This window comes from Sus scrofa, chromosome 8 (genome assembly GCF_000003025.6).
Source record: "Sus scrofa isolate TJ Tabasco breed Duroc chromosome 8, Sscrofa11.1, whole genome shotgun sequence".
Lineage (NCBI taxonomy): Eukaryota > Metazoa > Chordata > Mammalia > Artiodactyla > Suidae > Sus > Sus scrofa.
The window spans coordinates 86,402,225-86,675,284 of NC_010450.4; the positions used below are offsets into that span (position 1 = coordinate 86,402,225).

The 273,060-nt window shown below is 40.6% G+C and overlaps 5 protein-coding genes and 1 long non-coding RNA gene across 10 annotated transcripts; 4 read left to right on the forward strand and 2 right to left on the reverse strand.

Moving 5' to 3' along the window:
• TBC1D9 (TBC1 domain family member 9) lies at positions 521–115,958 on the forward strand. Its single transcript, XM_021101555.1, has 21 exons — positions 521–1,619; positions 48,681–48,791; positions 62,041–62,159; positions 72,736–72,964; positions 73,651–73,912; positions 75,596–75,803; positions 80,812–81,018; positions 82,482–82,652; positions 83,270–83,420; positions 87,407–87,621; positions 89,781–89,898; positions 91,465–91,750; positions 92,476–92,605; positions 98,383–98,481; positions 98,655–98,723; positions 102,706–102,946; positions 108,178–108,243; positions 109,118–109,204; positions 112,042–112,116; positions 112,211–112,314; positions 113,826–115,958. The coding sequence occupies exons 1-21, from the start codon at positions 1,490–1,492 to the stop codon at positions 114,549–114,551; spliced, it is 3,804 nt and encodes a 1,267-aa protein (XP_020957214.1). The 5' UTR covers positions 521–1,489; the 3' UTR covers positions 114,552–115,958.
• Positions 119,804–123,938, forward strand: UCP1 (uncoupling protein 1). Its single transcript, XM_021100543.1, is given in 5 exon segments — positions 119,804–119,910; positions 119,913–119,942; positions 120,597–120,934; positions 123,453–123,560; positions 123,779–123,938. Coding segments are annotated over 5 exon segments (723 nt in total). The 5' UTR covers positions 119,804–119,823.
• On the reverse strand, positions 125,746–144,428 carry ELMOD2 (ELMO domain containing 2). The gene is made up of 9 exons (XM_021101556.1): positions 144,298–144,428; positions 143,030–143,184; positions 140,870–140,898; positions 140,333–140,430; positions 138,147–138,276; positions 135,599–135,732; positions 132,806–132,874; positions 131,357–131,490; positions 125,746–129,191 (listed from the first exon to the last, which is right to left on the reverse strand). The coding sequence occupies exons 2-9, from the start codon at positions 143,169–143,171 to the stop codon at positions 129,046–129,048; spliced, it is 882 nt and encodes a 293-aa protein (XP_020957215.1). The 5' UTR covers positions 143,172–143,184; positions 144,298–144,428; the 3' UTR covers positions 125,746–129,045.
• On the forward strand, positions 164,330–215,229 carry MGAT4D (MGAT4 family member D). Of its 2 annotated transcripts, XM_013978887.2 has the most exons (12): positions 164,330–166,619; positions 176,894–177,052; positions 179,062–179,199; positions 183,737–183,870; positions 186,962–187,008; positions 192,456–192,569; positions 193,833–193,908; positions 195,696–195,810; positions 197,821–197,951; positions 201,208–201,315; positions 203,196–203,365; positions 210,688–215,229. In XM_013978887.2, the coding sequence occupies exons 1-11, from the start codon at positions 166,526–166,528 to the stop codon at positions 203,208–203,210; spliced, it is 1,131 nt and encodes a 376-aa protein (XP_013834341.2). In that variant the 5' UTR covers positions 164,330–166,525; the 3' UTR covers positions 203,211–203,365; positions 210,688–215,229. The 2 variants fall into 2 exon arrangements, with proteins under 2 accessions (XP_013834341.2, XP_020957216.1); XM_021101557.1 differs by lacking the exons at positions 203,196–203,365; positions 210,688–215,229 and having other exon boundaries at positions 201,208–201,797.
• LOC102162631 lies at positions 215,377–221,611 on the reverse strand. 2 transcript variants are annotated; one of them, XR_002346762.1, is made up of 3 exons: positions 219,338–221,611; positions 217,130–217,211; positions 215,377–216,505 (listed from the first exon to the last, which is right to left on the reverse strand). It is a non-coding gene; the product is annotated as an uncharacterized LOC102162631 (long non-coding RNA). The 2 variants fall into 2 exon arrangements; XR_001298417.2 differs by lacking the exon at positions 219,338–221,611 and adding an exon at positions 218,591–218,825.
• CLGN (calmegin) lies at positions 218,896–272,770 on the forward strand. Of its 3 annotated transcripts, none has more exons than XM_005666858.3 (16): positions 218,896–219,033; positions 221,618–221,723; positions 235,018–235,170; positions 237,900–237,973; positions 238,907–238,965; positions 242,936–243,077; positions 247,636–247,717; positions 249,066–249,258; positions 253,038–253,227; positions 264,289–264,402; positions 264,527–264,677; positions 266,419–266,634; positions 267,759–267,884; positions 268,079–268,238; positions 269,510–269,610; positions 271,593–272,770. In XM_005666858.3, exons 3-16 carry the CDS (start codon positions 235,027–235,029, stop codon positions 271,671–271,673), a joined length of 1,833 nt encoding a protein of 610 aa, XP_005666915.1. In that variant the 5' UTR covers positions 218,896–219,033; positions 221,618–221,723; positions 235,018–235,026; the 3' UTR covers positions 271,674–272,770.

The following is a 273,060-nucleotide window of genomic DNA, read 5'->3' on the forward strand; positions in this document are numbered from 1 at the left end:
CCTATGTCCAAGACAAAGCAGAGTTTAGTAAATTCCCATCATCTGGGAAGAGGAGCCCCTTTTTGCTCAGCTATCAGCAGATCTACTGGGTGTAAAAAAGAAGTGAAAAAAAAGGTCATCGGATATGTAGGTGAATGGTCTGTGATGGCCACAGACTCGAAATACAAGGGAAAGAAAAACTGTCTAGGGATAAAGATGGCCTGGTTTGTGTGTCTCTAATTTCAATGATTCTTTTAAAAAATTTAAATCCATCCATTAAGTGTGAATAAATCCTTGGATTCTGCCATGTCCAGTTCTCGAAGCGCCAAATGCCTCATACAGGGACAGCTGTGGTGTGAATTAGTTACTCTAAGCTTTTGGGCTGCTTCCAACTTCGCTATTGCTTCTGCCCTACAGGTCAAGGAAAGAAGTGATGTAATGCACTTAGCTGGGCCACTTTAATTACAATGGAATGGAGAGGGGGAGGGGTTACAGGCGATGACAAGTTTAGCGCATGACTTGCCCTAGGGATGTAGGAAACAAAAACATCGACAACCATTGGCTGCGCCCACTTCCGACCCGGGTCCAGCTCGCAGCCTGGAACCTTGAAGCACGTTTCTTGGGAAGAGGGGTGGCGCTAACCTACAGAGCGTCAACCATAAACACACATACACACGCAGCGCGCGCGCACCCCTCCACCCCCACGGAGGCTGGCAGCGTCCTCCCTGCTGGGATGGGCGTGGGGCCGAGTGCTTGCCACCCGGTTCCCAGAAGGTTCCCGCAAAGCCAGACGCGGCGGCCGCACTCGGCTCGCAGGGCCGGTGGAGGATTCGCGTCCGCGGAAGCTGGTGTCACTCGGGCTCGCTCGCAGTGAGCCTCGCTGTCGTCATTCATTTGCAGTGTCCGGAGCGTCCTTCCAGCAGGGAGCTGGGCTTCGCCGAGGGTGCGAGCGGCTTCGACGCGGAGTGTTAATGCGCGGGGACCTCGAAGGCTTAGACCGGCTAGAGACGGAGGCGGCCCGGGCAGTGGGTGGGCGCTACGGGAGCAGCCGCGCCCCAGATCAGCTCGGCCCGACCCGCGGGGCCGAATCAGCTCGCGTCGCCCGCAGCCCAGCCCGCCGCCGGGCGGGATCCCGGGACTGAGCCACACCACTTCCTCCTCCTCCCGCTCCTCTTCCTCCTCCTCCTCCCGCTCCTCCCGCCGCCGTGGGCCCCAGGCGGGCTGCGGAGCGAAAGGCCTGGGTGTCTGCGGCCGCGGGCTCACGGGAGGCGGCGGCGCCGCCGCGGAGAGGATGCTGCTCGCGGCGCCCGCGTCCTCGCCGTCCTCCCCGCCACCCGCGGGAGCTTAGCTGTGGCCCGGGCGCCGCGGGCAGCCCCCTGGTGAAGCCGCTCTCTGCCGCGGCACCTTAGCCGGCGGGCGGGCGGGCGCGCGTGTGCCTGGGAGTGCGCGCCTGTGTGCGCCGGACCCGACCCGCCGCCCCATTGTGCGGCCGCCCGCGGCGCCCGGGAACATGTGGGTGAACCCCGAGGAGGTGCTGCTGGCCAACGCGCTGTGGATCACCGAGAGAGCCAACCCCTACTTCATCCTGCAGCGGAGGAAGGGGCACGCGGGCGATGGAGGCGGCGGCGGCGGACTGGCGGGTAAGGACTCGCGGCGTGTCCCCGCGGGAGGGGGGCCGGGAGCGCTGCGGCACCGCCCGCGGCCCCGGGCTGCGGGCACCCGAGACGCCGCCCAGTCCCTCGGGGCCCGGCGACCCGCCCCACTTAGCCGCTTGAAAGCATCAGTAGTCATCATTTTCGGACTGAAAAAAAAAGAGATGCCTCTTTTCTGCCGCTTCCAGGCGATGCGGGCCCTTCGTGGACCGGGAGCCCCATTCAGTGGGTGGTGTTGATGATGAGTGAATCTGGGGAGGGGGGAGCATAAGTCCTTATGATTTGAACGCGGCACTTCTCCCCTCCCACCTTTAAAAAATATTGCTTTATATACCGGCAAGAGAGGTGAAGGATGGCTAATTTTTACTTCATTCTCTTTACTGGTAATGGCAGGTTCAGGTATAAAATGTTCTTTTGTTTCCAGCGAAGCAATCGGAAAGGAGGCTGGTGTGGTCATTTCCTAGATTAGTTATGACCTAAGAGAATAAATAAGGAAAAAGGAATTGTTGTTGTTGCATCTAATTAGACATAAGAAAGCAAGTTATCTGGCTGTAAAAAGAATTAGCAGTATAACTACATTTTAACTCTTACCTCAATCACTTTCCCAAACCCCCGCACAAAGCATTGCTAATATTGTAACTATTACTAAAACCATGTGTTATCATTCAGGATTGTAAAATCAGACCCCTATCCCAAGAAGTGCCACGTTAGAAAGGTATTCCTTTATTAACTAGTTTGCTTGGTGGGCGATTACAGATCATCTCCTACACATACTGTCCTAGAGAAATTGGACCTTCTCCTCTCCCCAGTGGTTAGAATGAACAAAACTGGGATACTTTTTAAAATGAAAAAGTTAGCAAAAGAAACGGGAGAGGTTTAACCCGGAAAGAGATTGCACAAAAAAGATGAACCTTGACCTCTTCAGAGTTCAAAATGTCACCCTCCCCAACCGCGACCCCCGCCCCCACCGCCCCGCCGGCCGCCCCCAGCTTACACGCTGGGTGAATTGTAGCCTTCAAAATGCCCTGCTATGAACTGAAAATTCTTGATGTTGTAAGTATTTGTTGTGATTATAATTTATAAACTAGTTTTCTCAAGATTAAATTTCAAGTGTCATACACTGTATGGCCTCTACTGGTTTGACAGATCTTGCTAATGCATCAGATGGTCTATAGATAATCTAATTTTTCTGCGCTTTTGCTACCATAAAAGAGAAGGGAATCTGCAGAGCTCCAGATCGTGTTCTGGAAATTCTGATTTCTGGCCTAGAATCAGAATTTTCCTCTTCATTTTGTAGAAGTTGTCTAACTATATACATTAACCTGAAACTTGAGTATCTAATATTGGTACCAGTCCAGATTGTCCTTTAAGTCTAGAACAACAAAGTAGATAGTTTATTGTATTAACAGAGAACATTTCCTGCCTGGAGTTAATCCTCCCACACCATGAACTACTAAGTATTTATTTTCTGGAGTCATTTACAATAAGTTATAAAAAATAAGAAGTGCAGAACCTTCTTTTTCCAGTGGACATTTTTATTGTGTTCCTACTGATTCTTAGAGCTGTAATTAACTGCAGTCCACTTAGAATCTCATCATTGATGACATTTCAGATAAAACTTCATCTTCTTAATTAAGAAATCTTAGTTATTGTACTTATTGCAGGAATGATTGAAATCATTGAAAGGAGTAGAAATACTCTTGCCAATGAAGGCTTTTTTCAGCCAACATGGAAAAAAATGTTTGCTCTGCTGGATTGGTACCACATCAGAGGTAGCAGGAGCATTTAGAAATCCTTGTACAGTGTATAAAATATTCTAATCCTAATGTGGATTCATTTGTGCATTCATTAACTCACTCTATAATTTAAAATATTGGTTGGCACCTTCTGAAGTGCCAGTGTCATGAAGTCTAGTGGGAAAAGACAGATACTGGTAAAATTATCTTGTAAATTAATATAAAATGGCCATTCCGCAGGGTCCCAGTGGAAGACGGAATCCAAATGAAGAGAGTTTAGTGAAAACACAACTTAGAAAGATGAAGGCAGAGTTACCAGAACCAGTGAAAGGCACAGCAGGGGGAAGCTGTTTAGGTGGCTGGAATGATGTTGCTGGGTGCCACGTGAGCTTGAGTTAGTAAGGAAGAGTTTGGGCCTCCAGAGAAACAGCCACCCCTAGGAACACAGACCACAGCAAAAAGGGAATCGAGAGGATATGCCTGACTTCTCTCTTCTCCCCACCTCCCAGCAGTTCTGCCATTGCCTCCCATCTGGAACCCAGTAGAAACTGGCTGGGTGGGGTGTCCAGGTGATCTAGACCCTGAGACCCTAGGGATCAGCTTCCCAAGGATGGATCTTGGAGGTGAGGGCAACTTGGAGAATGACCAGAACTAATATCTAAAGGAGAGGAATGATGTTGGTTGCTCCATTCTGGGGTGTGGGTGGGTATCAGTTAATGGAGATTTTTGGAAAGATCCGCAGGACCTTCATATAATGTGCATTATCTGGATCAATGCTCCATTGCCCACTCATCCGGTAGATGACGTAGGAGTGGGAAACCTGCTTAGTATGAACTGGCGGGAGTACTCAATGGTCCAGGGTACTTGGTAACATGTTAGCACACAGGCTATAAAAAATAATGTGCCACAGTGAGGACACTTGCTTTTTTATTTTTATCTTATTTTACCTCTTTTTGAATACAAGCAGTATACATAGGTATTGATGCAATGAAAAATTTTTAAATTGCATTTGATTCTTTATTAACTCCCTTTAACTGAGATTTCATACACGTATAGAAAAATGCACAAAATAGAGATGCAGAGGGCAGTGACTTATAACAAGTAACCCTTTGCAGCCAGTACCAGGATAAAAAATAGGACAGTGCCAGAATAATCCCAGAATCTCTCTTTGTGACCCTATTTCAACCACTGCTCACCCTGGCCCAAAGGTTAAAAACAAACAAACAAACAAACAACTGTCCTGGTGTTTTTTAGTAAACACATCCTGGCTGTTCTCTATAGTTTTTCTGAAAAAGAGCCAATCTCTAAACACAGTATTTTGGTTTTGCCTGTCTTTTTGAGCAATGAATGAAATCATGGTGTATGTATTCACACATGCCTGTTCTCTGCTTTGTTTCTGATATCTGTGAATGTTGCTTGTGGCTGTCGTCCGCTTATTTTCCTCTGCTGTGTGGAAACCTATGATATACCACAATCATTTATTCATACTTACCCACTGAGTTGTCGGAGGACCTTTGGATGATCGATTGGGGGTCATTATGGATTAGGTGGCTGTGATCATTCTCATTGGTGTTTCCAGGTGCCTGTGGAGGTACATTTCTTTTTGGTCTTTACCCAGGAGAGGAATTGCCAGCTCATCGGTTAGGTGTATCGCCAACTTTGGTAGATAACACCACACTGTTTTCCAAAGTAGTTGTACCAACAGACTCCCACCGACAGCATATGGGAAATTTCCCTTGCTCCCCGTCCTTGCCAACATTGTCGGTCTTTGTAATTTTAGACTCTGGTGGTTTTGCAGTAGCGTTGCCTTGTGAAGTTAATTTCCTTTTCCCTGACGGCCGAGATTGAACAACTTTTCATGTTTATTGGCCATCCAAGATATTTTGCAGAATGGTTGGTCGTGTCTCCTGCCTGCTTTTCAATTGGGTCATATACTTTTTTCTTACTGATTTATGGGTATTTTAAAATATATTCTACTTATGAGCTCATTGTTGGTTGTATGTGTGGCACCATCTTCATTCTGTAGCTTGCCTCTTCACTCTCTTAAGGATGAAAAGAGGCTCTTTTTTTCTTTTTCTTTTTGTCTTTTTAGGGCCGCACCCACAGCATATGGAGGTTCCCAGGCTAGGGATCACATCAGAGCTACAGCTGCCAGCTGCTGGCCTACACAGCAGCCACAGAAACACCAGATCTGAGCCGCATCTGTGACCTACACCACAGCTCATGGCAACACCGGATCCTTAACCCACTGAGCGAGGCCAGGGATCAAACCCGCGTCCTCATGGTTCCTAGTCAGATTCGTTTTCATTCCGCTGTGCCACGATGGGAATTTTTTTTTTTTTTTTTGGAAAGAGGTTCTTAATTTTAATATCCAAGTCCTTTATAGATTCCGTTCTCCTTTATGGTTAGTGTTTTATTGTATCCTGTTCAATAAGTCTTTTACTCCACTGAGATTATAAATATATTCTTCTATAATTATCTTCTAGAAACTTTTCCATTTTAACCCCCAAATTTATATTTGCAATTCACGTGGAATAATTTTTTGCATATGGTATGAGATGGGGTTAAAGTTTTAAATTTAAAAAAATGTCAAGGACATTCAGTTGCCCCAGCATGATTTATTGGTAAGTCGATTCTGTTCTCACTGCCCTGCGGGGCTACTTTGTTTATAAATCAAGTGCCACAATATGTGTCAATCTGTTTGGGCTCTCTAGACTGTTCCCTTTGTCTATGAGAATATTCTTGCACCAATACCACATTGTACTTTTATAATAAGAGGTTATATTCCTTAGATCACGTCCTCTTGTTATTTAAGAGTTTCTTGGCTGTTCGTTGTCTTCTACATTTATACATTTTATCTTTTTTTCTTTTTAGGGCCACACTTGTGGCATATGGAAGTTTTCAGGCTAAGGGGCTAAGGGTTGAATTGGAGGGAGCTGTAGCTGCCAGCCTACACCCCAGTTCATGGCAACGCCAGATCCCTGACCCACTGAGAGAGGCCAGGGATCGAACCCCCATCCTAATGGATACTAGTCGGATTTGTTTCCACTGAGCCATGACGGGAACTCCTTATCTATAGATTCTTTTGTATTTTTTTATGTACACAATCATGTTTTCTGAGAAATTTGTTTTTTTCTAGTCTTTATGCTTTAAAATGTTTTTCTTTGCCTTTTTGCACAGGCATTTTGTACAGTGTTGAGTAGATATGCTGATTGTACATACCCTTGTCTCTTTCCAGGTCTGAAAAGACTTTCATTTGTCATTTGTTCATCTACGGTGATTTTTATAGATAATTTTTTTCATTTTAAGAGGGTTCTTGTTCCTAGTTTGCTAAAAGTTTTTAATTATATGGATACTGAATTTTTCAAGTGCTTTTCTGTGTCTATTGAGCTTATTGTGTGATTTTTCTCATTTATCCTGTTAGTGTGGGGACTGCATTAACTGATTTTTGATTGTTTAACCAAACTTGCATATGTAAAATAATCCTACTTGACTGTGACATATTATTGTTTTTGTATGTTTATTTATTTCTGTCTTTTTGTTTTTTTTAGGGCCGCACCTGCGGCATATGGAGGTTCCCAGGCTAGGGATCGAGTTGGAGCTGTAGCTGCCTGCCTACACCACAGCCACAGCAAAGTCAGATCCGAGCCACATCTGCAACCTATGCCACAGCTCACAGCAACTCCAGATCTTTAACCCACTGAGTGAGGCCAGGGATCGAACCTGAAACCTCACGGTTCCTCATCAGATTTGTTTCTGCTGCACCACGACAGGAACTCCTGGTTTTTTTTTTTTTTTTTTTGTATGTTTATTAATAATCACTTTCTAATCTTTTATTTAGAGTTTTTGCAACTTTATAAATTAGTAGGATTTGATTTTTCTTTTTCATAACTTTCTTGTCGAATTTTGGTATCAAGATTATACTGGTCTTGGAGTTCTCTTGTGGCTCAGTGGGTTGGGGAATCCAGTATTGTCACTGCAGAAGTTTGCAGCTGTGGCACAGGTTCTATCCCTGGCCTGGGAACTTCTGCATGCCGGGGCGGGGGGCGGAGGGGCGGGGGCATAGGGGCAGGGGCGAGATTATACTGGTCTTAAAAGGTAAGTTGCAAAGTGCTCACTCTTTGTTTTATTTTTTGGAAGAGTTTATGTCTGACATGTTTGGCAGAATTCACTGGTGAGGCCGTCTGGCTTTGAAGTGTCCTTTGTAGGTTTGTTGAATGGTATGACAGCTATCCAGATATTTAAAATTTTTCTTTTATTGTAAGTTTTATGAGTTGTTTATTTCTAGGATTTATCTTTTCATCCACATTTTCAAATATACTGGCATAAATTTGTTACTGATATTCTCAAATTTTTAATGTCTGTAGGATATACAGTGATACCTCCCTCTTTCATTCCTGACCTTGCTTATTTGTGCCTTCTCTTTCTTAATTGGTTTTTCCAGAAATTTATCAATTTATGTCATTTTAAAAATTAATAGCAGTGCCCCTTGTGGCTTAGCAGTAATGAATCCGACTAGTATGGAGGACTTGGGTTCGATCCCTGGCCTCACTCATTGGGTTAAGGATCTGGCGTTGCCATGAGCCATGGTAGAGGTCGCAGATGAGGCTTGGATCCTTTGTTGCTGTGAGGTTACTGTAGTAGAAAATAAAAATAAATATAATCAAAAATGTCAGTGGGTCCCGAAGTTACTTTTTTTTTTTTTTTTGGTCTTTTTTGGACTGTACATGCAGCATATGGAAGTTCCCAGGCTAGGGGTCAAATCAGAGCTGCAGTTGCCAACCTACAACAGAGCCACAGCAACACCAGATCTGAGTCATGTCTGCGACCTACACCATGGCTCATGGCAAGGCCAGATCCTTAACCCACTCAGTGAGGCCAGGGATCAAACTCATGTCCTCATGGATACCAGTTAGGTTCAGTACCCCTGAGCCACAATGGGAACTCCACTGAATTTTGATAGATAATATTTTGGTGATTATTTTACTCAAAATAGTTTATATATTTTCATTCTTCTGATCTTGAGCTATTTAGATATACTTATTAATTTTTTTTGTCTTTTTTTTTCCTTTTCTAGGTTTGCACTGTGGCATATGGAGGTTCCCAGCCTAGGGGTCCAATCAGAGCTATAGCCGCCAGTCTACACCACAGCCACAGCAACACCAGATCCAAGCCGTGTTTTTGACCTACACCACAGCTCACTGCAATGCCGGATCCTTAACCCACTGAGCCTGCAACCTCATGGTTCCTAGTCAGATTGTTTCCACTGCGCCACAATGGGAACAACCAACAGTTAGTTTTAAAAAGCGTGGTTATGACAGTGGTTCCATTGTCTTCTGATTCTTTTTTTTTTTTGGTCTGGAGAAGTAAACTGTCACTCTGAATTATTGATTTTTTTTTTTTCAGTAATGTCTTTTTTCCAGTTAGTTTGTGTAAAGTACTTTGACCTTGGTTTTCTGAAGCTTTACTGTAATCCACCGACTTGAGGATTTTAAAAAGTTGTGCATGGAGTAGTAAGACTTCTTTATCTTTCATTTACTTTGTAAACTTCATCCACTGTCTCTTTAAATATTGCTTTTCCCCATTCTCTTCATCTTTCTGGAGTTCCAATTACATGTATGTTAGACGTTGTATCTTCTCTATCAGTAACCTTTTGATTTTCACTTGCTTCATTTTGATTATTTTCTTCTGATCTGTATTCCAATTTGCTGTCTATTTAACTGTGTTTAATTGGTTAAGTCTACATGCTTAATTACTTTTCAATTCTAAGATTTCCATTTGGTTCTTTTTTAAAAAAAATCATTTCTACAGTTATCAGAACTCTCCATTTTAAAAACCATTCTTGAGAATGGCAAGCAGAGTTATTTTATTTTTGCCTTTTTTCTGTTTTTTGGGGGTGTTTTTTGTTTGTTTTTTCTCTTTAGAGCCACACCTGCAGCATATGGAAGGTCTCAAGCTAGGGGTCGAATTGGAGCTATAGCTGCTGGCCTACACCACAGCCACAGTAACACAGGATCCAAGTTTTGTCTTCAACCTACACCACAACTCACGGCAACGCTGCATCCTCAGCCCACTGAGCGATGCCAGGGATCGAACCCGCATCCTCATGGATACTAGTTAGGTTTGTTTCCACGGAGCCACAACAGGAACTCCTGAAAACCAGAACCACTTTAACTTTAGGTATTGATGTATTTCAAGACTGAGCTGGATGGTTTTGCCAACTTAAGACTCACTTGTAATTAGGTTGTAGGTCTCTAAGGTCCCAACCGAAAGAGAGAGGAGCATCATTACTTTGCTGTCCCTTTGCTGGCACGGATTCCTGTCCTTGTCCTTCTAGCCTCTCATTCTGTTAAAAGCCCATCCAGAATCTCAGACACTCAGCAGCCCCTTCGGGAAGAAGCAGATGCCTCTTTGAATAATAATTGCCTCCCAATGTAGGACTCTTGTCTCTGAACCACTTTTCCAGGTCAAGTAATTTTTCTCTCTTAGTTCTTTGCTATTTGAAAGTGTATTTTGTCCCATTTGTAGAGTTATCCTCAGTAGTGGATGGCCATACAGATCGTCTTGTCTGCCATTATAAGGTGGTGCTGTTACTATCCCTGTTTTATAGAAAAGTAAGGCATTAAAGAAATTGAGTGTCTTGCCGGGGGTCACACAGCTAATAAGTTGGGGGGGCATATTTGACTTTGTATTGATTTTTCTTGACAAGATGGGTTATAATGACATAATTTTCCTCACTGTCCTCCTTGAGAATCTAATAAAAGCTATTGACTCTAACCTCCAGAAAAATGGACACTGAACAAGTTTATATGCAATTTTGGGAGCTTGGTGGATCCCTGGTGTATTAGAATATAGGTGCCTCTAGTTAGAGCCTGTCACCAAGAGGTTGGGACAGTTCCTCATGACCCAAAACCCAAAGTGTGATATGCTCCGTCAGCTGTTCTGTCAGAAATGCGTTTGAGGACCGCTGGGTTCGAAGTGCTAAACTTCAGAAAGATACAAAAGAAGAAAGAGGCAAGTTTTCTCTTGCTGAGCCATTACTAACCTAGTGGTCAAACCTGGATGAATGCATTTGGGAGAACTAAGAACATAGGCATGGAGATGATACAAGTGCAGACTAAGGCTCAGTGCGAGCGTTTTGAGCTGGGTTCAGCACTGGACTTGTAGGAATGGGATTCTTTGCACCATGGGGAGAACATCACTAGGGAAATGGGCCTTTTGATAAAGGAGGGCAATTAGGAAGCAGTAAACATAGAAAAGAAACCTCTCCCTTTCCTGCCTAAAGGCAGGAAATAAATTCTCCGTTTACAGGAGACACTCTTATCAGCCCAAACCCAGCACCAGAGGGCTGGGCAAAAAAAAAAAAAAACCCTTGTTAAACCAACCCTTATCTTCCTAGCTGGATTATAGCCTTCGCCCAAACCCCTTCCCCTTGCCTCTTCTTCACAGATGTATTGTTTCTTTGTCTAGAAGGTGTAAGGGCTTCCTCTTCTGGCTATCCCTTGGGTCTTCATTCTCTTGCGAAGGCTCCCAGGTACAAGTTCAAATCCAATAACAGGTGTATGCTTTTCTCCTGATAGTCTGTCTTAATTTAATTTTCAGACCCAGCCAGGGACTCAAAGAGGGTGGAGTGAAACTTCCCACCCCAGAAAACTCGCAGTAGTTAGAGAGAGGTAACAAAGGAATGTTCTAGCAGCCCTCACTAGTTAACAGTGCCTGTTTTTCTCGTCTTGCCAACTTTAAGTATTAACAAGGTTGCTCCTGGTGGCACTTGGTGGTTAATGTTTTGCTTTGTAGATTAACTGTATTTAAAAGCCAGTAAAATGTGTTTGTTCCTAATGGAGCCTAATATTATAACTGATGACTTCTGTGTGTTGGGGTGGGGTGGTCTTTAGCTGTGGATGGGGTTGAATCAGATCCTTATGTAATAGGAAGGCACCACTGGTGAGAAGCTTGATTAGACCAAAGCAGATGTTGCTTGCTCGTTCCCTGAATTCCTTCCCCTCTGCTTGTTACCATCTTTAAGAGAATTTTGTTCCCACAGTTTAGCCATCCCTTCCGATTTGTCTTGAGGTCTTACCTTATTCCACATAGAATGAATACGTGTAATTTGGGAGTTCCCGTTGTGGTGCAGCAGAAACGAATCCGACTAGGAACCATGAGGTTGCGGGTTCGATCCCTGGCCTTGCTCAGTGGGTTAAAGATCTGGCGTTGCTGTGAGCTGTGGTGTAGGTCACAGATTTGGTTCACATGTGGCGTGGTTGTGGCTGTGGTGTAGGCCAGCAGCTGCAGCTCCAATTCGACCCCTAACTTGGAAAACTCCAGGTGCCAAGGGTGCAGCCCTAAAAAGCAAAAAAAAAAAAAAAAAAAAAAAGAATACACGTTGTTTTGTGGAGGATTTGAGATGGCTTTTGCTCTCTTGCAGGTTTTTGTAAACTGATCTTCAAAAGTAGGGAAGAGAAAATGTATTCCAAGCTTCTTTTCAGAAGTTTGAGGGGTTGAAGCTGACTTCCTGTTCTGGGGACATTGCGTGTATTTTCCACTCTGCCATCATTGTGCACAGGGGACCTACTTTATGAAGAGATCAGGTTTCAGATTATGGGATGATTTCCAGGACCGCTCACCAAACCCAGTTTCAGAGTTGTGGCCAAATCAGGAATTTATAATTTGAAACTGGGTGGCTAGAGATGCTAATGGCTGAGGTGGGCACCACCTCGCGGTCTGGGTCTGGGGCTCCAGGGTCTGTCACCCTGAGTGCACCAGATGCCACAAGCACATTGGAAAGCCACCAGGCTTGCTCTTCTCACTCGCTGTTCTCAGTCCTTCTCTTGTGTTCTGTATCCCCCTCACAGTGCTCTCAGCTTTTTCAGCCCTTCCCTTAGTAAGCACACAACTGGCTTCAAATCCGGCTTCAAATCCCAGCCCCATTTGCTACCAAGAGATGTGATTTAGGGGGGGCCAGGACCTTTCTGAGCTCGAGTTCCTTATGTAATATGGCTTAATAACCCTTCTGCACTGATGGTGTGGATTCTGTGAGACGAGTCGTGTAAACTACAGGAAACACAGCAGCGCTTTGTAAGAGATGGCCCATCGTCCTTCTCCCCTGGCTGATGGATGATCTCAGGTGTTAGGAGGCAGCTGGCTGTGAGTAATTCACACCACACCGTTATGGGAGTCCTGCAGCTGAGGGAGACATCGCATTTCTAAAAGGTGCTGATAGAGCAAATGGTTATCTGTCTGATATTCCGGGCACTTAAAACGTTAAGTCAATATCCAGGCTTTTTGGTGAAGGTAATTTTTGATCAGCAACTTTTAAGTCATTCTGCCTGATACCTTCCTCCCTCTTTCCTTCCTTCCTTCCTGGGGATGCACATTTTGGAAGCTCTGCCAGTGAACACAGAACTCTCCCCGCCGCTTCTCCTCTCTTTTCTTTTCCTCTCTGTCCTCTCCCTCTCTCCTTGCATCAGTGACTCTGATTGTGGCAAACTGGGACCACCATGGAGAGAACTGGGCTGGAAGGCCAAGGAGGAGCCACTTTCTCTCCCTCTCCCCCTCTCTCTCTCTCTCTCTCTCTCTCTCTCTCTCTCTCTCTATATATATATATATATATATATATATATATATATATATATATATATATATATATGATACATGCTTAGTCAACCAGGAGCTTGTAATTTAGAAATATCGTGTAGGAGTTAAACCAGAGAATTTGAGAAGAAATCATTGATACACTTTCCGTGTTGCTGTGTTTCCCTTTCCTGCCAGGGGGTGTGTCCAGAGAACAGGCCAGTCCTTTTTAAAGTGATTCTGCAAATTGCCTCTGGCTTCTGATTTCCTTCAAATGGCATTTCCCTGGGTGCTCTTAGTTCTTTCTACTTGCTTTCAGGGAGCCAGGGTGCCCTGGCTGTGGGATCCATTCAGGAGATCTGGATTGGCAACTCTCATTTGGAGGGATCAGTTCTTCTGCTCTCTGTTTGGGTCCAAGGAGCACAGGAGCACAGGTCCAAGTGAATAACTCTCCCCGCCCCAGGTGAGGTGAGGTTGGTGAAATGCAGGCTCACCTTTCAGCTCCCTTATTCTAAGGCTTGCTGGGCAAGTATTTGCTAGTGGGAAGGTCAAGTAGAACATTGAGGACTTGATCTCTCTTTATACTCTAAACAGAAAAGGGAAGTCTTTGTTTACCTCATTTAGTTTTTTTCTAGATTACTTGCCTCTCATACTTCTTAGTAAGGAAACTCTGCCTTTCAATTGATCAAATGAATTTTTAAAATCTTTGGATTAACCTAGGAACCAAGGTAATGTCCAACATAAACAGGATTTTATAGATTTGCATTTGGGGATAAATTTAGTTAAAATATTAAAAGGAGCAATCTTTATTTACTCTTTTTATTCCAGTGGCATTTTATAATATTTGCTTATCTATGGCTTTACTGAATAAAGTACCTTATTTCTAAAGCCATCTTTATGTGGTCTAAAAGCTAAATTTCAAAGTTGTTATTGTCATATTATTTACTACTTTATTAAATGTACACATTTCCTAGTAGTTTTACAGTCTGCCTAGGGTATAAAGGCAGAGGAGCTTAGCATTGGCTGAAATTCTTTCTTGGTTCAGGCGTTCTGCTGAGACCTTTTCACACATCACTAATTTGATTTCCATAATGATCCTGTAGATTAGTTATTCGTTCCTCTATCATAGATGAGGAAACTGCCTGCTGGAGAAGTTAAATAAGTATTTACTTGAGGAGACCCTGTGAGTAACAGACAGAGCTTGGATTTGTTCTTAGGTTTGACTGCATTTGGAAAGAAAGAAGGGGAGATAAAGAAAAGGGAGCGAAGAAGATGAAATTAGAATGCAGTCTTTGGAAAGCTAAAGGAAACTGAAGCAAAGTCAGTCCCTGTCTGAGGAAGGGAAGAGGCTGCTCCTTCTCCAGTGTTGTGATGTCACTGGCTCATGGCTGCCTTGGTGACATCTAGATGACTGTACCAGGGAGGGAGTCTGAAAACTATCTCTGGATTTTCCTAAAAAACGTCTTCAGACTTTTCCCATATCCAGCCTTCTCCCATTAAGCCATTTTTGAGACCGGGATCTAGAGCTGTTCCAATTTAAACAATTAAGTAGGCATCAAACCTTTGGGTGGAGGACCAGGAAAAAGCCTGGATGTGTGGATATTTCACAAAGAAAGCCAGTATCCATGTTGATTGTGAGGGAGGTCAATCTCAAAAAGTTTAAGACTACCAAAGGAGGAAAAATGTAAATTTGACATAGAGTATTGATTTTTAGTAATATCATTTGTGTCAAATATCACAAAGATTTTCTTTAGTATCTGCTTCTCTTTGTGGATATAAAAATATTGTTGAGTTTTTAATATTGCAATAGTTTGGCTCCCTAAACTATTTTTTTTTCTTTTAGAGATACTTAACACTGGTGGAGATTTCAAGTCTTTGAACAACCCAAACTTATATACATGATTTATGGAATTCATTAGAAAGGTGTATTTTTGTGGAGCTGAGGCTCTGTCGCTTTCGGTGGCTCTTTAGAGTGGATTATGAATCCCCAAAAATAAAAAGCCGATACTCTCAAAGTCTTTCCTTTCTCAACGATGAATTTTCTACCAAAGTGATTTTCAGGAATTTATTGCTGTGGCTTGCAGCATGATTACTATAATTTGTAAGAGGTCTTACACTATTTCTGGGTAATTTTGTTAGCCTTCTAACTAGTTAAAGATGTTCAGTTTGCCATATATAGTGTTTAAACAATAGAAATATATTACTGCCTGAATACAACAGTAAAAATATTAGTGCTTCTTATATGTGGCTCTTCCACGACGTTCTCAGTCTCTCATTGTGGGGAAGACCCTAGGGGTGTTTGTGAATGTGTGTGTGTGTTTAGTGAGAAATAAAATGTGTGCTTTTAGGAGTTCCCTTGTGGTTCATCAGGTTAAGCATCCAGCATTGTCACTGCTGTGGCTCTGGTTATTGCAGTTCGATCCCTGGCCCAGGAACTTCTGTACGCCATGAGTACAGCAAAAAAAAAAAAAAAAAAAAAAAAAAAAAGTGCTTGTAACAACCACTTGCAGATTTCTATTTGCTGTGCTTTTAGCCCATCTTTTTCAAAGTTTAGATGAACACAAGTATTTTATGAAGTCCTTAGATAAATACTTTTTTTTGCTTTCTCTTACTCATTAACTAGATCTTTGTCTCACAGAATCCATAATCCTACACAGAATGGGCATGAGCATTTTCAAAAAGCTTGGTTAATGGGAGTGATCATCTTTATTTTTTTTTTATTTTTGTTGGTTTTGTTTGTTTGTTTGTTTCTTTTTGGGAGTGATCATCTTTAAAAGGGCCTGAAAAGTGTCCTTCAGACAGAATGTAAGTGTCCAAGAGGGCATCTGTTCCTACGTAAGACCCTTTATGGCAGAGTTTGATAAAAAGGAAATTCTATTATTACTTTTCATTATAAATGATGTTGGGGGTGAAAGAATTTAAACATTCTGGTGGTTGCTCTCTTAAAACTTTCTGGAATGGAAGGAGACCCAGCAGTGCTATGGTTTTGAACTTCTCTGAGGCTGGTTTTCAACTGAAAATGGGCATGGTTCCCCCAACCCCCTTCACATGTTTATCGCAAGGGCCGAATGTGATGCTGGAAGTCCCTTGGAAGCAAAAGGCACCAGGCTTCGTATGGTATTAGGGTTCTGTGTTTCTAAGTGGAGTCCGCTCTTGTCAAGAGTACCCTCCATCTACCCAGCAGAACCAGCAACAACCCGGTGATGGTATTAAAAGCCTACTGGGCAGCCATCAGTTTGGTGGTAGCGCGTACCAAGTAAAAACGGTGTGCAAATAGAATGGCTTTGCCCCCAGGGAGCAGATAGTCACTGAAAGAAGGAAGGAAAGAATGAGAAGAAGAAAAGCAAGGAGCAATGAAGGGAAGGATGGAGCAAGAAAAGGAAAAGGAAGAGAAGAGGAGTTCCCATTATGGCTCAGCGGAAATGAATCTGGCTGGCGTCTGAGGATGCAGGTTCGATCCCTGGCCTTGCTCGATGGGTTAAGGATCCAGCGTTACTGTGAGCTGTGGTGTAGGCTGGCAGCTGCAGCTCTGATTTGACCCCTAGCCTGGGAACTCCACATACCTCTGGTGCAGCCCTAAAAGGAAAAAAAAAAGAAGAGAAAGGAAAAGAAAAACGTTTTGTCCTAGTAACTGTCTAGGATGGGAAATTGTCAAGTCATTCGTTTTTTAAAATCTAGATCAAACTATTTCTTATTTCTTTGGAAGTAGTATAATGCTTTATTTTTACATGTCACAGAGTTAAAAAGAAACGTAAGCGATTCCATTTAACTTGAGATTTCATGTACCTTTATTTTTGTATTTGTATTAAGTTATTTATTATTTTCTGGCTGCGGTGTGCAGCAGTTTGAGATGGGATCTTAGTTTCCAGACCAGGGATGTACCCAGTCCACAGTGGTGAAAGCACCACTAAACCAGCTGGGAAACTCCTTCATGTACCTTTGGATTCCATGCACTTTGTTACAGTTTCACTGCTGGATGGTCCAAGTAGGAAACAGAGAAAGCTTGCTTAAGTATTTTTTTTTTTAGGGCTGTACCTGCAGCATATGGAGGTTCCCAGGCTAGGTTTCAAATTGGAGCTACAGCTGCGAGCCTACACCACAGCCACAGCAACATCAGATCTGAGGTGCGTCTGCGACCTGCTCCACAGCTCACAGCAACGCCAGATCCTTAACCCACTGAGCAAGGCCAGGGATCAAACCCACAACCTCATGGCTCCTAGTCAGATTCGTTTCTGCTGTGCCACAGTGGGAACTCCTGCTTGACTATTCTTGAGGGGCCTTTTACTCAGATATAAACAGACGAATCTGGCTTTGTGGAAATGAGTGCAAATTCAGGTAATAAGAATTTAATATTGCTTAGTTTAAAGTTGTAGGGGTTTTTGCTGAAATTAATAGAGAAAATAGAGATCTAGGCATTAAGAAGTGTCAGATTAACAGTCCCCAAAAACTCCATGAAGGATCTAGAAAACCTCTCTCAGAAATACATTTCTTTGGACATTTTTTCTTATTTTCCTGGGCAAGTCTGGTCCTAACACCAGCTAAATAAAGGAGGAATTAGCACTTGGATTTTTAATAACTCCTGACATTTAAACTCAAATAATTATTTTTGGAGGGAGTGGGTGGAAGGAGGCTATTGTCTGTGTTGTAAAGGTCAATTTTTTTTTTAAAGCATGAAACATTTAGGAATATTCTTTATTGCACAAAGAAATATCTTTTCCGGAGTTCCCGTCGTGGCGCAGTGGTTAACGAATCCGACTAGGAACCATGAGGTTGCGGGTTCGATCCCTGCCCCTGCTCAGTGGGTTAACGATCCGGCGTTGCCGTGAGCTGTGGTGTAGGTTGCAGACGCGGCTCGGATCCCGCGTTGCTGTGGCTCTGGCGTAGGCCAGTGGCTACAGCTCCGATTCAACCCCTAGCCTGGGAACCTCCATATGCCTCGGAGCGGCCCAAGAAATAGCAACAACAACAACAACAACAAAAAAAGACAAAAAAAAAAAAAAAAAAAAAAAAAAAAAAAAAAAAAAAAAATAGAAAAAAAAAAAAAAAAAAAAAAAAAAAAAAAAAAAAAAAAAAAAAAAAAAAAAAAAAAAGAAATATCTTTTCCCAAATATTTTGAAACATGTAGTCCTCTCTGTCTGTTTTTTTTGTTGTTGTTGTTCTGCTTTGATGGAGATATTCATGGTTATAGACATACATTTCATTGCTATGAAAAATCACTGTAGTTTTTTTTTTTTTTGTAAGTACACTGTGATAAATGGAAACTGGCATGCAGCTCCAGTTTCAAGGGGGCAATAGGGAGTGGTGAGAACAAGGGCAAATTGGGCAGTCCATGTCCTGCCAAGATACCTACTAATAGGCTAATATTTACATTGGCAGTTGCATTGTACAGTGTCAATGCATTATGCACATTATTGTAATTGATAAATATATGCTGTCGGTTCAAGTCGATGTCTTTGAAGTTAGCTCCAAAGTGTTATGGATTTAAATAATCACACTTTCCACAGAAAACCTGGTTTCCTAAGAACAGTCGGGGATTCTGGAGCTTGGAGTGTCGTGTCCTGGAAAGACTGGACTTTTGTGTTGAAACCAATTTTAACTGGCAATGGTGTGGCTGATGTTACTTGACCAAGACCAGGTTTCATTTCAGTTAATTAAATAAGCCCTTAAGGAGATGAGAACTGAGCATTATTTTATTTGGGATTTGGGGAACATGAGTGAATAAGCGATAACAGAGTCCTAATTAGGAAAGGCATTCAAATTTCCCCAAAGTCTTGTTGTGTTTGAGACATCTTACATTAGTATCTAGCTATTAAGGCCGAATGTGGTTGCAGATTTGAATATATTTGCAACTGTACAAAAGTCTCTGTTAGTGTTTGTGTTTCTTTCCAAACAAGACCTCTGACAGGTGTCTGACAGGGGTGAGCAGCTGTCCATGGGAACTTGCTGTCCTGAAAGTCACCCAGGGAAGATGAAGGTATAACTTAGCCCATTCCCTCTAATGCCCATTCTTGTTTAAGCCATTGTATATTATATATTATTCATACTTTTATCAATCCTCTTGAGTTTATGTTTTCAACTGGTCCTACCCCTGGGGACAGCAGTGAAGTGTTTCAGTATAAAGTCATGGTTAAGGAGTTCCCGTCGTGGCTCAGTGGAAGCAATCTGACTAGCATCCATGAGAACGCAGGTTCAATCCCTGGGCTTTCTCAGTGGGTTAAGGATCTGGTGTTGACATGAGCTGGGTGTAGGTCGCAGACGGAAGCTACAGCTCCGATTTGCCCCCTAGCCTGGGAACCTCCATATGCAGCAGATGCGGCCTTAAAAAAGACAAACCAAACCAAACCAAACCAAACAAACCTCATGGTTAAGAGCATGACTTTGGAGCCGCTGCCTGAGCAGGTCCTGCACAGGGCACTGCGCCCTTAGGAAAAGGTGTCCCTTCTGAGCTGTGCCACTGGGAAGATGCAGTCCCAGGGCAGAGCTGGGGCTAGATGTCAACCCCACTCATCCATCTTATCTGGGCACCTTTAGCACTGTACCAGCAACTCAGAGAAGTACAATAACCCTGTAGTGAGTTTGAAACCCACTCTTACTCCAGAGCAGGTGTGATTTAGGGTAAGTCACACTTCCCTGCCTCAGTCTCCTCATCTGTAAGGTGAGGGTGAAAATAGTGCCGTATGTTGGAATTGTTCACATTTATAGGTGGAAAGTGTTGAGAACAGCTGTCAGAATCCAGCAGGAGCTCAGGTTCCTGGAGGTTGTTATGAGACGTTTCAGAATGAGGAAAATGTGTGCAGATTGAACCTGTGACATTCGGCTCCATTTGTATTGGGTGGTGGTTTCTACAACCTGGAAGAAATGGAAGCTCACAGTAGCCCTGCTTCTTATTGGTTTCAGCGTTGAGGTCCAGGGCACCAGTTAGGGAACATTTTCACTTCACGCTGTGGTGGAAAGAGAAGAGGATTTGGAATAAATAGGCTTGGCTTTGAATTCCAGCCTTACTAACTTCATTTTTACGTAAAGGTGAGGAAAATAATACCACCTCAGGATTTTCGCTAAGATCAAATGAGTAATGAATCTGAGTGCACTGAAACACTTTGCAAATGTTTCGTTTGGTCTTATTGTGGGCTCAAATAGGGTTTTTTTGGGGGGAGGGGGTTGGCCACGCCTGTAGCATGTGGAAGTTCCTGGACCAGGGATTGAACCCATGCCACAGCAGCGACCTGAGTCTCTTGCTGTGACAATGCCAGATCCTTAACCTGCTGTGCCACGGATCTCCTTGGGAATGCATAGGGTTTTAGACCAGGTGTTCCTGCCACGAGACAGGCACCAGCTTGCAAACCATTTACTCTTGTAAATCAGTCATTTTGGTGATTTCAAAGGCTTTCTAAAAAATGGGTTAGAAGAAAATTTCTAGATTTGGCAATGAGACTATAATATTTAGTGACTCTAGTAATAATAAGACATAACACCAGTTGAGTGCTTACCGAGCGCCTGGCACTCTCATTTGACCATCACAACAACCCCAGTATGTTCCGATAACATTTCCCCCATTTTGCAGAGGAGGGTCTGAGATAGCCCAGTAGTACTTGAGCTGGTGTGTGTGAGCCCAGGACAACCTGCCTTGAGTCCAGTGGCTTCACACTCTGCAGCCAACCTCCCTTTCCCCCTTGCATTTCTGGAGCCTCAAAGGCTAGTTTGAATGGCCCCATGGTCTGAGTAAGGATGTGGCTGACTATCTTTGGGGAAAAGGCAGATATCGGTATCATTTGATTTGAGTTCATTGAGGACAGACAAGTTCTGCTGATTAATTGCTTAGAATAGCAGCTCAGAGTATATTCAGGGTGGACAGTGGTCACTCCAGACATCAAAAGGGCTGGCTGAGGTGTGCTCCGTGTTGGAGTGGGTGCACCCACTATTGCCACAGAATTGTGAAAGATTCCTGTACATCACAAATCTCTGGATAGAAGATGGGCATTGTCTACCAAACTCCTTCTGAGGGGTACTAGGAACTGAGTACTAAGTACATAGAATTACTCTTCCAAGCATCACAGCTGAGAAAGTTGTCCATATGTATATATGATCCCATGTACTTTAATTTAATTTATTTTGGCCACACCCGAGGCATATACAACTTCCTGGGGCTGCGGATTGACCTTGAGCCATAGCAGTGATCCTTAACTTCGAGGCCACCAGGGAACTCCCATCAGATCCATTCTTTGTTAGGGTATCTGACATGTGCTTTCCCTGGTACCAGCAGTTAAAGGGAAAGACTTTTTCCTGACCAGGTGCCCTTGGTCTCAGAGTGGCCACCTTGCATACACCAGGCTGTAGGAGAGGCAGTAATTTGTCAGAGTGGTCTGACGAGCTGTCGTGGTGGAACCTTGCAGGTTTACTGATCATATCTATGCAGAACCAAACTATCAGACACAGCTTTTTAATGCCTGAGTCGGAGTGGACCTTAAGGGTAAAGCTCTTTGACATTATGCAAAGAGCTCTTTGAAGATATTTGCTACCTAAGTAGCCAGGAGTCATTGGGGGAGGGAAGACCTAATCCCTGCCACTTGCTAACTCTGAGATTTTCAGCTCCGTAGAGGCCACACCAGAATGTCTGGGTTGATGTCTCTACCAGACATAGAGGCCACATCAGAATGTCTGGGTTGATGTCTCCACCAGACAGAGTGCTTGTTCAGACCTAAAAGACATAATCGCTCAAAGGGGATTTTTCATTAAGAAACATGGTAAAGGAGAAAAACTCTGTTGCATCATTATTTTCCATTCTGTTTTGAAAGCAAAGAGGAAGGAGGGTACAGCCTGTTCTATGGAACTGAAGTTAGCGTCTCTCTGGTGCCTTCCCTGGGCTCTGGACTGTTGGGACGGACAAGCTGAATTTGGGAATTGCCTTGAACGTGATCTCATTTTCACATCATCGGAATCCTCCAGTACTGATTCTATCTCATTAAGATTCTTAGGGCTTTGTTCTAACCGTGCATGTCTTGAACACCTTAGGAAAAATGCATGAGCTCATGGACATCTCTCTTCTTCCTTTTACGAGAGCTTCACATTCTGAAGGCCAGTGGGATGGTTGTCACATGAAACCTGAAATGTCGGCAGAGAGGGTAACGCATTAGTGGCAATTTCATAACTATGGTGAAGGAGGACCATGTGACATACAGAGCATCCAAAAAGGAAGAAGAAGAAGAATTAAGGGTACAGAGGGGAGCAAAGCAACATCAGGACCCCAGAATAGCACTCAACGGTGCTGTTTATTTGCCTACATTCTCAGCAAAGGAAGCCGATCCTCTCCTTTTCGACAACGGCTGGTTTAAATTCATTGAAAGCTTTGGCAGCACTGTGACTTCTTTACCATTTAAAGTAAAAACAAATACAGAATTCTTCTGTAACTCGGAAACAGCTTGAACTTGAGAGAATTGTTTCCTTTTCCCCTTGTATTGGTCTGTGGCCAGCATTCCTGGCTGACATTGAACATGGTACCGAAAGAATGTGCCTGAGCTATGCAGCCCGTGACCTCTGCAATCACTATACACATTGCGCAGGAAAGGGTTTACCCATTACCGTCTTTATCACTTAAATCCCATAGCATCTACTTGTTTGAGCTTTGGCCCTGGGGACAGGCCAACAATTAGAATGACTCCCCCCACTGCACTTGCAAATGCTTGAAAAATAAATGCCCAAGAGAACACGACTGCATTTTTCTGGTAGACTCTGGCTTTTGAAGAACATCAGATGTGGAGAAAGATTTTAATTAGAAAAGAGTACGCTGTTTCTGTGTAATCAAAGAGGGGCATTCGAGATGTAAGCAAGAGGCCCACTGATGTTTCAGGAGCATCTGGGAATTGGATGAGCTTTTTTTTATGGCCTTTTCCCTATTTTTACTCTCTGGCTGATTCATCAGTCATTTTTATTCATTTATTCATCCATTCACTCCCCACCCCATTCACCCGTTGAACAGATATTAGGCGCTTATCACATGTAGGCCCTGAAGATGCAAAAAGGTATGACATCATCCCTGTGCTTGGCAGACTGGATTCAGCCAGAATCTGCACAGATGTTTAGTCCTGAAATTCCTTTCTTGGGTTTTGCTAAGACCTAACGAGAGAGGCTTTCAAGTGCAGATAGCAATGTATGTGCCTTCCGTGGGGAATTATTATTTGTGCTAAGCAGGGATTTTATCATCACGGATGGTCTACGCTCTCATTCCAGGCTCTAGGCAGTGTGAGGCTCTGCCCCAGGCTGAGGTTTGAGAGCCTGCAAGTGGGCACAGAAATGGGGTTGGGCTGCTCCCCAGCTGGGGATGGTGACGCAAAAAGGGAGTCACTGGTGAGGGTGGACTCGGGGGCTGAAGAGCCTGACCCCTCAGAGGCTTGAACATCAGGTCCAAGGCTCGGAGTCTTTAGTGCGGCTGTGACTAGAGGCACCACCCCTCAAATAGACATTAACTAATTACAGCTGCACTTTGGGCTAATTTGTAGCTAATTTTGCTGCTGGGAATTGCTCGAGACCCCTGTACACTCTCAGCCTACATGCTCTCCATAATTTTATTTGTTTTTCTTTTTTCTTTCTTTCTTCCTTTTTTTTTTTTTTTTTTTTGCTTTTTAAGGCCATACCCGTGACATATGGAGGTTCCCAGGCTAGGGACTGAATAGGAGCTGTAGCTGCCAGCCTACACCACAGCCATAGCAACGCAGGATCCTTAACCCACTGATCTGGGCCAGGGGTCAACCCTGAAATCTCATGGTTCCCAGTCTTATTGTTTCCACTGAGCCACGACGGGAACTCCCATAGTTTTAAATTTTGATATTTTCCTTTTTTATTATGTTAATAATTAATAACAGGTCAATACAGGTTATTCTGGGTTATTAGCGTGACAACCTTGTGACTGACACGCTCAAGTTAGCACTAGAGCGATGGTTATAGTGGCTCCATATCAGTTGTTCTTGAGCCATGAGAAAACAGCCAGCTGGAATAGCACAAGATGCGTTTGGCAGAAGGTCAGATGATTTCACAACACACTACACAGGAGTTTCCTGAATTTGAATAGTAGAAAAAGGCAGTGGAGTCATCGCGTTGCATAAAGAAAGGTAATTCTGGACATGTGCTGACGTCCAGAGAGACTGGACAGTGTCCCTGATTTAGGTGACAAGTTAATTTCAACAAAACGACCTCATCTTTCATAATAAGTTAATGTGGTTATTTCAGACTTCTCTTGGTTTTACGTTTTTGCTGCACTTGGTTTGTAAACGTATTTTGGTTTTATAGTTGTAAATAAGTTTTGAGCACGAGAAGTTTGTGCATGGTTTTCTGTGGATAAGTGCTTAAGTCACACCATTTTAAGGAAAGCAATACGGAGACAGTTTGTGAGAGTATTTCTGCCTTTAAGGTCCTTGAGTCACATTGGGGAAACTTGAGGAGAGACTGCAGTTGATGACCTTAGCAGCTTTCCCTCAAGTGTCCCCTAATTCTTAAGGTTAAGGATTTACTGATTTTTAAATTTTTGGTTTTTTAGTATAGTCGATTTACAGTGTTGTGCCAATTTCTGCTGTACAGCAAAGTGACACAGTCATATATATATATATATATATATGCACACACACACACATTGGAGGCTAAGGATTTATTAATGTGCTAAGCAAAAACCACCTTTGACACAGTCACAAAGATACTCTTTAAAATGTAAATAAATTTTGAGTAATAATGGATTCATATAGTTCAGAAATCCAAAGATATTACTGTCAATCCACTGTGTTTATTTCATTTAATTCATTTTTAAAAATGAAATTTTTAAAATGTATTTTTAAAGTGTATTTAGTGCATTTTAAAAATGTATTTAATGCATTTTTTAAAATGAAACAAAATTTTAAATTCAAGTGTATTAACAGGTGTACAGGAGTTCCTATTGTGGCGCAGCAGAAACGAATCTGACTAGGAACCATGAGGTTGTGGGTTCGATTCCTGGCCTTGCTCAGTGGGTTAAGGATCCAGTGTTGCTGTGACTGTGGCGTAGGCTGGCAGCTACAGCTCCAGTTTGACCTCTAGCCTGGGAACCTCCATATGCCATGGGTTCGGCCCTAAAATAAATAAATAAATAAATAAATAAATAAATAAATAAAAGGTGTACAGTGGAAGATATCCCAGCCCTGTTACTCTCAGTAACCACTGTATTCACTTTTTGTGTGTCTTCACCAGAGATCCTTTTCATACATTCAAGGAAATACCAAATCTAGCTTTTAGCCCATCCTCTCCCTAACCGTTTGGACAAAAAGGTTTCCTGTACTGCCACCCTTTCGGCCAACATGTATCTTTCTATAGCAAGACGTAGAATGTTTTTTCCAGTTGTGTCCAAGAGGCTGTGTTATCAAACTTTGGGTTCTTGCCGTTCTGATAAGTGAAAGTAGTGCCTCAGTGTATTTTTAATTTTCATTTCTTTTATAAGTGATATTGAACACTTGTTCATCCATTTACAGGCTATCTCTCTTTTCTATCAATGGTCCATAACTCTTGTTTGAGTGGCTGTTCTTTTTCTTTTTCTTTTTCTTTTTTGGTCTTTTGTCTTTTTAGGGCCACATCTGGTGCATATGGAAGTTCCTAGGCTAGGGGTTGAATCGGAGCTATAGCTGCTGGCCTACACCACAGCTCACAGCAATGCTGGATCCTCAACCCATTGAACGAGGCCAGGAATCGAACCCGCAATCTCATGGTTCCTAGTTGGGTTCGTTGGATGGGAACTCCTGCTCTTTTTCTTAACAACATTTAGGAATTACATTCAGGGTGACCTTTGTGACCTGAGTTGCATCTTTTTTTTCTCCCTAGTTCGTCTTTTGACTTAACATAGGGTGCTTTTGCTTTATAGAGATTTGGGGATTTGATGTAAAAGAACATCTCTCTTTTTTTTTTTTTTAATAATGATTTCTGGATTGTGAGGCGCAGTTAAAAAGCCTTCTCACTCTCAGATTCAAAGAGGATTTTCAAAAAACCTTTCAAAAACATTTATTCTTCAGTGCTGATTAAGTTGCTGCCCTGGGCTACATCATAGCCCCATGACCTTGGAGCTCACTGTGGCTCATCCTGTGTCATTCTTGTCTGTAGCATTGCTTTGGGGACCTAAAGCTGGACAAGGGTATTTTCAGTTGACCCAGCTCAATACCAGACACATGTTAAGTCATTGTGTAAATGTTTGCTGGATGAATGAATGATTGAATGATAAATTATCTGTTTGGGGTGTATTTAGGTCTCTGACCTCGGTTCAGACTGAATAGAGATATTTCTGGCCTTGGCTGTATGGTGACCATAATTGACCTGGTTGTAGAACCAGGTGGAAGGGTTGGCAGAAAGAATTTCAACAAACCACACTTGGGTGCAATTTGCATTACCCCTGCTCCTTCTGTATTTCTGAGGTTTGGGTTTTTTTGTTTGTTTTCTTTTTCCACTTATGAGAAATGAATGAGTGGAGTTGCAAAATGATCAGTGACATTTGATGTAACATCTCAAATGTCCAAATATGTTTTTTTTTTTTTTGCCCACGCCCACAGCATATGGAAGTTCCTGGGTCAGGGATAGAACCCACGCCATAGTGGCGAGCTGAGCCACTGCAGTGACAATGTCGGCTCCTTAACCTGCTGTGCCACAAGGGAACTCACCAGATCCCTTTTTTAGTCATGACATCTGTTGTTGACAAACAGCAATTCGTTCACACACCCATGTGATATTATATTCCCTTCCTTGATTTTGTGACATTTGGAGCTATTCGGATTATTGAAGCTTGCCCTGAGTAGATATTTCCTCATCTCCCAAAGGTTTTCTGCTTCTAAGAACTGGGTATCAGTTATTACTTCCATTGTTTGGAAAACAGGCCCCAGGTCTTGTGGGAATCCAAGACAGGGCAAGAATAAATCCTGGGTTGGACATGGGACAGGCCAGCCCTGGGAGAATGGCGCTAGGAACATAAGCTCACTGAGAAGGTCTCAGCAGAAAGCAGCTGGTTAGGACCAAGGCAGAGGGGAGCAGGTGTTAACAAGTAGGGAGACTGTGTGCTAAGGGAGCTGGAATGTTGGGCAAGGTACCAAGACAGGCGCTCGGCCACAGGAGAATGAGTCTAGACACCAGGTCAGAGGGATCGTGTTATTAATAGGACCAGCAGGAAGATGGCGGTTCCTCAAATGCTCTTGGTCACAAAATAGAGCCTGTGGCCAAGTGCCGGGTTTTATGTTCCTCCAGTCTGGGGTGTAGGTAGCTGGAGAAAGAGAGGAGATGAAGGAGTTTGTTTGGACCCCTGCAGGCTCACAGGCCTCAGGTGCACGTCAGGGTCAGAAACAGGCTAACCAGCACTCCCGGCTGACTCATAGTTTCCAAGATGATGCTTCTTGCCAGTGTCTGAGCCTCACCGTGAAGCATCTTTATGAAAGTTGCTAACAGTTACACAAGTGGGGGTTAAGGGGAGTACCACAGTTTTTATAGGTTGTCAGTGTAAAAATGTGGAAATTGGAAAGATGCTCTGGGATCTAAAGTACATAAGGACTGAAGTAAGGTTGAATTTTCTGAAAGCTAGAAACTGTCCTTATTATTACTCTTTTTGTTTGTAGTGCATCCCTCTGAGCCTCCTCAATTCTCTTAAAGAAATTATTCTAGAGGCTGATGCAATGAAGCTAACACAGGCTTTAGAGTCCAACTATCCTAGACCCAGAGCCTAGAGCTGCCACCTAAGTGGCTGTGCGCCTGTGTTCTCATCTATCAAATAGGGGAAATAGTTGCTACATACATAGCGTAGGATGCTGTGACAATTAAATTAGAAAATGAATGTAAAGTGATTAGGGTAGCAGCTGACGTATGGTCATTGCTCTTAGCCATTATTGGTGTGGTTTGGTTGTTACTTTAAATGTCAATTGGAGGAGATTTCCCTTCATGACTCAGTGGTTAATGAACCTGACTAGTAATCCTGAGGACGCAGGTTCAATCCCTGGCCTCGATCAGTGGGTTAATGAGCTGTGGCGTAGGTCACAGACATGGCTCAGATCGCATTTTGCTATGGCTCTGGTGTCCGGCAACTGCAGCTCCAATTCGATTCCTAGCCCTGGAACCTCTATATGCCACAGGTGACGCCCAAAAAAAGCAAAAAATAAAATTAAATAAATACATAAATAAGTAAATGTCAATTGGAATAACATATATATGCCTGGCATATTCATTTCATTTCACTTCTCCAACCATGACCCTGACAGGAAGAATACTATTATCTTCATTGTTTGGCCGAAGAAATGGTAACTTTTCCAAATTACAAGGTTCATGACCATTGAATACAGTCAAACTGAGATTCCACCCTGGTTCTGGATGTTGTTATGTGCTCTCTTCTCCCAACCCCAGCTCAGTCTTGCATGAGAGCCCCAGCCCTGGGCGTCTCCCTGGAGCGTCTATCTTATGTACCCTTGAACTAATCAAGCAAATGAGCATTTTAATGGTAGCTGCTTCTGTCCTCCCAGCTGGATCCTAGTCTCCTCAGAGACAACGGGAATAGATTATATTTCCATTGCCCAGCAAAGGATCCTCTCCACGGGTGCTCAGTGTCCATGTCACGATGATAAAAGTGAAAACCGGTGCCTCCAGGAAGGAAACCGTATTTATTCCTTCACCTCTTCTAGACACTAATAACCGTGATGACTACTTTCCAAGGTTCAGAACATAACTTATCTTGGCAAGCACGTGTTCATCCACCACTCAGTCTCCTCCTCTGTAATGTAAGGATGGAAGGGTTATAACCTAAAGCTCTTTCATGCTGTAAAATTAAGCATTATTATTTTTAAAAAAGTCTTGCATACATCACATGGGCAAGATATTCTACAGTTCATGTAGCCCATCCATTAACAGTAGGTCATCTGATTTTCCCAACAGCCTAGGAAACGGGCAGAGGAGATAAATGATTCCTACTTAGGCTCAGAGAGGCCAAGTGAGTTGTCTGGAGTCGCACAGCTCATGGGGGGGGAGTGGGAACTTGAATGCACCACCTCTGATTACTTTGCACAACCAGGGGTGGGCCCGGCCGTGTTAGAAACATCCCCATTGCCATCAAGGACATAGACTAGTGCCATCTGAATATTTCCCTTGGAGTGTTGGCATGCTCCCCAATTTAAAAGAGCTTAGTTTTTCTGGGGGTGTCCCTGATGATCTTTCTGGAAATTATTTCAAATAGGCATGTTGGCAGTTTTGTAATCATTTGGTCTGCTTATTATGAAAGTGTTCAGTCATTATGGTTGTTTATTCATTGGGCCACAGGGTGGGGGAGGGAGGATTACCTGGGAGTCCCGACTGCCTTTTCCTTGGGATCCATTCAAAGGAGCAAGGAATAAGGATCAGAGATGCCAAAGCTTTTACAACAAGGAGGGTCTTTTTCTTTTTCTTTTCTTTTTCTTTTTTTGCCTTTTAGAGCTGCACCCTCAGCATATGGAAGTTCCCAGGCTAGGGGTCAAATAGGAGCTATAGCTGCCAGCCTACACCACAGCTGCAGCAAGGCCAGATCCGAGCTACATCTGCAATCTACACTGCAGCTCATGGCAATGTTGGATCCTTAACCCACTGAGCAAGGCCAGGGATTGAATCCTCATCCTCATGAATACTGGTTGGGTTCTTAATCTGATGAGCCACAACGGGAACTCCCAGGAGGGTATTTTTCTGTCTTAATAAAAATTTTCCAAGAACAAGCACAAAGGGAAGGAAGGTTTAGGCAGATGTCACATGAGACACCTCCTGATGTACATAGCTAGATGTATATTCCTTTCCTGTTAAAAAAAAAGAAACAAAAATATGTATATTACATTTAAATAAAGTAATGCGTATTATAACTTTATAGGCAAAGTCTTGTAAAACTACATACTGTCAACTCAATTGAATGATGACAGTATGTATCAAAATGAAATACATAGAAATTTTATCATGTGCAGTTATCTGAAAGGCGTTGTGTGCTTTGTTTAGTCTCATCCAGAGCTTTCCATCTCTTTTCACATCATAGCACACTTAGGAAATGGTAGCATTTGCAGGACACGTGGGGCAAAGCCCCATCCAGCTGCCCCAAGGGCTGAGGAGTCTGTGCTGCCCCCAAGTCACTGTCTCCCGGCACCACTGGGAAGCCATGGGGTCCCTGGAGCCCAGCTTTGTCTCTCTGTCTCAGTGAATGCACTAGTTACACCCAGTGGAAACCTGCAGTGCTGAAGGACACGCCTCTCTCAGTCATAGAATCTTCACACCTTGGCAGAGCCATGGAAAGAATCTGCTCTCCTGATCTGGGTTCTAGATTTCCGAGGTTCTGGCCCTGGCCCAGCAAAGGAGAAGTTCTGAAGCTGGAAGTGCTGTGCCCGGGCATTCTACTGCCCGGTTCTCAGCAGGGCCTTTGCCTCACTCGCCCCCGTGCCCAGGGTCTTCCTTGCTGTCCCCAGTTCTCACTGTTGTGCTGCTGGGAAATTAGCCTGAGAGCCATAAATGAGGTATTGTCACAACAGGGAAAGAGGGGTGATGTCTCAGAGGATAAGGGCTGGGGATTTATCCATCAGGGAAAGATCTTTGGCTTTCTAGAATCATTGACATAATAGCTGTCCAACAGGAAGCCTGTGCAGTTTGAAGAAGCATCTTATATATTGTTTGTTTACAAGAAGACCAAAAAAAAGGAGTTCCCATGGTGGTGCATCAGGAACAATCCAACTAGGAACCATGAGGTTGAGGTTCAATCTCTGGCCTCTCTCAGTGGGCTAAGGATCCAGCAGGTCTGCAACCTGGATGTGGCTTGGATCTGGTGTTGCTGTGGCTGTTGGTGTAGGCCGGCAGCAACAGCTCCGATTAGACCCATAGCCTGGGAACCTCCACATGCTGCGGATGTGGACAAAAGACTATATATGTATGTATATAGTTCATTTACAACTGAAAATATTTTAAAACTAGCTTTTTCCTCTCTTCATCTATTTCTCCCTCTCTCCTTTTCTTCTCTCTCTCTCTCCCTTTCTCTTTCTTCCCCTCTCTTTCTCCTCCTCTGGACAGATGATGGAAAGAAAAGAGAAGTTAGGGCAAAAATCTCTCATCTTCTGGATTCAGGAACATAGGCTGAATGTTATAGAATCAGGATGTTTTGAATCATATAATCTGAAGGAGAGTGTGGAACTTTATGGAAATCCATAGAGAGTATTGGTTGAGAAACATTGACATAAAAGGAGTTCTTGCCTGTGATTATCTTTTTAAAAAAATTTGAAATATTCCCAATCCATTCCCACTCCCTCAGGTTGATAGATGCAAACTATTGCCTTTGGAATGAATAAGCAATGAGATCCTGCTGTGTAGCACTGAGAACCATATCTAGTCACTTATGATGAAGCATGATAATGTGAGAAAAAGAATGTATATATGGATGTGTAACTGGGTCACCTTGCTGTACAGTAGAAAATTGGCAGAACACTGTAAACCAGCTATAATGAAAAAAATTAAAATCATTATAAATGAAAAAAATTTTTGAAATATTTATTTCGATGTAGGTATTTTCTTTTTGTTGCATATTGTGTTTCATTCAATCCAAAGATAGAAACCAAAATTTGAGGGTTTTTTAATTTTTAATTTTTATTTTTATTTTTACTTTTTTTTGAGGTTTTTTTTTTTAGAGCCTCCCCTACTCTAAACTTTTTTTTTTTTTTTTTTTGGCCATGCCTATCACATGCAGAAGTTCCTGGGCCAGGGATCAAACCCACAGGAGTGACAATATCAAGACATTAACCGCTAGGCTCTCTCTAAACTCATTATGCATATATGTGTACATACTGTCTGTCTGTATATATATGTATGTTTACACATTTTTGTGTGCATGTGTCATTTTTGCTTAGAGATTAAGAAGCTAGGTGTAGCAGGTGTAATTCAGAGTGAAAGAAACAGCAAGCATTCATTATTTTCATTTCCTCCATTCATTAATAAAACAATACCATAAATCAACTATACTTTAATTTTGAAAAGAACAAGAAATAAAAAGTATGTTAAATAAAAAATTTTTTAAGTTAAAAAAAAACCCAGGGGCAGAGCTTCCACGCCTGCCCGCTTGCATCTCTCACAAGCGTCCTATCTTAATACATCTATTTCTTGCCTATCAAAAAAAAAAGTTAAAAAAAAACCCAATAATATAAAAAATAATTCCCTCTACCTTTCATTTTCCTTCATCGGTCTCCTGCTTAAAGGTACATGTCAGTGACATTGCTGGAATTACGTAGTTGGTTGTTATACTGCTCTGTGTCTGTTATATCTGGTTTATGGCATGAGAAAAGAACAATTTCTTCGAAATGACTTTGAAAGCTCTTTGCAAAGTAATGCCTCCCACCCCCACCCCAGTGTACAGCTTTTATTATCGCCAGTGATCCTCTTTTGCCTTCCCATTATTGACATTGTTCAGAGTAGTTTATGAGGACTTTCCAGGCCATCCCTGAACTATGTCTTAAGGAATCTTAATTGGATTTAATGTATTCCATAAGGGACTCCCCTGCATTTGCATGTCATTCATGTATAGTGAAAACCACGTCAGGTCATGACACACAACTTGACAAAATAAGAGCATTAATTACTTGTACACTTAGCTTTGCAACGTCAGACCATCTTTAGCAGGTTTCCTGGTTCAGTTTCTCCTGCTTACAGGTGCCACAATGTTCTCTATTTTCAGGTCCTCCCAGCTCAGCTGTCTCTAACGCTTTATTGGGACCTTGGGTGAAGATTTCTCTCACTTGATCCATCACGAACTGAAATGTCTCTGTGAAATAGCCTTTGGTCTTGTCCAGGTGACTTGGCTGAGCTAGAAGCAGCATTCTTCTGAAGAGGCCCTTCGGGGGAGGGGGGAATTGGATGCCCTCGGTGATAACGTCAAGACAAAATGCCAATGATCAAGCCAGGCTGCTACTGTACCTCTATCCTGTTAAAAGGCTGATTGTTTTAATTGCAGTTCTGGAGCCGCTATTTTTATCTGTTCTGGAATACTGGGATGCAAGGCTGGAAAGGGTATCATTAAACCGCTGTTAATGCTTTTGGCCCTTTGTTATATAACACTCGCCTTGCTGTTGTTCAGAAGAGAACACTTAGCCAGAGTCCCTCTTAGATGGAGCTGGGGTAGTTAGGGCTTTAGTTGGACGCTGTGGGTTGCAAGGACCTCAGGTACCTCAGGTACTGGAATTCTCTTGCCAGGATTCATCAGGCCTGGAGAGCTGACAGGAAGCCTGACACCTGTCGGAAGTGCCCCCCCACCCCCAGCTCCCTGTCACACGAGGCCTGCCCCTCTGCCCTCGACATTTTCTGCTCTCTTCTGCTGACGTATAGCTTCCCCGGCCTCGGCTTTGTGTCTTGTCTTTAGCTCAGTCTTTCTGCCTCTGTGTCACCTGGCTTGTTTGCTGCCTTCCCGTCCCATGGAATCCTTTCGGCTTCTGCTTCTGTAGCTTCTTGGCTTTCCTCTCAGTCTGTCTCAGCTCAGATTCCCTTGAGAGGGTGTGATGGGCCGGCCTCATCTTCCACTTAGGCCACCGTCCAGCCCAGTGTGTTTGCCCTGATCCTAGTTCCTGCTGAAAGGCAGCCTCATTTTGTACAGGGTGACATTATTTCCGTCCTCCCTACACAGACATGCCCAGGGGGACCCATTCTTAGTGGCCGGTGCTTATGATAGAAAGTAGCGGGAGCTGATGGGCTACTAGTCTCATCTTTTATAAAGTCCTATGGCAGGACTTTCATTATGATATTTTGTTATTCCTTTATTAGTATTTGTTTGTTTTTGCTTTTAGGGCCATATCTGCAGTGCATGGAGGTGCCCAAGCTAGGGGTCAAATCAGAGCTGCACCTGCCAGCCTACCCACAGCCACAGCAATGCCAGATCTGAGCCGTGTCTGTGACCTACACGACAGCTTATGGCAACACTGGATTCCTGGCCCACAGAGCAAGGCTAGGGATCAAACCCATGCATGGTCTCATGGTTACTAGTTGGGTTTGTTACCACTGAGCCACAATGGGAACTCCCTTATTAGTTCTTTTATTATTGCTTTATTATAATATATGTGCATTATAAATTAGGAATATAAGGTTTTATATAGTTCCAGTAGTATAACAATTACTTAAAAAAAGTACAGTTCTAATAGTGAAAGTTCCTAATTTCTTCCCTGTAGGGCCTCTCCCCATACCACTGTCATTCTCCAAAGGGAACTATTATTAACAGTTTGATGTACACCCTTCCAGGCATTTCTTGTGTAGGTATAAGCACATACTGCTTCTTTGTTTGCCTTATGAATGTATAACCAAAGCCAACACTATGGGTACTTAAAATATAATGAGCACTGTTTTAAAATACAGTGAATACTTAGCGATGAAAATAGCAAAACTGATTTCATTCATTTAACTTCTGTGAATTTTACTTTGAGACTATAAACTTCCTGACATAAGATAAGCTAGTTATTAAACACCCAGTCACTACAACTGGATGAAGCAGTATGGCCCCGTGTGTATTAATATGTGTACAATATGTTTGTTGTATTAATGTTGTTTATATACTAAGGGGAAAAAAATTAACTTTAAAAAAAAAATTTCCAGAAGACAGAGGCCAGGCCCCTTTTCATTGAAATGTGTTTTGAGGATGCCATTCCTTTAGGTACTGACCCCCAGCTGGCATGTTGCATCCTAGCAACAAGGTTACTAACTTGTGTTTACCTGCAGTGAAGTACCAGCTTTACTGTAAACATAGTAACCATCCATTTACTTAATGGCATGATCTCTCTCTTTGAGCAAAGAATGTCCAAAATAGGGAGTTCCTGTCTTGGCTCATTAACCCAACCAGTATGCGGGTGTGATCCCTGACCTCACTCAGTGGGTTAAGGATCCAGCATTGCTGAGAGCTGTGGTGTAGGTTGCAGACGCGGCTTGGATCCCATGTTGCTGTGGCTGTGGCATAGCCTGGCAGCTAGAGCTCTGATTTAACCCCTAGCCTGGGAACCTCTGCACATATGGCCCTAAAAGGACAAAAAAAAAAAAAAAAAAAAAAAAAGAATGTCCAAAATAGGTTGGAAGTAATTGAAAAAAATAACTTTTTTTAGGGCTACACCCGTGGCATATGGAGGTTCCCAGGCTAGGGGTCCAATGGCAGCTACACCTCAGCCACAGCAACATGGGATCCCAGCCACGTTTGTGACTTACACCACAGCTCACAGCAACGCCGGATTCTTAACCCACTGGGCAAGGCCAGGGATCGAACCTGTGTCTTCATGGATGTTAGTCAGATTCGTTTGCGCTGAGCCATGATGGGAACGCCCAATAAAAAAATTTTTTTAAGTCGTAAAAGTTTATATTATATTTATATATAATATATTTGAGAAACTTTTGAAAACATGGACAAGATGAAAGTAAAATTATTTTATCCATCATGTTCATTTTTGTAATCTTTAAAAATAATACATATGTAGAGTTCCCATTGTAGCTCAGCAAGTTACAAACCCAGCTAGTATCCATAAGGACACAGGTTCAGTCCCTGGCCTCATTGGTGGGCTAAGGATCTGGTATTGGCATGAGCCGCAGTGTAGGTCACAGAGGTAGCTCGGATCTGGTTTGTTGGTGTGGGATGTGGTGTAGGCCGGCAGCTGTAACTCCAGTTTGACTCCTAGCTTGGAAACTTCCATATGCTGCAGGTGCAGCCTTAAAAAGAGAGAGAAAAAAAATACATACGCTATAATTCAATATAGAAAATATTGTACTTGTGACTTGACAGAATGGCGTCGTATTAAACAAAAATTGGAGTTGTGGGGGTTTTTTTCACATAACATACTAGATATGTTTTGCTATGTCATTAGGTAATTATTAGTGGACATGATTTTATTTTATTCTGTTTTTCAATTACTTAATTATTTTTTGTGGCTGCATCCAAGGCATATGGAAGTTCTCAGGCCAAGGATTGAATCCGAGCCGCAGCTAAAACCTATCCTACAGCGGCCCCAGTACCAGATCCTCTAACCCGCTGTGCTGAGCTGGGGATCGAACCCGTGTCTCTCTAGCAACCCAAGCCACTGCAGTCAGATTGTTAACCTACTGCACCATGGCAGGAACTCTCGAGGACATGATTTTAAATGTCTAAGTATCACTGAACAGATGTACTGTAATTTACATAGCCATTCTAGGTCATTGCCTATATGCAGTTTTAAATTCATAGTGTTTTCTATCTCATGATATTTCATTGTGGAGAAGGGGTTAGGTGAACTAGGAGAAGGGCAGGCAGTCATCTTGGGACAGTAAGTGGCTCCTGCAGTTTTGGCCCACCTGACAGAAGGGATCCGAGGAGCCTCATCTCAAGGTTTCCCCAAGGTGGTGGGTGTAGCTTATCTCTTAGAAGTGGTGGGCTTCTCACTGCATCCTCACTCTCAAGGCTGACCTTGGCCGGGCCTTGAGCCATCAGTTTCTGGTGTTCATACCTGCCTCTACAGACACAGTAAGAATCAGTACCTCAAAGAAACTGTGAAGCTTATGAAAATGTATCTACAGTCCTCCTCCTGGGTGGAGGGCTTGTTTGAGGAATTGAATCACACAGGTGCCTGGAGTGCTCTTGAATCAATTCCGTCCATTGTCTTCTTTGGTCTATATCAGAGAAGACTTGAATCCCTGACAAAAGTCAGAACAGCAAGCTTGTCTGTGGAGTGTGGAAACCACCACTGCACTGCTGGGTCAGGGCCGGCTCCAGGGTGTGTGGGCCATGCTGGTGCACAGTGACCTGCACCTAGAAGGGCCCCAGGCTTGGTGTAACATTTTACTCTGGCTGTCTAGAAATTCCTAAGTTGTTTTTTTTTTTTGTTTGTTTGTTTGTTTGTTTGTTTGTTTTTGGTCTTTTTGCCATTTCTCGGGCTGCTCCAGCGGCTTATGGAGGTTCCCAGGCTAGGCGTCGAATCAGAGCTGTAGCCGCCGGCCTACACCAGAGCCACAGCAGCGCAGGATCCGAGCCGCATCTGCGACCCACAGCACAGGTCACGGCAATGCCAGATACTCAACCCACTGAGCAAGACCAGGGATCGAACCTGCAACCTCATGGTTCCTAGTCAGATTTGTTAACCACTGAGCCACGATGGGAACTCCATAGAAATTCCTAAGAATTTTTAAGCAAGGGGGCCTGCCTTTTCATTTTGCACAGGGCCGGGCAAATTGTGTGGCATATTAAGATATTTTAATGGCTGCTTCTCAGATACCACCCCAAAGAGAAGAAAAAATCTATTCCACCTGCCCTCTGTTTTTGCTGGAGGAGGTGCGGGTGACTTTAAGAGACTGGTCTGCAGGGTGAAGTGGAGCAGCTCCTGGAAGACTTGGCCTTCAGGGGTGCTTGGGAGATTTGAGCAGCACAGAACTAATTGGCTGCTTGACAAAGCCTCTGCAGGCCTTCAGATTTCGTTTTCTGCCCAACTTGTTTAGTTATAAACTAGCCTGTGCTTTATCTTTTGTGTTGGAAAATATGAATGTGTGTGTGTGTGTGTATACTTTTTTTTAATCTTTGAGTTTTTTTTTAATTGAAGTATAGCTGATTTACAATGTTAGTTTCAAGTGCACAGCCAAGTGACTGTCATACATGCATATATTACATATATATCTATTCTTTTTCAGATTCTTTTCCATTAAAGCTTATTATAAGATAGTGTGTGTAGTTCTCTACACTGTACAGTAGGTCCTTGTTGTTTACCTGTTTTATATGTAGTAGTGTGTATCTGTTAATCCCAACCTCCTGATTATATTTTGAGCCCTAACTTTCTGGGTACTTATATAAGTATGAATCTGAAAGACCCTGTGATCCAGAATTAGTTTGAAACACTGCAGAGGGGGTGTCCTGCCTCTCTGAGCCTTGTCATCTTACCCCCTTGAGCTGGCTCCCCTCTTGGTGAGAAATGAGTCTGGGGTCTCTTGGGGACCACCTTGTGTGCTAGTTCAGATTCCCCACACTTTACTCATTTTTTTATTATTTTTTAAAAATTGAAATATAGTTGACATACAATTCCATGTTAGTTTCAGGCTGATTCCCCACTTTTAAACCCTTGAGATAAATATACAGTGAAAATCTTCTGTCTTGCCTTATTCATGTATTCTTGCCTTTAATTGAGAAATGATTTTGTTGAATTTTATTTCAGTTCACAGTGGGAGAGCAGTAATGTTTTCCATCTCCCAAATAAACATCATAGAATTGAATGTACTCTTTCACACTCTACATAATTCTAATAAACACAGTCCCAAGAAAACTGCTGCCCTCCAGCCACCCCTTCCCTCATTCAGTGCCATTTAAAGTGCCAGTCTGCAACCTGTTTGTTATGACTGCCTTGGGCCAAAGAGTACAAATTGAGGTTAAGCATGTAGAAACCTGGAGCCATTTGTCTGTTGAATTAAATGATGGAGGCATTTGTTTTCTTTGTCTCTTTTCATATCCTGTAGGTATATTTTAGTATTTCATAGGCACCATATTTTATAGGAGTATCAGTCTGCAGTATACTGGAAACTAAAAACAAACAGATTCTTAACCACAAATGGTTTAAGAATTAGCCTAATTGATGGAATCAGCAGTGTATTTCCTACACTAGCAGAGTTCTTATTAATTCCTCTTTGCATACACAGTAACGTGTGTGTGTGTGTGTGTGTGTGTGTGTGTGAATACGCTCCCTTCCCTCAAGTTAACTTGTCCTATTTCAAGGTAACCATGATATACATCAGGCTGGACTGGGGTCCTGAGAGACAGTGGTTGAAGGGGAGAGGGGGAGAGTTGTGCGTGGCCTATTTCAACCAATAATCATGGTTTGAACGGGATTGAGAAACCATCTTTACTTAAATATGCTAGTGGAGGAATATGCACCACTTGTGAAAACATAGCCCCTCCCAGACTCTTCTCTGCTGATGGTAGAATCCCAGTGTTGGGTTTGGTCTCTCCCTTTTAGCCAGGTGTACCTACGCTTGAGAAAGGCTGTTATACACTCTGAGGTTGTGACCCTGGGAAAACGCATTGCCCCCATCTCGAGCCTCAGCCTCCTTGCCCATCAAATCCCCCATGCCCCTTACCTCCTTAGGTGGAGAGCGGCCATCACCCAGATTTCTCTCTCACACACTGTGGCTGCCCTGCAATAGCCTAGGTGGACCTTCCCATTGGTCATCGTGACACTACAAACACAGTTGTGTGTATAGGTAGGGGGCTGACCCTCACCTGGCATTTCCAGCCTTCCCCTTCTTGGCTGTGCACACCTGATAGTTCTCTAATCTCTCCCCTGGTCCCCTGGCCAGTGTGGTGTGCAGACAGAGTGTTTACCAATCTGTGTGTGGGTGGTGTGTGTGTGTGAAAGAGTTTAAATTGATAAAATCTTTGTCTATCCTTTTTTCTTCTTCTTCTTTTTTTTTTTTTAAGGGCCGCACCTGCAGCATATGGAAGTTCTCAGGCTAGGGGCTTGACTCAGAACTGCAGCTGCCCGCCTGTGCCATAGCCACAGCAATACCAGATCGGAGCCGCATCTGTGACCTACAGCACAGCCAGAGCAACACCAGATCCTTAACCCACTGAGCGAGGCCAGGGATCGAACACACATCCTCATGGGTACTAGTAGGGTTCTTAACCCAGAGAGCCACAGTGGGAATTCCTGGGTCTTGTTTTTTGACAACTGCTAATATCTGGACTAGTTTCCAAAAGTGGGAGAATAGAAAGACTTGTGATTTCCTGAAATATCTCTGTTTTGGATCCAACTTCATTTCAGATCAATTGCAATATTCATTAAAAAGTGACAGATTACTTCCAGAAATTAGAGAAGTTAATTTCCCATGGTAAATTTCAGTTTCAGATAAGCGTTTGATCGGCATTACCACCCACTCTCTCAGATGGGGTTTTTCTAGCCTTTTTCTCCAGTCTTGGTCTCCTGTCACTGTCTGATTCTTAGACAGGTTAAATTATTTATGGCCAGTTTGCTCGAACTTGTTATGTTGGGTCCTGTGGGACAGAAATGAATATGCTCTGAAAAGAATTCTTGCTTTCTCCCACTGTCTGTCCGGTTGAACACTTTGTGGCCCATTTTGTAAATATGCAGCTTGATGTGCTGGACACTATGCCAGGCTTTGGGAATTAATTCCAAGATAAACAAAGCTGTGCCTACCTCAGGTTGCTCACAGCCTGATGGGGGAAAACTATTTTTTTCCCGTAGGAAACAATGTAATAATTGCTTTAGTAAGATGAAGTGCAGGGTGGCGGGCAGACCACAGACAAGAAGAGAACAGTTCATTGCCAGGAGATTTGGGGAGTTGAGCAGATGGGGAGAGTGTTGGGAGAAAGCAGAACAAGTGCCTTAGGTGTTCTGGATATTGAGGGAAATAGACCTTTGCCAGAAAGAGAAAACAAGAAAGGACATTTCAGATCAAGTGTGTGTGTGTGTGTGTGTGTGTGTGTGTGTGTGTGTGTGTGTGTGTGTGTGTGTGTGTTTGTACAAAAACAACTTGTGCAAAGCCTTGAAGGCTTTGCAAATAAACCAGAAAGATTTATTCAGAGAAGTGTGACAATTATGATGTGGCTGGAGTTTGTGTATATATCTGTCAGCAGCTGCTTCTGGATGTTGTTAAGTGCTTTCTGCTTAACATCACACAGCCCAGGTAAGTGCTGAGACTTACAGGCGGTGAGTGCACCAGTGACACCGAGGCAGGAGCAGATAGAAGAACAGTGTTGGGAGCACGTGGGAGGGAGGCAGAGGGGCTGGCAAATATTGATCCAGGGTCTTGCGTTTATATAGGATATAGGGAGAGAAGCGAATCCAAGTGTACACCTCTCTGACTTTAGAAATGTCAGTGTGTCTTTGCTGAAATGAATCGTAATCCTTTGTATGTATTGGTGGAAGCCTCTAAATAGTGAACTCTGAATTTCTGACCTGGATCGCTCAGCAGATGTCCACACAATAGGAAACTGGAATGGCCAATAAACAGACAGAGATACCCAAACTCATTAATAATCAGGAAAATGCAAATTTAAACAACAAAGAGATGCTATTTCTCATCCTTGAGATTGGTGACAGTAAAATCTGGTAAGTGTTGAGGATATTACGGAGAAACAGATATTCTCTCACTTTCCTGGTATGAGTGTCAATTGGCACAATCACTTTGAAGAGCAGTTTTGTAATAACTAATAAGGCTTCAAAACCACTAACCTTATGACCCAACAATTCCATTCTCAGAAAAGTGCTCACATGCTTAAGGATCGTGTACAGAGAGTAATTGCAGAGCCTATTAGAGCAAGACAATGGAAATAAACCCAAATGTCCTTTATTAGGAAAATAGGTATGTTTCAGTATATTTATTTATTTATTTATTTATTTTGCTATTTCTTTGGGCTGCTCCCGCGGCATATGGAGGTTCCCAGGCTAGGGGTCAAATCAGAGCTGTAGCCGCCGGCCTACGCCAGAGCCACAGCAACGCGGGATCCGAGCCGCATCTGCAACCTACACCACAGCTCACGGCAACACCAGATCCTTAACCCACTGAGCAAGGGCAGGGACTGAACCCGCAACCTCATGGTTCCTAGTCGGATTCGTTAACCACTGCGCCACGATGGGAACTCCATGTTTCAGTGTATTTAAACCATGGAATATTACACAGTATTTAAAATGAATGGGAGTTCTTTGGTGGTCTACTGATTAAGGACTCAGCATTGTTACTGCTGCAGCTTAGGTCACTCCTATGGCTGAAGTTCCACCCCTGGCTCAGGAACTTCTGCATGCCATGGGCGTGACCAAAAATAATAATAATAAAAAAATGAAATAATAAAATAAAATGAATGAATCAGATTTACAAGTATAACCTGGGTCAATTTTAACAACTATATTATTGGGTTAAAAAATTGCAGAACACCATCTATTTTTATCATTAATGTAAATTTAAAAATGTCCATCTGTGTTAAACCTATATTCATATACATACATAGGAGTCAATAAAAGTATAAGGACTTGGAAGAATAAAAAACTGAAGGATACTTTCCTTAAAAAAGACACATGCACCCATGTGTTCATTGCAGCTCTATTCACAGTAACCAAGACATGGAAACAACCCAAATGTCCATCAACAGGTGATTGGATTAGGAAGATGTTGTGTGTGTGTGTGTGTATATGTATACACACACACACACACACACACACACACACACACACACACACACACACAATGGAATACTATTCAGCCATAAAAAAGAATGAAATAATGCCATTTGCGGCAATATGGATGGAACTAGAAACTCTCATCCTGAGTGAAGTAAGTCAGAAAGAGAAAGACAAATACCACATGAAAACACTTATATCTGGGATCTAATATATGGCACAAATGAACCTTTCCACAGAAAAAATCCTGGACTTGCAGAATAGACCTGTGGTTGCCAAGGGGGAGCCGGAGGGAGTAGCGTGGTTGGGGAGCTTGGGGTTAAAGGATACACACTATTGCCTTTGGAACGGATTAGCAATGAGATCCTGCTGTGTAACCCTGGGAACTCTGTCTAGTCACTTATGATGGAGCATGATGATGTGCAAAATAGAATGTATACATGTATGTGTAACTGGGTCACCATGCTGTACAGTAGAAAAAAAAATTGTATGGGGGAAATAACTATTAAAAAAATAATAATAACAAAAAAACTGAAGGATGGTGAATAAAAAGGGAAATAGTGTTGTGGGACCACAAGGGGACCTTGAATGTGGTTGTTATGTTGTCTTTCTTTAAAAAAACAAAAACAGATCTGAAGCATATAAGGCCAAGTGTTAAAGTCAGAGTGGTGAGACAAGTATTTTGAAATTTTCAGTACTTTTCTGTGATTTGTTTTATTTCTACTTTTTTTTTGTCTTCCCAAGGCAGTACCCTTGGAACATGGAAGCTCTCAGGCCAAGGGGTCGAATCAGAGCTGTAGCCGCCAGCGTCCACCACAGCTGCAACAATGCCAGATCTGAGCCACGTCTGTGACCTACACCACTGCTTACAGTAACGCTGGACCCTTAACCCACCGAGTGAGGCCAGGGATCGAACCTGCGCCCTCCTGGATTCTAGTCAGATTCATTTCCACTGAGCCATGATGGGAACTCCCACTTTTCTGTGATTTTGAAGTATTTTGTTAAATAGTAATGCTCCCAGAGTTCCCATCATGGCTCAGCAGTAACGAATCCGACTAGTATCCCCGAGGACGCAGGTTCGATCCCTGGCCTCACTCAGTGGGTTAAGGATCCAGCTTTACTATGAGCTGTGGTGTAGGTCGCAGACGTGCTCAGATGTGGTGTTGCTGTGGCTGTGGTGAAGGCTGGTGGCTGTAGCTCCGATTTGACCCCTAGCCTGGGAACTTCCATATGCTAAGGATGCGGCCCTAAAAAGACAAATAAATAAACAAACAAATAAATAGTAATGCTCGTACATACCAGGCCCTCTCTGAGTGGTACCCATATAGCCTCTGTGTCAGGCGTAGCCTGCTCCCCAGGCCGCTCTGGCGTGGTTTCTGAGGGCTCCCCCTTACCTCTGACCGGCTGCCAGGTGGGGGAAAAAGAGGCCAAGGGAACCTCAGCATCTGGTCCACTTTGACATGAAATTATTCCAGGATCATCAGTAGACAGATTGATCATTGCCATGGGCACGTTCCTCAGTGAAGCACACTCTCTGACAAACCCCTGCCCCCTGGGGGGTGAGGGGCAGCCCAGGAATGGAGCGGGGCTCTGTCTGCATCACATGGCCTCTCATGCCCACAGCGGAGGGAGGCCTCCATGTATCAGTTTTGCAGAGTGTTTTCTGAATCTCCTTGAAAATAGCACTTCTATGTTACAAGATGCCCCCGAACTTGTGTAATAGGTAGATGCAGAGAAGAGTTATTTTGAGGGCCATCATTTGATTTAATTATCTCAGGCAATCAAAGATTGTTTAACACCAGAAATAGCTGACGAGAACAGCTGCTAAAACAGTGCTTTGTGTGGGACCTGATGAAAGGTTCAGTATTTTGACAGCCCTTTCAGAGGGCTGAGTAATAAGACTTCTAAGAAAATCCTGATTGCTGCGTTTTGGGGGGATTCTCTAGACTAGATTTCCCATCTTCTAGTATTCTGCGTGGACAGCACATGGGAGGAGGAGTTTCTCTTTTCCAATCTTGACTCCTTGTCTTTTTTTGCATTTTCTTGGGCCGCTCCTGCGGCATATGGAGGTTCCCAGGCTAGGGGTCGAATCGCAGCTATAGCCACTGGCCTATACCAGAGCCACAGCAGCTCAGGATCCGAGCCGCGTCTGCGACCTACACCACAGCTCACGGCAACGCCGGATCGTTAACCCACTGAGCAAGGGCAGGGATCGAACCTGCAACCTCATGGTTCCCAGTCAGATTCGTTAACCACTGCGCCATCACAGGAACTCCCGACTCCTTGTCTTAATAAGAGTTTAGGCAGAATGGGGATAACTTATTATTTAGGTTTTCTTCCTTTTTCTTTCTTTTTTTTTCCTTTTTTTTTTTTGGCCACCCCATAGCAAACGGGGTTCCCAGGCTAGGGATCAGATCTGAGCTGTGATTGCAACCTATGCCATACCTGCAGCAACGCTAGATACTTTAATCCACCGTGCTGGGCCAGGGATCGAACCTCTGTCCTGGCGCAGCAGAGACACCACAGACTCCATTGTGCTACAGCGAGAACGCCAAGGTTTTCCAAAAAATACCTATTTTGTCCTTTCATCAGACATGTCTTCAGGGCTTACTGTGCTCTGAGGGAAGGGCGGAGCCTCAGGGTCTGAAGGAACCATTCAAACCTTGCCATCCTGGAGCGTGAGGTCTGGAAAGAGGAGAAGAAATGGAGCAAGGCAAAATGTACAAGGAATTTTAAATACATGCAGCAGATATTACAGAAACAGAACTTGGAGGGAGATCCGGGTTAGGAAGACGTGGCGTTAGGTCATCGGGATTCTGCTGTGCGAGGTGGTGCGAAGTGAGGGCTGCTGGACAAGCACAATGTTCCAGGCGGTGGATGATCCCAGGCAGTGTTACAAAGGGAATGCAAGAGTGTATGTCCTGATTTGACTGACCAGCTGTGTGTCTCCATTTACACTGTGACTTTTTGTTGGCATATCCAGTGCCTTAAGTTTTCAAAGAACTTGCACAAAGTTTTTCTAATTGTAATTGCACCTAATGTGAGAATCGCAATATTAAACCATCTATCATTTGCTTTCACGTGTTTCAGCCTGAACCCCGTGGCAGATCTGGATGTACCTGTTTGTGTTCGTTTAAATCTCAGTGGAAGTTGGTGGTGCCCGTTGTGAATGCACACTCAGGGTTGATGTGCTGGCATCTCATCAGAAGCCCTTATTCCAGGGGAGTCTCTTAGAAGCCACTTATTCTCTTGATCTCTGTGTGATGCCAGAGATTTTGTTAGTTAGGGTAAGGGATGGTGGAGCTGGGTTGTAGATGGGGACAGTTGTGGTGGTTAAGGCATGCCGATGGGACTGGACCTTTGCTTTGCTTTGCTTTTTGCTTTTTGCTTTTTAGGGCTGCACCCACAGCATATGGAAGTTCCCAGGCTAGGGAGCTGCTGGCCTACAGCACAGCCACAGCAATGCGGGATCCCAGCTGTGTCTGCAGCCTACACCACTGCTCACAGCAACGGTGGACCCTTAACCCACTGAGCAAGACCAGGGATTGAACCCTCATCCTCAGGGATACTAGTTGGATTCGTTCCTGCTGCGCCATAACAGAAATTCCGATTGGGGCTGGACCTTTCAAGAAGCCTCTCCTCCTTGGTATTACGGAAGTCTAGTGAGACATTAAGGACAGGCAAACTGAGGCTCAGAGAGGCTGGGTCTGGGAGGGGGGAAGTGACCAAGCCAGGACTGACGAACTACAGAACCCAGACTGCCTCTGTTGGCTGCTCTGCCCAGTGAGCTGTGCTTGCACCTAGAAAAATCTTTACCTACTGTTACTCTCTCTTAGAGCCTCCTTAAACCACACCGACTAATACTTGTCTTCCGTCCCTAACCCCGGGCTGGCTTTGTGTGCCTTAGAAACAACATATGTGACATCCAGTATTTTGAGTCAAGAAAAGGAAGTATTGCCAGCACTCTGTTATTATGAACGATGCATTTTGTATTTCTGGTTTACATATATTTTTATTTCTAGTTAAGATAGAAAGAAATGCAGTTTAGCTGGCACTCTTCTGCTTTTCCTATTAATAGACTCTTCCATCTGCAGATAATTGAAAAGTAATGAGAGGTCTTTGCAGTCAGTCTGAGTCACAGTAGAGAAAACAGAAATGCACACATGTGTGGCAGTACAGGGAAGGCTCCACCCCTTGGAAAACTCTGCAGTCTCTAAAGATTTGATTTTTGATGCATTTCAAACAGACCAGAGCAAACAGATGAATTCGTTTCCACTTTAGGGAAAGTTTATTTTTCCTAGTGCGTGCAGGTCAGTGGATGGCCGCAGTGGCTCGGGTGAACCTAAATGGATTCCTGGCCTTGGACAAAGACCAGAAGGACAACTGTAGGTCTTCCCCATGTTAACCTCCCTAAGGCTTCTTGATTAATAAACCAGGTTTGAGAGCGTTCCCGTCATGGCACATTGGAAACAATCCGACTAGTATCCATGAGGATGCGGGTTCTATCCCTGGCATCACTCAGTGGGTTGGGAATCTGGTGTTGTCGTGAGCTGTGGTGTGGATCCTGCATTTCTGTGGCCAGCAGTTACAGCTCCGGTTCAAATCCTAGCCTGGGAACCTCCATATGCCTCCAGTGTGGCCCTTTAGAAAGCCAAAAAAAAAAAAAAAAAAAAAAAAAAACCCAAAAAACAAAAACAAAAAAAAACCCCACTGGTTTCTAGAAGGCAAGTGGGATTAGGACCATTTTACAACTGAAGAAGTGAAAGCCGTAAGAACTTCAATGACCTGTGCACATGCCCCAGAGTCATAGCAGAGTCAGAGCCAGAACAGAGCTCCTCTGAACACTAGTTGACTGTCTGCAGCTCTTCATGACCCCAGCTGATGGAGCAGGAGAAAGTGAATTTCATTAGTATTGTGCATATCAGAGTATTATTCAGTCGGGGCAGCATCAAACCCCAGCCATTAAAGGACAACACGTGAAGAGATACTGGCAGTGACAGTTTCAGGAGATTCTGTGGTTCAGGTTCAGCTGAACTTTGTGAGAAGCCTGCTGGGGGCCAGCCACTGGGCCTGGTGCTTTCCAGGATGCTCGTTACCAGGGCAACGGAGGGGGGGCTCACCTCCCCCTCCCAACCTCAGCTACCATCAGTTCATTGCCAAAGCCATACTTGGTAACCAGTTAAAGAAAGGAGTGTCTTGGCAGGTTCTAGACAGGTTGCCTCGAAGCCCCTCCTTCCAAGCAGCCTCTTGCGCCTAAGTCCTATTTTCCTCAGTCTTTAAGAGCAATCTTTAATTGTCACATCGTTTCTACTCTACAATGAGAGCACCAAGACATTGGAAATAAGTGTCCTAAGAGTATTCAACTAGCCACGGTTCCTGATTGGTCCTTCTGAGGTCAAACCCTGCTCTTGGCTGGGTTCCATCTGACTTTAATTATGGGAATTTACAAAATTTATAGGAATCTTTTGGATTCACCCTGCCAAGTAAGGTATCCATTTAATCAACTTTGTGGAGTGTGTGTGTGTGTGTCCATGTTACTTTAGAACAGTGTAGACAATGTTTGGTGTCTAACCCTGGCTCAGTGTGAATAAAGGAGGCACGCCTTCCTGGCATGGGGACATTGATGGAAGGTGCTTATGGGAGGCTTTGCACTCCTGGCAAGAGAAAGCATTGCCTTGTCTTAAGTGAGTGTGCACATACTGAGCGTTTTTTATTTCTCACGAACAAATGGCTAAATTCATTTGTTGAGTGTTCAGGCTTGCCCCCAAAATGAGTGTTCAGACTAACCCACAGGACTCAACTTCATGCCAGCACAGTACGTTCTTGATCCTCAGCCTAATTATTGCATCCATGCCGAGTATAGAGCAAGCTCCCATCCTCTCTGCTCATAATGACTCATGTGACAGGTGTCAAAGGACTCTGCTGCAGAGATGGAAAAACGCTTGTTTCACGACTCTCTTCAGTCCTAAACACATCCCTAAAATACTGCCTGGCTCTCTCCCCTACTGGATTCTAAATGCCTTAGGGACTCTATCTTATTCAGTTTTGTGGCCACAGGGTTTGCCTTGTACATAGTACATAGTAGGTGCTTATTGTTTGCCCAGCTGATCGGTACCTTTTAAATACAAAAGAAAAGTGAGGCACATGCCAAGAATATGGGGACAGCCTGGCACACAGACTTAGATGTACATGACTGGTTCCTAGGGCTTTGTCTAGTTACTCCAAGTATGGATTTGTTTCTAGAATGAAAGGGGGGAGGCAGTAATACCCATTGGGTGTGATGTAGGTAAAGCAGAGACCCCAGCATAGCAGTGTTTTAATACCTTACTTTTTTGTTCAAAACAGGCATTTATAAATACTACTGTGTGCTAGGGACTAAGCTAGAGACGTTGCTGGTTTTGTTTTTGAAGCCAGCGCTTGCTTCAGCTTGTGCAGTGCATCTTGAGGGCTGGTGAAACAGGTAGCATAGAGCCAGCAACATCATGTCTGAGAGGAAAGTGATGTCCAGGTGGGATGTCGTGGGAGAGGGGCTGCTGGGAGGCCCATCAGAAGGGGCATGTCCACCCCGCTGCCTCTGGGGATTTGGAGGAAATCCTTACATCTCTCTCCCCCTTTTCTGCCCTCAGGCCTCCTGGTGGGCACCCTTGATGTCGTGCTGGACTCCAGTGCCCGGGTCGCTCCTTACCGAATCCTGTACCAGACCCCAGACTCCTTGGTCTATTGGACCATTGCCTGTGGTGAGTAGCCAGTATCTGGAAATACGGAAGAAGCGTTATGAGTAACAACTTTCTGTCAGCAGGGAAGGAACATTTATTTGTGAGAAGCAATCACTTGGAATTGTAGGGTAAGTGACCGTAGCCATTTCAGGAGATAAAGCCTAAATCTCAGCAGCTTAGCACAATACAGATTTCTTTCTCACTCTGTCAAAGTTGTGTTCAGATCCTGCAGCTGCCTCCATCTGCAGTAACACCCTGCAGAACACAGAACCTCCAAGGTCAACTTACAAGGAAAACGTAACAGGCACACCTGTGTTTGACTTGCTTGGCTCGGAAGTGCCACCACTTGTACTCAGGTGCCATTGGCTAGAACTAGCCATGTGGCCCCAGATGGGAAGTGAAAGGAAAGCCACAGAATCCTAGGTGCACTAAGTGATACTCATATACCCTAACGCAGTCCTTCTACTGAGGAGGAAGTATGATCATCTGCACTAGTGTGCTGTGCCTAAGATGGTGGTAAACAGTCGTGCTGTTTTTGTTTGTTTGTTTGTTTTTTGTCTTTTTGCCTTTCCTTGGGCCACTTCTACGGCATATGGAGGTTCCTAGGCTAGGGGTCTAATCGGAGCTGTGGCCACCGGCCTACGCCACAGCCACAGCAACATGGGATCCGAGCCGCCTCTGCAACCTACTCCATAGCTCATGGCAATGCCAGATCCTTAACTCACTGAACAAGGCCAGGGATTGAACCCGCAACCTCATGGTTCCTAGTCAGATTCATTAACCACTGAGCCATGAACAGTCGTGCTGTTTTTGGATCTCTCATAAGACCTGCTAGTCCAGAGGGGCTAAGATTGCTCTATTTATTTGTTTGCTGGTGGCTTTTGAAAAAACCATCAGAAAGAGCAAGAAAACATTTTCTTTGTTTCTTTCTTTCTTTATGGTTATACCCATGGCATATAGAAGTTCCTGGGCCAGGGACTGAATCCAAGCCCCAGGTGCAACCTGCAGTGCAGCTACAGCAATGCTGGATCCTTTCAACCCACTGAACCAGGCTGGGGATGGAACCTGTACCGCTGCAGCAACCTGAGCCGCTGTAGCCTGATTTTTAACTCACTGTGCTATGGCGGGAACACTCATTTTCTTTTTTAAATTTTTTTGCCTCCACTTGATTTTTTAATTATGAGATTTTGTTTTTTAAAATAACTTTAGATTTATAGGAAAATTGAACTGATAGTTTGGGGAGCTCCCCTATATCCCCCTGCATACATAGTTTCCAGTATGATAACATCTTAGTATGGAACATTTGTTCCAATTAATGAACCAATATTGTTACATCAATACTAAACAAAGTCCACACTTTATTTATTGCCTTAGGTTTTAACCTGATGTCATTTTCCTGTTCCAGGATCCTGGCCAGGATGCTATTTTATATACTTGATACATCTTTTCAGTCTCTCCTCTTGGCTGTGCACGTTACTCAGGCTTTCCTTGGTTTTGATGACCCTGCCCATTTTGAAAGATAATGCTCAGGACACTCATAGAGTGTCCCGCTACTGGAATTTGTCTGATGTTCTTCTCCCGATTAGGCTGGGGCGATAGATTTTTGTAAGGAAGATCCCTGAGATAAAGTTCTGTTTTCATCACATTATGCCAAGCAAGGACCTCTTCTGTCAAGGCGATTTATGCCCGATGATGTCCGTGATCTCCTGGCTGAAGTAATGTTTTTTAGGTCTCTCTACTGTCAAGTTCTTCTTTCCTTCCCCGCCCCATACTGTCCTCTTTGGAAGGCTGTCGCCATGCCCAGCCCATACGTACAGAGCGGGCGGGCAGTTTTAATCGATTCAAGTATAGACTCATGAACATTTACTCTGTACTTTGGGTTATAATCCAATACAGCTTTATTTGGTTGCTCAGATCATTCCAGCTTTGCCTATTGGGAGCTCTTTCAGTTGACTTTCTTCAGTGTTTAAATTGATCTGTGCTCAGGAGGAAGTGCGGTGCTAGGATCTAAAGGCATAAAGGTAGTTAGATCCAGCCTGTGCTCTTGAGAATGCAAGGAGATACTCAGTTACAGCCCAGTGTGGACAAGTACCATCCAGCACCATTGGATGGTGGGGCTGCCAGCGAAAGACTGGAACCTTGGCCAGCCTTCGTCAAGGGTAGGGGGAGTTATGTGGGTGCGGTTTTAGGCTGCCAAAAGGCTCTAGTGCCCTAGCAATGCATCCGCAAGGATTTAGGAGCACCTGAAATTCTCAGGTTGCAGTTGTGTCCCTTTACAGTTATTCTGGCTAAGATGCAAACAGCTTTGAGAGAAACAATGACATGAATCGGGATGAATGCATTACCGTGAATGAAGGAGTAGCATCCTGAGTCAGGGCAGGAGAAGACCCCCCGGGAGTAAAGGATGGGGGTAAAAGCAAGAGGAGGGGGATAAAGGATAGCGGAAGAAGGGGAGCTGAGACCCTGAGGAGGACAGACCTCTCAGTGTAACCCCGGCTCCTGTGAGATAAGAGTTCCAGCCATTTGTGTGGTTCATTCAACACAAGGGGAAAGGGAAGGGGAGATGCCCTGGGGTATTTGGTTGGGAAAGCATCACCTTTAGTTGGCAAGCCATGTAGCATGGTGTTAAAATAGACATTGTAGCCAGCAAGTGAAGAAATAGAAAGGAAATTGGAAATCAGGCAGAACCACAGAAAGGAAATGAGAAATTGAGCGCAACCCCCAACACCTCTGGACTTGATGGGGTTTGGCTCTCTCACTCACCTTCCAGCACTTTCACCACCTGGGCCCAGAGGCTGTTGAGAACCTGTGGAGCCTGAAGATCCTCAGAGCCCTCAGGTCTCCGGGCCTCGTTAGGTCAGGGCCCATGATGAGCTGGTTTCTCTCTGTGACTCTTCTTTTTCTCCTGCTTCAGCCTATTCATTTTTTTTCTCCCCTGTTGCCTGACACCACTGCCGCTCCCTCTGTTTCTGGGGCTTTACCATTCCTACAAAGCAGAGGCTCCTATGAACGTTCCTGTGGGGAAGAGCCCAGAGCTACAAAGCTGAGTTATTCCTGAGTTATTTGCTGAGCCAAGGCTCAGGAAGGCTGGGCAGTACATGCTGATGCCATAATTTGTACCTCAAAGAGACACACTTTCGTTTTCCCAGTAAGTAATGCCTGTCGCAACTGGATGATCTTATTATAATAAACCTGGAGCAGTTGTAGCTTTTGTATCGATTATCCACAGAGACAGCTCCAGAATTTCCTTGTGGAAGACTTCACAGAAGTGACAGCCATTGTGAAAGTCCCATTCAGCCATTAATTGTTCCTTTTTATTGATCGCCCTTTAAAGCCCAAATGGCTGACTTCCTTTCGTGAGATGATTTTAAGAGCAGAAGCTGCTACCTTAAAAAGATTTCTTCGATAGTCTCACTTTTCAGTGTGTAATTTTTCATGTGTTTTCATAAACTACAAAGTTGGTATTTGGTGGGACAATCTGGCAAGATCCTTTTCATTTGCTCTGATTTCACAAATCGTTGCTGTAAGTGAAGCTTCAACAGAAAATTGGATGTCTAACTCACTGCTGTGTAGAATCCATAGGATTGCAAAACCTTTTTTTTTTTTTCCTTTTTTCTTTTTGGGACCATGCCCGCAGCATATGGAAGTTCCCAGGCTAGGGGCAAATTGGAGCTACAGCTACCGGCTATACCGCAGCCACAGCAACACCAGATCAGAGCCACATCTGCCACCTACACACACTTCACGGCAATGCCAGATCTTTAACCCACTAAGCGGGGCTAGGGATCAAGCCTGCATTCTCATGGATACTAGTTGGGTTCGTTATAGCTGAGCCATGATGAGAACTCCCAAAACCTTTGTGAATCCCTGATTCGTGTAAATTGAACTAAAGGCCCATCTACCATCAGTGTCTTTACTTAGGCCACTTTCTGTACAGAGGAGAGCAGGAGTCTTAGTGGTAGATCCTATTCATATGATTGCCTTAACCTTGAGCCACATGGAGCCAGGCAGGACCTAGTTTTGGATCTAGTTTTACTCCCAAATGTAATAGTCACCAAGCCCTTGGCTATATGAACTATGCAGAAAGAAGGAAAAAGAAAAAAAAAACCCAAGAGTTATTAGTGAAATATTTTCATATGCTTCTTTTGTATTGTCCTCTATCATCTGTATTAAGATTGGTTTTGGATAAATTAATTTTTTTTCTTTCCTTTTTAATGGCTGCACCTGAGACATGTGGAAGTTCCCAGGCCAGGGACCTAATCCAAGCTGCAGCCTTGACCTATGCTGCAGGTGCAGCAAGGCCAGATCCTTTAACCCACTGCACCATGCTGGACCTCAAACCCAAACTGTTGCAGTGACCTGAGCTACTGCAGTCAGATTCTTAACCCACTGTACCACAGCAGAAACTCCGGAAGATGTTTTTATGTTTCTTTGGCACTGGGACCTTTCATGGGAAGGGGAGCCAAAACCCTGCATCAGCAATTAACTCTTTTCACTGCTACCCAAAACGAAGCCACCATTCTCTTTGGTAGCTATGCCATTGCTCCATCAATTCCAGCCTACGGAGTTATATCTCATTCAGTGTTTGTCAGGTATCATTTTTGCCCTTTCTCATGTAAAGGAAGTAGAACCACAGGAATTGGTCCATTGTGCTTCGTTGAGCTGGTTTTACTCTGACAATTCTGCCTCTTCTCCACCAGCCATTGACTCTCTCACACCTGTGCTCTCACTAGGGCACTAAACAGCTGCAGATGTTCCCCCAGCAGCTGGTGTTTTGGACCTGGTGCCCCAGGGGCAGGAGAGAGCCCAGTCCTTTGCCCTCCTTGAACTTCAGGGAAGTAGAAGGCAACCTGTTTGGCTTTCCCCCATTAGAAGAACTTGAAGGTTCGAACAATGAGAAGGGTTACACAGTGTCATGAAAATATGGACACGTAGAAATGCAGGTAGTTCCAAGGATGTTACTTAAAGGGCCCTGGGATAGAAGAATGGCCATTGGAAAGGCCATTGGAGCTGCTGACCGTTCCCTCTGGATACAGTTGACCTTCCAGCAGGACAGATAAAGGAAATGGGGTGGAGGGCATGTGCCTGATGAACACCTCAGCGATAACACAGCCCTGCATGGCGCCTTCATTCTGCCCACTGATGGAGTTTCCCTTCTCTTCACCATCTTAAGAGTCTCGTCTGGGCCGAGAGAGGCGTTCATGTTCAGAACTGAAAGATAAGCGGGCCAGCATCCTGTCCAGCCTTCTGATTTGGAGAGGGTACAGAGGCACCGTGAACTGCCTGAGCTCACATTGCTGTCACAGCTAGTTAGTGTGGAGCTGAGATCAAGTTCTCAGGCCACCCCCACTCCCGCCCAGTCCTTTTTAAGCGGCACCATGCTGGCTTTTAGGATTAAACATTCTTTCAGTCAGCAGCTGGTAAGACCCAGCGTTTAATTAAAGATGGTTAATTGGTTCTTCTGCTATTTCTCTGTACTGGACAGTGAGATAGTGAAATGGTGGGTGATTTAGTTGTGTCTTCCACATGAGATGCACGAGATATGGAAGTTGGTCGATAATTTTTCATCCTTTCTTGGTCTGAGTACCTCAAGAACTATTCCTATATCCTCAGCAGCTTCAAAAAAAGAACTTGCTTTTTTTTTTTTCCTTCTTTTTAGGGCCGCACCCGAGGCATATGCAAGTTCCCAGGCCAAGGGTTGAATTGGAGCTACAGCTGCTGACCTACACCATAGCACAGACATGCGGGATCCAAGCCACATCTGCAATCCACACCATAGCTCATGGCAATGCCAGATCCTTAACTCACTGAGCAAGCCTGGGGATCAAACCTGAGTTCTCATGGTTATTAGGCAGGTTCATTACTGCTGAGTCACAACAGGAACTCCAGAACTTGCTTTTTTTCCTTAAGCAAATACATGTTCATTGCAGATCTTCAAGTCAGAAAATCTAGATAAGCAAAGAAAATAAAATATTAAAAAGCAGTAATACTGTATTGTAAATCTTTACCTTCCAGACTGTGTGTACAGAGATATGTGTGTACACAGACACATTCACATACATATAGATTTTCTGTGTCAATAAAATACATGTCTGCGGTGTCAATTTTAATAGGTAGATAATACTTTATTGTGCACTTAATGTAATTTATCTAACTGATGTGCTATCTTTTGGAAGTCTAGAGGCTTTTTTCCCCCTAATGTTTGCTGCGTTTTGAAAAACCTTAGCGAATATCCTCTGAACGAAATATTTTCATATTCCTTTAATTATCACCTTAGGATAAATTTATAGAAGTAGATATGCCACATTAAAGAATATACGCGTATGTAAGGCTTTCAGTGTCATTGCCCTTCAGAAAGAGCCATTTACATTCTGTCCATCAGGGTAGGAGAGGACCTTGGCATTTTAAGGAAAATAAAGAAAATAATGACATCAAACACCAATTCTTTCTGCCAAGGTTGGGTGAATTACCTGGGCCTCTTTTTTCTCAACGTGATTAGGAAGCTCTGAGCATACCGTTATGACCTGTAGGAGATGATAAGCATCATTATGTAAGAAGTTTATAATAGTTACAATAGGATTGTTCTAGGCCTGCTTTATCTCAATCAGATGTACACTTTGCATTCCAAACGTTATGGTGTCAGGGCCAGAGAGATTTGTGCTGAGTGTATGGTAGCCAGGCAGCAGTTAAGCAGCTGGTTTCTTAGTGCTCTGACATCCAAAGTTAAAAATATCTTCTGCATCATTTTTTAAGATGATGAGATCTTTGTATTCCGTTGCTTACGATGGCAATAGCAAAAGTAACTCCTTCTTTAGTGCTTTGTGTATTCTATACCTGTGTTAAGGACTTTACATCTTTTACCTTCCTTAATCTTCAGCACAAACCCCCATGATAGATGTTGTAACCTGCATATTACAGGTGAGGCAACCTGAGACACAGAGAGGTTAAGTACCTCTTCCGTGGTCACAGAGCTAGTACGTGGAGTGGTAGAGATTTGAAACCAGGTGTGCTTTTTTTGACATTTAAGTGGACTGAGTTGTTAGGTGATATTGTCTCGCCAATAATCAGACCCCTCATTATTCCAGACAGTCTAACCTCTAGGCATACTTAACCACACTTCTAAAATATGTCAGGAGGTGGAAGTATAGCAATTAAGAGTGTGCTTTTGGGGGCCCTTTTTGTTTCTAAAACTGTTTGAATCACCACATTATTTTGGGGTTGTATCCCTTGCCCTCTTCAAATACAAATTTGTCATTTTTCTGGGTGTAGAGAAGACAATGGACGCAGAAAAATCTTAATTTCATTTCATAGAAATGTGAAAATCTCAGTTTCCTCATCTATGAAAGGATGGTAATTGGACCTACTTGTGGGATTGCTGGGAGGTTAAGGTCTATAAGGTGGTAGCATGGCTCTGGCCTCGGGAAGCACAAATAAGTAATAAAAAACACTATCACTGTCACTGTTTAACTCGTTTATAATGATGGTTGTAATTGCATGTGGATTTTCGAAATGTAAATCTCCTTTTTGTTTCTAAAACTGTTTGAATCACCACATTATTTTGAGGGTGTGTGTCTTGCCCTCTTCAAATACACATTTGTCATTTTTCTGGGTGTAGAGAGGACGATGGCGGCTTTGGAAAAACTCCAGGGACAGCAAATGTCACTCCAGTATATTGGGTATTACTCTTGCCTTTACTTGGTATTTAAATTTCAAAATCATCGTCTTTCTGTCTAAGGTTATGTTTGGATAAGGCTATAAAGTAGTTGGTTCCCTTTATTTAAGTAGCTTCAAGTACTAGTCATTTGGGGACTGGATCAGCTTTGGGATCCAAGCAGCCTGCTCTGATATCTGAAAATACTAGGTTGGTTGCTTTTAATCCCTGGGAGGTTTCGTGGGTTTGTTTTTTGTTGTTTTGTTTTCTGCTGTGTCATGAGGGGTTATTATTTTTGCACGTAGACACAAATATGTACCTACCTGTGTGCACACACACACTCTTGATCAGTGGGAATTTATCATCTTAGATATTCTGGAATTCAGGTTTTTAAGTCAGTGCTGCAGTCCCAGAACTAAATTGTATTATTGTTAATCATGCATCACAAAGAAATACCCACTGAACATCTGTCAGTGGGGCCTAAAGCCTCTGTTCTTAATCCTCAGAGGCCAGATACGATAGAATCAATTTGTGGGTCCGTCTTCATGCGTCTTCCTTTTTATTTTAAGTGGACTTCATGGACGTTAAGGTACACCTCAAACTAGATGAGCAATTAGACTAGTCTGGTTTCATATTTTCCATCGTCATAATTGGTACTTAAATTTAGCCCAGATATATGCACAGGGCCTGTGGCTGGTATTCTAAGACCAAACCAAAGGACAGCACTGCAAATGTTAAAGATTCTCATTTTTCCAAAATTAATTTTTAAATACCCTTAAGCCCATCAACTGTTGGTCTAGTTTTCCCACGGCAGAAAGCTTTACTTGGGATTTCCTGAAGGATTTTTTTTTTTCTTTTCTTTTCTTTTTTTTTTTTTTGGTCTTTTTAGGCCCGCACCTGCAGCACATGAAAGTTCCCAGGCTAGGGGTCAAATCAGAGCTGTAGCTGCCGGCCTACACCACAGCCACAGCAATGCAGGATCCGAGCCAAGTCTACGACTACACCACAGCTCACAGTAACGCCACATCCTTAACCCACTGAATGAGGCCAGGGATTGAACCCACATCCTCATGGATACTAGTCGGGTTTGTAACCTGCTGAGCCACCATGGGAATTCTGAAGGATTCTTATACTCCGACACAGCCTAATTTGTTGTTCTAGTCGATTGCGCAGTCGAGTCAGCTTGTTTTTCCTGCTGTATCCCTAGAAATGCAGCCTTTTCAGAAAGCCGACTGTCAAGCCCTTCCTTCCTCTTCTGAGCACCAAACACATTTTGCTCAAACTCTTGGTTAAAGAGACCAGCCCCTTTCCAGAGTTGTAGCCAAAGAGCTTCCTGTTATCTTACACGGTAGCAAAAGAAAAGTTCCGGACTCTTAAATCTGGCAGCACCTGTACTTATTTTCCTGTGAAATGAAAGAGCCATTTATAAAGAACATTTAGGATGCCAGCGTGTTTCTTTTGGAGTCTCGCTGGGTCCTGAAAAGTGATCTGGCAAAAGTGTCCTTGCTCTTAAACAGTTAACAGGGTATTTGCTCTGTGATCTCTGAGCGGTACCATGGACCCTTTGTTTGTTCTGGGATGAGAAGTGGACACCTGCTTTCAGGGAGAGTTTTTACTAGATTAGCATCTTCAGACTATGTCTCATCTGCCTTATAGGTGTCCTCATACTTCCCATCTCCAGAGTCTGGAGCCTTGAACACCTGTCCTCATTGACTTTTTGCGCATTGAAGAAAGTGTTCAGAGAATAGGATGCCTGTGCACAGTAACTACAAGTGTAAAAAGGCACACTTAGGAGTTCCCGTCTTGGCTCAGCGGAAACAAATCCAACTAATATCCATGAGGATATGGATTCAATCCCTGGCCTTGCTCAGTGGGTTAAGGATCCAGTGTTGCCATGAGCTGTGGTGTAGATCACAGGTGCAGCTTGGATCCCATGTTGCTGTGGCTGTGGTGTAGGCCAGCAGCTGTAGCTCCAATTCAACTCCTAGCCTGGAAATATCCATATGCCGCAGGTTCAGCCCTAAAAAGACAAAAGACCAAAAAAAAAAAAAAAAAAAAGGGTACATTTACGTCTTTCTCCCTGGCAAGTACCTGTGGGGTAGAGATCAGAATCCATAGTTAATTCCTGAAACTGACATTGGCTGGTGGCACTTGTGTCTTTTTCTTTCCTCGGTTATGGTGATAATGGTTTCTTATCATGGTACACCAAGTTCTTCCTTATCTACTACCCAGTCTTCTGGAACTTTGGAATCTCAGTTCTGGGTATAACCAGAAGAAACCTCTAAAACCTCTTTGGTAGTACAGAGGCAGCCCCATGCATCGAGCAGTCTGAAAGGACTGAAGACCTAAATACTGGGATTTGCCATTCCAGCATCTTTCCTATGCATGGGAGCTGAGTGGCTGGTGATGACTCCAAAAGGCTGGCCTTTGTATGTGACAGTGATAAGTGTGGAAGAAGCACCAGGAGTCGGAGGGTAGCAGAGAAGCAGCGCAAGCAGCAGCTGTGAGGGGAGCAGGCTGTGGTGGTATTGGAGACAGAAATGGGGAGATTTATACAAGACAAGTGGAGAAAAGAGCCAGTGGGGAGAGTGGTTTTAGGTGGAGATTGTAGAAATGATGGACAGTGGGGCAAAGTAAAGAGCAGGAGGTCTTGGGCGGCAGAGAAACAAGAGGTGGGAAAACAATGGAGAACTACATGGGGCCTTCAATACAAGAGTGCTCAGATGGCTACTTGCAGATGGGGATCAGCTCTGTAGACCTTCACGTAATGCCCATGAAAATCGGAGGTATGGGTGAGTGTTTGTTGAATGAGTGCATGACTGCATATACCATTCCACCGTGGGCGTGTGTGTGTTGGACCCTTATGAATATGCGCATAGAGGAAACTGAAGGCAGCCTGTGCAAAGGTGAAGGCACACCTGGTCTGCCCTGAGTCTTGTTCATGGTGGGCTCTTCTGTCCAGGATAACTGAGGAGCAGGGAGGTTGAATTGTGCTTGGATTCCACCACCAGCGTAACTGGGACTCTAAGGTCAAGTACCTGGTGGGACCACCTGGTAAAGAGCAGTGCAGGGTAGGGTACCAGTCAACAGCCAGACTGCCCTGGCTAAGCCAAGGGAACATGTGCAGACCAGTCTCTGGAAGGCACATCTGCGATCAGTGTAGGCAGAGGCGGAGGAGAGGCAAAATCGAAGCTGAAAGTTGTGCCTGGAGTTTCTGCAGAGGCTCTGTAGCCCCGTCGGTCCCCAGAAGTGCCTCTGTCCTGAAGTGTGAGCATCAGATGGTGCCAGCAGGCACAGATGGGACAGCGGGGTGGAGGGCACACAGCTGGCATTCTCTCTGGACTGGGCTCTGTCAGTATCACCCAGCCAGTCACAGCTGGTGATGGGAGTGACCTGGTTACGACAAGGAAGGGCGCAGTATGTTTTGGAAATTTTTCTAATGCCTATTTAAAGCCTAAAATGTTTAAAAGCTCTCTGGCACACTCCAAAATGACTCATTCCCTAAATATTCCAAGTGGGCATTGTACTGTGCAACTGAAAAGTGTTTTCTTCTTTCCAGCGTGTATATAGACATTATTCCTTGTGATTTTTAACGACATGGCTCTGAGATGAATAAAGGTTGTGCTTGGGTTTTTGTCTCTGTTTTACATCTAAAGAGTTTGAGACAGAGAGAGATGGAAAAGCTGTCTAAAGGCACCTACCTGGCTGGTGGCAGAGAGGGATGGAGACCCAGACTCCTGAGTTCTAGCTCTTGTCATGGCAACATAGTACAGAGTCATCGATTGCTTTTCCACATGGTTGACAGTGTCCCCGAGTAAGTGAACCGTGGGGAGTATCCATGCAGGGCTGCAAGCAGTCTCTTCTTTCACGTTTCCATAAAGCTGCTTCTCCACTCAGGGATTTGCTCTCCTTCTCTGCATAAGTGTTTCCTGTAGGCAGCTTGGCATTTAGGCTTAAAAGTAAAAGAAAATGAACGCGGGCTTGGTTTGGTTTTGCCTTTCCTCAGTCCGTGGATGTCAAGCCCCTCAAGCCGTTCTCTTCTCTTCTGACAGTACATTTTAGTTCGGCTCCTTACAATTCTGAGTGTCACTGTAGACACTTTTCTGCCTCTTACCTTTCCCAGTCAGGAATCAGAGTGAGGTTGTGAGGTATATTGAATTACCGGTGACAAAGAACAGAGAGAAGCTGTATTTTAAGAAATCAATTAAAAGATAACTTGGAAATCTAAAGAGGAGCGTGAAGGGGTGAATCAGTAGAATCACAAAATCGATCAGGCTTCTTCTTTTTTTAAATGGATGCACCCTTGGCATATAGAAGTTCCCAGGCCAGGGATCTGAGCTGCAACTGCGACCTTCGCCACAGCTGTGGCAATGCTGGATCCTTTAACCCACTAGGCCAGATTGGGGGTCGGATCTATAGATCCATAGCGACCTGAGCTGCTGCAGTCAAATTCCTTCTTTTTTTTTTTTTTGTCTTTTTGGGGCTGCACCCAAGGCATATGGAGGTTCCCAGACTAGGGATGGAATTGGAGCTGTAGCCACTGGCCTACGCCACAGCCACAATAACACCAGATCAAAGCCATGTCTGTGACCTGCACCACAACTCATGGCAATACCAGATTCTTAACCCACTGAGTGATGCCAGGGATACAACCTGTGTCCTCATGGATGCAAGTCAGAGTCATTTCCACTGGGCCATGACGGGAACTCCTGCAGTCAGATTTTTAACCCACTGCCCCATAGCAGGAACTCCAAAGTTAATCATTCTTTAGTTTTGGAATGCGTAGTACGTACAGTTTTTATATATAGATAGAATATATGATGGCTTCTAACAAACCATTCAGCAAGATCTTTAACAATCCCAGAGCAATAAAAAAAAGAATTTATTCCAGAGTCTTGACAACCTAGTTGTGATGGCATCCGTGTTCTGCCCCTGCAGTTGTGAACAGAGAGCAGGGTACTAGGTTATCTATGCTCCAAAGCTAAGGTGCTTTAAATTTGGAGGTTGCCAGGCGAGGTGTCTTCTGCTTCTTAGTTCTGACTTGGATGGAGGCTGTGAGGATGAGCTCATCCCATTACATTTCAGGGCCTCTGTGCCAGTGAGCGCCGGCTGTTATTCCCTAGCGGTTGTCCATTTTCACATCTCATTCATAATTGAAGGGAGTGAGGATAGTTGTTTTGCCCATTATAGGAGGTGGTTACATCAAATCTCCAGTGGCATCCCAAAGCTGTCCTATTGTTGCAACTTAACAACTGTAACCTAGGATCCTAACATGTTCCTCTGAAAAGTGCAGGTTCTTGGAGGGGGGAAAAAAAGGGCAGGGCTAATTTAACACCCAATCCAGAAAAGGGAATGGGGGAAGGTTGCTGCCTTCTACTCTGACTGCTCAGAAAGTTTCTGGATTTATGTGATCAGATGTGACTACAACACAATATTTACTGTTGGGCTTCTCCATTCTGAAGTGTCTTCTGTGTGTCTCCTCCAGAGGAGAGAAAGCATTCGAAGGCAGAGCTGGTGGGAACAGTAGTTCCTTTTCATAGCATATGGATGAAATGAGCCTGATTTTCAAACTATCTTTTAAATTCTGACGTTTAATGTCATCACTTTACATTCATACAGGTGGTTCTAGAAAAGAAATCACCGAACACTGGGAATGGCTTGAGCAGAATCTGCTGCAGACACTCTCCATCTTTGAAAATGAGAATGATATCACCACATTTGTGAGAGGCAAAATACAGGTACTGGTTTATTTTATTTCATTTTATTTTTATTGACCTGTCATTGACCTACAGTGCTGTATTAGTTCCAGGGACACAGTATAGACATTTCTAAGGTAGTGGAATTTTTTCTTTTGTAAAACAAAAACAAAAACAAAAACAAACCGTTTTCACTGGAAAGGATTTGAAACTTACAGAAAAGTTGCCAAAGTTCCTGTCTTTGGCTTAGCGGGTTAAGAACCTGACAGTGTCCATGAGGATGCAGATTTGATCCCTGGCCTCGCTCAGTGGGGTAAGGATCTGACAGTGGTCACGGATTCGGCTCGCATCTGGTGTTGCTGTGGGCTAGCCTGGGAACTTCCTTCTGCTGCGGGTGCGGCCATAAAAAGAAAAAAAAAAAAGTTGCAAAGATAAGAATTGTATAAAACACAGTGTAGACCCTTTATCTGTGCTCGGCTGTTGTTAACCGTTTACCCCACTTACTTTATCATTGGTGTATTCAGTTACTCTGTTTTAGAGGAATTTCTCCCTAAATACTTCAGTGTATCTCTCTAAGATTAGGGTTATTCTATTAAATAACCACCCTGTAGTTATCACCTGCAGGAAATTTAACATCGATCCTATAATAGTGGACACATATTCCAATTTTGTTAAATGGCCCAATAATATTAGAATTTTTTTTCCTCACTCCAGTATAGCATCTAGGCTAAGAAAACCATTGGATTAGTTTTCATCTCTTGTCTCCTTCAATCTGCATCATTTCGATAGCATCTCTTTGTCTTTTATGACATTAAGGTTTCTAAGTGTATGGTTCTGTTTTTTCAATAGGACACTTTTCATTTGGGATTTATCAGATGGTGCTCAGATTTTATCAGATGCTGAGCACTATCTGATAAAACCCAGGAGTGCATTATGCACTCCTGGATGGGACACTTCATACTCCATCTTGTGTCCTTTTCAGAGACACATTTCTGGAGGGACATGACACTCATCCACCACCCATTAGTCATAAAAACCCAGAAAGTGCTAGCCAATTTCTCCACTGTAGAGTTACTCATTTTACTTTTGTGATTTTCTGTAGGAATACACTTTAGGGATACACACATATCCTGCTCTTTGTCCAGATTTCTTCCTTGACCTAGCATTCATCAGAGGTATTTTTTGTAGAACCAGTCTTTGCTGTGGTGGTTTACAAAATGACCATTTTCCAGCTCCTCTCTTCTCTACCGTTTACCAGTTGGCACTCCTATAAGCAAAAGCCCTCCTTCTAGCTTTTTATCTATTTATTATTGATATGGACTCAGGGCTTCTGATGTTTTTCAGTAGTTTCTGTTTCATTACTAGGCTTCTTTGGTTCCCGCCCTCTCCCAGATTTGGCCAGACCGAGTCCCTGCACAATGTCTCCTTAGCCCTTGAGACTTGCTCCCCTTACTCTTTTGAGTGCTTCCTTACTTCTGGTCCAACACGGTGCTCCAGACTCATTTTGAACCTTTCCCTTTCTGGGCCTGGAATCAGCCTTTTGTTTCAGTTTGCCTTCCGTTTTAGGCTCTTTCTTCTTTCTAACATTGTTAGTTTACTTGTATTTGTTGGAAACAGAAAATATTAACCTACTTCTTTTTTTTTTTTTTTTTTTTTGTCTTTTTGCAATTTCTTGGGCCGCTCCCGTAGCATATGGAGGTTCCCAGGCTACAGGTCGAATCAGAGCTGTAGCCACTGGCCTACACCAGAGCACAGCAATGCGGGATCCGAGCCACATCTGCGACCTACACCACAGCTCACGACAATGCCAGATCCTTAACCCACTGAGCAAGGCCAGGGATGGAACCTGCAACCTCATGGTTCCTAGTCGGATTCGTTAACCACTGAGCCATGACAGGAACTCCCAAATATTAACCTACTTCTAAAAATCAAAGTTCCTTAAAAAGTGTTCCTTCCTCCTGCATACTTGCTACACTGCTCCCTCCAACCCCTTGTGGTTAACCAATCTCATTCTTATCTGGCTTATCCTTCTTGCCAAAATAGGTATTTTTCCTTTTTACAAGGTTGTGATCATTTCTTCTGTACAACAGAGTGATTCAGTTTTACATGTAGAGACATCCATTCTCTTGCAGATTCTTTTCCCACATAGATCATCACAGTATACTAGGGAGAGTTCTCTGTGCTCGACAGCAGGTCCTTGTTGGCAATCATGCCACATACTTCACTGTGCCTATGCCAGTCCCAAACCCCCAGTCCATCCTGCTCCTGCCCTCTCCCCTCAGTCCCCATTGGTAACCATAAGTTTGTCAAAGTCCATGAGTCTGTTTCTATTCTGCAAATAAGTTCATTTGTACTTTTAGATTTCGCATATAAGTAGTATCATAAGATGTGTGTCTTTCACTAATTTCTGGGCCATCCACGTTGCTACGAATGGCATTATTTCATTATTTTTTATGGCTGAGTAATAGTCCATTGGGTATATGTAACACATCTTATTTATCCATTCCTCTATCAATGGACAGTTAGGTCGCTTCCACATCTTGGCTATTGTAAACAGTGTGCAATGAACACTAGGGTTCATGTATCTTTTTGAAATACGGTTTTCTCCAGATAGATGCCCAGGAATGGGATTGCAGGATCATATTTTGCAGGTAGTTCTATTTTTAGAGTTTCGAGGAACCTCCATATTGTTTTCATTTTTGTCTTTTTAGGGCCAAACCCTTGACATATGGAGGTTCTCAGGCTAGGGGTTGAATCATAGCTATAGCTAACCAGCCTACACCATAGCTCACGTCAATGCTGGATCCTTAACCTACTGAGTGAGGCCAGCATTGAACCAGCATCCTAATGGATACTAATTGGGTTTGTTAACCACTGAGCCACAAGGGGAACTCTGAGGAACCTCCATACTGTTTTCCATAGTGGTTGCACCAATTTACAGTCCCATCAGCAGTGTAGAAGTGTTCCCTTTTCTCTGCACCCTCTCCAGCATGTATTGTTTGAAAACTTTTTGATGATGGCCATTCTGGCTGGAGTAAGGTGGTACCTCAGTGTAGTTTTGATTTTCATTTCTCTAGTAATTAGCAATGTTGAACATCTTTTCATGTGTTTTTTGACCATCTGTATGTCTTCTTTGGAGAAATGTCTATTTAGATCTTCTGTCTATTTTTCGATCCGGTTGTTCGTTTTTTTTTTTTTTTTTTTTAATATCTTGGAGATTAATGCTTTGTCAGTCACTTCATTTGCAAAGATTCTCTCTCATTCTGTGGGCTGTCTTTTCATTTTGTTGTTGTTGTTGTTGTTGTTGTTGTTGTTTGTCTTTTTGCTATTTCTTGGGCCGCTCCCGTGGCATATGGAGGTTCCCAGGCTAGGGGTCCAATCAGAGCTGTAGCCACCGGCCTATGCCAGAGCACAGCAACGCTGGATCCGAGCCGCGTCTGCAACCTACACACCACAGCTCACGGCAACGCCGGATCGTCAACCCACTGAGCAAGGGCAGGGATCGAACCCGCAACCTCATGGTTCCTAGTCGGATTCGTTAACCACTGCACCACGACGTGAACTCCCCTGTCTTTTCGTTTTGTTTATGGTTTCCTTTGCTGTGCAAAAACTTTCAAGTTTCATTAGGTCCCATTTGTTTATCTTCATTTTTATTTTTATTACTCTAGGAGGTGGATCTGAGAAGAAACACCTGCAGTTTATGTCAGAGAGTGTTCAGCCTATGTTTTTCTCTAAGAGTTTTATGGTATCCAGTCTTACATTTAGGTCTTTAATCCATCTTGAGTTTATTCTTGTGTGTGGTATTGGAGAGTGTTCTAATTTCATTCTTTTGCGTGTAGCTGTCCAGTTCTTCCAGCACCACCTACTGAAGGAACTGTCCTCTCTCCATTGTGTATTCTTGCCTCCTTTGTTGTAGATTAGTTGGCCATAGGTGCATGGGAGTGTTTTTCTTATTACTCTTTAATTATTATACATAAGGCTTCATGTATATATGCTCCTGTGCACTTGCTTTTTGCTTTTAATAACTCCTGGGTGGCTCTTCATATCAGATCATAAAGATTGTCCACGTTTTTTAATTTAATAGTTCTGCTTTTTAGTTCAAAATAATTGTTATGACTACAAAGATTAGGCAGAGTGTTCCCATATGCTCAGCACTCAGCTTTCCTGAATGTTAACATCATATATAAACATGGTACATTTGTCAAAACTGAGAGATTATTGTTGACACAATATTATTAACTAAACTACAGACTTTATTTGGATTTTACCAGTTTTTTCTACTTCATGTCCTTTTATGCCGTGACCCAACCTAGGATCCCATGTTGCATTTAGTTCTTTATTCTTTTTTAAGCTGCTTATTATGCATGAATAAACCATAGATAATCCAGCCACTCTTTGATGCTTCAACATTTAAGTCATTTCCAATACTTTGCAGTTATAAAAATGTTCTATTTTTTATGCATGTTCATTTTTATATAGCTGGGGATGTTTCTTTAAGATTCACTGGTGGAAGTGGGGTTGTTACATCAAGGGTAAATGCATGTGTGCTTTTGCTGAGTACTGTCAGTGTCCCCTCCCTGTTATACGTTCCCACTGGCATGAGTGGGAATGCCTATTTCCCCACAGCCTTACCAACAATGTGGATTATCAAGTTTTTTAGTTTTTTGCCCATGTGAAAGGGAGGAATATTTCAGTATGGTTTTACTTTGTATTTATCTCATTTATGAGTGAAATTGAACATCTTTTTCTGTGTTTAAGGGCTGTTTTTATAACCTGGTTTGTAGGCTGTTCATGTCTCGTGCCTGTTGTGTGATATTTTTGGTCTTATTTTCTTTAACTTTAAAAAGTTCTTTTTTTCTGGGAGTTCCCATCGTGGCGCAGTCGTTAACGAATCCAACTAGAAACCATGAGGTTGTAGGTTCCATCCCTGGCCTCGCTCAGTGGGTTAAGGATCCGGCGTTGCCGTGAGCTGTGGTGTGGGTTGCAGACGCAGCTCGCATCCCGTGTTGCTGTGGCTGTGGTGTAGGCCATTGGCTATAGCTCCAATTCTCCCCCTAGCCTGGGAAACTCCATATGCTGTGGGAGTGAGTGGCCCTAGAAAAGGCAAAAAAAAAAAAGTTCTTTTTTTTTCTGTAAAGACCAGTAGCCTTTTATCAGTGATGTATGTTTATCATTTGTTCTTTGTCTTTGCTCATGATAGTTTTTGCCAGGCAAGCAAGGTTTAAATTTTTTATTTAGTCAAAATCAATAATTCTTTCTATTATAGCATCTGGATTTTCAGTAAAGTTTAGAAGCCTTTTTTTTTTTTCAAGCCATACCCACAACAAGTGGAAGTTCTCAGGGCCGGGATCGAACCTGCCCCACAGCAGCAACCCAAGCCACTGCAGTGACAATGCCAGATCCTTAATCTTCTGCGCCACAAAGTAACTCCTCAAAGCCTTTCTTCACACCCAGGTTAAGGATGAATTCTAGGAAGTGATCTGATGGTGTGTCTGGTTAAATTTCCATAGAATGGTCAATTTTTTAAAAAATGTGGTGGTGGGAGGTGGGCTTCAGGTCCTCCTACCCCACCCTCCCCATTGCCCCCCATATGTAAAAATTTTATAATCAGAAAAAGAAGTGAGAAAAACAAGAATGGATTCTTATTGCTCTTTAGGATCTGATGTTTTTGAAGAAGTGTTTTAAGTGGACCACATAAAAGTAGTGAGGAATGAGGGCTGCAAATGCACATGCAAGAGTATCAACCTCTTCCTTTGCTCTCACTCCTTACCCCTCAAAGTGAATAGTTTATCACTGCTTTAGATTGCGATTTTAGTGAAATATGGCACAAATGAACCTGTCTACAAAAACGGAAACAGACTCACAGATATAGAGAACAGACTTGGGTTGCCAAGGGGGAGGGGCTTGGGGGGAAGGATTGGGAGTTTGGGGTTAGCAGATGCAAACTATTACATATAGAATGGATAGACAAGGTCCTACCGTATGTCACGGGCAACTGAATTTAGTATCATGTGATAAACCATAATGGAAAAGAATATGAAAAAGAATGTATATACATGTGATTGAATCATTTTGCTGTACAGCAGAAATTTAACATTGTAAATCAACTGTACTTCAATAAAATAAAATTTTTAAAAAAAGATTTGTGATTTAGGTTTCTGCTCCATCCTTATTAAAGGAATTAGCCTAGGAGTGGAGATGATAAATGGGAGATGGGGAATTATTGAGAAGAATTGGTGAAGCTAGGAAAAGATGGCAGCTTCCAAATAAAAAAAATTATTCTTGAATAATGGAGATGGTTTTATGGAGGAAACCCATCAGATCAGATGACATCTTCCTTTGGTTTCTTTCTTTTTTCTTTTCTTTTTTTTTTTTTTTTAACTGCTGCACCTGAAGCATATGGAAGTTCCCAGGCTAGGGGTCAAATTGGAGCTACAGCTGCTGGCTTATGGCACAGCCACAGCAACACCGGATCTTTAACCCACTGAGCGAGGCCAGGAATTGAACCCACGTCCTCATGGATACTAGTTGGCTTCGTTACCATTGAGCCACGACGCCCTTCCTTTGGTTTCTAAGTTATCTGAATTTCTGGGAAGTAATGCAAATGGGGAGAGTCTGAGGATTCCTAATTTGATCCTGTAGGAGGCCCTGGGCTTTTGAAGGGGGCAGTGACTGGTGGGGAAACAGACAGGAAGCATCTCTATCCAGGAGCCACTACTGAGGTTCTCAGTTACCTTTTAATTGTTCTTCCCCAAATGTTCTCTTCTTTGGGAAGTAGGTGCAAATAAAGTGCTGTAGGGGGAAACTAAAACTTCAAAGTGACAGTAGTTAGGAGAAATAAATAAATAAAGCAACCACAAGTTGTGTCAAGTAGCCATTCTTCTCACCGTTTTCATTACACCAAAAATGTCAGATGTAATTCCCCTGAAACCAATTATGAGGAAGGAGTTGCTACTAGTGCAGTTCTGTGTGAAAGAACATCATTCATGTGCAAATGAATGGTTTAAGCATTCACAGATTGTCCCGAAATGAAGGGAACCAACAAATTTATTTGTTTTGAAATCTAATTAACTTTTATAAATTGTGAATGTAATCATTAACTACAGCGACAGCCGTAATCCAAACACCATAGATAACACTTTGTTTGTTTCTTTCTGGATTTCTAATATGCATATTTATCATAAAGGCTGTCTCACTGTATCGTGTCTTTTTTCTCTAGCATCTACTATATTTTTATATAACTTTTAGTTGTTACTTTTTAATAGCTGAATATTATCCCATAATTGACCTTACCATTCCTCTCTTTCAGGAAGTCTCCCTAGCTTTTAGACTAGTGAGAATCAGGCACAAACAATAAAACAGTGAACCCTTTTGTTCATAAAATTTTTCCTATAGTTTTTTTTTTCCATCATTTGGATTAGCTTATAAAACGTTGGTTAATGGGTTAAGTATATTTAGCTACTTTTAATGGACCTTAGCTGATATTGTTAGAGTATTAGAATCACTGAGTGATTATACCATTGTTTGCTTTCAGCATTATAGTTACGTGAGTTTTCAGATTTAATACGTAAAAGTGGGTGTCTTATTGTTTTAATTTTCTATCTTTGATTACGAGGTTGAGTTTTTTTCATGTTTAAGTTGATTTTCCTCTTTTCGTGACTTCTCTCTCAATGTCCCTGCCTTATTTAAATTTTTGTTAGCATCCTGAATATTGTATAGTACTTTTCCAGGGTTATGTAGAGCAGTGGTTGCCTAGAACCAGGGTGACCTATTTCATATTATGTACAACCTGTGGAACATCTAGGAAGGAGATAATGCCATCCCTTTGTTCTGTCATCTGGTCTACCTAGCTAAATAAACTGAGAAGAGGTTCTGCATTCTGGATCCTCCCTTTTCTTAAAGGGGGAGCATTAGCAGTAGAACCTTAGGGACCAGCATCCTTACTGTTGAAACTAGTCAGCAAATGCCTGGTCTGTTGATATTAATGTCTTAGAGTTTTTAGCGATATCTCTCAGTTCTGTGTCCTCATGAATCCTTTCATATTTAAAAACACTTTCTTTTTAAAATTTCAATGACACTCTAGAAATGTGGTGTCTTATAGAACTTTGGATGGCATTGGAGTTCTCGTCGTGGCTCAGTGGTTAACGGATCCAACTAGGAACCATGAGGTTGCGGGTTCGATCCCTGGCCTTGCTCAGTGGGTTAAGGATCTGGTATTGCCGTGAGCTGTGGTGTATGTTGCTGATGCGGCTTGGATCCCCCATTGCTGTGGCTCTGGTGTAGGCCAGCGGCTACAGCTCCAATTAGACCCCTCGCCTGGGAACCTTCATATGCCCTGGGTGCGGCCCTAAAAAGCAAAAAAAGAGAGAGAGAGAGAGAATTATGGCTGCACCCATGGCATGTGGAGGTTCCCAGGCCAGGGATTGAATCTGCACAATTCAGTTGTGCCACAGCTACAACCGGAGCTGCTTCAGTGACCATGCCAGATCTTAACCCACTGCACCACAAGGGAACTTCCTACATGTTTGGAGTTGATGGAAGACTAAAGGTCTCCTTTCCCTCCCTCCCTCCCAACTGTTGGCAACTTGGGTGGAAAGTCTGGCAGTGAAAATAAAATTGAGGGCATAATTTCAATATATCAGGCAGAAAGAATCAATAGTACTTCCTATGAGGATGGAGAATCGTAGTTGGGAGAAGGTTTGTAAGGAAGCGGGAACTGGACCAGAATTTGGGATTAGGTAGGATTAGTGAAACAGACTACAGTGTGATTCTAGATTTCAGGCACTCAGAATGTCAGGACCACAGGCAAGAAGGTGGCACACACATGACTCATGGCTCTGAGTGTTCCTCTGACTAGGGCAGAATAACCTAATGAGGAATCTTGTCAGATGTAGTAGAATGAGAGAAAATAGGGTGATCGTATGGACACTCAGAATTTTTTTTTTTTTCTTTTTAAGGCCACACCCACAGCATATGGAAGTTCCAGGCTAGGGGTCAAGTCAAAGCTATAGCTGCCAGCCTACACCACAGCATATGGTGATGCCAGATCTCCAACCCACTGAGCGAGTCCAGGGATCAAGCCTGCATCCTCATGGATACTAGTCGGGTTTGTTTCCACTGCACCACAACGGGAACTCCCGGACACTCAGAATTTTGTTTGTTTTTTTGGTCACGCTCACAGCACACAAAAGTTCCTGAGCCAGAGATCAAACCCAAACCACAGAAGTGGCTCAAGCCAGAGCAGTAACAACACTGGATCCTTAACTGCTAGACCACCAGGGAATACCTCAGAATTTTAATAATAAGAATTTTGTAGTCAAAATATGTTTTGGGAAGATAAAATTTGCAGGGAACATCCAGAATATACTGGAAGCCTAAGATCCCAAAAAGCAGGAGTCCTAAGTATGAGGCAGTTGCAATTTTCTGTCGTTGGATAGCAAAGGGCTCAGTCATGTCAAGGAGAACCTCAGGAGTTGCCCAAATTCACACAGATACACAGTGATACTGTTGGGATCCAAATCCAAGACTTCTATGCTTGAAAGCCCACACTTTTTTAGTGCTTCTTTGAGGGCAGAGAAAGTGAAGATGAGGTGATCAGGATTTGGTGTCTACAAAGTCTGAGGTGGAATTCCAAGGAGCATTTCTTGTCAAGAGACATATGTAGAAGCGAGTTTTCAAGGAATTATGGAGGAACTAGATAACAGTGAAACAGCCTCTAAAACTGTTAGAATGATTAAACAGTAAGTGGAGCTAGTCACTTGCTGTGCAAATATTTATTTCCATGCAACCAACCAAAAATTGTGTCTAATATCATTTTTGCTCAGATGGTTGCTTTTTCCTATTTTCTAGGTTCCCTAATGTTATTCATGCCCTGAGACCAAGGGTCTGTGGCCAGCATCACTTAGTGACCTGTGTTTTGGTCTCTCTTTCCTCACTTTCCATTCGTAAGGAAATTGGATTGTTTGAGAAAGGCCAAAAATGACTTTTGGGATGACTCTGTCATAATAAGCTAGGAAAAGAGTAGAACTAGCAAAATCTTTACATCTCCTTATTTGTAAAAGAAAACTATGGGCCTCATTTTAAGTGAGCTTAAAATGACGAATACCAAAAGCAGATAGCAACATCTGTATATGGCTCTTGGGAAATCTTTCAGGACACAACTGCTCCTTGTTAAGGGGCTTCAAATTTGGGGATTGGCTTTGAAAATAATTCAGTCTTTAAAAACCCCAGACTTGGAGTTCCCGTCGTGGGTCAATGGTTAACAATCCGACTAGGAACCATGAGGTTGCGGATTCGATCCCTGGCCTTGCTCAGTGGGTTAACGATCCGGCGTTGCTGTGAGCTGTGGTGTAGTCGCAGATTCGGCTCAGATACTTCGTTGCTGTGGCTCTGGCCTAGGCCAGCGGCACCAGCTCCGATTCACCCGTAGCCTGGGAACCTCTATATGCTGCAGAAGTGGCCCAAGAAATGGCAAAAAGATCAAAAAAAAAAAAAAACAAAAAACAAAAAACCCAGCCTTGGAAATTCTTTTTTCCCTTCGAAGATGTACAATGTACGGAGAAAAAGTGCTCGGTCGTAGTAATACCAGTTGTGTGTTTTGTGCTTTCCCCCTGCCTAGGGCATCATTGCAGAGTATAACAAAATCAATGATGTGAAGGAGGACGATGACACGGAGAAGTTCAAGGAAGCCATCGTGAAATTCCATAGGCTGTTTGGAATGCCCGAGGAAGAGAAACTCGTCAACTACTATTCCTGCAGCTACTGGAAGGGGAAGGTCCCCCGTCAGGGCTGGATGTACCTCAGCATTAATCACCTCTGCTTTTATTCTTTTCTAATGGGAAGGGAAGGTAAGTTCTCTAGAATTTCAGAGGGACGCTTTAGAATGTCTGCTGAGCTTTGCCCTGAACTCATAAACCACATCCAAACATCAGCAGCAAATCTGGGAGTTCCCATTGTGGCACAGAGGAAATGAATCCGACTAGGGTTCAATGCCAGACCTTGCTCAATGGGTTAAGGGTCCGGTGTTGCCATGAGCTGTGGTGTGGGTCGCAGATGCGGCTTGGATCCCACGTGGCTGTGGCTGTGGTGTAGGCTGGCAACTGTAGTTCCGATTTGATGCCATATACTGCGGGAACCCCCATCCATATGCTGTGGGTGTGGCCCTCAAAAGCAAAAAGCAAAAATAAATAAATAAATAAGTCTGTAGTTGCAATTGAGCCAGCACTATTCTTGATGATTTAACAACTTAATCCAGTTTTGCCTCAATAGTTGTAAAGAAACTGCTCATGAAACAAGAAAGATTCACTAAAGGTATAATTTGTTTAGTAGACATGGACTTGAATCCATAACAATCCTAACAGAATTGTTCTGGTCCAGATTTGTCTCTTAAAACAAAAAGGCAAAGGAATGATAAATACAGGCGCACAAACGCAAAGGAGTTGAGTGAGATGAGGGGGTGGGCTGGTGAGATTACAATATCTTGAAAGGATTTTAAGGAGCCAGGTGTTGACCCAGCCCTGTTTCCTGTGCTCAGCCAAGCTGGTGATCCGGTGGGTGGACATCACGCAGCTGGAGAAGAATGCCACGCTGCTCCTGCCTGATGTGATCCAAGTGAGCACGAGGTCCAGTGAACATTTCTTCTCCGTGTTTCTCAACATCAATGAGACCTTCAAGTTAATGGAGCAGCTCGCCAACATTGCCATGAGGCAGCTCTTAGACAATGAGGGGTTTGAGCAAGACCGATCCCTGCCCAAACTGAAAAGGAAATCTCCTAAAAAGGTGTCCGCTCTAAAACGGTAGGTGACAGAGACGTTGAGGCCTGCAGACTTTAGAAGCAAGAAACCCATCTGTTCGCTTATGAAATGAATGTTTTCTGAACAACTTCAGGGGTTTAGAGCACTGTTCTCGGTATAGATACAAAAATGAAAAAGACGGCCTGAGGCACTCATCGTTACCAGTAAGTGAGGCAGACACAACCAGGACCTCTTCTGGTTCTATGAACCTGTAGGGAGACAAGCAGGGTGGGTAGGAAGGACCTCTCAGCTGAGGCTTCTTAGAGCTGGGCTCTCAAGGCATAGACGGAATTACTTCTTTAGCGTCAGTGGGATGGATATTTCAGACAGAGGGAGTAACAAGTGATGGGAGAAGCACAGAGGAAAAGCAGAATGGGAAGTTAGTCCATCACACACGAGGAAGGTGGCTGGGTGCAGGATCAGGAGGGACTGCAGAGAAGTGTGAAGGTGTGCATGGAGCCACCCCTAACTGAGATGGGGATGAGGGAACAAAGAGCGTGCCCAAGGGATGGGAGGACTCAGTTTTGATCATATCAAGTTGCCTGCAGGACATCTAACTGGACAGCTGTCCAGTAGGATACATGAAACTGGCAATCATTGCTGACATTACATTGTCAGCTGGTAATCGGAGCTTGACAAGCAGTCACAGCAATTCAAATGTCTTTGGTGATTTGAGACATATTTGGATAGAATAATAAGATGGGTTATTGCAGTGGGTTGGATAGCACATGAAAGGCAAGGTGAGGGAATTAGGCCATAGAGACTGCTTTCTCAAGAAAATCAATGATAAAGGATGAGGGCTTGGTCTTCTTAGGATGAAGAAGATTTGAACAGGAGATATAGTATGAAGTAGGCAGATGGGAAGAGTTTGTTGGTGAGGGTAACACAGGGCCAGAAGGGAGCATGGAGAGAAAGCTATAAGAAAATGAGTAATTTAACAAGTGGCATCTCATTGCATGTGGGAAAGGAAGTCACTCTCCCTTTGAAACGGGGAAAGGAGGTAAAAGTAGGAAGTAATTTTGGAAGTGTAAGGGAGGAAATTGGAGGGTCTGTTTTTGCCCTTGAAGCCAGAAACTGGGCCATCAAGGGGCTGAAGTGGCATAAGCTTGAGGGGAGAGGTTTAAATAACCACCACGATGAACAGGAAAAAGGAACTCATTAGTGAAAAGGTTGAAGTCACAGGAGGACCCAGCTGAGGCTAGAGGCCCTCGCTGTCCAGGAGGTGGGTCATTCCTGGGTTTTAGGCAATTTTGTTGTCCATTCAAGGCGGACAGTGATGGCCAGCAGATTCCCCTTGTGTGGCTTTTGTGTGTTCTCATTAGATCATTCTTAAAAGATAAGGCGCTGAGAGTGACTCTGGATAAGTATAAATGTAATCATCTCTTTGGAAATGACTGTATTCTTTTAGAAATAGAATTAAGTTCCTGTCTAGGCTTTGGTTGCCTAAGATCCTTTATCATTTACAGCTATTGATTGTGAAGTGACTACACAAGGGACCTAAATATATTAAAATAATTTTGTTATGCTCTGGGGTCATAGTTTGATGTTAACTCCAGCAGCAAGCCAAGAAGGTAGGAATAAGTCTGACAAACTGGAGGAGGGAAGGATGGGCTGGGGAGCCTCCGCTGCCGCATCCAAGTATTGAAACTTTTCTCTTGCCTGAGTTGAGTTATTGTTGCTTTCCAGCGACCTTGATGCCAGGGCAAAGAGTGAGAGATACCGTGCGCTTTTCCGGCTGCCCAAGGATGAGAAGTTAGATGGCCACACAGACTGCACCCTGTGGACGCCTTTCAACAAGATGCATATTTTGGGACAGATGTTTGTGTCCACAAACTACATCTGCTTTACCAGCAAGGAGGAGAACCTGTGCAGCCTCATTATTCCTCTCCGAGAGGTAAGTGGCAGGTGGCAATGGGTGTTTTAAGAGTTTTATTGGGAGTTCTCTTGTGGTGCAGTGGGTTCAGGATCCAGCATTGTCACTGCCACAGCTTGGGCCATGGCAGTGGCGTGGGTTCGACCCCTGGACCAGAAACTTCCGCCTGCTGAAGGTGCTGCTAAAAATTAAAAGAGAGAGAGAGAGTTTTATCGGTCATACTTTCTCTGTGTCTTTTACAAGCTGTGAGTTGGCTTTTCACCATAGGTGAGTGTTCATAATTCTTGGGTGGAACCTGCCAGTCTTTTATGTGCTGTCATTGGCTGTAAGTGACCCTGGGACCTGCGGGATCTCTTTTTCCAGAGGCAGCTGGTGTTTTAGAATATAGATTTCATTCTTGTTCAGGAAAGGTGAGGCCAACAGAACAGGAGGTGACTGTCAATGAAAAGACTACTTGTTACACCCATGGATTCCACTGGGTGGGGGGGCACCCTGTGCACCGGGACCACACAGGAAAGCACCCGGGTGGGTCAGCAGGCAGACTTGCAGGGGAAAACCTGGGCCATGGGAAGAAATAGGCAACGCAGGGTAAGCAGGCTTAGGATGGGCCAGTTGACTAATTTCAGCCGGCTCTAGGGCAGAGGGCCTGTCCCTAGGTGTCTCGGCCCTGGGGTGATAGGGCAGGTGAATAGTGGCCCTGAATGTGAGAGCCGATGAAGGAGGTCACTGGGGTGTGGGTTCTGGATTGGTTGGTTTGCCTGTGAAAGGCCTGCTCAGACATGAGTGCTTTCCTCTCTCCAGGAGTTGGCTAACTCTGGGACCAGTGTTCGTAAAAGGGGCATCAAGGCCCCAAGATGTGAAAATGTCAGATACAGAAACTAGAAGAAAATGTGGTTACTACACCTGGCTCATAGCTAGAACAGCTGGGTCCTTAGGGGAGATGGTCCAGCTTGAGAATTAGGATCAGAAAGCCAAGTGTTCAGATCTGTCTGGTCCATCGACTCTCTGTCGTAGAACCCCTGAGACCACCAGTTGTGGTGACAGATTCCTGAGCCCATCCCAGACCTTCTTCTGGGTTTCTGCATGTTCTGCAGCTGATGCGCACGGGCAGTGAAGGGTGAGAAACAGTATTGATGTATCTGGGCTGGAGGGGGTTCTGTCACATCCCCACAGTCATAGGTTATTTGTGTGGAAGCCTTACTATTTGGGTTGAGAAGCAACTCAGGTTAGGATGGCCTGGGCTGGCAGGCCTGCAGTTTCTAACTTGGCAACTTTCAACCCACTCTGGTCCTTTGCTAAAAACTAAGATGTTAGAAGCTTTGGCTATTTGTTCAAGATTGACCCTTTGTTAAGATGCCCTATAGTAAAAGCTCAGAGTTGCCCTCTGCCCTATTTTTTTTTTTTTTTTTTTTTTTTTTGCCATTTCTTGGGCCACTCCTGCAGCATATGGAGGTTCCCAGGCTAGGGGTCAAATCGGAGCTGTAGCTGCCGGCCTACACCACAGCCACAGCAATGTGGGATCTGAGCCGCGTCTGCGACCTACACCACAGCTCATGGCAACACTGGATCCTTAACCCACTGAGCGAGGCCAGGGATCGAACCCAAAACCTCATGGTTCCTAGTCAGATTCGTTAACCGCTGAGCCATGACAGGAACTCCTGCCCTATTTTTTAAAATCATTTATGTAAGCAAACTTTTTCCCCCTTGTTTTAAAAATATTGTATCATTATCGCAGAAAATTTGTAAAAATACGAATCAAAAGAAAACAAATTCACCCCTAGTCCCACCATTCAAAGATGACCATCATTAATCTGCTGTACAGCTTTCCAGGCTCTCTTTATACTACTGTGTGTGCCTTTTATAGTATTTAGATATAAAACATAAAGAATTTTTATTTTTTGCTTATTTCCCATAATAGTGAGTGTACACCAAACTTCTCCCATATTGTAAAATTTTCTTTTACTATGCAACTTTTAGTGGCTACGTATTATTCCATAAATGGATATGTGTAGTTTTTTTCTTATTATTTTGGTTACCTATGCTTGGACCTTTGCATTGTTTTTAGTTTTCTCCCAATCATATGTGTAATTTTCCTTAAATCATAAATTCCTAGAAGTCGAACTGGTGGATTTAAAAGAATGTAGAATGTGAGGCAATTGAAAAATCTGATTCTTGTAGGGTGAGTTAACTGATATTATAACACATTCTGGGGCCAGGAATTTTGGGGGCTGAATTCTGAGATGGATAATTCATTGTCTCTAAAAAGCATTTCATAACTTTTACTAGCAAACTTACCTTCTTTGTCTTAGAGAGGTACTAACCTTTGTGTGTGTGTGTGTGTGTGTGTGGTATCATTGACATAACATATTAGTTTCAGGTGAGCAGTGTATTTGATACTTGTATATATTGCAGAATAATCGCAAGTCCAGTTAACATCTGTCATCATATGTAGTTTCAAGGCTGTTACTAAGAATTTTCTTCGACAAGTACTACCTAATGGAATAAAGCCCAGTGACCTGAACCGGCTAGGAAAACCCATCCTGGGGTTAAGAGTGTATCGTGGATGTGTCATTTATGAATCTGAGTCATCACTCTGTTTATCCAGAGGGAACTGAGGAGCAGAGAGGGGCTGGGAGCCACTGTCCAGACGCCTGCCCTCCTGCTCCCCATGTCTGGGTTGGGTCTGGTTTTGTGTACATTTTAATGGGATTGACAGTACAATAGTAATAGCTCTCGGGGATGGTGAAGAGTGTTGGTTGATACCCTTAGCCCATCTTCTGCCTGCTGGTTTTCCCGACAGCCAGGCAGAGATAATGCAGTCATATTTCAGCGTGAGCCAGAGGAGGGACACTGTCGAAACAGCAGTTGAAAGTAAAGAGTGTTGTAGTTGCAGGATGCAACTTTAAAGAAATGTTCAGTTGAGACAGCGATGCCCTTTCCTTTAACCTGCTGAATCGCTGAGATATACTAACGGTAAATCCCTAATCACAACTAATGGCAGAGGGACTTAATGTTTATACCTCTAGGTATGGTAATGACACAAACAGCAGGGCAGGGTCCTACCCTCCACCCTCCACCTGCCACCCTCCATTGGGGTCTGTTTCAGTAGAGGCTGTTCTGAGTTAAGCTGATTGATGAGCGAGCAGGAGCCTCCGTGGGAACACCACATCCTCCTTGGAACAGCTACCTGTAGAACTGTACAGACTAGGAATGGTTGTTTTATTTAATTTTGTAGAAATAAGCAGAAATATTGACTGGAGATCGTTAATACATATTCCACATGCAGACTTAAGGTAGACCCAATTGACGCGTGTTAAATGTGTTTATACAGAATCATGTTGCTGTCGATTTGGAGGAAATTACTGAGGCAGCAAAGCAAGAAGATCAACTGAACTGATCAGGGTCCCTACTAGAGATCCCAGATGCAGCCTGCCTTTCTTTTTTGTCAGTCCCAAATTACCTTGTAAATATTCTATATGAAACACAAAGATTTGAAGCCTGTGGAAGTTCCTGGGCCAACCTGTCTATTTTATAATCCAAGCTGGTAATGAAAATGTGTCTCATTATTTGGTAGAATATTCAGATTTAGCTGTTGCCTTTTCCTGGTGGCACAAAGCTTATGGGGTAGAATTTTACTCAAACTCATTTGCCGGTGAAAAATATGTTGTAACCCAGGTGAACCTTCCTAGGTTTTCTGTGGGAGCTTCCTTGCTGTCTCTGTACTCGTGACCCAGCAGGGCACAGGACTTTCCACCTTGACTTCAGCAAGGTCCACATGCTCTGCTTCAGGCACAGAACTTAAAAGAGCCTTTCCTTCTCTTTGCATTCTCTTGCCGAAAGAAAGCAGAAAAAATTTGTTGGGAGACAAAGAATTATTTATAGGTTTTTTAATTTTGTACTTACTTTTTATTCAATTTTTAAAAATTTTTATGGCTGTAGTTTATGGAGGAAATGTATTTCACATGATAGTGCTGATGAGGAGGTTGAACTGAACCTGTCTAGACTGCTTACAAGTGGAAAAGAAGAAGGAAAGAAATTCGATTCTAAGTACATAGTCAGAGCTGCTGCAAATAAGTCATTTATCTAGGGCGGGTCTTGAGATTTTCTTCCTAATGTGCTAAAGAAAAAAAGTTGTCATTCATTTATCCTAGTTTCTAGTTGATGAAAATTCTATTATAAACCATCAAATCTATGTCATCATTTCAAAGCTAAAACAGATGCCCCTCTTTCCTACTTTTTTCCTGGTGTACACCTGCTTCGCCACACACACACAGTCTCTCTCTCTCTCTCTCTCTCTCTCTCTCTCTCTCTCTCTCTCTCTCTCTCGGGCAGATAGGGTTGCAGTTAAGCTGTTTACATCATATCTGTTCAGAATCAAGCCTTTAAAACTTTGAAGTGGTAGGAAGTAAGGGATGCAAAGCCCTGGAGTCTCACTGAGACATTTCGAAGGATTGGTGGTGTTTTGAAAGCCATCCCTGCATTAAGCTGGTAAAAGGAACCAGTATCGTAGTTTGTTTCTGTCCTTTATGGATGATACAGAAGCTTGGAGCCCTCTCTCTTACGACTCCATAAAATTTTAATGAAAATCAAAGAATTCCTTCTCCACAGGGTTTCTCAGCCTTGGTGCTGTTGACTCTTGGGCGGGACTTTGTCAGGGGTGGGGTTGGGCTGTCTGGGTCCCTGCAGAGCAGGATGGTCAGCTGCATCCCTGTCCTCTCTCCCCATGAGATGCCCGTGGTACCCTCCACTTGTGATAACCAGAAGTGCCTCTAGATGTTGCCAGATGCCTCCTGGGGGGAAAAAAAATCAACCCAGTTTATAAGTGCTGATTTAGAAAGACTGGCAAGATGATTCCAGCTCCGGTTTCATTTGTTACAAGCTATTTTATTTTATTGGAACAGAGTGAAAGACTTTCAACTTGCCTCAATAAAATGCGGGTGGCTCCTATACAATTTTAAAAGTGTTGTGGTCTTTCCTCAGTGCTGCTCAGAGGTTGCTATTGGGCTCTTTGGGTCCTGTTTCTTTTCAGGTGACGATTGTCGAAAAGGCAGACAGCTCCAGCGTGCTCCCCAGTCCATTATCCATCAGCACCAGGAACAGGATGACCTTCCTGTTTGCCAATTTGAGAGACAGAGACTTTCTAGTACAGAGGATCTCTGATTTCCTGCAACAGACCACCTCCAAAATATACTCCGACAAAGAGTTCGCTGGAAGCTACAACAGTTCAGATGATGAGGTCTGTAGAAGGCACCTGTGGGTGTCTTGGTTTGTCTCATTACTCTTCCTCAAGGGTGTTCACCTCCTTGCCCATTTTGTTTGATCGTCAAGCTTTGCCCCTGTGCTGAGATGAACCACCTACCCTGATGCCCAGAGCAATAGCTCATTTTTTTTTTTTTCTGTCTTTTTAGAGTCATACCCATGGCATATGGAAGTTCCCAGACTAGGGGTTGAATTGGAGCAATAGCTGCCGGCCTACACCACAGCACAGCAACACGCCAGATCCGAGCCACGTCTTTGACCTACACCACAGCTCATGGCAACGCCGGATCCTTAGCCCACTGAGCGAGGCCAGGGATCTAACCCGTAACCTCATGGTTCCTAGTCGGATTCGTTTCCGCTGTGCCACGACGGGAACTCCAGCCATATCTCATTTAAATCTCACGCAGTTTGTAATTGGGATCAGAGAGCTGGACAGAACCTTAGAGATCATCAGGCCTACTAACCTTCTTCTTTCACTGTTGAGGGCATGATAAAGTAATTGGTTCTGGTTGTGTAGCAAGTGACTCTGGTCTATATGAATAACCTTGTTGGGAATGGTTGATCCGTAAATAAAGTCTAAATAAAGTCTCAATCCTGAAATACAACATCATTATGACTTGATTATGACGCAATACAAACTGTGTCCCTGTTGAGTTAGGCCCTGGACCAACATCCAGGGAAACTGGAGCCCTGGAAGGTAGTGATTAGCTCAAGTGATAGAACAGCTTACTGGCAGCTAAAACATGTTGTAAAAATGATGAGCTCTTAAGTAACAACCCTGCCTCTGTCCTCCTGCTCCAAACTTATGTGGGCATTTTTTTCTTTTTTCTTTTTTTTTTGGTCTTTTAGGGCCTCACCCTTGGCATATGGAGGTTCCCAGGCTAGGGGTCCAATTGGAGCTATAGCCGCCAGCCTATGCCACAGCCACAGCAATGTGGGATCTGAGCCACATCTGCAACCTACAGCACAGCTCACAGCAATGCCAGATCCTTAACCTGCTGAATGAGGCCAGGGATCGAACCGGAGTCCTCATGGATGCTAGTTGGGTTCATTAACCACTGAGCCATGATGGGAACTCCTATGTGGGCATTTCTGAGGCACCAGAAACTAAAGAGGAGGTGAAGGAGGCGGCCCCATAAGCACTTAATTCAACCACATCATGCTTTACATGCACACTAAGCGGAGAGGCAAATAACCAACCAGTTTGTCACCAAAATGCATCTAAAATACAGGGGACACCTATTTGGGGCATTGACGCCTGCGACCCATGACCCCATCTAATGCCGATGCTGGTGCTGGCGTGCTGCCTTTCTCACGTGATAAGAAACCTCTTGGGAACCATGGCATGTGTAGCTGGTAGTGTCTGTCCAGAGGATGCTTGTAGAAGTAGGTTCCGGGGTCCAGACTGTTTCAGTGCCTTGTCGCTCTCTGCATTGGCAGGTGTATTCTCGGCCCAGCAGCCTCCTTTCCTCCAGCCCCCAGAGGAGTACCAGCTCCGACGCCGATGGAGAGCGCCAGTTTAACCTCAACGGCAATAGTGTCCCCACTGCCACACAGACCCTGATGACCATGTATCGGCGGCGGTCTCCTGAGGAGTTCAACCCCAAATTGGTGGGTGCCACTCCCTCTTGCTTTCTGTATTACAGTGATAATTACAGATAACTACAGTGATGTTGCAGAGCTTCCTATATTACGGCGATAAAGTTTAAAAAAAATCTTAAGTAACCTCATAAATCTGTCCGTAGATATTTTCCTACAAGTAAAGCAGATTTTTTTTTAAATATGTCATTGGCTTTCAGAGTGACTTCTTCGTGTTAGGAGATGAATGATCGAGGGTCCAGGGGACATTTTATTCTCTTGTTGAAGTCAACCCACAAATAAGTCTGTAATTTCTCTGGCCTATAATTTCTCACTTGAAAAATGTCCACTCAGTTTCCCTTGGAAGTGTGGACATAAAGACCTAAATAGAATTTGCATTCTGCTGACCCATCTCAGGTAAGTGGAATTCTAACTCTGGCCCAGAAAGGTCATGACAGAACCGCAGGCTATGATACATATGTCGAAATAGGAAAGGACTCTGGAAAAATCTGAGTTCTTCGTTCTCATGAATTCCACGCAGAACTTAACAGTCCTGCTCACCAGGGGACATGTTCGGGCCTTCCATCCAACTTGTCCTTTCCATCCTTGAAGTACTTGGGGATGTCGTAATGTTTCATTATCCGTTGCAGGCCAAAGAGTTTTTGAAAGAGCAAGCCTGGAAGATTCATTTTGCTGAGTATGGGCAAGGGATCTGCATGTACCGCACGGAAAAGACCCGGGAGCTCGTGCTAAAGGGCGTGCCGGAGAGCATGCGTGGGGAGCTCTGGTTGCTGCTGTCAGGTACGGCCGAGCTTGCGCTGGGAGCACTGGCCCCAGAGTGTGCGGGATCCCAGGCTGCCCTCCCCCCTTTCTTCATGCACCAGGATGCTTTCAAATATGCACACCCCAGATTCAGTGCTAAGTCACTGCTCCTTGCCAGGGTGTTGGAAAGCCTTCCATTCCTCTCCCCTCCATAAAATATGGGACACGTAGTCAACAGTCCAGATGTTAAAGCCATCGCCCCTTGAGTCCTCATAACCTCGTCCATTTCTTCACCAACGCTATTTAGGAAGGAACAGAACCCGAAGAAAAAGTATAATTCTTGATTTTTGGAGTCCTTTTTTCCCTCCTCCTGGCGGCGTCAGCCTCACTGAGGATGCTGAGGTGTGGCATAGGGTCAGAACAGCCACTGGGGTGAGAAGAAGGTAGAAAGAGGGGCATGAGAGAACCTCGTCCTTGATTTCTGCCACCTCCTGAATTTGCTGGTTATCACAGGAGATGAGGAAGAGAGGCCAGAATTGGCCCTAGGACAGGACACCTATCGGGATCATAGTTACACTTCAAGTTGGAGGTGCCAGGAAGGACAGCAGCGGATGTGTCCTGGACCCATGCGGAAGCTGTGTCTATCATAACTGGTCCACCACCAGGCTCGTGCCCAAACATAATGCCATCAGGTTAAACCTTTGAGCCCTGCCGCAGAAACCAGAGGTCCTTCAGGCTAAGCCCACAGCTCCTTGCTTCAGCCTCAAGCAGCCAGTGTTCCCCAGGGCTTTATTCTGTCACAAACATCAGAGCATTCCTTTGGGTGTCACCTGTCTTTAGTATGTAAATCAGTTGCTCTGCCTGGCTGGGGCCCTGAAGTATAATCATTTTAATCATTTTAAATAGGCTCATGTGAAAATTTTTGTTCGAACCTAGATGGTCTGACGCAAGTGCTATTCTCAAAGCCTTTTATTTTAAAAATGACATCAAGTCATTTTTACAAGAAAGACAGAAAAAAAACAAAACTTGTAGCTCTCTCTAAACGTGGCTATAAATGGTAATGGCCTATAATGAGATGTATTAACATCTCAAAAGTAGGAGGATAGAATTCCAAAAAACAATTCGTTTTATCTGTTTCACATAAAACTAGTTTGTTCTGTCCTCATTTATATGTCTTGTTTTTCATTTGCCTCAAGTGGCCCAGCCATTGCTTCTTACATAGAAACCCAGTTTTGAGTCAGATCATCTCTAATGACTAATCCAGCCCGAGAAGAGGCACACCATCCAGTCTGCTGTCTTCCTTGGGTTTGATGAACTAGTCACCTTGATGACCTGATTCAGATCGCTGCCAGAGGAAGCCAAAAAATTCCGTCCTCATCTTCCTTATTCAAAGTGGAAGTTCTTTACGGCCACATTTATTTATTTATTGTCTTTTGAGGGCCACACGTGTGGCATATGGAAGTTCCCAGGCTAGGGGCCCAACCGGAGCTGCAGCTGCCAGTCCACACCACAGCTCATGGCCACACCGGATCCTTAACCCACTGATTCAGGCCAGGGATTGAACCTTCGTCCTCATGGATGCCAGTTGGGTTCGTTACTGCTGAGCCACCATGGAACTCCTACAGCCACATTTTAGACGAAAATGAATTTCCCAGTGGGCACGAGAGAACAGCATACAGCAGCCCACAGCCTTGTGGTTGAGACACGTTTAGGGTTAGACCTGGCATTTTCTTTATCGGTGACAGGCTACGTGAGGCCAGAGTGTGACGTGGTCCACACACCACCTCTCTTGGGTAGAGAACAGAGCCCATACTTCCAGCCTGTGCACGAGGGTTGGGCTTCGGGGGGAGGCCAGCCTGCCTACGAGGAGAGTTGTCTGGGTCCTGCCCTGCTTCCTGTGACTCTCAGGAGCCCTGTACCAGGACCTGGCTCAGGGTACCACTGCAGTGGGTTGCAGGCCAGATGGCCAGAAATCTTTGCACTTCTCCCTTGAGAAGAGAACAAAAGTCAGTGTTAAGTTGCCATCAAGCAGACTGCCTTTCCAGGGCAAGTGTGAGTGGGAAGGCTGGCTTTCTGGTGACCATCGGCAGCAAGGACAGGGTCGGCCTCGGGCTCTGATTTCCAATCAGTGAAATACAGATCAGTTTACCCTGTCATTAAACGTGTGTGTATTTAACACATGTACATGTTTAACTATATAATATGTACATATATGTATGTGTATTTTATATGTATATGTGTGTGTGTGTATATATATAATTTGTACTTACATAAATTATATTTAACTAGATTTAGATACTTGTATCCAGGTTTTTCTGGCTTCAAGAATCTTTTTTAAGGAGTTCCCATCGTGGCTCAGTGGTGGCAAACCCAAGTAGTGTCCATGAGGATTCGGGTTCGCTCGGTGGATTGAGGATCTGGTGTTGCCATGAGCTGTGGTGTGGGTCTCAGATGCAGCTCGGATCCTGCTTTGCTGTGACTGTGGTGTAGGCTGGTGGGTGCAGCTCTGATTGGACCTCTGGCCTGGGAACTTCCATGTGTTGTGGGTGCGGCCCTAAAAAGACAAAAAAAGGAATCTTTTAAAAATTAGAGTTGATTTATAGTGTGGCACCAATTTCTGCTATACAGCAGAGTGACCCAGTCATACATACATAGATATACACTCTTTTTCTCATATTATCTTCCATCATGTTCTATCGCAAGAGATCGGATATTGTACTCTGTGCTGTATTGGGAAGCGTCAAGAATCTTAAAAGGCAAATATCTCAAAGCAGTGACCCTCACTCACCTGCGCATCCTCAACCTCCCCCCACCTTCTGCCCGACCCCCTGCCGCCACCCTCGAGAGGCTCCCCTCCAAGGCAGTGGCTCCTCACTCCTGGGAAGACCCTCTCGACCCCTGCAATTCTAAAAATCCCTCCACATACCCTGTAACTCGTCCTACTCTTCACTAGGGCTGTTTGAGCCCTTCAAAGCTTAAGCTTCCGCAAGCAGTTTTCAGACTTGTTTTGAGAGGCAGCACCTCCTTTTGCAAGTGAAATCCTGAGGAAAATTCCGATAAGATACGCTCTAGGCTGCCCTGGTTGAAGGGAGGGCTGAGACAGGTGGAGTCTCAGCTCAACTTGCTCTGCTCACCTCCCTGTTCTTCTCTGAGCAGCCCCCCAGGGTTGTCTGTGGAAGTTCCCTGGAACACAGGTGTTAAGTTGGAAACCTCTGCCTTAGGGGTTATTTGTTATTCATTGTTATTATTTTTTATTGAAGTATAAGCTAATTGACAGTATAGTGTTTCAGGTGTACAAGCATAGCGATTCCGTTATCTTTTTTCTGATTCTTTTTCATTATGGGTTATTATAAAATGCTGAGTACAATTCCCTGTGCTATACAGTAAATCCCTGTTGCTTATCTATTTTATATATAGTAGTTTGTATCTGTTAATCCCATACTCCTAATTTGTCCCTTTCCCACTCCCCATTTTTGGTAACCAGGAGTTTGTCTTCTATGTCTGTGAGTCTGTTTCTGTTTTGCAGACTCATTTGTTTTTTGTTTTGTTTTGTTTTAGATTTCACATGGAAGAGGTTTCATATAGTTTAGGAAGGCTTTTATTTTTTTATTTTTTATGTTTTTAATGATTTTTATTTTTTCCATTAGAGTTGGTTTACAGTGTTCTATCAATTTTCTACTGCATAGCAAAGGGACCCAGTCACACATATACATTCTTTTTCTCACATTATCTTCCATCATGTTCCATCACAAGTGACTAGATATAGTTCCCAGTGCTACACAGCAGGCTCTCATTGTATAGAGAGGTTGCTCAATGGCCGACTTACTGTGGAGCTGGAAGAAGGAAGGAGACCAGGAGTGACTTTGCAGTCTGGCCATGATTGTGACACACACATCATCACAGGATTTCATTATCTTACAAGTGTCCTCTGAGAGGAGGGAAGGGGAAGAGGCTGGGTGAGTAAGCTGTGGTTTCGGGGGTGGGCCTTCAACCCTCTGAGGTTGCATCTTTTGTGCATTTCCCAGGTGCCATCAACGAGAAGGCCACGCATCCCGGCTACTATGAAGACCTTGTGGAGAAGTCCATGGGGAAGTATAACCTCGCCACTGAGGAGATTGAGAGGGACCTCCACCGTTCCCTCCCAGAACACCCTGCCTTCCAGAACGAAATGGGCATCGCTGCTCTGAGGAGAGTCTTAACAGCTTACGCTTTTCGAAACCCTAACATAGGGTACTGCCAGGTGAATGTCGCAGTTGCGTGAGACTTTTAAAAAAATGACGCGATGGAGTTCCCATCATGATGCAGCAGTTAACAAATCCAACGAGGAACCATGAGGTTGCAGGTTTGATCCCTGGCCTCACTCAGCGGGTTAAGGATCTGGCATTGTCATGAGCTGTCGTGTATGTAGCTCACAGACACGGCTTGGATCCTGCTTTACTGTGGCTGTGGTGTAGGCCAGCAGCTGTAGCTCCGATTTGACCCCTAGCCTGGGAACCTCCACATGCCGTGGGTGCAGCTCTAAAAGAAAAGAGAGGAAAAAAATGTTGTGTTAGCCAGTAAGCAATGAGAAGAAAGGCTTTATGGTTAAGAGAGCGGTTACTGGACGAGGGTCTCTTGACCTTGGTACTCCTGACATTGTGGACTGGATAATTCTTTGTATGGGGCTGTCCTATGCTTTGTCACATGTTTAATAACATTCCTGTTTAATGACGTGTTTAATAGCATCTACTCACTAAATGCCAGTAGCACCCTCAAATGTGATAGCTAAAATGTCCTTAGTCATTGCCAGATGTTCCCTGGGGAGCAAATTCTCCCTGGGTTGAGAACCACTGTACTAAGCAGAGGAGCCGGGGAGCAAGAGCGCCCTTCTAGATCCACCACCACCTGGTGACCTAGCTGGTCATGAGCATGCCTGTGCTCCAGGTCTTTATGGCTGGGTTCTGGGTCCCCCAGTGCTCTTACTTTGCCTGTCCTGAGCAATTAATGTCTCTGAGGATGTAGCTTTTATATGCTATGGTTATATTTTAATGCACATTAAAATAAATGCTTGATCCAGTATAAAAAATATTGCCCATATGCCAACTAAAAGTATCCCTTGTACTAGTATAGATACCACAATGGGGAAGCACTAAGAGATTGTCCTTAGATTTAAAGGTCACATGTTTGGCGAGGTCTTCCCTGACCATCTAGCTAAAAGCTAAAGCAGGCTTTATTCCCCTGCCCACTCGAGTGAATGGGCACAGGCACACCCCCCCCACACACGCACACACACACATAGCACAGTTCTCTCTGTGCCACATTGTTTTATCTTTCTGATAGCACTTAATCTAAATACACCAACAAATTGATTAACCAACCTTTACATCTTCATTCTCTCTTTTTGACCCCAGAATTTATGCCTGCAAGACTTGTCACCACTGTAACCTCCCTTTCTCCCAATAACTAGTCCAGAGCCTGTTACCAAGTAGACTCTCAAAAGAACTTACCTTGACTAAATGACTAAGGATCTAAGCGTGACTATGGTTATGTTCGAGGCAGGCTAATTCTCAAGTGGAATTTTAATAATGATTTGGGAACATACTGAGTAAAGCTTACAAGAAAGAGCCTGTAATAGACCCAAATTCCTTTTTTGACATTTATATTGTAGAAGTCTGACGAACACTTACTGGTTTTGAGGGGATCAAAAGAAGTACAGGAGTGAGTTGGCTTCTAATATAATAGAGTTCATATTTATCTTTTGATCTTCCTCTTTTTAATTGAGAGGACTATTAAAGTAGTTGAGCCTTGAGTGATTATGAGCTAGCTGATAGTATCTTTTAATAAAGGGGGTTACTTTAGAATTAAATCCCTGTGACTTATCACTGCCAACCTTCGCCAGATGGAAATAATGGGCGAGGGCTCCAACTTTGAAAGGTTTCATTGTTCCCCGAGGAGAGCCTCAAGCCATGTGTACTTGGTTGTAGAAACAATTATGGAAGATGAAAAAGGCCATGTATACCTCACCGAATTAAGGATTAAAAACACTGAGATTTTAGCAGGTTAAAACTTTGTTCTTTGGACAGAGTTTTTGTATGAGGGTTTACGTGCATGAGGGGCTCGGTGAGTGTTTTTTTCACGGAGGCCCTTAACCGTGAACAGGCTCCAGGACTAAGGGTTTTTACATTTTTGAAAGAGTTGAAAGGAAAACAAAACTCTGAAGAATATGTGACTGTACCTTGCAAAGCCTTTAAATATGTATTATCTGTTTTTTTTTTTTTTTTTTTTTTAAGGGAAAAGGTTTGCTGGCTCCTGTGAGACTCTCTCAGTCATTTTTTCTTAGGTTAACAAAATCGCTTATACGTTAAAATGTGTTTGTGGTATTTAAAATGTATTTGACGACATTCTCTGTCATTCCCTTAGGCCATGAACATTGTCACATCAGTGCTGCTGCTTTATGCCAAAGAGGAGGAAGCTTTCTGGCTGCTGGTGGCTCTGTGTGAACGCATGCTTCCTGATTACTACAACACCAGGGTGGTCGGTATGTGGGATGCAGTTAACATTTTAACCCTTATCGCATCAGGAAGATGTTTCTAGAGACAAGACCCCAGCTGGACCCCCATTTCCAGTCACCATTAGGCAAAAGAGTATCCGACTACTCCAGTTTTCCAAGATGGGAATGAAAGGGCTTGAATGAACATAGATTACACCCAGAGGAGTCCCATGGAGCCTCTCCCGTGGAAAGAATACACATGTTCCACTGTTTTAGAAAACCTTTGATGTGGCTGTCATTCCGTGGCATGTGAGGGCCACACCAGGCACACAGGTCATCAATCCAAAGAGGTTTAACAGTTCTTTCTTGAAAACATGGAATCTGTGGAAAGCATTGAAAGAATACTTTTTTGAAAGTATTTAAAAAAGGAGTAGGCAGAATGGCATAGAAAAAATATATCCCAAGCTAAATTTCTAAGGTGTTTTTCAGACATTGAATTTTTTTTTTTTTTTTTGGTCACATGCATGGCATGTGGAAGTTCCCAGGCTAGGGGTTGAGTCGGAGCTGTAGCTGCCAGCCTACACCACAGCCATAGCAACACCAGATCCTTAACCCACTGAATGAGGCCAGGGATTGACTCGCATCCCCATGGATACTAGGTGGGTTCGTTAACCACTGAGCCAGAGTAGGAACTCCAGAAGGTGAACGTTTAAACAAATAATTAAGGTTATTCCTTATAATCCCCTCGAGCATTAGATATTCATTTTAGCTGTACAATCTTTGTGTTGCTAGTATAGCAAAAGACATGCTTTATGCTTTTTTCTGTGTTCTATCTTCATTTCTAAATTTTTGCACACTAATTTGAATCCTTGAAAATACTCTCCAGAAATGTCAGGAAGTTGATTGTGAATGCTTTTATGTGGGATAAACAATCATTTAAAAAACGATTCCTGGAATTTCTGATGTGACACAGTGGGCTAAGAATCTGACTACAGCAGCTTGGGTTGCTCTGGAGGTGTGGATTCGATCCCCAGCCTGGCATAGTGGATTAAAGGATCCAGCATTGCCACAGCCACAGTGTAGGTTGCAGCTGCAGCTCAGATTCAGTCCCTGGCCTGGGAACTTCCATGTGCCACGAATGCGGTTTAAAAAAGAAAGAAGGGAATGATTCCTTGATGCATGGGGACCATGCTTCCAGAAAGCTGTTTTGTTTGGGGTGGCGGGGGCGGGGAGGGGGTGTTGTCTTTTTTTTTTTTAAAGAGCTTGCCAGGAAATGTGGTGCCTTAGACATTTCATTCCTAGCCAAACATTATGTTGCCAACACAATAAATAATTGCGCACCAGGAACATTTTGTCAACTGCCGCTTTTCGACTGCCCTTAAAGATGCCATGTTATTGCTCTTTTATGGAAAAGGAGTAGGAGAAGAAGACCCCAGAAAGAGAAGATGTAGCTGGAATTTATGTGGGGACTTGGCATAGGAACTGGGGTTCTGTCTCGGCAGCCGTGGTGACCTGCATCACTCTCATCACGTCGCTGCATTGGGCTCACTGGTGAGAAGGTGCAGTTGGTTCACCCCTGGCCTTTTGTGTGTCCCCCCCCGCCCCCCGCTGCAGGTGCCCTGGTGGACCAGGGTGTCTTCGAGGAACTTGCCCGGGACTACGTCCCGCAGCTGTACGACTGCATGCAGGACCTGGGCGTGATCTCCACCATCTCCCTGTCCTGGTTCCTCACGCTCTTCCTCAGCGTCATGCCCTTTGAGAGTGCGGTTGTCGTGGTCGACTGTTTCTTCTATGAAGGAATCAAAGTGATATTCCAGTTGGCCCTGGCTGTGCTGGACGCCAATGTGGACAAACTTTTGAACTGCAAGGACGACGGGGAGGCCATGACCGTTTTGGGAAGGTATTTCTCAATTTGGAAAAGCACTTCTGGGCTTTCTTCTCTGTGCTTGCCATCTTTCTCTCTTCTTGGTTCCATGAGTCTTTTCTTTTTTTTTTTTTTTTTTTTCTTTTTTTTCTCTCTTTTAGGGCCGCGGCTGCAGCATGTGGAGGTTCCCAGACCAGCGGTCGAATTGGAGCTGTAGCCACTGGCCTACACCACAGCCACAGCAATGTGGGATCCTAGCCAAGTCTGTGACCTACACCACAGCTCATGGCAACACCGGATGCTTATTAACCCATTGAGCGAGGCCAGGGACTGAACCTGTGTCCTCATGGATGCTAATCAGATTCATTTCCACTGAGCCACAACAAGAACTCCGGTTCCACGAGTCGCAGTTGGCTTGATGGTAATCATAGTGCCCACTTCTCTCTGTGGCCCAGGATTTCTTTCCACATGCTTTGTCTTTGGAAGTGAAGTGAATTTCACTCTCTTTCTAAGGAAATTCTGGGTTTTTTGTTTTTTGGGTTTTTTTGGCTGTACCCATGGCACATGGAAACACCCAGGGATGGAGCCTGAGCCACAACGGTGACAATGCTGGACCTTTAACCTGCTGAGCCATGAGGGAACTCCAGGAAAATCTAGGCTTTTGTTTTAGTACACAGGGTTTGCAGGAAATGGGTGAACACCTGTAATGGGAGAATTCCAGATTCACCTCCCAGTGACTCCTGCTTCATTTTCTCTTCCAGGTATTTGGACAGCGTGACCAATAAAGACAGTACGCTGCCCCCCATCCCTCACCTCCACTCCCTGCTCAGCGATGACGTGGAGCCCTATCCTGAGGTCGACATCTTCAGACTCATCAGAACGTCCTATGAGGTAGGTCTTGTTCCCCGCCTGAGAGTTAGAGCCCTGAGTGCTCGGAGGGGCTTGGCTGGATGTGTTACCTCCACTTGCATTGCTGACCCGTGGCCATACCTGCTTCCTTTTGCCTTCTGAGCACTAGTTGCCAGAAAAGGCAGCTACCGGGCAGCCAACAGCTTCGAGCTCCAGAGATGGACACTGAAGGGTCCAACACTATGGAGCCAATAAACAACCAGCTCTGGTCCCCTGGTTCTTTGCTTTGCTCACCCTGAAGCCTCACCAAGTAGCGGCTCATATGCAGCTCTGGCTGAAGTGGGGCTGTTGAAAGCAGGCATGGGGAGGTTGACCTGCACAAATCAGTTCCCCTCCTAGGCTCATGCCGAGTCCTTTGGGCTTCTGGGAAGTAGACAAGCCGATCCTCAGTCAGAGACACACAGAGTACTCTTACCACCTTAGAGAGGGACCAGGGTCCTAGGATTCCTCTGAAATTGTCTGGGCCTGGGTGGGAGAGGGTGCCTCCCGGTCCTTGATGACTCCAGATCTGGTCCTGAATCCCACAGCAGAGCTCGTTGTGAGTCTAGGGGTGAAGGACCTGTACCTGATAGCATGTGGAGTTTGTGGAGCCCCCAGAACTCAGTACCCATTAACACCTCATGGTTATTTTATTTTATTTTATTTTATTTTGTCTTTGGGGGCCACACCTGCGGCAGATGGAGGTTCCCAGGCTAGGGGTCAAATTGGAGCTATAGCTACTGGCCTACACCACAGCCACAGCAACATGAGATCCAAGCCGCGTCTGTGATCTACACCACAGCACAAGGCAACACCAGATCCTTAACCCACTGAGCGAGGCCAGGGATCTAACCTGAGCCCTCATGAATCCTGAGCCATGAAGGGAACTCCCTCCTTGTTTTTTCTGAACATTAAGAAAGACCATGAATATTCCGCTGAGCATACTATACCCTCCCCGCATGTTTTGGGATCATGTGGCTGGTGATTGTCAGCATTCCAACCCGCAACAGCCTGGCTCAGGGAGAAATGATGAGGGTCGTGCTGAGGTCAGAAAAATCTTGAGAATCAAAAATTTGGTGCTTTTAAAAAATGAATATGGCTCCAGGAACCTTCTCAGAAATGTGTGTCCTTAACTCATAATGGGAGAAAGACCAGTAATTTACCATTTGAAGAAATTTTCATCGACACTCCGTAGATATCAATAACAAAACATTTAGGTATGTTTTAGAACCATAAAAGTAATGCATAGTTATTATAAGAAATGTAGAAACTGGGAGTTCCCTTCGTGGTGCAGCGGAAATGAATCTGACTAGGAACCATGAGGTTGTGGGTTCGATCCCTGGCCTTGCTCAGTGGGTTAAGGATGTGGTGTTGCCGTGAGCTGTGGTGTAGGTTGCAGATGTGGCTTGGATCCCGAGTTGCTGTGGCTCTGGCGTAGGCCTGCTGCTACAGCTCCAATTAGACCCCTAGCCTGGGAACCTCCATCTGCCACAGGTGTGGCCCTAAAAAGACCAAAAGACCAAAATAATAATAATAATAATAAATAAAAAAAATAAAATATGTTTCTATTAAAAAGTACTTTGTAACATTCCACTTTTCACTTAAAATATATCAGGAGCACTTGCTGATGTGTAATATATTGTTTGCAGCATTTCATAGATTTTTAATGTTCTGCTTTCATGAAGTGCTAGAATTTATTTAGCTGGTCCATTTTTGTTGGACATTTACTTTGGTTGCTTCCAAGTTTTTTTGTACCATATGGCAACCTTGTATCATATTATTATGTCTCTCTATAAAAGTATGACATTATATATGTATGATGTTATATATTATAGGATAAACTGGTACAAATAGTACATCTCTGATTTTTTTTCCTTAAAGTCCATAGATTTTCAGTAGTAGGTCAAAAAGTATGAACTATTTCTGGAGTTCCCATTGTGGCTCAGTGGGTTAAGAACCCAACTAGTATCCATGAGGATGTGGGCTCAGTCTCTGGCCCTCGCTCAGTGAGTTAAGGATTCAGTGTTGCCATGAGCTATGTTGTAGGTAACATATGCGGCTTGGACCCCGTGTTGCTGTGGCTGTGGTGTAGGCTGGCAGCTACAGCTCCGATTCGACCCCTAGCCTGGGAACCTCCATATGCCAAGGGTGTGGCCCTAAAAAGAAAAAGGAAAAAAAAAAAAGTATGAACTATTTCCAAGCTCCTGGCACACACTGTCCAGTTTCTGTAAAAATGGTCCCAGTGGCTATTGGGAGAGTAAGGACTGTTTCACATCACTCTCTCCAAAACCCGTTATTATCCCCATGTATTTTTTAACAAATCCTCCCCCCAGGACTTTTCGATAGTTCTCCATCAGAAATTTTGAGTGATTATTTTTCCAGAGAAAGAGCCCATGTGATTGAAGGTAATAGTTATTATCGTGGCTGTGGGTTGTTTTTCTAAAGGCATCCCCTGAAACCTTTACTGTGAAGTGCATTCTAGACCCAAGTAATAAAGCTTGGTATGTGGAAACTCAGCTTTGATCTTGACAGCAGATAAGCTGAGGTCTTGCTGAGCCCAGCACTTGGCCCATTTTTAATGGAAAAGCACGGAGAGTGGAGATACCACCAGGGCTGGTTTCTGTTTCCATCCTGGTCCCCAGTGGTGGCTGCCAAACATCCTATCACAGGACACAGCAGTGGTTTCCTTCCTCTGCCTGTGAAGGCAGCCCCGTTGATTTATACCAAGGCTTCCACTACCTGGCCTTCCAATGCGCAATGACTGATTCTTTGTTTTCTTTTCTTGGCTTGGTGTCACTGCCCTGCTCCTAAGTTTCCAGGGCCTCCCCCACACCCTATAGGTCATCCTAAAGAAAACACCCCAAACTCTTGCCTTTTTTTTTTTCCACCTCCTAACTATTAGATAGGTGGCCCTGAATTCTGCCTGTGCATTAAAGCCACTTAAAAAAAAGTCGTTTTAAGCCAAGCCTTTAAAAATATAAATTCTAGGCTCCATTCTAGACCAGTTCAATTGCATCTCTGACATAAGGCCTAAAATACATATTTTTTTAAAGTTCCCAGGTGATCCTAAAGGAGAATCAATCTAGGATCACTGCCCTAGATGCAGAATGGGGCCACTAGATGCAGAGGCCGATTATAACCTGGTTATACAGCATGACACCGGTGTTCAGAGGCATGCGACTCACTTGCTTTCTGTACTTCAGGATAATTAGCCAGGAAAATAGAAAAGTAGGAAAAATACTGAAAGCCTTGAGATCCCCAGGTTGCTGCCGGTTTCCTGATTGAGTAGGGGTGATAACTTTATTCATAAATGCCTTGTAGGGAATTGGTGGGTTCTCCCCAGCCCCTCCTGGAAGGAATCGTATGGACAGTTTGAGAGACAGTTTTCTTTCATGTGGGCCCTGTGTGGGAGGCTCTGCAGTTTTGTTGGACTTTTATAGAAGTAGAAGACCCAGTCCCAGCCTTCAGGTTTAACTCACAGACTGAGGTGAGCCTCCTGGAAGGCACAAGACCTCACGGCAGGCACACGGCCACCACAGTTCCTTCATGTTCAAGAAAACCCAGCCCGATGGATTTCATCTGAGAAATATTAACCAGGGAAAGGAAGTGGCTGACAAAACACAAGGAGGCATTGGTGCAGAAGGATAGTTTTGAAAGCCCAGAATTATGTATCAGGTTTATTGGTGATGATGATGATAGTAGGTACCCGCCCATGTGGGGCAGGTGCCCCATGTGTCATAGACAGCCTCACCAGGTACATGGTAACACATTCTAAGGTGAAAATTTATGATGAGAGAGGTCGATCTAGTTTTCCCAAGACCCACAGTTCGAAAGAGCCCCCTAGCATTAAAAGCCAGAGCCCAAGAGGTTTGTCTGGATAGAACAGAGATGGACTTGTAAGACATACATGTGAACATAAAATCAATTGGCCTGGTAGAGGCTGGTTAGCGGGGAGTCTTGAAATCACTACTTGGCTTGTGAAGCACCCAACAGCCACTGGAAACTGAGGTTCATTTTTCTTTAAGTACATAATTTCTGAAGTTCCCTGTGCAGTAAATTGGAGTGGGGAGCACTGAAGGAATACACTAGCAAGGATGACACCACTGTGGTGTCACTGCAAGAAGATCCAAGAGATGCAGGAAACAGTGTTTGTCTGTTCATTTGTTCGGAAAATGTTTAAGATTTTATAAGTGCCTGTCTTATGCCAGACATCCCGCTCGGCCCCAGAGATGCGTTATCAACACTTGGTGTGAATTTTCTTCTTTCTTCATTTTTAATGGACAGACATTTTCAAGCACAATAAAAGTCAAAAACATAGTATAATGCATTTCCATTAACCCATCACCCAGTCCCAACAATTATCAACATTTTCCTGATCTCTGTCTCTTCTAACTCCCTCTTTTTTTTTTCTGGCGTATTTTATTTTTTGGCCTTTTTGTCTTTTTAGGGCCACACCCTTGGCATATGGAGGTTTCCAGGCTAGGGGTCTAATCAGAGCTACAGCTGCCAGCCTGCACCACAGCCACAGCAACACCGGATCCTTAACCCACTGGGCGAGGCCAGGCATTGAACCCGAAACCTCATGGTTCCTAGTCAGACTCATTTCCGCTGCACCATGATGGGCACTCCCTTTCATGGCATATTTTAAAGTAAAGCCTAGACCCTATATTATCTCACTCATAAAGCCTTCCTTATGATGTCTAATAGGAAAGCATTTGGAGCATGCCATTTTTGGATGATCCATAGCTTTCATTTCCAAGTTCAATTTTTAAAACTTTGTTCATTCCTCCAAAAACACATAAGCGCGGGAGTTTCCTCATGGCCAAGATGGAGAGAATGCACAGAGGAGACAGAAAGGAGTAGCCAGGGAGGCATAAACGGAAGCAGGAGAATGCAACTAAATGGAATTAAAACAAAACATGTCCATTTATGCCGAGCACTGTAATAAGCACTTTGTAAGTTTTAGCTCTGGAAGCTCTGGGTCATAGGTATGTATCTGTTCAGATTTTGTAGATGCTGCCAGACAGATTTCCAAAATGATTGTACCAGTTGATACTCTGGGCAGCAGCACGTGAGGGTTTGGGTTGCACCATGCCCTTGCCAACACTTGATGTTGTCTTTCAGCTTTTCCTTTGCCCTTTAAATGACTTTAACCCGTTGCAGCATTGCTTCCATGGAGTAAGCTTCAGGCTAGTGCAGAATTTCTTTGTTTTTCTGTTGTACCGCTAAGAGAGAGAAAACCTTACAGATTCTTTTCTGTATCTTCAGATTAAAAGAGTTAGCTTCTGAAATTTAGTTCAATAAACACTGAGACAATCCTAGGCATTTTGGAGTTTGAAAAGGTAGCTAGCCCTCAGGGGCTCCCCTCCAGAGACAAACAGTGTGGGTTCTGGACCGGGAGAAATGATGCTGAGATCAGGACAGAAAACCTCACACCATTTCCTCCACCCTCCCGGTTTAATAGTTAGCCATAGATAGTTCCTCTCTTCCTGTCAAGAAAGTTCTTCCCTTAAAGCATTTTTTCTTATACAAATGGTCTTTCTAGCCTTATTTAACCCGTCTCCGTCCCATGAACTGTTTATCTGAGGGCTTTGAAATTTAGTTCAGTTGGTTGTTAAATGGCTTTAAAAGTCATACAGTAAATACAGGTATAGTCTAGGAGGCCTGTCAGTTGGTGAGAAATGTCCCATGTGAATCAGGATGTGTCTCCATCACTCCTGCAGACCTGACGCCATGTGCTTTAGCAGTTTCTCAGACAGATCAATATTGATCCTTTCCAGAAATTTGGAACTATCCGGGCAGATTTAATTGAGCAGATGAGGTTCAAACAGAGACTGAAGGTGATCCAGACTCTGGAGGATACTACGAAAAGGAATGTGGTGAGTCTTTGGAGCGAAGGCGTGTGGGCTTCTTTCTCTGTCCGTCTTTGCACGCCTTCCCCTCACAAGTCCCTGTTTGACAGACTAAGATGACTTAAAAGAAGAAAATCAGGAAGTTTCCCATTATGACATTTTTGATTATGCGAAATTCATTGTGTTTATGCTTCGTATAGGTACGAACTATCGTCACAGAAACTTCCTTTACGATTGATGAGCTAGAAGAACTTTATGCTCTTTTCAAGGTGAGTTTCAAAGAAAATCCATGTCCATTCAGTGGAATAAAGGAGTTCACTTTAATAATTCAGTTCTAGATTTTTCTGTTAAGTTTTTAAGGGATAGCATAAGGCTCAACATGCATAAATAGGAAGATAAAATCGAGAATAAGAATGGAGCCCTTAATGTGGAAAATAAAGATATTCTCGTAACTCACTTAAGTCGATGTTTTTGTTTTCTTCCTGCTCATATAATATTTTAGCTGTTTCCTTGGACTTAAGAAAATTGGGTGTTACTTTACGTAATCCTAATTGGAACAATGACATGCCAGTTTAAAATTCTTCCTGAAATTCTTGTAAATTATAATTTCCTATACTAAGCTATGTTAAAGCACCCTTTAAAAGAGATATGTAGCTACAGTAAGAATAAAGCTGTTTAGTGTCTAAGGAAAAATCCTTGTTTATATTTCTGTGATTTCCATTTCCAGTTCAGCCCCCCCCGAATCTTGATCCTGAATAAGAACGTATTATGTTAGTAAATAAAGTAGTGCAGAATTTTCTTTTCTTCACAAAAAAATACTTTTGTCTTAACTATCATTACCAACATCCTACGTAAAAGTGTGGCAGTTGACAGGAAAAAAAGTTAAAAGATGCCTTTTAGGCAGGTACCAATTTTATCATACTCTAATTGGTTAACATCTTGTATATAGTGACTTTTACTTCCGGAACAAACCTGGCTGTATCGAGGACCACAAAGATGGCACAGGAATGAAATAAAGGGACAAACATAAAGATCTGAGTTGGACACTAATAGGTCTTAGGATCAGAGAATGTGACAGCAGGAAATGTTTTCACGAATGTCCCAGTTGCCTCTTAGCTCCTGGAGGCACCATCATTTTGTTTGTTTGTGTCGCTAGTGCCTAGTTTAGTGTCTTGCCTCCATCGATGTTCCAAAGGTGTGTATTGACGACGTAGGTAAATTAATTAGTGGTCAGTTGTCAGTCTAGTACAGTCTGCATGCTTCTAATGCAGACACAGAGAGACAGAGCTGTTTGCATAGCTGAAGAGTGATGGCTTTGGCAGCCCAGCAGGGTGACTGAGTGGACAACAGCGCCTCCACCAGCTTGCGTTCAGTAGAATTTACTGTCTGCTGTCAAGTAAACAGTAAATTCTCTAGAGTGTGTCATCTCATTCATGTTTTTTTTCAGCAACATAAAGCACTGTGGCTAATGGATCCAGGTAAGTTGGTTTTCCATAAGGAAGGAGTCTCTTTTCAAGTCATAAAAGAAAAATGTAATGATCCAACTTGGATCAAAACAAAAAAAATGAAATGATCCAATTGAGATCAGATTTTATTTTATTTTTTTAACTGTAATTTCTATTTATTGAGCAGTAGTTTCATATGTAAATTTTTTTAATAATTTTTTATTTTCCCACTGTACAGCAAGGGGGTCAGGTCATCCTTACATGTATACATTACAATTACATTTTTTCCCCCACCCTTTGTCTGTTGCAACATGAGTATCTAGACAAAGTTCTCAATGCTATTCAGCAGGATGAGATCAGATTTTAAAAGGATACTGGGACCTGAGGAATCTGCTTCCAAAGGTGGTGGGAGCCAGGCCAGGATTTGGGGTGTCCAAACAGAACGGGGATTAGCAGCGGAAGCGACAAGACTACGGGCAGTTAATGGGATGGGCTATGGCATTGGAAAGAGGACGCTGAGTTTGGGGACACCAGGAAAAGGAGGTTTAGGGCTGGTTGTGCAGAAGTCCCAGATCTAGAGATCACTGAAGCTGTGTCTTCTTACATGGGCACCCCTGCATTCTCCAGTCTGTGCATATCCGGGTACCAGATGTGTCATTTGCATGCTGAAAAGATGCCCGAAGAAATCTTTCCTTATACTCCAAAGCCCTGCCCTGAGGGTATGTTGGCAAACGCGAATTCCCCAAGTCTACTGAGCACCCCAAGAAAGAATTCGAGCCCCTTGGTTAGGGTCAGGGATGGGAAGGTTCTCTGGTATTGTGATGAAAACTTCAGTTCCACATTCTTTCTTAAATCTTTTGGACAGTTTAATGAGCTATAATTCATCTGGATAAACATTTATTCAGTAAGTGTCAGACACCCTGCCAGATGCTTTAGACCTTTAAAAAGCCGATTTTTGGGGATTTTCCTGTAGATACAAAGGAAAGAGACAGTCATCTCCCACGGAGCTCCCTGCTGGGACTTTGGGCTAAAACTTGGTAGAAAACGGTGAAAGGCTGCCACCCTGAGGCAATTGGATGGAAAATGTGATTTGTCTTAATTTCTCTTGATATCTTTCTAAATTAGTCCCTAGTCCCCAAATGATGGTGTCAGGGGTCTCACCCAGGAAGAGGGACAGACATATCTGCATGACTTGTAATTTCCTCATGGCTGTGAGCACCATGGAAGTGCCTGCACCACAGTCAGGCCTGGTTCCCGAGGGCACTTTAGTTAGAAAGAAATGCTTTGGGCCACCTTCATCCACTGACGAGGCTGCAGTAGCGTAGACCCTTCTCAGGGATGTGCCACCAACACTGTCCCACCCATAGAAGGCTGCTGGGCATCCCTGGTGATCGCTCCGAGTACAGCTCAACCCCTGTGGCCCCTGGGACCTCATCCTCTGCCTCCCTCCCTCTGACATCACCACCATACCACTGCCCCTGCTTAGCAGCGCAGGTGCAGCCCCAAGGGCTGGTGAACTTGATGTACTTCCTTTATTCTCCAGAGGCCACGTTGGAACCTCCTCCTCCTCCTCCTCCTCCTCCTCCTCCTCCTCCTCCTCCTCCTCTCTTGCCCACTCCCACTCCTCTTTGGGGGGATTATTAGCTACAATTTCCAGTAAACACTTAGGACGAAGACATCGGCCTTTGCTCTGCTCTAAGTGAGAACAACTCTGAAGTACTAGACAGACACTCATACTGACGCTGCCTTCTCAGAAGCCCTAGGCGAGGGGGAAAGACCTGCTTTTGAAGGTGCTGTTGTTATTGCAGTATTTATACATGCCTCTAATGAAATACTCAGACAGAACAATAAGGAATAAAGTACAAAATAAAGGCTCCCTTTGGAGCCTCCCCAGCCTACCACTGAGTGTTAACTGTCTAGGTGGAGGGGAGAGGGGGTGGGCGGGCTCCTGGCCTTTCTACTAGACGTTTTATCTCTGCGGTCTTCCCAGAATGGGTGTGTATTTCTCCCAGAATCGATATGACCTCATGAATAAAGAGGCAGCCTTGTTTCCAAGGACAGAAACAGGAAGCCTTTTCTTGGATCTCTGTTCTCTTCAGTAGTAAATGCTACTCGTCATTTTCCTGGAGCTCTTTCCAGGCGTGTGAAGCAGGAGGATCACACACCTGTAGCCTGACTACTGAATGGCTACAATCATACTTATGTGATTTTGGTGACCAGGAGGCCGGAGGGTTCTGGGACACTAAACTAGGACTTTGGAAACCCAGAGTCACAGCATGATTCTGCTTTGACTCACTGGTCGGATGACCTTGTGGAAGCCCCTTACCCTCTGGGCTGTACCAGCCTCACCTAGGAAACAAGGTGATCGGGTTGCCTGAATTTCAGATCCTCTTCAGGTTAACATTCTATGTATTTTAAGTTAAAAAAAAAACTAAAAAATCTTATTTGTCTTTATGGGAATTATTTCTTAAAGTGCTTGTGAGTGTGTGTAAGGGTGGGGAGAGAAAAAAATGGGGTGGTGGGGTTCCTTTCTTTTTTTCTTCACCTACTCCAGTATGAATCAGGTTTTTCATGCCAGATGTAAACACAGTGGTTGCCATGGAGTTGGTGGGAGGGGGGGTGGCCAGGTGGAGATGTGGGCAGAAGAGAAAGGGGTGGGGAGCCTGGGACGAGAGCCCCAGGAGGTGCACAGGGGCACACAGCTGACCTAAAGTCTTTTTCCAAATTTGAAGCTGGGCCTTTATTTCTGGTATTTCCCTTGTGAGGTGCCGTCTTCAATATTCAGCCTGTTCTTTTGATTTTTCAGGCAGAGCATCTAACAAGCTGCTACTGGGGCGGGAGCAGCAACGCACTGGACCGGCACGACCCCAGCCTGCCTTACCTGGAGCAGTACCGCATCGACTTTGAGCAGTTCAAGGGCATGTTTGTTCTGCTCTTTCCCTGGGCCTGCGGAACCCACTCTGATGTGCTGGCCTCCCGCTTATTCCAGTTACTGGACGAAAATGGAGACTCTCTGATCAACTTCCGAGAGTTTGTCTCTGGGCTGAGTAAGGACGAGAAGCTATTGCATGAGTTGGGGTGTGGGGGAGTGGGGAGATGGGTCAGTAAGCGCCCTGGTCCTCAGTGCTGCCCTCAGAACCAGAGCCCTGCTACAACAGAGGAGCACATTTTAAGGTTTGCAAGCTGATTGGAAAATTCGTTTTTACTTAGTGGATATATGATCGAATCATTACCTCTCATTTGATAATTCGCAGCACTAGTTAAAATATGTTATCAGAAAATTCACAGGAATGTCAACTTAAATACTGAAACCAGAGACCATGATCACCTTACAAGGGAAGAAGAAATGTTGGGATGTATTGCTTTTTTTGTCAAAAAACTATATTTATATTACATATATCTTATAACATTTTTATAAAGCATTTCAAAATGTTTTTAAGAAGGGGCTGAAAAAACCCACAGCAGCTCTGCAGTCCAAGTGGAAGTCCTTTCTCTCCATTTTGTGTGTATCCTGAGAACACACACCCGCACCTCACAAGCAGTATGCCTTTCTGTGTGTCACCTTTGCTGTCTGACTTGTGTACTGCCCTGAATTCCAGTAGACTCTTGTTCTGTTAATATTTGAGCAAAAGAGCTATGTGGTAGTTGCGCTTGGCCGGCCTGATAGAGGCTGTGGATGCAGCAGCGTTATGTCAGGTTACCAGAATGAGATAGGGAAACAGTTTTTAAAGTCTCATTGTGCCACTCTGTGACCTTGGTCCATGCACTTGAAAGTGACTTGCCAAGGAAGATGAAGGTGTCATGTATAGAGAACTGTGATTCCAGAAAGCACCCTATCTTTATTTTTTATTTTTTATTTTTTTTGTCTTTTTAGCTATTTCTTGGGCCGCTCCTGCAGCATATGGAGTTCCCAGGCTAGGGGTCGAATCGAAGCTGCAGCCACTGGCCTACGCCAGAGCTACAGCAACGCGGGATCCGAGCCACGTCTGCAACCTACACCACAGCTCACGGCAACGCCGGATCCTTAACCCACTGAGCAAGAGCAGGGACTGAACCCGCAACCTCATGGTTCCTAGTAGGAATCGTTAACCACTGCGCCACTACGGGAACTCCGAAAGCACCCTATCTTTAAAAATGACTGGAAAGCTTAAAGGCCAAAGATGCTGATGGTTGTTAACAAGGCAAAGGGAAGTAGATGAGGTCCTCTTAGATAAGGAAAAACCGTTTGCATAAAGTATTCAGATATATGATTTAAAAGGACATGAAAGTAACCAGCCTTTATTAAATGTAGGCACTACTGTGATGCTTTAGAATTTGTACTTTATTACCTTATCAAAACAACAGACCTTTAAGGTAATATTAGTATTGATAACTAACATTTATGCAGCATTTACTCAGCTAGGCACTGCCCTCCCTCGTGCTGTATATGCATTTAATTTTCCTAAAGCAGGAGTTACCACTGTGGCCAGCAGGTTAAGGACGCAGTGTAGTCTTGGTGAGGATGTAGGTTCAATCCCTGGCGTCACTCAGTGGGTTAAGGATCCGGCATTGTGGTGATCTGTGGAGTAGTTCGAAGATGCTGCTCAGATCTGGCGTTGCTGTGGCTGTGGTGTAGGCTGGCAGCTGCAGCTCCGATTCGACCCCTAGCCTGGGAACCTCCATATGCCAAGGGTGTGGCCCTAAAAAGAAAATAACAACAACAACAATAATAATAATAATAATAATAATTTACCTAAGGCATGCAACTACAAAGTTAGAGTTTGACCTCAGGCACCCTGGAGGCAGTTTGGTTACTATTATGCTTTTATCACCTGCTTACTAGCGCTATCCCCATTTTCTGTTAAAGAGATGGAGGCTCAGAAATATTAGGTAATTTGCTGGGACATTTGTTTTCAGCAGGTCAATTTATATCTGCTACTGAACTGAACTAAAAGGCACAGTTAGTATGTGGCGGGCCCAGGATTCCGTGGAGGGCTGTCTCATCCTGTTCTCATGACTCTGTGCTAAGGACAGCAAACAGGATTTTTTTTTTTTTTTTTTTTTTTTTTTAGGGAAGAAGAGGTATTAAGTTTTTAATTACACAAACAGGATTTTTTTTTTTAAGAGAAGAAGGAGGTATTAAATTTTTAATTACACAAGTAGCACATAAATACATCCTGCTTTTTTAAAAAAGTGAAACAATCCAGACAAGGCTAAATACCTTTTTGACCCTCTCCTAATCTTTTCTGCCCCAAAGTAACTGTTATTATCACATTTATGTCTACCAAAAGGGAGATTTTTAAAAATTACCTTGGGACAAGAATAAGGAAGAGGAAAAAGAGACAGATTCTGCCTGTAGAAAACGTTGTAGGAATTGTGGTCTCTGCACGTGGGTGGAAAAAGAATTTTCCGGATTTAAACCAAGGTGTAGAAAAGACAAGTCTCTTGAGGCAAGAGACACTGTTTACACAGTGGGCCAACTTCCTGATAATCAGGGAGAGCCAACTTTGGGCACACGGAGTGGTCTTGCCATACATCTGTTGACCTGCCGATTGGTTGGGGAAAGGATGAAGTCTTTGGATGCACTTGCTGCTTGGTTGGGGAAGGATGGGGTCTTTGGATGCACTTACTGGCTGGTTGGGGGCATATGTTGCCCCTGTGGGGGTAGGGTAAGAGTGGCTACATACCTTTTCTAGTGGGGGGGGCAGGAAGGAGTAGGCCAGGTTGATCAAGGGGAGGAGGTGAGCAGCGGGCTCCATACCTTTCTGAGTTGGGGAGTCGGCCGAGTTTCGGGGCGGCGAGGTCCTTAGGAACATCGCAGAAATTACAGTGAGACAGGTGGGCTGATAAGGGTCTGGCAGTTCGTATCTCAGCCTGAGAGTTTTTGCGTTTTATCTCCCTAGAGAAGCTTTGAAGTCCCATAGGGGTTTTTGCCATAAAAATCTTTGCCACAAGCAGTTTCACTGCTCAGCTAATTGGCCACGAGGTCATTTTGCCAAAAGAGATAATTAGTTGACAATTAAGACACTAGAAAGGGATAAGGTAGCAGTTTTTACAGATCCTTTGGTCAGCATGGTCATCCCTCTGCTCAGCAAAACCAGAAGTTTACCAAGCTGTGGCAAATAGAAAAGATGGGGATACTAACTCACTGCAGCCTTCGAGAGCATTAATGATTGATTCTTCAGTTAATCCTGTCCCACAGCTTGTCCTCTCAGGCAGTGTTTACCATGTTTATTACACAGAATGAGAAGTTGGAGGCAAAAGAAGTTGTTTCCATTGTGGCTCATTGGAAACAAATCCAGCTAGTATCCATGAGGATGTGGGTTCGATCCCTGGCCTCGATCAGTGGACTAAGGATCTGGCATTACTGTGGCTGTGGTGTAGGCCAGTGGCTTCAGTTCTGATTGGACCTCTAGCCTGGGAACTTCCATATGCCACGGATGTGGCCTTAAAAGGCAAAAAAAGAAGAAGAATCAAGCCCCTCTTATCACCCCAAAAGGAAATATTATGTGATCCCTGATGAGTATGGTTTTTTTTAAATGGTGTTAACAGAAGCTGGCTTAGATTAACTCGCTGAATTAATGCAAAAATTGACATCTTATTTTCTAGTATAAGGTACTGTCAGCCAGTATTTTTCTTTTTTATGGCAAAATGTTCTTATATCCAATTAGTTGTGGGTCAAAACTGCTTGCAGCAAAGATGTTCATGGTACAAACACCAGACACATGTAGAAAGTGATAGGGGTAAATATAAATATTTAACTTACTTAAGCTTAGTCGAAACCCCACAAGGTAAATACTCTTCAAAATCTTCCAAAAAGGAAAGAGAGGCTTGCAGTCCGAGGTAGTGAAAACACTGGAAAAAATATTTAGTTTCCTTAAAATGCAGTTGAGGAGTTCCTGTCGTGGCTCACAATCTGACTAGCATCCATGAGGAAGCAGGTTCGAACCCTGGCCTCAGTGGGTTAAGGATCCGGCGTTCCCATGAGCTGTGGTGTAGGTTGCCGACGTGGTTCTGATCCCACATTGCTGTGGCTCTGGCGTAGGCTGGCAGCTACAGCTTGGATTCATCCCCTAGCCTGGGATCCTCCATATGCTGCCAGTGTGATCCTAAAAAGACAAAAAAAAAAAAAAAAAAAAAAAAAAAAAGAATTAAAATGCAGTTGAGTTCTTTGAGCAAAGTAAACTCTACCCTGGTTTGTGAGGGGAACTCTGAGAGCTGTAGTCAGTCATGCAGGTCAATGGAGACAGACAAGGGACCAGAAAAGGGAAATTCTGTTTATTATGTTTCTAAGTGTTAAGAAACTAAAGAATGAATTCTCGGAAAAATGGATCAGTAAATTCAATGTACATCCCCAGGAAGATCCCTTTAGAAATTAGTGAATAGGAGTTTCAGATCCTGTGTTTCCTCTTTTCCCAGATATGATTAATTTTCACTGAGGTGCTCTGAAAATACATTATACAAAGGATTTTCTGATTCCTGCGATACATAGGGACTTTGAGGGAAAAAGGAACAGAATTCTTGGGGTTGAAGCAACGGTGATGTAATAGCAGCTAGGTTAGGCTAAATTAAATCGAAGACACATTAAGAGACTCAAAGAGCAACCAGAAAGGATTTCTAAAATGAGTCATTTGGAGTTCCCATCGTGGCTCAGCAGAAACAAATCTGACTAGCATCCATGAGGAGGCAGGTTCAATCCCTGGCCTCGCTCAGTGGGTTAAGGATCTGGCGTTGTTGTGGCTGTGGTGTACGTTGGCAGCTACAGCTCCGATTCAACCCCTGGCCTGGGAACCTCCATATGCTGTGGGTGTGGCCCTAAAAATATATATATATAAAATAAAATGAATAATTTGAAGCCCTCAAACATACATTGAGATTATTTCTGAACTCTCACTATTGTTTGGGGTGTTGAGGCCTAGTCACCTGACCTTTCTTATTAATAAAGAACACTATTTTGTACCAGTTGCTATTCTAAGTGTTAACACTTTTAGTTCTCACATTTCTAGGCTCCCAGTGTCACCGATGTCCCAATGGCACTGGCAGAATCTTCTCCTTTGTCATCATGCCTCACGGAGGGGAAACTGAGGTACAGGGAGATTCATTCTCCCAAGGGCTCAAAATAAGTGCAAAGGATTTGAAACCAGGCATCCTGGTTCCAGAGCTTTTAACCCAAATATGTCCTGGCCACCTTTCTGTCACACAATATCTTGGTTTCAGTTTGTAACCAGGGGGACACTTAAGCCTGGAGGGGTTGCTGGCACCATGAGGAGTTTCTCATTGGTTCTCATGTCACTTCTAGGTGCCGCATGCCATGGGGACCTCACGGAGAAGCTCAAACTCCTGTACAAAATGCATGTCTTGCCTGGTAAGTGGCCCCACAGAGTAGCACATGGACCTGTAACCCTGGCCTGGCTTGGAATCTTTTGGTGTGACCTGTTTAACTTTTTTGGTATGCAAAATCAGTCCTTGGTGACAAAGAGCAAAGGAAACAATACTATTTGCATCGGTTCCTGAGTCAGCAGGTGCTCCATTCAGTGGTCATTCACCGGTTTAAAGTTTGAGTTGCAGTAATAGAACAGAGCAGGCTTCTGCCAGAGAACAAATAAATAGCATTTGGTAGCTCATGGGATTCTGAGTCTAGGGGGGAGCGGTTTTACCCCTGGCTGGGAGAGATGGTGAGGTGTTCAATAGTTTTAAACAAGGCTGGCCCAGCTGGTGTATCTAGCAAATGCTAAAAAAGGAAGGGAGGGAGGAAAAGAGGGAAGGAAAGAAGAGAAGAGAGGGAAGGAAGAGAGAGTGAGAGCAAGAAAGGAAGGAAGGAAGGGAAAAAATAAGGAAGGAGGGGAGAAGGAAGGAAGAGGGAGGGAGGGAGAAGGGAGGGGGGAAATTGGCCCTAAGGATAGAGATAGGGTAAAATTATAGATTTGGGAATGATCATTATAGCATACAGTTTTCTAAAATTTGGTTCCTAAAGCATCATTCTATAGGATTTAGAAAAGTCTCTGAAAAGGGGAAATGTAAAGGGACATTTGGTGGGGCTTGTTTAAAAGGTGGAGTTAAATGGAAGAGCCCCTCCCCCACAAGGTTTGTGAGGCGGTGGGCATTCGAGGCCCCCCCGGGGAAGTGACCCCACCCCACCTCTGTAGCTTCAGCTTCTCGTGTCATTGCTTTAACAATTAAAGCACACTTGCATTGAGTCCCAGCCTAGCCAGTGAGAACCACCTCTGCTCCCTCTCCAGAGCCGTCCTCTGATCAAGACGAGCCAGATTCTGCTTTTGAAGCAACTCAGTACTTCTTTGAAGATATCACCCCAGAATGCACACATGGTAAGTGACTCTCCGCCACCAGGGCCACTCTGTTTCTTTTCTACAGAGCCCTCTGTTATTGGGAGGAGGGGCCTCCAAAGCCAGTCAGTCCAAGAAGTGAATGAACACAGTTGCCGAGTATGTTACTTCCTTTTCAGATTTTTGAAGTCGGTAACTACTGGGGAGTGGGTCCCCCTGAAAGGACCATGTACATTGCGTCCCGCTGGCTTAGAAAGAGCAGCACCTGTGAAGTGTATATGTGGCCCCCGTCTCCCCGATAGGGTCAGACTCATTGGGAAGGTCATCCTGTTATCATGACGCTGCTCTCCAGATTCGGGACTAGCTGCTCTATCAGACGTGCTGCTCTGTAACAGACGGCAGCAAACTTCTGTACACATTTGTACAGGCCTCTGAACTCAGAGTGGCTCTTAGATTTTTTAATGGTTTTAAAAATCGAAGGTTGGGAGTTCCTGTCTTGGTGCAGCGGAAACGAGTCGGGCTGGGGACCATGGGTTGTGGGTTCGGTCCCTGGCCTCACTCAATGGATTGGGGATCCGGCATTGCCGTGAGCTGTGGCACAGGTCAAAGCCGAGGCTTGGATCCTGTGTTTATGTGGCTGTAGCGCAGGCCGGCGGCTGTGGCTCTGGTTGGACCCCTAGCCTGGGAACCTCCATATGCTGCGAGTGCGGCCCTGAAAAGACAAAAAGGCAAAAAATAAAATAAAAATAAATATAAAATAAAAATCAAAGGTAGAAAAAAAAAATTAAAGGTTGGCGTTTGGGTCGTGGCTCAGCAGTTAATGAACCCAACTAGCATCCATGATGATGCGGGTTTGATCCCTGGCCTTTCTCTGGGTTAAGGATCCGGTGTTGCCGTGAGCTGTGGTGTAGCTCACAGACGTGGCTCATATCCTCATTGCTGTGGCTGGCAGCTATAGCTCCGATTCTACCCCTCGCCTGGGAATCTCCATATGCCATGGGTGAGGACTTAAAAAGACAAAAAGACCGAAAAAAAAAAAATCAAAGGTAAAAGTGTATTTCAGGACAAGAGTGTAATATTTAAACTTAGTGCCTACAAATAAAGTTTTATTGGAACACAGCCAGGTACACAGCCAAGCTCATTCATGATATATTGCCCATGGCTGCTCTCACACTAGAATTACCCAAAATATTGGCTATATAGCCCTTTACAGAAAAAGTTTGCCCACCCCTGCTCTGTGTGGTTGTTCCGTCTACATAGACATGATGCAGCTTGTTGGAAATATCTTCAAATTTACACACAAACATGTCTTGTTGGGTCCTGCATGAACCTAAGCCGCATCTCTTGGCTTAGACCTGCAGTGCAGACTTACATTCTGCTTCATCCTTAGGGCAGCTTCCTGACCTCACCCAAGTCTGAGAGTCAACATGGGTTGCTCCTGGGTCCTTTTGCCTCTTAAATCTTACAGTCCCAAGATAAGCAGTGTAGACCTGCTTTTAAACTGTGAGCGCCTATATGACTGCAAGGAGAGGAGTAAGAGCCAGATCCAGTCTTCTCATTGGCAGTAGGTGCTAAGGGCACCTACTGTCCATCTTTGGACAGAATGCTAGCCCTGTTTATCTAGATGATCTCAGGCAGCTTCCTGCATCCTTGAGCCCCAGGGTCCTTGCATGGAAATGGAGATGATAGCTGTCATGTTGTTTAGGAATGATTTAATGAGATAATGTAGTAAGTAAGCCTTTTAGCTTAGTGCCTTAGCACATCTGAGAGTATTCTTCACATCGTTAGCAATCCTATTTTGGCAGAAAAATGTTAGCCATATCTTTCTTAGTGGGCACTCATTACAGAAAAAGATTCACGTGTCTCATAAACACTTCAGGAATGATCACCTGCCAATAGCATTTAACAGCATTTAAAAGTGCTTTTTAGGACGTTCCCTTGTGGCACAGCAGGTGAAGGATCTTGGCGTTACCACAGCTGTGGCTCAGGTTCACCCCGACCTGGGAGTTTTTACATGCTTTGAGCATGGCCAAAAAAAAAAGAATGCTTTTTTTTTTTTTTTTTTTTGCCTTTTTAGGGACATATTCTTGGCATATGGAAGTTCCCAGGCTAGGGGTCGAAAGTTTATGCCACAGCCGCATCAACTCAGGATCTGAGCCACATCTTTGACCTACTCTACAGCTCACGCCCAATCCTTAACCCACTGAGCAAGGCCAGGAATCGAACCCACCTCCTCATGGATACTAGTCAGGTTCATAATCCACTGAGCCACAGCGGGAACTCCCAAAAAATGCGTTCTGGAGTTCTCTTGCGGTGCAGTGGGTTAAGCATGTGGCATTGTCACAGCAATGGCTTGGGTCGCTGCTATGCTCGGGTTTGATCCCTGGCCTGGGGACTTCCACATGCTGTGGAAGCAGCCAAAAAATTTTTTCTAAAAATTTTGTAATTTAAAAAAAATTTTTTTAAGTGAGTTCTTGATTTTTGGCAGGGCCTGACAAAAGATCAGTCTCACATGTACAAAGTTGATAATGTAACGGGGAGTAAAGGGAAATGGACACTCATTGGGCAAGCACCACCGTTTTTTAAGTACTGAACACTACATGGTATCATTCCTTAATTCCTGATTACGCAGCAAAAAAGTATTCTGGGGAAAGCTTTTGCCTAAAGATAGGGTGGTCAGATGAAATATGAGACGCCCAGTAAAATTGGAATTTGAGATACTACTCAAATTCGGTGCGCTTGGATTTTGGTTTTGGGTTAGTTTTGCTTGTCTTGTTAAACCCTACCTAGAGGTTTTCTTGTTTTCTACTACACGGGTGAAATCTATGCATTTGTTATGTAACAGTCTCCTTTTTTTTCTTCCTAATCTTTCTCGGTAGTGGTTGGGTTGGACAGCAGAAGCAAACACAGTGTAGACGATGGCTTTGTCACAGTGAGTCTAAAGCCGGACAGAGGTACAGACCTCCTCTTTTCTATGTTTCCTCTACTGCTGGTTCAACAATTGCTTGTTGACCTTTCAACGCTTATTTCTTGCCATTTGGGTTTTAGGGAAGAGAGCAAATTCTCAAGAAAATCGTAATTATCTGAGACTCTGGACGCCAGAAAATAAATCTAAATCAAAGAATGCAAAAGATTTACCCAAATTGAATCAGGTGAGTGCTGAACAGTTCAATTCATTCATTTCAAACCTTGAAGCTTTGTTTTCCGGTCATAAATAAATGTAGAATGAGTACTCCTCAAAAATAATGTTAACTTGGGGTACTTAATTAGCAACTATTTGGATCTATTTTGTGCATGCTTTTGAGCATTAAAAGTATGCTCTGTTGTCATATAGGCCAAACACATTCTAAAAAAAGAGTCTAGGAGTTCCCGTCATGGCAAAGTGGTTAACAAATCCGAGTAGGAACCATGAGGTTGTGGGTTTGATCCCTGGCCTTGCTCAGTGGGTTAAGGATCCGGCATTGCCGTGAGCTGTGGTGTAGGTCGCAGACTCGGCTTGGATCCCTCATTGCTGTGGCTCTGGTGTAGGCCAGCGTCTTCAGCTCCAATTGGACCCCTAGCCTGGGAACCTCCATATGCCGCAGGAGTGGCCCTAGAAAAGGCAAAGACAAAAAAAAAAAAAAAAAAAAGAGTCTAGACTTGTGGTTGCCAAAGGGGAGGGAGTGGGATGGACTGGGAGTTTGGGGTTAGTAGATGCAAACTATTGCATTTAGAATGGATGGGCAATGAAGTCCTACTGTACAGCACAGGGAATGGTGTCCAGTCTCTTGGGATGGAACATGATGGGGGATGATATGAGAAAAACAATGTGTATATATGATGCACGACTGGTCATTTTGCTGTACAGCAGAAAATGGCACAACAGTAAATCACTTATACTAAAAATAATGAAAGGTACTGGGTAAAGTATGTGTTGCCACCTTAAAAAAAAAAAAAAAAAGTACACTCTGTGGTGAGAACATGACCTCCTCGGAGAAAATGTGAACCATGAAATACTCAATTTTGAGAATACACACGTTCTCATCTCAATCATTAAAAATACCTTTGGACACTCAGAAGACAAGCTCATGATATTTTCAAACTGTGCTCAGCCATAAAGGCACCTTAAAAAGTTCCCATTGTGGTTCAGTGGTTAATGAACATGACTGGCATCCATGAGGATGCAGGTTCAATCCCTGGCCTCACTCAGTGGGTTAAGGATCCGGCATTGCCAGTTTCTTGGATGTTGGAAGTTTTTCCAACTTAAAAAGGAACCATTAATTAAGAGACATTAAATTACACATCCATCCATATACACATAGGACTTTTCAAGGCTTTTGTAGGAGTCCTAATATTAAATGGCCTTGCAGGATTCCCATTGTGGCTCAGTGGTAATGAACTCGACTAGTATCCATGAGGACTTGGGTTCGATCCCTGGCCTCGAGTAGTGGATTAAGGAGCCAACGTTGCCATGAGCTGTAGTGTAGGTCGCAGACATGGCTTGGTTGTGGCGCTGTGGTGTAGGCTGGCAGCTGATTCGACCTCTAGCCTGGGAACTTCCATGTGCCATGCCTGCATGTGGCCCTCAAAAGACAACATAAATAAATGGCCTTGCAGTCCCCTTGGGCCCTGTCTCCTGCTCCCTGTGAGGTGATCCGTTTTGTGTCTCCCCATCACTCTTCAGGGGCAGTTTATCGAGCTGTGTAAGACGATGTATAACATGTTCAGCGAGGACCCCAACGAGCAGGAGCTGTACCACGCCACGGCAGCAGTGACCAGCCTCCTGCTGGAGATCGGGGAGGTGGGCAAGCTCTTCGCCGGTCAGCCTACCAAGGAGGGTGGTAGCGGGGGCAGCGGGCCGTCCTGCACCCAGGGCATCCCTGCTGGCATGCTCTTCCCCAAGAAAGGGCCAGGCCAGCCTTACGGGTCGGAGTCTGTGGAGCCCCTCCCAGCCAGCTTGGCGGGGGATGGTGAGGAACACTCCCTGGGGGGACAGATGGAGGACATCAAGCTGGAGGACTCTTCGCCCCGGGACAACGGGGCCTGCTCCTCCATGCTCATCTCTGACGACGACACCAAGGATGACAGCTCCATGTCCTCGTACTCGGTGCTGAGTGCCGGCTCCCATGAGGAGGACAAGCTACACTGCGAGGACATTGGTGAGGACACAGTCCTGGTGCGCAGCGGCCAGGGCACAGCCGCGCTGCCCCGGAGCACCAGCCTGGACCGGGACTGGGCCATCACCTTTGAGCAGTTTCTGGCTTCCCTTCTCACTGAGCCAGCCCTGGTGAAGTACTTTGATAAGCCCGTGTGCATGATGGCCAGGATCACGAGTGCAAAAAACATCCGGCTGATGGGCAAGCCTCTCACCTCAGCCAGTGACTACGAGATCTCAGCTGTGTCGGGCTGAATCCCTGAGGACCAGGACGATGGGGGTCGGGGGGGAGGGTCTTTTTTTATGTTCTGTGTTGGGGTTTCTTTCTTCCTTTTAAATTAAATATTTATTAGTACCCGGCTTGAAGCCTAGTGTTTTCATGATATAATACAATGAAAACTGTTGGAGAAATATTTAAACACCTCGATGTAGGTACAGTATACAATACTCTTGTTGGGGGGACGGGATTTACCAGAATATAGTTTATTCAGTGAATTCCAAAAAAAGATGAATCTGTCCGTGATATGTGTGTATTATAACTTCTTAATCTCACTGTTGAGCTGTATACATGGTTTAAAAAAAATACATAGTGCTGTTTAACGCTGAGTAAGGCAGCAGCCATTGTGTATTTGGGCTTTTTAGATAAAATTAGAGCTGTAAGGAAAGCGGAATGCCACAAACACAGAATGTTCTTAAATGAAATAGGCATTGTCAGCTGGGGTGAATCCTGTACCACTTTTAGGGAGCATTACAGATTATTTTTTAAGATTTGAAATCTATTTCATAAATATCCTCTATCAAAAAATCATATTCAACAGATGTTCCCACTTGAGGTTCTAAGCAGTTATGAAAGTGTCAGTGACTTTTACATGATGCCAGAATAACACCTGTATTTATCAATCCAGACAAATACCAGGCCAATTTTGCATTAAAAAAACTGATTATTTAAGTCACCTGGCCAAAAATTCAGGAGAAATGAACTGTCCTTTGTTATAGAGAATCTGAAAGTGGCAACAAAATTGACAAGAAGGCTCAGGATTTTGGGGGGGTGCAGTGGGGGAAAAGTAAAAGTATTGATGCTTCTCATACTGGATTTTCAGCTTATTGTTACTCATTGCAAATAAAGCAAAAAATAAAACAATAAACTTTGCCATGTCCATACTCTCCATAGGTTCAGGAAATTGTACCATGTATCATATATGACCATGTTTCCAGTTAAATCAATGTAGAGATAATGTAAACTGAAAAGGAAAAAAAAAAAAAACCTGCAAGATAACTAACGGAATGTTTATAAAGCTGAACTTGTCACTTTATATGAGAATAGTATGCTCTATTTCCTGAAAGGACTTGGAAATGAAAACTATCGCACCTGCACTTTGTATTCTTGCTTCCTTTTTTAATTACTATTATAGTTTTGTCTTTTACAGATGTCGGAAGTTTTTTCTTCTTGTTTAATTCATAATCACGGTCACATTTTCTTGGTTTATTCAGAATATTTCCTTCCAATGCATTCCTTTATTTTAGTATTCATTGTGTCTTTATTTTAGCTCTTGCTGCTGTTTTTTATTTTGTTTACAGAATGATTTTTTAAACTGTCCAATGAAATAGTGTTAACCTCAAATAGGATAAATGTGAACCAATAAAATCCATCAGATACCCAGATGTGGACTTTATCTTGGTGCTTGAATTCCTGCCTAAGGCAATAACATTATTCTTTTGACAGCTTTGCAAGAGAAATTATGTTAGGCAACCACACTAAGGAAACAAATTTTTATAGGCAAGTATTTTGAGATAAGAAATACAGTATGGGAGTTCCCGTTGTGGCGCAGCAGAAACGAATCCGACTAGGAACCGTGAGGTTGCAGGTTTGATCCTTGGCCTTGCTCAGTGGGTTAAGGATCTGGCATTGCCGTGAGCTGTAGTGTAGGTCTCAGACAAGTTTCGGATCCTGCGCTGTTGTGGCTGTGGTGTAGGCCTGCAGCTGTAGCTCCAACTGGACCTCTAGCCTGGGAACCTCCAAGGGCAGCCTCTTTCCCCACGTGGATACCAGTACACACAAGTAGACACCTCTGGACACTAACATGCCCAGCTCTTCAGATAAACCCAAACACGGAGAGCAAGATCCCAACTGAGGCGGGTACTGCCTCTAATTTGCTGTCATAAACATTAAACTGTATTAAGTATCATTCTACATAGGACTTTTCCTTATTTTGGCTAATGATTTTAGGGTAGAGACCCAGAGGTATTACCTTTGGAGCAAAGGATATGGACATTTTCTTGGCTCAGGGCAAAGTGTCAAATTGTTTTCCCGTGGAATCATGCAAATGTATAATACCATCATTCATATTGTGCTGTTATCATAATTATCATATTTTATATATGTATAACTTATAGTTACAACAGTCAATTTATTGATATTTATAATAGTAAATTTTAAAACCTACCTGTAAATGTTATAATTTTGGCAGAGAAAGGTATTAATTTAAAAGTTGAAAGAAGTACATTTTTTTAATTAGTGATAGTAAATATATCCCCCTATTTTAGAGGATGTATTTCATTTATGAGTTGTCTCTTCTGTCATGTGCACATTTATCTACATAATTGCACATGATATTTCCTACTGGTAGTTAATGAGAGAATTAAGGGAACGTGTGGAATGTTTTTCAAATGCACAGCATTGTCATTTTTATTTAATACAAAGATGTTCTGTTCAGAGATTCCTGATTGACTGCAGCCTGTTCTTCTCAATTTTAAGAGGAAAATAGGAATTTAGTACAATAGGAACTTGCTGCCACCCCTTAGCTATGTCCTAAAAGTCCAGCTGCCCTTGCTCCCATTCACCTGTTCTTCACCTCTTTACTTCTTTGTGCCAGAAGAGCAGACATCTGACTCTTTGAGGACACTACCCTCTCCCCTACTGTTCCCTCTAACCTAAGGCAAACTTTCTTCTACTTCCCAGACCCTCCCAGAAGGGGTGAGGAAGCCTGGTCCTTGGAATCCAGAACCATTGTCAGAATCTTGAACTCCTGGGACGTCTCCCGCCACAGGAGACTTTGACTTCTGCCTCTTCTGGACCTTTAGTGTTGACCTTGTGCCTAGCACCCCTCAGGTTCTCAGTCACCACTGGATAAACCAATACTTTCCAGGGAGAAGTCTCTGAACTGACCATAGCGAGCCAAGTGCTAATATCTCAGAGCTCATGCTGTCAGTCTTCTCACAGTCTCAAATCAGTCAGCCTCTTTATCCTCATTTTTCAGGGGCTGCTCTCAACTGGCTTCATTTAGCTTCTACGGGATCATCTCTTAACAAATTCTTACCTTACTTCTCTCGTTCCCTATCATCCAATTTCCCGGTCAGGCCAAAAGAACACACTCCCGTACATTCTCCCTGCTTCCCCCAACATCTTGGCCCTGCTGTATGCCACTTACTTGCTTCAAGTGCTCTTTATTTCAACAGATGTTTGCAGAGGACAAAATCTACAGTCTCTCCATCTCCTCTCGCTTTGTCCACAGTCCACGCCCCGTCTTCCTCTGCATCCCTCCAGCCTGACCCCTGTTGGAAACCTTACGGCTGGCTTCTTGCACAGTACAGGAGCCCCCCTTACCTGCAATTTCACCTTCTGCTATTTCAGTTACTCATAGTTCACCACAGTCAGAAAATATGAAAAGGAAAATTCCAGAAATAAACAATTTATAAGTTTTAAAGTGCACTTCTTTCAGAGTAGCGTGATGAAACCTCATGCCATCCCACTCTGTGACCCCAGACAAGAATCGTCTGCTCAATTAATCCTCAATTAACCCAATTTTACTTAATAATGACCTCAAACTGCAAGAATAGTGGTGCTGGTAATTTGGATATTCCCTTACTGTGCCTATTTATAAATTAAATTTTATCATAGATATGTAAGTATGGGGGGGAAAGCTTTGTATATATGTAGGGTTCAGTACCATCCATGGTTTCAGGCCTCCAATGGGGGTCTTGGAATGCATCCTCTGCAATTAAGGAGCATTACTGTACACACAACTTATTCTTAGGAAGGCTTTAGCAATTATTCTTATTTTTCCTGCTCCTAGACCAAAAGAATAAATGAACATTCAAAATACATTTTGTACAAGAGCGGAAGTAGGAAAAGCTTCTCCTCCCACAACAAACACACAGGTTTCATTTATCTTTATAGGTGAGTTAGCAGCAGTTCACACCTGAGATAGCTCTAGAACTACACCTGCTCAGATAGAAGTAAAAGCAAGAATACAAGTAAAAGCAAGTTCCTGTCGTGGCAGTGGTTAACGAATCTAAGAACCATGAGGTTGCAGGTTCAATCCCTGGTCTTGCTCAGTGGGTTAAGGATCCAGAGTTGCGTGAGCTGTGGTGTAGGTTGCAGACAGGCTCAGATCCCGAATTGCTGTGGCTCTGGCGTAGGCTGGTGGCTATAGCCCCGATTGGACCCCTAGCCTGGGAACCTCCATATGCCTCCAGAGGGGCCCTAGAAAAGGCAAAACAAAAAAAAAAAAAAAAAAAAAAAAAAAAAAAACAAAAAAACAAGAATACAGAGGGCTTGCCCAGGGTCATAGAGAAGGTAAGAGCTGCACCTCGAGCCAAGCATCCTGCCATTGTCCTTTCCACTGAACTTCCCTAAGCATGAAATTTAGAGGAGAGAGTGAGATCTCACATAGCCCTTTAGAAATTTACTTTGGATTTGCTTTCCAGGATATCTATTATCTCATCTGACATCTTCCTACAAAAATTGTTCAAATGAAACACTTTAGAAGTTCAGAGTGTTCTTGATTTTTGTCTGAGATTTTTTGGAGTCTGTCTTTGGTGCTTAGAAAGAGACAGGAGGATGAGAAGTTAAAAGGAGAGGAAAGGGAAACCAAGCTAAGAAGGTGCTTGCAAGGCTCCTGGGGAGTCAGAGGCATAAGGGGAGCCCCACTCTTGCCTTGCAGAGCTCTGGCTGGGCAGGACCTTCTACCTTCTACCAAGATCACGAGGTCGCACTTGTTTCGGGGACCTCCCCTCCACCTACCAGCTGGCTCCATTTCCCAGCCCAGGAGACACAATTCAAAGTGCCAGAAGTACTGTAGCTTCGAGCCCTTCTCTCCGCGGCGAGGGCGGGGCTCAGGCCGCCCGGAGCACAACCTCGGATTTTGGGATGAAAGGCGGCTCCCCAGGTGCGGAGCTAGGATGGGGAGGTTGGGAGGGGCCTGGCGCCTCAGGGCACACCCCTGCCTGTCCCACCCTCGGGTCTTGCGAAACCTGGAGCGGCTCAGCTCCTGATCGGCTGCGATATAAGCCACCGGCAGAGGGCAGGGGGCACCGGGTGGCGGGCCTGGGCGCGAGGGAGGAGTGGCTGGCGCCGCTGACCCGGCTCCGAGCCCGCAGCCCACCGCCCGCCGCCCTCGCCATCCCGCAGTCGGAGAGGCAGGTTTGCTCCCAGGCCCAGCAGGAGTGAGAAGCAGGGAGAAGTTACACTTTCTGGGCTGGAGACCCTGCTCCCCTTGCAGCCCGTGCCTTGCTCCGCGCTGTCAGGATGACAGTTCCTGAAGTGCCCCCGACCATAGCGGTCAAGATCTTCTCAGCTGGAGCAGCGGCCTGCGTGGCAGATGTGATCACCTTTGCACTTTGGACACCGCCAAAGTCCGGCTACAGGTAGCGAGGGCCATGGGGATGGGTAGGTGTCTCGGGCAGAGAGGGAGCTCCTAGTGTGTGCGCCCTTTGATTCTGACTTTGGTTTAACAATCTTTTCTCAATTAGGTAGAGCACCTGACCTTTAAAAAGTTTGACCTGTCACTGGATGGATACCCTAGGGTGGGAAAGTGGAACTTTTCAGGGATTAACTGCAGAACCACAATGATCATGGAGGTGGGTTGACCATGACTATTGCCTATAGCCAGCACTAAAGTAATCTTGGAGCTAAGGAAAGCAGCGGCTCCGGAATTTATAATCCAGGCTCCTTATCTTGCTTCGCTGACTGGACAGGCACATCTCTTCAAGGTACTCCCTACCGTTCTGGAGAGTTTGAGGGGTACAGTAGGGTGGAGTGGGGGTAATATTCAAAGTATGCATAGTAGCATGATTCCCCCCACCACCCCCCTTTAGATAGATAGATAGATAACGGATAGACAGATAATGTTGCTGAGAAAAGAAAAAGAACCGAAAATAGGAAGACAATGGGAAAAAAATCTAGGCTTAAGATTTCTCCATAGAGGTCAGCTTGATGCCAGTCTTTGTTTTTTCCTCACTAGCTAGGACTCCTTTACTCAAATTTCACTGCCCTCTGACCTGTACCTTTCTCATTTTCAGATCCAAGGCAAATGCCGGTCCTCCGGTACCATTCGGTACAAAGACGTCCTGGGAACAATCACTACTCTGGCAAAGACAGAAGGGCCAATGAAGCTCTACAGAGGGCTGCTTGCTGGCCTCCAGAGACAAATAAACTTCACCTCTCTTAGGATCAGCCTCTATGATACCATCCAGGGAGAGAAAGTAAGCAAGGAGCATTCCTGGGAGGGGCAGATAGACATGTCCTGGGCCCAGCTCTGTCCAAAGAAATGGTTACCCACAGGGCAGTGGTCTTCACAACAAATTGGCCAACAAACATCAGTGTCTGAACCCACAGGGCAGGGCAGACAGGTAAGCTGGTGAGGAGGAAGAGGTGAAGCCAGAAAGGCAGGAAAGGGGGGTCACAAGAGACCTTGCAGGCCATGAGAAGGAGTTTGGATTTTATCCTTAAAGTGATGGGAAGTCATTGAAAAAAAATGAGAAGCAAGGGAATAACGTAAACAATTTGTTTTCAAAAGATCACTTTGGCAGCAATATGAAAAATATATACAAAAAGAAGAAGAAAGGAGTAAGTAAGGAAGTAAGAAATGATGAAAGTATGCCAAAGCAATGGCGGTAATGAAGGAGAAGAGTGGTCAGTCAGGAAGGTTTTGGAAGTGTAATTGACTGAACTTGGTGGACAACTGGAACTGAGGTGTAAAGAAAAGGTAGGAATGTAAGATGACTTCCAAGTCTCTGGATAAAGCCATCATTCACTGGAGGAGGGCATAGAGAAACTGCTGTAATGGGGACATTAGTTTAGGGAGTTTCCATTGTGGTTCAGCAGCAACGAACCTGACTAATCTAGCTCATGTGTCATGGCTCAGTGGACACAGATCTGATGGGTATCCATGAGGACGCAGGTTCAATCCCTGGCCTCAATCAGTGGGTTAAGGATCTGGCATTGCTGTGGCTGTGATGCAGGTCAGCAGCTAAAGCTCTGATTTGACCCCTAGCCTGGGAAACTCCATATACCAAGGGTGTGGCCCTAAAAAGAAAAAAAAAAAAATTCAGTTTAGGATGTGTCAACGGGTAATGTCCGGTCTGCACAAGAGCTTAGGAGAAACATATGAGCTAGATTTTGGGGAGTCACAGGGGGAACTATCAGTAGAACCAAACAGCAGAGAGATCTAGCGTGGAAAGGATTGATTAATGTGCCTAACAGTAGAAGCCCATGCATTTCTTTGGCAGAACCATCTTCAGCGGAGTAGTGGAGGATTGCAGAGGTTAGAGGAGAAGATGGGCAGTGAGAAGCAAAGACAAAGAACATGCCTCACTCCCAAGGAACTTGACGGGAAAATGCAATGGGGATTGGTGCATGGAATGAGTGCATCAAAATAAGATTACAAATGTGGGCCAAAAGCAAGGGCATTATAATCATATGATCTTGCCACTTAAAAGATGGTTGTTAGTAAATGCTCAGCTCCTGGCCAAGCATGATGAGAAAGGATGCAACTACATAGTGATGAAAAGAATGCTGTACTTCCTATTGCAAGACACTGTGTTAAGTGCTGTATTGATATTCTTTTAACTCATACAATGACTGAGGTGGATATTATTATCTCTGTTTTATACAGATTGGGAAACAGAGTTCGAGAGACTGAGAGTCCTTGATGAGTAATGTGATTGATCCATACATAGCTTATATTTAATTTTAGGGATGAGTATGAGGCTCTATGACTATCGTAGTTTTATTAAATGATATCTATCTTTGGTAACCTGAGCTAATTTTTTTCAAAATTTCAAATGAAAAATCACTTCAGCTTCTTACTTCTTATTTTTGTCCCCTTTGTAGCCTATTGTAGTATGACACCACTTGATGTCCCAAACTTGGGCAGTTTGTCCACTTGGGTCCTTCCTAAGAAAATACAGTATGAACTAATTATGGATATACTCAACAAGGATTACACTATTGTAAAATAACAAAATTCTACAATCTTTAAAAATTGTAAGGCAATGTCTCAAACCTAATGAAATAAGCATGATGCACCATACACATTATAAAAGGTTGTAATTCACCATAATCTGCATTTACAACATATTAAAATAAATGGATTATAAATTTGGCTTAAAATAGATATATCAATTATCAACCAATAGCCATTTAACAATTTCATTTTTTTTTCATATTTAAAACTTTTGGAGGATACATGCTACAACGAGGATGAATCCTGAAAACATCGTGCTAAATACAATGAGCCAGATGTGGAAGGACAAATATTGTATGACTCTACTTATGTGAAGTACCTACAGAAGTCAGATTCATAGAAGCCGAAAGAGTAATGGTGGTTACCAGGGTCTGAGGTGTGGGGGGGCAAGTTATTTTTTAATGAGTAGAGAGATTCCATTTAGGTGACCAGAGGTTCTGAAATGAGGAGTGCTTACAGTGAGAACATATTTAATGCTACTGATTTATACACTTAAAAGGGCTAAAATGATAATTTGATGTTATGCATGTTTTACCGCAACTAAAACACCCCAACACACACCAGGAGAGAAAAATTAAGAGATTTCCCCCAAATCTTCAGGAGTGATGTTTATAGGCCAAATCTCTAAAATATCTATCCAAGTTAGATTTAACTGATGCCATCTTTTTCTCCTGGAATATCTCATTATTGCAGACAGGCATTCAAAATCAGTCATTTGACCTGCATATCTTGGCAGAATTCTTAAAAATAACAAGAGCAACCACATCAACAAAATGCAATTAGATCCCTGAAATCTCTCCTAGGACATGAACTGCCAAGATCTAGACGCCACTAATTTCTTAAGGCTGGAAAATGGTCTGCTTCCTCATCACTTTGCTTTCTCCTTATTTCTTCTCTTCAACTATTAAAGTTTCCCACTTCCCATTCAGAAAGCGAAGCAAAACAAAATTTCCTCTCCCCTCAAAAAAGAGGAAAAGACCATTAAGCAAGAGGAGACAAAATTTGGTTTGGCGGGACTGTAATCGTATAGATATGACCATCTGGGTTTTGTTGTTTTGAAGCAGGATAGGGCATCTGGATGAAACTTAGGCAGAGAAAGGAAAGACAGGGAAAATTGTACTTTTAAGCCTCTGCTTTTGAGAAAAGCGGCAAAATGAGAAGCATAAACTGCCTGTAACTATAATAGCTTTAAGAATTTCAAGCAAACTGATAGAATGGTGACATGCGCTTTTCTAGATTTGTACCTTCCTTCTGGTGACTGGGATCCTGGAACGTCATCCCATTTGTGTGCTTTGAACAGCTGAAACAAGAGTTGATGGAGTCACGGCAGACTGTGGACTGTGCGCATAATTGGCTCCGGGAAAGAATTGAACAGACCAGTGGGAATCTGTGCTAACCAGATCATTTTAAAAAGCAAACAAACCTATTCACCCTAAAAAAAAAAAAAAAAAAAAAAAAGATAAGGAAATTCTGGTAGAGAGTTTGGACTATTTTTTTAAATTACTCAATGAATTTTATTACATTTATAGTTGTACAACAATCACAACCAAATTTTATAGTATTTCCATCCCAATGGACTATTTTTTTTTCAAAGGAAATAATACATATTTCTTGTGATTTTATTCTCAGTGTTTTAAGGAGGGGAAAGAACATTCAGTAACACACCCAGGCCAATGTAAGGTCCAGATAAGTTACTACATTTGATTAACCATTTAATGGCGGAGGGAGTTTATGGCTGAATATGAAGATCTTTAACATGTTTCAATTATTAATTCAAACTGATGAAAAAGGAAAACTGAGCGGAATGCACTTTACTAATACTTTAAATGAACAGTTATCAAAGAAAATACTATTTCCCTTTTATTTATCAACCCAGTTGTCAGTTAATATATTCAATAAAGTATTGCTAATACCTTTTAAAGTTTGTTATTTTGGATGTAAATCTAATGCAAGAGTTGAAATTCACCTAAATTATACAATTGTCCAAGTAGCAAGGAAAGGTCTTTAGATTCAAAAGGCATAAACTTACCTTAAATATTATTCATACAGATTTCTAATTGTTAAAGTCCATATTTTACAGCATCTGTAAAACTTCTAATCTAAGATAATACAGTCATTTGGGCATTGTTGTCATTAAAATCATGGTATCTATCCTAGAATCACAGAATTTCATAGCTAGAAGATACCTTTGGTTAGAGCAATGGATGAGGTGAAACTATCTTCGGATGAGGTGAAACTATCTTCAAGGCATCTTCCCAGCAAAGCCAGATTCATCATTCACATCTGAAGCAACTTTTTGCTGTCTACAAACTGAGTGCAGAAGAAATAGGGAAAGAACAAATAAGAGATGAAATGTCAAGGCAAGGCTTAGTCTGGTCTTAAGCCAAAATCAAGGACTGGTAGCAGAAGGGCCAGGAAGCCAGCAGGATGTCAGGCATCACCCAGTTTCTGTTTTAATCAGCTCCACATTACATTTACTGTGGTGTCTGTAGTGTTGCTCCCCTGTGGACTTCTCACCAAGGCTTATCCGTATTGCTAATCTTTATTTCTGTTGATCCTATTGTATGCATATTTTCTTTTCTACGCATCTAAGCTTTTGTCTTTAATTAATTTCCTTCTCTATTTTCTTTAGGTTTATTTTGTACTTCATCAAACTCCTTGAGACGATTGCTTTGTCTTTAATCTTAAGCTTTTTTTCTAATACATAAAGCTATAATTAATTAGTTCAAACTTTAAGTATTGCTTTAGCTGTATCCAACCAGTTCCATATATAGTATTTTTATTTAGCTCAAAACAAGATACACACACATACACACAGGAATGCTTTGCAGCTGTTAAAAAAAAAAAAGAATATGGAAGCTATTAATATAAAAACAGATCTACGATACATTGTGAAGTTACGAAAACACCTATTGCAGCACAATATGATTACTCCTATCCTTTCTAAGAATGGGGGGTGGGGGGGTGGGGATGGTGGCTTCTTTTCTGACCTCATAACCAATTGTTCTTCAACAATAACATCTTAACTAGGTAATTAATGGATGGGTTTAAAGCCACACAAAAATTTTTCTGCATATTCTGATTTACTCTATAGGAACATGACTAATGGATTAAATGAGAGGAGTATTATTTCATGAATATAAGTGACTTAAATAAAGGATAGGAAAGATGGGCAGAGAGAAGTATTAACAGAAAGGCTTAAAACAATTTCAACATGTTTTTATTTGCTCACAACATTCAACAAAATGACATCACATTTCATCTATTGCTTTCACATAAGAACTACTTTATCCAACATAGACAAAAATCTATTTCTTTAAGTTGCCAAACAGCACTCTTCCCCCTAGGGAAAGCTACTGCTTAAATACTTTTTGAACACTTTAACAGAAACACAGACTCACCCTGTAACAGTAATGTAGTAGTTAGGTCTTACCTGTACTACATTTAACATTTCTCTGTCCAAAGTTGAAGCCAGGAAAAAACAAAAACAAAAACAGAAAACCTCACTCATGATTCCTCTCAGACTTTTACCAATTCCATTAACCTTCATTAAAAAAAAATGCTTATGTGGAGAGGTTCATAAATATGAAAATGGAAATTTAAACCTCTCCAGAAGTTGGGTGGACCATTTATCCTGAGAAAATAGCTGCTGGTCCCCAACTATTAATTTGAGAAGAATAATAAACATTATTGCCCTCCAAGTCAAACTTCTCTTCTGTGCCGAGATAACATGTAATCTTTCCTGTTCTGGAAACGAGCACTCCTCCACTTTCACACTCATGTAATGCTTCTCCTTTAAGCAAATCTTTGACCAAGTTCTATTTCACTGAATGCAAAGGGGAGAAACAGTAATTATGAACACTGGAATAAAAATGAAGAGTACATACATCTTCACATAGAAAAATATATACAAATCCAAGTAGCTCTTAAAATAGAAAAAAAATCAGGATGGGCATTTTTAAAAGATTCTATTTTCTAAATCATAAATGATGCCAGGAAGACACTGATTTTTATATCTAACTATATCACCATATTTATATACAAAGAGAAGTTGGTCTAGGTTCATGGATATCCTTTAATCTCTCTCAATTCTTTAAAGATTGTCTTTCAGAACATATTGAACTGCAAGCACTGTAATTACATTTTTATTTTTAGACTCTTCTTGTCACTGGTACACTCTTTAATCTGGCACACACAAAAATTCATTTCAACACTGATTCACTTTTTTGATGCTAAAACAATCTTTGTGCTACTTCAATTCTATCACTACTTTGGTAATTTTATTATTAAAGAAACAGGTAAGATTCTAAATATGGATTTTTAGACTACCTAAAATTCTAACATACATATGTTGAAAGCAAGGAAAAGCAGGAAGGCAGACACAGTTATCATATTTTTCTTTTCATATATGTCACTATCACATGAAAGTCAGAGGCTCATGTTATAGTCTAATTTACAACTGGTGACATTTAGCTTGGCTTTCAAACTATAAAACCTTAGAATCTGTTGGTGGCTTTTAAAACAATTTACTAGAGAACTATCTGAAATGGTTATGGATTGTTTTAAGTAAAAACAGAATAATGTATTATACAGAGGTGGACTTAAGTAATACACTATTGAGCAAAATTTCTAATGACATTTTAAAAACATCACTAAAAAGTCTGTTTCCTCCCTAGAAGGGGAAAAATTTTATTACTTCAAAAGTTTCCTCTTCCATACTTGAATCATTCTTTTATTAAGCATACTGACAGAGGTTTAAATGAGGTCAAGACCTCATCTATTAAAAGACTGAAAGATAAAGCTAAGTATTTTCTAAATGAAAACTAAAGACTAACAACTGCTTTCCATGTAAGAGTAAACACCTTGAGAAAATCAACTTCAGTGGTTAATATCTGATCCTTACCTCACAGAACTCAGGCTGGATGATAAAGTATAGAGAATAAAGACATTAAGATACTCTCAAGGTTGAGAAGTCTCCTACAAGAAACCAGTTTTAAAATCCATTTAATACTGAAAACTAAACTACCACTATTATAATAAAATGAGCCCAATTCAACAGTTTTATCTAATTGAAAAAAAGAGATTTAATTCATGCACTTTTAATGTGTGTGCTATACAACGCTGCATCTGTTATTTTCCAATTGGATATTTCTTACCACTCTTCTCTTTGGTCAGTTTGAAGAGAGAGGTTTGTCAATAGATATGAACAAATCCTTGAAAGTCTCAGGCATTGCTATATCACAAAAAAGCCAGTCCTTAAACACTACTTTAAAGATGTGCTATCGTATTTTAGATTATGTGTCTAACACAGGATTTATGGAGAATTTGGTAATCAGATGAACCAATCTTTAAACTCTCATAGTTTTGCTTTGAGTACAAATGTCTGAAACACACAAAGAAGAAATTGTTCCCATTAGAATCTCATCACTCTACAGTCCTTGACAGCACGTGCTGTTCTCCTGAGATTTTCGGAGAATAAAGCTATACAAAATGCACAGTCATCATCTTCAGGCTACTTTAGAATCCCACATAGTGTTAACTCAAATAATACCCACAAAGTCCAGACATCATTATCTAGAAACATGCTGGAGTCAAAGCAAAGAGAAGCAAGACTCAACAGTAAGTAAAATAAACAAACGACGTTTAACTGAGATATTTAAAAAGCTTTGTTTTCCTCTTGTTAAAATTCAAACAGTTTTATTGAAATAGCACCTGTTCTTTGAATATAACTGAGATTTTCTTAGCAAACGCATCTCTTTCCACAAACATATACAGGTAGAAAAGCCTCATAAAAGGCCCTCAGACCAAACAATAAGGATCTTTTCCTTAACTGATAAAAAGCAAATACTGAAGATGAGAAAATGTCTTTAAGTGTTAAAATTACACCATGGTATTCCAAAGTGTGGTATTTAAAAACAAAAAAACTAACTACCAATACTGTCATTCTTTCAGTACCTAAATAATCAGAGAAACCAAAAAGGAGGCCATAATTCTTTATCCTCTCTGACATATCTATCTGTTCCTGTTGCTCTTAAGGAGGCAATACTATGACATGTGATTGAGATGCAAACAAAAACTATTCCGTTAACTAACCTACAAATAAAATAAGACAAAGGAAATAATTTTAAGACTAAACAACAAAAAATCCTAACAGCTTTGAAAAGCTACCAACTCGATGGCTACAACACATAAAAATGAAAACCGATGTTTACACATTTTACTCAATTTAATAAAAATACCTGATTTGTACGTTTACACTAAAGGGGCTAAGTCCCAAGTTCCAAACTGTAGTTCACAGAACTCTACAGAGGGGATCTTTGGAAGGATAAGGTACCTTTGGAGGACAGTGTATAAATATGTGTAAACATACACTGATTGTCCACTAGCTTTTTTAAATAGAATTTCTGAAATAGTTTTGTAATTGATCAGATAATTTCTATTACAACATATAAATTCTGTTGTGTGTGCAAAATGTGGGAGAAGTAGAAGATACTCTGGGTGAGTCATATTTTTAAAGTAAGTGATACATTATAATCCAGTAAGAGTCTTTTAATCTTTTCATGAAACTTCTCTCTGTATATGTTGAAATACATGATGCTTTCTGGCTTTTCTTCAAACCAAAACTTGTCAAATTCATAGACCAGATAACCTGCAATTAAAAAAATGAAACATAAATATAGTGCTCAGTAGTGAAATCACATCCTACTGTCTTTTAAATATATAACCATCCTTTAAATTCCATATTAGGATTCAATAATCAAAAGCCATCTTAAACTACTAGAAACCTGAGGAACTTTATAAGAAATATTCTTGTATGTTCAAAATAAACATCAATTTCAATGAAATATTAAGTGTACATTTACTCTTTGTCCCCCCTCCCCCCCCCCACCAAAAATCAACAAACTACCTCAAACCTAAGAGATACTGTCAAATAATATTCGGGAAAAATTTGGGGAATAGGAAGAAACGTTATCCCCAGCAACCCCTGAAATTAAAAGAAAATGTTGGACAAGGATAAAGTATAAGAAGACTACTTAGCTGCTGTTTTCTACCTGATTTATTATCTCAGAGCTATTTCTGCTTTTTTTTTTTTTTTTTTTTTTTTGTCTTTTTTGTCTTTTGTCTTTTGTTGTTGTTGTTGCTATTTCTTGGGCCGCTCCCGCGGCATATGGAGGTTCCCAGGCTAGGGGTTGAATCGGAGCTGTAGCCACCGGCCTACGCCAGAGCCACAGCAACGCGGGATCCGAGCCGCGTCTGCAACCTACACCACAGCTCACGGCAACGCCGGATCATTAACCCACTGAGCAAGGGGCAGGGACCGAACCCGAAACCTCATGGTTCCTAGTCGGATTGGTTAACCACTGCGCCACGACGGGAACTCCCCTATATTTATTTAAATATGGTAAAATGCTTAATTGGGAGGGGGAGTTTTTTGGTTGTTTCTTTTTATATTTGTTTTATGTCCACTGGGCATTATTACACAAGCACACACTGCATAGAAAAAAAAACAAATGTCTGGAGGCAGTTTCGCAAAGTCCCAGGAGTTTAGGCACTACGCTCAAAGTCAGTGAGAGATCTGAGAGGAAATCAAACGAGACTAGTGAGCAGGGGAAACAAGATGAAAGAAAAATAACTAGACTTTCATTTTAAATAACTGTACCTTCGATGTGGAAATGTAGAAGAGGGACACTATTCAGAGACTAGGGAAAAGGCTACTATAGGAATCTGCTAACAAAGGCCTGATGTCATGCAGTTACAGTGGGGATGGGGAAAGAGGAACTCAGGGAGCAGACAAACCTGGAATTAGGCATTAAGTAAGGCAGGAGAGTTTGTGGGAAAGAGACCTGGAAGACTCCTTCAAGAATGGAGATGAAGGAGTTCCCGTCGTGGCACAGAGGAAATGAATCCTATGAGGCTGTGGGTTCGATCCCTGGTCTCGCTCAGTGGATCTGGTGTTGCCACGAGCTGTGGTACAGGTCGCAGACACAGCTCGGATCCTGCATTGCTGTGGCTGTGGTATAGACTGGCGGCTACAGCTCCGATTTGCCTGGGAACCTCCATATGCTGTGGGTGTGGCCCTAAAAAGACAGAAAAAAAAAAAAAAAAAGTATGGAGTTGAAGAAGTTGTGATGTGGACACTTATTATAAAGTACTTTCCTATATTCTTGCAACATGCAAATGATATTCTAAAGACACAGAAAGACCAAGAAAAAGTAAGAGTATGAAGCCAAGGTAGATCTGAATTCTTTGTTTCTGAGCCACCTCTTTGGAATATGAGTCCACTCAATAAAGCCTTTAGGATTCAAATATCATCACAACAAAAGTTAATGGAACCATGGTGATTTGACTGCTTTAGGAACAGTTATTAAATATCCCCAACCTAACAGAAGAAAACCTGGCCTTGAAATACGGGGGGTGTGTGGGCGAAAAGCTCCTTTAAATTAAATTTCCTTCTAAGATCATAACCAAATGATCCATCCTTGACTCAACAGTATTCTTTAACTAGTATGCAGGGAAGAAAGATTGACTGGAAAATGAATGCCTACAGAAAAACTGCATAAATCCTAAATTTGGATACATATCAAAAAATTGCCTCACTGAATTTTTAAAATCAACAAAGATATAAACTGAAGTACAAAATACTCCTGGATATCCATCTTCCATTATTTTCCTGTTTTTCCAAGATCCTAAATAGTAAAATGACAAGTTATGTATTTTATAGAGGTCTTTTGTTATATATTTTCCTAACAGTTTTTCCTAGTGGTTTAAAAGTTCTCTTAGAAACAACTACTTTTAACTCATTTCAATACTCACAATAAAACTGGTGAAAGTGTTCCATTGTTGGTATACCGGGAACAAAGTTGTAGAGGTGAAATTTCAAAGCTTCACTCTTCAGCAAGCTATAAGCCATCTCCGTAAGATTGATTCCAACTATTGCATAAGAATACCTATGTCAGAAACATTACCAGTTATACCAGCTAGCCAAATAGCTCATAAAGTAAATTTTAAATTATGCAAGGAATCAATAAAATGTCACTCTGATCCATTTCTAACACAGAATTGATTTTACAATAATTTCTTTATATTAAGAAAGTAAACCTGGTGATTAGATTTAAAAAAAATTTTTGTAGAAGCTGTTGACTTTCTGGATATAATCCAAGAAACAAAAATAAAGCTCTGGTCACATGAATATCTAAAATCAAAATTCTTAAAAAAAATTAAAGAGAGTACTACCGACATTCTCATTGATTTCTAAAATGCACTGAGTAATTTGATATCTCCTCCATTATCAAGGTATTTATTTTTATGATGTAATAGTGTTATAATGATTTTTCAAAGATAGGTATTATTGGAATATAAAAATGATAAAACTACTAATATGACTTCAATTTGCATTTTACTTAACAAGTTTCTTTTCTTTTCTTTTCTTTTTTTGGTCTTTTTGCCTTATTCTAGGGCTGCTCCTGCGGCATATGGAGGTTCCTAGGCTAGGGGTTGAATTGGAGCTGTAGCTGCCAGCCTACGCCAGAGCCACAGCAACACTGGATCCAAGCCGCATCTGTAACACGGCAACGCCAGATCCTTAACCCACTGAGCAAGGCCAGGGATCGAACCTGCAACCTCACAGTTCCTAGTCGGATTCGTTAACCACGGTGCCACAACGGGAACCTCCTACTTCACAAGTTTCAAAGCTATTTCTCATTTTTCTATTCTTATTTCAGAACTATTTCCTATACCTATTTTCAAACTGATTTCTCAGAAAATTTTTCTAAGGTCCTTATCTCCAGTTTATAAACTATATCTTGGGATAAAAATATATAGAGATACGCATAAAATTGGTTTATAATCATATTTAGCTAAAAAATATTACATAATATCCTTTATAAAGTTCTTATTAACTAAAATAACCTAATTTTTAAAAAGACCCTGAAACACTTTCAAATTCAGACTTAAATTCAAGAGCTTACACTTTCTTGGAGTTCCCATTGTGGCGCAGTGGTTAATGAATCCGACTAGGAACCATGAGGTTGTGGGTTCAATCCCTGGCCTTGCTCAGTGGGTTAAGGATCCGGCGTTGCCATGAGCTGTGGTGTAGCTTGCAGACACAGCTCAGAGCCAGTGTTGCTATGGCTGTGGTGTAGGCTTGCAGCTACCGCTCCAATTCCACCCCTAGCCTGGGAACCTCCATATGCCGCAGGAGTGGCCCAAGAAAAGGCAAAAAGACAAAAAAAGCTTACAGTTTCTTTCATATATTCAGCTTACCCTAATTTTGGATGATTTGAACGGGAAAGAATCTGATGAGCTTCACTGGTATAATTTTCACTGAAATACCTGAAAAAGTTTAAGAACAATAATGAAATTAACATGTCATTCAAATGGAAGCTATCCAGAAGCAGTTTTAAAAGCTACAGTCAAAATGACAGTCCTACTGCCAAAAGCACCCCGATCTCCACCTCAAATCACTTCAGTGACTCAGAGATGCTTCTGAATCAAATATTAATTCTGAGCTATCAGGCCTCGAGCACAGGACATGGGCCCTTGGCTAGCCCTGGAAGAATTTTGACAAATCTAACAAGAGACTTTCTATCTATCTTAAAGAAAAGCCAGAGTTTGGTTTGTTTGTTTTAAATTTTTTATAAGATAGTTATCGTACCTGCTAGCATGCTTCCTTTCACTGAGCTCGTGCCTTCTGCTGGCCTAATGCCTTCGTCAATGCAATCATTGTGCTAAAAAACCCTCCATGACCAGCGGTCTAACTCAAATACTAGTCATAAAACAGAAGTATTAGCAGGTACAACAGAGAAATGTATAAAGGCTCTACGTCCTGTGGGCTTATATTACTGCAACCCCTTTATGTTCTTAAAGGCAGGGACCAAAGCTTCTGTTCAAACTTCGGATCACCTCATTATGCAATGATACTCATACACAAATGATGACTGACTGGATGGTTATGAAAGGGTAAGAAGGAGAATATAAAATAGATTCCCTGGTTTATTTAAATTTTAGAGGGCACGATCATTGAAATTTTCAAAAAGCATAGAAATTTCTAACCAAATGTCTTTTTATGTTTCCTTCTATAGATTAATACTATAGGTGTACATTTTTCTTCACTGGTTTTAATTTCCAACCGATTAATACAGGGGTTTGTAAACTTAGGAGTCCATGAATGATGATCATTCCTGATTGAAGGGAGATCCGTGAACCACCTTAAATTATTCATACATTTTTCTATGTGTACATTTTCTGGGAAGAGAATATAAAAAACTTTCATCAGATTCTCAAAGGGATCTATCCCCAAACAGAAAAAAGTCCTGTTTTAGTGCAATGCTTTCTTTACACGTTCTAATTTCCTACTTTATCCCAAGGTTGGCTCTAAAATGCCCTTAGTAGTCTATTTACATTTCATTTTTTTTACATGACACGCATATTATAATTCAGCATTATATTACTATTTCAGTAATCAAGCTACAGTTAAAATATTCAATCTGTAACAAAGAAACTTTTAATTTCTTTGCTAAACTTACTTTAGTAAACCCCTTTCTTAACAGCATCTAAGGAAAAAAGCATCTATGCAATGAGGAAACCTATTCCTTACGATAATCTGCAGACATATTTCCCGTCTCTCTTTCCTTCTCCTTTCTTCTTCCTGCCCTCTCCCCCTTCCTACATGTATTTTTGGCCTTAACTTGTATATTTTACTTTTCTGCCTCTATTTCCTCATCTATTTAGAGTTTGTCAGTCTCTTGAATTCATTTTCTGTACCATATCCTCCTTTCTTTTACACCTGCCCAGGCATTCATTTACCTAAAGCATCGTTAGGTGTCAAACTGTCAGCTATCCTTTAAAGCAACAAAATAATTCAAGAAATTTGATGACCAGGGCCCAGAAATTTTAAACATTCATTACATAAGGGCATTTGAACAGCGTGCCTGTTTCTTAACTGTATCTTTATTTTGATCCTGAAGAATCAGAGCTCCATACACAGCACAATTATAGAGAAATCAGAGCTAATTTTATATTTTTGATCATTTCTAGCACATCAATGGCAATCAAATAATTAACATATCTGAATCGTGGCCATTTTTCAAATTAGTAGATACTAGCTCTAAATAGAGGAAAAGGATCTGCCTATCATTTAAAGGTCTATCAGAATTCCTTGCCACAGTCTTGAGTCAAATCCTATTGTCTAAATTTTAAGCTAAACTATCTTCTAGTAATGCTGAAAAATCTTGATATCTGAGGAAATGAGCCAAAAGCAAAGTTACCCAGCAAAAGTTAAGACAGGTAACACCAGAAGAGTGTGTCATCTAACTGAGTTTCAGTTATCTGTGTAGTTTACAAGTACCAAGAAGAAAGATGGTCTTTATTTTTCACAGTAACAATTATCCAAACTTTGCTAATGGTTAGAGTTCCCATTCTAGCATTTTATAGTCTATAAATCACAATTCAAGGACAGACCCAAACACTAGAATATCTTCATGCATATTCAGATCTATACGAATCTTCCAGCTTACCTTCTATAATAGTTTTGGCTATCAATTCTGATTTTAGTTACATATTTTGAGATTTCACATATGTGCCCAAGCATAAGTGTTAAAGAAGAAAAACAAGACAGAGTTCATATAGGCTCTGAAAAGTCTGAGGTTTAGATCACTTGTCACAGACAGCAAAGAATAAGTGTGAAGAGACTTTATTATGATATTATCTGGTTATATCTCTTAAAGTGGAATCAGAGAGCCAAGAGGAAATAGGCAAGAGGATAAAAAGAGAAAGAAAAAGAATACACACAATTCCTTAAAAAGTATCAGAAAAGAGGCCAGGAAGAGAAAGAAAGAGGCAAGGTATTGGTAAGTAAAGATGTCACACACACACACAAAGTACCTGGCCAAGGTCTTCACACTGTTGCCAGCACATTAGTAAATACTTTTAGCACAGTAACTATTAAAATTCAGAGATGGTGTGAAACAACTAGATCAATTCTTATTAGAATTTAACAAGATTGGAGATTACATTTATTTCATTTAGAGAAGAAAAGAAAGGGTTTTTTTCACTTACACAAGATTGATTAATCCAAGTATGCCCATGCCTCTGAAGTCTGTTTTGGGATCATCACCCTGGAAACCAATGTCAGCCCACTGCTTGGAGATTCTAGCCTTCAACTTTTTCGTGGGCATTAGAAGATTCCAAAGCTGTACAAACATGCTTCCATATTACAAATAATAGTGATGCTCTCAATTTACCAAGACATTTTCCTTCTCATAGCTGATACACCAGTTAAGTAGGATCCTTGTAATTAAACAACTTTCACAGACAAATAACAGGCTTAACAAAGACTATATTTAGAGAACTTGTCAATTATCCTAGAAAATGCAGCATATTTATTCCAATTTAAAAGACTGATATAAAGAACAAACTTTGAAAAGGTAACAAATACACAGAAATCTAAAACTCTGAGATGTCTTTGCTTTCTCAGCAATATATATTTAGCAGAATTGGTAAACTGCTTCCTTGAGAAGAACACAGTGCTAGGCACTTGGACCTTGCCTCAAACACTATATACTTAAGCAGCCTCTATCCTAATGGTGGGCGATTCATCCCTAATTAGAAGAAGGAAAATGGGTCTGAGATAGGGAGGAGATCATGAAGAAATAATGTTGATAGTATTCCAAACTATATGATCATTATTTTACAAATTTTCATAGTTTTAAAATATGACTTGGTCGTAAGTAAATATATTTCTTAAGACAGGATTTAAGAACGGCTATCAAATACTGGATAGCAACAAACTAATCAACGCAAAATAAAGTTTAAAAATTAATCAGTCATTTTTCTAAATTCAACACCATGAGTCATCATACAAAGTAGACTTAGAAAAGTTGGTAAGAAAGTCTGTGAAAATTTGCAAAACAGTAATACCTGCTTTTCTTTTTTTCCATTTCACTACCATTTCAGGCAAGGCTGAGTAAAGGACTCCTAATGAAAGGAGTATCCTGTTACCTAGGATGAAATGTGAAAAGACTTTGTGACCTCATTGTAAGAAAGGGTCAGGACTCTGGCCCTGAAGCCAGTCCCATCATTAGACTGGGTTTCACGTGGTCCCCTCTCTCATTATCAACGCATGCATCTGCTCACCTAAGCATCTCTGCATCAGCTCGGCAAAGGTTTGACTACGCTGAGTGTGGTATGGTCTCAGCGATGTGGTGAGAAACAAGGTAGGACCACAAATACTCAAAGTTTGGTATGGGTAAATATCAAATGTTGGGGTTCCGCTCCTGGAGATTCCAATTTTCTAGGCAAAGGTGGAGCCTTGGATTCTAAACATTAAGTACTGTTTAACTTTAGTGAAGGTGGCCCTTGGACTGCACTTAGAGAAACCCAGAGTCCTCAGCCCCTTATGTAACCAGCGAGACTGCTGAGTATGCGCCACGCTGGGCGATTCACTGCCAGCAACTGGCTCTTCATCAGTAAATGAGTTTTCTCATGAACCACCAAGATGAAAACTCCCTTGACTAAAACACCAGGCCAAGTGTCTTACCCCTTCTAAAGGGAAGGGACTGTGCAGAAAGGGTCTGCCGTTGAGGGAATCATGAGGAGGAGGAGGATGTAAGGAGTGGTCAGGCCTCAGTGAGTGCCGGGCACTATTCTAACACTTTCAATATAAAATTTGATCCATAGAAATTATCAACTGAGCAATTATCCTCACTGACAAAATCAGTTTTCAATTTTAAAATTAGGTGACGTGCATATTTGCGTTCTTCCTGAAAAGAAGGAAAAGGTTTTGTATGTAAACGTGTCTCTGTCACTTCGATACTCTCAATCTCTCTTTCCACAGCACTTCCAGTTATAATACACTCCTAACTCCAGGCGCTATTTTCCTAACTTTAACCATTTGAAAATACAATTAGAATAGGTGAAGTGGAGGGACAGAGACTCAGTTCTAGTTTAGAACTTACCATTCTTGGACCTTTCTAAAGCAAGTTACTTCACCTCCTTTAGGTCCTTAGAATGAACCTCATCTCTAAGATAAAGGTATTAGAGCAGATGTTCTGGAAAGTTCATTCTAGGTGTAACATTCTCTAATTTCGGCATCTCATTGGTCTTGGCCTTCTGCACTTATACTTCAGCAAGAAGAATAGGAAGGCTCTAATTAAATGTATTTACTCTCAATTTTTAAATCCATCATGGCAATATTTGACACATTTCCTAAATCCCAAAAATGTGACTTAATAATCCAAAAAGGGACATTCATGCTAACTATCTGAGAGTAAGCTGAAAAAATATTTTAACATATATAAGATTTATATTAAGCATGGGGGAAAAATCTGAAGCTTGTGGACTCATACTTATCAGTTGAAAAGATCTCCCTTTATAAGTTCATAATTTAGAATTAAAAGCATTAAAATAAAATTTGAATATAATTTTTGACGCTTATGAGAAAATTATAAAAATAGTTAAAAATCTTTCACCAACATAAAAAAAATTCTCTTGAGAGGCAAAGAACTTGGATGGCTGTATAAGCCTCTAGACTTATACAGAGACTTTTCCTAACTCAAGCCTGACTTATTTCCCAGTGTAACTCCGAATACAGAACACCAAAACTTACCTTGAGAAGCAGCTTTTCATGTTGCAGGTTATCAGAATCATATGGCCTTTTCCTCACACTTTCTACATCCAAATAGAGCTGCTTATAACCAGATATCTGCAGTAAGCATGCCTTCATGCAGATTTTAAAACTGAAAATGATAAAAGTATTATTTTTAAAAAATCATACCTTCTTATCACAATAAAGTAATGCCTCCCATAGCTTGTGGTTCATATGTCTATTTATTTTTACTTATTTATTTGCTTTTTAGAGCCGCACTCATGGCATGTGGAGGTCCAGGCTAGGGGTCTAATCAGAGCTACAGCTGCCGGCCTACACCACAGCCACAGCAAAGCCAGATCCGAGCTGTGTCTGCGACCTACACCACAGCTCATGGCAACGCTGGATCCTTGACCCGCTGAGTGAGGACAGGAATCGAACCCACAACCTCATGGTTCCTAGTCGGATTCCGCTGTGCCACAACGGGAACTCCTCATGTATCTATTTAGAAAGCATTTCCTAGCTCTCAATTTAGTTAATACAGTAAGCATCTAGAGCCTGTGTAAACACAAAACATTATGCAAAGTGTTGGGTGGAATATGAGAGAACTGGGCATTGGAAGAGGGCAAGACATACAGGACAGGAAAATTTTGCAAACTGTCAACTTGAGAAGTGCTTGATTTGTCCACTTCTCTTCATGTTTTCTCTGGGCATGTATTTCCAAGTCTTTCTTGCCAGATACTATCCACAGACCTAATTTTCCACAGCTCCGTGCCAGGTTATCTCAGTCCCCCAGACACAAGAGCTCACCCTCCCTGAAGAAGATGTGAACTATTACATTTAGAATGGGTAAACAATGAGGTCCTACTTATAGCACAAGGAACTATATCCAGTCTCTTGGGACAGAATATGATGGAAGATAGTATGAGAAAAAGAACGAATATATATGTATGACTGGGTCACTGTGCTGTACAGCAGAAATTGACACATCACTGTTAATCAACTATACTTTAATAAAAATAAAAAATTTTAAGTAAGTATCCTCTTTCTCAACTCAGTATCTAAATTTATTAATGGAATCATTAAGCATTAGTTCCTCAAGCTAGAGCGCTTTGGGTTCTGACATTCCTCTCCATCAACAATACATCAAAAGCCCTTATCCTTTCTATCTCTGAAATGTCCCTCAAAGCCCTCATCACAGACCCCAGTTTCACTGGTGCATTTATGGCTTCATGGTCTCTTGTCCAAATGACTCAGTTTCCTAACTGTTCTGTCTTTATTCCTTTTACCAGCTTCCCACATTCTCAAATTTATCCTTCATCTTCCTAAAATACATATCTGGAATCGTAACTTGTTTGCTTAAAATAATAAAAAATCAGAGGACAACATCTACATCTCTCAGTGTGGCACGCGAGACTGACTCTCCTCCAGTCCCGAGCTCCACTCACTTCTCCCTCCTCTGCTCTGCGCCTACTTAGCGCTCTGGCTACAAAGGACTCCCTGTCAGTCCCAGATACTCCAGGACTCTGTGCTGTGTTGGCACCGTTCCTCTGGTATAGGAATGCCCTCCCCTACCCATTTAATGAGGTCCAGCTCAAATGTCTCCTCCTCTCTGGAATTATTGTCACAGCTCTCTCCTACATCCTTTCCTGTTTTAGTCCAAATAAATTACTCCTTTCTCAATATTTACAGAGAAAACACCAAATGGAGAAAAAACTGCTAACTACTTATTCTTTCAATAAACTTGGGCTGGGAACACAAAAATGGATTAAGTCAAGTCCTTCTCTTACGGAACTTAGAATTTATTTGAGGAGGAACAAGAACAAATCAATGACTACGGTACAATGGGTTAAATGCCAAGACAGAGGGGCCTTCCAGGAGGATGACAGTGGAACTGAATTCTGAAGGACAAGAAGGACACAGGAGCTGCAGTTAATTAGCTTTGGGAAAGTAATGGTAAGTTACCTTAGATAAGACAGATGATAAAATGGTAATAATGGTACTGGATTGGGAACCGAGAGATACAGGTTTTAGTCCTGCTTCTATCAGTCACCACTCTGGACCTCACTTCCTCCTCGAGCCAAGTGAAGGGGTTGAACTAGATGAGCTCCACAAACCCTTCCGCTCTAATATTCATGACTGTGTGTGACCGCCAGCCTCTCAGGGTATAAGTGCAGGATAAAGAAGAATACTGTAACAACACACACCTGGCATCCTTCTCGGGGTTAATATTCTTTTCCTTCATTATATCTTCTACACACCTGTCCACTTCACTCTCAACGACAAGTGTTGCTTTCTGCAAAACCTATTTGTGTGAAAGAAAGCTGAATGAGAAAAATCCCTCATGGTCAAAAAAGAACAGAAAGATTTTGGGGTATTCAGTCAACTTTATAATGCATGCATTAAATTGCAAAGCCAAATGAAACCAAATATGTTTCAGAATTCCAATAGGGCTAAAATCACACAATACATAAAACAGAGGAGAAACGGTCTGCTGTATCAGATGAAGGCTTCCTTCACTGAGAATCAATAGGTTCTCAATCAATGAGTCCTTAGTAAATAAGTTCCCACTAGAGCATGCTTATGAAGCAGATACTTTTATAAAATTAAAAAATTACATAATAAAAATGTGCAAAAAAATTAATGTAGAAGTAAAAAATGTGTGTAAATGTAGAAGAGCAAAAAGTCAAATAATCCTGTCAATCCCTAAGTTTTCTAGAAATATGATTTTGATATGGTCCTACCTTATTCTTGGAGTATGTCAAGGAATTTTCTGAAATGGAAAAAAAAAAAAAGAATATTACTTAAATGCTTTTTATGAATTACTCCATAAACAAATATTTTAAACATCAGGCAAGTAATAAGTTACTTTCATAGTTCTAGAAGATATAACTTCTACATGAATGACATAGCAAAAATTTAAAAACTGTCCCTTACAGTGTGATTCCAAAGTCCTCAACCCAACACAATACACCAGAGCTAAAGTGGTGAGACCAACCTAATTTCTCCATAATCATCTGTTCCTGGGAAGACCCCCAAGTGTCTACTAACCACTGCAAATTCATCTATGGCTGCCTCAGAATAAGCTGGTTCCAGAAACTCATCTTAAGAATACAGTGAGAGTGCACTATATTTACTTTTCTTCATGTGTTAGCCTTACAAAGTTTGTACTTGAGCTAGCAAATGAAGCCTACAACAAAGAAGCAAAAAGGAAGACTAGATTATCTGGATAACCACTCTCTAGCCAGAAAAAGAGCAAAACAGCTTTTCTGTTCTCATTTTCTGCTTCAAGAATGACAAGAACATTTTTTTACTGGTTGATTTACAAATTTGTCTGGCAAACTATAAAGGGTCTCCTTTTCTTAGCAAGTTGAAAAATTAAAGAAAAAATGCTCTTGCCACAAAATAAAGCCTTAACAGGTTTTTCCCCAACAGATACTGCTAAGAGTTCTTATCAAGAGGTACTTCGTTACTCTCAGAGCAGTCAACAGAGCAAATCAAAAGAGCAGGCAATAATGTAAGTCAGCCACAAACTGTGAAAAAGCTAGGGAAGTACGAGTTGCCCTGAGATTTACTCTCTCCTTGCGTCTGTCGTTCTTCCCCTGCTGTCATGGATACCAACACCCGCTCCTCACATCTTACAGGAGTGGATTTCTTACTTCAAGCACGCTTGTTCAACACAAAGGAGTTTCTGTTAAGTCATGATTTTTCCATTTAACATAGTGAACATGAACTGCAGCCAATCCCTGGTCTTCCTTTCCTTACTCTGGTTAAAGAGAAATGACTTTGATTATGTTTCTCATTCTTCTATTTTTTTTTTTTTTTTTTTAGCTTCTATGCTAATCTTTAAACTTTTTTTAAAAATTTTTTGTCTTTTTTTCCAGGACCCTACTCACAGCATATGAAGGTTCCCAGGCTAGGGGTCTAATTGGAGCTATAGTAGCTGGCCTATGCCAGAGCCACAGCCACGTGGGAATCCAAGCCTTGTCTGTGACCTACACCACAGCTCATGGCAACGCCAGATCCTCAACCCACTGAGTAAGGCCAGGGATCGAACCCGCAACCTCATCGTTCCTAGTCAGATTCGTTAACCACTGGAGCTACAATGGGAACTCCATTCTTCTGTGTTCTAATTTAAAAAAATATTTTCAATTAAGTATGGAAAGCTCATCAATTTTAGCACATACTAGAGCAGCACTGCTCAAAAGAAATATAATGTGAGCCAAAATGTGAGCCACATATGTACTATAACATTTTCTAGTAGCCACATTAGACTAAAAGAAACAGATAAAATTAATATATTTTAATCCGAGAGCCAAACATTATCATTTCAACATACAATAAATATAAACAATTAATAAGATCACTTTTATTTTTTTCATATAGTCTTTGAAATCCAGTGTATATTTTATACTTCTGCACATCTCAATTTAGACTCATCACATTTGAAGTATTATAAACAGCCACATGTGGCCAGTGGCTACTGTACAGGACAGTGCAGATTTTTAGTAGTACTGTTTTCATGAATTACATGAGATCAAAAGATTGATGAAGAATGCTGAATATGAAAAACGGACTCCTTTCCCTTGAGTGAAAATTTCAAAGGGCTTACAGAAGTAGCGAGTTTCCTCTAGAAAGTAGTAGTATAATCTAATATACAACTGATGAATTTCAGGAGCTAGAGAAGATTACTCTTTGCACAGATGCAGAATTAAGTAATAACGAGTTTCTTTTTTCTAGAAAATCACTTTTAGAGCTGGAAGACTTCAAAGCTAGATTTCAAAGATTATGAAACTGAGATTAAGTGACTTGACCATGATACATGAGTACATCTGTCACTGTAAGCACTGAGAACATTAAGTTAAAATTTTATTCGTTTTCAATTATTCTTTTTTGAACATTACCTATTCTGTGTGTCCTCTGTGCACCTGCATAGGTATCAAAAATTCGCTGCAATTCACATTTTCCAGTCATCTGTCTTAAGAGCCATTTCATCCAAAATCGGAAAAAGTGCCCATAGAAGAACTCCCACAAAGAAATAAACATTTTTTTTTTTTCCCTGAAGAAGGAAATACAGGACAGGTTTAATAGCTTTAAATTGGATTTTTTAAAAGGGGAAAAAAATCACAGTTTATCCAACTCATCAATTCCAAATTACACTAATATAGTTATTTCATTATGTCTATTTTAGTAGTAGTGTTTAAGCATCTAAGAAAACAATGACAGGTGTAGGACATAACATTTAGATTAATTAAATGATGGCTGGTCAAATGGCCAACTTACCACTTTTAAACAATTGTGAAAGTCAAATTACTTAATTAGATTCACGCTCTCAGTTCTCTATTTTAGTTTCTTATTTTTTGAGAACAGGGCTCAACTGCTTAAGAACAAAACGACCCCAGCTAAGCAACAGTGAAATCAAATATACCATATATCAGAATTGTTCGTATAAGGAATAAGTCTTCTTAAACCCTGTGAATAATTCCAGTAACATCTGTCGCACAGGCAGGTGATCCCAGCAAATAAGAACACTACATATGGCTTACAAACTGAAGTACACAAGTTGAACTCGGAGTAAGAATCACACCCTGGCTAATGGTCGATATTCCATTCAACAAGTGAAGGGCAGAAATAATAAGAAGAGTAATAAACGACACCCTCGATAAGACAGAATCTTTATCCCATAAGAAAAATCTTCAATTCCTAAATGAAGCGGGGTCGGGGAAATGCAAGTCAGGAGTAATTACTCAAAAATGCTCATCTCCTTCCTGCCTTAAACTCACAAATATATCACTCCATTTCCCGAGGGAGTGTCAAATTCGAGATTCCCGCAGATCAGTGCAAAATCAGTGCAATCAAAAATGGGCTGAACTGTGACTTTAAAATGAATCCATCTGTTCCTCGCTCATCAGGACAAAAGAAGCCGAAATGCCAAGCGGAGGAAACGCCAGCTCGCCAGCCCTCGGGGAGCCGCTTGCGCCGAGCCCCCCTTCTGGAGCCTGGCCAAGCCCAGCTCGCGCCCAGCCCAAGGGTGGGAGGGAACCGCTAGCACAAAGCCGCGCCGGCCCTGGCGCCCTGCGCGGACTTTCCGTAGGACACCGCGGGGTTCGCGCGCCCTCAGCTCAGCAGCACCCAAACGGCGCCGGGCAAGAGGAAAAGAAACAGCAGCCACCTCACGAGAGCGGAAGAACTAGGGGGAGCTGGAGCTGCCTCGGTTTCCCCAACTGCAAACTGCCGGCAACGGAAACGACGCTACCCGCGGTCCGCTCCCTGCAAGCACCGCGACCCGGAAGTCGGGAGCCAGGCAGCGGGAACGCCTTCCCCGGGACTCTGCTCGCCCCCGTCCCGCCCCACCTGCTCGCCGATAGGCCCGAGGTCCACCAATCGCTATCTCTGAAAGGACGTCGCTCGGAGCTGCCGCGTCGCGCGTACTCGGATTCCAGGAACGCCCGACGGTTGCCCTGGCAACCGCTCCCTCGAGGCACACCCCACGCCGAAGATTGGTCTTTGGTGCGGCGGCTTCGTAGACTTTTCTCGCTTTGAACTTAAGGTCTTTTGCGTAAGTTGAAACCGTGTACTCCTCCTAGATTCCAGGCACCGGAGAAGCGATGTGCTTTGTATAGTTTTAATAGCGCCAAGGGTACAGAAGCGCTTTCACCTATATTTAATCTTAATTCTGTGGTTTAATTAGTAACAGTCCCACTTCAAGAATGAGAAAACGGAATTTACGTTGAATGACTTGCCCGTGGCAGATAGAGAGCCCTGTACGTTGAGTAAAAAGTTTGGACTTTGTCCTACAATAATAAAAAGCTAATAGCTGATTCAGCGAACATTCATTCCTTAACTAGTTGTTTTTTTCTGGAAAAAAATAATTTACGGTAATTTATGCACATGATTTTTTAGAAAAATCGAACCTCAAACAGTACATTCATTAATTCAACAAGTATGTGTTGATTGTTATGCACCAGGCAGTGTTGCAAAAGGGAGTCATACAGTCAATAAATGAAAATATTTAGTATGTTAAATGGCACTATAGTAAGGGGTATATTAGGGAAGAGAGGAAGAGTTTTACATACAGGGGAGTCAGAGGGGTATCGGTGTTAAGGGGATATTTGAGCAGTGTTTGGAATGAAGTAAAGGAGTATGTGAAGGGAGAATATTCCAGACGCTAGAGAGTATTTCAGACACTAGAATGGCAAGTGCAAAGGCCTTGAATCAGGAGCATACTTCATAAGTTGGAGGAATAGCAAGAAGGGTAGGGTGGCTGGAGGAGAAAGACCAAGGGGAGAATTAAAACGTAAGTAAAAAGACAAACATATTGAAAAACAACTTTCACTGTCATGCACAACTCCTGGTCCTTCAGCCCCCATGCTCAAAAGGAACCAGTATTAGTTTCTTTATACCTCCAGGGACATTCTGGCAAGTAAAATTATAAATATATATTACATCCCCTGTTACATTACCTCCATCTCCTATTTAACATAAATTTTAACAAAATAGCAGTGCACACTTTTCCACACCTCAACCAACATTTTTTAAAAGGTGCTAGTTGTAAACACTAGACATGTAAAGGGTGTATAAGCCACCATCCCTGCCCCATAGAAGCAACCAACAATCAACTTGGTAATGAAATCTGGATATGTACTATAATAATAAAACACAGACTCAGATCTTGAAAGAAACTTAAAGATCAACTCAATGGATATTTTTCGTTGTACATAAAAAGATTCAGAAAGGCAAAGCAAATTGGCAAGAAGTAGAAACAAACCTTTATTTCAGAGGTCTCTCGGTTATTACACAAGACCTTCATATAATAGAAAGTCAGATAATTCTGTAGTACAGTTATATAATCCTTTTACCTTTTCAGTGTGCTACACTGAAGATAGAGTGGGCAGAAAGGAACATATTTCCTTGTCTCCATGCTGCCTGATGGCCCACTTCTATTCATGTTTCTCTCCAAGAGAGGAGAATGCTAACCTGTTTGGTAAGAATGTGAGAGGCTGACTGAACAGCATTTATTGGGAGCAGGATCACTATACATTAAATTACCATGTGCATATGATTTTCTCTTCTCTCTTCCATGAATTCATTTGCATGTAAGTAGCAGATGCGTTAAACCAGTCCTGTGCCCCGGGGAAGATTGACTTTCTCTCTTTCTCTCCTGTTCTCTATGGCTTCCTTCTTCCATGTGGCTGGCCAAATCCTAAGATTAGAGTTCTGGCTTCAAGGAGGAGGAGGGACCTACTTAGGTTCCTGGACTAACTTGTGTGCTTCTACCAGGCCTTATCAGATATACCTACATGGAAAACAAAGGCTATGGTGTAATGGAGTTCGGTTATATTTTTGAGTAGTACTCAGGAATCTCTGCTTTCTTGGATTTTCAGACTAAACAACCAAGGCTCTGTTGATTTTAGAAACTACTTAATGGAAGGAGTTGGTTGGTATGACTGTTAATTAACCATTTACTACAAGGTTCAGGATTTGATCTATAGAGAATTTAAGTACCATATCAGCGCCCTCTTTGGAGTGCATGAAGTCTGGAATGCAGTGAATTTATAATGAGAAGGAAAACTGTATACTCCTTTTGCTAACGGTGAAATGGATTACCTCTGTGGAAGCATGAAGAATGTTAAGGACAGTGGCAACCCTGCTTGGTTTTATGAGGATTTGTGTTACACTTCCCTGAAACTATGTTAGACCCTTTGACTAGGGAGAACCACTTGGGCATGGATTCCCCTGTGTAATTCTTTTAATGGAAGAACAGGGAAATAGAATGTCAAGGTAGTTTGTTCTCACAGCTACTAGTAGTGGACTTTACCAATGAAAAGAAAGTTTAAGCTACAAAGAATTAAGCCAGTGGGCTGGGATGAAGACAGTAACCCAAATAAAGGAAATAAACATTGAATCAGATAGAACTATTTATGTGATTTAAAAAAAAACAAAACACCCAGGGTGAGGGGGAATAAAGAAGTAGGAAATTTGACAGGATCCCTCAGAGGGTTTGGTGGCATATGAACAATAGTTGGGAGCAGGGAAACCTATTCTGCCTCCTGCATCCACCTCACTGAAGTTAACCTATCAGATCTGTTTCAGTATGCCTGTATGAGTTTAGAGCTAAAGATGCTGAAGAGAAATAGGAAAATCAGGTGTGTTTAATCACAAGACAGTGATTTTAATTCATCTACTAAAGTTGTGGGAGAAAACTTTAATGGGACGATTAAGGTGAGACAATTAACTTGAGAGTCAAGAAATCTTCAAATGACCCCTCGTGGGAGGTCCAAGATTGTATGATAAAGTTAAGTGGTGGAGTAAAACCTCGGGGAGATGAGGATGCAAAATGTACTATATATAGTTTCATCAGAGGAATGGAAGGCAATATTAAGGTATGAAAATTGAAGTTTGGGGCGAATGAAAATTATGGTAGGCAGTGCCAGAATCACTATGAAGCCGAAGATGGAGAAACAAGAATAAATTACCAGTGCTTGCCTTTACCAGGCTAGGGGTCTAATTGGAGCTGTAGCCGCAGGCCTACACCAGAGCCACAGCAACGCAGGATCCGAGCTGCGTCTGCAACCTACACCACAGCTATAACCCACTGAGCAAGGAGAATATGAATATGTATTAGAGTGAATGTGATGAAGGACCTTGTCACTACCAGCCTAAAGCCAAAAGCTTTAAGAGAGAAGTCTGCCCTTCATATACCTTTCTTTCTTTCTTTCTTTTTTCTTTCCTTTTTTTTTTTTTTGCTTTTTAGGGCCGAACCTGCAGCATATGGAGATTCCCAGGCTAAGGGTCGAATCGGAGCTGTAGCCGCTGGCCTATACTACACCACAGCCACAGCAACACAGGATCATGAGCATCTACAACCCACACCACAGCTCATGACAATGCCACATCCTTAACCCACTGAGCGAGGCCAGGGACTGAACCCACAACTTCATGGTTCCTAGTCAGATTTGTTTCCGCTGGGCCATGATGGGAACCCCCCTCCCCCCTGCCTGTACTTTTAATTGGACACGCAAAACAGGAGCCCTGAGGATTGCCCCTTTGTAGGATACATCAGGCAATGTCAGATCTTGGAAGGACACAGAAGTGTCCCGTCATTAGGAAACAATGAGAGCAGGAGTGCTAGTCTCCACTAGTGCTTTCTGTGAATCCTCTATTGTCCAAGGGAAAAGACCCTTGGAAATAACTGCTAACTATCATGAGTTAAACAAGTAGTTACCATTATTTAAATTAGCATCTGTTGTGCCAAGCATTGTAAAAACTGTATAAGAGGTTCAACAAGCTGACTGTGACTGGGATTTTTTGGATGATAGGTTCAGCTATCTATCTTGTTTTTTTAAAAAAATTTAACTCTAGGAGTTCCCGTCGTGGTGCAGTGGTTAACGAATCCGACTAGGAACCATGAGGTTGCAGGTTCGATCCCTGCCCTTGCTCAGTGGGTTATAGCTGTGGTGTAGGTTGCAGACGCAGCTCGGATCCTGCGTTGCTGTGGCTCTGGTGTAGGCCTGCGGCTACAGCTCCAATTAGACCCCTAGCCTGGGAACCTCCACATGCCGCAGGAGTGGCCCAAGAAATAGCAAAAAAAAAAAAAAAAAAAAAAATTAACTCTAGTTGATTTGCAACACTGTGTTAGTGTCAGGTGTACAGCTTCAAATTACTTTCCATTATAAGTTAATATCAGAATTGAATATGGTTCCCTGTGCTATACAGTAGGTCTTTGTTGTTTACCTATTTTATATATAAAGATATATCTATTAATCCCATACTCCTAATTTATTCCCCCTCCCTTTCCCCTTTGGTAATCATAGATTTATTTTCTATGACTATGAATGTTTTGTAAATAAGTTGATTTGTATTATTTTTTAGATTGCACATATAAGTGATGTCATACCATATTTGTCTTTGTCTGACTTCCTTCAATAGTGTGATAATCTCTAGGTCTATCCATGTTGCTGCAAATGGCATGATTTCATTCTTTTTTATGGCTGGTGGTCCTCCATTGTGTATATAACATGACACACCTTCTTTATCCCTTCATCTATCTATGGACACTTAGGCTGCTTCCACATCTTGGCTATTGTGAATAGTGCTGCTATGAACACTGGGCTCCATATAACTTTTTGAATTAGAGTTTTTATCTTTTCCAGATATATGCCAAGGAGCTGAGTTGCTGGATGAAATGGTATCTATTTTTAGTTTTTAAAGGAACCTCTGGACTGTTCCCCATAGTGGTTGTACCCACTTACATTCCCACCAACAGTGTAGAAGGGTTCCCTTTTCAGCCACACTATCTTCTTGCTCTTACTCTGGAAGAGGTCAACCACAGTTTGCTTGTACATGAGAAAGGATGTCTTCCCCAAAGACATCTGACTTCTCCACCTTACTGCTACAATTTGATGGGACTGGATTTAAATATGATCACCATCAAAATTAATTTATTATTTTGATCACATTATGATCTTTACCCAACTTATAAGGAGAAACTCAGGAGACTTGAGATCTGTCAAGGCACATGGACTAGCCAAAAGGTTAATCAATCCAGTTAAGATTCAGAGCTTAGTGAAATCAGTGAAATTCCTACAAATAACTTCAGGCCACCAGAGGAATCCTCTGAATGGTGAACAATAAATTAATCTCCCTCTGGGACCCTGCAAATAAAAAGGAGGTACAACACCTTGAAGGAATATTTGGCAAGTATAAAAAAATATATCATGTGTAGTGGTTCCAGGATGCCGCTGAGACCCTATTCTTCTAACACATTCATACATAATTTTAGAAGTTTCTGACACCACAATGCATGCAAATTGGAGGCTTTGGATGAAATATAACACTGCCACCTAGTGTCGCCCACTGGAATTTTTGGACTCAAAAACATACTGATTATGGCGCTGGAGAGGAGGTTTGCCATCACATGCTGTTAGGCTCTGATAAAAACAGTCTCCATAACTTAAGAGCAGTAAATTATATTAAGATCTGAACTACCTATGATATGATATGAGTGATATCAGAAAGAGGCCATGATAAAGAGGAAGCTACACAAGAAAATTCTCAAATGGAATTTGTGTCGTGAGACACAAGTTATATATAGTACACAGCAGGTAGTAATTCTGCTTTCAAACTAATTCACAGTTCACTTCTGTCGTTGAACTGTCTAAACCTCATGACTCATTACTGAAATGAAACAACCTTCTTGGTTTATCTGTGAGAGGTCCTGCATAAAAGTCAGCTACTCCCAAACTCATTCTATGAGGCCACCATCACCCTGATACCAAAACCAGACAAAGATACCACAAAAAAAGAAAACTACAGGCCAATTTCACTGATGAACATCGATGCAAAAATCCTCAACAAAATACTAGCAAACCACATCCAACAATACATTAAAAGGATTATACATCATGATCAAGTGGGATTTATCCCAGGGATGCAAGTGTTCTTCGATATCCACAAATCATCAGTGTGATACACCACATTAACACACTGAAGAATAAAAACCATGTGATCCTCTCAATAGATGCGGGAAAAGCCTTTGACAAAATCCAACACCCATTTCTGATAAAAACCCTTCAGAACATGGGCATAACGGGAACCTACCTCAACATAATAAAGCCCATATATGACAAACCCACAGTGAACGTCATTCTCAATGATGAAAAGCTGAAAGAATTCCCACTGAGATCAGGAACAAGACAAGGATGTCTGCTCTCACCACTACTCTTCAACATAGTTTTGGAAGTCCTAGCCACAGCAATCAGAGAAGTAAAAGAAATTAAAGGAATCCAAATTGGAAAGCAAGAAGTAAAACCATCACTATTTGCAGATGACATGATACTATACCTAGAGAATCCTAAAGACTCTACCAGAAAACTGTTAGAGCTCATCCACGAATTTGGCAAAGTCGCAGAATACAAAATGAATACACAGAAATCGACGGCATTTCTATACACTAACAATGAAAGAGCAGAAAAAGAAATTAGGGAAGCAATCCCGTTTACCATCGCATCCAAAAGAATAAAATACCTAGGAGTAAACCTACCTAAAGAGACAAAAGACCTGTATTCTGAAAACTATAAGACCCTGATGAAAGAAATCAAAGATGACACAAACAGATGGAAATATATACCATGCTCGTGGATTGGAACAGTCAATATTATCAAAATGACTATACTACATAAGGCGATATACAGATTCAATGCAATCCCTATTAAATTACCAAGGACATTTTTCACAGAACTTGAACAAAATATTTTAAAGTTTGTTTGGAAGCACAAAAGACCCAGAATAGCCAAAGACATCCTGAAAAAGAAAAATGGAGCTGGAGGAATTAGGCTCCCGGACTTCAGACTATACTACAAAGCAACAATCACCAAAACCATATGGTACTGGCACAAAGACAGAAATATAGATCAGTGGAACAGGATAGAAAGCCCAAAATTAAACCCACGCACCTACAACCAACTAATCTATGACAAAGGAGGCAAGAATATACGATGGAGAAAGGACAGCTTGTTCAGTAAGTGGTGCTGGGAAAACGGGACAGCCACATGGAAAAGAATGAAATTAGAACACTCCCTAACATCATACACAAAAATAAACTCCAAATGAATTGAAAACCTAGATATAAGACCAGACACTATAAAACTCTTAGAGGAAAACATAGGCCAAACACTCTCTGACATAAATGACAGCAACATCTTCTCAGATCCACCTCTCAGAGTATTGACAATAAAAACAAAAATAAACAAATGGGACCTAATTAAACTTAAAAGTTTGTGCACAGCAAAGGAAACCCTAAACAAAATGAAAAGACAACCCACAGAATGGGAGAAAATCTCTGCAAGTGAGTCAACTGACAAGGGATTCATCTCCAAAATTTACAAACAACTTCTGCAGCTCCATACCAAAAGAAAAAAAAAAAAAAAACCCATTCAAAAAATGGGCATATATACACAGACAGTTCTCCAAAGAAGACATACAGATGGCCAAAAAACACATGAAAAGATGTTCAACATCACTCATTATTAGAGAAATGCAAATCAAAACCACTGTGAGGTACCACCTTACACTAGCCAGAATGGCCATCATCAAAAAGTCTACAAACAAGAAGTGCTGGAGAGGGTGTGGAGAAAAAGGAACTCTAGTACACTGTTGGTGGGATTGTAAATTGGTGCAACCACTGTGGAAAGCAGCATGGAGATTCCTCAGAAAACTAAACACAGAACTACCATTTGATCCAGCAATCCCACTCCTGGGCATCTATCCAGAGAAAACCATGACTCACAAAGACACATGTACTCCAATGTTCATTGCAGCACTATTTACAATAGCCAAGACATGGAAACAACCTAAATGTCCATCGACAGAGGAGTGGATCAGGAAGACGTGGTACATACACACAATGGAATATTACTCAGCCATTAAAAAGAACGAAATACTGGCATTTTTAGCAACATGAATGGACCTAGAAATTATCATGCTAAGTGAAGTCAGCCACACAATGAGACACCAACATCAAATGCTTTCACTGACATGTGGAATCTGAAAAAAGGACAGACCGAACTTCTTTGCAGAACAGATGCTGACTCACAGACATCGAAAAACTTATGGTCTCCAGAGGAGACAGTTTAGGGGGGGTGGGGGGATGTGTTTGGGCTGTGGGATGGAAATCCTGTGAAATCAGATTGTTATGATCATTATACAACTACAGATGTGATAAATTCATTTGACTAATTAAAAAAAGTCAGCTACTATTTGCTGTATGGACAGTAAAAATCCAGTCACACAATGTAAAGGTAAGGTCAAGCAATGGGCTGGGTTGAGAGCAGTGTACAAGGCAGTGGAGGGAGAACTTAGATCTTTGCTACAGGGCAAAGTCTGGACATTTAAAGAGTCACAGGCAGTAACCAATAGGGGAATAGGTCTGTGGGCATTAGCAATAGGGCCAGCCTAGGGGGTGCAGTTGTAGAATCACAGAGGCGCCTACACTAAGAGTTGTGTTAGTTCAAGAAGGAAGATGGAGTTCCAAGCTGATGCCTTACCGTTTCCTGGAAGTAGCCACCTGGGTGATTTAAGTGGGTACAATACTGCCAAAGCCCTGTTGTATGGGTGAAATAATCACATAATCCACTTGTCTCTTATCTTACGGATGTGGTAAGAGCACTGAATGATAATAAAAATATCGAAGTACCATTTAAAGATGGTATTTGATATACAATGGAATATTACTGCACCATATAAAAATGAAATAATGCCACTTGCAGTAACATGGATGGACCTAGAGATTATCATACTAAGTGAAGTAAATCAGACAAAGACAACTATATGATATCACTTATATGTGGAATCTAAAGTATGATAAAATTAACTTATTTACAAGACAGAAACAGACTCACAGACACAGTAAAAAATCTTACAGTTCCCAAAGGGGAAAGGAGGGGGAGGAGGCACAATTAGGAGTTTGGGATTAACATATACATGCCACTATATAAACAATAGATAAACAAGGATCTACAGTATAGCACAGGGAACTATATTCAATATCTTATAATAACCTACAGTGGAAAAGAATCTGAAAAAGAATATATTTGTGCCTATTATATATAAGATATTCTTTTTTTTTTTTGTCTTTTTGTCTTTTTAGGGCCACACCTGTGGCATATGGAGGTTCCCAGGCTAGGGGTCGAATCAGAGCTGTAGCCGAAGGCCTACGCCACAACCACAGCAACACAGGATCCAAGCCGCGTCTGCAACCTACACCACAGCTCATGGCAACACCAGATCCTTAACCCACTGAATGAGGCCAGGGGTTGAACCTGCATCCTCATGGGTTAGTCAGGTTAACCACTGAGCCATGACGGGAACTCCAATATATTCTTTATATACGTATATATAAAACAATTGCTTTGCTGTACACCTGAAACTAACATAACATTGTAAATAGCTATACTTCAATAAAAAAATTAAAAAATAAAGACAGCATTTGGAAAATCTCCTGGGTACAATTATCTAAGCATAAAAGCCAGTGAACAATATACAGGATTACTACTCATAGCCTCTAGAGGATCAAAATGATTTTGACATTTATTTTATCTTGGGCTAAAGCCCAAACACTGTCAAAGGCTATTTGGCCCCTTATCATACATCTCTCTGAACCAAAGAATGCATCCTACACTCCAGCATACAAAAACAGGCCCACCACATCCCAACATAACATGGACATATCACATTCCTCATCATCTCTAAAGCAGTTGTTAAATTGATACTAGAACCGGTAGTTCAAACATTACTGGAAGTATAGTGTAAAGATATGGAGGGCTGGCTGGATCAGTTAGGTAAATATGTGCTTTGTCCAAATATGAGGAGCAGTAAAAGGGGAAACAATTTTTAAAAGGGTTTTGGGTGCTATTGATGCATATAGTTCTGGACATCAATTCTATCAAGCAGTTCTCAGACACCAGCTGGGTGACCTCTAATTCAACTCAATTCTGACACTATCCACCTGGAGGTAGTGTCAGATCCTACAAGACTGACCCCCCACCCACTCACTTCCAACACCCATCCCAAGTCCAGGTTGTCACCTGTGCTTCTTACCCACTAGCATAGATTAGAGGTTGTAATGGTCCCTTCCTTGGGTTTGATTTGCTAGAGCAGCTCACAGAACTCAAATATTTGACTTACTAGATTACTGGTTATGATAAAGGGATATAACTCAGGAAGAGCCAGGTGGAAGAGATGCCTAGGGCAAGGTGTGAGGAAAGGGGGTGGAATTCCATGCCCTCCCCAGGTGCCCCTCTCTCCTGGAATCCCAACTTGTTCTCCAGCCTGGAACCTCTTCACTCCTTGTCCTTTTTAGGTTTTACGAAGACCTCATTGCATAGGCACAACTGATTAAATAATTGGTCCTTGATGACTGAACTCAATCTCCAGCCCCTTTCCCATCCCTGGAGGTTGAGGGTGTGACTAAAAGTTCAAGCCTCTAATCACGTAGTTGGTTCCTCTGGCAACCTGCCAATAATTGGAACATTACCGGACACCATTGCTTCAATTGGTGGATTCCTTTCCTATCCCGACTTGCTGAGGTTAAGTATTTACTCTCCTGAATTATTTTTTTATTTTTCTTTTTTTTGATTTTCATTGTTTAAACTAAAAAGTTTTTGTTTCTTTGCTTTTTAGAATTTTTTTTAAATCAATTTACCTATGTCCCTTATAATACACTGTTAAGTTTGGCTTGTTCTTGGACTTTCCAAAACTCCTATCTGCTGACACTCGGTCTTTATGTGCCCTTCTAAATTCTCTTTGTTGTGATAAAAACCAGACGTCTGCTACTTGTCCCAGATGCCCTGGCCAGCTGTGTTCTCATTACATTTTGCCAGTGGGAGGCAGCTGTGCCAGATTAGAGGGTGCAAAAAAGGGTTCAATTCCATCTCCAGGCAGCTAGGTTAGTTTTTCTGCTTCTTTTCTAGGTCTCCTATGTGGTCACCTGGTTTTCATTGGGAAGAGGGCCAGTGGGGCTCAGCAGCCTACATGATGCTTTTGTGTGAATCATATAAGATGTCCTCCTTGTTCTGAACTGACACAGTCCTGCACCAGAGTCCTGGACCAGGTGCTAATTTCAGCTCTCACCTAGGCAGGGCCCTTCCTATAGGACACAGCCAGCATAATCATATTCAGAGATCCTGGGGACTGGAATCTTTTTCAGGATACCAACCTTGCCGGTAGTTATTTTCCAACAGGGACTACATCTACCTGAACCTCCAAGTTGTCTCTGGCTTCTAGATCCTCTATTACTGTCCTCTGCTTACTGCTAACATCCTTGCATCAATCAAAATGCTTTCAGTTCCAAATGATAGGAATCCCAGATGAAAGTAAATTTTTTTTTTTTTTTCGTCTTTTTGCCATTTCTTGGGCCGCTCTCGCGGCATATGGAAGGCTCCCAGGCTAGGGGTCGAATCGGAACTGCAGCTGCCAGCCTACACCAGAGCCACAGCAACGCAGGATCCAAGCCGCGTTTGTAACCTACACCACAGCTCAAGGCAACGCCGGATCGTTAACCCACTGAGCAAGGGCAGGGACCGAACCCGCAACCTCATGGTTCCTAGTCGGATTCGTTAACCACTGCGCCACGACGGGGACTCCTGAAACTAAATTAATGAAAGAAATGAATTGGCTCTCGAAACTAAAATGACCAAAGATAAACATGGATCAAGGCATACTGGATTAGACAGAAAATCGCATGGAATCCTCTTGGCTCTGCTTTCATTTGCATTGGCTTTATTCTCAGGCATACTCTCCCTTCCTACTGGAAAGATGGCCCTAGAAACTCTAAGCCTAGTTTAGAAAGTCTTGTAATTGAGTTTTACTGACCAGCTTGTGTTAAGTGGTTAAGTTGAACTAACCTCTACGTGCAGGGTCACAGAATATGATGATCGTGCCACATGTAAAACCCTTACCACAAAAACTGAGAGGAGAGGAGATCGCTTCCTCTATCAGTTATCTATTGCGGGAACACAAGCAATTCCTGATTTTGTGTCTTCAGATAAGAATCTGTTATATCTTATGATTCCTGGGGTTGGCTGGCTTCATGTGGGCAGTTCTGCTGGTGTCCTGTGGGGTCCCCCACACAGATGCATCCTGTTGGAGAGTGGCTAGTACTGCAACATCCAATATGACCTCTCATCTTTGTGCTCCTCTCCATGGAACCGCTAAGCATTCCATAATCTGGCTTGGACTTCCTTATGGCATGACAGTTGGGCTCCAAAGGGAGAAGACAAAAGCTGCCAGTCCTCTCTGGAGTTCCCACTGTGGCTCAGCAACTTACGAACCCTACTAGTATCCATGAGGATGCAGGTTCGATCCCTGGCCTCACTCAGTGGGTTATTGATCCGGCACTGCCGTGACCTGTGGTGTAGGTCACAGACACAGCTCAGATCCTGCGTTGCTGTGGCTGTGGTGTAGGCTGGCATCTGTAGCTGTGATTCAACCCCTAGCCTGGGAACTTCCATATGCCACACCTGTGGCCCTGAAAAGGTGGGGAAAAAAGTTGCCACTCCTCTTAGAGCCTGGCTAATGAGCTCCTAGAACATCCACTGTGCTAATTTCCATGAATGAGAATGAGTTATTAGGTGGGCTCAGAAGCTCCACTCTGCCTGGAAGGAGCTATAAGCATAGATGGAAGCTCCCCTGCGGAAAACCGAGGCGTTGTCATCACAGGAAGGCAACTGAAAAAAAACAAACAAACCCAAAGCCCACTTCACTCCTCACTGGCCCATACTGAACCATCTGATGCTTATTCCTTCTCTGTACCACATTCCTGTTTGTGTTCATTGAGTTGTTGGATCACAAACTTTGTTCGCTGGAAGGGACATCCTCCATTTGCCTGCAGCTAGGCCTCTTAGTTTAGGGAACAATCCCGGAAACTTGATAGCTCCTTTTCTGATAACCAGGCTAGTTTAGGTACATTCAGGCATATGAGACAAATTTTTATAAATACTGTTAATTTGTAGAATATAATGGCCAAGGGACATAATGGAATCCCCCTCACTGGTGGCAAAGGATGTGCTGTCTTCATTAAGTATCTCGAGATGACTTAGGCAAAGAGGACAAACTAGGTAATCTATATATTTTTCTAAGCCTAATCTATGATTCTGTGGAATGCTACCATGCACTGATGCTCAAAGTAGTTCCTCGGGGAGTTCCCGTTGTGGCGCAGAGGTAATGAACCCAACTAGTAGCCATGAGGATTTGGGTTCAATCCCTGGCCTCGCTCAGTGGGTTAGGGATCCGCTGTTGTTGTGAGCTGTGGTGTAGGTCACAGATGCAGCTCAGATCCTGAGTTGCTGTGGCTGTGGTGTAGGCCAGCAGCTGTAGTTCCTATTCCACCCCTAGCCTGGGAACTTCCTTATGCTGCAGGTGTGGCCCTAAAAAGCCCCCCCCCCCAAAAAAAAATGAAGAAAAGAAAAAAAGAGTGTAGTTCCTTGGACCAGCCACATCAGTATCATCTGAGACTTGTTAGAAATGTAAATTTGGTGGTCCCAGCCTTAACCTACAGAATCAGAAACTCTGAGAGTGGGCCCAGAAATCTGTGTTTACCACAGTTTCTAGGTGATTCTTGTGTAGACTACACTTTGAGAAGAATGGCTGTCATAGATGATCCATCAAAGTCCCTCAGAGTATTGTCACCCTTTAGACTGAGGTTAACTAACAAGGTCTTGATGGCTATAAGGCTGGTAATACCACCAGAGGACACTGTCCCCATTCCTATTATTGTAGCAAATATTTCTCTTTAGCCTGGTGATTCTCTACTTCTCATGGCCTGAGTGTGACACTAATTAAAAAAAAATATTGGAGAATGCACCTTCATTCTTTACCTACTGGACTTCCTGGAGTGCTATGTACTGCTGGCTTCAATGGTAGCAGGTAGTGACTACAGGTGGTTAGTTGTGATTATAGCTCAATTGTACCATAGGTTTGTGTTTCAATCAATACCTATGATCTGTAAACCACCCTGAAATGCAGGGGGGAACATCATATGAAAATGTCTAAGACATGGCCTTTCTCTTCTAGGGTCTTCCAGTTGACCCCTGGACAACACGGGTTTGAACTCCACTTATATATGGATTTTTTTCAATGAGTATGTACTACAGTATTACACCATCCAAGACTGGTGAGGGGACTGAGGGTACAGAGGAACCAAGGCTGCACCGGACCAACTGTGAGGTTCTCTTCCACTGCCCAGAGGGTCGATGCCCCTAGCCCTTTCGTTGTTCAAAGGTCAAGGGTAAGTGCATAACAATTAAAGAGTATGCAGACTGGGTCCTGAGAGAGGACCCAAGTGTTGCAAGAATTCAAAGAGGATAGAGATTCCTTTATATGGGTGATCAATGAAGACTTCATGGAGGAAGTGGCATTTCAGCTGAGTCCTGGATACTTGGGTAGGAATATGTTTATATGTGTGTGTAGGGGGGTGTAGCCCATGTTTGTGAATGAAGGAGAAAGTGGAGTCAAGAACCTTCCAGTGATGCTTGTATCCCCAGCAACTGGATCAGGGACTGGCACCAAGCAGGTGCTCAGTGCGTATGCCATGTTCTGACCCACTGACTAACCGCTGACTCGTCTGTTTTTCTTTTCTTTGGAGAAAAGACAAGAGAAGAAATAACTACATAAAGTATAAAAATCATTTGGAAGATACATGCTGCTTTCAAAAACTTTAAGATGGGAGAGCAAAGTGCTTTTTGGAATCTTGAAAACATGGTACTTGGTGAATGTGAGTGACATGAGCTTTTGAGTGCTACGTCAGAGGCATATCCAGAGCTGGAAAGGGAGGTGGAACCAGATGGTGTGAGGCCCTGGATTCCAGGCCAACCCTCTTGACTTGTAACAGGGCATTGCTGAAGGATTTTTGAGCATAGTCTGCTGTGGGAAAAGTAATAAGTGGCATCAGTGAGAAAGTGAGCCCTGCCTTTGGTGAACACCAATCGAGAACCAAAATGCACTGAGCACTTACATAATGATGGGGAATAGAATAAATGCTATTCTATTGGACTCAGCAAACTTGTCATCCCATCTTGCTATTAAGAAACTCAGGGGCTTGAGGAGGATGAAAAACCTTTCCTAACACTGTACTGCTGGTGGATGGACATTGTTTGCTTTCCCACACTGTAAACAAGTTCCATATTGGAGTTCCTGTTGTGGCGCAGCAGAAACGAATCCGACTAGTATCCATGAGGATGCAGGTTCAATCCCTGGCCTCAATCAGTGAGTCAGGGATCTGGCATTGCTGTGAGCTGTGGTGTAGGCCAGCAGCTGTAGCTCTGATTCAACCCTTAGCCTGGGAACTTCCTTAGGTCAAGGGTGCAGCCCTAAAAATGAAATTTAAAAAAAGTTCCATATTTAACATGGATAGTCTCTTTTCCTTTTTAATAATACTATACTTCTTCTTAGTTATACTGATTTCTTGAACCCCGAAACTAGTCATTGAATGACTGGGGGTGTTCAGTGTTTTGAGAAAATTTCTAGTTTTGATTTGGGGGAAGCTGATGTGGCAGAGATGGATAACAGACCACTGAAGATTAGTAACATCACTCTAGGCAAAAGTGTTGGTGAGAAGCAGCGGCCCAGCCGGGGACTACCTTACCTCTAGTTCTTTTGCCTCTAGTTCTCGCCAATAAAATTTGAGCAGAATAAAAAATACAACAAACTAGTGACAATAACAAAAACAATGCAAACTCACAGAGATAGAGAACAAATGAGTGGTGACCAGTGGGGAAGACGGATGGGGGGAGAGACTAAGAGGTAGAAACTATTAAATATAAAATAAGCTATAAGGATATACTGTACAACATGGGGAATATAGTCCAAATTTTATAACTACAAATGGAGTTTTAAATTTTAAAGTATAACCTTTAAAAATTGTGACTCGCTAGACTGTCCATATCTATAAGTTATATAATATTGTGCAGCAACTCTGTCAATGAAAAAAAAAAGTGTGTTAATTCTGGTCTGAGTTTCTTCTCCACACACTTTCCCTCAATCCTACAGTAGAATAAAAAGGATTCTGAAACCTGAGAGGAGCGGGGAGCCCCACAATGACAGGGCCTAGTACTCTGAGCGATCACTTTGAAAGCTACTAGCCAGTGAGACCTTACTTGAGCAAGAACAGAACTTTCAGGAGTGATGGCACAGAGGGTTAAGGATCTGGCACTGTCACTGCAGCAGCTTGGGTTGCTGCTCTGGCAAGGGCTGGATCCCTGGTCTGGGAACTAGAACTTCCACATGCCCTTGGTGCAGCCAAAAAAGGGAATGAAACTTTTATTGTATTAAGCCATGGAGATTTAGGGGTCCAAATGTTCCTGAAGCTGGTCATAATTTAATTTATCAGTTGTTAGTACATTTAAATCATCATTATGAAGTAAGGAAATAGTGAATATGAATAAAATGTGTTTCTTTGGATTTGTAACTTGGATTGTATAAAGATTTGACTTATAATGGCATACAGCTTGTAGTAAAATGCCAAAATGTTTAGAAATAAGAAAAGCAGTAAGCTTGCCTTTTCACCATTTGGATCTAAGAGTCTGGGTACAGTTACAAAATATTTCTACAACTAAGGAGTCTGTCACACAAAGCCTGAGTTTTTTTTTTCTTTATGTAATCCTTTCTTCTTCTTTCTCTCCATACATTTCTTTTTTCCCCCGGCTGTACAGCATGGGGATCAAGTTACTCTTACATGTATACATTTTTTTTCCCACCCTTTGTTCTGTTGCAATATGAGTATCTAGACATAGTTCTCAATGCTACTCAGCAGGATCTCCTTGTAAATCTATTCCAAGTTGTATCTGATAACTCCAAGCTCCCGATCCCTCCCACTCCCTCCCTCTCCCGTTGGGCAGCCACAAGTCTATTCTTTTCTGTGGAGATGTTCATTTGTGCTGGATATTAGATTCCAGTTATAAGTGATATCATATGGTATTTGTCTTTGTCTTTCTGACTCATTTCACTCAGTATGAGAGTCTCTAGTTCCATCCATGTTGCTGCAAATGGCATTATGTCATTCTTTTTTATGGCTGAGTAGTATTCCATTGTGTATTTATACCACATCTTCCTAATCCAATCATCTGTTCATGGACATTTGGGTTGTTTCCATGTCTTGGCTATCGTGAATAGTGCTGCAATGAACATGCGGGTGCATGTGTCTCTTTTAAGTAGAGTTTTGTCCGGGCATATGCCCAAGAGTAGGATTGCAGGGTCATTTGGAAGTTCTATGTATAGATTTCTAAGGTATCTCCTAACTGTTCTCCATAGTGGCTGTACCAGTTTACATTCCCACCAGCAGTGCAGGAGGGTTCCCTTTTCTCCTCAGCCCCTCCAGCACTTGTTATTTGTGGACTTATTAATGACGGCCGTTCTGACTGGTGTGAGGTGGTATCTCATGGTAGTTTTGATTTGCATTTCTCTTATAATCAGCAATGTTGAGCATTTTTTTCATGTGTTTGCTGGCCATTTGTATACTTCCTTGAAGAACAGTCTATTCAGGTCTTTTGCCCATTTTTCCATTGGGTGATTGGCTTTTTTGTTGTTGAGTTGTATAAGTTGCTTATACATTTTAGAGATTAAGCCCTTGTTGGTTGCATCGTTTGAAACTATTTTCTCCCATTCTGTAAGTTGTCTTTTTGTTTTCTTTTTGGTTTCCCTTGCTGTGCAAAAGCTTTTCAGTTTGATGAGGTCCCATGGGTTTATTTTTGCTCTTATTTCTGTTGCTTTAAGAGACAGACCTGAGAAAATATTCATGATGTTGATGTCAGAGAGTGTTTTGCCTATGTTCTCTTCTAGGAGTTTGATGGTGTCTTGTCTTATATTTAAGTCTTTCAGCCATTTTGAGTTTATTTTTGTGCATGGTGTGAGGGTGTGTTCTAATTTCATTGCTTTGCATGCAGCTGTCCAGGTTTCCCAGCAATGCTTGCTGAATAGACTTTCTTTTCCCCATTTTATGTTCTTGCCTCCCTTGTCAAAGATTAATTGACCATAGGTGTCAAGGTTTATTTCTGGGTTCTCTATTCTGTTCCATTGGTCTGTCTGTCTGTTTTGATACCAGTACCACACTGTTTTGATGAATGTGGCTTTGTAATATTTCTTGAAGTCTGGGAAAGTTATGCCCCCTGCTTGGTTTTTGTTTCCAGGATTGCTTTGGCAATTCTGGGTCTTTTGTGGTTCCATATAAATTTTTCGATTGTTTGTTCTAGTTCTGCGAAAAATGTCATGGGTAATTTGATAGGGATTGCATTGAATCTGTAGATTGCTTTGGGTAGTATGGCCATTTTTACAATATTGATTTTTCCAATCCATGAACATGGAATATCTTTCCATTTCTTTACATCTTCTTTAATTTCTTTGATTAAAGTTTTATTGTTCTCGGCATGTAAGTCCTTTACTTCCTTGGTGAGGTGTATTCCAAGTTATTTGATTTTGTGAGGTGCAATTTTAAAAGGTACTGTATTTTTGTATTCCTTTCTAATATTTCATTGCTGGTATACAGAAATGCAACTAACTTCTGAATGTTCATCTTATATCCTGCTACTTTGCTGAATTTATTAATCAGTTCAAGTAGTTTTGGGGTTGAGTCCTTAGGATTTTCTATGTATAGTATCATGTCGTCTGCATACAGTGACAGTTTTATCTCTTCTCTTCCTATATGGATGCCTTTTATTTCTTTTGTTTGTCTAATTGCTGTGGCTAGGACTTCCAAAACTATGTTGAAGAGCAGTGGTGAGAGTGGGCATCCCTGTCTTGTTCCAGATTTGAGTGAGAAAAAGCCTGAGTATTTTAAATAAATTAATCATTCTTCTGTGCTTAGCATGATGGCCTCCTTGGGTTTTTCAACAAAGATAGACTATGTGAAAAATTAAAGCACTAGCTGTTCTTCCATTAGATCTCCTGTTTTTTCCCTCTGATATCAGTGAAAATCCAGTGATACTCAGAAGCAGTTAGATCCAAAAATTTAGAAAGATTTAACAGTTAGAAACTCTTGCCTATTAAATTACTTCCCTTCAGTTTAGCAATATGGACAATAATCCCAGGATTTTTTTTTTTTTTCTGTGAAAAGGTACTTGTTCAATTAGACCCGTCTGCACTGAGGTTTTTCTTTATCTCTACAGCAGTGGCCTGTAAATGAGCAAGATAATTAAGCCTACCCAAATTTTGTTTGGCTCTCAATGCACTGACCTTACCCACAAGGTTTATGTGTGCAGGCTTGTTTCAATAAATTTATTGTTTACTTGGGGGATTAGGATCTTAAGCAGCTTTTCCTTCTCTGTTTCTCATGGTCCCTGTGGAAACAGGCATTTAACCCACAGCCAGCTCTTTTTTCCCCAGAGCTCGTCTACCCAGCATGGCAAAGAAATAGGGAGCCCTCTTTTCCCAGGCATCCATGCACAAATATCCTTCTCTAGACTATTAACTTTCTTAACCATTGACACTAATGTGTGTAAGTACATTTCTTAATGTACCAGTAATTCAGTCTGCTTTGAACATAGGTGTAACTTACGCTAATTTGGGGGAACTCTATCCTCAAGTATGTAGGGATATGTAGCAAAAAGAAAGGTAGATACCCACCATACTAAAGGAATTCAGAGAAGGGGAGATCACCATAATCTGCTGTAGTCAGGTTTTTTTTTTTTTTTTTTTTTTTTCCTTGTCTTTTTGCCATTTCTTCGGCCGCTCCTGCGGTATATGGAGGTTCCCAGGCTAGGGGTCTAATCGGAGCTGTAGCCACCGGCCTATGCCAAAGCCACAGCAACTCGGGATCTGAGCCACGTCTGCAACCTACACCACAGCTCATGGCAATGCTGTATCCTTAACCCACTGAGCAAGGCCAGGGATCGAACCTGCAACCTCATGGTTCCTAGTCGGATTCGTTAACCGCTGAGTCACGATGGGAACTCCTGTCGTCAGGTTTTGATTCATGAAACAGATAAAACTCGAGTGAGACCTTGAGAGGTGGAAAAGAGTTGAATAGTCAGGGAGGAGGTGGGGAATCCTGGGTGGAGGATAAACATCAAGAGAAAAGGAATAGAAACAGAAGAGAAACGTGACATGTGCAGGGTGGATAAAGAAGAGAATCTGGCAGGTCCTTGAGGCACATAAGAGCATATTGGGAAGTAATCTAGAGAAAGCAGAGTGCAGCCTCCAGGAAGAGTGGAGCTACTGAACAAGAGTAACAGCTGACACTAGTGAACTGGGAAGATTACCTGGTAATCTTCTGGAGTGAAGAGTGGACTGCAAGGGTAGATGGGACAGTCTGACTACTGTTGCAAGAATATGGGTTATTGGGGTAGTGGGTGGCAACAAAAATGCAAATATGGAAAATGAGACATTTCAAAGGAGGATCATAAAGATTTATAAATGATGGAATATAATGAAAAAGAGTAAACTAATCAGAACTAAGGCACCACTGATAAAAGTTAAAGGACCCTGGGAAGACAGCTAGCTTAGTGAGGAAGTTTGGCCATCTTGAGTTTGATGTGGGACATCCAGAAAGTGCTGAGAAGGCAACTGAAAATGTGAACCTGGAATTCAAGTTAAGAGAGCAACGAAATATTGATCTGGAGATATCTTTGTGTTTCCTTCCCCCACCTCAATCTACTCTACATCTTTTTTTTACCCTGCCTCATAAGCCAGGAGGAAGGCTCTTGTGATCTGGTACATCAAGCTGAATTCCTTTCCTTCTGGCTTCCAGTAGAGCTTAACCAAGCGAAGCACTGGCAAGAGACTGAAGGAGAATAAAATGGAGATATTTATTCCTACTGGCTTCCTTGTTGGGGCTCTGGCTGGATCACTGCCTAACTGAAGACTACAATTCTTAGCCATTCACTCATGAGAAAATACAGCCTATAATGGCATCCTCGGACTGGCTGTGTTCAAATCTTTCTCCTCTCATGGGACCAGAAACTAGCCCAGTGGTGCTGGTTTGAAACCGAATGCTTGTTACCAGACACTGCTGGGGAGTCCCAAACAAGAAAAAATGATCAGAGCAGAGGACCCGAATAGCAAATCGTGTTCAAGTTGTCCCAGGAGACTATCACCTTACTGATACTCCCCTAGTGTTTCCCACTAATGCCTTGAACTTGGCAAAGGCTGGGCAAATTTCCCTTGGGCTGTCATTCATCATATTTACAACTTTTTTCTTTCACAAAAGTTGACCCTCTGCTCCTTTCTTAGTGGAGGGGATACCAAAAAATTAAAAAAATAAATGTAGAGTTTAAGCTGAAGGTCTGGGCCCGGTCACTCCTCACACAAATATCTAAGCCTCCTACATCATTTGGGTGTTTGATAGCTCCAAGAGACATATTTTCTTTAGAAACCTCTATGTACAAGGTTTGTAGAAGAACCGCTTACAGCAAGTTGCTCAATTTTACTATGGCTCCATTTTCTTAAAGTATAAAATGAAGATAATTAAGAGCATATTAGGTAGATGCTACTGTATCTTCATTTTATACTTTAAAAAATTTGGTCGCTGGAATGTCGTTTGGGCTTAACGAGATAATATATGCAAACTGTTAGCTCAGCGTCACTTCCTAGACAGTTACGAGTACAATAAAGTTATTAAGCACTTACCTGCAGCCAGGCAGCGGGGAGCTTTCCCACATTTTGTCTCATTTAGTAACCAGCAGCCCTGGCAAGCGGTTCAGGAGTCTGAGCGCCGAGCCACAGGATAGGAGGCCAAGGGGGCAGAGGTTCCGTGAGGGGAGCTCACTGAGGGCTGGGGTTCCCAGCCAGCCGGGGAGGGGTCGCAGAGGCGCGCGGCCGGGGGGCGCAGGCGCTGTGCGCGCCCGCCCTCCGCGGCGTCTGCTCGCTGCTCTCTTAATACCGCTGCGCCGCTGGTCGCAGCCAGTCGGGCCAGCTCCATGAGGACCAGGCACGTGAACTTGCTGATCGCGCTCGTCGCCTTCGTGCTCTTCAGTTTCTCCTGCTTCTGCATCTCCAGGATGACTCAAACCAGTAAGCGGCGGGTCGCTTCTCCCGGCCTCTTTCTTGCCTCCGGGGCTTCGGGGCTCCCGAATTGCTAGTGCGGCCGGGTCGGAGAGAAGGGGGTGGAGGACGTGGGAACGTGCTGGCTGTCGCATACTGTCTTATTAGAGACTTTCAGAGGTGGCCACCCACTCCCTTGTCCCGCCGGCCGTTAAGCGGTAACGGACGCCGCTGGTCTACCGGGCGGCCGTGACCTCTCCAGGCGCGCGCGCACTAACCGGTTGGCCTGCGGAGTTTGCGGGGCCCCCTCTGGCCTCTGCAGGTTCCTATCCCCTCAAAGGTTAAAAGGCTGCGCTTCTAACCCGCAAGTCGTCGTCTTCTCCAGAAACCTGCAAATGTCTGACGTCAGGAACTCTTACAGTCAGCCTCTTTCCTCTTTCCAATTCTATGTTTTGTTTTCGAGCCACACTTCGTCTCCTTAAAGTATTGTTTGCGAAGCTAAAGAGAAATGAGGTGACGGAGACAGACATTATCAACGGTTTATAGAGCACTGGTTTAGCACCTAAGCTTTCTCAGGCGGGCCATAGGGCTTGCGTTACCACTTTGAAACGCACCAAGGTTTTAGTTTATTGGTGTCTTTCGGGCTGCTAATTTAGCAAATAAAAATAGAGGTTGCCCAGGTAAATTTGAATTTCAGATGAACAGTGCATAAGTGGTTTTTTATTTGTTTGTTTGCTTTTTGTGTGTGTGTGTGTGTTTTTAGGGCGGCACCGGCAGCATATGGAAATTCCCAAGCTAGGGCTCGAATTGGAGTTGCAGCTGCCAACCTGTACCACAGCCACAGCAACGCTGGACCCTTAACCCACTGAGCGAGGTGAGGGATGGAACCAGTGATCCTCAGAATCCTAGTCAGATTCGTTTCTGCTGAGCTAGGACAGGAAACTCCAACAATGCAGAAGTTTTAATTTTAAGTATAAAAATTTCATGGGATATATTTATACTAAAAACATTATTTATCTGAAATTTAAAGTTAATTAGGCTTCCTGTATTTTCTCTTTCCACACTAGTCCATAGTGAGTATTTTAGTATTATTTAGTTGAATTTTGAATTTAAGACTTTGGAATCCTGTAAAGATATCAACCCAGGCTTCCAGGATTGTCCTTAGGTTGTTTTCTGTTCATTTTTCATGCTTTTTAAAGAGAATTAGGACACAAAGTACATAAAGTAATCTTGGTAGTAATGTGGAGGATCAATTTGGAGGCAGCTTTACTGCTGTAATTAATGTTGAAATTACATTCTAATCCCCTGATACTAAATTTTATCATGTACACACAATACGAACATTTACCCCATTGGTTTGAATGATCAGAAATGTACATTAATTTATTGGATTTATGCTAATCTTAATTTTGTACTCTTTTATTCTTCATTTCTTATAAAGAATGTTACCCAAACATGTTTTCATTATTTTAGAACGGATAACAATGAGCACTTTTACACCAAAAAGTACACCATTACTGATAATTGGAAAGCAAAATGTAAACTTTTTATAGTAATTTTGGAAGGCATTTAGTTTGGTAACCTCAGAGGGCATTTTAGTACAGTTTGTATTCTTATAATGAAATGTTAGACTTTAAGACACAATCATTTTGATGTGTTTTCCAGTTATGACCAGGAAAAAGAAGTTTGGTTCCCCAAAGCATTTATATTCCTATCATTTATATGTTCAAGTTCATAAAATGAGATATTGTTCTGAGAAGGCACTACTCTTAATAGAGCAGATAAAGCAGGTTTTTCATTTTCTATGTGGAACTTAGCTCTAAAACAATTAGGAAATCAATTCTAGTACTATAATGAGATGTTCTCACATCAACCAAAAAACCCACAGACTTTGTTTAGTTTCTGAAGTATTGATTTTTATAAAACAAAAATAATACAAATGTTTTAAAAATTTGATCTGTAGTTATAACTCTTATCAATGAAAAACTGGGAATATTAGAAAGATAACCACCAGTTTGTGCTTTACTCTTTCCCCTTGTAAAATTAATTTTTCTGTGTACATAACCTTTAATTTTTTTGTTTTTCGTTTTTCATTTTTTGCTTTTTATTTTATTTTTTTTTAAGGACCACACCCACGACACACGGAGGTTCCCAGGCTAGGGACTGAATAGGAGCTGTAGCTGCCAGCCTACACCACAGCCACGGCAACTCAGGATCTGAGCCATGTCTGTGACCTACACAAGCGCTCATGGCAACGCCAGATCCTTAACCCACTGAGCAAGGCCAGGGATGGAACCCGCATCATCATGGATGCTAGTCGGGTTTGGTAACTACTGAGCCACGACGGGAACTCCAACCTTTAATTTTTTTGTAACCTCATAGTATTTAATAATTCATCAGTTTGTTCAACAAATATGTAAGCTCCTTGAAGAGCTCCTTGAAGAGCTCCCCCTCCATTTTTTCCTGTTTGGTTCATTGCTGTGTCTCTAGAATCTTGAAAACTATCTGCCATGGTAAATATTTGTTGAGTGAATGAATGGTTGAGTGAATAAATAAATTTAATAAGTACCTATTCATGTCGTAGGACTTCCCAACTTCCTTTCCTTTGCTATGGAGGGACTTGCACAAGGCTCCTCATGTTTGCAGACCCTGAATTGCAATTCTCTATTGATATCGAATACCCCCCACCCCTGGCTTTTTTTTTTTTTTTTGCTGGAGAAATAATTGGCAGTCTATTTGTTTTAGGTCAGCAATACTCTTTGTAGTGTTGAAATATTTCACCATAAAACTAATGCATAGAGGAACCACTCATAGGAAGTTTAAAGGACTTATGTTCTGTGTTCTAAAAGACCTATGTAATTCTCCCTACATTGGCAGGAGGTCCTTGAAGTTTCTCCAAGCTCACTTTATCCACTCCTCTAACTCTGGAGAATGTTACAGTACACTCACTGCACAATTTGCAGGCAGGTAAACCCCCAGGGTCATTTAAAGCCTCTGCCTTTGCTTCCAAAAACCACTGAAGGGGTCACCTACCAGATAGGACTGGCATTTAGACTTTACCCATATGCCCTCCCACAAAAAATGCAAATATTTGCTAACACCCAGAGGCACTTTCCAGGTAGATTGAACCTTCCCCATTGTATCTGCAGGGGTCTCTGAAGTAACTTGGATATTTCTTCAAGAGATCATCCCTAGGTTCCGTTTCCGCACAGCTCTCCAGAGTGACAGCGGCCCAGTTTTCACTTCTCAACAGGTGTCTCACACTTTAGACATTAAATAGAAATTACTGGAGTTCCCGTCGTGGCGCAGTGGTTAACGAATCCGACTAGGAACCATGAGGTTGCTGGTTCGGTCCCTGCCTTTGCTCAGTGGGTTAACGATCCGGCGTTGCCGTGAGCTGTGGTGTAGGTTGCAGACGCGGCTCGGATCCCGAGTTGCTGTGGCTCTGGCGTAGGCCAGTGGCTACAGCTCCGATTCGACCCCTCGCCTGGGAACCTCCATATGCCGCGGGAGCGGTCCAAGAAATAGCAACAACAACAACAACAAAAAAGACAAAAAGACAAAAAAAAAAAAAAAAAGAAATTACTTAGAGCTTGGCATACCCAATCTTCAGGAATAACTGAAAAGGCTTATTCCTCCCTCACAAGACACCTCACCAAGCTCACCTTGGAATTCAAGCAGAGCTGGCTAGAACTCCTTCCCTGTGCCCTTTTATGACTCTGGATTGCTCCTCGGTCCCTTCAAACACGTGTATGGACACCCAGCTCTTCTTACTCCCTTTTCTGCCACAAAGCGTCCTCCTTGGCTCTTACCTCCCAGCCCTAGAACTAACTTGCAACTTTTTATGGACTGGTAAATACTTAACCCCGACCTCAGAACCTGCCTCCATCTATAGTCCTACAATCTGGAGACTGGGTCCTATTAAAAGACTTTGCTGGACATACCAAACCTCTCCAAGCTCCTTGAAAGGGTCCATCTCAGGCACTACTTACAACTCTGACAGCAGCCAAATTCTCAGAACATCCCTCTTGGATTCTTCTGTCCTGGTTAAAACCTACTGACCTGCCCGACCTCCTCAAAATCTGCTGGCTAGTTACTTAGGCCAGCCGTCCAGTCTTCAAATCTCAAGGACCCCCGAGTCATTGGAACTGTGAGAATCTCTATGGCTGAAAGCCTGTGTTAAGTTCCTTATTCTCCTTTTCCTTCTCTGGGCCTTCTTCCTCCTGTGTGTCCTCCTGTCCTCCTCTTGTGGCTCCATTCCTTGGTATCCCGGCCTCTCCAAGGCATTCTGAAGATGGTGTGACTCCAATTCCACCTCTCCTTCATAGCTCTCTCCTTTGTCACACCTGGTCCTGTGTCCCTGATGGCAGTGCCCCACCCATGTCTCCAGACCATCAGTGAAACTGTACCCTGATCGCAACATCAAAACAACACCACTTCCTGGCTCCCTTTGCCTGTGGCACTTAAGAATAATTCCATTTTACCCATTACTTTATAATTAATTGTTTAAAAATGTGCCCCTTTCCCTCATCCCTTGCAGCCTGATTTTCAGTTAGAACAGGAACCTGACTTTATCTGTGTTTGCTGTCTTATCACACAGCACAGTGAGTGGCCCATGGTAAGTATTAAATAGAAGTAGGACTTTCTTCAGCTTGCTTCTCTTTACTGGAGGTGTTTAGTGAGTGAAGTAAGGTGGAAAAGTCAGATTCTGGCCATATCGTATAGGACCTTCTATATTAAGGCAAGTGTAACTTTATTCAGTAAGCGTCCAGGGAATCATGTCAAGTCTTTGAGCAGTGTTTCCAGAAGATTAACCGTGCGTTGGAGGCAAGAGACTAAGAGGCAATTATAGCAGTGCATCTAGAGGTGGTAAAGCCTGGAACTATGGTGAAGTCAATTATTAGAAAGATAAAACAATTAAAAGGGTCTGTGATAGTGCCTCTCAGATTTTAGCATGCATACCAATCACCTGTGAATCTTATTAAACTAGATTCTGACTCAGGAAGTCTGGGATGAGGCCTGAAAGCCTGTGTTTCTAATAAGCTCACAGCTGGTACCACAGACCCATGCCGTCCAATACGGTAGCCCCTAGCCAGGTGGCTCTCAGGCACTTGAAGTGTAGTTAGTGAAACTAAGGAGCTGAGTTATTTTATTTTAGTAATTTAAATTTAAAAACTGAAGTCGTGCAAAATATTTCTCCATCAGGCAAAATTTTTTTGTTTTGGTAAGATTGCATTTTACTGTAACTATCAAAATTTAGTATCTGAGTTAAGATGTACCGTAGAAGTATAAAATACATACCGGATTTAAAATATTTAGCACCTGGAGTTCCCATCGTGGCTCAGTGGTTAATGAATCCGACCAAGAACCATGAGGTTGCAGGTTCGATCCCTGGCCTTGCTCAGTGGGTTAAGGATCTGGCGTTGCCGTGAGCTATGGTGTAGGTTGCAGACAAGGCTCAGATCCCACGTGACTGTGGCTGTGGCGTAGGCCAGTGGCTACAGCTCCAATTCAGCCCCTAGCCTGGGAACCTCCATGTGCCTTGGGAGCAGCCCAAGAAATGGCAAAAAAAAAAAAAAAAAAAGACAACAACAACAACAATTTAGCACCAAAAAAGAATGTAGACTATTACATTAAGTATTTTATGTTGATTACATGTTCAAAAATATTATATATATAGGATTACATTATCTATACTGTTTACAACTACCTTTACTTGTTTGTTTTTATTTTTTAAAAAACATGTAGCTACTAGAAAAATGCGGCTTACATTTTCCTTGTACGGGGAGTAGTGCCTTGGACCTCTGCTCTGAAGAGCAAAGTCAGTGGTGCATAGGCTCTCACCTGGACTCATTTATATGGTAGAAGTCACATTGGCTCATTGTACACAGACTGGTTTGTGTTTTCACAGTTTCACCTCAGTTGATTCAAAGCATCAAATTATTCAAGCTTCTGCAAAATTATTTTGCAGCTTTTCATCCTCCAGAATACCTGAGTGAATATGCAGATAATATAAATGTTTTATTTATTTATTTATTTATTTATTTTTGTCTTTTTAGGGCCGCACCCAAGGCATACGGAGGTTCCTAGGCTAGGGGTTGAATCGGAGCTGCAGCCGCCAGCCTACACCAGAGTCACAGCAACACCGGATCCAAGCCACGTCTGCGACCTACACCACAGCTCACGGCAACGCGGATCCTTAGCCCACTGAGCAAGGCCAGGGGTTGAACCCACAACCTCATGGTTCCAAGTTGGATTTGTTTCCACTGTGTCATGACGGGAATTCCGCAAATAATATAAATGTTTTAAATAGAACATTGATGAATTGAATTATCAGGTAAGAATATACAAGAAGCAGATCCAAAAATAGAGATTATGTCCTTTAATATATCTGTATGGTTGTTTCTTTTTTCTTTTCTTTCTTTTCTTTTTTTTTTTTTTTTGTCTTTTTAGAGCTGCGCCCAAGGCATATGGAGATTCCTAGGCTAGGGGTCGAATCAGACCTGTAGCTGCCAGCCTACACCACAGCCACGGCACCACAGGATCTGAGCTTGTCTGTAACCTACACTACAGCTCATGGCAACGCTGGATCCTTAACCTAGTTAGGAGAACCAGGGGTCAAACCTGCAACCTCCTAGATACTAGTCAGGGTTGTTAACCGCTGAGCCACAATGGGAACTCCCTGTATGGTTGTTTCTGAAAACAATACTTCCTCTAGAGAAAACTCTTTGCATGTTTGCCAAATTGATCCCTCAAGGACTGCCCGACATTGTGGAAGTCCAGAAATGTTGCATCACCCATGATGTATCAACTCCAATCACATGATCCATTTTGCAAAGAGAATATTACCCTGGAAGCCCCAATAACAGGGTTATACTGGTTAAACCACATCCAATGTAAAATACATAAGCATCCTCAAATAGTATTGACTGTATGAATATTCAAGATTTGTCTGTTATAGTTGCAGTTCTTTTGATTAAAGCATGATTCACATTTAGAATCATTCGAATCAGTTCCTATGCTGGTAAGTCCATTTATACACTGATTTATTCATTCATTCAGCGTATATTTGTGTAGGAGCTATATGGCAGTCACCGTTTCAGGCATCGGGAATTTAGTTAAAAAATAGAACAAAACTTCTTGCTGTTCTCAAGCTTACATTCTGGAGAACTCTGGGAGAAATATAAAAGTAGTAAATACATACTAGGAAGTCAGTGACAAGTGATTTGGGAAAGAATAAAAAGGTACAGGGAGAGAGAAGCTGTGCTATTTAACATAGAATGGCAGAGCAGGCTTCTCTGAGAAGGTAACATTGTAGCAGAAACCTGAATGAAATTAGGAAGCTCTGGCCAGGCAGTATCTGGAGGACAAGTTGAGAAAATTCCAAGAGCCAGAGCAATAAGGTGGGAAAGTGGGTGGCCCGAGGAACAGTATAGAGGCCATTGTGTCTGGAGCTGCTCCCAGGAGTAAGGTAGAAGGGGTGATGGGTGAGTCCTGTTGAGTCCTTTTGGGCTCCACTGTGGTGAGGGCTTTGGCTGTTTTTCTAAGTGGGATGAGAAATCTCTGGAAGGTTTTGAGCAGAGAAAAGGCATCATCTGGATCTTTGCCACAGGCCACACATACGTGTGTTTTGGTTTATAAAAGGCAGATGAGTGAAAAAATGTACTGGGATGGTCTACAAAATTTGTACACATTTTTAAGAAACTTCACAGAAATTCCATGAATATGCTGGGCTATTTCAAGTTCTGCCTCCACCAGCATCCCTTATATTGATATTCAGTGTCATTTGAGGTTTGTTACAAGAAAGGTTTGAGAAACTCTGGTTTATACAGAAAAGTTCAAACTCCTTGTAGCTTATCAAAAAGACCAGCATAACCAGATCCCTCTTTTAACCTCACTGTGAATTTTCCCTATGTTGCCCTGAAATAGTGACCAGCTTCTGGGTCCATAGAGACCATATTTTCGAATGCTTCTCTGCCTTTCCACACTGCATTCCAACTAGAATGCCTTTCCTCGCTTCTCTCAATTGTCCAGTAGCTCACGTTCCTTTAAGAGTCCCTGAGGACATCACATCCTTCAGATCCTTCTCCAGCCTTTCTCTCCCTTCCCCTCCCAGACCGTCTAAATTCTGTCCCTTGTGCCTACTATTATCACTGCATGCCGGGGTGAAACCTTGTTCTTCTCTGCCCACACTTCCTGCAAGGGTATAGCTCTCATTTCACCCTCCTAAAGAGGGCATTTTAAAGTGAACACTTGGAATTTCGCCCAGTAGCTCATTGCCAGTCTCAGAAGACTGAGAGATTCACCTGAATGATCAGATTCAGTGGTAAGTTGATAGATCTGATTTTTATGGGCCAAGTTCACTAGGAGGCAGAATCACTTCCTTATAAAGGCAGCCTAGACCATCTCTGGCTCTTCCTCTTGTAATATCTGAAAGAAGGGCCAGGCTCCCTTTTTATTTTTTCCTCCTAAGTAGTAAACACACATGCAAGTCACCCCTTTTGTGGGTGTGGCCCACTTCTGTCCAGCTCCTCTTTCAATAATGGGGTAGGAGTAGGGGTCAGTTCACTTAGGTGGAATGTCAGCATCCCAGTGCATGCTGTCAGAGAGCCCCAAGTAAAGCTGATAGTCTGTACTGGGGACTGGTGTCATCAATGGGTGTGCCTAAATAGTTAAAATCCAAGGAGAAGGCAATTTATAACATCAGAAATATTGCATTGATTTCAGTCATCAGTTTAGGTCTACTGATTAGCTTATAAACTTCCTGAAGGCAGGAACTGACCTATCTTTTTTATTTTTGTGTTTCCATTGACTCAGTAATTGGCAAAGAAAAGGTGTTTAATTTTTTATTTATTTTTTTCTGATTACAGAAGCAATGCAACATGATTTTATAAGCAAAATAATTTTGTGAAAATAGGAAAAAGTGATTCAGCAGGAATTCCCTGGTGGCTTGGTGGGTTAAGGATCTGGCGTTGTCACTGTTGTGACTCAGGTCGCTGCTGTGGTGTGGGTTCAATCCTGGGAATATCTACATGCCTCGGGGACAGCCAAAAAAAGTGATTCAACAAACCACAGATTATATATTAGCAAAATATAAACTTGTACACTTACTCTTTTTTACTGTGTTAGTGTACTGTTTTTGCAAAAAGGAAATTATAAGGTTTTGTTTAAAAAAATTGTTTTTGTAGTGTTAAATGGTCTTCTGCAAGGTTTTCCAAGCTACATAGTATTTAATTGATAAATGAATAAAGAGTAGTCCATTGATAAACAATATTTATTAGACATTTGTCCAAGCATCTTTTTTTCACGTGCTTTGCTGTATGGTTTTTGTGCATAATAGCATTACAACTTCACAACAACTCTGCAGCAGGGATTTTTATGGGTTATTTCACACCTAAAGGAGCAGAGGCGGATAGAAATTAAGTAGCTTGCCCAAGGTCACAAAGATACTAAGTGGCAAAACTGGGAGTCAGTTATATGTCATTTAACTTGAGAGCCACCAGAACTCTTTTTTTTTGTTGTTGTTGTTGTTGTTGTCTTTTTGCCTTTTTGAGGGCTGCTCCTGCAGCATATGGAGATTCGCAGGCTAGGGGTCTAATCAGAGCTGTAGCTGCCGAGCCTACGCCAGAGCCACAGCAACGTGGGATCCGAGCCATATCTGGAACCTACACCACAGCTCACGGCAACACCGGATCCTTAACCCACTGAGCAAGGCCAGGGATCGAAACCACAACCTCATGGTTCTTAGTCAGATTCATTAACCACTGAGCCATGACGGGAACTCCACACCAGAACCCTTAAAAGGATATTCTGTAATTTATTTAGCCTAGTTCCATCGTTGGGCATTGTGGTTGTTTTCATTTTTCTTACAGAGATAAATAATGCTGCCTATGTTGAACATCCTTAGAGCCAAATATGTGTGCGTACTTATGGTCATTTTCTTCAGAAAAGTTCTTAGAAGTGAAATTTTTGGCTAAACTGGCTTTCCCCTCTAATTACAAATCTAGTGCATGCACAAAATGGAAAATTTGGAAAACATAGAAAAGCACCAAGTAATGAAGTAACAACCATTGATAATCTCTCCTTTTAGATGTTACTATTTTTAGCATTTTATTCTTTTTTTCCCAGTCTTTTATGTACATATATAACATATGTTATATGTGTATAACAGTATATATATTATATGTACATAAATGTAATGCTGTGTATAGCTATATTGAAGCATGTACCTTATATTTCATTCTGTATTATAGAAAATTGTATGATACCACTGCTACATGTATAAATTTATATTTTCTTCATAGGTAATCAATTAATTAATTGTAGAAATCATATTTTGGAGTTTAAGGAAAATATTCTACGTCTGAAAAACAAAACAGAAAGAAATCATCAAGAGCTGATCAAAGCCTTGAATAAAATGAAGTTTGAAGTTGCAGACAGAGAAAATGTATCAGTAAACTCAGGTTTGTGTTGTTTTTGTGTATGATGGTTTCTTTGTTTGATGTCTTGTGTTTGGAAATTCACATTTTATGATTTCTTATTTTAAGTCATTTCTTAGAATAAACGTAACTAAATCATTACTCATTCTTTTATTGTGAGACATGCAAAAACCAGGTAAGAGACATCACTGATAAACTTCCTCTCAGCTCTATCTCAAAAATGGTCTTCCTTTTTTTTCCATCTCTGAGTTGCACTACCTTCTGTGGCCCATCTAGTGGAGGCAGCCAGAAACCTGAGTATCTTCTCTGCCTCTGTCGTCTTCCTCTGGCATCCTTCCACGGTGGTCAATAAGTAGTCCAGAGTCCTGGTGATTCATAGCCCTGTGTATTTCACACAAATCTGTCTGCGCTTTTCTGTCACCATCTCTACTGTTCTGGTCAGGCCACCTTCATGCTTTATCTGAATGACTGCTCTTATATTTCTATTTTTTTTCTCTCTTTCCAGTCTTGTTTGTCCCCACTTATTCTCACTTTAGCCTAGGTGAAGACTACACTCTCCTGTACATCAACCTTCAGTGGCTCCGCATTTCTTTTCTTTCTTTCTTTTTTTTTTTTTTGCTTTTTGCTTTTCAGGGCCTCACCTGTGGCATATGGAAGTTCCCAGGCTAGCGGTCACATCAGAGCTACAGCTGCCAGCCTATACAACAGCCATAGCAACGTGGGGTCCAAGCCACATCGATGACCTACACTACAGCTCACGGCAACACTGGATCCCTGACCCACTGAGTAAGGCCAGAGATTGAACCCAAATCCTCATAGATACTAGTTGGATTGGTTTCCACTATACCACAACTCAAACTCCCGGCTCCTCATTTCTTTAGGATAAAAAGTCCGGTCTTCTGCTCTCCCCTCTGTAATCAAATACCTCCCCTCACTCTTCACCCCTGGCAACCACTGATCAATTCTCTGATTTTATAGTTTTCCATTTTCTAGAATGCTATACAAATGGAATTACACTGTGTGTACATAACTCTTTGAGGCTGGCTTCTTTGACTTAGCACAGATTATTCATCCAAGTTGTTATGTGACCAGTTGTGTTTTGCCTTTTTGTTCCTGACCAGCATTTTGCCACATGGATGTGCAATGAATAGTTTATTTCACCAGTGGAGGGACTTTTGGATTGTTTTCAGTGATTATCAATACCTGTCAAGTAAGCATTTGTGTACAGATTTTTTGTGTATAGGAAGGGAATTTTCCTTAGGATAAATATCTAGGATTCATTGGCATCTAGAAGGTGTAGATCATAAGAAATAGCCATGCTGGAGTTCCTGTCTTGGCTCAGTGGAAACGCATGTGACTAGCATCCAGGAGGATGCAGGTTCCATCCCTGGCCTTGCTCAGTAGGTTAAGGATCCAGTGTTGAATTACCATTGCACCCTTTTCGAAAATCAGTTGACCTTCCTTGTATGGATCTATGTCTGGATCTTTGTTCTTTTCCACTGGTCTGTGTATCTGTTTGTTCTGTAATATGCCACTGTCTTGATTACAATATTACATATTGTGAATTAAATAGAATAATGTGGGTCCTCCAGCTTTGATCTTTCTTCAGATTATGGGATCAAATTCAAATGAATGGTACAAATGGAGCTGTTAAACATTGAGAGACTACAAAACACAGAAAGATACAAGCTTGAATGATATGGTATTAATCAAAGTACTAGAGCAGGCCAGTTAAAGTGTGTCACGGTTCTGCTTCCTTCATTTGGAACTGTCAGTTCTGTTAGCCTCTGGTTGTCTCACTTACAGTGTTAGACTTAAATACCACTTTTAAAATAAGTATGAATTAGTAACCTTTGAGCTATATTTTGTAGCCTTATGATTTGGATAATTCACACGCAATAGTATTTATCTTATACACTGAATGCTAAATGAATCTATGAATTAATTTGTTAACCCTCATTTGAAAAAATTGTACTAGGAGGAGAAAAACCCCTATAGTTGTGGACTCAGAAACCCTGTTTTTTCTCTTTCAGTTAAGAAGAATATGAATGCATTGGGTAAGAATGAAATAGTTCCCAATGCATTTGAAGTCTTAAAGTTCTTGTTCCCTCATCTTAGGAAAGTAGACAGAATTTATCCTGATGTTATCATTGGCAAAGAGAAAACAGGCGGTAAGAAAACTTATAACTGGGAAATCAATACAGATATTTTGATCTTTCGGATCATCCTGTAATGTTTTGAAATGTAATCCGTTAATATATTCATAAATGACCAGCCTAACTGCATTAATTTGGTTTACTGCAAATCAAGGTATTAATCCGGCAGAAAAAATTATTCAATAAATATTTGGGACTTGAATTCAAATTCAGTTTTAATACAGATGCTTTGACAATAAGTCAGTATAAGCCAAATATCATTAAGCATCTGCTAAGTGCTTGGCAACTCTTTTCCCCTTTGGTTTGGATAAATTTATTTCTTATCTGATTATTTTCCTATTTACCCATCTTTCTGGGGACCAAAAGCAGCAAAAGCTTTACGGAAGAGATGTTTGAGCTAAGCCTTGAAGAATGAGTTCATTAGGTATAGAAGGAGAGAAGAAGCATTTGCATTAGATATAGGAATATTAGGCCAAGTCACCAAACAACTGCGATTCCCACAACCCTTGTTCAGTCCAATGAGTGAAACACTCTAGGCCAGAGTCAGCAAACCAGAGCCCGCAGGCCAAATCTGCCTGTTTTTAAGTAGTTTTATTTGACTGTAGCCATATTCATTATTATCTTGTCTGTGGTTGCTTCTGTGCTATATCAGCAGAGATGAGTAGTTATAACAGAGAGAAAATGGCCCAAGAGCTGAAAATGTTTACTCTCTGGCCCTTCACAGAAAAAGTGTGCTGACCTCTGCTCTAGACAGTTCCTTGGGAATAAGTAGCCTTGTTCCGTGTCCCGTGGCTCTGACAAGCTGGTTGTGTTGTGATGGGGGTGACATGACAGATGACATTGTTTAACACCTACTGAATTCTTACCATGTCCGCTATACCAAGTTAGTTGTTTTCTTTCATTATCTCATTTAAATCTCACAACCCAGGAGTTCACGATGTGGCTGAAGAACCCATCTAGTATCCATGAGGATGTAGGTTCGATCCCTGGCCTCCCTCAGCGGGTTAAGGATCTGGCATTACTGCAAGCTTTGGTGTAGCTTACAGATGCGTCTCAGATCTGGTGTTGCTGTGGCTGTGGCGTAGGCTGGCAGCTGTGGCTCTGATTTGACCCCTAGGCTGGGACTTGCATATTCTGAGACTTTAGATACTGAGGAGAAGCATGGCCTCAGATGAGTACCAGCAGAGATAAGCAGAAGCCCATGATATAGAGTGAAATGGAGGAGAGAGGGCATATTGGTAATGGGGAAGGGCACTGGAATTCCTTATGGGGGAGCATGGGGGTGTTGAAATAACCCAGTTGTCAGAGCTATGGTTATATCCTGGATAATTTTCTAATCCTTCAACTATTTCCTCATTTCTAACCCTTGCTGTGTGTTCAGTCCTTCTTTTGAGGTTCCTTTGGTGTGTTTTCCTAGGTTCTTGGGAGGTCAGGCTTGCATATAAACCTTTCTCACCAGAGGTAATTTAAAGGGACTTTAGTTTCTCTGAAGGTAACTAAAAGATCCTAACACGTAAAACATTTGCAGCAGTATTGAAGCCTGTAGCATGGCCTGCTGAGGAACCTGTCAACAATCTGGTATATTCTGTATTTGGATATATCTCAGATAATTTCTACTCTCCATAGCCCTTCAGTAACTGTTTTTTATTGACCCTCTTTTCTTGCCTCGTCTACTGAAACTGACTTGTGATTTTTCTCCTGGCTTTAGTATCGTTAAAGTCGATTCATTCTTCTTACCTTCCTCATAGGTACATACACAAATGCATAATTCATCATGCTCAACTCTTCCTTAAAATCCTTCAGTAGACTCTCCTTTAGTGCATATAGGGTGAAGTTAGCTTCTTGATGTGGTACATGCCCAAGAGGCTATATCTTTCAGATCTCAATTTCTGCCACTTCCCTTTTTTCCAGCAACCCCAAACCACTTACAGTGATCACTGCCCGTAAGGAACACATCACCTCCTGTCAATCCACAGCTAACTTGTCATATAAGTGTATTATCCAGTATGACTTTTCAGCTTAACTAACAACTTCTTTGTGAAGTCTTCCATATTCCCTCATTGAACAAGCTTCTACCCTGTGCCAAACACTTGCCAGGCTCTGGGGAGACAGTGGTGAACAGACATGGACCTCATCGTCATAGAGACAAATGGGAAAACAATTGCAATAGGAAGTAATCAGTGCTCTGATAAGAGCAATACAAGGATAGAGAAGTAATCTCTGCTCGGGGAATTAGGGAAGGCTTTCTGGAGGTAGTGACATCTAAACTGAGATATGAAGGGTAAAAAGAATTGGAACAGGAGAAGCAGGGAAAAGGCAGATGATGGATAGTGGAAAAATAGAGGAAGGAAATGTGAAAGGTCTAATAGCAAGAGGGCCTGGAAAAAAGAAGTGGCTTTTGTGCATAGTTGGGGGAAGACCAAATCATAAAGGGGCTTGGCCATTCATTTATTGACCCCAAATTGATTGACATTCTTATGTGCTGGTCATTACATTAGTGCTGGATTCATAATGGCGAGCAAGAGCAGTTTCAGCCCTCACCAAACTTACATTCCAGCTAGGCAGACAAATGAGGAATAACAAAAAGGGCAATAAATCCTACAAAAGATGAAGTAAGAATACATGGCTGGTATGCCCAGTCTAATTTAGGAAGAGTGAGTAGAACCAGTAGAAGAAACCAGTAGAAGAGTGTTCTAGGTAGCAAGGAATGACATGTGCAGGTGCCTGGGGAGGAGAGAGTGCTGTTTGGTCAGTTTGAGAAGCTGAAAAATACCAAGGAAGACTAGTTTGGAGAGAGAGTAGTTGAAACAGAAGAGGTGTTTGGGACCAGGTCAGGAAGGGCCTTGTAAACTTTTGTAAAATATTCCTTATTCTAAGGTGGAAGCTGTTCTAGGAATTGTATTTGAGAGTGGCGCTCAAAGCTTGAAACTTAACCCCTGACTCACACCATCTGTTAGGGTTAGCGTTAGGGTTTTCTCATGGCTTTAGTATTGTTACAGTCGATTCATTCTTCATAACTTCCTCATAGGTACATACACAAATGCATAATTCATCATGCTCAACTCTGTAAAAAGCACTTCTAGGTGGATCGTAGACCAAAATATAAAAGGCAAATGATAAATCATCTAGACGATACTCTGGAGAACATCTTTTTGACTTGAAGATAAGCAAAGATGTCTCAATAGCAATCAAAAAGCACTAATTATAAAGGAAAATATTGATAAATTGTACAATATTAAAATTAAGAATGTCTGTTCTTAATTTTAAGAGGTAAAATAACAAGGGAACCTGTGATGGGAGATGATATTTGTGATACACATGGCTGGCAAATATTCACAATCTATAAAAAGCACCAAAAAAATCAGTAGGAAAAATACAGATAACTCAATAGAAAAATGTACAAAATCTTAAGGAGGGATTTTATGACTATTCAAGGGCCAATAAACATATGAAAGCATGTTTAAACTCAGAGTAATCAGGGAAATACTGATTTTTAACTGTTGTCACTGAAGTTCAATGGTTTTTCTTAAATGCTTCTCGGTTTATGGTATGCCAGGTCTCTGTTTTGACAATTTTGTTTCCAATTGTATTACTGCCTTTTAGGAGAGGATTTTCTGAGTTCCTCACTTAGCCATTCCTGAAGTTTTCATCCCTATTTTAAAGGTGGGGAAGTTGAGGTTGGAGAGGTTTATATCTTGCCCTGATTCAAACAGCCAGGCACTGGTGTGGCCAAGATTGAGTTTGGGCAGACTTCATGGGTAGAATCTTTTTTTTTAAGGGCCACACCAGGGGCATACAAAGGTTCCCAGGCAAGGGGTCGAATCGGAACTGTAGCCGCCAGCCTACGCCACAGCCACAGCAGTGCTAGATCCAAGCCATATCTGCGACCTACATCACAGCTCATGGCAACACCGGATCCTTAGCCCACTGAGTGAGGCCAGGGATCGAACCCACATCCTCATGATGCTAGTTGGGTTCATTACCGCAGGGCCACAACGGGAACTCTGAGTCTTAATGTCTATGGAATAACATAGAGTCTGTTCTTCCACTGCTTCAGTTATTAATACCCAATAAAAGTCACTTGGGGCAAGGATTCATTCCATTAAATCATTTGGAAATGACTTTGTACAATTTTTTCACAGATGAAAATGCTTCATAGTATTTTTCCTATTTGGGGTTCCAACGTCTCCTTAGGAAGAAGTAGAGAATCAGCCCATATGTGGTGTTTTGTACCCAGTTAGATGAAAGCTATAACAAATGGAAAGTGGCTAGTTTTATTTTTCACTATATTGAAATTCTCCAACATGAGCACATCTGGGGTCTATTTAATGCATTTACTAACAATCCACTTCAAGTTGGAATTTTCTCAAACAGAAAGTAAAATACGTGATAAAAATTCATAGTAGTTTGGGTTTTTTTTGCAACAGTGTTTCCCTTTTGTTTTTGATGACCATGCAGCTAATCCAAACAGAGAAGGAAGCATAGATATGAATGCTAAATCACGTTTTTCTCTGTGGTTTGAAATGATGATCCCATACTCCTGTGTCTGCAGTGTCATTTGCGCTGGGTATTTCCACTGTCAGCAGAGGAAATCATAGTTACCTGAAGCAAACGCTGACCTCTCTTATCTCCAGGATGACTCTTTCAGAAGAGAAGGACTCTGTGGTGATTGTCTGTATCGCAGATGTACGTATGGGAAACAGATGGCTGTCCTCACTCCCAGCCTATAGTCTCCAAACCCCCTTTCTCCCTGCAAATCGCTGTATCCTTTTGAATTCTTTCTTAAATGTAAAAGAGCAATTCATAGATGCCTTTTTTGAATAGCAGACAATATATTTAATACCTGTTTGCTACTACTGAGAAGGAATTAAATATGTCAATCTGAAAAGAAAAGAAAATAGTTCCACGTGGAGAAACAAGATTGTATTGCTAGATATGTTATTAGGAGCCCTGCAAACTATATGGTACAGAAGTTATATTTACAAACTGGGCATTAAAATTGATGCTATACTAGGGAGTTCCGGGGCGGGGGGGGGGGGTCTAGCAGTTAGGACCCGGTGCCTTTACCACTGTGGCCCAGGTTCAGTCCTAGGTCTGGGAACTGAGAACTCGCATCAAGCCCCTGCACTCCAGGGCCAAAAAAGAAAAAAAAAAAAAAATTTGATGCTATACTAAGAAAACTTGCCCAGTCCAATAAAAGGTTAGTGTATGAATGAGAGATAATATACATTAAGTCACAGTAACTATCTTTAATTGAGGGACTCCTCTCTACAACTAGAGGATTGTGGATAACTTTTATATACATTTTTTATAACTTGCATTACATCCCTGTAAAGTAGGCATCTAGATGAAGAAGCTGGAGCTTAAAGAACGTAAATAGTTTCCCCAATAATTAATAAAGAAGATTCAAATCTGCATCTCTTCAACAGCCCCTAAGGGTTCTGTCTTGCCTCTAAAGCCACATAAAGTTATAAAGTATTGTGTAAATATTAACACCATAAGACCTTTCAGAGGGAAATTTGGCAAAATGTATCAGATTTGAAATGTGCATATCCTTCAAATCAGAAATCTCAATTCTTGGGAATTATCCTGAGTAGATAATCAGGCAAGAATTTCAAAATAATAAAAATATGTCAGTATAGTACAGTAGTGAAAACACAGACTCTGGATCTAGATTGCCAAGGTTCAAACGGCTAGCTAATTAGTTAATATATTTAAAGTATTTACAGTGATACGTAACACATAGGAAGTGTTCAGTAAGTAATAAGTTCAAATATCTTCAGTGCACTCTTGTTTATAAAAGTGTAATATCAGAAACAACCAAAATATCTGTCAAGAGGCTAAATACTTATGTCTACAATGTAATAACCTGTAACCATTGAAGGGAGAATGAATAGACATTCATTGACATAAAATGATGTTCATCATATTGTTGACTGAAAAAAGTTGGAAAGCATGTTTAAGATACTATCTATGTAAAATGCGATAGAAAAAAGGAAGAAAAGAGGAAAGTATACAGACATAAAATATATAAATGAAAAAAGAATGAGCAAACTGTGGAGTAATAGTCTCCAAAATATAAATAGTGATTATCTCCCGATATTAGAAGTTAAAGGGATCTTGGTTGTCCTTTAAAAAAAATTTTTTCTCGGAGTTCCCGTGGTGGTGCAGTGGTTAACGAATCCGACTAGAAAACATGAGGTTGCAGGTTCCATCTCTAGCCTTGCTCAGTGGGTTAAGGATTCGGCGTTACCGTGAGCTGTGGTTGTAGATTGCAAACGCGGCTCCGATCCTGCGTTGCTGTGGCTCTGGCGTAGGCCAGTGGCTACAGCTCCGATTGGACCCCTCGCCTGGGAACCTCCATATGCCACGGAGAGTGGCCCTAGAAAAGGCAAAAAGACAAAAAAAAAAAAAAATTTTCTTGGTTGTTTAAATTTTCTATAATAAACATGTCTTTGAATGCAGAAAAACTTGAAACAAAATAAGCAACATAAGAATTAATAGGATATAATTAAAAGATTAAGCAGTCATTCTCTCCAACTTCAATTTCTTAATATTGGAAGCATATACCTAATCTCCAAAATGTTTTATCACAAGTCCATATATTACATATGACAGTCTTTATTTCTTTTCTGCCGACAGAATGCACATCTGCCTAAAATGTTTAGACCAACAATACAATACTGGGGGGCAAATTTTTAAAAATAAAACACTTAAGTATAACTTTAGAATTGTGTTTAAAATATAACGTTTCAGTGTGTAAGAAATAGCTGGTGATTCAGTTTTGTCTGTCTTCAGAACTTTAGGTACTGTAATAGAGTTGTCTGCATCATGGCTAATATTTTAAAACAAGCTATCTAATATACATTCAAAGTTGTCTTTCAGAGTACTTGGATTTGACAGTAAAACTAGTATTCTTCAAAATAGTCTCATAACTTTATGTTGGGAATGCTTGTGGGCCCTAAGGCTCCATCCTATAAATGCCATAGGTTATATATAAGAAAACATTATAAGCCTGAGAGAATAAGCCACCAGAAACTGCTTACAAATGAGTCTGTCATCTAATCTAGCAGAGTAGATATGCAGAGTTTGTTGATGGAAGAAAATTTGGGAATTAAGCTGAACAATACTGTCTGGAAAAAGGTGGTGTAATTTTGAAATAAGCTTACTGTCATATAGTGCTCATAAAATGAAGACACTTTAAAAAAAAAAAAGCAGTTCTTTGAAATAAGCCAAACCATTTTTAGGACAAAAGTGTGTTTTTGTTTGTTTGTTTTTAGTGCTACACCTGTGGCATATGGAAGTTCCTGGGCCAGGGGTTGAATGGGAGCTGTAGCTGCTGGACTACGCCATAGCCAGACAACGCTGATCTGAGCCCTCTCTGTAACCTAGGCTGCAGAGGTGCCAGATCCTTAACCCACAAAATGAGGCCTGGGTCAAATCCACATCCTCATGAATACCAGAGGCATTCTTAACCCGCTGAGCCACAGCAGGAACTTCAGAACAAAAATGTTTTATACACATAGTTTTTTACACTAATGTTTCAATGTAAATAATGTGTAGTGATACTTCATATTGTGACAAAAGGAGAATGAGTATATTCAGTGTTCCAGTCAGACCTTTTAGATGCAAGGATATTTTAAATCCATTCATAGAAAGTGAAAATGCTGGAAATTATGAAGATATAATGACATTCCACACATTAAAATAGATTTACATGTATTAGTAGAACTATGAGCTATACTTAGTTTCAGTAAAATATTTTTCTCACTTTTAGAGTAATGAAGATTATTTAAAATCTGTGGTTGGCATGATTACAAAAAAGTAAGTACTGACTGATGAATTTTAAAATAGCCTTTAATTTTTCTATCTTATTTATTTTCCTGTCCAATTACATCATTTTATCAGTGGTCACGTTCTCTCTCTCTCTCTCTCTCTCTCTCTCTCTTTTTTTTTTTGTCTTTTCGCTGTTGTTGTTGTTGTTGCTATTTCTTGGGCCGCTCCCGCGGCATATGGAGGTTCCCAGGCTAGGGGTCGAATCGGAGCTGTAGCCACCGGCCTACGCCAGAGCCACAGCAACGCGGGATCCGAGCCGCGTCTGCAACCCACACCACAGCTCACGGCAACGCCAGATCGTTAACCCACTGTGCAAGGGCAGGGACCGAACCCGCAACCTCATGGTTCCTAGTCGGATTCGTTAACCACTGCGCCACGACGGGAACTCCCTTTCTTCTTTTTTTTTTTTTTTTTTTTTTTTTTTTTTTTTTTGGCTGCACCCTTGGGATATGGATGTTCTCAGGCCAGGCATTGAACTTGGGTTGCAGCTGCGGCAGCATCAGATCCTTAACCCACCGCACCACAGCTGGAATCCCTGGTTATGTTCTTTTTAATGAGTGTAACTGTAGGAAAAAAAAATCTGTAGTTTTATCTATGCTGTGGTGAAGCATAGGTTATAATTTCCCCAAATTTTGTACATTATTTACCTATTAAAATCCATATTTGTCATGTTATTATTGTTACAATACCTATTTCCCATGAAATCCGTTGCCTCTGAGAGACACCTACCAGTTTATTTTTAATATGTTCTTAGAATTCCTGTTGTGACTCAGTGGTAACAAACCCTACTGATATCCATGAGGACTCGGGTTCAATCCCTGGCCTCGCTCAGAGAGTTAATGATCTGGCATTGCTGTGAGCTGTGGTACAGATCACAAATGCAGCTCTGATCTGGCGGTGCTGTGGCTGCGGTGTAGGCCGGCAGCTGCAGCTCCTATTTGCCTTAGCCTGGGAAGCTCCTTATGCTGGAAGTGCTGCTCTAAAAAGAAAAAGAAAAAAAAAAATTCTTGTGTTCCTTACTGTATGATGAGGTTACTTTTACTGCTTTTACTTGCAATATCCTGCTGCATGCGGCCTGAGAGATGAAAGCACGTGTCAATGAACCAGTATCAAGCTATTTATCAAGTAAGATGCTGTGGAATGGACCCAGCCTCCCATACAAAAACTGGTAAAAAGCAAAAGCAAATCACCACAAAGAAGCTAGCGTTATCACAGTATTATGAAGTTAGTGTTATCGATGTGTGAGAACTTTCAGTCATCAAGAAGGACTTTCTTGAGAAGGTGATAATTGAACTGAGTCCAAGTGTAAGTAGACATGCTTTGGACAGACAGGAGGAGACGGGAATGCCTGGCAAATAAAATTGCTGGAGAATGCAGAGGACCACATTTTGGGGAATGTAAGTGTACCCTGGTACGTAGATGTTTGGGATTAAGGAGGAAAGATTGGTGGGAGATAAGGCAGGCCATGATGAGATCATGAAAGGCCTTATGTATGACGCTAAGAATATGTACTCTTTTTGTTACAGGCTAGGGTTGCAAACATGGCCTTCAAGCTGAATCTGGCTAACTGACATGTTTGTTCTAGCCACCTCTGTTTTGCTTTGTTTGGGTTTTTTCTTCACCAAATAGCTCTAGCTAATGAAGCAGTTATTCTAGTCAAAAGATTTCCGGCCAGTAACTGTAGAATGAATAGAATTAGATGATCACCTTTTGGAAATATAACTGACTCGGGCATATCAGGAAGTGACTGGTGGCTGGGGAGCTTTTCCAGGAAGGTGTACCTGTCAGTGTCCAGAGAACTCTTGGTAGTTCAAAAAGAGGGAATAGAGAAAGTTTAATTTTAAAAAGTGGCCAAAAAACATTTACAAGTGCTAAGAGGAAAAAAGGAAGAAGAAATGAAATAGAAGAAACATCAAGGGAGACAGGGTTACACCCAGAGGTCTGAGGCTGGGAGCACAGACGGCTGCACCGTGGTCAGTGCCTGACAGCAGGTTCCTGCTGTGCTGTCTCCATCAGAGCTGACCCCCCCCCCACTCTGTCCCTCCTGCCAGTACCAATGTCGCTGTGTAGGAAGAGTGCCTGCCAATCACTTGGGACTCACTGGAAGGAGCTATCAGGGGCCTGAGATGGTGGCGTGCAGACCTCCGCCCCACAGTACACACCAGAGCAGATGGACAGCAGCAAGGGATTGAGGTCCCCACCTAAACCCCTGCCTATCTCATTACCGCTGCAAGGTAGAGTCAGGCAAGTAACTGTAGGGAGTTACTACCCACCACCCTCAAAAAAAAAAAAAAAAAACAACCTTGAATCTGTCGACAAAAATTCACTGAACAATCAAGACAAAAAGAGTTTTATTTGAGCCAAACTGAGGATTGTAACCCTGGAGACAGACTCTCAGAAGCTCTGAGAACTGTTCTACTAGAAGTCAAAGGCACCGTCATAGGCCTTTTAGAGATAAATGATCATACATCAAAGTGACATACCGATGTTCAACATAAAGTTCACTGAAGATAGTCCAGGGAGGCCCATATGCCACATGTGTCTAGTTTTCTTCAGGAAAAAAGTTGCTGTATACTTAAATTCTTTTTTTTCCCTTAAATTCTTAAAATGTTGTCATATTCCATACTCTCCTCTCAGTTGTTTTATTTGGAATAATAACCTGCTGCTTAGAGAAAACACATTAACCTGAAATGACTTCAGTCTATGCTTGCGTGGTGTCCTTGTAAGAGATTCTTGACAGACTCAGTTAAAAAGAAGGCAAAGATTTGCAAAGAGTTCCCGTGGCTCATAATTGCGATGTTTCTGAAAATGACTTTAAGGAATTCCTGTCATGGCTCAGTGGTTAATGAACCCAACTAGGATCCATGAGGACAAAGGTTCGATCCCTGGCCTCGCTCAGTGGGCTAAGGATCCTGCATTGCTGTGGCTGTGGTGTAGGTTGGCAGCTGTAGCTCTGATTCGACCCCTAGCCTGGGAAACTCCATATGCCATATGTGCGGCCCTGAAAGAAAAAAAAAAAAAAAAAAAAGAAAAAAAGAAAGAAAAAAGAAAAAGAAAATGACTTTAAAAAGAATTGATAGTGTGTGGTTACTAGTGGAGACCATAAATGAAAATATTACTTAATGGGTAAGAACACTTATTTTTTGCTCTCTAAAATGTTCAGAGACAAGGGTCACTAGTTTCAGAAATTGCTGTATTTTAGTTAAGCTTGAAGATCAAGTGTACCAGAGAACTATGCTGGATGATCCAGAAAGTGATCCTAGTGATGTTAACAATACAGGATAAAAGGTTGGGCTAAAATTGTTTTCTATCTTGTGAGAGTAGAATAAAACTGTAATTTAAAAATAGGACATTATGAAATATGCTTTTTTTTTTTTCTTTCTAGGGCCATACCTGTGGCACATGGAGGTTCCCAGGCTAGGGGTCCAATTGGAGCTACAGCTGCCAACCAATACCACAACCACAGCAACATCAGATCCAAGCTGTGTCTGCGACCTACACCACAGCTCACAGCAACACCAGATCCTTAACCCACTGAGCGAGGCGGGATTGAACCCACAACCTCATGGTTCCTAGTAGGATCTGTTTCCACTGAGCCACTACAGGAACTCCAAAATATGCTATTCTAAATATGTGGCTGTATCTAAGTTAATGTCGACACCTACCTTCATTTACATACCCTTTTTATATATTTAATTTAGCTTTTTTCCTATATCTTCTCATTGGAGGTAATGGAGGTTGCTGTATGTTTTTCTGGCCCTAAATTTGACACTATATAGTAATTTTTAAGCTACTTGATTAAGGTTATATAAAACCTTATATGAAACTGTATATAACTGTGTACTTTATATTAAAACTGTAGAGCTGTAAATTTTCCACTCTTACATGACTATAAGGTAAAATCATTCATTTACAATAGCAACAAAGCATAGTTATTCTGAAGTCATTGGCAGCTAGCAACTCTGGCATCATTATCTCACAGACTTTTGATGCTATCTATAGCCTAACAGCCTAGAAGTTTGAAGAGTCTTAGAAATGTGTTGACACACAGGATTAAACGGCTCTTGCTTAAGATAGAGTGCATAAAAACTGAGTCTGGGATCTTTTTATCCATCAGTAATGGAAAATTATACCATCAAGGTAGAATTTACTTGTAACTTGACTTTTGCTGCTTTTGAGCTTTGGATGAAATTATCCAGAGAACAAAATTTTACTTCCTAACGTCTGTGGTCCAGGCTTTTTAATGATTGTATATACTCCAACTTGATGTTATTCACACTTGCCTCTGATATTCTAAATTGCTGTACAAAGTCTTAAGGCTTAAAGTTATGCAGTTGCACTTTTGAAAATGTAGATGTTATGTTACTAATTTTTACCCCAAAAGCAAACAAACAGGACTCCTTGTTCTGTTCTTCCATAACAGCATTTTCTCTACCCTAAGGAAAACATTACAGTTAGATTTGTTTGATTGTTTTTTAATTTGTTATTTTATTTTTATTAATTTATTTTCTTTTTGGCCCCCCTGTGGCACATGGAATTCTGGGCTAGGGATCAGGAAGGAAGTTTGTACTTAATACATTTATTCACAGTTAGTACACCAGGATGTTCAAATTTGAACATTGTTGTTGGAGAAGACTGGTGTTACTTAATTAAAATATGTTAACTGAAATTCATGCATATGGGAATTGTATGAAGCGAGAATTGCCTATTTTGCACGTAATCAAGATCATGTGTATAAACTGTCTTGCTTCCATTTTAATGAATAATGTGATGCCTAAACTTAGATCTCGTTTAAAGCCAGATTATCTTTCTCTGAAAGAAAACCATTCAAAATGCTCTTACCTTCTTTTCCGTGATGGTATGAGATTTGTATTACAGCTTTTTGTAAGCAATGTTTTATTCATTTTAATGATGTCCTTGTTAGTCTATAAACATTAACTTTTTAAAATCGTCTAAAAAATTTACATAGTCCTCCAAAGAGTTGTGGACAAGAATCACATTTAATCCTTTCTGTGGCAGCCTGGTTTCAGGAGCCACATTGCTATTTGGTAGGACTTGTACTAAACTCAAAATTATAGACTTCAGAAAACTAATGTTCTTGCTTCTCTGCAGTTACTTACTATGCTAACTAGTTCTGTTATCTTGAATCTGTCTGAGCACATATCTGATTGAAAGCTTGAAAAATTCAAAGTACCTATAATTTTTATAAGAGGAAGTTAATTTTGTTCTGCACATTTTCAGTTTTTTGAAGTGTCTGTCACTAATTTTTGAAAGAAATACTTTGGCTAAAAAGTATTAGTTTTATGATGTTGATATCAGGTATATCATGAAGTAATTCAAATAAAAATATATACAGAAGGAAATTCTTTTTCAGTTTTATGTTATTTTGGTAAATTCAATGTTCAATTATAAGCTTCTACTACTTCTGTTTATAGATTCAAAAGGCAACTGATGTCTGGATCCTTAGAAGTCATTTCGATACCTGCTTATTTTTATCCGCACATGTTACATGCCAGACAGTCAACTGAGGCCTCACAAAAATTAGAGAGGTATGACCTGTTAGAAATAGTGTCCTTAAATAACTAACTTCGGAATGGATTAGCAATGAGATCCTGCTGTGTAGCACTGGGATCTATGTCTGGTTTCTTATGATGGAGCATGATAATATGAGAAAAAAGAATGTATGCATGTACATATAACTGGGTCACCATGCTGTACAATAGAAAAAAAATTGTATTGGGGAAATAACAATTTTAAAAAATTAATTAATTAAAAAAAAAAACTAGCTTCATCGAATGCAATGTTAGAATCAGCATCTAGTAGATAGTATTTCAGGTACAGTGGTGTGCTACAGCCAGCTCCTGTTGGCTTGCCCCTGTATTCTAGTCCCAGCTTTTCTGTTTGCCCATCATCCTAGGCTAGCCTTTTTTTTTCTCTTAGTTTCAACTCCGTAGCATTACATACATGGAAAAGTCATTGTGAAAATAATATGGTAGTATTTATGAAAGAATTATGAAAAATTATAAGCTCTCTCTGTAGAAAGGATTGCTATTGTTTGGTTATAAATGTGGTGTGTATTATAAGAAGGGTAATAATTTGATTCCTCAAAACTTACTAAAGCAAAATATGTCACCATTCAGAAAAAGGGGGAGTTACCATTGTGGCTCAGTGAAAGGAGCCCAATTAGTGTCCATGAGGGTGTCATCACTGCCAAGATCTTCAGACAGCACTTGTCTAATTGCTGTAATTTTATCATAGTTCTGTCTTTCATGCTAGATTTTGAGACCCAGAAGGGCAAGAACTGCACTGTGTATTACTCTCTGGATCTTCAGGACTCAGCCTAGTATCCCTCTTAGTATTAAACTAGAATGATGTTTCTTTATACTTTCATTTGAACAAGACCTGTGATCAGGAAGAATATTAACTTTATTATGCAGATTATAATTTAACCACCAAAATGTGAAATAAATAGATTATGCTTATCCTAGGTTAGCAATGGCAGACACTGTTCACTGAATTAAGATGGGAAGCCTTTAAAAAATCTTTTTTATTAAAGTGTAGATGATTTACAGTGTTGTGCCAATTTCTCGATTATACATTTACATACATTCTTTTTAATATCCTTTTCCATCATGGAAAGATGGGAAGCCTTTTAGTATAACTATTTAGTATAACATTTTCAATTTCACTTAATGTAGATAGTACTCTCTATTAATAAAGTGTAAAAAAAGTTTGTTTTTAATTAGCAAAGTGAGCTTATAAATAAAAACTAAATAACAATGAAAAACATTAACTGATCTTTTTATCTCTAGTTGGAGAATCAAACAAGTCTTGGATTTTTGTTTTTTGATGCTGTATGCCCAACCCAAAGCCAGGTATTACTTACAGGTAAAACCTTTTTTTTTTTTTTTGACTTTTTTTAGGGTTGCACCCGTGGCATCTGGAAGTTCCTGGGCTAGGGTTTTAATTGGAGCTGCAGTTGCCTGCCTATGTCACAGCCGTGGAAATATCAGATCCAAGCCACATCTTTGACCTACACCAAAACTTGTGCCAACTCCATATCCTTAAGCTACTGAGCAAGGCCAGGGATCAAACCCATATCCTCATGGATACTAGTCAGGTTTTTAACCTGCTGAGCCACAAGAGGAACTCCTAAAACCTTCTTAAATTTTTAATTTAAAGTGGAAATATTATATTTTCTCTCTCTCCTTTGATTCTTTCCTCTTTGATTTTATTCCTCCACTTTATATTTATAAAATAGAAAATATCCACTATATTAAAACGCCAAAAGGAAGCTTTAAATTGATTCTATATTTGTCGTGTTGCTGGGTCACTATTATAGTCGCTGAAGCAAACTGAAATTCTCAAGTTAGAAAAAAGTAGAAATTGTACTGCTTACATTTCTCTGCCCACAAGTATTAAACAAACATATTTTGAGTGCTTGTGTGAGACAGTATATATGCTTATCATTGTCACCTTACCTTACCACATTTGACACTACAATGACTTATTTGTGAAATAAATCAGTTGTATATAGGTTGTACCCCCCCACATTTCTGCATACTGTTAAATTGCTGCAATACTACATTTCCCAACAGTTAGTATATGCCTCACTACATGAGAGACAATGTGCACTTGTGAGAGGAGTTGGCACAGTGTCTGTTATCAGCGAATCCAGAGAGGGAATGAGAAAAAGGCCTGAAGCCAGGTTTCTTTTTTATTGGAAGAAAAAAAAAAAAATCCCTTTAGGAGTTCCTGTTGTGGCTCAGCAGGTTGAGAACTGACTAGTATCCATGAGAATGCGGGTTCAATCTCTGAACTCACTCTGGATTAAAGGATCTGTCGTTGCCGCAAACGGTGTAGGATGCAGACGCAGGTCGGATCCAGTGTTGCTGTGGCTGTGGTGTAGGCCAGCAGCTACGGCTCCTATTCGACACCTAGCCTGGGAGCTTCCATATGCCTCGGCCCTAAAAAGAAAAAAAAAAAAAAAAAGAAAGAAACCCTTATGATTCCTAGTTAGTGGCGACATAATAGAAACATGAGATCAAGCCAATGTACCTGTCCCATTTTGAAACAACAGATTCTGTTTTATCCTCTCCATTGTACCCAAGGCCTTGCACATCTTCCCAAATCTTTTAGGAGGCCTTCTTTTTCTCCAGACTCCACATAACATGCATTACATCTCCCCCCTCTCCCCCCTGCAGCAGACACACACTTTATGGAGGATTATTTAGGCTGATTGGTACAATCCTTGTAACCAGTTGGTTGGGGTGAGAGTGTCAGCTCCCTTTTGTCATCACTTTGCCAAACACAACATCTGGTGCTAGAACAAGGCACCTGTCGTCTAAGCATAGAGCCAGTTAGTCTTTACCTAGAGACTGGAGTATTTGCGAGGGTGAAAGAGGATTCAGATAAATGGAATTTTCCAAGGAGGATTTAGATTGCATGTTATTTATTGGTACCTAGGAAATAAACAGATAATCCCTGGTCTCAGAATCAGAAAATAAAAATTGATTAACAGGAGATACCTTCAATGAATCCCACAAAAATCAACCTGTTACCTCATAAAAGCATGTTTTCAGTGTATCCTATTGAAAGTATTTTCAGTTTTCAAGCTAATGTAATTTTTTCTATGGAAGCATCCAAGTGCTAATGCCTTTTGGGTTTTTTTCCAGCTAGAAGATGACATCATAGCTAACAAGATGTATTTCACAAAAATCGCAGATTTTGTACATAACATAACTTCGAATAATTGGTTTTATATTGAGTTTTCAATTCTAGGATTTATAGGTAAGCAGCGGATTGATTTTGTGGGGTCAAGATTTTTAGTACACAGTAATGCTAAAAGTTTTTAAGAACTTATTAAATAATTTGTTACTAATTGGAGAGGAATGGCAGGATTTCTATAAAGGTGCAATGAGTTTAATATTAAAATCAGATTCAAGAATCCGAATGTCAGAAAATGTATTTTTAAACAATTTTTTTCTAGATGGACAGTATAAATAAGCAGATTGACATATATTCACATATTATAAAAACACAAGGCAGCTAGCTACCGCTTGCTAAATGCTGTCCGAGTCGGGGGCACTTGTTAGCACAATGACTAAGATGTACTTTTCCCTGTTTTACATGGAAAAATACTCAAAGCCAAATAATTGAAGTTGTAGAGGAAGGAATTTTAACAGGACTGTTGTACTTTGAAGTCCCTGTAATTTCTAGTATGCTGAAAAAAACATAAAAACAGGAGTTATACCCACCACACAGTAAAGTTCCTAAAATGGTGCCCATGATGTGATTTTTTTAATGATTCTTCTATAGATTTTCCTTTTCTTTCCCTCCATTCATTCCTCTTTTCCTTCTATCCATTTTTCTTATATTTGACTCTCACAGCAGCAAGCTGAGGTACCAAACTCATTCTATGCTGCATTGTTGTTTCAAGCAGGAGCTCTCTCCAGTTTTATTCTTTTGCTTTAAGCCCAACCCCTACCTCCACTTCCTCCCACTCCTGTATTAGGGTTTCACTCTCTCTCTCCATATATGTATGTATGTATGTATGTATGTGTGTGTGTATATATATATATATAGTCCTTTTAGGGTCGCACCCATGGCATATGGAGGTTCCCAGGCTAGGGGGTGAATTGGAGCTATACCACAGCCACAGCAACATGGGATCCGAGCCGTGTCTGCGACCTACACCACAGCTTATGACAACACTGGATCCCTAACCCGCTGAGTGAGGCCAGGGACTGAACCTTTGTCTTCATGGATGCTAGTCAGATACATTTCCACTGAGCCAAGACAGGAATTCCCCTCACTCAATATATTTCATTCAGAACATGCGTGTAAATATACATATGCCATGTAAAATATTTGGTGTTTATCATTGAAAATTCACATAAATGGGAATGTGATAAGCCTGTTTCTATTCCTTACATTTTTGTCCTCAAAACTAGATTTTGTAATTGTTAATATATTGCTTTTTGACCACTTATTCCCCCAAAATTTTGGAAAGTGGTGTGGAATCCAATTTTAAGGCCCTGAAAGTTTTTTTCAACACAGCTCAAATCCTGCGTTGCTGTGGCTGTGGCATAGGCTGCCAGCTGCAGCCCCAATTCAACCCCTAGCCCAGGAATTTCCATATGCCACAGGTTCAGCCCTAAAAAGAAAAAAAAAAATGTGAATATTTACCTGAATCTTACACCCTCAATTTTATTTTAAAATTACAGATGCAATGTATTAGAATAAATGCTTGCATGTATTTAAATCTTACTTTAAAATATAGTAAATCTTTAAGATTCTTAAATTCTTTAAGAATCATAAATATAAGAGAAAAATAGTGGTTTAATGAAATAATGCTCAAATATTGAAGTAATCTGTATTACTTTATCGATCTACCATTTGTAGATCGATAAAGTTCTACAAAAGACAGTTTACAAATCACAGTTCCTGAAGAAATCAGTAAGACTGCAGCTCCTATACTCCTATTTATATATCTTACACTTGATTCTCATTAGTTGTCAAAGTTGATTTCCTGAGAGTACTCACTCTTCTAAGCTTGCTTCTGGGCTTACTTTTCCCCCCAGAAGTGGTAATTCTTAATACTGAAGCATATATGTTACTTTGTTTCCCCAACCTCATTAATGCTTTACACTTTATTTCTAAGGAATAATATATATTTAATTTTTAATAGTTGTTTATTTACTCTTTTCCCATGTTAACAGAGTGAACAATTATATTTAAAGGTTATGTTATGATCTATCATGTAGGCACTAAAGAGTTTTTTTGTTTTTTTCTCCGTAGGAAAGCTGTTTAAATCTGAGGATTTAATTGACTTTGTACGATTTTTTTTAATGTTCTACAAAGACAAACCCATAGACTTGCTCTTGGGGGACATTTTTCAAGTAAAGATGTGTAACCCAGGAGAAACTCTTGTGAGTATTTCTTTGCTTCATATTTTAGAAAAATACAATCTTTCTAATGTAATTACCTAAATTTTGTTTACACAACCAAATCTGGTTAGTGCATCCATTTTTCGACTTCCTATATCCTAAATTTTTACTGACATGCCTACTGAATGAAGTAATAGGAGTCCAAAAAATGCAGTGAAAAGTGGAAACAGAGGGGCTAAAAAGTAAATAAATAGAAAAAAAACCAATAAAAACAGTAGACATAAACCCAGACACGCCAATGTTTACATCAAATATAAATGGTCAAAATACACCAATTAAGAGACGAGTTCATCAGAATGGATTGAAAAACTGTGCAATTATCTGCTGTCTATACTCAGTTCAAATATAATGATACAGATATGTTAAAAGATGGAAAAAGATATACCATGCAGACACTAATCAAAGGAAATCTGTAGTAGCTACATTAATATCATAGTAGACTTCAGAGAAAAAAAAATTGGCCAGGAATCAAAGATACTACATACTGATAAAAGGGTCAAATCATTAAGAAGACAGTCCTCAAAGTACACACATGTAGCAACAGAGACTCACAATACATGAAACCAAAGATGACAGAACTGAAAGGAAAAATCCATCCGTCTACAATGATAGCTAGAAACTTCAACCCTCCTTTCTCAGTAATAACAGAGCTAGTACGCAGAAAACAGCAGAGATAAAAGAACTGAACCGCACCATCAACCATCTGGATTTAAATGATATTTAAAAAAACACTACCTCCAACAACATTAGGAAGCACATTCTTTTAAAATAAACTTAGACCTATCACCAAAATAGACATGTCTTGTATCATCAAACAAATGTTAACAAATTTAAATTGAAATCATAAAACATATATTCTCTGACAACAATGGACTCAAAATAGAAATTAGTAACGGAAAGATAACTGAAACATCTAAAAATACCTGGAAGTTAAACAACACGTTTTAAAATAAACTGTGAGTGAAAGAGGAAGTCTTAAAGAAAATTAGAAAATATTTTGAACTGAATGAAAACAAAAATACAGGGTATAAAAATTTGTGGGATGCAGCTAAAGCACTGCTTAAGGAGGAATTTGTAGCATGACATCTTTATCTTAGAAGAGAAGAAAGATTTCCCATTAATAACTTGGCCTCCACTTTAAGAAACTAAAAAAGGGCAAAATAAACCAAAATCAAGCAGAAGGAAGACAATAATAACTAAGAGCAGAAAGCAACCAATTGAAAACATAAAAGCTGTGGAGAAATTGAAACCAAAAGCTGGTTTTTTTCAAAAGAGCAATAAAACTGACAAATCTCTGACAACACCAACAAAACCTGAAGATATAAATTACCAATATTAGAATGAAAGAATATGATACAGATATATATGTGTATATATATAATGTATTGACAAATTAGACTTCATCAAAATTAAAACTTTTGTGCTGCAAAATTTACTCTTAGGATAAGATGTCACAAACTAGGAAAAAAATTGCAAATTCCATTTATATATGTATGTATATAATACTAATAAAATATATACATTACCTATATGCTAAAAACTTCAAAAGATGAAATAGACATACCACAACCATGGATTGGGAGACTCAACATAGTAACTATGCAACTGCTCTCCCAACTGATATTTGGATTCAGCACAATTCTAATCAAAATCCCAGTAAGGTTTTCTTTGGTGGGTATAAACAAGCTTGTTTTAACATTTTTGAGAAAAGGCAAGGTAACTAAATTAGCTAAATGATTTGGAAAAAGAATGAAATTGGACCCATCATCAGATGACTTGATCTTAAATCTTACTATGAAGTTATGGTAATCAGAACAAGTCTTTAGAGGCAAAGGGGTAAACATATAGACCCATGGAATGGAACAGCCCAAAAATAGGTCCACAAAAAATATGGCCAACTAATATTTGACAAAGGAACATACTTAATTCAATGGAGAAGGAATAGTCTTTCAACAAATGTGTATTGGATCAGTTGTATTTTTTTAAAAAGGATCTCAACCTAAACATCACATCTTATGCAAGCATAGCTCAATCATTTATCTAAATATAAAACATAAAACTATAAAACATTTAGAAGAATATATAAGAAAACATCTTCAGGACCCAGGACTAGGTAAAGAATTCTTAGACATGACACTAAATACTAGATCCATTTTTGAAAAGTTGATAAATGAGACTTCATCAAAATTAAAACCTTTTGTGTTGCAAAATTTACTATTAAGAAGATAAGATGCCATAGACTAGGAAAAGATTTGTAAATTCCATATGCAACAGGGACTTGTATTCAGAATATATAAAATACTTTCAACACTCGACAACAGGAAAAGAACCCAGTTGAAAAATAGACACAAGACTTGAACACACGTCTCTCAAGGTAGTTTCTCTCTTAACTGCAATAAGCAATGAACTCACCTTTGCTTTATGAGCAGGTTATTTGGTGAGTATTTTTGGGGAGCCAGTATTTGATAATACTGTCCCACTGGAACTTTTATTAATAGATTAGACGGTATTACCATATTTGCTAAATTCTAACTCCTCAACTGATTTTATCTCACCTTAATTTAGTTTCATGTTAAAATAACTCTAGATTATTTAATTACTCTATGGTTATAAAATAATTATTTTCTTTAATGTATTTCATACATGTTAGTTAACTTTGGTAGAAATGCCTATTTAAAATTGTGTACATAAACTTGAGATATATTTTATGAATTTTCTATGTATATGTCACATAAAATAATTCTCATGTAACAATCATAATAATTTCAAATGTTTGTTTTTAATAGAAGAGAGGTCGTTTTATTTTTAAAAAGTTATACAAGTCTTTTCCCATTAAGTATAATATTGGCTTTTTGTCTTAATCACATAATTTTTAAGAAGAAGGTGAGAAGGGTGTAATTCGGTATAGGAACTAAATCTATGAGTGGGGAGAAAATAGCATAGTCTGAAAGAAATTGATAGCTAGGAGATATTAAAAATTTCATGTTACTGGAATAAAGAGAAAGGAGAGGAAACTTACAGTTGGTAAAACAGTAGCCTGATTTTCTAATGAAATTAGCAGAGTTCATGAAAATACCTGTTTTTGTATCTTAACTTCTTTGTTCCATTATTCTTATGAAGAAAAAGCTGAGAATTAAATGTTGTGTTTAAATTTTAAAGTTCTGCCATCAGTAAGCGCAATAAAAAGGAGTATTTGGGTTTATACATAAGATTGTTGTTTCTCTTACTTTTCCCCCAGGAAAAATGTATAGAACGAAATAAGCATATTCGTATTCGATATAAACCTTCTCTTTTCCAACATGTGGGGATACAGTCATCATTCCCTGGACGAGAACAATATTTCAAAGTAAGTAATTTGAAGTGTAACTCGAGTAATATACAGTGTTTCATGAACTTATAAAATATTTAGCAAAGGAGTGATGAGAACCTAAGAGACTATAAAATTGTTTAAGTGCAGTTCATAACCAGCTATGATAGAAAAAATAAAAATCATTTTAAAATAAAATAAAATACAGTTCATCTTATGACAGAACTACTTGTTATGAAGACCAGCTTTCTTTACAAGTTATCTATCATGGTTGGGAAAAATCCAGCTTTCGTAAACGTTAATGCCTTACTGTTCCTGGCTGTGCAATTCAAATTATGAGACTTAAAAAAAAGTGTTTTGAAATTATTATAAAACTCACAAATTTAGTCTGACATTCAAAATTATAAAAGAATATTTCAAAACTAACATCTGTAATTGTTGATTTTAAATGTATCAACATTCTTATTTCAGACCACTGTTTAACCACATGAACAAAAACTCAGCATTATTTGGTTTTTAATCATTCCTAAGTGTTTTTTTTCTTTTCTTTTTTTTTTTTTTTTGTTTTTTGTTTTTTGTTTTTTAGCTATTTCTTGGGCCACTCTTGCGTCATATGGAGGTTCCGAGGCTAGGGGTCGAATCGGAGCTGTAGCCACCGGCCTATGCCAGAGCCATAGCAATGCCAGATCCAAGCTGCGTCTGCAACCTACACCACAGCTCACGGCAACGCCGGATCCTTAACCCACTGAGCAAGGCCAGGGACCGAACCCGCAACCTCATGGTTCCTAGTCGGATTCGTTAACCGCTGCGCCACGACGGGAACTCCTTTTTTTTTTTTTTTCTTTTTTTTTTTTTTTTTTCTTTTCCTTTTTAAGGCTGCACCCTTGGCATGGGGAAGTTCACATGCAAGGGGTCAAATCAGACTGCAGCTGCCAGCCTATATTACAGCCACAGCAACGCCAGAGCTGAGCCATGTCTGTGACCTACCCCACACTTCACTGCAACACCCGATCCTCAACCCACTGAGTGGGGCCAGGGATGGAACCTGCATCCTCATGGAGACTAGTCAGGTTCGTAACCTGCCGAACCACAAGCAGAACTCCAGTTTTCATCATTTTTGACAACCATGTTATTTGTACTTGCTTCAGCATCTTGGTGGGGTAGAAAAAGCAAAGACTTCAGAGTCAAAAGAGCTATTTATTAGTTTTGTGGCCTCTGTACATGGTACAGGGCAAGTCCTGCCACTCCTCTGAAAATCTATAAACTGAGGAGCTCAAATTAAACAATCCTTAAGATTTCTTTCACTTTTGAAATACTATTGACATCTCTATCCTCTTCGTTTCTTTGCACAACAAATCAAATGATTGCTTTAATCCTCTGTAAATTGAAATGAGACAGATGTACATACGCATCCTCCTATCACTTTATTCATTGTTTGTGACCTGCCCTCTTCCTGCCTTTTCTACTCTGTATTTATTGTACCTGTACTCTTTGAAACAGTACCTCATAGTGTGAACTTGGCAAACATCAACTGTTAGCTGTCTGGCAAGGTGGCATTCAAGATTAAAAGTGTCTGGAATAATCAAAATTTAACACTTATGAATCTTTATGCAAAAGGAAATACCATTAAAATACATAAAAAATAGTCACAGATGTTGCAGAAAGAAATTGAGCTCTACCATTCTGTTTGTTGATGCTATTATAGGGATTCTTTTTTCCACTATATATTTTCTTTTGCCAGATAAGATATTTTAACCTTATCTTTGTAAATTCATGATAAAATGAACTTCTAATCACTCATAATTCGATGTTATAATCTGAGTTTTTTTCTTTTTTTCTTCATACCACATGAAACAGAAATAACAATCTAGTGATGTCAAATGTGATTATATTTAAGTTATTTTTTAAATTTCTAACAGGATATCTATTATTAGGAATTTCATAATTCCAACACCGTCTTTAAAAATGATCAGAATCATTCTTTGGGAAAAAATGGTGTAACAAGGATAAATATTTCTCAACTTTCTTCATAGTGGATAAGAGATTATATCATATTTTTTTAAAAAGTTAAACCTTCGATAATTAAGTGGTAAGTTTCAAATTGATATAAATATATAGATGTTTGTTATATTATGCTGTTTTATGTTATTTTATATCCCTACATTGTGTGTATTTTTAAAGTTTATTCATGTGATTTTCTGATATATTCACTAATACCATGTTTTAGAAAAACCAATTGCCTTTTCTCTTTTTATCATGTACTGTGGATATACAATGAATTTGGAGACAATAGATCTGAGTTCAAAGCCTCATTCTTATCAATAGATGGGTAAATAATTAAATGAAAAAAGCCAGGTGCAAAAGACTACATACTGTATGACTCTATTTGTATAAAATTCTAAAATAGGCAGATCCTGATATCTTATTTTGATTTTAATTTTCACTTCTTTAGTGACCAGTGATGCTGAGCATCTTTTCATGTGCTTCATATATTTTATACATTAGTATACATATAAATATATATAATGACATACATTTTGATGATATATGTTTTATGAAATATCTTTTCAAATATTTTTCCATGTAAAAAATTGGGCTGTTTACCTTTTATTTTTGAATTGTTATAACTGTGTGTAGTCTGACTGCAAGTCTCGACTATGCCTTGCCCTTTCATTTTTTAACAGTGTCTTTCAATAAGCACAATTTCAAACAATTTTAATTTTGATAGAGTTCATTCTACCTCAACCTCCACTCTATCAGTATAATATAATTGGTTAGCTCAGTATTCAATAATTTTATAATTATGAATGCTATTTGTACTAAAACTACATAGTATAATCTTTCCACTCTTTATTACAAACTTTTTTTTCTTTGGAGTTTTGTTTGCTTTATTTCAGTGTGCTTATCACCAGTTCAACCTCAAATTCTCTGTAAATTATCTAAATCTTTTCTCATTGTATTCAAATATTTTAAAAAATCATGAATGAGCAGTTCCCAGTGTGGCTCAGTGGGCTAAGAACCCGAGGTTAAGAACCTCATAGTCTCCATGAGGACACAGGTTCGATCCCTGGCCTCACTCAGTAGGTTAAGGATATGGTGTTGCTGTGAGATATGGTGTAGGTCACAGGCGTAGCTCGGATCTGGTGTTGCTGTGGCTGTGGCTGTGGCAGAGGCTGGCAGCTGCAGCTCCAATTCAACCCCTAGGCTGGGAACTTCCATATGCCGCAGATGCAGCCCTAAAAGGGAAAAAAAAAAAATCATGAATGAATGTTGAATATTATCAAATGCTTTTCTGCATTTCTGTCACTTTCTAATCTTGACAAATCTCTCTGCAGGGCCTTCTGACCAGCTCTGACAGATAGCTTAGGAACCTCCTGGGGCTCCCTTTGTCTCTTGAGTTGATTCCCCTGTTTTCTGGATCCTGATCTGCATTATTCTTGGTTTACTGCATCCACCAGTCATTTCTTGAGAAAGACTGAGATGTTAAGTCTTGGGGAAATAAAACATCTTAAAATGACAGCATTCTGTTAAACTTGTTAAATTGGCTGGGCACACAATTCTGAATTGGAGATGATTCCCCCTTCCTACCCCGATTTTTTTTGTTTGTTTGTTTGTTTGTTTTTTTAGGGCTGTACCTGTGGCATATCGAAGTTCCCAGGCTAGGGATCAGTTGGAGCTGTAGCCACTGGCCTATGCCACAGCCACAGCAACACCGCTGTATCTGAGCGACATCTGTGACCTGTGCCACAGCTCACATCAACACTGGAGCCTTAACCCACTGAGCGAGGCCAGGGATCAAACCCACATCCTCATGAATACTAGTTGGGTTTGTTACCACTGGGCCACGATGGGAACTCCCCACCTAGATTTTTGAAGGCATTCAATAATGTAGCTCTTGAAAAATAGTTAAAGCTATTCTAATTCCTGTGTCTTTGTGTAAGACCAATTTTCCCATCTCTAAACCTTTAAAAATGTTCTTGTATTTGGGTTCTACAATTTCGTGACGATGCTATGGGTCTGTCTTTATCTATGGTGCTTGATATATGGTGGGACTTTTTAATCTGGGAACTCCTGCTTTGACTCTGGAAAATATCCTTAACTTTTTTGGTTGATAAATTTTGCCCTCTATTTTCTATGCTCTTTTTAGAAAACCCCTTTTCAAATGTTAGATTTCTTGGCCCGGTATTCTCCCTCTTCTACTCTCTCCTTCTCTATTTTCTATTTGCTTTACTTTCTGGGAATTTTTCTAATTTTGTGTTTCATCCTTTTTTTTTTTTTTTTTCTTTTCACAGCCACACCTGAGACACCTGGAAGTTCCCAGGCTAGGGGCTGAATTTGAGCTGCAGCTGCTGCCTACTCCCACAGCCACAGCAATGCCAGATCCGAGTCACTTCTGCAGTCTACACCACAGCTCACTGCATCGTCAGGTCCACAACCCACTGAGGGGGGCCAGGGATGGAACCTGCATCCTCGAGACTATATCAGGTCTTTAACCCACTGAGCACCAATAGGAACTCCCCTTCTATTCTTTTATTAGTGCTTCTTTTGTTTTTTGCAGGGGAGGGCAGTTTTCAATGACTTGGTTTCCTTGGTTTTTGTTTTGTTAATACGGCTTTAATTTCTAACAACCCTTTTTATTCTCCTAATGTCACTGCCTCTTTTTATTATTTATTATTTATTTATTTATTTTGTCTTTTTGTCTTTTTTTGAGAGCCGCATCTTCGACATATGTAGGTTCCCAAGCTAGGGGTCTAATGGGAGCTGTAGCTGCTGGCCTAAGCCACAGCCACAGCAATACCAGATCTGAGCCGCGTCTGCAACCTACACCACAGCTCAAGGCAACGCCGGATCCTTGCCCCACTGAGTGAGGCCAGGGATCGAACCTGCAACCTCATGGTTCCTAGTCGGATTCATTTCCACTGCGCCACGACAGGAACTCCTCACTGCCTCTTTTTATAACATTTGGTTCTTATTTTATGATTGAAATAGTTCCACTTAACCCTCTGAAGATTTTAATCATTTTTTAAAAAGATTTCTTCTTCCTGCATATTTTCTTTTTTCAAAGTTGTTTTATTTGCCCCTGTTTCTCATGTTAACGGGTTTCCTCATGTATCCTCACGTACCTAAGTAGGTTGTCCGTTCAAATGGAGAGAAAGCTGATAGGCAGCGCTGGCACTTGGCTGGATCTGTGCTTTTCACCATTTGGGGAGGAGTGGCTGGGGTCTTTCCCTATGTTAGCATCTTCAAGTCTTGCTTAAATTGCTAGAGAAACTGGGAGCCAAGTGGGCAGAGGTAGTTGGAGATTTCAGTATTTACTTTGTCAGTATTTGCTTATTTGTCCTGTTTTTCATTACTATCCCTACCCTGGTTTGAATCTAGAAACCCTGTTTTTCTTTTAGAGAATTACCCTTCGGGAGTGGAGAAAAGATAGTCAGCTGGACCCATGGGGAAGAGTGGGTGTCTAGGGCTTTATCCGCCTCTCACACAGACTTGCAAGCCATTCTCTAGTTTGGCCCCCTCTTCACCTCCATTTCTAGCAGTGCTGGGCTTGACCCTGCAGATGGCTTCTCCATTTTCCTCTGGCAGTTGGAGATACAGCTTTCTTACACATCCTTCATTTTGTTACCTTTGTCTTCTCCCTCATTCTGTGTATGATTTATGTGGATGGATGGCAGTGTGTTCACACAAAATCACCATTTCACATTCCAACAGTAAAAGAGGCACATGACATACAATCAAAAGGATGCCTTAATTTTACTCACACCACTTCACCATGGAAACGTAGGTGCATATCCCATGAAGATAACCCTGCCCTCTGACGTTCAGTTAGACTCGCATCATGATGAAGGTTTTTTTTGGTTTGTTTTTCATCTTTTAGTTCACTGAGATCGCAGAAGTTTGAAGCCAGGATGAGATATGGCAAAGCACATGTCCAAAGATACCCAAAACATATTGTAGCTCAGAATATGATTGGTCCCGGGTGCTCTGTGGAGATAAAGTAGCTCAGGTGTCAAATTTCCCAGGCCCCTTCATCTGCTCTCCTATGGGTCAAGGGTCTTTCTCTTTTCATAGCTCCTTTCTGAATGTTTCCCTTCTCTCCTGCAAGAACAAAAAGCAGAACACCACCACCCCTCTTTCCCTCCAAACCTAGGAATTTGAAGTGCTTTCAGCATCCCTCACTGAAACCACATTTCCCTGTCAAAAGCAACTTCAGGGAAATAATGAACTGTCCATTTGCTAAGACTTTTAGATATTCAAAATTAGATATTTCCAAACTGATGAGAGGGTTGCAAAAATGGATTATCCCTTCCATTTCCCAAACAGAACATTTAAAAATAGAATAAAATTCAATTATATAAGATTCTTAGCTTTGTTGATATTTATCAAGTAATATACACACAGATGATTAAAAGGTAATAAAAAAGAATTCCTGGGAGTTCCTGTCATGGCTCAGTGGTAAAAAACCCAACTAGGATCCATGAGGACACAGGTTCGATCTCTGGCCTCACTCAGTGGGTTAAGGACCCAGCGCCATGAGCTATGGTGTGGATTACAGACAAAGCTTTGATTCAACCCCTGGCTTGGGAACTTCCATTTGCCGAGGGTTCGGCCATAAAAAGAAAAAAAAAAAAAAAAGAACTCATAATAAAAGGCATCAATCCCCCACACTCCTCCAGCCCTGATTCACCAGAGGCAATAACATTTAATCATTTCTGGTTTAAACTTCTCTAGTAGTCATTTTTATATTGCTAAATAATATGCTCAGGCTGCTAATTTTTATTTCTCCACATTACTATACTACTTGCAGGATAGATGAATATTAGCTCAGATTCTTACTCATTTTTATTAAATCTTAGTCAATTTGGGCTGCTGTAACAAAATTCCACAGACTGAGTGGTTTAAACAACAGAAATGTATTTCCCACAGTTCTAGGAGCTGGGTGGTCCAGGCTGAGGATGCCAGCATGGACCATTATGGTGAGGGCCCTCTTGCTGGTTTGCAGACAGCTCTTCTCTGGTTATGTCATTACACCACCAAGAGCAGAGAAGGCCCGGATCTCCTTATCCCCTTACAAAGGCACTAATCCCACTCACGAGCTTTCTACCCTCAGGACCTAATCATCTCCCAAAGGCCTTACTTCCAGATACACTGGGGATTTAAACTTCAACATATGAATTTGAGGAAAGGTGACACAAATGTTTGGTTCATGGTATGTTATTACTTTGATTATTTTGCTCTCTTTTTTCTAAGTTTTCTTTTCTGAAATTGAACTTAATAATCAGACATTAAACTTACTGAACCAGTCCTCTATATGTCATAGCTTTTATGTATTATTTTCTGTCCTTTGTTTTCCTATGGACCAGGTAGGTTCTTTGACTAACGTTTTTATTGAATTTTGAGTCTTTAAAAATTTTTGTTCCTTTTTACCCAGCATTTATTTGTTTTGAGGATATCATTTTTCTCAGATCTCTGAGCATTAGTTAGATCTTTCTGATAAACATTTTAAAAATTCTCTTCTGCATTCTGAATGAGCTGTTTTTCTGTAGTCAGATCAGTCTGTTTATTTTGATCTTTTTCAGTTACGCTGCACGCTTTTTCAAATATTTAGTGATTCTTGGTTGTCTGGTGGTGCTCTGGGTAAATGTTATTTCCTCTCCCTCAGCCCCCACCCCTGCCCTGCATCTATCTTTGTATTTATTTGTCACATTGGCAGGGATAAGGCTTCCTGGGAGGTTTTGGTACCTGGATAGAACTTGTTGGTTGGCAAACAGTGTTTTGGATGATATGAATGGCTAGATTGTGATTGTTTTGTGTTGGAGGTTTGGTTGTGTAGGTTTTTTCCATCGTGGTTTGAGGGAATTTGTTCTTGGGCACTGGTACACACACTGCCTGTGCTAGTTACATCCAGATGGCTCATTAAGCTTTTATTAAAAAGACTGTGTGCGCCTCCTGGGATGGAAGTCCTGGCGGCTCAGGTGTGCGCTGTGAGCGCTCCCCTCACAGACTCATTTCAGACTTCAGGTTTTGCCCCTGTTCGGCTCCCATCTTCCATTGAATTGTCCATCTCCATGGCACCCCCGGTCCTGTGTGTCCGGGTTACAGATTCCTCACCTCTGCTCTATCAGTGCCCCTTCCTCCATCAGATGTAGATGTCTCATAAGTAGTATTAGTCACCGAGGCTGAGGGTTGCCTCCATTCTTTCGGTGTTTGGACTTACTGCCTTTTCTGTTCATATGCTATCATTTCAGTGGTGTCTTGACGTCCACCACCTTGAACCGAGACGTTGGATAGTTCAGTTTTTTTTCAACTTTTAATGTTATTGTGTAAAATAAGATTTATGTACATGGCTCCAGAGAGATCAATGTCACCCTCCTTTTCTTGGCTGCAGCATGTAGCAGCTTGAAGTGGGATCTTAGTTCCCAGACTAGGGACTTAACCTGAGCAGCAGCTGTGAAAGTGCTGAATCCTAACCACCAGACCACCAGGGAACTCCCATACCCTCTTTTCTTTAACCAGGATGAACATAGCAACACTTTCATTGCTCTGTTTTCTGTAATGTTCTTTCTTTTAGACCTTTAAAACAGTGTTTGAAAAAAAGTAAAATTTATTCCTTAACCAGCTAAATTATGTGTTACACTTCTCACAAAATTTATTTTTAAAATTACCTATAGTTTGTTAAACAGAAAATAATTTAGCTTATCTCTAGCTTACAGTTCAAAAATAATAATTTAATAATATAAAAATTCATCTTAGTGAAGAATTTGCTTAGTTTTACAAATTTTGAGATTTCGTCTCTCTTTAGTATCACTGTTCTTTATCATATTATGTTCAACAGCTAGAATAAAGATTTCAACTAAAATATCTTAGTATTAATAACTTCTGAAAACTCAAATAAAATAAAGATTTTCTGTTAGTTGATAAGCCAGAGAATAGTATGTTTTATAATTTTCCAGTGTTTCATTCTACATGAAGCCACCTTCCTTTTTCCACAGAACACTGGGCATAAGGCAGAGTGTTTCAATATGTGCAGGTAGCTTGCCAGATAAAATACAGGACACCCAGTTAGTTTTGAGTTCCAGTTGAACAATGACTTTGCTTTGCTGTTTTGCTAAGTCTGGTAAGCCTGGTTGGAGGTGACAGAAGGCGAGGAAGTAGAAGGATACTTCCCATCAAGATGCATTGACTAACTTAAGTACTTTATTAAAGAATGAGACACAGCATGTTTGTATTTTCTTCAAAATTGTTGTTTAAACTTTTATGTTGTATCTTTTATGTAAAGATACAACAGAGGGAGGTGGTATAAAGGACAGAATAAGGAAAGAGTATTATTAAGAAATTGTGAAAATTATGACAATCTTATGAAGTAATATGTTATTTCTAGATGTTACAGGTTTCTTACTTTTGTTACAGGTTTCTTTTATTACAGGAATATGAAGAAATTAATCTTAATAAGAAGGTCTGTAATATCTTAGAACCTCAGAACACCATGATTTCTAATGGCATCTTTCAGAAACTATAATAATAAAGACAGATAATTATATAGGAGGAAACAGTGAACCAGCTAGTAGACTTGAAAGTATTAAATTGCCTCTTATGTCAAGAAAAGTTAGAGCATTTGTTTATGATGCTTGTACTCTGTTACAATTTATTGTAAAAATAGTAAAGATGGGGAAGTTTTAAAAATTAAGAAATATATTTTGTTGACTTAGATAGTGATGTTACTATATCCTCTCAATAAATAGCTGAAAGTTCAGAAACTTGCTGTTGTCACAGACAAGAACTGGTTCTGTGTGAACTGGTATATATTCTTATCCATTTTGTTAAGCTATCTAAAATAGAAAGCACATGTTTAAGCAACTTTGGGTCTGGTAGTGCCCCAATATCTTGTCTTTTTAATATACGCATTTAAAACTCTAAACTTACCCCTAAGTGCCATTTGAGCTGATTAACAAACATCTTGATGTGAATGTGTCCTGATACTCATTCAGTTCTAAATATTTCATATTTTCTCTTATTATTGCCTTTTTAACTCATGGGTTATTTGGGAGTATGTATTCTTTGATATATTGGTTTTGCCATTTTTTTGTTGTTGATTTATCATTTAATTACATTGTTCTTAGCTTTGTGTGATAAAACTTGAGAACTGTTATGAATTCTTGCATTTCATATGAATTTTAGAAGAATGTATTGTCTCTGTATTGTATGCTTCCTTTAAGATATGCCTAACTTGCTTGCTTTTTATTGAAGCATAATTGATTTACTTTTTTTTGTTTTTATAAATGTTAATTTTGTACTTTAAATATATCTTCTTTAAAAATTCCTATTCATTGGATGCCTAGTTTTCTTATATCAGACTTTTAAATTTATTTGTTCAAGTCTTTTAAATCTTACTAATTCACTAGTTTCTTACAGGAGTCTATTAAATGTACTGTTCTTCCTCTTGTTATTCTATTGAGTTTTACTTTATGATTTTGAGAAATAAGAGATATTCTTTCATTCTTGTTCATCATAAAATATGAAAATCTTAATTTATACTACTGTATTATCTTTGAGTGCCAAAACTTCATACATTTACCTCAAGATGAACCGTATCATATACCAAAGTATAAAGAGAATATGAAAGATGAACTGGTCACATGTGTCCATTTCATTTTCTCCTTTTAGAGAAAGAAGCTGAAAGTACCTCAGGATTTGTTGTGTGTACCCCTATATGGACCTTCCACCCTGTGGCAGAATTTCAACAATTATGAACAAATAATGGGAGCTAAATCTGGGCAGGCATTTTCACAGGGAAACCATCATCTTATGGGTTTTTTCCCCTTACTTCCCGTGGTGTATATTTTTGATTCTGTGTTGATATTAATAGCCACTCACAGGCAATGAATCATGAGCTGAAAGATTTTTGTTTTACTGATACGGTTTTCTTTTTCAAAGCCTAGACAAAATGAGTTTTTCTTAGGAAAGTGCAGTTTACCAAATTGCTGCAAATAAAGACAGAAACCTTAAATCAGCTGATTTTCATAGAGGAAACTGAAAGTTATAGAGAAATAACAAAAAAAGCACAAAGAGGTGCCAGGCTCAGATGACTGCATAGGGGAACACAACAAAACTTTTAGAAACCACATAGTCTCAATGTTTTAAAATTGTTCCAGAATACAGAAAGTAATGGGAAATTTACAGAATCTTTTAATGATATGAGTATAATACGAATCCCTAATCCTGATGATGATGGAGCATCATTATCAGTTTATTCACACATATTACTAATTACAAATGGAAGAACAGTTATCCTACAGCAGAGAAAGCAGGCAGTGTGTCTCAGATATATTATTCTGAAAAGATCACAATTCACTTATAAGATAGTTGTGATGGATAATTTTATGTCACCTTGACTGGACTAAGGAATGCCCAGATTGCTGATAAAACATATTTTGGAGTGTTTCTATGAGGATGCTTCTAGAAGAGACTGGCATTTGATTCAATAGACTGAGAAAAGATCTGCCCTCACCAGCATTGGTGGGCATCATCTAAGCTGTTGAGGGACCGAATAGAACAAAAGATGGAGGAAAGGCAAATTCTCACTCTCTTCTTGAGCCGGGCCATCCCTCTTACCTGGCCCTCAGGCATCCTTATCCCTGGTTCTTCGACTTTTGAACTCCAGGACTTATGCCATGGGCCTCCCTGGTTCTCACACCTTCAGGATTGTGCTGAACTATATACCAGCTTTCCTGGTTCTCCAGTTTGCAACAGCAGATTGTGGGTCTTTTTTGCATTCATAACCCAGTGAGCCAATTACTATAAGAAATCTCTTCTTGTCTGTATTTTCTCTCTCACTCTCTCTCTCGCCTAAATTCCCTTTCTCTGGAAAATCTTGCCTAATACAATATTCCAGCCAAAAATTCATAGCTTGCATCTAATCATGAATAAATATCAGACAAATCCATGTTGAGAGACATTCTATAGAATAATACTAATGCATGGAAAGCAAGGAAATGTGTAGATATCACTTCAGGTTAAAGGAGACTGCAGACATAACAATTACATGCAACATTTCATACTAGATTATATCTAGTCCTGGGAACATGCTATAAAGAACATTATTGGGACAATAGAAGAAATTAAAATATTGTCTATAGGTTAAAGTATTATAATGATGTTAAATTCCCTGAATTAGATCACTAAACTGTGGTTACATGAGAGACTGTCCTTGTTCTTAGGAAATTTACTTAATTATTACATAGTAAGAGGGTATGATGTATGAAACTTACTCTCAGTTGGTCCAGAGGAAAGTAGATGAGTAGATAGAAGATAAGAAAAAAGAAAGAGATAAAGTAGATATGGCAAGTACTTTGGGTAAAGAATAAATAGGAGATCCATGTACTCTCTTTCCAAGTTTTTTGTATGTTTGAAAGTATGTACAAAGTAGAAGTAAAAGCAACAACAAAAAACCTTGGGGATACAGTTGAAGAATCCTTTCCTCCTTGATCTTTCAACTTTGACCAGGGTCTCAGTCTGAGTTCCTTTCCCTTCAAATTTACATCTCATGTTATCAAACATGGAAACAGGAAAAGAAATTCTCCAGAAAAAATGAATGATTCTGGCAGGATGATTTGGTTTATGCTGCAGTAATTTATAGCCTCAATATTTTAGTGGCTTACAATTACAAACATCTATTTCTGATCCACAATACCAGGGTAGCAAGCAAGCTCTACTCAGGTCACACAAGGACCCAGGTTGACAGAGGCTGTACCTTAACATGTGCTTCAAGAATCACTGTGGCTGGAGAAAGGATGGTGAGATGCTTCCACCTGGAACTGATACACATCACATTTGTTCACATTTCATTGGCTAAAGTAGGTCATAGCCATCCCTAAATTCTAATAACCAGAAGTACAATCCTGCAGGTACCCAGAAAATCACTACCACAAAAGGGCTCCAATATACTTGAAATGATTTTTGACTATTTGCATTGCCTTTATAGACTCAAAAGTGAAAAGTGAAAAGAAGAGAAGTTGGCAGGAAAGAGGGTGAAAGAAAGCACTATCCATTGCTGGGACCCAGACTACTGCCTCCTTTGCCATCACCACCATTAGCTGTATTTATCTCCTGTCAATAAACTTGATGCATTTGCCTTCTGGTTCCCTTCATCCTGCTCAGACATCCCAACAATGTTTATTATTTTTCCTGGAGATTGATAATTTGGAATCACAGCCAGGTACCTATGGCTACACACAGATCAGTCAAGCTGCTCCATCTTGTGACTTCAGGAGGGATTCATGTCCTGACACTCACATTGCACTTAGAAATGATATCACTCAACATGTTATCTGTGGCTGCTTATTTTTTTAAAATTGCAGTTTATTCTGCCATTTTTCTGCTTAAAATAATTTGATGGCCCTATCTGAAAAATAAAGTTTAATTCTGTTCCTTGGCATCTAGACTCTTTGATAAACTGTCCCCAATGTACTGTTCCAGAATCACTCCCTGCCATGCACTCTGCTTTTATCTAAAACTACTTTCCAGTCTCAGGACACCTCATGTTCTCTCCACAATACTAAAAAATGCCAGTTTCCTTGGCCTTCCTAGCAGATATCCAAAGGCGCTTCCTTGATGAAATTTTCATTTAGAAAGAATGAATAGCAACATACTCTGTTGTGCTCCCACAATGTTTTGTCCATGTTGCTATTATGTAAATTATCATATACTATTGGATATTTGATTTGATGGTAAAATTATAATGGAGTAATCACCGTTCAGGCATACAAAAATGGAGTTGGGCAGCCATTGAGGACCTGGTCTCAGACATATCTCTGCACCACTGAGAACCTGAACTTTCTTTGAATTTTACCTGACCCAAGGGCACCACCAGCTATATTCAGAACAACACCCGCCAGCTGCAACTTATGGTCTCAAGTTCTCCCCTTGTAATTTGCAACCATTTGGACCCCCAACCAATCCTTACTTAACAAGCATCCTTATTGCTTGCCAGCTCTAATTATCATTCTTTGCCGGGGTCCAGCCCAGCAGCCAGGAGACAATGAACAGGAGGAGGGGCTACAAACAGGCGCGGAAAGAATTGGAGCCAGCTCCCTCAGCAAGTGCTGCAGATGACCCATTTATTGAAAGAAGAGCATCAGCTTTTATACATTTTACTCTTGTGCATGATTATACAAAACAACAATATATGCTAATTTATTATTCCAAACTATTCTTTTAAATTTTAAAGATTACATAAAAAATACGTACAAACTGTACTTTATTCTTAGAAAATAAGTTAATAGCAAGCAGAATAATAGGTATCTAATTTTTGCTTTAACAATGATTTGGCATAAGGTGATATTCTTGCCTCAAGCTACCTATTGTGCTCCTCTAGCAGGCATGAACAGCCATTAATGGGGAGTGGGGTATTCACACATGGCTTGCTTTCGAGGTCAGGCTGACCTCAGACCATTAACAGGTTGTGGGAACATAAACTGTCTTAAATAAACCTTACCTATTACAGAAATCTTTATTAATTATAAAATCTATATATCAAAAGAATCTTGCCAATTATAATAATTTCCACCTGCTGGGTCCCAACAGGTAGCATTTACTGTAGAAAAAAATATCTTGCCTCATAGTATCCACAATTGTTGGGCCATGGGCAACACCGAAACCACCCCCTAATCTGTCTCCATGGGGACGGACCAAAGTCCAACAAAATCCCCAGGCTTATGTGGCAGTTCTGCGTAATATTTACTATTACTCCTCTGAAAGGAAACTTCCCATTCTTAGGAAAGTTCTTTATGCGTAGTTCAATTGTTTTCAACCTATTTGACAAGGGCTTAGGTTTATAAGTAGGTAATGGCCCATGCTTGGGTGACGCTCAGGAATTTGAGAAGGTTCCCATATTATGAGCCAAGGATGACTCACAACACACATAAACGTCAGACAGGAAAGAAGCGCAAGAATAGAAGAGGAAATCATATTTCAGGAATTTTTACTAAACAGCATCAGCTGGGGGATTCTTCGAAACTGCTTTGCAGCTTCAGTTTCTTCAGCCTCTGCTGTAGCTTTGCTTACAGTTAGGCCTCACGCAGGATTATTCTTCTTAGCCACTTTGTGGCTCCCAGCAATTCTTGATATCAACTTGATGCAACTTCTTTCGGTTTTGTAAGCCTCTCTCATTTTGTAATCATCAGAACACAATTCAAGTGCTTCTTCAAATCTGTGTCTCCAGGCTGGAGTCCTAACAAATCCCAAATACACACCTTTTAATTTCAATCAATTCTCTGTTTCTAAAATGTTGGATAACAGATTATATGTCTATTTTTCTAACTATATTATCTATTTGAAAGCAGGATGTAGTTATCTTCGCATCCCCAATATTTTCACTCACAGCTTAGCATACAGAAGATAAATGCTCCATAAATGTTTACAAGATTCTCAGTAAGAAATCCACGAAAACACTTGAGCTTTCTATTCTGAATTTCTATTAAATTATTAAAATAGATAAATAGGTATTCCTTCAACATTCTAAGAATGACTAAGCTAAGTATAAGCATCTCAGAGTTTCAATAAATCTTCACATAAATGGCAGGTTAATGGCCTATTTAGCTCAGATTTCTTGTTCCTTAAATTTTTAGCTTTTGGCTTCTTCACTGTAAACTTTGAATGGATCGTTCAGAAATTATTTTCTAAAAAGTCAAATGTTATCTGTTACGGGCCACAGAATTTTTATTTTTGCTTTTTAGGGCCACACCCCTAGCATATGGAGGTTCCCAGGCTAGGGGTCTAATCTGAGCTAGAGCTGCCGGCCTACACCACAGCCATGCCAGATCCTTAACCCATTGAGCAAGGCCAGGTATCAAACCTGCAACCTCATGGTTCCTAGTCAGATTTGTTTCTGCTCCGCCAAACAAGAACTCCATGTTGTGTAACAGAAGTTGGAAAGCCTAAAGAAAGATATTAAGAAAACAAAATTGTTACAAAGGACCTCAAATAAATTTGTCTTTTTAAAACCCATAAGTTAAACACAAATACATTCCAGACGATGACAGCATCAAAAGTTTAGAAATACGGCTGCATCTACACATGGAAATTCTCAGGCAAGGGGTCTAATCAGAGTTGCATCTGGGAGGTAGGCCAGAGCCATGGCAACACTGGGTCCCAGCTGCTTCTGCCACCTACCCCCAAGCTACCGGCTACTGCAGGATCCTTAATCCACTCCTTGAGGCCAGTGATAGAAGCCGCATCTTCAGACAGACAACCTAGGAACCTGCTTAGCTACAATGGGAACTCAATGATCTTGATATCTAGCCAATAATCACATCTTGTGCTTGGCACACCATCAATTCCTTTAACTGAGACTCTTTAACAGAGGTATCACAAGTGAAATATTTTATTCTTCCAATAAAACTGAAATAGTGATAATGCCAAAATCAAAGTCAAAATTTACTATCAAACATAAGTAGCGGAGTTCCCGTCCTGGCACAGTGGTTAACTAATCCGACTAGGAACCATGAGATTGCGGGTTTGATCCCTGGCCTTGCTCAGTGGGTTAAGGATCCGGCGTTGCGGTGAGCTGTGGTGTAGGTCGCAGACGTGGCTCAGATCCCGAGTTGCTGTGGCTCTGGCGTAGGCCCGGCAGCTACAGCTCCGATTAGACCCCTAGCCTGGGAACCTCCATATGCCGCGGGAGCAGCCCAAGAAATGGCAAAAAGACAAAAAAAAAAAACCAAAACAAAACATAAGTAGCAAGAGCTACATGATCCAACATCTGTGGGGCAAAGAAGCTTGTGATTCAGTACTATGTTTATCCTGTATTTTTATTTTTAGTGTGTTGGTTAAAAATCATAGGCTCTAAGAGAGACAGACCTGAATCTGAACTCTATTTCCACCATTTACTAGTTAAAGGCAAGTAATCATCTTCAGTTTCTTCCTGAGTTGTTGGGACGGTTAAATGAGATGAATGTAAACCCTTAGAGCACAGCGAGCACAATAAAACAGCATCAGTTCTTTGTTGTTTTGTTCTGCCAAATCTAGGACACGTAGTAAGTTCCGAGGGGCCGGGATCTAACCCCATAACAGCAGTGACAATGCTGTATCCTTAACTCTCTAAGCCATTCAGGGAACTCCAGGAGCAGTTCTTAACAGCAGCTGTTCTTATTAGTTAAACAATTCTTATTTCGAGAAAAAAAACAATGCATTCATTACGTTAATATTTAATATAGGTATATCATATACATACAGTCACGAAATAGTTAAGCCTCCCTGCTTACCGCAATAACTTCTCAGAGCATCTAGAACGCTAGGAAAGGCCTGGCATACTAACCCGATGCCGTTCACACGTGATTTACATAAAATTCAGGGCCCAATTATGTGCAACAGGATGCAGAGCCTCATTGCAGGGGGCAGGCGCTCCTTGGGAGGGAAGTCTTTGGATGGATAACGGGGAATTCCTCCCAGGTCAACCCTGGAGCGGGATCCGCGCTGCAACTGGCCCGCAGGGGCAGCGCAGCGCGTGGTGGGCGGCATCCGTGGCGCGCGGGGGCGGAGCGGCGCCCCTCAGCGGCGGTTGAGCCCCTCCGTGAAGGTGCGCGAGGCGTGCGCCACCCGCCGCCGTCTCCCCCGCCCGCCAGCCGCCGCACGCGCATGCGCAGTTAGCAGTCGCTGCTCCGCGGATGCCTGCGGGATTGGTCTAGGGAGACGCAGGGACCAAGTGGCAGCGATTGGGACATCTGAGCTGCCACTGCCGAAAACAGGCCCGCAAGACAGGTGCGTGGTCATTTGGCTATTTTCCTGCGTCCCTCTGCGCTCGAGCTGGGGTGAGCAGTCGGAGTCCCCAAACCTTCCCTCAAGGCGAGGGTTCCTGCGCCCCACGCCTTTCTTTGGCAACCCGCCGGCGGAACGAGTTGGGCCAGCAAGGGGGTGGGTGTTGAGTTCGGGGACGCCGGTGCAGTCAGTGTGGGGTGGGGGTTGGGCGGGCTCTCCCGGCTTCGGGAGTAGGAAGGCCGGCCCCGGGCGGTGGGATTTGAGGCCGCTTGGGGTCCGTTGGGTTCTCTGGAACTTCTGTGCTCACCTGCTGCGCTGGCGCGGGGAATTCCAGGTGTCCCCCCAAGCCGGAGCTCTTCCTGCGGGTTAAGGGCCCCCAGGGAGCCGTCGGTTATTCCAGCGGTTGCCATTTCGGCCGGTTCCTCGCTCGAGCCCCGGTGCGCGTTCCCGAGGGATGAATGGAGAGGGGGGCTCCCCGGTAGCCTCCCGGCGCTGCTCACTCCGTCGGCTACTTCTCACAGAAAAAGCGAACAGACCCAAAAAAGGCTGCGCCTACGCCCTCCCCACCTCTAAAGGCCAAGGGACCTAACCCTTACAGCGGTGGGGGCCTGTAACTCCGGGCCGCTCTCTTGATGAGCTCCCTGGAGCCATGTGCGCGCCGCTGGGGAGGGAGCGAGAGGCTTGTGTTGAATCCAACGAAGCGCTAATTACTGGAGACTTATTATCGCCGAAAGCCCGTTTACGATCAGATACTTTAGTTGATTTTATTTATAGCACCTGCCCAAGCAATAAGGAGGAGGCGTTTGCTTGGGACTTAAAAGCCCCAAGCCCCTAAGTTCTGAAAGGAGAAAGTGAATTGAATGGTCATGGAAAGAACTCTCAAATTAGAAGAGTTAATTTATGTTGAATTTTTTTGATACATAAAAGCCATCAAAATCCTGGTCTAGCCTTGTGATTTTGCTTGCTTTAAACCTTTTATGTCACTCTGGGTCATTTAATCACTTGAGGTAGCCCTCCTTTGGGTAATCGGCTGATCTCTTTTCAGTTTTGTCTTCACATCTTATTGGTTCTTAAGACCACATTTAGACCTTATTGCGAAATCCTTCGAAGATAGACTGTATTCATTATCTAGTTGATAAAGTTAGTTATTGGGAGGGAATGAGTGTGCTAATGGATCTGTAGAAATGGAGCAGTACTATTGTTTGTTTTCAGAACCTAATAAGTTTTAGTGCTGTTAACGAAAAAGCTAGAAGTATCAACTTTAATGAACCTTTAGATCATCTAGCTTAACCTTTTCCCTTGACAACTTAAAAAAACCACTTGGAACAGTTTTAAACCCTTGCCTTTTAAATAAAAGAACATGAAACTTGGTGCTACAGTGCCATGTTCAGACTACATTCTATCATATTGTAGTTGAGCTATGAAGTTGAAGCTCATTTTGAAGCTTTATTTTGTAGTTCAAACTGTGTGACTACTAAAACTTTTTATTTTTTTGAGATTTAAGAACACATTATTATTTTCGCTTTACACTTTTATGTGATTTCCCCCCCCCAAAAAAAAATTTAGTGATTTTTCAAACACTGCTTTTGAGGCATAGTGTCAGTCAGCCGATAAAACTGAATGGCAGAAAGGCATCTCAGTTATGAGAAATAGCATATAGAGAAGCATGAATGTGTTAATAGATGAGTTTTAAGACTGAAAGAAATTAGTCCTAAAAGGGCAGAATTTATGCTGAGAACTACTGAGAACTCTTGGACACTTTTATAAACAGGTAGTTAAGTAAGACTTTTTAGAAAATTCATGCTGGAGAGAAGGTGGAGGATAGATCTCTTGGCTAGACTGGAAGTGAAGAAGCAAAGTGGGAGTTTACTAATCCTTTTCAGAAATGATGGATTCCTAAATTAGGCTGTGGCATTGGGACAGAAAGAGACATTCAAGAAATACACAAATGCATGTAGTTACCAATGATGTAGGGAGAAAGAGTAGTCTTAAGATAATGGCAGAGTAACTTGGCTGATTTGGTTGACTGGAGGGCAGTTCATGGGAGAAGGGAGTTAAGGAAATAGAGAACTGGTTTGGAAGGAAAGACCAGGTTGAAATTAATGGAGGTTTGGGGACACCCTTCAAGATGGATAGTGATTTGAAACTAAAGAGTAGTTTCTGTGCTGTGGATAAGATTTGGGAGTCTTTAGCTAGCTTTTATAGTTAGAAGTCTGGAGTACAAATAAGGTAGGAAGAAAGCCTGGGGACAGAACCTTGAGGAATAGCAACATTTACAGAAGATTGGAGAAAGAACCCCTGAGGGTGTCAGAGCAAATGAAGAGGACCAAGAGTGGGGAAAGCATCATAGACACCCAGGGAGGAAAGGGCTTCAGAAAGGAGGCAGGGCTTCAGCAAGGTCAAGAGTGAGCACTGAGCTGTAGGGCTGAAAAATGCTGTTGCATTTACCAGCTAAGCCTTGGTTTGTAGGAACTGTTTCTAAGAAGCTAGAATCAAGTACAGGAATAATTATTAATTTTTCATTGATACCATAACAAATAACCACAAGTTTAACAGCTTAATGCAGCATGAATTTATTTTCTCACAGTCCTATAGGTCAGAAGACTGACAGGTCTCACCAAACTAACATCAAGGTGTTGACAGACATCCCTTACTAGAAGCACTGGGAAGATTCTGCTTCCTTGCTTATTCAGGTTGGTAGCAGAATTCAGTTCCTTTTGGTTGTAGGACTGAGGTTCTTGTTTCCTTGTTGACTGTCAGCTGAGGGTTTGTTTTCAGCTTCTGGAGAGCACCCACATTCCTTGGCTCATGGCCCCCTCTCCATCTTCAAGGTCCTCATGGTGGGTGAAGTCCTTCTCACTCTTCATATCTCTTCTGCCCTCTCTCACTGACTTCATTTTCCACTTGTAAGGGAAAAGGAATTATGTTAGGTCTATCTGCATAATCCGGGACACTCTACCAATTTTAGGGTCAGTTAATTAACAATTCCAATTTTGGGATCAGCTGATTAACAACCTTAATTCTATGTAAAAAAAGCCCCCTTTGCTATGTGAAGGAACCCAAATCTTAGGGTGTGGATATCTTTAGGGGGTCATCGTTCTGTCTATGATGGGAAGTTAAAAGTATTCACAGTTAATGGAGATTTTTTTTTTCTAGATGCTTTTGTTAAGGAAAGATGACACCTAGAAATATTTGTTATCTAGCATGTGATAAGCCTTACTGTTTATCCTTAATCTTTGTAACTAAAATGCAAGTATTATCTTAAATAGCTTGAACTTTGTGTGAACACTGTAAAATTTTAGTGTCATAGGAATATAAAGTAATACCATGAAGTTGTTCTTATATTTTTATGTAGCCTTAAGCTGCTTTAAAATCTTTGCTGGAAAGCTTTTAAAGGCCATTGAACCAGCTGGCTAGATATATGTGCATAAAATATAATTTGGTCATACATCAAAATATTGCTTTTAAAGTATAAAACCCACAGAAACTGGAATGTGCGTCTAAATGATGGAACATACTAAGAAAATATTTAACCTGTTTTATAGGCTTAGAACCTTAGAGCCATTTAGTGAGGGCTAAATTGTTAAACCTCTTCTACCTTTAGAGCCTTGATGAAAGGAATGTAGAGTTTGAAGCTAGACCTAACTTTGAGTCTTGCCTTTGCTATTTAGTAGCATTCTGTTTTCTTGAGTAAGTTACTTAACCTCCTTGAGCCTTGCTTTCTTTGTGAATAATGGGGTATTAATACTTTCACCACAGAGTAGCTGTAAGGATTGGAATTAACATTCTTAAAACATACTAAGTACTTGAAACAGCACCTCCTATTCTCCTTGTTCCACTTTTCCTTTTTCAATTCCTCTCTCTAGTGCAGCTTTTGTCCTTGGTCCTGGGGAAATCAATCCTTTGTATACTTTGCACCTCACTTTGACTATGATTTTCTCAGGGAGGCATTCTTCCCCCACCATGTAAATACAACTCCCCAATCACCAACACTTACAACCTCTTTACTTACCTGTCACTAATTACAGTTTACATGTTATACCTGGGTTATTTGTTTTAACCCTTGCTTTCCATCCTAGACTATAAGCTCTTTGAGATGAGGAGCCACGTATGTTTTACTAATTACTATAAATTCAGTGTCTAACATCATGCCTGGCACATAATTGACAACCATAATTATTTGTTAAATGAATTCATAAATGATGCATTTTATTACCTACTGGCTAACCTGTCCTAAATGTTAGAAACAGAATTAATCAGTCCCTGGTCCAGCTTATACTGAAGCATGCTCATTTCTTCTGTGAGAAGGTACCTGCATTTCAAAGAGTCTTGTAGCTTCTTTGGAAGGATGCTGCCTCTTTAAGATGGCACTGTTACCTACCTCTCCACCTTATTTTTAATCCTTCAAAGTAAACTTTGTGCTACATAGCCAGGTAGTTCTAAGAGTACCCTTTAATTTTGGGAAAAATTTGTCTGGTTCTATTTTTGTGATGTGTTAACAATTTTTAATCTAATTTTTTGTTTATTATCTTTTCTAGCAAATTAAGTATTATGTTGTTAAAATGCAGCATGTCTATAGCAAGATTCTGAAATAACAATGAGATATTTGTTCATGATATAGAGTAGAACTGAAAAATATGATTACTTCTCCCATATTAAATTAGATTATAAAACTGCAAACTTCCTAGATTATTTTCTTCTCTCTCTATAGGAATGCTTTAATTATGTTGTTTTTTTAAGATTTTTATTTTTTATATTATAGTTGATTTACAATGTTCTGTCAACTTCTGCTGTACAGCAAAGTGACCCAGTTTTTTTAATATATATATATGTATACACACACATTCTTTTTCTCACATTATTTTCTTCATATTCCATCGCAAGTGACTAGATATAATTCCATGTCCTAAACAGTAGGATCTCATTGCATATCCACTCCAAATGCAATAGTTTGCATCTACTAACACCAAACTCCCAGTCCATCCCATTCCCTCCCCCTCCTCCTTGGCAACCACAAGTCTGTTCTCCAAGTCCATGAGTTTATTTCTTTTCTGTGGATGGATTCATTTGTGCCATATGTTAGATTCCAGATATGTGATATCATATGGTATTTGTCTTTCTCTGACTTACTTCACTTAGTATGAGAGTGTCTAGTTCCATCCGTGTTGCTGCAAATGGCATTATTTTGTTCTTTTTATGGCTGAATAGTATTCCAGAGTATGTGTGTGTATACACACCCACCACATCTTCTTAATCCATTCATCTGTTGATGGACATTTAGGTTGTTTCCATGTCTTGGCTATTGTGAATAGTGCTGCAGTGCACATTGGGATGCATTTATCTTTTTCAATGACAGTTGTCTGGATATATCCCAAGGAGTGGGATTGCTGGGTCATGTGGTAGTACTGTATTTAGTTTTCGGAGGTGCCTCCATACTGTTTTCCATAGTGGTCGTATATGTTAAGTTTTAACAATGTTGTAAAAACTTTGGAGGGCCAATGTTAGAAGCATTGACATAAGGATTTCTCTCTCATAAAACCATAGTAAAAGACATCTATTATATAAGGATTCAGCCAGCAATTTCTCCCACACTTTATACCCTGTGATTGTCTTTCTTTTAGTGCTCTAACTACCTTCGATGTGGGATTTGAGCATTATGTCAGTACTAGTAAGTGAGCTGCACTTTAAAATTTGTGACTTGGAGCTGGCGGTGGAGATTTAGTAGGGCTTTTTGGTGATGTTGGTAACATTCTTCAAAGTAGTTCAAGCTCCTTGATTTTGGTTTCAAAGATTACGTATCTCATACTTGGCCAAAGTTACTTATAATTCAGTTTGTTATTGAACCAGCCCAAAGGCAGTGCAGAGAACATACATGAGATCAAAGAGATATGCAAATGGATATGCTTCCCCAGTGCCTCTCTTCTTCAAGAAGGTGCAAATATTTTGTGATTTCAACAGCTTGTATGGAGTAGGGAATAAACAGGAAGCTTAGACTCCTGGGCTTGCTATCTTTTATAATTTATAAGGAGGGGTGCATAGCATCAGTGCTAGGTGTTCTATGTTATATAAACACATTCTTGGTGTACTAAAACTATATATCTTAGGACAGCTATATAACTCAATAAGGAATTAAAAGACTTGAACAACATTATAGAGCAATTGGACCTAATAGTCATACACAGAACAATTTACCTAACAATAGCAGAAAAAAAATTAATGCCCATCTTCCTCAAACTCTTCCAAAAAGTTGAACAGACGGGATCATTTCCAAACTCATTCTGTGAGTACAGCATTACCCAGATACAAAAGCCAGGCAAAGACAACACTATAGATCAATATCCCAAATGACTATTGATGAAATTACTTATTACTTATTTTTTCTTAAGTGCACATGGAGTATTCCCTAGGATAGACAATAGTTTAGGCCACAAAACAGGTCTTAGTACATTTCTAAAAGGTGAAATCATTCAGAGTATCTTTTCCAGTTACAGTGTAATGAAACTAGAAATCAGTAGCAGAAGGAAAGCAGGAAAACCCACAAATATGTGAAAATTAAATAACACACTTTTAAACAACCAGAGGGTCAAAGAAGAAATCACAAGGAAATTAGAAAATATCTTAAGATAAATGAAAACAGAAACACAACAGATGAAAACTTATGGTATAGAGTGAAAACAATGTTAAGAGGGAAATTTATAGCTATAAAAACATTAAAAGGGAAAAATCTTTTTGTTCCCTGGTAGTTCAACAGATTGAGGATCCAGCATTGTCACTGCTGTGGCTTGGGTCACTGCTGTAGCAGAGGGAATTCCCTGACACTGAAAATTCTACATGCCATGGACCTGGCCCCCCCAAAAAATTTTTTTAACTAGTAACCTAATTTTTATACCTTAAGGAACTAGAAAAACCTACAGCTAGCAGAAGGAAGGAAATAATAAAGATGAAATGAGAGATAAATGAAATAGAGAGTAGATAAACAATAGAGAAATCTGCGAAACCAAGAGTTGGTTCTTTGAAAAGAGGAACAAAATTGATAAACCTTTAACTAGATTGAAGTAAAAGAGAAGATTCAAATAACTAAAATCAGAAATGAATGAGGGAACATTATAACTGATTATATAGTTATAAAAATATTATAAGAGAATACTATAAACAGTTATATGCTAACAAACTGGATAACCTAGATGAAATGGACAAATTCCTAGAAATGTACTACCTATTAAGACCAAATCATGATATTATAGGAAATCTGAACAGAACTTTAGTAAGGGAATTGAATCAGTCATCAAAAACCTTTCACTATGCTGTACTGAGAAACTGTCACAACACTGTAAATCAACTGTACTCTTTAAAACACACACATACACAGACACAAAATATTTCAACAAAAGCCCAGGAGCAGATGGCTTAATTGGGGAGTTCTAGCAAACACTGAAAGAAAAATTAGTTAATACCAATTCTCCTGAAGCTGTTCCAAAACATTGAAGAGAAGGGAACACTTCCAGACTTGTTCTTTCTGGGCAGCATTACCCTAATACCAAAACCAGTCAAAGAAACTACACAAGAACTACAAACCAATATACCTGATGAATATTGTTTCAAAAATCCTTAACAAAATACTAGCAAACAAAATTCAAAAGCACATTAAAAGACTTATACAGCATGATCAAGTGGCATTTATTCCTGGAATGCAAGGATGGTTAAACACATGAAAACTCATTGTCAGAATGGAGGGAAGAAAACCATATGATCATCCCAATTGATGCAGAAACAGCATTTAATATCTCAGCACTATTTTATGATAAAAACTCAATATATTAAGTGTGAAAAGAAAGAAACAATTTCATGTAATAAAGGCTATTTCTGAAAAAAACCAACTGCTGGTACCATACTCAGTGGTAAAAGACTGAAAGCTTTTCTTCTAAGATCTGGAACAAGACAAGGATGCTGCTTTTGTCACTTCAAGTCAACATGGTACTGGAAGTCCTAGCCAAAGTGATTAGGTAAGAAAAATAAAGACATCCAAATTGAAAAGGAAGAAGTAAAATTATATCTGTTCATAGGCAACATAATCTTACATATAGAAAAACCTGAAAATGCCTCCCAAAATTGTTAGAACTAACAATGAGTTTGCCTGGAGTTTGGGAGAAAGGGAATTAGAAGAGTTATTATTTAGAGGGTATAGGGTTTTAAGTGTTGTAAGATGGAAAGAGTTCTGGAGATAGGTTGTACAACAGTGTGAATGTACTTAGTACTGCTAAACTGAGCAGTTAAAATTGGCTTGAATGATAACTTTTTAAATTAAAAAAATTTTTAAACTGCACAATTAGTTACTTCATTGTGTTGTAAATTACCCCATCGTCAGGCTCCAGTGCAGACTTAGAAATATCTTACCTCGCTTCTTCGGAAATGATATGTGACAAACCTCACAGTTTTGTTTGAAGCTTGATGACATGTTGGCAGCATAGTGTGGTAGACTTTGAAGTAGTACCGTGAACTTCATGATGTGATTCTCGTTTATCAGCTGGTACACCACTGTATAATGGTGGGATACTTCAGAATTAGGCAGCAATGGTTAGGTATGTGTTTTTGATTTTTTTTTTTTTTTTTTTTTTTTTTTTTTTGGAGAATAGCAACAACTTTGGATCGTATCATTTTCTTAATGGAGACTATTTTCCTATAGAACTGCATTGTCTGCAAAATGGTTAATGTCCATTTGCAGTTTATTCACTTATTATGACCATTTCTGGGTAAATAGCTTCATAGCTTAATAATCACCTAAATTTTGGAAATTTCTAAGAAGTTTGAAAATATATACTGTTACCATTTTTGTGATTTTTCCCCCATTGTTTTATCAGTAAATGTATAATAATCCAATGGGATAAGATTAAAATAGGAGGTAGCATGGTATATTGATGGAAAGTTTTGGATTCTCATCTTGTCTCACATTTCAATCATGAACATTTAACCAGGTTTTTTTGTCTTTATTTGCAGTTTTAGATTGGGAGTAATAATGCCTAGCCTATTGATGTTCTGGGCTGCAAAGATTTAAGTTAGCCACCTCCTTTATGCAAGTGAATGATCATTGTCATGGAACTTCAGAGAAGGGATAATCCTTCCTGATAAAGGGTTTTCTAAACTTTTCTTCTGAAGCTTTGGCAACTATTTCTGAAGGAAAGTTAGGAAGAACTGGAATACAGAAAGCATACAAAATTGGCTTAAGTAAGAGTAGGTGCTCAGAGAGAGCAGTGCCTGCTTGGCTTCCCTGTAATTCTTCCCTGGTAGTCCAGTCCACCAGAGCGCAAACAAAGAACATAGAAAATGTTTTTTCAACAAATTAATTTTTTTCATGTTAAAGAAGAAAATATGAGGCTAAAGATATATGAAAATTATTACTGCTGTTATTATATTTATGCATTTCTCTTTTATTCAGATGTTATTGATAGTCTAGAGAAACACCATTACTCCATTCTGTAAGTCATGGAAAGCTCTTAGACTTTTAGAACTCTGAAGCTTTAGGGTTATTAATGATTGATAAGCAGTTTGCAGATGTACTCATTCCTGTGCCAATATGTGAAAAATTTAAAAACTCCTACCCTGCAGTCCCCTGTGAAATAAATTTTGGCAAGGGTATGGGGGAAAAAAAAGGGAATCATTGTAAGACTTTGATGACAAGGTAAGCTGGTACAGTCACTATGAAAAACAGTACAGAAGTTACTCAAAACTTCAAAAAGAGGAGTACCCTTGTGGTGCAGCAAGTTAAGGATCCGGGGTTGTCACTGCAGCAGCTTGCATGGCTGCTGTGGTGCAGATTTGATCCCTGGCCTGGAGAACTTCCATATGATGCAGTCTTAGCCAAAACAAACAAAAAAAGACACAATAACCTTACTATTTATTGAGTCACATTGATCCTTTTATATTTACTTTCTATCCCGTGACTCAAGAGAGATTAAACTGTTCTAATTACAATTAGTATACATCATTTTCTGTATGTCTTTGTCCAAAAAATGGTGGCATTAACACATCTTTTAATATAGAATGTTTCTATGATTTTTTTTTTCTTTTTTTGTCTTTTTAGGGCTGCACCCATGGCATATGGAAGTTCCCAGGCAAGGGGTTGAATTGGAACTGTAGCTCCCACAGCCACAGCAATGCAGGATCCGAGCCGTGTCTGTGACCTGCACCACAGCTCATGGCAATGCCGGATCCTTAACCCACTGAGCGAGGCCAGGGATTGAACCCACATCCTCATGGATACTAGTCAGCTTTGTTACCACTGAACCACAATGAGAACTCCTATGATTTTTTTAAACATGCATTTTCTTTTTTTTTTTTTCTCTTTATGATTTTATTTTTTTCCCCATTATATCTGGTTTACCGTGTTCTCTCAATTTTCTGCTGTACAACATGGTGACCCAGTTACACATACATGCACACATTCTTTTTCTCACATTATCATGTGCCATCATAAGTGATCAGACATAGTTTCCAGTGCTACACAGCAGGATCTCATTGTTAATCCTTTCCAAAGGCAATAATCTGCATCTATTAACCCCAAGCACCCCATCCATCCCACTCCCTCCCCCTCCCCCTTGGCAACCACAAGTCTGTTCTTCAAGTCCATGACTTTCTTTTCTGTGGAAAGGTTCATTTGTGCCATATATTAGATTCCAGATATAAGTGATATCATATGGTATTTGTCTTTCTCTTTCTGACTTACTTCACTCAGTGTGAGAGTCTCTAGTTCCATCCATGTTGCTGCAAATGGCATTAGTTTATTCTTTTTTGTAGCTGAGTAGTATTCCATTGTGTATATACACCACCTCTTCCTAATCCAATCATCTGTCGATGGACATTTGGGTTGTTTCCATGTCTTGGCTATTGTGAATAGAGCTGCTATGAACATGCAGGTGCATGTGTCTTTTTTAAGGAAAGTTTTGTCCAGATATATGCCCAAGAGTGGGATTGCTGGGTCATATGATAGTTCTGTGTATAGTTTTCTCAGGTACCTCCATACTGTTCTTCATAGTGTTTGTACCAGCTTACATTCCCACCAACAGTGCAGGAGGGTTCCCTTTTCTCCACACCCCCTCCAGCATTTGTTATTTGTGGACTTGTTAATGATGGCCATTCTGACTGGTGTGAGGTGATATCTCATGGTAGTTTTCATTTTTATTTCTCTACTACTCAGGGATGTTGAGCATTTTTTCATGTGCTTGTTGGCCCTCTGTATATCTTCTTTGGAGAAATATCTATTCAGGTCTTTTGCCCATTTTTCCATTGGGTTGTTGGCCTTTTTGCTGTTGAGTTGTATAAGTTGTTTTTATATTTTAGAGATTAAGCTCTCGTCATTTGCATCATTTGAAACTATATTCTGCCATTCTGTAGGTTGTCTTTTTGTTTTCTTTTTGGTTTCCTTTGCTGTGCAGAAGCTTGTCAGTTTGATTAGGTCCTATTGGTTTATTTTTGCTTTTATTTCTGTTGCTTTGGGAGACTGACCTGAGAAAACATTTGCAAGGTTGATGTCAGAGAATGTTTTGCCTGTATGTTGTCTTCCAGGAGTTTGATGGTGTCTTGTCTCATATTTAAGTCTTTCGGCCATTTTGAGTTTATTTGTGTACATGGTGTGAGGGTGTGTTCTAGTTTCATTGATTTACATGCAGCTGTCCAGGTTTCCCAGCAATACTTGCTGAAAAGACTGTCTTTTCCCCATTTTATGTTCTTGCCTCCCTTGTCAAAGATTAATTGACCATAGGTGTCTGGGTTTATTTCCTGGTTCTCTGTTCTGTTCCACTGGTATGTAAAAAATCAATAAAACCAAGAGCTGGTTCTTTGAAAAAGTAAACAAAATTGACAAACCTCTGGCTAGATGCACCAAGAAGAGGAGAGAAAAAACCCGAATAAACGAAATAAGAAATGAAAAAGAAGTCACAACAGATACTACAGAAATACAAAAAAACCATTTGTGAATACTATGAACAATTGTATGGTGACAAATTTGACAACCTGGAAGAAATGGACAACTTTCTAGAGACTTACAGCCTGCCAAAACTGAATCAAGAAGAAACAGATCAACTGAACAGACTGGTCACTAGAAGTGAAATTGAATATGTCATTACATGTAAAATCCAGGATCAGATGGTTTCACAGGCCAATTCTACCAAACATACAAAGAGGAATTTATACCCATCCTCCTTAAACTTTTTCAAAAGTCGAAGAAGGAACACTCCCAAAGACATTCTATGATGCCACCATCACCCTAATTCCAAAACTAGATAAAGATACCACCAAAAAAGAAAACCATAGGCCAGTATCTTTGATGAATATAGACGTAAAAATTCTCAACAAAATTTTAACCAACCAAATCCAACAACATATAAAAAAGATCATACACCACAGCCAGGTGGGATTCATCCTAGGTTCACAAGGATGGTTCAACCTACGCAAATCAATTAATGTCATATGCCACCTTAACAAAAGAAAAGTCGGAAACCACATGGTCATCTCAATTGATGCAGAAAAAGCACTTGACAAAGTCCAACATTCATTCATGATTAAACTCTTACCAAAGTGGGTAGAGAGGGAAGATACCTTAACATAATCAAAGCCATTTATGACAAACCCACAGCAAATATAATACTCAATGGAGGAAAGCTGAAAGCCTTCCCACTAAAATCTGGAACAAGACAAGGTTTCCCACTGTTACTCAACATAGTATTGGAAGTTCTAGCCACAGCAATCAGGCAAACAAAAGAAATAAAAGGCATCCAAATAGGAAGAGAGGAGGTAAAACTGTCGCTGTATGCAGATGACATGATAGTATATATAGAAAATCCCATGGACTCAACGCAAAAACTACTTGAACTGATCAACAAATTCAGCAAAGTAGCAGGATATAAGATTAACATTCAGAAAGCAGTCGCATTTATGTATACTAACAATGAAATATTAGAAAAGGAATGCAAAAATATAATACCTTTTAAAATTGCACCCCCAAAGATCAAATACCTGGGAATACACCTGACCAAGGAGGTAAAGGACCTATATGCCGAGAACTATAAAACTTTAATCAAGGAAATTAAAGAAGATGTAAAGAAACGGAAAGATATTCCATGCTCCTGGTTTGGAAAAATTAATATTGTAAAAATGGCCATACTACCCAAAGCAATCTACAGATTCAGTGCAGTCCCTATCAAATTACCTATGACAGTTTTCACAGAACTAGAACAAACAATCTAAAACTTTGCATGGAACCGCAAAAGACCCAGAATTGCCAAAGCAATTCTGAGGAACAAAAGCTAGGCAGAAGGCATAACTCTCGCAGACTTCAGGCAATATTACAAAGCCGCAGTCATCAAGACAGTGTGGTACTGGTATGAAAAATAAACATGCATTTTCAAAGTAAACTTTAGAATTTTAGCCAGTGGCCCTTAGAAGAAATCAAAGGTAATGGCCTGTACATTCATGTAGAGTTTTGATCTATTAAAAAGGGTTGTTTGAGCTAACTGTATGGAAAAATGCTTTTTTTTTTTTTTTTTTTTTGTCTTTCCAGGGCCACACCCGTGGCATATGGAGGTCCAATCACAGCTGTAGCCACTGGCTTATGCCACAGCCACAGCAATGCGGGATCTGAGCCGTGTCCTTGATGTACACCACAGCTCATGGCAATGCCAGATCCTTATCCCATTGAGCAAGGCCAGGGATCAAACCCATCACCTCATGGTTCCTAGTCGGATTCGTTTCCACTGAGCCATGATGGGAACTCCTGGAAAAATGCTTTTTATAGTCTGATGTTTCTTTTTTAAAAATAGCTTTATTATAGAGTTCATACTGTGGCACAGTGGCTTAAGAATCCGACTGCAGTAGCTTGGGTTGCTTTGGAGGAGTGGGTTCCATCCCTCGACGGCACAGTGGGTTAAAAGGATCCAGCATTGCTGAAGCTGCCGTGTAGGTCCCAGCTGTGGCTCGGATTCGATCCCTGGCCCAGGAACTTCCATATACCTCAGGTGCAGCCATAAAATTAAAAAACAAAAAAATACGAAACAGCTTAATTGATATGTTATTTGTATACCTACAAGTTCACCTGTTTAATGAGTGCATTTCAGTGGGTTTTAACATATGTACGGAGTTACACAATCATTACCATATTGCAGTTTTGGAACATTTTTATTAACTGCCAAAGAAACTTTGTACCCATTAACCCTTTTCTTAACGTTCCTTTTAGGCAATCACTAATCTGTGTTCCAATTCTATGGATTTACCTACTTCTTTTAAATGGGATCATACAATATCTTTTTTTATGACTGACTTCTCTCACTCAGCATAATGTTTTTGAAATTCATCTTGTAACACATAAATGCTCCATTCTGTTTTATTGCTAATAATATTCTGTTGTGTGAATATTCCGCATTTTGTTTATCCATTCATCAGTTGATGGACATTTGGGTTGTTTTCACTTTTTGGCTATTATGAAAAACATTTCTTTAAACATTTATATTCTAAGTTTTTATTTGGACATTTATTTTCATTTCTTTTGGTAGGTATTTAGGAGTAAAATTGCTAGGCCATGAGATAATTCTGTTTTTAACATTTTGAAAACTGCCACACTTTTCCAAAGCTCATTTTAGATTCCTACCAGCAGTGTATGAGGATTCCAGTTTTTCCATATCCTCCCAAGACTTGTTATTATCTCTCTTTGATTACAGCTATTCTGGCAGGTGCAGCGTGCTAGCTCATAAATTCTGTGTTTCTTGGAGACCCCTATAGGTCTACAGATATGTTCTGGAGGATTAGAGAGTTCTCGCTAAGAATTTACTTTTAAAAGCAATATTTTTTTTTTCATGTTGATGGTACTAGAACTGTACTGTGGATCATCTGAATGCCCAACCAACTTATAACCAAGAATTGCCACACAATTTCTGTATTCCTATTTACTTATTTGAGTCCACTGCCACCAGGAAGTAAAACTTGAATTTTTTTTATTTTTTATTTATTTATTTTTTTTGTCTTTTTTGCTATTTCTTGGGCTGCTGCCACAGTATATGGAGATTCCCAGGCTAGGGGTCTAATTGGAGCTGTAGCTGCCAGCCTATGCTAGAGCTACAGCAACGCAGGATCCGAGCCGTGTCTGCAACCTACACCACAGCTCACGGCAGGCAACACCAGATCCTTAACCCACTGAGCAAGGGCAGGGATTGAACCCTCAACCTCATGGTTCCTAGTTGGATTTGTTAACCACTGCACCACGACGGGAACTCCTGAATTTTTAACATATTAATGGGAATGGAGGAGGGTATAATTATATAAAATATGTATTTCTGCTAAGAAAGCAGCCAAATAATATTTGGCTTCTACTTATCTCAATTAATGCTATGAGGAACCAGAAGTTTTACGGTACTTGAATGGAGAAATAGTTATGTAATTGAGTCATCAAAATATTATGGGGATGATAAATGCAAAAGAACTTTATTCATAGCAGTCAACCTGATTGCAGTAAGCCCTGTATTTGAATTTTTGGCTGTGATTTGATTAAAAGACTGTCACATTAAATTGTGCTAAAATTATTTTTCTTTGTTTTTTTAGGGTGCTTATATATAAATGCATTTTGTTTTTATAAAATTGTATGCTTCTTTACACTTAGGCAAACATTATAATAAAAAAGTAACTCGAGTGAATAGGAATCATGATCTTTTTTTTAAAGGGGGAGCACATATTATGAGTTTGGTGATCACTGTTATCTGTATCTTTAGGTTTGTGCCATTGGCTCTTTGCTTTTGGAGACAGGTCTTCAGCTATAGAATCCTGTGAGACTTGAAGTTTGTATTATGACTTGTTCAAAGCATAATTTAAATGATTTTGGTAATGATTTTTTTAAGAGCCATCCTAAGGGGGAATAAAAGGTATTAAAGAGAAATTATTTCTTTATAAGTTTACTTACGCATTTTTCACAACTTTGTTTTATTTTACTGATTACTGTCAATTTCACAGATAATAAATATGCGTTTCCACGGCTTTCGGCTATGTTTGGGTCTTCTGTTCATCTCAATTAATGCAGAATTTATGGATGATAGTGTTGAGATAGATGACTTTGATGAAAATTCAGAAGAGATTGATGGTAGTGAAGAGGAACTTTCCTCAGAGGTAAGGTTATTGAGAAATCAGCTATAAACTGTTCCTTTACATGATACATAAGCGTGACTGATTTCTTAAAATTCATTTCCATTTGAATAGTTTCTGAGTAAATAGAAAAAATAAGGCTTTTTTCCAGCTATTTGTTGCTGTGTTTTTTAGGGTGCCTATGTGCTACAGAAATGTGTGCATGATACTTAGCATAGTTTTATTACCAAATAAATTTGGGAAAATTTTTAGTATCAAACTATGACTTTGTCACTGGCTCAAGAGGACTCAATACTTTAGCTAGGAGAAAGGTTTTTAGTCTTATTTCTGAAACTGCCAGCCCTTTTCAGATAAAAGAAAAAGTAGTAAAATTTTCAGTTCTCCTAGAAGTAAATAAACTAGCAATTCTTTGTTTGGAAAGAAAATGCTCAATAGGAGGGTGAATTAGAAAGGGGTGTGAGGATAGGTAGGCATTGAAAAGCTCACAACGTTTCTGTCTCAGCATTCATTAAGCATGGGTCTGGAGGTGGTGACTGACAGGAGTTTGGAAAACTGGAGAGATTTTCGTCACTTAGACAAGCCATGAGAGCTTTCACATTGAGAAATATTCATATCTAATATTGAGACAATCAAAATTTTTTCCAGAAATATTTTGATGAGAAAACATTGGTTCTGTTGTTCTAGCTGCTGTTTAAAGGGCCGAGGAGAATAGTTGTTACAGACTCCTTTGCTTCACTTCCTTTTAGAGTTTTTTATTTATAAATGCAACTGTTGTTTAGCTATTTAAGGTGAATATCCTCTCTCCTGTTAAGTTTTAAGGTCCATAAGGAAATTTCTTTTAAACCTGGTTCTGTGATCCACAGAAAGTATTCTAGATGCTAATGGCTGACTTAGATACAGCTATTATGAGGGGTTTTGGAGGTTAATATTTAAGAGAAATTGGCAGGTACCTATGACTTTTAACTATATTTGGTGATAATTTGAATAGAAATGGGGAAAGAATAATTGTTGATGCTTCTAATTTTGTAGCATTGAGTAATCTAGGCATGGTAAAGAACAAGTAACATAAAAATGAAGCACAAAATAACCTGCAGGTTATTTAAAGCATCCTCTAACAGAAGGAAGCCTCTTGTGACACCATTGCCCATTTTGCTAGTCTATAAATATACAGAGAACAGTGAGGTTGTATTCAGTAAACCTCATAGGAGATTGGCAATTCTCATAGTAGAGTCTTGACCCTGTTAGTAATTATGTGGAATTTTGTTTAATTACTGATTTTCCTCCCTTAAACAGATAGGAAATATACTATCAGGGAAGTGTAAGAACAGTGAAAATGGGAAAAGTGCTTCTGCATCCTTTTCTCGTAAGGCTGAGAAATGTCATGATTCATCTTTTAAGAAAAATCACAGAGGCCACTTCAGAAAGTACCAAGATTTATCTATTACTATAGGCAGAATTTTATTTATTCATCATCAAGTCAAATCATCTTTAGGTAATTTGTCAATAAATCTTTTAAATTATCTTATTGGTTCATTTTGTGTAGTGTAGTGGTTAAGTGGATAACCTTAGAACCAGACAGCCTGGGCTCATATTTTTAAGTTGTGCAAGAGTCTAACTGTACAAGAGTATGCACAGTATTTGGCCTCTCTCCCACAGGATTAAAAGCCTTCCTACCACCATTCATATCATCATTATCATCCTAGCAGCTTACTTGGCACTGGAAACAGTGCCTTGTAGATAATTGCTTTGCAGTCCTTTCTCCATTGACTCTTTTTTCCCTCTGGGTTACTAATTTTTCAAAATGGTGTCATCATGCTCTATTCATGTAACAGTGAAATTTAAGAGTTAATAATTTTGTCTTTTTTTTTTTTTGAGGTCGGCACCCATGGCATATGGAAGTTCCTGGGCTAGGGGTTGAATTGGAGTTGCAGCTGCCAGCCTACACCACAGCCACAGCAGCATGAAATCCGAGCCAAGTCTGTGACCTATACCACAGCTTGTGGCAACACCAGATCCTTAACCCACTGAGCGAGGCCAGGGATCGAACCTACAACCTCATGGTTCCTAGTCAGATTTGTTTCCGCTGTGCCACGATGGGAACTCCCCAAAGAGTTAATTTTAAACTAACCTAAACTAACTTTATACTAAGTTTCTCATCTCATATGCTTTTGATTTTGCTGTTTTCATCTATGATTCTTACCCCCCCCCGCCTTTTTTTTTTTTTTTTTTTGCATTTTAGGGCCACAGCCATGACACATGGAAGTTCCCAGGCTAGGAGTCGAATTGGAGCTACAACTTCTGGCCTCCACCACAGCTCAACACTGGATCCTTAACCCACTGAGCAAGGCCAGGGATCAAACCTGCATCCTCGTGGATGCTAGTCAGATTCGTTTCCACTGAGCCACAGTGGGAACTCCTATCCACAAATACTGTCATAAGAATCCTTGCAAGGCCTTGTATCTTGAAGCCTCCCAGTCTGCCTGTATTAGGAGTCTGTGTATTCTTTGCACAAGGTGTTTTTTTTTTCCCTCATGTATCTCTTATATTCCTCTGGGTTTTTTTTTGTTTGTTTCTTTTTTTTTTTTAATTATTATTACCAGTAAAATACAAAGCTTTGAGGCCAGAGATCATGGCATCTTCTACTTATATTCCCCATATGTGCATTCCAAACTAGATTCTTAGTGAGATTATTTAAAATATTTGTCAGGATGAATAACTTTAGATTTTTAAAATCTTTTTTTTTTTTTTTCTAGATTAAATACAAGACACCTCAGCCTCTAGGCGAAGTATATTTTACAGAAACTTTTGATAGTGGAAGGTTGGCTGGGTGAGTATTCATTCAGGAGAATTTTTTCCTTTCTTGGATTAGCTTTTTTGAAACTATTGGTTGTTAGCCTATGAAAATTGCCTCTACCTCAGAAGTATAAAAAATGGTTAAACTGCTTTATTTGACATTGTAAGCCAGTACCTTAACACATTTTTATTGTTGATAGAAGTGTTTAATTTGAATCGTTATTTATTTATACAAAGAAAACATACAAATGAATTATGACTGTAAAGTGAAATCCTACTGCATTTCTTCATTCCTTAGAACAGATATTAAGAATTAACTTCAGATTACAAATTGAAGCTAATGTTCCATCCTAAATAATGGTAAAAAAAAAATAAAGTTATTTGTTTTTTGTTTTGTTTTGTTTTGCTTTTGGGGGCCGCACCTGTGGCATATAGAGGTTCCCAGGCTAGGGGCTAATCGGAGCTACAGATGCCAGCCTACACTGCAGCTACAGCAATGCCAGATCCAAGCCACGTCTGCAACCTACACCACAGCTCACAGCAACGCCAGATCCTTAACCCACTGAGTGAGGCCAGGGATCAGACCTGCAATCTCATGTCATGGTTCCTAGTTGGATTTGTTTCCACTGCGCCACAACGGGAACTCCCATTTGTTGATTATTATATAGCAAACACTGTCCTAAGTAGGTAGGTAAATACTGTCGTTATCTGCCTTTTATCAGTAAGGAAAGTGAGGCTCAGTGTATCTTACCTGTGATCATGCAGCTAGTAAATTACAGATTCCAAATTTAATTTGACTCTCGCCTTGCAAGATTATGTATAGACATCCTTCTTTAGCCTCTAAGTATTCCTTTATCTTAGAATGAAAAGTGAGTGCTGGGTAATCTTTTCTTGTATTTCAAACATGCATTGTATCTCTAAATTGTTAATTTTATTTTTAATGATACACATTTCTTTCAACTTTTAGGTGGGTCTTATCAAAAGCAAAAAAAGATGATACAGATGCAGAGATTTCTATATATGATGGTAAAATATTTATTTAAATATTCGATACAACCGGTGTGACCAAGAATTCCTAGCTTTTGAGATTGTGTTTCTATTAAATATATATGTAGGGCTTGAGGCCACATACTGATTCACAATAGAAAGCTCAATCTTTTGTTTCCTTTCCAGTTATTTCTGAAAGTCCCTGGGTAATCTATGCTTGAGCCAGCATTCAGGGTTTTTTTCTTTTTTTGCTTCTGAACAGTTGAATTTTCACTGCACTACAGGTAGTCTTTACCAATTCCTGAAGCAGGATTTCCCAGTCTACTGCCATTCTCTACCATTTCATCTCCAGTATGGGCCCCACTTAAATCACGTCATCATTTACTGCAAGATCCTCCTACAGAATGCAAAGCAGAGGGCATTTATGAGAGCTCTGAGAAATGTGGCTACTCCTGGAGCCCATGTCTCCAGGCCCACAACCATTATCATTGGCTCGCTGATAGAATTAGCCACAGAAAGAAAAGTCCTACATGCAAATGTCTTTTCTTCCTTATTAGAACTCTCCCGGAGTATGATGAAAGAATTTCTTCCTCCTCCTAGTCTAAAACCAGCCTTTTCAATTGTTATGGCCTAAAGCACGCTCAGCCTTGGTTAAGGTGATGGATAGTGGTAATTTCCTCTCTCTTAGAGGACCTTAGACCCATTAGGATGTGACCTTACACTCAGACTCCAACAGGCTTCGCAAGAGAATAGCAGTAAGACAAATAACAGTATGGGTAGGATGTCAACTGTCTACTTCCTTTTGGTAGTGTTTGTTTCAGTGTGAGATAAAGCTGATACCTGCACATCTTCCTTTGCAGTGTTCCCATCTCAGCAAATCTTCTGTGCCTATATGTGTTTGGTACTCCAAAGAACTCTACTATATGCACAAAATAAGCAGTTATGTATTCAGTCTAAATCCATTTAGAGAAAAATAATAATTTCCCTTGAAGAAGTAGCAGGTCTCCAAGGTAGAACAGTACCTAAAGTAATACCCATAGGTGTATACACCATCAAACAGAATACCTGACCTTAAAACATCGATGTTTAGCTTACTTTACAGTTTTTTAGGACAACATTGAATAGATACTTGCTGTATGTTTTTATCTTAGAAGGACCTGTTGATGGAATTTTCCTAAAATTAACACATGGTCTGTTTTGGAGTTCCCTTGTGGTACAGCAGGTTAGGGTTCCAGTGTTGTCACTGCAGTAGCTTGGGTCACTGCTGTGGTGTGGGTTTAATCCCTGGCCTGGAAACTTCAACATGCTACAGGTGTAGCCAGAAAAAAAAAATTTTTTTTTTTAAGATGTGGTCTATTTTATTGAATGAGTTTAAGTCTCTCCTGCTGGACAGAAATGACTCCTAATGTTTAAATGAGGTTTCCCCCCCAACTTATTATTAGAAATCAATCAAGCAAGTAAAAGACAAGCTTCTTAACACCCAAGTTTGGTCAGTAGTCTTATTAAACATGATTATCAATGAAAATAATATCTTAGCATATTCAATTTGGTGTGGTTGGTTGACTTTTTTCAACTTCTTGAAAGCAACTTTGAAAAATACAGAATCTCTTAAAGTTTCAGGTCCTGAAATGGCATTTTGTATATCAGCGTTGGCAATGTTGTTTATACAGTGGTTAGTTGAGACCAGTCTCAGTTTCTTTCCAGGATTATTTAGTGTTTGTAGTCATTAATCACAGCTTTTTTCCAGTGCCACTTGTGTAAAACTAATTCCTAGATTTTCAGGAGCAAGCAGATCTATGTGAAGCATTATGTGCTGGGGAACAGGGTTTGCATTTGGAGATTTATTTATTTATTTATTTATTTATTTATTTAGTCTTTTTTGACATTTCTTGGGCTGCTCCCTCAGCATATGGAGGTTCCCAGGCTAGGGGTCGAATCGGAGCTATAGCTGCCAGCCTATGCCAGAGCCACAGCAATGCGGGATCCGAGCTGCGTCTGCAACCTACACCACAGCTCATGGCAACACCAGATCCTTAACCCACTGAGCGAGGCCAGGGATCGAACCTGCAATCTCATGGTTCCTAGTCGGAACCACTGAGCCATGATGGGAACTCCTTGGAGATTTATTTAAAGTTTTCAAAGATATTAATAAAAGTGTGGGTATTTGATAAATCATCAATTCTTTAAGTGACCAACTTTCAGGATATCTTACAAAATTGTGTGAATTATATTTGAATTTTGACTTACATCAGAACTTATATTATCTTTTATAGAATTTGAGTAAATCACTGGTTAATGGAAAGTTGTTGATTTGAAGGTGGGAAAAACCTCTTAACGTTGAGGAATAATCACCTTGTCACAAATTTTCTAAAATTAAAAGTAATAACTTTAGATAGTACATTTTCATAGCTGGTAAGTGTACTTTAGATAGTACATTTTCATAGCTGGTAACTATGTTGCAAAAAAAGACAACATAGTTTTAAAAATCCTTTACTATCCTGAAAATTCTAAAGATAAAGTTGTTACTTCTTAAAAGAAGACCCTTTTGGTTTGGTCAAACCACAGGTTTATGGTGATAGAGTTGATCATCTGTGTGAGAGAGGAAACACCAAGTGAATTCAGTATAAGAAAATATGAAGTAGCCTAACTAGGGGACAAAAAGGAAAAGAAACCTGAAAACTCAAAAAAAAAATGAATTTTTAAAAACCCAGTGAAGCGTGCACAGTGAGACCAAAAAGCACCCCTCTTCAATTCATGAGATTGCTCAGGTTCTTGACAGTCTTTTAGGGAGAAAAAACATAGAAAGTGCATTAGTAATTCAAAAGTGCTCATTAATATTTCAAGTTAGCACAATACTGGAAAATAGCCCATCTTCGCTGGATTCAATTTTCAATGCCTCTAATTTTCAAAAGTATAACATTTTATACAAATTGATATACATTATTTTTTGTTTTAAAAAGAGTAAAGGAATAAAATCCAACCTGTAACTTTTGGGCTGCACCTAACTTTGCATTGTAGGCAGCCCACAATCTAATTTCAAGAGCATCCTGATCTTAAACTTGGGAAATTCCAGCCCGGAGAACCTAACTCATCTTTCTTGCTACAGCCCAGTGCTTATCCAGTGTGTGTGACTTACTTGGCCAAAAGTTTTGAGAGCTGCTTGGCTTTAGCTTGGGAAGGGTAACTGCAGTATGTGTTCTTTGGGCATACAAATTTCAAACTAAAATTTAAATCCCTATAGTAACTTCTGTGGAGTAAGAAAAGCAGCTGATGAATTCTGTGAATTTCAAAATAAATAGACTGAAGCAAACTCCTTATTTTTGTGTTAAGGATATATTTTGTCTCCTATGTAATTTAAAAATACCTCATCTTAAAAATGCAATGCTGGTGAACCCTGTGAGACAGACGACATTTTGTGATTTCATTGATTAGAAAGTCTTTTAGGAGTTCCCGTCGTGGTGCAGTGATTAACAAATCCGACTAGGAACCATGAGGTTTCGGGTTCGATCCCTGACCTTGCTCAGTGGGTTAAGGATCCGGCGTTGCCGTGAGCTGTGGTGTAGGTTGCAGACGCAGCTTGGATCTGGCGTTGCTGTGGCTCTGGCGTAGGCTGGCAGCTACAGCTCTAATTGGACTCCCAGCCTGGGAACCTCCATATGCCATGGGAGCGGCCCTAGAAAAGGCAAAAAGACAAAAAAAAGGAAAAAAAAGTCTTTCAGAGAAATCCAAACTAAGCCAGCTTTAGAAGTGCTTTAATTAAATACTGTAGTGTCTGTTACTTAGTAGTTTTCATAGTTTTAGCTAAGAAAATGAGACCATTCTCTGATAAGAGGGGTAAAAAAGAGCAGACATACATACAAGCTCAGATATTATTTCCTGATTTAAAATGTAATCTTATTTTTCCAAAATCACCCTTCATGCAGAAATTTTATTGGCCACCACTGCTGATGAATAATTCTTAAGTAATTGTTTTTGGTTTTAGTTTAACTTGCTTTGTTTTGTATTTTAGGAAGATGGGAAATAGAAGAGTTGAAAGAAAACCGAGTACCTGGTGACCGAGGACTGGTATTGAAATCTAGAGCAAAGCATCATGCAATATCTGCCATATTAGCAAAACCCTTCGTCTTTGCTGATAGACCTCTGATAGTTCAGTAAGTTTTATTAATGCTTTAATACTTTTTCTGACATTTGTATTAGTTTTGTATGATTTGACTTCTGAATATAGGTATAATGGGTATAAAATGGGAAAAATCCAGGTTTTCCTTTTCTGTTTCATTTACAATGTGTGTATATAAACAAACACCCTGAGGTTTCTAGTGAAAAGCAGGTTAGCTGAAAAAATATATAGTATATGCTGTTACTATGTAGCATTCCACCACCGTAAACTATATGACGCATGCCAAAATCACCATTTTTAATTCTTCACTTAAGATTATTTGCTTTTAAGATATATTAACTTCAGTATATTCAAAATGGAACAGTAAATATTGCTGTTAAACCAGTTATAAGATTCAAAGGTAGCAAATTTATTTTAAAGAGGAAAGGCCCTTTTAAAGGGCACATGTTCTCACAGTCCTTCCCTACCCTGCAGGGTGACATAAACTAGTTTTATTGTGATGTTGTTTGCATGTATAACTGTTGTAACATCAGGTATGAATTCATCAAGCTTATTTCACCTATTCTAGTATACAACAAGAATAGATCTATAAATTCAAGTATAAAACCAGTAAACTAGTAAAAACAAGATGTAGAAATGTAGAAATGTTACTTTCTGCCTTACATCAGAAGATTGGGCTGTCCAATGTTAATTACAGCATAAGGAACTACCAATAACTATAAACTTAACACTCCAGAACCGACTTTTTTGTGAACATGTTAATTATATTCCTATGTCCTGTAACTAAAATGCCATTTTGTATTTTAGGAATTTAAAACAATATGGCATTTGGTGTAATTGGCTTAATTTTTCAGTTGTGGTGCTTTGGCTTAGTTCCACTGTTATTGCAATAAATTAAAAATATTAAATATCAAAGATATACAGCCATTTAAATAAGTTAAAAATATTATAATTATTTTGGGATTAAATTTGAGCTTGATGTTATTTGTCATTTTTTAGACTTTGGTATCTCTTTTTCCTTGGAAATTTGAAAATAATCTTATTATTCTGTTGAACTTAGGTGGATATAATATTTTCTATTTTAATTTTTTGTGGCTTAAGTGAAAAGATAAAGGAAAATATATAAAGTTTAACTTCTCCAGCATAAAATGAATCAAATTTGGTATTTTTAGAAAATGTAAATCACTGCTAGGCAAGTAAGTGAAAGATAGCTTAAAAGTTTAGAAGCAAAGATTATATAATAAGTCTAAAAAATTATTAAAACAGTTGTGAAGTTATTATCCTGGAAAAAAAAATCAAGAATTGTTTAGCAGTCTTTGATATGCTTGAAAAAAAATATATGTATATATTTTTTTGTCTTTTTAGGACCACACCTGCGGCATATGGAGGTTCCCAGGCTAGGGGTTGAAATGGAGCTGAAGACGCTGGCCTATATCACAGCCACAGCAACGCCAGATCTGAGCTGCATCTGTGGCCTACACCACAGCTCACAGCAACACTAGATCCTTAACCACTGAGCAAGGCCAGGGATCAAACCTGCGTCCTCATGGATGCTACTAGTCAGATTCCTTTCCCTGAGCCATGATGGGAACTACACTTGAAAACAGTTTAAAGGAGGATAGTGCATATTTGTTTTTCTTAATATTGATAAAATGAAATGGGATAAATGAAGAAATTTTATATTGACTACTGTAAATACTATGCATTTATGATATACCTTTTCTCTAAAGCTGCTTTTCCCAAATTGTGTACATATTAATATGCATTATCTGGTCATAAAAGTTTCAGAAACTGAGACTATCTGAACCTTGGAGATCAGGAATCATATTTGCCTGCTAAAGACTTTGAGAGTTATTATGTATAAAATCCTGTTTAGGTTTTGTTTGTTTTTTTTTTTTTTTTTTGCCTTTTAGGGCCACACCCGTGGTATATGGAAGTTCTCAGGCTAGGGATCAAATCAGAGCCGCAGCTGTCAGCCTACACCACAGCCACAGCAACACAGGATCCCAGCTGCATCTGAGACCTATGCCGCAGCTCACGGCAATGCCAGATCCTTCACCCACTGGGCGAGGCCAGGGATTGAACCCACATCCTGATGGATCCTAGTCAGGATTGTTAAGTGCTGAGCCACGAAGGGAACTCTTTATAAAAACCTGTTTTTAACTTGAATATTGTGTTTCCTAAACATATGTGACCACAGAAGTATTTTCCCCCCTAATAATAATTACTATTTCATGGGACGTTTAGGAAATGATACACTAAAGAAAGTAGGGTTAACGCATACTCTGCATTCGTCCTCACTTTTCCTGTGATTTAAGGTTAGCAGCAGTCAAGCTCTATGGCATGCATTTCACTGATTCTCAAATCCATTGTGAACTGTTTATAATAGGCACAAATTATTAACTTGAAAACTCTGGAAGTTTGCAGTATATGAAATAGACATAGTGATTGAGTCGAGGTATAATAGGACAGCAGACCTGTGTTTATATATAGAGACCATTTACACAATTGATATTTTTAGTTCTGACCTTTTCACAGAACCCTTTGTCCTTAGATCTCTATAATAAAGCTGTATCACTTTTTATTTTACTTAGAATAGCAAATATTGGGGTTCCCGTCATGGCGCAGTGGTTAACGAACCCGACTAGGAACCATGAGGTTGCGGGTTCGATCCCTGCCCTTGCTCAGTGGGTTAAGGATCCGGCGTTGCCGTGAGCTGTGGTGTAGGTTGCAGATGCAGCTCGGATCCAGCGTTGCTATGGCTCTGGCGTAGGCTGGTGGCTACAGCTCCGATTCGACCCCTAGCCTGGGGGAACCTCCATATGCTGTGAGAGTGGCCCAAGAAAATGGCAAAAAGACAAAAAAAAAAAAAAAAAAAAAAGAATAGCAAATATTTACCTTTAGTTCACTTTGTGCATTATTTCTTTTACTTTACGCTCTTGAAAGACATGTTTCATGGATAATACGTTTTTCAGCTACTGCTTAAAAGTATTGATAAGGCTTTAAGGAAAACAAACTCATTTATTTAAAAAACGAGAAAGAACAAAAGAAAACTTTTCTCTGGTCATAACAGAAGCTAACATTTTGGAGCATTTTTTGGCCATCACTATGTGTGACAACTTCTAATGATCATAACCTCTTTGAGGTGTAGGTTTGGGCAATGTCCCCACATTATAGACAAGCACACAGAGACTGGAGCTTCAATAGCATGCCTTTAGCTTAGGTGTCGCCAGAGTCAGTGGAAGAATCAAGAGTAAATCCTAGGTCTTTCTGACTCCAAAGTACTTGCTCATAACCACTATTGTAGATATTTTGAGAAATAAAGCTGAGTAGAAAGTAGGAAGGGGAAATCACCATATAATCTCCAGCAACTCAAAGATCACTTAAAATTTTACTGTATCTTCTCTATTCTTTTCTATATAAAATGCATATATTAATTGGGTTCAAACGGTCAAAGTTTTGCATGTTTTTTTTTTTTACATAAGTTTCTTCAGAAACATTTTAAACTGTAGAACTTTATTAAAATTACCACTATTTACTGTTTGCTTCTCTGGTTTTCATCTCTCTGTTTTAATTCATTAAACCAAGTAATAACCTTTTGGGTTTTCACTGTTTTTCACTTTTATAGCCATTTCCTCATTGATTTTTGTCACATATGATTCATCAGTTTACTGAAAATCCCTTCTAAATATTGTTCAGTAATTCTGTCTCATTTGCTATGCAAGGCAACAACAACAAAACTTTTGCTAAAGACTACATGGTGTTATAAATCCATGGAAAGGCGGCCATGTCATGTTCACTCATTTAGCTGTTACACTGTATTTCCCCTGTCACCTGGCTGTTATGGTCTGAAATATTCCAGGTTATTGCCTTAGATTATGAAATCTCTTTGCTGGTAGTATTTAATTACATGCACAATTTATTTAACATGGTTTAGGCATAGCTGAACTAAAAACAAACTAGTAGTGAACTATGTATCTAAGATTGTTAGCAATTTCTTAGAAATATATGCTGTGGCTCTCATCCCTATAGTCTTTCTTTTTGAGGTTGTAAAGAGTATGTATGGTGCATACCTTATTTTAATTTGAAGTTTCCTATTACAGTTTTGGTCAAAGTATCTTTTTGTCTTTTTACCGCACCTGTGGCATATGAAGGTTCTCAGGCTAGGGGTCAAATCAGAGGTGCAGCTGCCCTCCTACACCACAGCCACAGGGCAGTGCCGGATCCTTAACCCACTGAGCAAGGCCAGGGATCGAACCTGTTTCCTCATGGATGCCAGTCAGATTCATTTCCGCTGATACTTTAGGAACTCCAAAGTATCTTATTCTTAATTCAACTGTTTTGATGAAAAAAAATGGAAATTTCAACAAATTTATGGGCTTTTCAATAGTTAATTGTAATCATTCTATTTTTTAATATTCTAAGGAAGTGCATAGAAAAGACATTTCTGCTTATTCCTTATAGGTTGTGGATATGCTTTCTGGTAATGTAAAATGTTCACGTTTAAATCATTGAGAGTAATACATTCGATTTTGAAGAGCAATCAGTACTTTTTATTTATCAGCAGTATGATTCTTTTTCCCTTCATTTAGATATGAAGTAAATTTTCAAGATGGTATTGATTGTGGAGGTGCATACATTAAACTCCTAGCAGACACTGATGGTTTGAATCTGGTATGATATTTTAATGTTTAAGAAAACCTTATTAAAGTTAATAAGTATTTTTAAGGAGTAATTGACACACCTGAAATTTTCATTTTCAACTGGAATCAAAATTTTTATTCAACATGAGTTTATGTAGCTTTTGAAGTGTGCCTTCAAGTTTCACACACAGCTGTGTTACTTGATGCCATGTTTTCTAATCTTTAGCAACATAAAAATGTTTGCCATGTCTTAAAAGTAAAAAATAACATGGTACTTACAAATGTCACTGAAAGATGAGCTTATAGTTATTTTCCTTACAAACTAATAATCATAAGCTTGTTCACAGAAGTAAGATAATAGAGCAAAGAATGGACAACCAAATAAAACAGGCCAGTTCAGAGGTTGGCAGCCTGCAAAAATTAACTAAGTTAAAAATGGTTTCATAGTGAAGCAGGTTATATTGGGACCACTTGAAGTCTGGAGACACTTCTTGTAGCATCCTCCTTCAGGGGGCTGTGTCAGGGTTTCTGTGTATAATAGAAATAAGGTAAATGAGACATTGATGAGCTGTTTGTCAGAACACCTGGCTGTGAAACAGATGAAAGGATTCATATACTATTACTAGAATCTGATAAAGGAGAATCCATTTGTAGTGTGTGGAATCTTATTTTCCGTTTTGTGAGGTGATGATCACCTTAAGGTACGGTGACAACAGTAAAGTCAAATGCCAAGTATTTTTCTAAGCACTCAGAAAAACCTTACAAGATACATAGTAATATTATCTCCATCAGAGGTGATGAAACAGAATTATAGGGAGGTTGAGAAATGTGCTCAGGATCACACACAGCTAGTTTAAAGGCAGTGGTAGTATTTGAACCCCAGTATCTGACTTCAGATCCCATGCTCTTAACCAGTAGGCCATGCCAACTGAAGAAAAATTACTAGTAGTAAAACAGGGAGCATATCTCTGTCTGTTTTTGAGTCTGAATCTCTTTTTTACTCTGTGATAAGCATAATTTTCTAGTGTCTTACTGAATAATGGTAATGGCTAAAGAAACATTGTAGTCTTAAGGTCACAGTATGCTTTTCTCTATGCGTAAGTTTCTTAATATTAATGATACAAAAGTACATAAAGTAATTAAAGAATATCTTGATGTTGCTAGGGTGGTTCCAGCTTCTTTCCTACATCCTCAGGATGGAAGAAGTTTGTCCATCAAAAAAAACACACCTTTTTTCTATAGCCTGTATTGTAATTGTGTCAACTAATTCTTTGGTGAATTAGCCTTTAGTACATTTTGTAAATGCTACCTAATGGGATAGAATAGAGAAATTTATTAAATAATTCTTGACTAATTCCAGCACTCATCTTTCTTTCTAGGAAAACTTTTATGATAAGACATCCTATACCATTATGTTTGGACCAGATAAATGTGGAGAAGATTATAAGCTTCATTTTATCTTCAGACATAAACATCCCAAAACTGGAGTTTTTGAAGAGAAACATGCCAAACCTCCAGATGTAGACCTTAAAAAGTTCTTTACAGACAGGAAGACTCATCTTTATACCCTTGGTATATCCTTTTAATTTATTCATTAATTTGAAAATATTTGCTGCCTACTGATGTTTTCATGATAAGTGCTTTGGGAAAAACAAACACAGATCCTATTGTTAAGGAACTCATCTTTTTAGGAAAACAAGACACTACCTTATAGTGGTAGGTAGAAGAGGAAGTGCCATATGAGGGTGAGGTACAGCTAAGAGCTCAAAAGCAATATTACTTCCAGTTTGGAGACTGGGAGAAAACCTATTGAAGGAGATTATATTTGACCTAGTCTTGAAGTGTAGATAGAATATGGAAGATAATTAAGGGGAAAGGGATATTTTAGGCACCTTGACATGAGTGGTGCTGAAAGAATAGCAAACTGATGAATAATATGAAAGAGGAAGAAGCCCTATATGTTAGACTTTATTCTGTAGGCAGTTGTGGTCATTGTTGTATCCTGCCGCATGCTGATTGTGTCACATGTGTAAGCTTGGAAAGCATTGAGCAACCATCTTTTAACATACTTAGTTTTACTTACTTAACTAGGAGTTTGCTAGACTTTGGGGGTGTGGAGCGGGGGCACACCCTATGGGATTATTTCTCCTCTTCCCAAGTACATATGGTTATAGAGCTTCGGTCTGCCCATGATTACTTAAAATCACAGCATATCAGAACCTAACAGGACAGCTCCATCCAAGAATAAGGTATTTCAGTTTTCTTTCTAAAGACTGCATTTCAGAAACATTCATTTTGTCTGACAAAGGTAGGGACCAGTTTTATTTTTACTGTCAACGTTGATAGACCGTTTTCTAAAGTTGGAAAATAGTGCTGGATGTTTTAGGAAACATAAACTGTAGAAACATAAAAATAATGATAAAGTATAATTAGAACAGAAAAAGTGATTTAATTAGACTATATAAATCTGATCAAAAGCAGTGTGGTGTAGTGTATATCAAAGGCTATGAGAGGTTTATGTCCTTTGACACCACAATTCCACTTTTCAGGAATTTATCCAAAGAAAATAATCCAGAAGAAATAAAATGAACTGTATGTAAAAATATACTGTAAATTGGAAGCAACCCAAATTTTACATTAGGGGTTTTCTATACAATACAAGATGATAACTATGAAAATGTTTACAACAAGGAAGAAAAGCTTTTTATAATGTTAAAATAGGGAAAGAAAACAAGACTCAAATTGGAGGCACATCGTGATGTCCACTAGACAGATTATGCATATAAATAGAAAAAGACAAGAAAAAACTTAATTGTTATTAATCACCTGATAGGTACTGTGCTCTATGCTTTGTTTAGAACCATCACGTGAGGTGAGTGGTTTCTGTCTTAATTAGGTTAAGTAACTTGCTCTAGGAATCAAAAGTAATTCTATTCCAGTCTGACTCTTAAGCATTTGCTTTTCTTATTACTATACAAAAAAACTTTGTTGTACTAGGATTATTGAGTGACTTTTTTCCTTAAAAAAAAAAAAACTTTCTGTAATACTATTATATTTTTAAAACTACTATACTTCTGTTTTGTTCTAAGAACTTTACAGGGTACTTTTATTTTATTTTATTTTATTTTTTATTTATTTATTTTTTTTTGTCTTTTTTGTTGTTGTTGCTATTTCTTGGGCCGCTCCCGCGGCATATGGAGGTTCCCAGGCTAGAGGTTGAATCGGAGCTGTAGCCACCGGCCTACGCCAGAGCCACAGCAACGCGGGATCCGAGCCGCGTCTGCAACCTACACCACAGCTCACGGCAACGCCAGATCATTAACCCACTGAGCAAGGGCAGGGACCGAACCAGCAACCTCATGGTTCCTAGTCGGATTCGTTAACCACTGCGCCACGACGGGAACTCCTACAGGGTACTTTTAAAAGACCTATTAATCCAATGCCTTTTGTTGTAGATTCATTTCAAATATTTAAAGTTTTCTAAATGGAATTTTTTTTGGCTAAAAGATTCTGGGCAAATATGTCTTTTCACATATGTATATTTGTCATGTATTTTTTGTTTTACTGTAATTTTTAAAAATTTCAGTTGCAAAATTTTATTCAGAAATATTCTTTTCAGGACTCTTCTTGAGAAAAGTCTTTTTTTGAATTAGGAAGTATCTAGTGCTTTTTTTGTATTTAAGATCTTACTCTTAGTTCTGCTTCAATCTTGACTTTTTTCCTCTGTGTGGTAATATTGGAGTTTTCTAATCTCAGCTGTAGTAGAGGAGAAAATAGTGGAGGAAAAAGAGAAGGGAGGAAATACAGAGTGTTTGCGTTATTTAAATTTGTATATAAGTTGCAGTACTTGATTCTTCTTTTTTTCTTTTTGCTTTTTTACGGCTGCACCCATGGCATATGGAAGTTCCCAGGCTATGGGTTAAATCAGAACTATAGTTGCCGGCGTACACCAGAGCCACAGCAACCCAGGATCTGAGCTGCATCTGCAACCTACACCACAGCTCACAGCAATGCTGGATCCCTGACCCACTGAGAAAGGCCAGGGATCAAACCCACATCCTCAGGGATACTAGTTGGATTCATTTCTGCTGTGCCACAGCAGGAACTCTCTGCAGTACTTGATTTTGATACAAATAATTTGGCATTGTTGTGACTGAAATCTCTGGAGATTGTTATTACTTCAGAACTGTTTTTTCAGGAAGTGGTGGCCTACTCACCTAGTTAAGTCAGGATGCTCCTGACATTTACTGTCAATTCCAACTTCCTTAACTTACTGAAAGTGAATGTGAGGTGGCTGTTGTCATTTCCTATTCTTCCAAAGGCATAAATTATACTCAGGGACTCCCTACCCAGTGTTTACAGAAGGAGGAGAGAGCTTTTATTTTGCCATGGAAGTCATAAGGGAATCCTTTATGAAACTTTTGGCTTAGGGACTTTTAGAGAGCTAGAATTTATCTTGAAACAAACATATGAAAGTGTGAGGTCGAACATTTTAAGTCATCCTTAAGAGATTTTATATTACAGTGCATAAACCATTGAATTTGAAATGCCAATGAGCTTTATAGATTTCTAGGAAGTGAAAAGGATGTATCAGTGTTAAATTCCTGATATTGGTGCCTAGGTTGGGGTTATGTAGGGTTATGTCCCTGTTTATAGCAAATATATATTAAAACATTCAGGGAAGTTACAGATGAGGTCAGTAATTTACTTTGAAGTAATTCAAGAAAAAATAAAGTTCTTCATAGTATACTTGCAGCTTTTAAAAATGTGAGGTCATTTCAAACAATTACTTTAAAATATTGAAGAAGGGAGTTCCCATCGTGGCTCAGCAGGTTGCAAACCTGATTAGTATCCATAAGGATGCAGGTTCAATCCCAGACCTCTCTCAGTAGGTTAAGGATCCCGTGTTGCTATGGCTGTGGTGTAGGCTGGCAGCTACAGCTCTGATATGACGCCAAACCTGGGTAGCGTGGTCCTAAAAAAGCCCCATATATATATATATATATATATATATATATATATATATATATTTAAGAAGATAGGGTGGTACTCTGTTATAAAAGAGTAAAGATGTCTAATCTGTGAGTCCTAAACCGAGTTAGCTGTTGAGTATTTTTTATTTGAGAAGTAATGGAACATTTTATTAAATTATTACTTAGAGTTTCACCTTTGATTTTAGAAAGCATTATATCTAGTAATTTCAGCATATTTTGATTTAATACATTGGTAATTCCTCTACTCTGGTTAGGGGAAAATTTTAATTGAAGTTGAGTGTAGTTTTATTATTTAGAAGATTATCTTTAACATGTCTATCAATATGGTAAGTGTAACATGTTTAAATTGGTCTTTAGTGATGAATCCAGATGACACATTTGAAGTATTGATCGATCAAATAGTTGTAAACAAAGGAAGCCTACTAGAGGATGTGGTTCCACCTATCAATCCCCCCAAAGAAATTGAAGATCCCAATGATGAAAAACCTGATGATTGGGATGAAAGAGTGAAAATCCCTGATCTTTCTGCCGTCAAACCGGAAGATTGGTAAGCAAAGAATTCAGCAGCAAAGCATCATTTGGCATAAAGTACTGAAATGTAGCATATAAGTGAAGTTTACAACCAATGAAACTTACTCTTTTAAACATGAGAACTATTTATTTTGACTATTTTGGGTGAAATATTTCTCTAAAATGGATTTTGTTCTTTCCTGCCTTTTAATTATCTTAATTTTCATTTTAATTTATATTTTAATTTTGTCTTTTTCAGTAGAGTTTTTTTTTTTTTTTCTTTTTTAGTGCCACACCCAAGGCATATGGAGGTTCCCAGGCTAGGGGTCTAATTGGAGCTACAGCTGCCAGCCTACACCACAGCCACAGCAATGCCAGATCCTTAATCCACTGAGCGAGGCCAGGGATCAGACCTGCAACCTCATGGTTCCTAGTTGGATTCGTTCCCACTGCGCCACGACAGGAACTCCCAATATAGTATTTTTATTTTGTATACTTTCAGTGCTGTGGGGGAAAAATTCCATGAGTCTAAAATACCAACACTTTAATTCCCAGTTTGATCTTTACCAAAGAATGCATATGGCATATGTGTGCATCCTTTACATTGTTGCAGTCTTTTCAGTTAATAACTAGCTGGCTTAAAATAACCATATCCTCAGCATCTTATAAACCTATATGGGATTCACTCATATGAGTTTGCTTACACATAAATTTTTCACTGGCTGTGTACTTGTGTGGTTTCCATTCTGCCAGGATTGTGAGTATTTTCCTTAAAAAAATGTATTCAGTTCCAGACGTCCCATAGCTTGCATTTGGATGGTGAGAGATATCTCCATATTACTCCATTTTCTGAGGTTTTCTTCATCCTTCAAATGTGCTTTGTAATTTCTCCATGAAAATCTTGTTACCTTTATTCCTAAGAACGTTTTTTTTTTCTGCCTATTGGTAACTCTTATGATTTTGCTAAGTAGATTGTCTCTCTTTATGTATTTATATATGTAACCCTATTGATTATCTATTGCTGTGTAACAAATTACCAAAAAACATAGCAGCTGAAGACAGCGTGAACTCACCTAGTTTCTGAGAGGCAGGAATCTGGAGTGGCTTTCTCACTGGTTCTGGATGAGGCTCCTGAGGGTATTCAAGCTGCCTGTAAGAGCCGTGTACATCTGAAGGTTTGACCTGGGCGGCTGGAGGATCTGCTTCCCACTGGCTTTTGTTGCTGTTGTCAGGAAGTTTCCATTCGCTGTCACCTGGGCCTCTCCTCAGGTCTCTCAGGGCCTGGCAGATGGCTGCCCCAGAGGGAGGGGTCCAAGAGGGAGAGAGAGTGTGCCTTTATAACCTAATCTCAGAAGTGATATGCCATCTATTTGTCACACAGATCAACCCTGGTGCCATTGGGAGGGGACTACATAAAGAGATAAGTACTATGAGTAAAAAAAATCTTATGTTCTTAGTTTATGAAGAAGTTCTCCCCCTCCCCATTGGATGTTGGATTTTGTAAAATTGCTTTTTGTGCATCTGTTTAGATGATCATATGGCATTTCTCCTTTATTATCCTAGTATGGTGAATTGGTTTTTCTAATGTTCGACTAACCTTGCAATCCATTTGGTCATCAAGTATTGTCCTTGTATTTGCTGGTTTCTGCCTGCGTATTTTTTCTGTCAGGTTTCTTTCTTTTTTTTTTTTTACTTTTTACGGCTGCACTTGTGGGATATGGAAGTTCCTGGGCTAGGGGTCAGATAGAGCTGCAGCTACCGGCCTACTTCACAACCACAGCAGTGTTAGATCTGAGCTGCATCTGCTACCTACACCACAGCTCTCGGCAACGACGGATCCTTAAGCCACTCAGCAAGGCCAGGGATCGGACTTGGATCCTCACAGAGATAGTGTTGGGTCCTTAACCTGGTGAGCAACAGTGAGAACTCCAGATTTATTTATTTATAATTTAAAAAAATTTTTTGGCCATGCCCATGGCATGTAGAAGTTCCCAGTCCAGGGATCAAACTCATGCCATAGCAGTGACCCAAGTCACTGCAGTGACAATGCCAGATCCTTAACCCACTGTACCACAAGAGAACTCTTCTTTCAGATTTATTGAAGTATAATTTTTATATAGTTAAGTCCATTTTTTTTAGATATACAGTTCTATGAGTTTTGATGAATATATACAATGATGTAACCACTACCACAATCATGACGTAGAATATTTTCCTCATCCCCCACAAGCCTCTCATATCCTTCTACAGTCAGTTTCCTCCTTCCACCCTTAACCTCTGAAAACCACTAAGGTGATTTCTGTCCCTTACAGCTTTGTCTTTTCCAGGCTATCATATAAAATGGAATCAAATGGTATATAGCTTTTGTTTCTCTTCGATGCTTTCTGAGATTCATCCCTATTTTTTACTTACATCAGTGATTAGTTTTATTGCGGAGTATATCCCATTGTAGGGATGTGTTATAATTTATCCATTTACATGTTGATGGAAGTTTCGGTTGTTTCCAGTTTGGGCAATTGTGAATACAGCTGTTTGTTGCAAACGTTTGTGGACAAGGCTTCGTGTAGACATAATTTTTACCTTTTTTGGAGTAAATACCTAGGAGTGTGATTGTACAGTTAAGTGTATATTTACATTGATAAGAAACTGCTAAACTTTTCCAAAAGGCTGTGCCATTTTGCATTCCCACCATTATATATAAGAGTTCCAGATGTTCTACCTAACAACATTTGGATATCTGTTTTTTTAATTAAAATATAATTGACTTATTGCATTAGTTTACATGTAACAACAAAATGATTTGTTACATGTATATATTGCAAAATGATCACTACGTTGTTTAGTTAACATACATCACTTCTCATAGTTAAAATTTTTTTCTTGTGATGAGGACATTTAAGATTCACTTTTAGCAGCTTTCAAATAGATAATAGTCACCATGCTGTATATTGTATCCCCAAGACTTATTTATCTTTTATCTGGAAGTTTATGCTTTTTGACCTTTTGATATTATATGTTTTTGTTTTTCTTTTTTTTCTTTTCTTTTTTAAGCTATTCTAAAATATTTGTAGTGATGTCTAATTGTACTTTTCATTTACATTTCTCTAATGACTAATCACTAATTTTCCCAATTTAATTGACTTGTCATTTATATCAGTTTCTTTGGAGATGTATCCTTTCAGAATTTTTTACCCATGTTTTAATTGGGTTGTTTTAAATATTGAGTTATGAAAGTTCTTTATATTCTGGACACAGGTATGGTATTAGTTATCTATTTCTGTGTAACAAATCCCCCCCCCCAATCTAGCGGCTTAGAACCACATTATCTCACTGTTTCTTTGACTCAGGCCTCTGTGCAGCTTGAGGTGGGGGTGGTCCTCTGGCTCTGGGTCTCTCGGGCCGCAGTTAAGATGTCAGCTGAGACCGTCGTCTTCTCAAGGCACAGCTGGGAGTGGGTCCACTTTCAGTCTCACTCAAGTGGGTGTTGGCAGTATTCAGTCTCTCCAGGGAATGAATGTTGTTGGACTGTGGGCCTCAGTTACTTGCTGGGTGATGGCCAGAGTCTTCCCTTGGTTCCTTGCAACCTAGACCTCTCCACAGAGTAGCCCACAATGTGGTAGCTCCCTTCCAGGGAAGCAAGGCAGGGGGAAGCAGGGGAGAAGAGAGAGCGCAAGAAGATGAAGGTTATGTCTCCACTGGCTTGACACTGTCCTCCAAGATTCCATGCCTACCCAGAACCTGGAATTGTGACTTTATTTGGAATTAGTATCTTTGCAGCTGTAATGAAGTTAATACGAATTAGTACTGGACTAGAGTGGGCCGTGAATCCAGTATGACTGGTGTCCTTATAAGAAGAAGGAAATTTGGACACAGTCGCCCAGGGATACTACCATGTGACAGCTGAGGCAGATTGCAGTGATGTATCTGCACGACAGAGGTCATCAGCGGCCACCAGAAGCAAGGAAGATCCTGCCCTGGAGCCTTCAGAGAGTATGGCCCTGCCCAAAACTTTGATCTTGGATTTCTGGTCTCCAGAATTGTGAGATAATAAATCTCTGTCAATTTATCCAATCAGATGGTGGTATTTTGTCACAGCAGCCTAAGGAAACTAATACACAATCTTTTATAACTTAATCTTGGAAGTAACATCCCATTACTGATTTCTGTTTATTAATAGCAAGTTATCAGATCCCACCTACACTCAAGGAAAGGGGATTACACATGGCGGCATGAGTACCAGGAGCCAGGATCCTTGAAGACCACTTCAGAAGCTGCCCACCTCAGTCTGAGATGACTGCAGTCCTGGCCAGGGCATTGATTGCAAACTGCCACAGCCCCTGAGCAGAGGACTCAGTTCAGTGGTACCCAGATTTCACAATACTGAAACTGCAATAATAAATGTTACTTTAAGCCCCTATATTTGGGGGTCATTTGTTTTGCAGTAATAGTCAATTAATATGGATATGCAGTATTAAATAATTTCTCTCACTCTGAGGCTTGTCCTAATTTTTTTTTCTTTTTTAATATCTTTTTTTTATATAATGATTTTAATTTTTTTCTTCATAGCTGGTTTACAGTGTTCTTTCAATTTTCTGCTGTACAGCATGGCGACCCAGTTACACATGTATACTTTATTTTTACTCACATTTTCTTGTGCCATTGTAAGTGACTAGACATACTTCCCAGTGCTACACAGCAGGATCTCATTGCTTATCCATTCCAAAGGCAGTAGTCATTTTTTTAATATCTTTTTGTTATATAATTTTTCTTTTTTCTTTTTTTTTTAATCTTTTTAGGGCCGCACCCACGGCATATGGAAGTTCCCAGGCTAGGGGTCAAATCAGAGCTACAGCCTCCAGCCTACACCACAGCCATAGCAACACCAGATCCAAGCTGCGTCTGCAACCCACACCACAGCTCACGGCAGCACTGGATCTTTAAGCCACTGAGCAAGGCCAGGGATCTAACCCGAGTCCTCATGGATACTAGTCAAGTTCGTTAACTACTGAGCCATGACAGGAACTCCTTAATTTTCTTTGTAGATAGCAGAAGTTATAAATTTTTGTGAAATCTAGCTTATCAGTATTTGCCTTTGAGGATTCATACCTTTTTTTGGGCGGGTGGGGGGAGTGTCTTTTTTTTTTTTTTTTTTTTTTTTTGTCTTTTAGAGCCACAGCCGCAGCATATGGAGGTTCCCAGACTAGGGCTCCAATTGGAGCCATTGCTGCTGGCCTACGCCACAGCCACAGCAACATCAGATCCAACCTGCATCTGTGACCTACACCACAGCTCAGGGCAACGCTGGATCTTTAACCCACTGAGTGAGGCCAGGGATCCAGCCCGCTACCTCATGGTTCCTAGTCTGATTCATTTCCTCTGTGCCACGAGCGGAACTCCTATTCATGCTTTTTGCATCTTACTAAGATGTCTTTGCCTGAATGTGACAAAAATTTTTCTGTTTTCTAGACAAATAATTTTGACTTAAAACTCTGTTCTGAGTCATCGTATGTAGTTTGAGATATAAATCAAGGTTAATTTTTGAAAATATGGATGTCTAATTGTTCCAGCATCTCATGTCATCCATTTAATGTCTGTAATGGTCAGTAGTAATGGCCTCCCTTTTATTTCTGAAATGATAATTAATATTTTTTTCTTGATGTATCTAGCTAAAGGTTTAATTTTATTGATTTTTTTCTGGAGAACCAGTTTTTGCTTTAGTTTTCACCCTCCATTGGCCTTTAGTATTTTGTTATTTGCTTCCTTTTCCTTACTTTGGACTTAATTTGCTTCTCATTTCTGCTTTATTAAGGTAGAAAATCATTTCTGATACAAACAGCTGTAAATTTTCTCTAAGCAATGCTTTAACTATGTTCCACAAATATATGTTATTTATGAGGACATTCAGTTCATACTGTTTGCTGATTTCCCTGGAGACTACTTCTTGGATTCATGTGTTTCTAAATGTGTTGCTTTGTTGTCAGTTATTTATGGATTTTCCAGATACGATTTTCATTGTGACTCCTCATTTGATTCTATTGTAGTCAAAAAAACATTCACAAATGTCACTTACATCAGGTTGGTTGATAGCATTGTTCAATTATATCGTTAATGGATTTTAATCTGTTCTCTTACTGAACAAAGAGAATTAAAATCTATGGTTATGAATTTATCTTTATTTCTTTTGAGTTCTTTAGTTTTTGCATCATGTATTTTGAAGATCTGTTGCTAGATCAATTTGTGATTTTTCTTGACATATTGAGGAAGTGACATTTTTATTATTATAAAATATCCTTTATAAACTCTTACTGTGCTCTCTGTCTTAAGGTCTATTTGGTCTGATATTAAATCAGCACACCCATTTTTTTTTTTTTTGTCTTTTGTCTTTTTTGTTGTTGTTGTTGTTATTGTTGCTATTTCTTGGGCCGCTCCCGCGGCATATGGAGGTTCCCAGGCTAGCGGTTGAATCGGAGCTGTAGCCACCAGCCTACGCCAGAGCCACAGCAACGCGGGATCCGAGCCGCGTCTGCAACCTACACCACAGCTCACGGCAACGCCGGATCGTTAACCCACTGAGCAAGGGCAGGGACCGAACCCGCAACCTCATGGTTCCTAGTCGGATTCGTTAACCACTGCGCCACGACGGGAACTCCCCATTTTCTTTTAAATCATGTTTCCATTAAATATTATTTTCTGTTGTTTACCTGTAACCTGTATATGCTTTTATTTTTCAGGTGATTTTCTTGTAGGCAATTACATTTGGTTCTTGCCTTTTTTTTTTTTTTTTTGCTTTTTAGGGCCCCACCTGAGGCATATGGAAGTTCCCAGGCTAGGAGTCAAATCAGACCTGTAGTTGCGGGCCTACGCACAGCCACAGCAGTTCGGGATCCGAGCCATATCTGAGACCTACACCACAGCTCATGGCAACGCCAGATCCTTAACCCACTGAGCGAGGCCAGCAATTGAACCCACATCCTCTTGGATACTAGTCGGGTTCTTAACCTACTGAGCCACAGTAGGAACTCCCTGAGTCTTGCCGTTTAATTCGAGTGTTTTAAACCATCTACATTTGATGTACTTACTGATATGGTTGGATGAAAATCTACCATATCACCACTTGTTTTCTCTTTGCCCCATGTATTCTGTGGTCTTTTATGAAAATGTTTTCCTAACATTTTTTGGATTGAGTTATTTTATTTCAATTTGGGTCATCTATCTTTTCTTCTCTGTTATAGGCTTATTGACTTTTCCTCTGTGGTTTGTTTTCATGGTTGCTCTAGGGTTTTCAGTATCCTTAAGCTTATTCCATCTACTTTCAGATAATGTAATACTGTTTCATGTCCCTTCCATCCTTTTATGCTATTATCATATGTTTACTTCTGTATATACTGTGAAGGCCACACATACTTATTCTTCAGTGGTATCTTTTGATCAGTTATGAGGGGAAAGAGTCCTTTTATTTATCCACATATTTACTATTTCTGGTACTTGTCTTCTTTTGTGTAGATAGAAATTTTCTGTTACTGTTTTCCTTCTGCCTGATAAACTTGTCTTAACGTAGTACATGTCTGCTCTCATTGCATTCTCTCAACTTATTTGTCTGAAAATTTCTTTATTTTGCCTTCATTTCTGAAGGATTTTTCACTGTGGGATTATAGGTTTATAGTTATTTGGCAACAACTATTCCTTGTCATGAGGCCTGTGTTGATTCTGATGAGAAGTCAGTTGTTACACTCATCCTTGTTCTCCTTTACTTAATATATCATTTTTTCTGTTTAGTTTTAAGATTTATCTTTATTAATATTAATATCAAATTGTTTTTTACAATTTGATTATGGGAGTTTCCTGGTGGCTTAGTGGGTTAAGGATCCAACATTGTCACTGCTATGGCTCACATTGTTGCTGTAGTGCAGGTTTGATCCCTGGCACGGGAACTTCTACATGGCACACACATGGCCAACAACAACAGAAGTTTGATTTTGTTGTGACTTGATAAAGTGTGTGTGTGTGTGTTTGCCTTGCTTTGAGTTCTTTGAAGTTTTTTTTTAATGATTTTTATTTTTTCTGTCATAGCTGGTTTACAGTGTTGTCAATTTTCTACTGTACAGCAAGGTGACCCAGTCACACATACATATGTATATTCTTTTTTTTTCACATTATCAAGCTCCATCTTAAGTGACTAGATATAGTTCCCAGTGCTATACAGAGGATCTCATTGCTTATCCATTCCAAAGGCAGTGGTTTGCATCTGCTAACTCCAAATTCCCAGTTCATCCCATTCCCTCCCCCTCCCCCTCCCCCTTGGCAACCACAAGTCTGTTCTCCAAGTCCATGATTTTCTTTTCTGTGGAAAGGTTCATTTGTGCTATATACTAGATTCCAGATATAAGTGATATCATATGATATTTCTCTTTCTCTCTGACTTACTTTATTTAATATGAGAATCTCTAGTTCTATCCATGTTGCTGCAAATGGCATTGTTTTGTTCTTTTTTATGGCTGAGTCATATTCCGTTATGTATATATACCACATCTTCTTAATCCATTCATCTGTTGATTGACATTTAAGTTGTTTCCATGCCTTGGCTATGGTGACAAGTGCTGCGATGAACATGCAGGTGCATGTGTCTTTTTCAAAGAAAGTTTTGTCCAGATATATGCCCAAGAGTGGGATAGCTGGGTCATATGGTTTTCTAAGGTATCTCCATACTCTTCTATAGCGGTTTTACCAATTTACATTCCCATCAAGAGTTCTTTAAGTTTTTGATATGTGAGTTTATAGTTTGTATCAAATTCAAGTTATATTTGGCCATTATTTCTTTAAATATTTATGAATGTCTCCCCATCTCTTTTTTGGGGATGCCACTTAAATTTATGTTATACGGCTTTATGTTCGTTCCACATCCCTGAAGATCTGTTCATTTTTTAATCTGGTTTTTCTCTCTGTACTTCATCTGGCAAGTGTCTATTCCTGTTTCTTCAAGCTCTTTTTTTTTTTTTTTTTTTTGCCTTTTTGCCCTTTTCTAGGGCCGCTCTCGCGGCATATGGAGGTTCCCAGGCTAGGGATCTAATCAGAGCTGTAACTACCAGCCTATGCCAGAGCCACAGCAACGTGGGATCTGAGCCACATCTGCAACCTACACCACAGCTCATGGCAACGCCAGATCCTTAACGCACTGAGTGAGGCCAGGGATGGAACCCACAACTTCATGGTTCCTAATCGGATTCATTAACCCATACTGAGCCACGATGGGAACTCCTTCAAGCTCTTGATTTTGTGAACATTGGGCTTCCACAGTACTACTTATTGCTCCTGGAAAACCAAAATGTTAGCTTGTTAATTCTCTTGTAGATGAAGAGGAATAATGGTTAACGGTGAAAAATGTCTTTGCCTTCAGGAAAATAGTATAATAGGGAAGTAACTTGTGCAAGATAGTAAGAATTCATGAATTCGTACTGTGGGAAAGGTAGGACTATATCCCTCAGTGTAGGCTTTCTAACATTGCTTCATACTTGTTTGCCCATAAAGAGTAAGGCCGGAAAGCACGTGTGCCCTTAAATGAAAGAAACTCTAAGTAAACAGCCTCATTCTGATTAGTGAAATGTGTTCCAATGTGTTTTATTAAATGCTAAAAGAGATGTGCCCTTAAATTTTACACTCTGGAGTTCCTGTCATGGCACAGCAGAAACGAATCCGACTAGGAACCATGAGGTTGCAGGTTCGATCGCTGGCCTCCCTCAGTGGGTTAAGGATCCGGTGTTGCCATGAGCCATGGTGTAGGTCACAGACGGGGCTGAGATCTGGTGTTGCTGTGGCTGGTGTAGGCCGGCAGCTGTAGCTCTGATTAGACCCCTAGCCTGGGAACCTCCATATGCCGCGGGTGTGGCTCTGAAAAAAAAAAAAAAAGACAAAAGACAAAAGACAAAAAAAAAAAAAAATTTTTACACTCTGGTTACTCTGAGCCCTCCAACTTCAGGATAACATTGATATCAGGCAGTTACAAGTCTTTGCATATACAGAGTTGATTACTTCAGCTTCTTACTCAGTCTTTACATAGAATTGATTATTTCAGTTGGTTATTCAACTTTTGTTTGGAAAATTATAATGTAACCTCTCGTTTAAAATGCCTGCTTTTCTATAAAGATGAAAATTATGTGAGTAATTCTATTCAGTACTTACTATGACTATGTTTATATAATTTAGAATTTACTTTGTTATTTTTAAATGAAAATATAAAAATTTCTAGAATTAAATATAGAGATGTGGAGTTTCTAAAAAGTAATATTGGAGTAGGGAAGATCTTTCAAATATGACATAAAAGTCCATAATCAAAGAAGGAAAATGCTAATAAATTTCAACTACATGAAAATAAATGATTTTTATATGGCGCAAAAAAACCTCACCATAAACTATGTAAAAAAATGCCTGAGGGATTCTCTTTTGGCACAATAGGTTAAGGATCTGGCATTGTTACCACGGCACCTTGAGTCACTGCCATGGCATGGGTTCGATCCCTGGCCGAGGAGCTTCCACATGCCATGGCGGCCAAAAAAAAATAACACGAGAAACTGGGAAAAATTTTAATTCACATAGCTGACAATTTCATATTAACTTCTAATGTGTTTAAGGCTATTAAGTATAACATTATAATAATAGTTTTTGGAAAATTGTGTCCTCCAGAACAGATTAAATAAATTGTGGTATATTCACAGAGTAGGAGACTATGGAACCATTGAGAATCAAGCAGGTACAAATTTATATAAAATAGCACTCCTAGAACAGTCTTGACATGTAGTAGATATCCTGTATATGTTTGTTAACAAATGAGTTTTTAAGCGAATAGCAGCAAAGTCTTAACATACCCTGTATAGAATGCTATTATTTGTGTAAAGAATATTTATGTATATACCCATTTGTTTATGCATAGAGCATAACAGGTAATTTACAAAAAAGTATATAGAAGGTTTTGGTGGATGAGAGATGGAGGAGGTAGAAGGTACAGAGACAGAAGGGTAGGAAATGCTTTTCGGTACCTTCTGAATTTTGTGACGTCCATTTTTAAACTGTTTAAATAAAGTATCAAAAAATACTGTATTTACAGGGATGAAAGCGAACCTGCTCAAATAGAAGATTCAAGTGTTGTTAAACCTGATGGCTGGCTTGATGATGAACCAAAATTTATTCCAGATCCTAATGCTGAAAAACCTAGTGACTGGTATGCCTTCTTCATCTTCAAATGTCAATTTTATATGTTTCTTGCCAGCTTTTTTGTTACTAGTTTATATGACTGACAGGAAAGACTTGAGTTTCCTAAATTTGCTTTGTTCTAATATCCTAAGGAATGAAGACATGGATGGAGAATGGGAGGCACCTCATATTTCTAATCCAGCATGTCGGGTTGGGTGTGGTGAGTGGCGAGCTCCCATGATAGATAACCCAAAGTACAAAGGGGTATGGAGGCCTCCAATGATAGATAACCCTAACTACCAGGTAACAACCACTTGTTCCAACCCATAGTAAAGTTTAAAATGTGCTACTTCTGTTATAGATCTAGTTACTGCTAATGTTATGTGAACTCTCAGAACTTTGATTTGTAATAGTGTGCCTTAACTATCTTAAGAAGTCAAAGAAAATAGACACCAACTAATTTACATTTAAAAAGTAAAGCATTCTTTATTTAATTTTCTGGGGGGGGGATAAAATTAACAACTAAAGATCAGTCACTTTATACTGTTTTTATCTTAGTAATCAACTGATGATCACTTTGGAATAAAATTTTATTTCAGAGTTATATTTAAGAAATGAGTTCTGATCAAGAGGACTCACAGGAGTTCCTGCTGTACAGAAGTGGGTTACAAATCCTACTGCAGTGGCTCAGGTTAGGTTCACAGCAGAGGCATGTTTTCGTTCTGTTTGGGAGCTCCCTTCCTGGGCTCAGTGGTTAAGGATGTGGTGTTGTCGCAGCTGTAGTGTCGGTTGCAGCTGTGACTTGAATTTCAGTCCTTGCCTGGGAACTTCCATATGCTGTGGGCGCTGCCAAAAAAGGAGAACTCATGTACATTTTAGTGATTTGAGTCAGTGCTGGATTAACATGCTCCTTACTCTGGCATTACTATAACTGGATTTTTTTTTCTAATAAGAATCAGATATTTTTTGAGTGTACCCTAGTTTGAGGTATACTCAAGTCCTGTGTTATCCCTTTAACCCTGTAGTTTTAGTTTTATCTGTCTAATTATTCATTGACATTTTCTTTTTTTTTTTTCCTTTTTTCTTTTGCTTTTTAGGGCTGCACCTGCGGCATATGGAGGTTCCCACACTAGGGGTACGTTTGGAGCTACAGCTGCCAGCCTACACTGCAGCCACAGCAATGCCAGATCCCAGCTGCATCTGTGACCTATACCACAGTTCACGGGAGCACTGAATCCTGAATGAGGCCAGGGATCAAACCCTCATCTTCATGGAAACTAGTTGGGTTTATAACCCACTGAGCCACAGCGGGAACTCCTTCATTGACATTTTCTGACATTTATCTTACGTATATAGTAATATACTTGAATTGCTCACTGTGGTTTTTCTTTGTGGTATTTATCACAAAAAGGCTTATTTTGGTAACTTTTTAAACATGTCCCTCATTAGACTTTAAGCACCATAATGCAGGGAACATGTCTGCCTTGCTTATCACTATATCCTAGCATCTGGCATAGTGCTTGGAGCAGAATAGATTGGGTTGAGTTGAATTGTTGAAGATCTAGTGAAACTTCCGTGTTGAATAATTGTTCTGAGATTCAATTATGATTGATTATTGATGCCTATCATGGCTATATGTTAAAAAACCATGGCTCCTGTTTTTGCCATAAGGTGATCTCTCTGATTTGAAGTTTTTAATGCTATCTTGACTTGAATATTTTTACTAAATGTAAAAAGACAAGCAACAAACAACTTGTCTAAAATTGTATCACTTGTGAAATTTACTCAATTTTCTGTGTGTGTTGGATTTTCACTTTTTTTTTCTTTTTCAGAGATTAAAGTCAGTATTATTCATAGGGAACATTGTGTACAGGGTAAAAAGAAATAAGATTTTATTTCCAGTGAATTATTAATGAATTAAATATCAGTTAAAGTTTTCTTTTTTTCAGTTAGTATTGCTAATTTAATTCAACAGCAGCTACTTCTTGAGTAACATTTACAATGAAATTATTTTATTTGAAAATGTCTTTATTTTTTCTTCCAGGGTGTCTGGAGTCCTCGAAAAATCCCTAATCCAGACTATTTTGAAGATGATCACCCATTTCTTCTGACTTCTTTCAGTGCCCTTGGCTTAGAGCTTTGGTCCATGACCTCTGATATCTACTTTGATAATTTTATTATCTGTTCAGAAAAGGCAGTAGCAGATCGCTGGGCTGCAGATGGTTGGGGAGTGAAAATAATGGTAGAAAATGCTAATGAGGTACATGATTTACCATATAGTAATAATAGGACTTGGTCCTGGTTATAAGTTATACAAATGATCTTTTAAAAGATAAATAAATGTGCAACAATGATTAAATGCTGAGGAAACATATTTAAATTAATTTATGTGAACAGAATATTTAGCTTTACCAAATCAGGGTACAACTTCATTACAGACTATTTAATGAACTTATGTAAGTCTTTATTTCACTTATTAAATTATGATAACATAATGGGATTTAATGCCTTTTGATGTTTATAGAAATGATACTACTCAATATCCTTGTCATCTTGTCAATTCAATGTTTAAATGGGAACAGTAATCTAAATATTCTTTATTCATTTTAACAACTTTTCACTTAGTGGAGTGCAGAAACTTTTTAAATTTAATATTATTATGCCCTGTTTTTTCCCAAAAATCTTAACATTACTTAAAAAATAGTAAATATTTCAACACAGTGCATCTTGGAGAATCTATCTTTAAAACCAGTTAAAGAAAAATTCATACTTTACATTTGGTTTCTTTGGATATTAGCAAAAACCATCAAAAGAGTAAGTAAGTAAAGGTAAAAGGATTCTCATTTTGAAACTCTTCTAACTAAAACATATGATGATTTTAGATTTTCTTTTAGTAAGAGAAACAATTTCCTTCCTGAAAGTTGTGTGTGAAATGTGTTAATAACCAAGAAGAAGAAAATACAGTAATTCTCAGGTTGATTTTTTTTTTTCAAGGAAGTCTTTTAAAGTACAGAGAGTTGTATAATTCTAAATGAACCAGATAATACACCTTTTTATTAGGGGTATTTATACTCTTTTATAAAGAGTAGTTCTGTCCTGAAACTTACCAATAAAGAAAAGTATCTTAACTCTTGCTGCTACACTAGCCAGGTCCACCTATATAATACAGCCTATCTTTTACTACCACTTGTCAGGAGCAGCACATGTGAGTAGTTAAAGATTATTTAAACTTTGTGAAGTATAAAATGGGAAAATAAAGTATTTTTTAGCTTACAAATTCGTGACTCCTTAATGTAAAACACCTAGGTGAAGTTAAGTTTTTTATTTTATATGCTGTGTTTCTGAGTGAAGGTTCATAGACTGCATTTCTGTTTATGTCTCTAGCCCAGTGTATTCAAACAGCTCATGGCAGCTACTGAAGCGCGCCCCTGGCTTTGGTTCATTTACCTTCTGACAGCAGGGCTCCCAATAGTGTTAATTACTTCATTTTGTTGGCCAAGAAAAGTAAAGGTAAAGAAAATGAATTTTCTTCAACATTTGACAAAAAATCACTTGATATTTAGGAATTTTGTGAATAGAGCAAGTGGTTCTTAAAAGTAATAAACTACATTGCCTAAAAGTTTTTACTGATAGTTCACTGTGTATATCAGTTACTGCAAAAAACCTTGCTTTTAGTAAAAATAGCTTGTATTAAACCACCACAGAAAAAATTCAAAGATGCAGAGTTCAAGAAAACTGACATATGTAAACCACAAACGAAGGGAGCACTAGAGCAAGAAGTGAAGGAAGAGAAAGCAGCCCTTGAGAAACCAGTAGACTTGGAAGAGGAAAAAAAACAAAGTGACGGTGAAGTTCCTGAAAAAGGTAAGATGATGATGGTGATTAATAGTGGGGACCCTGGAGGAAAATCATTAAAAACAGTAGATTATGGTGTTGCTGTTGTGGATCAGCAGGTTAAAAACCTGACATAATGTCCATGAGGATGCATGTTCCAATCCCTGGTCTTGCTCAGTGGGATCAGCATTGCTGTGAGCTGTGGTGTAGGCCACAGACATAGCTTGGATCCCGTGTTGGCTGTGGTGGTGGTGGAGGCCGCAGCTGCAGCTCTGATTTGATCCCTAGCCTGGAAACTTCCATATGCTGCAGGTGTGGCCTTAAAACAAAAGAGAAAAGTAGACTAAGTGGTAAACTGTAGCTGTTACACTTATTTATTGTCAGATTTATACCATCTGAATCTCCAAGAATCCATGACTGTGGCGAAGAGGAGTAGCACCCTTGCCTGTGCTCTAGCTGCAGACATCCTCTATGATTTTTGTCTTCTGGGAGGAAAGAGTTGTAAAAATTGTTCAGTTGCTTCAGAGCCTAGCAACTATGAATCCCATATGCTATAGCTTTTGCAAAGACTTTTCTTGCCTCCAGGGATGAGAAGGGAGGTACAAACCATGGCTGCTGTAGAAGAGTAATCAGTTTAAGGCAGGTGATTGTAGCAACAAAATTCACAGCAAAGATTCCAAGGGCTGTTATTTATCAGATAGTTTATCATATCGAACAAATAGTTTAATCTCTTAAAAGGGTTGCTGGATCATATGTACCCTTCTCACCCTCTGCTAAACTCCAGAAGATGTTAGAACTGAAGAAAACAGGCTTTTTGGTGACTCTCCAGGGAGACCTCCTTACGCACATGTAGGTAGCAATGAAATTATTGATATTTGCCAAGCTCCAGATTGAGCCCTTTATAACTTAAATTATATCTAGAGCACTATTTTTAACTTAATAGTTGATGAAATAGTTGATCTAAAAGCCATACTCTTTCAAAATACACACTTGCACACATGTATTTTTACATATATATGTGTGTACATATACACACACACACATATTCTTTGGTTTTCATTTTACATACAGACTGAATGCTTTAAAATTCTTTAAGCCTGTCCCTTTCCTCAAATATGAGGATTTGTTTATAAAATGTGGGGGAATAATGAGTAATTATATTTAATTAAAAAAAACTCCTATTGGAAGGAATTGCTTTTAAATATTGGGATTAAAAATACACCCACCACTTTTATTTAATCTTTTCACTGGCAAAATTCTAATTCAATGAGCCTTTATCTTTAATACAATCTGTATTCTAGAAGAAGAATGTGAACCCGAGGAAAAGAGTGAAGAAGATATTGAAATCATAGAGGGACAAGAAGAAGGTAATAAATCAAATAAGTCTGGATCTGAAGATGAGGTAAGCAACTCTTTAACAGGAAATAAGCTAGTTTTTATGTATGATTCTTAGTCCATAAAAAAATATTTCTATAAAGGCAGCAGTCTGATCTGCAATGAATTTTTTAGTGTATTTCTCCCAGCTTTTTTTAAGTGCATCCATATTGTTTTAAAATGTATCCATGAGAAAAGCATGAAAATATTATAATTTGTATCATCTTAATGGCTAATGAAATAGTATAAAGTAAGCCTGTGGTTTACAAAATATAGACGGCTGTGTGTATAAAAATTGACTGGTATTAAAGTGTTCTCTTGAAAGGTGTAAAAAGCAGACTATCAGGATATTTATAATAACTCAGTTTTCTTTATAGCCATTGTGAAAACATTCTATCTCAATAATTCACATTTTGAAGGATTTCATTCATTGGGTAGTTGAGTACTGTCTGCCTGATAATGTATTTTTCTCAGATCTTTAATCAGCTGGTTTTCCCATTAACTCGATATGTCTGGCCCTTTTTCCATCCTGATGTGTAATAGAACTTCTCACAGTGCCTTTTTTTTTAAGTCAGTTATTATGGAGTCAGAAACCATCCAGGGTATAATTCAAAATCAAAGTTTTCTTTTTTTACCCAGTATATACAAAAAAAAAAAAAAAAAGCCTGCTTTCTCTACTTCTCTAGCCCTTTAAGAGCTGCATAACCTTCCCTACAGGGTCAATGTCATTCCCACTCTCATAGCTTGGAGTTAGGTAGGGTAAAGATACAGGTATGTCTGGCCTGTTGCATGTGGTGAAATAAAACTTTCTCTTTTGTCCATTTGGAGAAATCTCCCAAATAAACTTATTTTGTGGTTATTGTTTAGTTTTCTAAAGTTTATTCAGTACATGTACCTGTTACTGGTCTTAACTGACTTGTGAGTTTTTAAATGGGCTTTAGGGATCATTACATAGTACAAATATCTTTATTTAGAGGGAGCTAGGTGAAGATAATTTCTTCCAGAACAGAGTTTTGAATAGCCCTTGTTTCCTGCTGTCACTGTCTTAATAATAATACTTGGAATCATTTGTCAAAAATGTGTATTCTAGTTATGTTTTACTTTTTAAAATATTTTGTGTACCTTTAAATATATCTTAATTCTATCTTCCAGTCTTTTAGTCTTATATGTTTGTCAGTGAGCTAAAATACATCAGTTTTTGGAAATAATAACTATTGTGTATACCTTCATTATTTTATTTTGTTAGCACAAGTTTATTTATAAATGATTGTTCTGGAAGGATAAAGGAAAGAAGAAAGACCCAGACCTTAAGTTTGGTGTTTTTTTTCTCTGTCCTCTCTCCTAATTTTTCTCAAAGTACTGTGTGCCAGAAGTTCTGAAAAAGTCTCTGTAAAACCAGCTCAATGGGAGTTCCTGTTGTGGTAAAGTGAGTTAAGGACCTGGTGTTGTCTCTGAGTTGGCATAGGTTTAATCCCCAGCCCAGCTCAGTGGGTTAAGGATCCAGCGTTGCCACAGCTGCTGTGTAGGTAATAGCTGTGTCTTGGATTCGATCTCTGGCCAGGGAACTTCCATATGCCATGGGTGTGGCCAAAAAAGGAAAAAACAACAACAACAAAAACAGTTCAGCGATTCATTACTTACAGAAGCATTGTGATGTATAGTTAGTGCTTAATATCCTGCAGTGAAAATATGTAGCCTTTAATTAACCATGACTTAGATTAAGCTCTAAATCAAAAGATAAAATTTTGAACTGAGTTGTTAGCATTTCCATATCAGATGTATGTTTGACAAGCAGAGTTATTCTAAAAATGTAGTCATGCCAAAAAATAAACAAATTGAAACACATGTCTATAAACATAAACACATTTTGGATCAGTTTTTAAGTAAAGGAACATAAAGATAAACCAATTGATTGTTGTTAGAACATGTATTTTAGGGAATAAGCAATTTACTACTATTTACTAGTTGGCCACTGTATGAAAATAAACACTTTCATAATTTTTTTCCTAGATGAAAGAAGCAGATGAGAGCACAGGATCTGGAGACGGGCCAGTAAAGTCAGTACGCAAAAGAAGAGTTCGAAAGGAGTAGCCTGTATTCAAGTATTTTTAATTCCTAATAGAGTTGGCTTTCTAAAGTCGATGTTCCAGAATTGAACTTGAATTAATCTGCACATCCTGTTTCTACTATATTGCAATGTTATTCTTCCAGATATTTATTTTAATTTCCTTTTTCAGAAAAGAAAGAATTCTGAAGTTACCTGGTCTTTGAATTTAGAATTAAAAAAAAAAAGTGGCACGTTGCATGTTAGGTTTTAAAAGATTAATATCAGAAGTTATGGAGTTTTAATAGTTTTGGAGAAAGTTTTGGTTTCTACAGAGCAAAATAATATGCAGCAGCTTTACTGCTATTAGAAAAATCAGCTATTGGAATTTCCTCTTAAATAGTTTGACTACAGTATAACTGGTAGTTTTGTAATATAAATGAGAGTGTGTTCTGTTGCACAGAGCTAAATGCAATAAAGTTTCTGAACGGTTGTTTGATTCTATCAACAATTGAAAGTGTTGTATGTGGCCTACATTTACCTAGTTTGTGTCAAATTATAGTTATGATCCTTTGTTCACTTAAATTATAGGAGCCTTTAAAAAGGTGCTTTGTTGACAGACAACTCAGCAAAACAGAAATGTCTATGTGTCATTCATAGAATCACTGGTTAATAGTGTAGCATATTTACATTTGAAAACAGAGATAAGAGGTTTATCAAAACAAAATGGTGTACATATTTTTTTTTAAGCTGTTATAGTTGTTATGCCAGAATGGCTGACCCTCACAAGATTGCTTATGCTGACATTGCTCTTGAAAATAAAATTTAAAATATTTCTCTCCTTTAATGATACCTTCATTAATAGGTAAATTATTGTTGGGGAGTCTTTATTTTATCTGACTAAGAGGTTCTAAAGGCTAATAGGTATTATCACACTTTGAATTTGTTGGGAAAATAGATAAAAAATACAAATCTATTCTTAGTCTTTTGTCTCATCTAACTTCAAAGCTGCCTGTATGGTAGATAGTAATAACTATGGTTATTGCTTCTCTTTTTAAAGTACAGTTGACCCTTGAACAACACAGGTTTGAACTGTGTGGATCACATATGCAGATTTTTTTCTAATAAATTCTACAGTACTACATGGTATGCAGTTGGCTGAATCTTCTGATGCAGAATCTGCAGATAATAAATGGTCATCTCTGGGACTTGAGCACATCTGTGGATTTGGGTATCTGCCACGGGTCATGGAACCAATCCCCCATGGATACCGACACCACAGGATGACAGCAGGTACTGAAAGTCACAGAACTACATTCTAGTAGAGCTGTATTGTTCCATTTAACTTATTTAAGGATTTTTCACATTTGGATGACAAACCCTTTGGAAGGTGATCTAAATCTTTTGAGGCCATGGAACTTAGTTTAATACTAT

Coding starts and splice junctions, on each gene's coding strand:
- MGAT4D (XM_021101557.1), top strand. CDS start 166,526: ATGAGGACCAGGCACGTGAACTTGCTGATCGCGCTCGTCGCCTTCGTG. Junction 166,620..176,893: donor CTCCAGGATGACTCAAACCA/GTAAGCGGCGGG, acceptor TTTTCTTCATAG/GTAATCAATTAATTAATTGT. Junction 197,952..201,207: donor GTAACCCAGGAGAAACTCTT/GTGAGTATTTCT, acceptor CTTTTCCCCCAG/GAAAAATGTATAGAACGAAA.
- ELMOD2 (XM_021101556.1), bottom strand. CDS start 143,171: ATGTTTATTTCTTTGTGGGAGTTCTTCTATGGGCACTTTTTCCGATTT. Junction 135,733..138,146: donor ATGAAAAGCTGCTTCTCAAG/GTAAGTTTTGGT, acceptor ATGTTTGTACAG/CTTTGGAATCTTCTAATGCC. Junction 131,491..132,805: donor TCAAATCATCCAAAATTAGG/GTAAGCTGAATA, acceptor TTTCTGACATAG/GTATTCTTATGCAATAGTTG.
- TBC1D9 (XM_021101555.1), top strand. CDS start 1,490: ATGTGGGTGAACCCCGAGGAGGTGCTGCTGGCCAACGCGCTGTGGATC. Junction 1,620..48,680: donor CGGCGGCGGCGGACTGGCGG/GTAAGGACTCGC, acceptor TTCTGCCCTCAG/GCCTCCTGGTGGGCACCCTT. Junction 89,899..91,464: donor CTACAACACCAGGGTGGTCG/GTATGTGGGATG, acceptor CCCCCGCTGCAG/GTGCCCTGGTGGACCAGGGT.
- CLGN (XM_005666858.3), top strand. CDS start 235,027: ATGCGTTTCCACGGCTTTCGGCTATGTTTGGGTCTTCTGTTCATCTCA. Junction 264,403..264,526: donor GCTGAAAAACCTAGTGACTG/GTATGCCTTCTT, acceptor TAATATCCTAAG/GAATGAAGACATGGATGGAG. Junction 266,635..267,758: donor TGGTAGAAAATGCTAATGAG/GTACATGATTTA, acceptor TTATGTCTCTAG/CCCAGTGTATTCAAACAGCT.